The sequence below is a fragment of the Homo sapiens genome, chromosome 5, assembly GCF_000001405.40.
Source record: "Homo sapiens chromosome 5, GRCh38.p14 Primary Assembly".
NCBI lineage: Eukaryota > Metazoa > Chordata > Mammalia > Primates > Hominidae > Homo > Homo sapiens.
This window is the reverse complement of record NC_000005.10, coordinates 121890567-122103107: the sequence shown is the minus strand read 5'-3', so window position 1 is coordinate 122103107 and position 212541 is coordinate 121890567. Positions and strand designations below refer to the sequence as shown.

General features: G+C 36.2%; 2 protein-coding genes across 5 annotated transcripts, besides 6 other annotated features; one reads left to right on the top strand and one right to left on the bottom strand.

Moving 5' to 3' along the window:
- Positions 3069 to 4268: an enhancer, noted in NCBI's record as "CDK7 strongly-dependent group 2 enhancer chr5:121434535-121435734 (GRCh37/hg19 assembly coordinates)". NCBI's record gives its function as "activates an origin of replication core promoter dependent on BRD2, BRD4, P300/CBP, MED14 and CDK7 cofactors, with strong dependence on CDK7, by STARR-seq in HCT116 cells {active_cell/tissue: HCT116}" and the evidence as "EXISTENCE:reporter gene assay evidence [ECO:0000049][PMID:35650434]".
- SRFBP1 (serum response factor binding protein 1) lies at positions 24173 to 141133 on the bottom strand. Of its 2 annotated transcripts, none has more exons than XM_017009111.3 (8): positions 141040 to 141133; positions 128824 to 128912; positions 127721 to 127793; positions 108438 to 108509; positions 83767 to 83848; positions 82306 to 83020; positions 80701 to 80738; positions 24173 to 27793 (listed from the first exon to the last, which is right to left on the bottom strand). In XM_017009111.3, exons 1-8 carry the CDS (start codon positions 141073 to 141075, stop codon positions 27783 to 27785), a joined length of 1116 nt encoding a protein of 371 aa, XP_016864600.2. In that variant the 5' UTR covers positions 141076 to 141133; the 3' UTR covers positions 24173 to 27782. The 2 variants fall into 2 exon arrangements, with proteins under 2 accessions (XP_016864600.2, NP_689759.2); NM_152546.3 differs by lacking the exon at positions 24173 to 27793 and adding an exon at positions 74475 to 76166.
- Positions 24849 to 39913, top strand: LOX (lysyl oxidase). 3 transcript variants are annotated; one of them, NM_002317.7, is made up of 7 exons: positions 24849 to 25753; positions 26107 to 26215; positions 27567 to 27704; positions 28939 to 29095; positions 32519 to 32614; positions 32940 to 33055; positions 36359 to 39913. In NM_002317.7, exons 1-7 carry the CDS (start codon positions 25123 to 25125, stop codon positions 36363 to 36365), a joined length of 1254 nt encoding a protein of 417 aa, NP_002308.2. In that variant the 5' UTR covers positions 24849 to 25122; the 3' UTR covers positions 36366 to 39913. The 3 variants fall into 3 exon arrangements, with proteins under 3 accessions (NP_002308.2, NP_001171573.1, NP_001304002.1); NM_001178102.2 differs by lacking the exon at positions 24849 to 25753 and having other exon boundaries at positions 25885 to 26215; NM_001317073.1 differs by lacking the exons at positions 24849 to 25753; positions 26107 to 26215 and adding an exon at positions 25934 to 26016.
- Positions 25463 to 25980: an enhancer, noted in NCBI's record as "H3K4me1 hESC enhancer chr5:121412823-121413340 (GRCh37/hg19 assembly coordinates)". NCBI's record gives its function as "activates a minimal SCP1, AML or CMV promoter by ChIP-STARR-seq in primed H9 embryonic stem cells {active_cell/tissue: H9 hESC(primed)}" and the evidence as "EXISTENCE:reporter gene assay evidence [ECO:0000049][PMID:30033119]".
- Positions 25669 to 25838: an enhancer, noted in NCBI's record as "active region_22994". NCBI's record gives its function as "activates an Ori minimal core promoter by ATAC-STARR-seq in GM12878 lymphoblastoid cells {active_cell/tissue: GM12878}" and the evidence as "EXISTENCE:reporter gene assay evidence [ECO:0000049][PMID:35858748]".
- Positions 25981 to 26498: an enhancer, noted in NCBI's record as "H3K4me1 hESC enhancer chr5:121412305-121412822 (GRCh37/hg19 assembly coordinates)". NCBI's record gives its function as "activates a minimal SCP1, AML or CMV promoter by ChIP-STARR-seq in primed H9 embryonic stem cells {active_cell/tissue: H9 hESC(primed)}" and the evidence as "EXISTENCE:reporter gene assay evidence [ECO:0000049][PMID:30033119]".
- Positions 140942 to 141480: an enhancer, noted in NCBI's record as "H3K27ac hESC enhancer chr5:121297323-121297861 (GRCh37/hg19 assembly coordinates)". NCBI's record gives its function as "activates a minimal SCP1, AML or CMV promoter by ChIP-STARR-seq in naive H9 embryonic stem cells {active_cell/tissue: H9 hESC(naive)}" and the evidence as "EXISTENCE:reporter gene assay evidence [ECO:0000049][PMID:30033119]".
- Positions 141148 to 141197: an enhancer, noted in NCBI's record as "active region_22993". NCBI's record gives its function as "activates an Ori minimal core promoter by ATAC-STARR-seq in GM12878 lymphoblastoid cells {active_cell/tissue: GM12878}" and the evidence as "EXISTENCE:reporter gene assay evidence [ECO:0000049][PMID:35858748]".

The following is a 212541-nucleotide window of genomic DNA, read 5'->3' as shown; positions in this document are numbered from 1 at the left end:
TATGATTTCATATGAAGACATAGACTCTTGGATCAGAAACACAGGAGTTTATTAAGCATAACACAGCAAGCTTCCTGCTGTGAGGTTCTTCCTGCTCAAGTCCCATGAGCATGACTCAATGTGTTCAGATATTTGGGACACACAGTGGGTTTGCATCACAGCTAAGGAACACTGAACTTGGGGAATCCACTGCTTTTATAGAAAACAATAAGCAAGCCCATTCTCTTTTCAATCTGGGGGAATATGCTTACCTCATCTCTCAGAAGAGATTAAAAATATTCAGTGTATCCCAGACAAGGAACTGGGCTAGAGGACGTCTATAGTCATTCCCAACTCTGATGTGCTGAGCAGTAAGCTGTGTTCTGCAACTGTGTTTTTCTGTTGCGCATTAGACATGAATTAGACATGAGAATCTCTAAGTCAATCATTCAATAACAGTTGTTGCTTTTTTTTTTTTGAGACAGGATCCTGCTCTGTAGTCTAGGCTGAAGTGCAGTGGCATGATCATAGCTCACTACAGCTTTGCACTCCTAGCCTCAAGCAATCCTCCCGCCTCAGCCTCCCAAAATACTGGGGTTACATGTGTGAGCCACTGTGCCTGGCCTCAATCACAGTTTTTAAACAGATATACCAAGATACAATTTTTCAGTAATAAGTTTCTCCTTCTGGGACCCCATTCTATTTTATGCTAAATACTTAAGATAAAATCAGCAAAATTCAGTGATTTCACAGCTATTTTGGTTTCAACCTTCAATGATGTTGGGGCCACCCCTTCTCTGGGGTTTGATGCTCCTGGGACTTATATAAACTAATGCTGCTATGCTGGGAGTGAGGATGAGGAGAAAAGGAAGATGTTCACCCTGGTCTGTTCAGGTTCTAGGCTGCATTCTTGTTTTACACGTCATTTCTGTCATGTACATACAGTCCATTTGCAGGACTTTCTTGGATTGATGGTGAAGTCATAAAGAAAAAAAAGGAGTATATCAGTTAACAAAGTATTATCCCCACCACACCAAGCTAATCAAATATTGCTTGATAACTGAAAGCATCTATGTGTAGGAGGAAAGTAAGAGTCTAACTCTCGTAAAGTTAAAAGCTACTTGTCTTCAGATTTTTCTCCCTCCTATATGAAGCCTAGCATGGAGTATATGCACAATTGCACACATGTTTCTTGGCAGAGTAGAATCTAGAAAGAGTAAGCTACTAAACGTTACTCACTATGACCAGGAGAGGGCACCTAGCACAAATGAATAAAATAATTCAGTCAACACCAGGTTTTATTTTAAGATTCCTTTTGGACTCTACCATTTGCATTTTACAAATCAATTTATTTTATGTGTCCACTGTAAACTGTTTTTGATCTAAGGATAAGTTCGATTACACATTCTTCCTGATGACTGTCTCCTACAATATGTTATCCTAGGTGGCTGAGATACTGATTTTTCTACACAGGGTGCAAGAACAAGTCCATACGAATAGGAAACAATTACAGAGGAAAAAAATTATTTTTGTAGATAATTTTCAAAAATAATGCTCTAGAGGAACTAAAATGTGTTTAAGCAACCTTTCAGAAGAGGAGAAACTCATATTTATTGAAATCTTGTAAGGAAAGACTTTCTTTCCTCCATTTCTTATGCATGTATGTGGTTTGGTCTAGATTGCAAGCCATGCTCAAAAAATTACCTTTGAACACTCTCAAACATAGGAAAGAATATTATTCTGTCATAAAACAAAATGGAACACTATATTTCCCAGAAGAAAAGAGGAAACTTGAATTCTATGTATTTCCTTTCTGGCCTAGCAGACGTAAACAACAATAAATTGGCCAACCATGTTCTTCAGGCATATAATTTTCTTTCTTCCTAAAGTGGACACTCCCTGGGAAAATACAAATAACTTCTAATTTCAAATCCTTTCAACACAAAAGGAAAGTAGGCCACCTTGACCAGAGCACAAAATAATCTTTTCCAAGAGGACTTGAATGAGTACCTCATTCTCCAAGGGAAAAATACATACCAGGATTTTTTACTACTTTATTTTGTTTGATTTTTAAATACTTTTTATAGCCATGAAAAAAAAAAACATATTGATGAATTGATTTTTCCAAAACAAAATCAGCATGTCTTTTAAATTTAGCATGAACGTGGCTTCCCAGCTGCAATATTTTTGAGAGTGGTTAAGGGACTTGCTTGGAGGGCGTTGCCCAGTGTTTTCAGCTCAGGGGTAATAGTTCCACTCACGAGGCATTGATCTTACACTCTAAAGTCACCAAAAACACCAAACTGTTTCTGTCCTACTAGAACATATTATAGGGATAAAGAATTCCTGCAATTCAACAGACTACGGTTTAATTTGCATGATAGTAACTATAATCAACTTTAGTCCAGGAACCTAACTACTTCCCATTCAAAGGAAGAACATTTTGCTTTTGGCTGACAATTCACTTTCAATTCATTAATAATAATAACCAATATCATTATTGAACGACTGCTATGTGCCATTATCCTCTTAACTACCTTCCAAGATAGTTTTTGTTATCCCTGTTTTACAGAAAACTGAGGAGGCTCAGAGAAGTTAATGAACTAACCCTCGGTACAGAGTAATCAGTGACAAAAGCAGAACTGGCATGTCTGGCTGCTAAAACTATGTGGTCTCCACTAAACCTCATTACTTAATTGCATAAATTATTTCACCAAATTGAAATGCAAATCCCACCTTCTTTTCATAGCCATGGTAACTGCTTTCCCACTTTTCTATTTTTCAATTTGGAGGAGAAACGAGTTACGAAGCAAATTAATTTTTAGTTCCCCTAATAAGAAAGTACTATGAATTCTTATTATATAAAACACATTTAAATTACTAGGCTGAGTACACAGTATAATATATATTTTCAGAGATCTTGTTATTAATAAAATATTGTCATTTTTTTCTATTTACTCATAAACCCAGGTAAAAATCTTGTTGTTAGATACAACACTTAATGATCTAATAATAAAGTTCTTGAGACAGCAATATATAGTAATCTGTGATAAAATATAGATTTCAGCAAGTTTAAGTAGATTCTGATAATCTGTCCATGTGCTACTCAGAGTCTCACACAAGTTTTAAAACTGCTTTCTTGCAATTTATCAAGTTCAAACCAGGTGATATAAAAGACTTTAGTAATTCTAGGACTTTTTTTTTTTTTAAAGATTAGACACCTAAAATCTCAGAAGCACATACACTTTTTCCAAACAGTTGCCAGCTTTCTGAGAGCCATCAGTATCAAAACGACAGGCAGAATTTTTCATGTGGTTACTGACCGCCTGACCCATTCCTTGGCAGGAGTGTTCAAGAGCAGCTGAATCTTGGGGAAAATATACAGAAGATGAATAGAAGATGGTAAAATTCTGGGGGCTCCAAGCCATCTCAGATTAGCCACTCCCTCTGGCTCCTTCCTTCTCCCCTGGTTTGTAGCAGTGAGTCCCCAGCGTGATCTCTATGTCTGTAAGAGTCTGTGTAGGGACTGCTGTGTGGCCGGAGTGCTAGTGTGTCTAAGCAGATGCAGGGGCAGGCATTCCCTGTATGTCTCCTTGCCTTCTTGTGGACCTGGTCTTCCAGCCAGCGCCTGGTCCAAAGGCTGCTTACCTGGTGATAATAGTGGGATCTTGCATTCCTTTTCACCTATTTCCCTATTCAGCCTATTTGCCCTTTTCCAATGAGCTATCCCAATGCCATAAGAGATAGAATCTACCACATCTTATCCTGCCACACCCCACCCTAGCACTGCCCTCTACACTGGGGTTGCCTTACAAGTGGGAGCAAGAGAGATAGTTGGCTGTGGGGAGATGGGGTCCAGGTCACCTGAGCGGCAGAGTTCTCCTTGTCCTCTCATTCTACTTCCATCCCAGCTTGCTCAGCCCTGAGTCATCTGACCTCTGACGCCTCCAGTCTTCGTGCTTTCTAACAGTCAGCATGACAGAGTTGCTACAGCCCCTGCTTCTGCTCTTTCTGGCTGTATGACACTGGAAATCAGTTCACCTGAGGCTCTTTTCTCATTTATAAACAGAGGAATAGTAGTTCCTACCTTCTTGGGTTGGTGATTATATGAGGTACTGCATGTATAGCACTTACCATAGTGCTTGGCAAAAATAAGTTCTCAATCAAAGTTTAGTTTTACCTCGTATTATTTCCCATTTAATTTTTTATTAATGCCTACTTTTGTTTTCCCAGTGATCAGCCACGTATGGTCTTCACATGGTCATGGATTCTTGTATAGCATTGGCTGCAGCAGTCACATGAAAACCACTCACACTTTAACCTGCAGGAAGCATTCATGAGTGGTTTATAGACAGACTTGATAATTCTGATTTTTTAGGAAAATTGGTCTCAGAAAGCAGCCCATTTTTTATTGACTCAACAACACACTGAAATTTCTAAAATAAAAAAAGCAATATATTTACTAATAAAAAATATTTTTAGGCTAGGCCTGGTGGCTCATGCCTGTAATTCCAGCACTTTACGAAGCCAAGGCAGGAGGACTGCTTGAGCCCAGGAGTTCAAGACCAGCCTGGGCAACATAGTGAAACCTCATCTCTACAGAAAAAAAAAAAATTAAAAATTAGCCAAGCATGGTGGTGTGCACCTGTGGTCCTAGGTACTTTGGAGGCTGAGGTGGGAGGATCACTTGATCCCAGGAGGTTGAGGCTGCAGTGAGCCGTGATCATGCCCCTGCACTCCAGGCTGGGTGACAGAGCAAGATCCTGTCTTTAAAAATAAAAATAGGCCGGGTGCGGTGGCTCACACCTGTAATCCCGGCACTTTGGAAGGCCAAGGCGGGTGGATCACCTGAGGTCAGGAGTTTGAGACCAGCCTGGCCAACATGGTGAAACCCTGTCTTTACTAAAAATATAAAAAGTTAGCCAGGCATGGTGGTGGGTGCCTGTAATCTCAGCTACTCGGGAGGTTGAGGCAGGAGAATTGCTTGAATCCGGGAGAGAGAAGTTGCAGTGAGCTGAGATCACACCATTGCATTCCAGCCTGGGCAACAAGAGCGAAACTCTCTCTAAAATAAATAAATAGATAAATAAGTAAATAATTTTAAACAACTATTTTAAAGCTTATTATTTTTGAACCAAAAACAATAAAGGCAGTTAAAAGAATAACTATTATTTTAACTTTCCTTCACATATACAAAAGGGTTTTTTGTTGTTGTTGATCACTAACTGAATTACATTAAAAAAATACTGTTGCTAATATAATTAAGTATGGTAATCCATGCCTGTATTACCCACATGGGATACCAACCCATTAAGAAGCAATGTTGCAGGTGTGAGTAGCCCTACACCCCATCAGATTGACAGCAGCATGAGACTTGGTAAAAACATAAGTTTCTCCTGGTGGTCTTCCTGCCTTTACATGATGTGCAAGCCTCAGTGTCTCTCAATTACAAGCTGTAATAAAAAATAAAACAAATCCAACTGTGAGGGAGCAGCTTGAAAGGCACTTAGGAATGACTGGACCCTCAGGGGCACATGGCTAATAGAACGGGTAAGATGTCCTCTGTGAGAACCTTCTCAAGAAGGCAATCTTGAATACTTGTTAAAATTGTGGGTTTTGTCATCTGGATGGGAAAACAAAAAGAGATTCTAATCTCATGCTTTACACAAAAAAGAATGCCATACTTTCAAATACAACAATAGAAACCAGAAACATACAAACATTTCTGGAAACCAGAAAAAAATTATGGGAGAATATTTTTGCACTCTTAAAATAGGAAAGGCTTTCTTAAGCCTGTCAGAAAAGTGAAAGATCATTAAAAAATTAAAAATAAAAAAATAAAGTCACTCACATAAAAGTTAAGTAAACTTTACTTTCTGCCTGGAATAAAAGTACTATAGCCAAGGGAGAGCAATATTTCAACATACAAGACAATAAAAAAAAAGCTTATTCCATTATACAGTTAACTACCGTAAATAAAATGGAAAGGACTCACAATCCAGGAGACGAAGGATATCACACTTAACAGGAACAAAAATACAAATTACTTTTACAGTTAAAAAAGGCTCAAAATAACCCATAATAAAAATGCAAATTAAAGCTATAATGAAACATCTATTTCTATTTATCTAGTTGATGAAGATCAAAACATCTGACAAAACCCTGAGTTGGGGAGGATACAGAAAATCGGCGCTTTCGTATGCTGTTGATGAGTGTGCAAATAATTCTCTTGGAGGGCAATTTGGCAGTGACTAGCAAATGAAAAGTGCACATATCTTTTTATAAAAAATTCTCTTTCTAGGAATTTATCATGCTTAGATGAGTAGGAACTCAAAGCTACATATACAAGTGATACAGCTCGGATGAGGGGAGGAACACCAGGGTTCTAGGTCCTCATGCCGGTTTAGATAAAAGGACATGGACACACGTGGAGTGGGTTAAGGAGCAGAGAGCTTAATAGGCAAGATAGAAGAGAGAAAGCAGAAGATAGAAGCTCCTCCCTGCAGAGACAGAGGGATGGGGGCTCCAAAGCGAAAGAGGAGACCCCAAGTGGGACAGAAACCAGCCAGGTGATTCAACAAGCCATAGGGACAGATTTTGTGATTGATTTTTGGCTACATCAGCTCAGCAGCCACAAGAAAGAAGATTCTTTTAAGGCTAAAAATTCCCTGGCTCTCTCACCACATTGAATGGATAATTTAAAGCCCTGAATTTCCCATTTCTTTTTAAAATCTCTCCAGCGCAGTTTGCAGCAGCCAGTTTATCCTTATTCATCATATCCTCCTGCTATGCCACAACCTTTATCACTCAGTCCGTCAAAGCCAGGTTTTCTATAGGCACTCATTACAGGTGATACACCACCAGCTGCCAAAAATTACTATTTTACTGTTTCACCACCTGCTGCCAAAAATTACAATTATCCCCTCATTTAAAGGTAAGTAGGGTGCAGTGGCTCACGCCTATAATCCCAGCACTTTGGGAGGCCAAGGTGGGCGGATCAACTGAGGTCAGGAGTTCGAGACTAGCGTGACCAACATGGAGACACCTCGTCTCTACTAAAAATACAAAATTAGCTAGGCGTGGTGGCGCATGCCTGTACTCCCAGCTACTCAGGAGGCTGAGGCAGGAGAATTGTTTGAACCCAGGAGGTGGAGGTTGCGGTGACCTGAGACCATGCCATTGCACTCCAGCCTGGGCAACAAGAGCAAAACTCCGTTTCAAAATAAATAAATAAATAAAAAGGTAAGTACTTCCTTGCTTGCATCAATCACAAGTAGGTTAAATACGTAACCTATTGTCTCAAACATTGTTATCAATCAAGATTCAGTTACAGATAACAAAAAACACTCTATTTTAAGCAGAAAATAATTTAAATTGAGAAATTACATTCTTATAAAATTATTGAAAGAGATGGAGTATTGGAGTCTAGCCTGGTCTCCAGAAATAATTGCAGGAAGATTCTGTAACACTGGCTTACCAAGGGAGCTGCTACCTCGGCCACATTTTCAGTGGAAGCTGGGAATCTGGAAGCTGTCCCTGGAACTATGGCTCCAGTAACACATACTTTAGCTGGAATCCAGGGATCTGCAAGGTGCAACTGTCAGCTCCAGAGATGTCCTGCACCTCCTAAACCCTGCAGTACACACTAGACCCACAAAGCTATTGAATGGACCCTGGAATGTCCTCTGCAGCTGAAAATCTCAATTCCCGCATAATCATGCTTGTCAGCAAAATCAGCAAAAACTGAAAAAGAAGAAACTCTGTCTTACTTCAGTTTCAAATTTTGTACATCTCGTTTGGTTTCAGAACCTAATTCTTGAACTCTGGCTTCAGGGCACTCTGAGAGGTGTGGATTTTAGCTGTCCTACCTCTGGAGTTTAGGAAGGCATGCAAGGGGGGGACACATGCCCCATAAAGTTTCAAATCAAAACGCTAACATTTTGTTTAAGCTAATTTTAAACTCAAAATTTAGCTTATTAACATTTTGGAAATATGAAGCATCCAAGAAGTATGTTTATTACAAATCCAAGCTTGTCAGAATTTTTCTATGCACTTGGGCACATCTGAAGTAACACTTTGGAGATGAACCAACTTATTCACAAATGATTTTTAAAAGTTAACTTTTGTACTTAGGCTGTCCCATTTGCAATTTATTTGCTTGCATTTATATTCTGCATTTCTACACATTGGTTCTACACATTTCCATCTTGGAAAGAATAACAAGGAAATTCAGTTTCAACTCAAAGAAAGGATCTGGGCATTGTGGCTGAGAACTGTGCCTGCTGTGTTGCTTGGTTGAGCAGTGATCCTGTCGCCCTCTGCTCCCTAAATTTGCCTCAGTTCCTCATAGCTTTGTGGTTGTTTTCAGTACATGTGTGTTCTCAAATAACTGACAACTCCCACCCACTTCCTAACCTGACTTAAATGTGGACTTTGCATTTATATATTCTAAAGACTATAATTTAATAGATGGTTTATCACCATGGTATTTAAAAAAGCATGAAGATAAAAGGGAAAAAGAAACAAACGGGCCTGGAGTGGTGGCTCACATCTGTAGTCCCAGCACTTAGGGATGCTGAGGCAGGTGGATCATCTGAGGTCAGAAGTTCAAGACCAGCCTGGGCAACATGGTGAAACCTCGTCTCTACTAAAAAAAAAAAAAAAATGCAAAAATTAGCCGGATGTGGTGGCAGGAGCCTGTAATCTCAACTAGCTGGGAGGCTGAGGCAGGAGAATCGCTTGAACTCTGGAGGCGGAGGTTGCAGTGAGCCAACATTGCACCACTGCACCCCAACCTGGGTGACAGTGAGACCTTGTCTCAAAAAAAAAAAAGAAAAAGAAAAAAGAAACAAACCATTGGTTAGGAGAAAGGGGGAACAAATCGCATAGGTAATGAAATTTAATGTTCAATTTGAATAAAACATACACCCTATGTTTCTCAGATCTGCCGAGTGAATCCACCTATAAATCTCTTCTTCTAGCATATAGGCTTGAACTAACCCACCAACTTTCCAAAAGACTAGTGACTCCACCCAGCTACTCATTCCAGAGTTATAGTTATTGAGTCAAATGCCTTGGCCATTCTAAGAAAATTCCACAAGTAACAATTACTGTACTTGGCGGAAAGCCTGGTAATACCCAGCTAGAACTTTATATTTTTGTTGAATTAAAAATACATTTCTAAAATATTTTTCAGATTTATTGCTACTTAGGAAAGTGTATTATCCAAATATAAAGTGAACAAAGAGCTAAAAGAAGTAATTTAGGTTAGCAGATAATAACATTCGAAATCGTTATACTAGATAATTGTATTCTAAAGATAATTGAGTTCTGCCCCCAAATGGCCTATTCCTCTACAGTCAATAAAAGTATTTGGAATCTTTACTAAGTCTCTTGGTGGGGAAAATGCCTGAAAACAGACAGCATACTGTTAATATAAGCCACATGACTTAACATTCTTTGCTGGATAGTTTTCTTATTCCTCATCTCTTTACAAACTCAACTCAGTCCTCTAAAATGATCCAATCACTGGCACCCTTTCTCTCTCATCTTCCTTCCAGAACTGTCCTTTTACTAAGACCACTTCTTTCCCAATAGCTCCGGCTGCCCACAGTGACTTTCCCTGCTGTACGCAGCCCTCTGTCAAGTTTATTCTCCTCCTGTGTTTTGATTGTTTTTCTCATACGAACTATCTCATCACCCCACATTCTTCATGGAAAATGAAATCCAGCCAGTAAGAATTTTTTTCTCCTTGGAAGAAAACAAAGGGGCAAGAGAGACTATAAATGTTTGCAAAAATACTCTGTCCTCTGTCACCCCTTTCCCCCATTAGTTCTTCATGCAGCTCTACCAAGAAGAAAATGCCGTATGTGTTCGGACACCACATTCCCTCCTCTCATCACTCTAACATGCTTTTTCTCTTCTTCACCTAGGTCAGGCAGGCTTACCAACAGGTACCCTGGAAAGCCACCACACCTATGTCAGTCCAAGTTTCCACTAGAACTTTGGAAAGGCAATATAGTCATCTCTTGGTACTTATGGGGGACTCATTCCAGGACCTCTCACAGATAACAAAATCAGTGGATACCCAACTCTCTGATATAAAATGGCATAGTATTGACATATAACCTATGCATATCCCCCCATATACTTTAGATCATTTTAAGATTCTTTATAATATCTAATACAATGTAAATGCTACCTAAATAAGAAAAAAAGTCTACATATTCAGTACAGACACATTTTTTTTCCTAAACATTTTCCTCCATCAGTGGTTGTTTAATCCATGGATGCGGAACCCATAAACAGGGAGGGCTGACTGTATATCAGCATTGGGATTTTACTCCCCACCCACCCAGGGTCATTGTTTTCGTAATATGAGGACGAAGATAACTTCACGGAGTTCTTTCTATTACCTGAGCAGTTGATCGCTAGATGAGCTGCACCAACAAAACTAAAGCAGCATGATGCAGGCCAAACCACCAAAGTTTTGGTAAATCCAAAGTGGCCTAGGAAAAGTTTTCTGCCGTCCTGGGTACTATAAAATGTAGAGAACTGAAGAGCTGAAAATTCATACTGAAAATAAATAAAAGCACACCGTCCCCAGTAAAGCCCCTGACAAGACGGGCTCCTCAGGGTCAGAAACCTCACTGGAGAGCATCCCACTTCAAGAGCCTGAGTCAGCCTTGCTGCAACCCTTCCTCTTCTCATCTTCCCCAGTTCTGGGGTTCAGGTTCCATCCATTTGTAATGCACCGGCAGGGCAGCTACACTCATCCCTTGTTCCACCTCGGTGCTGTTCAGCCTTACCACAAAAAATCAGGGAGATTCTTGAGGGGCTGTGATAAAGTTGAACCAGCCGACTGTTTTTTTCAAGTGTAAGACAGTTTAAGAATTCTTCATGACCAATCTTTCCCTCAGGATCTTGATCCCGGCAATTCTGAGCCTAAGTCATACTCTATTGCCCCCTAGAGGATTACTCATTTTTGTCGTTTACTGTAGGAATTAAAAGGAGAGCTTCTACCCACTCAGTTATGAACTTGACATATGAATTCCAGTAAGTCTCCATCCTACCATACATTCATTCTAGAGAACTGAGGAAGTCCACCGTGAAAGGAAAGTATTTCGTGGTTTTGAGTTCACTAGACCTAAAGAGAATATTTTTCTGTTTCCAAGGATTTATCCCAATGCAGTTTTAAGTCATTCACTCCCCACATAAAACATTCCATTTTTTGGGTTCCTGGTGAGGTACCTCCCATGAATTTCTCAAATTCATACTAGCAAGTAACTTCTGTCACTAAATCCTAAAACCATTTGTCTTGAAGTTTCCCAGTAAAGAGACATGGGGTTCTCGGAAGAGGAGTAGAGACATTCAACTTATAATAGCATGTTTACCAAGATCCTCTTTTCTCCCAGGAATTATTATAAGAAGTTGACAAAAATTTTAAAAATTGAGAGTCTGTTGAGAATGGATTAAAAACCAACTTTATGACTCAATATCACAAGTGAATTTTTTAGACTTCTTTAATAGATAGCCTTACACGATGCTGCATACATCTAGGCCTACATCGAGAACATCCTATCCCCAAAATTAATGCTTAGCTTCAGTAAATCTCCATCACATTTCGTTGGCTTTTGGTATTATTCCAAAAACCATTGCCACTTGTGTTGGGGGCCATTTACCCCTTCATTACTATTCTGATAGGCATAGGGTGTGTATATCTAGAGTTTATTATAATTTAGGCTCAAAATCACAAGAAGTAGTCCCTAATGTGTAACCCAAATATAACTTGGGCTCCATACCAACCCAGCAGAATGTCTTTTCAATAAACCAGTGGTTCCCAAACCCCAGGACACGGACCAGTACCATCCCTGTTAGGAACTGGGCTGCACAGCAGGAGGTGAGCAGTGGGCCAGCAAGTGAAGCTTCATCTGTATTTACAGACACTCCCCACGTCAAAAATTCCATTTTTTGGGTTCCTGGTGAGGTACCTCCCATGAATTTCTCAAATTCATACTAGCAAGTAACCTCTGTCAGTAAATCCTAAAACCATTTGACTTGAAGTTTCCCAGTAAGGAGACATGGGGTTCTCGGAAGGGGAGTAGAGACATTAAACTTACAATAGCATGTTTACCAAGATCCTCTTTCCTCACATTACCACCTGAGCTTTGCTTCCTGTCAGATCAATCATGGCATTAGATTCTCATATGAGCGTGAACCCCATTGTGAACTGTGCATATGAGGGATTTAGGTTGCATGCTCCTTATAATAATCTAATGCCTGATGGTCTGTCACTGTCTCCCATCACCCCCAGATGGGACTGTACAGTGGCAGGAAAACAACTGATTTTACATTTTGGTGAGTTGTATAATTATTTCATTATATATTACAATGTAATAATAATAGAAATAAAGTACACAATAAATTTAATGTACTTGACTCATCCTGAAACCATTCTCCACACCCTAACCTTGGTCCATGGAAAAACTGCCTTCCATGAAACTGGTCCCTAGTGCCAAAAACGTTGGGAACCGCTGCAATAAACAATAGACAATCATCCTAATAGTAATTAAGCAATTAGAAACTTCACTCAGTCTCCAAGAAAAATGCCAAAATAGAGAGCACATACTTAAGCCTGTCTTCATTAAACATGTCTTTAGGCTTAATCCTCAGTGTCAGTCTCTAGCTAATGTGAAATAAACATCGAATATTTAAAACAGATCACCATTCTCTTACAAAGTGTTATGGTCTAGTCTCTCAGAAATTAACATGGGGGCCATTATGAAAAACATATCTTTAAAAAAGATGATTGTGATTATGTAATATATTATAGCAGTATTTTATTTTGTAGTTACTTAGTATTAATGGGAAAATATATTATTTACTTCCAGAAATATCAACTTGATAACATCCATTAATAATAAGGAAATGATTGAATTGTGTCATTGTGTCAGTTTTGTTCTCACTAATCACTTGTTTATATAACTGATTATTAGTACAGGGTTATAGCATAACACAAGTGTGTTAATAAAACAGTAACTTCTGTTTCTGTTTTTTGTTGCTGTTCCTATAGCTAGTCTTAGGTTTTGTTTTGTTGTTGTTTTTTTTCTTTTTCTGAAAACCTTTAATGGAGACACTTAGGATAAAAAGCCTATTTGATTGTGTGCAAGAGTGTTAACATAAATAAAGTGTTCTGTAGTAATTTGTGGACTTCCTTTGTGGTTTGCTTGAAAGATTACTAACTGCTTATTAGCACTTCACATATGAAAATATCACCATTTGGACTGCAGCTGGAGCTGCTTTTAGCTGGCGCCCTGTTATCTCCCAAACTGAGTCACAGCATTTTGAAGAACCCTATCTCAACACTCATGCATGCATTCTGCCACATAAACCTTAGAATTTAGTGTTAGATCATCTTAAAGTATTTCCTCTCATCTCATTCACAATTTGCCACGCAGTCATTGTGGAAATACCTAAACACCATTCTCAACACAGGGTACTTTATAAAATAACCAGGCTCCTAACAAGATGTAAAAAAGACTGCTTAGTTACATGAATTATTCAATTTACAAATGAAAATTTTCAATGGGATAGCCTTAAATCTATTTACTCTACCACAAAACTGTTTTGTTTACAATGAAGTTACCTTAACCCCTCTAAAATTAAGAAATGTAGATTTTTGGTGCATGTAAATGTGAGGGCCTGAATAAAGCCAGATTGGTGTGGTCAAGCATTGGGCAAGATTCCCCATTAACTTATGCCAAGACTGTCATTTTAATGAGATTAAGGTTTCAATTTCTTCAGCCCAAGACCTCTCTGGAGCACACACTCTGCTATTCTGGTTAAATTATGCCTATTTCTCTCCAAAATGAGTAAATACTTAAGTTCCCATGCTGAGAGAGCTGAAGTGAATTTTCATTTGGCACACATATTCTGAGAGTGTAATGCATGTTTGTTGAAACCATGCTGAGCTGGAACAAAGTGTCTTTATGATTACTACTTATTAACATGTATTAAGAACAGTTATTGTACTTGGTCTACACACAATACATAAAGGAAGTCATCGTTCCTACAGATGGAAATATACAGCTTGGATGAATACGTTACAGATAAAATTTATATCATGGAAATTACAATTTAGTTGAGAAGACAGACATTGAATACATAATTACAGGTGAGGGTGGCTTTACAAAGAAGTGCAGTATGCTATGTAAGGGCAAAGAGAAGGGGCTGACTTTGTCTCCAGAAAGCAATGACATTTAAACTGAGGCTTGAAGAGTGAGATGAGGTTGGCTAGCAAAAGAGTGGAGGAAAAAGCAGTTCATGAAAAGGGAATAGCAAAGGAAAGGCCCTGAGGCTCTCAAAGAACATGAGAGTTTGGTCTGGAACCTGCAATTAGTAGTAGTGTAAAGGAGGTAAGGCTGTGTAGGGAGATGAGGGTGCTGGTGGTATTGAACCTGCAGAAGTAGTCAAGAGTGGGGAGCATTAGACCATAGTATAGATTGTTTACTTTACTCAAAGGTAGTGAGATTCCCTAAATTGTTTTGATGACAGAAATGGCATGGTCAGATTTGTGTTTATGAAAACATCATCCTAGGTGCAATATGGAGTATCTGAAGGGTGGGTGGACATGAGCGGATGTGGGGAAATTGGTTAGGAGGTTATTGCCTAACAGAGAGATGGCTGGTGACTTGCACAGAGGTGTTTGAAATGTCCAAGGAGGACCAGAAATGTCCAAGAAATATAAAGGAGGCGCAATTAACCATATTTGAAAATGGATTGGATGTTGGGGTAAAAGACAGAGTGACCTGAGCGATGAGTCTCAGGTTTCTGGAATAGTCAGCTGGGGTTATGGTTACTAAAATAAAGAACAACAAAGAAAAAACCTTGGTGCAGACAATCAGTTTCGACATGTAATGTTGCATATTAAGGGTTTTAAAATACACACACACAGAGCTGTATGTTTGTATGAATGCACTATAATATTTTATTTAAAATTATATCCCTTTCATCTATTATTAAATGAATAATGCTTTCATATATACAAATATTTCTATCTTCTGTGAAGCAGCTCTGCTACTGATTCTATGACAGGTTAACTTTATTTAAAAAGCGAATAAAGTATGCTATCCTTTTTGCTTTTAAATTTTTATGAGTCACCATAATTGTTACAAAAGTATTAATCTTTTAAATAGCAACTGAATATTTTGGAAGTATCTAGTTATTTCTAATATTGTGAGATGTAAAACAAATTATTCATGTTCTATTCAATAGGAATTTCTGTGGTCAAAATTATATTCCCCAATAAATTGATCTACTCACAAATAGAATAAAATATATATCACATATAATTCTGAAACAAAGATATAGCTGAATGCAGTTATATGAGGGAGCCCAGGTGATAATAGCAGAAGAACAACTCAGCTATCCTACAGGATTGTGAAATAATATTATGTGTTTTATTTTAAGGCACTAAATTTTGAGATGATTTGTTACATAGCAGCGGTTAACTGTTATGGCCCTGTTTTTTTCATTGTCTTTTTTCCAAAAGTCTTTATATAGAATCATTCCTTGTGTCTCTTGATCTTGTTTTCTTATTTATATCCTTCAGCTCTCTTTTGAGGTCTTTTACTATTCTCCTCCTTAAATTTTGATGAGAGAAAGTTTTTAAGAGGATATAAAGTCAATATATAAAATAAATTGTCTTTCTATAAACTAGTAACAACAACAATAAGCTTAAACTTAAACATTTTCCTCTATGATAATTTTAAAACAAATAAAATACTTAGAAAATAATTAACAAAAGACATGCAAGCTTTCTAGATTAAATACTATAAGATATTGCTGAGAGAAGTTAAAGAAAACCTGAATAAAAGGAGCAATATACCACGTTCATGGATTGGAATATTAATATTGTTAAAATGTAAATTGTCTCCAAATTTACCTATAGATTTAATACAGCCTGAGTCAGAATTCCAGCAGTCTTTTAAATGGAAATTGACAGGCTATTATTAAAATGTATATAGAAAAGCAAAGGATCTAAAACAGAATAGTTTTGGAAAAAAACATGAAGTTGGAAGACTTTCACTACCTGATTTGAAGACTTACTAGAAAGCTACAATAAACAAGACAATATGGTATTGGTATAGGAATAGGTAAATAGATTAGTGAAACAGAATAGAAAGTTCTGTTTCACTGATTTGTTATATCTATATTTGTTATAGACCCACACATATAAAGTAGATTGATTTTTGACAAAGGTATTAAGGAACACCTTAGAGAAATACTAAACCTTTCAAAAAACAGTTCTGAATCAACTGGATATTCATGTGGAAAAAGATAAACCTCAACTCCTACTTCATACCATATACAAAGTATTTTGAAATGGATCATAGACCTAAAGATAAAGCTAAAATTAGAAAACTTCTAGAGAAAAATATGGAAGAAAATCTCATGGCCTTGGGCTAAAAAATGATTTCTTAGGATACAAAGGACACCAATAGTGAAAGAGAGCAAATTGATACTGGATATATCAAAATTACAAACTCTATTCTGCAAAAGACATCATTAAGAAAATGAAAAGTTAAGTCGACAGACTGAGAGAAAATATTTGTAATGCATTTATCTTAAGTAAGTCTGATATCCTGAATGTATAAAAAACTTTTACATCTCAATAAGAATACAAAAAAAATTAAAAATTGGGAAAAATTTGAACAGATATACCATAAATGTGTGAAAATGAAAAAAATGCTTAAAATCTTTAGTCACTAAAGAAATGCAAATTAAAATGACAATGAAATATCATTTCACACTCAATGGCTAAATTGGAAAACACTGTAATACCAGAGGTTGATAAGGATGTGAAACAACTAGAACTTTATATGTGGCTGGTGTGAATGTAAAAATAATACAACTAACTATAAAACGATTTGACAATTTTGTGTAAAATTAAACATGTACTTACTCTAAAGATGCAGTAATTCTATCTCCATTTACAAAAAGGAAATGAAAATATACATCCATAGGATAATTTGTAGATGAATGTTCATCGCAGCTTTATTCATAATGGCCCCAATCTGGGGGGAAATTCCCCCCCCCCCAACAAAATGAACAAATAAACCGATTATGATATGTTCATAGCATGAAATACTACTCATCAAGATTGAGCAACAACATGGACGAATCTTACAGACATTACGCTGAACCAAAGAATAGACACAAGAGAAGAGCTGCTGTAAAATTCCTACTAACTTGAAGTATTGGAGCAAATAAAACATCGAGGTGAAAAAAATCAAAACTGTGGTTACCTGGGGCAGGGGTAGAGTGGGCTCAAGAAGACTTTGTAAAATTATGGAAAAATTCTGTATCAGGCTTGTGGTACTGGCTACAAGGGCATATACATTTTAAAAAAATTCATCAAACTGCACACTTGAAGGTTGTACGTTTTATTTTGTATAAATCATATCTCAATAATTTCTTACTGATTTCTTTTTTTAAAAAAGCCTGCCTGCCTCAAAGTAGCAAAATAGGCACTTTAAGAAGGAAAGAATGTTCCTTTTTCCTTGTTTATAGAAAATGCCTTTTTGCATGATTGTATACAGTTGTCTTTGTCGACTTTTAAATTCTATGTCCAAGTACCAAGTAGTAATAACTACCATTTATTCATTGCCTAACATAAGCTAGATGCTCTGACATGCACTTACAAACATTTCATTCTCACAACAACCCTGAAGATAGATTTTATTATCTTTATTTTTGGTGCCGAAACCCAAGTCTCATAATAGTTAAGTAATTCATCCAAGTACTTATTGTTAGTAAATAGTAGAGGTGAGAGTTATCCAAGGACTGTCTGTCTCCATAGTCAACGTTCTTTCTACTACTTGTCACCTTCCCAGCTAACTTGTATGTCACACGTATCCCACAGCCATTTAGCCATGGGCACTAGAATGACAGTCACTGCTAGTCTAATTATTTAATTGGCCTGGCCACAATCTCCTTGTGATGTAAACTTTAATGAGTAACTCAGCTTATTTTTTCCAGTAATTAAACAAAGAAAGGAAAATGAAAGAAACAACTACTTACCTTTTTTCTACTTCACATAACAAGAATTTAATATCGTGCTTATAGCAGGCTAGACCTGGGTTCAAGATCCAGCTCTGCCAAGTTTTAACTGAGCATGATGCTTTATCTCTCTAAGCTTTATAGATATGTTCCTTATCTATAAAATGAAAATATTAATAACCACCTCATAGGGTTATTGTGAATATAAAAGTGAGGTAATACATTCAAGCACTTTGTATAGTTCCAGGAGCATAGTAAATGGTAAGAAACAGAAGCAATTATTAGTAATGAGAGGACAGGTATTGTCCTGTTAGAGAGGGAGATTAAATTGAGGGAGTTTTTATAATTACTTGTTTTTGCTTATTCTTTAAATTATTTCTTTCCTTGACTAGGCATCTATTTAGCAAATTTGAAAAGACCCTGTATATTCAACTCAATGATTTAGGTATTGGAGACTCCTTAACCACAGATCATTTAAGGTTGTATAACTTCATTTTGAGATTTTCACCTAATATTTTCATTTAATCAATGCATTTATTATTTTTCAATATGCCACTGTACTATAGGCTCTTATGTTAACCATTTCAAAAACTTATATAGACCATTGAGCATAACGTATAAAAGATATCTCCCTGGCAAACAAGCCTGTCTTCTTCACATAAGCAGCCTAGAATAGGGTCAAAGAGTCCAGTGCCATTATGTGACCTATTGGAGACACAGTTCCCACAGACTTTATGACACAGGGCTTAAGTTTTTTTCTCTGTGCCTCCTGAAAGAGATAACTGTGATCCATAAAACAGCTGAAATATTAGAAAATATATAAAAGTCAGAGAAACCCATGTTTACTGCAATATAGTTATAGGACTAATTATAACTAACTGAGCCTGTTTAAAAGACTCACGGCTTCAAGAGCCATTATATAAAAAAATTTCAGGCTGGGCGCAGTGGCTCACACCTGTAATCCCAGCTAGCACTTTGGGAGGCTGAGACAGGCTGATCATTTGAGGTAAGGAGTTCAAGACCATCCTGGCCAACATAGCGAAACACTGTCTCTACTAAAAATAAAAATAAAAAAATTAGCTGAGTGTGGTGTCATGCACCTGTAATCCTGGCTACTGGGGAGGCTGAGGCAGGAGAACCACTTGAACCTGGGAGGTGGAGGTTGCAGTAAGCTGAGATTTCATCACTGTACTCCAGCCTGGGAGACAAGAGTGAAACTCTGCCTCAAAAAAAAAATTCATTGTTTGATTAAGGTGCTATATAATCAAGAGTAACATTCTAATCATAATAGAAAGAAAAAGAACTGATTCTCAAAGTTGACCTCAAGCATAATTGTGAAGCAGGGTTTCACTTTCACAGCCTCATCAACATTTTCCTTCCACTCTGCCTTCACTCCAAACACACACAACACCCTCAAATATTCTGAGATCTATCATTTTACAGGAGAGAGGGACAAAAAATTAAATCTCAGATAATTCCCATTAAGACGTTAGACATTTGTCATCTTGTTTTCCCTGGGCCTTAAGAGAAGGCAATGCACACTGAGTTAAGTTAAAGCAGAGGGATGACTGCCTAGTAGTAAGATTGCAATCATTGCATGTGATAGGCAGAGGAAGAATATAAGTCAGGACCCTCCTGACTTATACCCCACGATTTTGGAGGATCATGCCTAGGTTATATTAAATAACTTTTAGGGTACTGGGACAGTGAAACTGAATCCAGCAAGAGCTTAGGAGCAGAAAAGAAGTCCAGAGGTAGAAATAGGAGCACACTTCATTGTATCAATTAATAACAAAAATGACCCTATACACTCCACAGCATGAAGAACGTTGCCATTTTGCCATTGGACTGTCTATTGGGACCAATTAAATCATGTGGACTTTACTTGTAAGCAATTTTGCCAATTGGCTGAACCCTTTTTTTTTTTTTTTTTTTTTTTTTTGAGACGGAGTCTGGCTCTGTCACCCAGGCTGGAGTGCAGTGGCGCAATCTCGGCTCACTGCAAGCTTCGCCTCCCGGTGAACCCTTATTTTTATTGTTAATAGAACTAATTACTTTGAACTCTGATCCCCTGTACTTCAAAGACCCATTCTCCTATCATATCACCTCTTCTCATTTTCCCATTTTGTTTCAGTAACTAACATTCTTTACTTCATCACACGTGAACATGCATTAAGGACACCAGAATGAAATACTTTTCTATTCCTTAGAGTTAAACTCCACTTTTCCATTCCTTAGGTGGCCCAAAGGAATGGGTAACCAAGCCAGATACATTTAAAAGTTATTATTTCTGGAATTCTTCTACTCAGTTTGTTTATACTTTTTTTTTTTCAGTTTGGTCTTGACACACAGACAAGTGTGTACCCAACTGTCTACTTTTTATATTTGGGTGAATACCTGGAAGTGGTATGTGGCAGAAGGCTAGGATAAGTAGTAGAAGGGAACACAAGCACACTGTTAACTTTAAGGCTAACTTACTCCTCTCCTCCATTTCACTCCAAGTAAAAAGATTTCTAGTTCTGTATTTCACTCTGTTACATTTCTTAATTACTTTTTAAGTATCCTCAATGTCCTAATTCAACACTCAGAGTGTATTCTCCTTTGTGTTATATGGTATTCTGTTTTCTCAATCATTTTCCCCTTACACATCTCCAACTTTCCACTTTTTAAATTTTATTCTCTGTGCTGTTTTGTTTTCAAACCACATGGAACCAAAGCACATACAACCATTACTCTTTACCAAAAAACAAGCTTTGTATGAGCTTCTTGAGCCTCAAACAAAAGAATTTACACTTGAACCTGATTGCTTTGAATGTGGCATTACTGTTCTGGCTTCTGCAATTCAGAGGCCCTGCTTTATGGTTTCGGCTTTCTGTTTTCCATTTATGTGAAATGTCCTACAAAAATAAATGTATTTAACAAATACCAGGAACATAGCATTACAACAACTTTCATTTCTTGGCCAATGGGCCAGACATTGCCATTTAAAGATTTGATATTGATGGGCTAGAAACTCAAAAAAAGAATTAGCAACATTCCTTCCCTTCTCTTATGGCACATACTGCAGAATTGTTCACGAGAAGAAAATCTCATGGTCAAAAGTGAAATCAGCTGTGGATCTTATCAAAGCAAAAAAAGCTGTTTGTATCTTGATGTAGCCGTGGCTTATTATTATTATTGTCATCATCATTATCATCTCAGATTTGAGTGGAAAGGAACTATGGTTTCTCCAATTTTGTGAATAATAGTTTTGTTATTGAACAGGGAACACAATGTGTGGCTAGATTATCTCCCGCAGGGCTTGCAAACACTGTATTGTCCCCAAATGTGGTAGCCACATGTTTGTTTTTCAGCTGACAGAGTCCTAAGCCAGAGAGATTTTAGAGGAAATGAAGGAGAGTGAAAATCAACTAAGCTTTTCATTAGCATGTGTGACAAAGGGTAGTGTGTTTTTCTCTTTTGGTAGTGTGTACATGTTTTAAGAAAATAAATATTGCACATCATTACTGCTCTAGTCAGTTATTTATACTCTGATAAGAATTTTAAAGTCTGTTGGAGCAAATCTGGAAAAAAGGATCAACTTCATTCAGCTCTAAACTTTTAGTGCTCACGTGTGCAAGTCACCATTATGGTATACTACACTTCGGAACATATATATGTGTTCAAGAAATGTTTGTAAAACAAATAAATATGTATTGACTTTCACTATTGGAAAATATGTAGAATAAGAAAATTGCAGTCTGCAGATTCTAACTCACACAAAATGCATCCAATGTTTTAAACTCCAACTAAAAAAATTTGATTAAATATTAATAATCATAATGAACACATTATTATCAATGAATCGAAAGTAATTGGAATAACTTGAATATTCACAAAAATCAGAGATTTTAAAACTAGGAAAAATACTTTAGAAAGAATTTGGTTAATCCTTGAATCCTAAATATAACAAAAGCCAGAGATAGTAAACAAACTGTCCAAAGAGACACAGCTTTTTTTTTTTTTATTGGAGCACTAGGATTGGAAACAGGGCATTTTATCTGGGATCCAGTGTAAACTTTCTACCCTCCCATTAGGGGTGCTGCTTTGGTCTGCCATTCTGACACTATGTCTGGCATAGCAGAGGTCTTCCCTCAGGAACCTGTGGTCAAGTAATAGCAGTTTCAGACTTCTCTAGTCTAGGGAATAAGCTGTTCATGGGCACATGCAGAGCCTTTTTCAGATGAGGGATAATTACATTCTTTCGTTTCCTGCTTCTCCTGTAATTTGGCCTGTCCATTGAAATTATAATCTATACACCTGTTTCTTCTTTTTCACTCCATCTTTCTTAGTGGGTTTGGAGGAGTTGAGTAGTTTAATTTTAAGCACTGCAGCAAGTCTGTAAAATGACAGCTAGGGATGTCTCTGACCCTTATAGGGAGAGTGAGATGTCACTGTTGACTTGCCATCAGTGGGAATTGCATTTGAATGTTCATCTTCAAGTGCAAATTATCATGTAAGTAATAGATTTGCCAACACATTGGCGAGCTTCCATGTGATATTTCCCTGTGACCAAGGATGCTGTGCAGTCATGGGCAGGGGAAATCTAACTTGACTCAAACTGAACCAAACCCATCACCCTGAACTGAGAATAATGTGAACTGATTAGGTGACAGAAGCAGCCACACCCTGCTCAGTGTCAGTCAGCCTTCTTAGGTGGAAAACAACAGAAATTGACTCTGACCATGTTCAGTCACAAAGGAATGTATGGGGGGGATGGGGGGGTGGGTCGGGGAGTAAGAAAGAAAGAAGGAAATGCTGAAGAACCAGGTCTTAGAATGTACTCACCTAAAGTAGCTTGGGTGACGGGGCAGGGGACGGATCCATGTAGCAAGACATAATGGGCACTTTTTCATTTGTTTGTTTGTTTTTTAGATGGAGTCTCACTCTGTTGCCCAAGTTGGAGTGCAGTGGTGGATCTCCGCTCACTGTAACCTCTGCCTCCTGGGCTTAAGGAATTCTCCGGGCTCAAGCAATTCTCCAGCCTCAGCCTCCAGAGTAGTTTGGGATTACAGACATGTGCCACCATGCCCAGCTAATTTTTTGTTTGTTTGTTTGTTTGTTTGTATTTTTAGTAGAGATGGGGTTTTGCCATGTTGGCCAGGCTGGTCTCGAACTCCTGACCTCGAATGATAATGATCCGCCCGCCTTGGCCTCCCAAAGTGCTAGGATTACAGGTGTGAGCCACTGCGCCAGGCCTGGGCACTTTCTTTAGTAGTTTGAGGAGCAACATTTTTGACAGTGTCCTTCTGCTCAAGATTCAGATCCCAGATAAAATTAAACCATCTAGAGAGATGGCTTGATTGGCCAAACCTGGATCTCATGACCACTTCTTGAAGTGGGTAAGTCTCATAAATGCTCAGTCCTTCCACTATGCAACTGAGTGGGGTGGGTGGGAAGCCCCTCAAAGGAAAATCCGGTTGTTCTTACTAGAAAGAAAAGGAAAATGGATGTGAGGCAGTCAAAATCAGCAGAGGTCCACCACACCACCAAAATGTGGTGATTAAATATGGAGAGACAGAGACTAACAGAGGTATGTGAATATTGAAGTATGTCTGGACAATAGCCCAATGATGAGACCAATAAAATGGTTACCAAAATCTGGTTTTGAGTAGTAGTGTTAAATCAGACCATTTAGTAACCATTTTTTGTTGCAAAGTTTCTAGCACTGCCCAAACCCTGAGTGGTATATGAATAACTCGTCCATTATGTATCTCTTTCCAGTCAGCATAATTTATCCCCCACCTATATTCTTTTCTGACCACTCCTACTTCCTTCTCTTTACCAAAATCTAAACTCTAAGGCTGTTTCTTCAGCAACTTCTTTGTTTAGATTGGAAGATAAATTAAACAGCATGCGATGTTTTACTGACTTTCAGTATTTAACAGAGGTGATTTAATTTTTTTTTAAATCCAAAGTCAAACTTCTTTATAAGATGAAGGAGAAAAATGTCTTATAAAATGCATATGTGAAGATGCCTTCTGAGTGCTTTCTCATGCAGACTTGTTCTAGTCTTTAATGAATCTTCCTTGTAGACACTGTGGAGATGAAAGATGGTTCTCCACTTCTACTCAAAGTACAAATCAGGCCGGCATTTTGAAAAAGAGACAGGTTTATTCATAGCTGCAGCGTTAGCTGGCTTTGTTCCCTGTACAATTTCACTTTTGGTTATTAAAATATTCACTGTAGGAAATAAATTTGTAACCCATTTCTCATATTACCTACACACAGAAAAACAAAATTTGATATCCTGGGGTTTATTTGCTGAGGGCGCTTCCCATAAAAGCGAGAGAGTGTGCGTTGGGAAATGTGTCTGGTTAACTCTTTTATGGATAAACTTTAGTCACAATCCTCCCCCGCCCCCCTCTCACCCCCAGCACCCTCCCAACCTCCCGACTTCCCGCCTCTCAAGGGCTGGTGACCTAATAGCATTTTTCTTCGTGCATATTTTGGCGTCGCCCCATGGCCTGGCTGCCTTCGCCTGTCTGAGTTTTTTGAAATTCCTGCATGTTCGCCCCAGATTAAGCCAGTGTGTCTCAGGATGTGTGTTCCGTTTTGTTCTTTCCCCTTAACGCTCCCTGTGCAACGTGTCTGGGGGGAGGAGGGCAGGGACGGGAGAGAGGGAGGGGCAGAGGCGAGGAGCTGTCCGCCTTGCACGTTTCCAATCGCATTACGTGAACAAATAGCTGAGGGGCGGCCGGGCCAGAACGGCTTGTGTAACTTTGCAAACGTGCCAGAAAGTTTAAAATCTCTCCTCCTTCCTTCACTCCAGACACTGCCCGCTCTCCGGGACTGCCGCGCCGCTCCCCGTTGCCTTCCAGGACTGAGAAAGGGGAAAGGGAAGGGTGCCACGTCCGAGCAGCCGCCTTGACTGGGGAAGGGTCTGAATCCCACCCTTGGCATTGCTTGGTGGAGACTGAGATACCCGTGCTCCGCTCGCCTCCTTGGTTGAAGATTTCTCCTTCCCTCACGTGATTTGAGCCCCGTTTTTATTTTCTGTGAGCCACGTCCTCCTCGAGCGGGGTCAATCTGGCAAAAGGAGTGATGCGCTTCGCCTGGACCGTGCTCCTGCTCGGGCCTTTGCAGCTCTGCGCGCTAGTGCACTGCGCCCCTCCCGCCGCCGGCCAACAGCAGCCCCCGCGCGAGCCGCCGGCGGCTCCGGGCGCCTGGCGCCAGCAGATCCAATGGGAGAACAACGGGCAGGTGTTCAGCTTGCTGAGCCTGGGCTCACAGTACCAGCCTCAGCGCCGCCGGGACCCGGGCGCCGCCGTCCCTGGTGCAGCCAACGCCTCCGCCCAGCAGCCCCGCACTCCGATCCTGCTGATCCGCGACAACCGCACCGCCGCGGCGCGAACGCGGACGGCCGGCTCATCTGGAGTCACCGCTGGCCGCCCCAGGCCCACCGCCCGTCACTGGTTCCAAGCTGGCTACTCGACATCTAGAGCCCGCGAAGCTGGCGCCTCGCGCGCGGAGAACCAGACAGCGCCGGGAGAAGTTCCTGCGCTCAGTAACCTGCGGCCGCCCAGCCGCGTGGACGGCATGGTGGGCGACGACCCTTACAACCCCTACAAGTACTCTGACGACAACCCTTATTACAACTACTACGATACTTATGAAAGGCCCAGACCTGGGGGCAGGTACCGGCCCGGATACGGCACTGGCTACTTCCAGTACGGTAAGTACCCCCAAGTCCGCTGGAAGCACCCGTGCACCTGGTCCCCAGCTATGTGGCTTCTCGACGTGGCTGCCTGGGCGCGGCGGGCCCCGGTCCTCGCAGATCCGATCCCTCCCCCACGCGCCTGCAGTGGCAGCCCTGGAATCCAGTGCAAACCGCGCGTCTGGCCCCTCCTGCTTCCTTTTCACATTGCTTTGCAGTCCCGGGCGTCCCCAGTTCTCTTGCTGTCCTCCGCTCCACTCTGCAGTCCCGGTGGGCGAAGGGTGAGGAGTAAGGGACCTAGAGGGGTAGGGAGTTGGAGCGGGGGGCGCCGGGTTGTTTCACTGCTGCGCCCGTCGCCTGCTGACGTTTAGGTCTCCCAGACCTGGTGGCCGACCCCTACTACATCCAGGCGTCCACGTACGTGCAGAAGATGTCCATGTACAACCTGAGATGCGCGGCGGAGGAAAACTGTCTGGCCAGGTACGGGCTGATATGTCTGAGGCCCCGCTCCCCGGTCTACCTTCAGGGGGCGCTCTGGTGCCTGGTTCTGACTGCTACTGCTTCGCGCAGACAAGTGTTAGGAAGTGGGACAAGAGCTGGGAAGTGGGACGTGACCTCCTGGGCATGCTGACCTGGACGGAGAGTTAATATTTTTGAAGATTTCTGTGGGTTCTGTCTCAAAGTGCAGCAGGAATCACAGAGGTGGAGGAAACCCTTATCCTGGAGACTGAAAGTCTCATGCTCTTTTTCCAAGATACTTAAACTTGGGAGTCAATTGTTCCAATCACTTTTCATAAAACAACTATACAGTAATTCAAAAAATTTATTGTAATGGAAGGGTGTGTTAATACCCCCTTAAAAGATTCGGGGCAAATTTGCCATCGTAGCCTCATTGGTAAAGACTAAGTTTTCCTCTTTTGTTTGAGACCACGATGAACTTGGTTGTTTTGGTATTACTTCAGCCAGAATAAGACCGTGAGCAAGAGCTTTGTTTTTCCACTATTCTAAAATAAAATAGTAACTCTGGGATTGGGGTTCTCTGGGTTTACTGCTGGGAAACAGCAGAGGGAGCAAAAGATGTTTTAATAAAAATTTAAAGTGTAAAATAAGGTCATCAATACCACCTGAACATATAGACACACTAAATATATTAGTAGGAACACAGTGATGTTTATTTGTACATTTCTTCCACTTTGACCCTTTATAATTGTCAGGCTAAAGGAAGTGAAGAAATCCAAGCTCATTTTCATTCCTGAGTCTTGCATCACTCACACCATTGAACTCCCTATGATGTTTTTACAGTACTGCCATTGTTTTGGGATAGTGAAGTTACAAAATTATTAATTTAAATCTGGGTATGCTCTTTTAGAGTTATTTCCTCAGTTTGCAGCTCATTAACTTTTTTAAAAGTTTTGTTAAGTTTGAAGTTTGTAATAAACATCTATGAATTATTTTTTTTATTGGGGGATTATTTCCACTTCAGTTTCACTCATTCATATGATCAAACTTGAATTGATTCTAAAGTTTACTTCTGACATTTAGATTTTTAATGCTTATTATGTTTTTACTGTTAAGATCTGTGGATTTCCATAGGTGTTATTCATTCACTTATTCACCAAATATTCATTGAGCTCTGACTACTCCAAGACGGTTCTAGGAGCTTTGGATTCAGCAATGAACAAAAAGAAACAAAATGCCTTAGACTCTTGGAACTGATAGTCTAGTTGGGAAAGGAGGATTGTCACTACTATATAATGGATGTTTTATTTGTAGTTTTGTCTTTAGTTAATATTCCATGAATATAATAATTTTTCTTTTTTCAAAATCACAGTACAGCATACAGGGCAGATGTCAGAGATTATGATCACAGGGTGCTGCTCAGATTTCCCCAAAGAGTGAAAAACCAAGGGACATCAGATTTCTTACCCAGCCGACCAAGATATTCCTGGGAATGGCACAGTTGTCATCAGTAAGTAAATGGGCCTCCTGGGTACTTTTGGGTTGCTTTTCATTTCTCAGGTGATTTTTGATATCACAAATGCAAGTCTTATTTCTTACCTGAAGGGAGAAAATTGCTATTACTTATATTTAGAATTTTTCTCTATGTAATTTCACATAACCCATCTACTACAAGATCCTGTTATCTTTTGAAATGGAAAATCTGAAGCCCAGCTTATTAAAGCTGTTGATAGGATACAGCAATTGACTTCAATAAAATTTACTCCAATGCATTACAGATAGGATTTCTTTAAAAGTCCATTACAGCCAAGATCATCTAAAGTTAGTTAGCATTAAATAGCATTTCATAAAGACCACACGTTTTTTATCACAAGCATTCAGAAACCATTCTCAAAGAAAGATGTAGATGATACATCCCATCAGCTCAGAAGGACCTTCTTCCATCTTTTAAAAGACCTGTATCAAGCCCAAGGTGGTTGCCTTTTCTATCCTAAATTTAAGGATTTTTGCATAAGGTAATTCTATCATTTGCCTTAGTAACTTGCCTGGGTGTTTATTTTCAGGAAATCCTCATGTGTGGCCTTAAACTTACTTCCTGAAATCCAAGCCAGTCCTCATTGTTTTTTCCTTATGTGGGAAGATGAACAGCTCAGCACCTTCCATTTAATGAAATAACAAAAGTAGATATAAGTCCCTTAATTTCCTGATAAAATAGGAATATTTTATTTCTAAATAAAAGTGTGTACTATTTAAATAATAATGGTGGATAAAACATGCCATGAGTTCTCCCTTGCTTTTCACTAATGATTTTAAATATGTGAGAACTCAATTTTTTAAAATCTCATAGAAACCTTGAAAAAGTCATGTGCTGCTTTTCGGAATGAAACATCAGCAGTGGCAGCCAAGGGGAATACACTAGAGAACACAGGGCAAGTTTCACTTAAGCACAGATAATTTATTGTCCATTTCTATTTAATATTCAAAGACAAAATGGGGTACAATAAGAAAGCAAAATACTGAACTAAGTCTTTTGTCCTAGTAGCAAAGTTAAACCTTACAATTTTGATAGACTTATGTCCTGGGGAAAAAAAAACCCTAGCATGAATCTCTCTTTTAGAAGATAAATTTGGTCTCAATTTTAATGTGAAAACAAATTTGTGAAGCCATGGGGGAAGTCATTTAATATCTTCATTGCTTTCTCTGTATGTAACTGACCACCATCTTTTTGTTTTGTGGGACATCAGACATTACCACAGTATGGATGAGTTTAGCCACTATGACCTGCTTGATGCCAACACCCAGAGGAGAGTGGCTGAAGGCCACAAAGCAAGTTTCTGTCTTGAAGACACATCCTGTGACTATGGCTACCACAGGCGATTTGCATGTACTGCACACACACAGGTATGTTGGCACCCTGAAATCCAGAACCTCAAGCCTCAGAGAGAAACGGGTCATCTACCGTTAGTTAGCATTAAATAGCATTTCATGAAGAGCACACACATTTTTATCAAAAGGATACAGAGACTGTTCTCAAAGAAAACTGTAGATGATATACCCCATGAGTCTAGTATTTTCTTTCCTCTCACCTCTCTTTTATAAAGCATTCAATTTGAGGTCCATGTTGTTAAGATGTAAAATAATTGGGAAAAGGCAAATGATGGCTTGATGATCCAAATTACTTTTGAAGTATTTCCAGTTATGCATGTGGCCCCTATTCATGATCACAGGTCAGTGTGGGTCCTTGTTACAGTCCACAATGAAGAACAAAAATTTACTCTCTGAAAAAGTCTGAATGGTTGACAACATATGCACCCATTCTGTATTCCTTAACCGGCTTAGTAAATAACTGTAAAAAAAGATATCTCTGTTTTTTCACCTGTGAAACCATTCCTTCCTTCTGTTTTATGCTGAAAATAGAATAGTGGTTGCGGTTAGCAAATGGAGGAAAAATAAGTTTCTTTAAAAGCACTTTAAAAAGTTGCCTCTTTTAATAATGCAAATAAGAGCAGAAGGACACCATTTCTTTCTCCACACATATATATTTAAATCTACAGTATAATTGATGTCAGATGTTGTTTGGATGGATTTTTTTAAAGTAGTGCTGAACTAAGCAGTTTGCATGTTTTATCATTGGAAAATGCGTGTCAGTTAAAATCTATGTCAGTATTTCCATATGAAACCCTAATTTGTAAAAGGACATTATAATTTGACTCCCGCCCAGATCTTGGCAAGGGGTAGTGAATGTACATAACTGAGGGTATGAAGGGATCAGCAGTTGGCATCTTGGGAAGCAAATTCCAGGGCTGTGGCAGGAAGCTGTTTGGTGACCTAAATGTTACCATTGCTTTTTTCTCTGAGCTTAGAACATCATAGCAATTGGAGGGGGAAAGGTTAACTTCTACATGCCCCAGGACAGTACTTACTTAAGAAAGAGGAGATGTAACTTACCCACACATTATTCATGTGTGCATATACAGATTCCCTTTTCAGTGATCTGCAAGTCCTGTGCAAGGGACCTAGAGTTTATTTGCCCCATTTACAAAAAGAGGCACTCTGGACAGCTCACTCTGAAATATTTGAAGCTGGGATTGTAGACATTATAGCACTTCTGGTTCCCCCCCTTCTTTGGGGTGACCCCATTTCATTTTATATGGTAGCTTTCTTGTTAATCATCTTCCATATATGTTCTTTTTAACCATTATTCACCAAATCTTGCATTGAGCGATTTATATATTTGTTTTTTTCATTAGATCAATGTCTCTTTCACATGGACTTCATTTAAAGGAAAAAATAGTCTCTCAATCACCTAATGATGACTCAGATTAGTTTATTGTAATGCTGCTTAAATGTATTCAAGCATAAAACTAGGTATAACTTCTTTAGATTTATACTTTTACATATTAATAACTCTTGTGTTCTGAGACAAAAATTTACATATTAAATATATACGAAACTAAAACAGTTGAATTCACCTTATTAATTTAATGTAACAAATAGTATGTATTGCTAAAACTCAAATTGCTGATTTAGAGAGCCTCAGCTAACATTCAACATTGAATCTGTTTTTATATTTTGACTTTGCCTACATGAAATGCCTATTTGCCTTAGTAACTCGTTTTTGCTTGCTTGTGCAAATAATCAAAGCTTATACTTAAGTTCTGCCAGCTTATGAACTCGAGTGCCAATTTCAGCATTTTTAAGGCTCTTTTGTCTATTTGAAGGCAAGATAAGCACTGAAGCATTATGTAAACCCATCTTAAATGAATATCTAATCCAGTGAATCCTTTACAATGTCATGAACATTGTGGTAGTAGTAGAAGTAATAACTAGCACTTATTGAGTATGTATTATATGCCAGAATCAGAATTGTATGCTGGAATCAGACCAAAAATTCTTCATTTTATATTTACTACTCAACATACTGTTAAGTGATGTATGGATCAAGGTAGGAATCTAGATAATAACAACAGAATATGAGTCTCACTGCTGTGACACTGACCCTTCTGAGTTGGGCCTGTCTGTGCTATTGTGTGCTCTATGACAGCACAATTCTCCCCTGCTCTTCCCAAATCAAGCTACAGCTAAACCAGCATTGGTAGAGCATGCTAAGGTGATTTTACTGTCTCTTGGGTGACCAAAGTGATCTTAAACAGCAAAGCAATATTGGTTGCTAGAATTGAATGGCAGTATTGAGTTAAAATGAATCTAGCATGTACTTTGAATTTAAATTACTATTAGAATAAAAATACAAGTTAAAACTTTTTGTGAAGAACTAATGGAATCAAGAATATACCTACAGACTCCAATCTGAGGAAACTTCTCTAGACTATAACATTCTTAAAAGCAAGGATTGTATTTGTTATATTTTTCTCCTCCCAGCCTGTAGAAGGCATTCATTTACTTATTGATGTGAATATTTTAGCAAGTGGAGTGATGTGGCATTCATCAATTTAGTCATGCATTTACCCCTTCAACAAAATATGTCATATTTCAGTGACTGTATGAGAGAGAGTATAGTGGGGTAGTTAAGAACAGGGACTCTGGACCTTGATTACCTAAACTCAAAACCAGCTTAGCCACTTACTAGGCTGGATACCCTTGGGTAAGTTATTTGATCTTAGTGTGCCTTAGTTTTCTCATCTATAAAATGGAGATAATAGCCCCTCATGTAGTTGTGAAAATTGAATTTTTATACACACACACACACACACACACACACATATAAATGTTTACGATTGTTCCTGCCACATACTATTTAATAAATGTTAGTTATTCAAAGATACAACGTAAACTCTACCCTTAGGGAACTTGCAGCCTCTGGTTAGCTATATTCTTACATAGCATGTTATAATGCAGAGCAAAAAGGGATAAACACTGTAAAAGCTATCCACAATAAAAAGTATCATGGACGTTCAAAGCACAAGAAGGTAATTTCCAAAAGGGGAAACTGGGGAGGATTTCACTGAGAAGAGGACATTTGAGCTAAGATAATTATTATGTGGCCTTTATTCCTGAACTGTTAAAATTCTAGAACTTTGGTAGAGGCCTATTTTGTTCCTTCAGATTGCATTTATCTCTGGTGATATATGACACTTTTAAGAAGTGAGGTGTACTACTACTTATATTAGTCCTGTATCTTTTTTAGCTGGAGGTGCTATAAGGCTGAGTAATAAATACTTCTCAAGGGAGATGAAATATAAGTATAGTTTTATGTCAGACTCTTGTAAGTACTAACTTAAAATTTAATTTGCAAATAATAGCATATTATTTATCATAGTCTGACCACATACCATAATTTTAAATTTTTTATTTTGTTTATCTTAGGGATTGAGTCCTGGCTGTTATGATACCTATGGTGCAGACATAGACTGCCAGTGGATTGATATTACAGATGTAAAACCTGGAAACTATATCCTAAAGGTAAAGACCTTTGAAAATATATCATATATTGATATTGCAGATCAATAGGCCCTCTTCTCTGGATTCAAATGTTAAATAATCATGGTATTGGAAGCAATTATACATCCTCAAACTATTTATAAACAATCTAATCTAATCTAATCTGTCTTATTTTAAAGAACTTCAGGGGAAAATATGCAGTCTCTTTCCATAACGTCTCCAGAGTTTAACCACTTACTTAAGTTAAAATCCCTTCCCTGCTTGATTTAGCTAAGTCCTCATTAACAATTTCCTTATTGTAGCCCTATGGAAAAAGAAATACTGAGGAACTCTTTGTGTTGCCCAGGTCAGTGTAAACCCCAGCTACCTGGTTCCTGAATCTGACTATACCAACAATGTTGTGCGCTGTGACATTCGCTACACAGGACATCATGCGTATGCCTCAGGCTGCACAATTTCACCGTAAGTGTTATTTGCTTAGCTAAGTAATTGTTGTCACAAATAATTTTTGTTCATGCCAAACATTATACATAGAATGTATCTGTTTCTGCTACTACAGCAGCTTTCTTGTAAGCAGACCAAAGGCAGAAAATGGTATGCAGTCTGATTTTATTTTTTTAAATAATGGAAGGCAAAGGAGAATGTACTAAGGTTTTTAGTTTTCAGGAGAAGCTTAGTTTTCAGGAGAAGACATAAACAGACCACAGTGTTTACCCAGAAGGCATTTGTGAAGGCCCAATATATCAAATTGCTCAATATGTAGAGTGGGTGAGCTTGTAGAAGCCCCAGTAGTTGCTTCTTGGCCCCTTCCTCGCAGTCCCTGAAAGAATTGCTAGGGTTCTTCAAAGTACATTTTGAAAACCACTGCCATAAAGTAAGCAACTGAAGAGTTCAGCCCCCTCTGGTCTGTACAAATCAAGATGTCATATATTTGAGTTCTAGAACCATTGATACTAGGAAAATACTCTGCAAAAGATTGAGGTGTGTGGAGGTTTCTTCATAATATTCCTACTCCTGAGACTCTTCTTAGAATGAAATACTGGAAGATATCTATTCACAGGGAGGTGCTCTGATGAAAATAATGAAAAAAGGTTGGGTAGGTTTGACTGCATGCCTGTCTGTCCTGCCCCATCTCCTTAAGCACTACCTCCCCAAGTGTTGCTGGGTGCTAGATTATAATTACATATGCCACTTGAGTTATGCCTTCCCAACAATGAGAATACTATTTCCATTGGAATGATACTCAACACTCATCAGCTTTGCTTTGTCACTGGAGAACCACCAGTGCCACTGGATCATACAGACAGGTATAGCAGAGCTATACTAGAATCTCATAATTAATAGAAATTTCTGCCTGATACAAAAACCCAGGACTTTCTACATAAAGAAGCAGAGACTGTGCTTTACAAGTGTTGTCACAACATTAGAGATAGATGAAGCCTGTGATAGCAAAAGGATAGCACTGAAAAAACAGAGTCACATACATTCTTCTGAACATGCCCACAGCACAGAAAACCTGGCAGGTTTTATGGCCCATATTGTGTGGAGTTGGTTATAGTAGAACCAACCCCCGACCCCCACCGCCAGAACACCATTATAATTTAAGCTAAAATAATTTGCACTTAAATAAACAGATTAGTTTTTTCTTAATTTTTATAATTCCTTAATTTATTCATCCATTCTCCATTTATTTATTCATTTGCACTCTCATTTTTGTACTGTTTGTTGATGCCCTGAGCTAGATATTACTGAATAATGCAAACATAAATAGGACTACTAATCTCTATACTGCTGTAGCCTTATTACACTATTTTCAGTTAATTACTTATGAATTTCTTTGTTTAATGTCTGTCTCCTGCTCTACTCAGTGATGGCTGTGATTTAGTCTCTTGTCCACTGTTGTATACCCATTGTCAGGTACAGGTCTGCCACCTTGCAGCCTCTCACTCACTGCTTAATGAATTTCTTTCTCAAATAATTTGAGTAAAGGCATTTTGAGTAGGGGAAGTGAGAGAATTACACATATAACTGTAATAGAGATACAATATGAGAAGTTTCATGAGGGATAAAATAAAATGTGGTGAGATCAGAAGGACCTTTGCTATAAGTTTGGTAACTCCCAACTATGTCTTACTGACTTCCCACTAGAAATAGGTCTGGAGAGGTCTGTTGCATAGAATGTCTCTTGCTTTTAATCAGTAGAATCCATTGAATTGGGTATTGCTAGATATTTAGAAGAAATAAAAATTGTTGTATTGCTCCAGCAATATGACTGTACAAGAGGGATTCCTGATGTGGTCACTCATATAGAGTTGAATTTTTTTTTTTTTTTTTTTTTTTACTAGTTATTACTGACTGTAACAAACTTCAAGAGTGGTTGAAGCTGGAATGTTTATAACTAATATAAACCAGATGAAAATATGAAAAGTGAAATTATAATTAGTGATCATAATAAAATGTCATACTTATTCTGAGTGGAAATATTGGGGAAAGTATAGAATATTTGAGAAAAAAACCCCACACCTTCAGGATAGTAATACTTGCTTCTTACATTTTGACTTTCACATCAGGCCTTCCTTCCTAGGAATCAGAGTTCAGACAGAGGAGAGGTCTCTTTGGGCTGAGTTTCAGGAGTGACTTTAGGATACATTTGAATTGAGCCTTGAAGTCTGGGGAATGCACCGGGGAGCATTAAGGAAAGGAAGCCCAGGGCAAGTCAACGTCACAGGCAACTTGCATGGCAGGAGGAAACTGCAGGGCATGTTTGGAAAAACAAGTCTTCTAGTTTGGCTAAAGCATGAATTTTGTGGAGTTACGAGTTGGACAAAAAGGATGGAAAAGTAAGTTGAGCCAGATGGAAGACAGCCCTGAAGAGCAGGCTAAAATTTATTCTGGAGGCAGTGGGAGGCTGAAGCTTTTTGAGCAGGAAGTGTAACTTGCCTAAGGCCATCAGGTCAGTCTGGTGGCTGTGTAAGCAGCAGTGAGTGTGACTCTGAAGACATATCATGTATCAGTTCACTGATTGCTTTTCCTGCCAGATATTTAAGAGCATTCTGTTGATGTGTAAAAGCCACCCAGTAAATAGTTGAATAGGTATGTGCTGTTAATGTACCCTCTCTCCTTCATTTTCCTCACTGAAACAAAATGTACGGACCAGGTGACTCTGAGGCTTCTTTCAGTTATAAGATACTATGTAAGTTTTTTTTTTTCTCCTCACAGAATTTACTGTTTGGAAATTGGTAGTTTATGATTTGAATAAGTGAATTTTCACTTCCTTACATGAAGATCTATGGTCACATTTAAAGACAGTAATATTTGATTGATTAGCTTTGGTCCAGTTTCTGCCTATTAATGTATTATTCTACATCCAAAGCCATGCTGGAGAAGGACTAATTCAAGATGGAGCAGAGGCCTTGACTCTACTTCTTGGTGGACATGCCACCCTTGTTCCATGGAATGAATTCCCCTGGTCAGGGATGCTGGTCCCAGAAGTCCTGCTGTACTCTTGAGTGTTTCAGAAGTGGTTTCTTTGCCTCTAAATGTGAAGAGTGTAGGCATCAGGCATCTCTGCTGTTGACATAGTCACTTTCTTCAAACCATTATTAAAATGATGTACTACTGCATAATTTCACAACATGATTGCTGCTTAGGTGGAGGGAAACTGTTGCATAAAGTTTTTAAAAGGTTGACTTTAAATTTGTCTGTTGTACTCATTCATTATATTATCAGGTTAATAATTTGTCTTATTTTGTCTTCTTAATCTAGGTATTAGAAGGCAAAGCAAAACTCCCAATGGATAAATCAGTGCCTGGTGTTCTGAAGTGGGAAAAAATAGACTAACTTCAGTAGGATTTATGTATTTTGAAAAAGAGAACAGAAAACAACAAAAGAATTTTTGTTTGGACTGTTTTCAATAACAAAGCACATAACTGGATTTTGAACGCTTAAGTCATCATTACTTGGGAAATTTTTAATGTTTATTATTTACATCACTTTGTGAATTAACACAGTGTTTCAATTCTGTAATTACATATTTGACTCTTTCAAAGAAATCCAAATTTCTCATGTTCCTTTTGAAATTGTAGTGCAAAATGGTCAGTATTATCTAAATGAATGAGCCAAAATGACTTTGAACTGAAACTTTTCTAAAGTGCTGGAACTTTAGTGAAACATAATAATAATGGGTTTATATATGTCATAGCATAGATGAATTTAGAAACAATGCTCCTACTGTTTAAATACATATGGACACATCTGGTGCTGAGAAAGAAACAAACACATTACCATTGGTGTCAAGAAATATTACTATATAGCAGAGAAATGGCAATACATGTACTCAGATAGTTACATCCCTATATAAAAAGTATGTTTACATTTAAAAAATTAGTAGATAACTTCCTTTCTTTCAAGTGCACAATTTCATTTTGACTTGAGTCAACTTTTGTTTTGGAACAAATTAAGTAAGGGAGCTGCCCAATCCTGTCTGATATTTCTTGAGGCTGCCCTCTATCATTTTATCTTTCCCATGGGCAGAGATGTTGTAAGTGGGATTCTTAATATCACCATTCTTGGGACTGGTATACATAAGGCAGCCGTGAAACTGGAAAGTCATTTTGATGACTGATGTGATACATCCAGAGGTAAAATGCATTTAAACATATTAAAGTATTTGCCAAAGATACAATTTTCTTGCTGACATAAAAATCACACAAACAAGTCCCCCCCAAACCACAACTGTCTCTCAAATAGCTTAAAAAAATTGAAAAACATTTTAGGATTTTTCAAGTTTTCTAGATTTTAAAAAGATGTTCAGCTATTAGAGGAATGTTAAAAATTTTATATTATCTAGAACACAGGAACATCATCCTGGGTTATTCAGGAATCAGTCACACATGTGTGTGTGTCTGAGATATAGTCTAAATTAGCAAAGCACATAGTATTACATACTTGAGGGGTTGGTGAACAAAGGAAAAATATACTTTCTGCAAAACCAAGGACTGTGCTGCGTAATGAGACAGCTGTGATTTCATTTGAAACTGTGAAACCATGTGCCATAATAGAATTTTGAGAATTTTGCTTTTACCTAAATTCAAGAAAATGAAATTACACTTTTAAGTTAGTGGTGCTTAAGCATAATTTTTCCTATATTAACCAGTATTAAAATCTCAAGTAAGATTTTCCAGTGCCAGAACATGTTAGGTGGAATTTTAAAAGTGCCTCGGCATCCTGTATTACATGTCATAGAATTGTAAAGTCAACATCAATTACTAGTAATCATTCTGCACTCACTGGGTGCATAGCATGGTTAGAGGGGCTAGAGATGGACAGTCATCAACTGGCGGATATAGCGGTACATATGATCCTTAGCCACCAGGGCACAAGCTTACCAGTAGACAATACAGACAGAGCTTTTGTTGAGCTGTAACTGAGCTATGGAATAGCTTCTTTGATGTACCTCTTTGCCTTAAATTGCTTTTTAGTTCTAAGATTGTAGAATGATCCTTTCAAATTGTAATCTTTTCTAACAGAGATATTTTAATATACTTGCTTTCTTAAAAAACAAAAAAACTACTGTCAGTATTAATACTGAGCCAGACTGGCATCTACAGATTTCAGATCTATCATTTTATTGATTCTTAAGCTTGTATTAAAAACTAGGCAATATCATCATGGATACATAGGAGAAGACACATTTACAATCATTCATTGGGCCTTTTATCTGTCTATCCATCCATCATCATTTGAAGGCCTAATATATGCCAAGTACTCACATGGTATGCATTGAGACATAAAAAAGACTGTCTATAACCTCAATAAGTATTAAAAATCCCATTATTACCCATAAGGTTCATCTTATTTCATTTTTAGGGAATAAAATTACATGTCTATGAAATTTCAATTTTAAGCACTATTGTTTTTCATGACCATAATTTATTTTTAAAAATAAATTAAAGGTTAATTATATGCATGTATGTATTTCTAATAATTAAAAATGTGTTCAATCCCTGAAATGTCTGCCTTTTAAATATAACACCTACTATTTGGTTAATTTTGACGATTTTTTTTTTTCAATTAGGAAGCTAAAAATACTACTTTATTCCTTATATGAACATTCATCCCCCTCCTGGCACCTCTAAACACACCCAAATAACTCACAAGTACTGATTTAACACTCTGTATTACTGAACTTCTTTGAACTATTTTGAACTTTGAATCTCTTCTCTGAATAACTGCCGAAACTCAAAGATAATAATTAGTTGATGAAGGTTATCAATTAATAAAATAACACAGACCAGTCTTACCAAACTCTAAATACATTTTAAAAAATAGGAACTGGCAATGATAAAAAGAATGTTGAGTACTGACAGGAGATTGGCTTTTACACTAAAAAAGACAGAAAATGGACTAAATAGGAACATAATTTCAGAGTTTATGAGTCAGTTTACAATATGCCATATTAGCGATCTCATGATGATTCAGACCACAGTCTGGGTTAAAGATGTCTTGACCTCTGAGGCTAGCATAACATATATGAGAATACAACTTGCCTATTTCCAGAAAATCTGTATATTTTTATAGAATAACTTTATTTACAATTTCTATCATCCAATTACTCACTAGGCATTATTTGTAGTACTTTTTTTCTCTTTGAAATCTCATAGGATAGTCACACTTATAAACATTCCCAATATTCGGATTCTAGAAGAAATGCAATTCATTAAAATTTTCCTGGCACTGAGAGTTAATCTTTAGCAGATTGCATGAAAATACTGAATTCCTGGTAAGGAGATATTTTGTTTTAAAAATAATGTGTTTTGATACGAATCAGTGTATTAACTGATAACTAAAAAGTACTCTTTTTTCTATATATACATATTTTTTTGAACTCATATTCACAATCAACATATTCAATCAGTGAGTTAAGTCTCATTCCTAGCTACCAAAATTCCTGGGCCACTTTTAAACACTAAACATTTCATTTATCCTCTAAGCTAAAATGGTGCTGAGTTATTTAAATCTGAATGTAAAATGCATTAAATCTTAGCTTGTGGTATATAAACATTTAATTAATATAAAACTGCTTGCTATAAACTAAGTAACATGTCATTTGGTGTTAGGTTTTTAGTGAAGTTTTAGCTTCTCCCAAATTTTTCAGGAATGTTATTTGTAAGACGTGTAACTTTTTTGAAGAACTCTTATTTTAAATGCTCAGACATTGGCTTTATGTTCCTCTTTGCATTCTCATATTCTTTTATTATACATCTATACTATGATTGCAAGATTATATAAAAATGCCTTGAATAAATGATTTCAAGTGTCTATAGTAGTCATTTGTTGTTATATAAATAAATCATCTGATTTTCATTTTAGTTGAAATGTTATAAGCCATGGATATGGTGTTAGTTTCTCTTAATTGCCTTTTGTACTAAAAAATTGTTTAATTAGGTCACACTGGAAATTTGTCTATGATGGATAAAAATCTAGCTGATGTTTTAAGTAGACACTGTCATACATAAACTTTTATCACCAGTACCAGCTACTTATAAGGACACAGAGCAGGCATTGCAAGAACAATCACACTGCTTTAATTAAGGTTTACAAGAAATATATCTGACTATAGATATAAACACACACATACACACACACACATCTAATTCTAGCTACAAATTATTTGTATAAAGAGACACATTGCTATCATAGTAATCCTTATTTAAATATGCACCAGATTAGCCTGAAATCTGGTAACATGAGAGGGCAAACAGGCCCAAACTTTGGGCAAGTGTTTTGGGGGAACAACTCACAAAATTAACCCACAAAAACAATTCATCCTTAAGGAGTCTTGCAGGTAAAACAGATGTAGACTTCTGGCTGGCAATTTGCAGATTTGAGTTGTAGAATATCAGTGATACCTGAAACCACAAATGTCCTGCTTCTATCTCCTGCTCAAGGCAAAGCATCTGAATATGCTTTTGTTATTAATTCAAAGATGATTTCCTTTGTCTCATCAGCATACAGTGTTTCAAGCACTGTTCATTAATTAGCTCAGTAACCAAAGATAGGGGTGTGTAGATCTTTCCTTTTTGTCTGAAAACTTGTCTGCCTTTATGTGACTCATTTGTTAATACTTCTACTCCTTACCACAGATATTAGTAGAGGATTAACACACAGGTTGAATAAATCACTTTCATCGTAGTAATTTGTAGCTTAAAATCAGAGACCTTTCCCCATACTCCTTTTTAATTTGGAGAGCAAATAATATTTATATAGAATTAGGACAATATTGATTTCCTAAAGCATGTACTAAAGAGTTCCAGTTTCACAAGATACTCAGAAAGAATCCAATATTAAGTAAGTATGGGAAATGTTCTTTCCCATACTTTGGGAGATTCACAATACTTTTTAGCATATATAAGTGTCTGAGAAATCCTGCAGTAAAGAAACCACTTTGTTATCTAGTGTTTCTTAAATTTGTTTTGTCACGAGTCTTTTTTAAAATAGCACTTATTATCCTAGTATACAATTTTTGCTTGGAAAACTCTGGGATATACCATCTTAAGTAATTTTAAATTTGTAGAAATGAGATCATTTGGAATGTATTTAAAATAAATGTGGCAGCATTTGAGCTATAGGACATAAGGATACTGGATATCCAAAACTCACTAATTTACTGCCTGCTTCACTTTCTAAAAAACTACAGAACATGGTGAAATAGGACCTTTTCAGTGGAAAGGATTATTTAACTCTCTAAACCATGTTCTATTTTAGAAAAAAATATGTCTTTCCTATTTGTTAGATAACTTGAATGCTTTTAGGTACCGCTTATTAAAATCTCTTCCCTCACAAATCTTAGTTGTTTATAACACTAGGGTGAAACAATCATTTTCTTCATGGTTCATTCATTTTGTATACTTAAAATTATGTTATGCATAATTGCATAACTTAAGTAATTTTCAGTTAAAGTTTTGTACTTCCCATTGTGGGCAGAGAAAAATGGGACTGGAAATAAATGACTTGGAAGGATGTATTCATATATTTACAATTTGCTACAAATAATTTGTTTGTTTCTTAATTATGGGAAGTAGGCACAAAATTTGGAGAGAGAAAAAAATAGAGCTATATAACCAAAAAGAGAACCATTAAAACAATTACCAAGAATATGCCTGTGTCACTGTTAGAAACAATATTGCCAGTTCTCAATTTACATACCAAGTCGAACCAGAGCTCCTAACACAATTGTATAAGTAGGGGCTAAAGACAAATTTAACGATAGAGTCTGATAAGAGATCGTTTGTTTGAAAAAAATGAATCAAATAATGTTGGGTCTTCATATATATGTCTTTAGTGAATTAATGCATGAATCTTGAGTCTGACAATTTGGAGCCAATACTACCAGCTAGTGATCTGCAAACTGATGAGCTAAACCATTGCCACACAGCTAATATTGGAGTCAAGAATTTTCAATTATTTTTGACATTATTTTTTAGAATGATGATATTAGAAAAAACCCTTTTAAACTGATTTATTGTTGGGTTGGTGCTGGGGCTAAGATTCGTGAATGAAAAACAACCTGGTAGCTGTGATCACTTCACGTTTGTTTTAGGATTCTGGTTTCTGCCGACAGGCATATATCTTAAGCTTGCCTGGTCAAAAGAGCAATTTTGGGTTCATGTAACCAAAGGACAAGGGTGGAGTTTGCTGCAGGAGCAGATGGAACCAGGAAATCAAACACCAGCAAGATCACATTCTTGCTGTCTATTCTCTGTTTCTTTGTGAATCAACTTTATTTTCTTGGTTTCATTGAGGTTTCATGAAGATGCAAATCTGGTTGCCTGCAGACCGGGTTACATATGTACACAGCTTATTGACCAGAAAAAAGCGGCATTAACCTGTGCTCCAATTTGAAAAGCTCAGGGGAAGGTATTTCATAAGCTCAGTTTGTGTCATTTACCAATCCTTGACCCAGTCGTTGTAGATACTACAGCTGATACAAATCAAGTCAATTGCTCTTATTAATCACTGAAGTAAAAAAGGTGAGGTCAAGTAAGAGGATGCTTCAATCCAAACCACATGACTGCATTTTGGCTTATGTGTGGGTGTGATGGGAAAGTGGAGGAAAGGAAAATGATTGCCCAGATGAGGGTGAGTTATTATGGATATTGCCAATGAGAAAATTACCAGGACCATCAAGCCACCATGTTTACGTCCAGCAAAAAGATTAATAAAATCAACATCTACACAATCCAACTCAAAATATTTCCTTCCAGGCTGCTCACCTACCTGATTTCTGTTAAGAACCCCCTTATTCATAGTATCTAAGGCCTGACTTTCTCTCCAGAAAGAACTAATGCCACCATCTTCTCTACTTCCATATTACTTTCCTCCCCGTTTGCAGATCTAACTAGTCTGCTCATTCCCACCTCGTCTTCTGTGTTTCATGAAGTCTTAGTAGGGCATTTTAGGAGGAAAGCCCATTCTTAACAAGTGAGAGAAGATCCAAGTTCCTTCTTATTCAACATGTCACACTGGAGTTCCAAAAAGGAGGGTCAAGGCAAACAGAAAAAGAATAAGAGCAAGAGAGAACCATTCTTTCAAGCTTTTGCTTCTACAATTGCTACTCTTTCCCACTGACCACCTTCACCATCCCTCTATCCTGTTCTTGGTCTTTGACCATTAGTGCGAGTCTCCCTCTGGAAGGAGCACATTAGGGTACGTTGCACTCTTTACTTCTGTTAGTTATAGTGTACTTTTAACACACTTACAGACACTATAGAATAAGTACAGTCCAAAGGCTGGGTAGAGGGGAAGGGAAAACTTCAGAGAACAGTGCAGCAAAATACCCATGTTCTTCAAGAACTGCAGAGAAGTTGAATGACAGTAACATGGGAAGCTTGAATGAGAGTAACAAGTAGTCAGCTATATCCATCCCTCTCCCAATATTATCTCTTGCTACTCTCACCATTCCTTTTAATTAGGGGTATAGAAAAATTTACACATAGATTTTGCTGGGGTAAGGTGGGAGATGTGTGCAGGAGTGACAGCTCATCCCAGGGGTTCCTAAACCTGAGTCCAAGAATATCTGTGACTACATTAAATTTGCATTGCAGATCAGAGATGTAAGGGGATGAGGTCAGAGGGATGGGATAAAAAACACATACATGGTACAGTTTCCTCACTAATTTAGGCAACCTGCTCTCTGGGAAATAACAGACCTCCAACCTCAAGAAAATAACTTTCTCCAAGGTCTAGACTGACCAGAGATGCCTTTTAGTCCACAGGGAGTTACCCTGTTATTCTTTCAGAGTTTGAGAAGGCTTGTCAGGAGTGAGTCTCACAAAGCCTTGTTGCCCCATCTCCTACCATTTTCTCTGGGGGAATACTTCTGAGTAAAAGAGACTTGGAAAAAAACGACATACTCTTCTTTTCTCTGTCCTCATGTTTAGGTTTTCACAATTTAACTACAGGGGATCCTCTGGCATTCTTTCTCTTTCAAAGACCTGACAACATGAAGCCAGTGGGAACGCTTTAACCTCAATGTTGGTCTATTTGAATTTTCTAGAAAAATCTAAGAATTGGATTTTCCCCATCAGAATATTTCAGATCTTCATCCTGGTTTCACTGAAATAATTTTAGTTGGTTGGCATAAATAAATAATGCTCATTTCACTGAGGTACCATGCTACCAGTGCTTCACAAACACAGTCAGTTCACAGAATCACAAATTTACCACTGCTTTGGGGCTTATCTAAAAAATATTAAATCAAATGCCCCAACAACATGAGAGGCCAAATTTCTACATTGCAGTCCCATTTAAAATAACAATGACAACATTTTTAGAAGCTAGTTAAGGGGAAGTGTGTTAGCTTTTGTGAGAAAGCCCAGATATATAACGATAGGTATTAAATATTTAATGAGTTGTTGCTACGTTCTAGACATAGGGCTTTATACACACACACACACACACACACACACACACACACACACACACTATCTCATTGTCTTCTCACAGCTATGAAGTAGGATCTATTATTTTCTTCATTCTACAGATGACTAGGAGGCTTCAAGAAGCTAAGCCATTGCCCAAGTTATGACAATTCCAAAGAAAACCCAAGGAAATCAATCAAATATCTTAGAATGAATATAAATCCAAAAAACTAATTATGTAAAAGATACAAAAATTTTCTTAAGCCAGTAATAACCAATTAAAAACTGTACTTTTCAAAAGATTTTGTTTATAACTAGAAATAATCTTGACATGGTGCTCATGTGAAGAAAACCCCAAATATTTGTTGAATAGAGAAGTGTACTATGTCATTCTATAGGAAGACTGAACATTGCCAATAAATCATGATTTAAATAATATTACCCTATAATGCTATCAAGAAAGTGAGAGAATAACACTTTAATAAACTGCTTGAGGTTAAATGGACATCATTTTTTATGTAAATAATTTGACAATATATATCAAGAACCTTAAATAATTCCTCTTGGGCAATAATTACACTTTGAGGAACTTCTCTTAAGAATATAATCAAGGCCAGCAGACATGGTGGTTCATACCTGTAATCTTAGCACTTGGGGGAGGCTGAGGAGGGAGAATTGCTTGAGTTGAGGAGTTAGAGACCAGCATGGGCAACTCTGAAAAGACTCCGTCTCTACAAAAATTTAAAAATTAGTCAGGAGTAGTGGTGCATGCCTGTAGTCCCAGCTGCTCAGGAGGCTGAGATGGGAGGATTGCTTGAGTCCTCTGATGTCAATGTTGTCTGTCTGATCCATCTACTATAAAATTCTCCATCAGAGTTTCACTTAATCATTTTAGCAGCCATTAATGAACATTGCTAGATTCATTATCAAAATCAGTATTTTTTTTTTTTTTAAAGAACTGAGAGCAGTCCAGGAGTGGTGGCACACACCAGCAATCTCAACACTTTGGGAGACTGAGGAGGGAGGATCACTTGAGGACAGGAGTTTGAGACCAGCCTGGGCAAAATAGCGAGACCCTCATTTGTACACACACACTCATACACACACACACACACACACACACACACACACACAGAACTGAGAACAATCCAAATGGCATATATGTTTTTTCATTTGAGCTGGACTATTTGTTTCTCTCATTAATGAGCTTCATTAAATAATAACCTGAAAACTTGATAATAAACCTTTCCTTTTCTTCTGATAGTAATTCGAGATAGTTTTGGAATCTCATGAAAGATATTCAAGGTGCTGTGCTCTTTCATGAGAAAAGCCAAAACATTGTTTTTGGAGCTGTTTTTGTCATGTGCATGTGTATTTTTCTCCCATTATGGTCAAGTGTAATTTTAACCTTATACAAATGATCTGTTGACTTGAAATATCATGGGAAAACTTTGACCTAGAACATTTTCAAAGAGGTTACTGGAAAGACAAGAAAGCTAAGGACACTTGGCAAGGTGGTTATATTACATGCTTTACATAACATTCTTCTTCCTCAGATTTTTCAATTTTAAATTTGGTTTCTCAATTTCCTGTAACTAAATTTCAAGCACCCTAACTGACATTTAAGGCCTTCCTTTATCTGGTCCCAATTGTCCTCTTCACTGGTTTCATATCCCATTGATTTTCATGTATTCTTTCCTCTGGCTATTCTAGACAACTGACTATTTCCCTTAGACCTCTTATTTCCCCAGGAGTAAAGGACATGCCCTGTGGACACAGAGGGACTTTACCTTTCTATCTCTGAAGGTGCTTGATTCCTTTTTATAGATTCACATTGATGCATCTTCTCTTATTTGACTTGTAAGGGACAGCTACAAGTCTAACAAGACAAAGTGTTACTTGGCTAACACCTTGTCTTCTTACTTTTTAAACAAAATTAGGACCTTAATTTCCTTCTGGGAAGACATATCCCACACATGGAATTGTTAATCATGATGTTCCACACCAAGCAATAAATAGCTCCAGGTTCAAAACTAGAAAAATTGAATAGTGCTTTCTCCCTAAACTTTTAATTCTATGTAAGTGACTAAAAGATTGATAATGGTTAGGAATGTTTATTGGCAGCCAGATGCGTTTCTCAAGAATTAGTGGCTGATATTTACTGAGTGCTTGTCAAATTGCTCTAACCATAAAATTCTACTTGCAAATGTATCAGGGCTACATTTTAGTATTTATTTGATTGTTTTCTAGCTGTTTCCCATCCTCTCTTCTTCCTTATTTACATTCAGCTGGTCATTGTTCTACCCTAAGTAAGTTCATAACCACTCAAGAACAAAGATTCAAAAAAGATCAGCCCCAAATTGCCAGACAAGTTCTTATGACATACTTGTAGGGCTGTTTTTTCTGTCTCTAAAACTAAAACTGGGAAAAAGAGAGAGAAGATAGAACGGGCAGTCAAATGAGAGAGGGAGAATGGACAAAAAGAAAACGGACAAGAAAGTTCAGAGGTTTGGGGACCGGAGTGAAAGGTTCTCTAATTTTTTCACCTATGAGAAACCTGTTATTCAACACTCTTGGGCAGTTTGAGTCCTGAAGAAAGTGGTTAGGGAATTTGGATACCTTAAATAAAGATGAAGGCATAAACAAAACAAAACTCTTACTCCTTGACCAAACAGGAAACAAATAAAATTAGTGGGAAGTTCCCCTACATATAAAGAGAGGTAACTTCAATGTTAATTTTATTTCTTCCTTTCACTGGTTTCAACTTTCACAACACCATTAAGTGAAAATGGTAATAGCAACCATCCTCATTGTGTTTTTAATTTCCAACATGTCGCCATTAAATACAATATTTGCTATTTGTCTATTTGTCTAAGACATCCATTTTCATGTTGAGAAATCATCCTTCTTTCCCTAGATTTTTAATGCTTTTCTTAGAAATAAAAACAGATTTTACTAAATATGTCTTTTTTTATTGGGATGAAAAAATATCTTTTATTGGTTTTACTGGAATGATATATTTAATCAAATTTACTTTCTAAAATGTAACTAACATGACAATGCTGGACAACTTTTAAAACTGTATAGAATTTGGTTTGCTGTATTATTTACAACTACATTTACAAATGATTGAGCTCCTCCCACCCCCACAATCTTTGTTAGGTTTTAGTATTGGGATTATCCTAGCTTCAGAAAAGTGTAGTTGCTATGGTTTGAATGTGTTTCTCTCCTCAAGCTTATATGCTGAAATCCTCACTCCCAAGGTGATGATATTAAGAGATCGTTGGGAGGTGATTAGATGACAAGGGTGGAGTGCTCATGAGTGGGATAAGTGCCTTTATAAATGAGGTCCAAGGGAGCCTGTTTGCCCCTTCCACCATGTGAGGACTCAGCAAGAAGGCATCATGAGTGAGGACTGGGCCCTTACCAGACACTAAATCTGCCAGAAACTTGGTCTTGTACTTCCCAGCCTCCAGAACCGTGAAAAAGAAATGTATGTCATTTACAAGCCACTCAGTCTATGGTATTTTGATACAGCAGCCTGAACAGGCTAAGACAATAACAATTGTCAACAGCAAAGTTTATTCAAGTTTATATCCTAGCTTCATCACTTATTGGCTGTGTGATCTTCAATAAGTCACCTGACCCACAACGATTTGGGTGGTATTACAGAATGTAAATGTCATAAGCCTTCATAAGGTAGAAATGACATAACTAACAAATTTGAGGGGAAAAAATGAAAAGGTGTGTTCTATTTCTTCATATTTTTATAGCTGGGGTCAAAATATGCAATTTAAAAATAAATATATCCATTTGCCTATTCTTACATTTATGAATATAAAAATAAAATCTAAGAAACATAATGCTGCCAACTAATAGTAGTGGAGGAAAGGAAGCTGAGAGAAAGATAAATATATTAATTTAATCATTACTCAGAAAAGGCAGTAAAAGATACTATCTATAGCAGGCATCAATAAATATGAACCATGAGCCAAATCAGGCTTACCACCTGATTTTGTAGATAAAGTTCATTGAAACACAGTTACAGTGTCTTTCAAGCCAAGATGGCAAACTACAAACAGCTCATGTATGCCACACTCACGGACAGGAAACAAAAGAGCTAGTGAACACGGACCCTGCAGACTGATGATCTGAGAAACCACACTGGGGACCCAGCAAGTCAGCAGGGGAACACAAACAGCAGAGAAGAGCGAAGCTGGGCACCAGCCTGTCTGGGCTTAGCTCGGAGCCAGGAAAACCTCTCCAATACAGGAAAGGTGAGAGAATGAGAGCCTCTAGGGGGATTCATGCTCTCCACAGGAACTGTGCAAGATGGATCAGGAGAATCCCCCTGGACCTCCCAGAAACCCCTACCACACTCCCAGACTGAGGCAGGGAGCCACTCAGATGTTTTGTGGGGGCAACAGTCAAGTCCAAAGGGACCTCTACAAGCTTTGGGCCCTGGAGCAGATCAGTATCAGCTTAATAGCCCCAACAGAGGCTGCAGTTGTGGTGCCTGGAAGCAGTAAGATTGCTCCATCTCACACTGCTGGATGGGGCTTGCTGCCAGCTTCTGGCCCAGCAGTTCTGATTCAGCCTGAACTTGGCTGGCCACTCCAACTACCCCGCCACTTGAAGTCAAGTGGGCGATGCTTGCTAGAGCTTCCAGCCCAGTGGTCCTGTTTTTGTGTGAACTCAGCTGGAGGATACAGCTTCCTGATGTACCAGGAAACACTTGGGTGGCAGGGCATGTGACTCCACCTACCCCCACCACTGATAGCCAGGAGGACAATGCTTGCTAGAGTTTCTGGCCCAGGGGTCCTGCTTCTGTGTGAACTCAACTGGAGGATACAGCTTCCTGTTGTTCTGGAAACACTTGGACAGCAGGGTGCATGACACTCCACCCATCCTCACCACTGGTAGTCAGGTGGGCAACACCTGCTAGAGCTTCCAGCCCAGCGGCCCCACTTCTGTGTGAACTCAGCTGGTGGGTGCAGCCTCCTATTGCCCCAGGAAGCACCCACATGTCAGGGCAGGCCAGCCCACCCACCCCTGCCACTGATAGCCAGGTAGGCAATGCCTGCTAGAGCTTCTGGCCCAGTGGACCCACTTCTGCATGAACTCAGTTGGAGGGTGCAGCTTCCTGTTGTCCTGGGAAACACCCCAATGGCAGAGCACAGGAACCCACTCACTTCCACCCCTGGCAGCCAGGCAGGCAACACCTGCTAAAGCTTCCGGCTCTGAAGTCCTACTTCTGCATGAGTTTGCCAAGGGTTGAAGCTTCTTCTTACCCTGGAAACATCCAGAGGGCAAGGCAGGCAACTCCATCCAGCCCTGCCTCCTAAAGCCAGACAGGACACACCTGCTAAAGCTTCCAACTCAATGGTCCTGCTTCCACCTGAACTCTGTGACCAGGCGCAACCCTGTGTTTTCCCAGGAAGCACAGGAACAACATATGAGGGCTGACTGGGCAAGGACATAGCTTGTCTGCCAACTGTGGGGCCTGCCTAAGCAGCCCCATGGAGCAGGATACCCAACAAAAGAAACATGGGCATGGAGACAGCAATTGGAGGGGGCTCCTCCAAGGCCCAGGAGCTGACTAGAATCAAAGCAAGCCAGCCAAACCCACCTTATACCACAATCAAATCCCCAAGGGAATCAAAGAAAAAAAAAAGCAAAAAAATCCATCGAAAGGACAGCAGCTTCAAAGACTAAAGGAACATCAGCCCATACAAATGAGAAATAACCAGCACGAGACCTCTGAGCACTCAAAAAGCCTCTTTCCTCCAAATGACTGCACTATTTGCCCAGCAAGGTTCTTAACTGAGTCGAAATTACTGAAATGGCAGAAATTGAATTAAGAATATGGATAGTAATGAAGATCATTGAGGTTGAGGAGAATGTCGAAACTCAATCCAAGGAAGCTAAGAATCACTGTAAAACGATACAGGAGCTGACAGATGAAATCGCCATTATAAAAAAGAACTAAACTGACCTGATAGAGCTGAAAAACACACTGCAAGAATTGCATAATGCAAACACAGTATTCACAGCAGAATAGACCAAGCTGAGGGAGGAATCTCAGGACTCGAAGACTGGCACTCTGAAATAATTCAGTCAGACAAAAATAAAGAAAAAAGAATAAAAAAGTAAAAAGCAAAACCTCCAAGAAATATAGGATTTTGTAAAGACACATAATCTACAACTCACTGGCATCCCTGAAAGAGATGGGGAGAATGCAAACAACTTGAAAAACATATTTCAGAATATCATGCATGAAAACTTCCCCCACCTCTCTAGAGAGGTAAACATTCAAATCCAGGAAATGCAGAGAACCTCTGTGAGAGATTATACAAGACCATCTCCAAAACACCATTATAATCAGATTCTACAAGGTCCAAATGAAAGAAAAAATGTTAAAGCCAACTAGAGAGAAGAGGCAGGTCATCTATAAAGGGAATCCCATCAAGCTAACAGCGGACCTTTCAGCAGAAACCCTACAACTCAGAAGAGACTGGTAGTCTAATTCGGCATTCTTAAAGAAAAAAATTTCCAACCAAAAATTTCATATGTGGCCAAACTAGGTTTCATGAGTGGAGGAGAAATAAGATCCTTTTCAGACAACCAAATGCTGAGGGAATTCATTATCATCAGACCTGCCTTACAAGAGCTTATAAAAGGAGTGCTCGATACGGAAAGGACTGTTACCAGCTACTACAAAATCACACTTAAGTATACATACCAGTGACACTACAAAGCAACCACACAAAAAGTCTGCATAATAACCAGCTAAGAACATGATGACAGGATCAAATCCACACATATCAATATTCGCCTTGAATGTAAATGTGCTAAATGCCCCAATTAAAAGGCATGGAGTGGCAAGCTAGATAATGAAGCAAGACCCAAGAAGGGTTTTCAAGAAACCAATCTCACATGCAATGATATCCACAGGCTCAAAACAAAGGGATGGAAAAAAACCTACCAAGTAAATGGAAAACAGAAAAAGCAGGGGTTGCAATCCTAATTTCAGACAAAACAGACTTTAAACCAACAATGATTAAAAAAAAAAAAGATAAAGAAGGGTATTGCATAATGATAAAGCGTTTAATTCAACAAGAAGACCTAACTATCCTAAATATATAGGGAGCCAAACAGGACCACCCAGACTCATGAAGCAAGTTCTTGGAGGCCTACAAAGACTTAGATTCCCAAACAATAGTAGTGGGAGACTTCAACACTCCACTGACAGTATTAGACAGATTATTGAGGCAGAAAAATAACAAAGATATTCAGGGCCTGAACTTAACACTTGACCAAATGGACCTAACAGACAGAACTCTACACCCCAAAACAACAGAATATACATTCTTCTCATTGCCACATGGCACATTCTTCTCATTCTGAAATCAACCATACAATCAAACATAAAACACAATACTCAGCAAATTAAAAAAGACTAGAATCATACTAACCATACTCTCAGAATAACAGTGCAATAAAAATAGGAATCAATACTAAGAAAATCACTCAAAATCATACAATTACCTAGAAATAAATAACCTGCTCCTGAATAATGTTTGGGGAAACAATGAAATTAAGGCAGCAACCAAGAAATTCTTAGAAACTAATTTGAACGAAGATACAACATACTAGAATCTCTAGGACACAGATAAGACAGCGTTAACAGGGAATTTTATAGTACTAAATGCCCACATTAAAAAGTAAGAAAGATCTCAAATTAACAACCTAACATTACAACTGGAAGAACTAGAGAAACAAGAGCATGCCAATCCCAAAGCTTATGGAAGACAAGAAATAACCAAAATCAGAGGTGAGCTGAAGGAAATTGAGACATTAAAAAATCATACAAAAAGATCAATGAATCCAGGTTTTGGTTCTTTGATAAAATTAATAAGAGAAATAGACCACTGGCTGGACTAATAAACAAAAAAGATCCAAATAAACACAATTAGAAACAACAAAGAGGACTTTACCACTGACCCCACAGAAATACAAACAAACAAACAAATAAAACCCAACAGAGACTACTATGAACACTTCTATGCACCCAAACTAGAAAATATAGAAGAAATGGATAAATTCCTGGACACATACAACCTCCTGAAATTGTATCAGGAGAAGCTGAATCCCTGAATAGACCAATAATAAGTTCTGAAATTAAATCAGTAATAAAAACCAACCAACCAAATAAATCCCAAGACCAGATGGATCCACAGCCAGATTCTACCAGATGTATAAAGAAGAGCTGGTGCATTCCTGCTGAAACTATTCCAAAAAACTGAGCATGAGGAACTCCTCCTCAGCTCATTATATGAGGCTAAGATCATCCTGATATCAAAACGTGGCAGAGAAAAAACAAAGAAAGAAAACTTCAGGCCAATATCCTTGATGAACATAGATGGAAAAATCCTCAAGAAAATACTAGCAAACTGAATCCAGCAGCACAGCAAAAAGCTAATCCAGCCCAATGAAGTGGGTTTCATCCCTGGGATGCAAGATTGGTTCAACATATGCAAATCAATAAATATGATTAATCACATAAGCAGAACTACAAATAATAACCACGTGATTATCTAAATAGATGCAGAAAAGGCTTTCAACTAAATTCAACACTCCTTCATGTTAAAAACCCTCAATAGATCTTTCCTGCTTTCTCTTGTGAGCATTTAGTGCTATAAATTTCCCTCTACACACTGCTTTGAATGTGTCCCAGAGATTCTGGTATGTTGTGTCCTTGTTCTCATTGGTTTCAAAGAACATCTTTATTTCTGCCTTCATTTCGTTATGTACCGAGTAGTCATTCAGGAGCAGGTTGTTCAGTTTCCATGTAGTTGGCGGTTTTGAGTGAGTTTCTTAATCCTGAGTTCTAGTTTGATTGCACTGTGGTCTGAGAGACAGTTTGTTATAATTTCTGTTCTTTTACATTTGCTGGGGAGTGCTTTACTTCCAAATGTGTGGTCAATATTGGTATAAGTGCGGGGTGGTGCTGAGAAGAATGTATATTCTGTTGATTTCGGGTGGAGAGTTCTGTAGATGTCTATTAGGTCTGCTTAGTGCAGAGCTGAGTTCAATTCCTGGATATCCTTGTTAACTTTCTGTCTCGTTGATCTGTCTAATGTTGACAGTGGGGTGTTAAAGTCTCCTATTATTATTGTGTGGGAGTCTAAGTCACTTTCTAGGTCTCTAAGGACTTGCTTTATGAATCTGGGTACTCCTGTATTGGGTGCATACATATTTAGGATACTTAGCTCTTCTTGTTGAATTGATCCCTTTACCATTATGTAATGGCCTTCTTTGTCTCTTTTGATCTTTGTTGGTTTAAAGTCTGTTTTATCAGAGACCAGGATTGCAACCCCTGCATTTTTTTGTCTTCCATTTGCTTGGTAGATCTTCCTCCATCACTTTATTTTGAGCCTATGTATTGACACCCTAACATCACAATTAAAAGAACTAGAGAAGCAAGAGCAAACACATTCAAAAGCTAGCAGAAGACAAGAAATAACTAAGATCAGAGCAGAACTGAAGGAAACAGAGACACAAAAAAACCCTTCAAAAAATCAATGAATCCAGGAGCTCATTTTTTGAAAAGATCAACAAAATTGATAGACCGCTAGCAATACTAATAAAGAAGAAAAGAGAGAAGAATCAAATAGATGCAATAAAAAACGATGAAGGGGATATCATCACTGATCCCACAGAAAGACAAACTACCATCAGAGAATACTATAAACACCTCTACGCAAATAAACTAGAAAATCTAGAAGAAATGGATAAATTCCTGGACACATATACCCTCCCAAGACTAAACAAGGAAGAAGTTGAATCTCTGAAAAGACCAATAACAGGCTCTGAAATTGAGGCAATAATTAATAGCTTACCAATCAAAAAAAGTCCAGGACCAGATGGATTCACAGCTGAATTCTACCAGAGGTACAAAGAGGAGCTGGTACCATTCCTTCTGAAACTATCCCAATCAATAGAAAAAGAGGGAATCCTCCCTAACTCATTTTATGAGGCCAGCATCATCCTGATACCAAAGCCTGACACAGACACAACAAAAAAAGAGAATTTTAGACCAATATCCTTGATGAACATTGATGCAAAAATCCTCAATAAAATATTGGCAAACCGAATCCAATAGCACATCAAAAAGCTTATCCACCATGATCAAGTGGGCTTCACCCCTGGGATGCAAGGCTGGTTCAACATACACAAATCAATAAACGGAATCCAGCATATAAACAGAACCAACGACAAAAACCATAGGATTATCTCAATAGATGCAGAAAACGCCTCTGAGAAAATTCAACAACCTTCATGTGAAAAACTCTCAATAAATTAGGTATTGATAGGATGTATCTCAAAATAATAAGAGCTATCTACGACAAACCCACAGCCAATATCATACTGAATGGGCAAAAACTGGAAGCATTCCCTTTCAAAACTGGCACAAGACAGGGATGCCCTCTCTCACCACTCCTATTCAATATAGTGTTGGAAGTTCCGGGCAGGGCAATCAGGCAGGAGAAGGAAATAAAGGGTACTCAATTAGGAAAAGAGAAAGTCAAATTGTCCCTGTTTGCAGATGACATGATTGTATACCTAGAAAACCCCATCATCTCAGCCCAAAATCTCCTTAAGCTGATAAGCAACTTCAGCAAAGTCTCAGGATACACAATCGATGTGCAAAAATCACAAGCATTCTTATACACCAATAACAGACAAACAGAGCCAAATCATGAGTGAACTCCCATTCACACTTGCTTCAAAGAGAATAAAATACCTAGGAATCCAACTTACAAGGGATGTGAAGGATCTCTTCAAGGAGAACTACAAACCACTGCTCAATGAAATAAAAGAGGATACAAACAAATGGAAGAACATTCCATGCTCATGGATAGGAAGAATCAATATCATGAAAATGGCCATACTGCCCAAGGTAATTTATAGATTCAATGCCATCCCCATCAAGCTACCAATGACTTTCTTCACAGAATTGGAAAAAACTACTTTAAAGTTCATATGGAACCAAAAAAGAGCCCGCATTGCCAAGACAATCCTAAGCCAAAAGAACAAAGCTGGAGGCATCAAGCTACCTGACTTCAAACTATACTACAAGGCTACAGCAACCAAAACAGCATGGTACTGGTACCAAAACAGAGATATAGACCAATGGAACAGAACAGAGACCTCAGAAATAATGCCACATATCTACAACCATCTGATGTTTGACAAACCTGACAAAAACAAGCAATGGGGAAACGATTCCCTATTTAATAAATGGTGCTGGGAAAACTGGCTAGACATATGTAGAAAGCTGAAACTGGATCCCTTCCTTACACCTTATACAAAAATTAATTCAAGATGGATTAAAGACTTAAATGTTAGACCTAAAACCATAAAAACCCTAGAAGAGAACCTAGGCAATACCATTCAGGACATAGGCATGGGCAAGGACTTCATGTCTAAAACATCAAAAGCAATGGCAACAAAAGCCAAAATTGACAAATGGGATCTAATTAAACTAAAGAGCTTCTGCACAGCAAAAGAAACTACCATCAGAGTGAACAGGCAACCTACAGAATGGGAGAAAATGTCTGCAACCTACTCATCTGACAAAGGGCTAATATCCAGAATCTACAATGAACTCAAACAAATTTACAAGAAAAAAACAAACAGCCCCATCAAAAAGTGGGCAAAGGAATGAACAGACAGTTCTCAAAAGAAGACATTTATGCAGCCAAAAGACACATGAAAAACTGCTCATCATCACTGGCCATCAGAGAAGTGCAAATCCAAACCACAATGAGATACCATCTCACGCCAGTTAGAATGGCGAACATTAAAAAGTCAGGAAACAACAGGTGCTGGAGAGGATGTGGAGAAATTGGAACACTTTTACACTGTTGGTGGGATTGTAAACTAGTTCAACCATTGTGGAAGTCAGTGTGGCTATTCCTCAGGGATCTAGAACTAGAAATACCATTTGACCCAGCCATCCCATTACTGGGTATATACCCAAAGGATTATAAATCATGCTGCTATAAAGACACATGCACACGTATGTTTATTGTGGCACTGTTCACAATAGCAAAGACTTGGAACCAACCCAAATGTCCAACAATGATAGACTGGATTAAGAAAATGTGGCACATATACACCATGGAATACTATGCAGCCATAAAAACTGATGAGTTCATGTCCTTTGTAGGGACATGGATGAAGCTAGAAACCATCATTCTCAGCAAACTATCACAAGGACAAAAAACCAAACACCGCCTGTTCTCACTCATAGGTGGGAATTGAACAATGAGAACGCATGGACACAGGAAGGGGAACATCACACATTGGGGCCTGTTGTGGGGTGAGGGGGGGTGGAGGGATAGCATTAGGAGATATACCTAATATTAAATAACGAGTTAATGGGTGCAGCACACCAACATGGCACATGTATACATGTGTAACTAACCTGCATGTTGTGCACATGTACCCTAAAACTTAAAGTATAATTAAAAAAATCCTCAATAAACTAGGCATTGAAGGATCATACTTTTAAATAATAAGAGCCATCTATGACAAACCCACAGCCAACATCATACTGAATAAGCAAAAGCTGGAAGCATTCCCCTTGAAAGCAGGCAAAGACAAGGATGTTCTCTCTCACCACTCCTATTCAACATAGTATTGGAAGTCATCGCCAGTGCAATCAGGCAAGAATAAGAAATAAAAGGCCTCCAAATAGGAAGAGAGAAAGTTAAAATATTTCTGTTTGCAGATGACATGATTCTATATCTAGAAAACCCCACCATCTCTGCCCAAAAGCTCCTCAATATGATAAAGACCTTCAGGAAAGTTTCAAGATACAAAATCAATGTATAAAAATCAGTAGCATTCCTATACACCAGTGACATACAAGCCAAGAGCCAAATCAGGAACAGAATCCCATTCACAATTACCACAAAAAGAATAAAATACCTAGGAATACAGCTAACTATTGAGGTGAAAGATCTCTACAATGAGAATTATAAAACATTTCTCAACGAAATCAGAGATGACACAAACATATGGAAAAACATTCCATGCTCATGGATAGAAAGAATCAATATTGTTAAAATGGCCATACTGCCTGAAGCAATTTACAGATTCAGTACTATTCTTATGAAACTACCAATGACATTTTTGGCAGGATTAGAAAAATCTATTTTAAAATTCATATGAAACCAAAAAAGAGCCCAAACAGCCAAGGCAATCTTAAACAAAAAGAACAAAGACGGAGGCATCACACTACCTGACTTCAAACTATACTACAGATCTACAGTAACCAAAACAGCATGGTCCTGGTACAAAAACAGACACATAGACCAAAACAGAATAAAGAGTCTGGAAATAGTGCCACAAATGTACAACCATCTTGTCTTTGACAAAGTTGACAAAAACAAGCAATGTGGATAGGACTCTCTGTTCATAAATGGTGCTAGGATGATGGGCTAGCCATATGCAGAAGATTGAAATTGGACCCCTACCTTACACCAGATACAAAAATTAACTCAAGATGGATTAAAGACTTAAATGTAAAAACTAAAACTATAAAAACCCTGAAAGACAACCCAGAAAATACCATTCTGAACACAGGACTTGGCAAAGGTTTCATGACAAAGATACTGAAAGTAATTGCAAGAAAAACAAAAATTGACAAGTAGGACCTAGTTAAATTAAAGAGCTTTTGCACAGCAAAAGAAACTATCAACAGAATAAAGAGAAAACCTATGGAATGGGAGAAAATATTTAACAAACAATGCATCCAACAAAGATCTAATATCCAGAATCTATAAGGAATTTAAACAAAGTCACAAGAAAAAAACTAAAAACCTCCATTAGAAAATGGGTAAGAGACATGAACAGACACTTTTCAAAAGAAGACATACATGCAGCCAACAAGCATATGAAAAAATGCTCAACATCACTAATCATTTGAGAAATGTCAATCAAAACCACAATGCAATACCATCTCACACCAGTGAGAATGGCTATTATTAAAAAGTAAAAAAAAAAAATAATAGATGCTGGCAAGGTTGTGGAGAAAAGGGAATACTTACACTACTGGTTGAAGTGTAAATTAGTTCAGCCATTGTGGAAAGTAGTTGTGACAATTCCTCAAAGAACTCGAAAGAGAATTATTATTTGACTCAACAATCTCATTATTGGGTATATATCCAAAGGAATATTAATTGTTCTACCATAAACACTCATGCACATGTATGTTCACTGCAGCCCTATTCACAATAGCAAAGACATAGAATCAATCTAAATGATCACCAATGTTAGACTCGATAAAGAAAATGTGGTACATATGCCCCATATGATGCCATTAAAAAGAAAATGAGATCAAGTCCTTTGAAGCAATGTGGATGGAGCTGGAGGCCATTATCCTAAGCAAACTAACACAGGAACAGAAAATCCAATACTGCACATTCTCACCTGCAAGTGGGGACTAAACAATGAGAACACGTGGCTACTAGGAGAGGAACAGCAGACACTGGGTCCTACTTAAGGGTGGAGGGTGGGTGGAGGGAGAGGATCAGAAAAACTACCTATGAGGTATCATGCGCATTACCAGGGAGACAAGACTATCAGTACACCAACCTCCTGTGACAAGGAGATTAACTATATAACAAACCTGCACATCCACCCCTAAAACTTAAAAGTTAAATAAAAAAAATTTAATGAATAATTTGTTTCCATATTATCCATAGCTGCTTTTGTGCTACAATACCAGAGTTGAGTAGCTGCCACAGAGACCTTATGGCCTGCAAAGTCTAGAATATTTACAACCTCATCTGTTACAAAAAAAGTTTGCTGACCCTTATTCTAAAGCCGTGGAGTATTATTAAGTAGAGTATACAAAATTACAACTGTAAAGAGAGCCTCTGTTAAGAAATGCAATTATTTCATATTGTAAAAGAATCAGTGACACACACAAAAGTTGCCTATAAAATGACAATGTGACTGAGAGCTGACTTGACAGAAACAAAAGAAAGTCAGAAAACAGCGACAGGCTGGGCATGGTGGCTCACGCCTGTAATCCTAGCACTTTGGGATGCTGAAGTGGGCGGATCACTTGAGGTGAGGAGTTTGAGACCAGCCTGGCCAACAGAGTGAAACCTCGTCTCTGCTAAAAATACAAAACCTAGCCGGGTGTAGCAAGGCATGCTTGTGATCCCAGCTACTCAGGAGGCTGAGGCAGGAGAATTGCTTGAACCCAGGAAGCAGAGGTTGCAGTGAGCCAAAATCGCACCACTGCACTCCAGCTTGGGCGACAGAGGGAGACTCTGTCTCGAAAAAGAAAAAAAAGAAAAAAAAAGAAAATAGTGAGACAGATATTTTCATAGTAACAGAAGGAAATAAGTCTCATGACCCTATTAGACTATTATTTAAGAATGAGACTATCACTATACAATGCTGAAAACATATGTACTTAAGAAAGTAGAAAAATAATATTAGAAAGAAGGATGGAGACAAGGAAAAATTGATGAACACAGAAACTGGTAAACGTGGGTAAATCTACATGAATATTGACTGTTTTAAGCAATAATCTATAGTAATTAAAATATTTGACAAAAATGCATGCAAGATAAGAGTGGTGAAAGACTTCTGAGGCCTATATATTATTTGGTAGGCCTATAGAATGAGATTCATTTAGATTTTAAGAAAATACATACCTTTAACTTTAAAGGTTAATACCAAAAGAAATTCTAAAATAGCAGAGAAGGAAAATCGAGAAAACAGGTGAAATGAAATTTTGAAAAGGTCGAAAAGAGAAAAACAGTATCTTAAAAATCACAATGCATTGGAACCTATGGGATATGGCTAAAAGAGCACACAAAGAAAAAATACATACCTTCCTTAGGAAAATTGTTAACTAACTAATCTAGAAAAGAAGTATAAAACACAAATATGCAAAATAAGAAAAAGGGCAAAATAGTTCAAACTAGCAGAAGTTATTTTAAAAATCAAGAGGTGCCAAGTGTGGTGGTTCATGCCTGTAATTCCAGCACTTTGGGAAGCCAAGGAAAGAGGATCAGTTGAGCTCAGGGTTCAAGAATAGCCTGGGCAACATAGCAAGATGTTGTCTCTACAAAGCCAGGTGTGGTGGCATGTATCTGTAGTCACAGCTACTTAGGAGGCTGAGGTAGGAGGATCGCTTGAACCCTGGAGCTCAAGGCTGCAGTGAGCCATGATCGTGTTATAGCACTCACCTGGGTGACACAGTGAGACCCTGTCTCAAAAAATAAAAAATAAAATTTTAAAAAATCAAGAGGTTACATTGTTTAGTTCTGCAAATAACATATATAACAGGGACAAAATGGTTACTTTTAAAGAAAAATTTAAATTGAGTTCAGATTAAAATAGAAACAGATAACTTAATACAGAAAAAATAGAGTTGTCAAAATGCACTAGGCACAAATGTTCTTTCAGAGTTATTCCAAGAAATGTTTAAAGAACAACAAAAAATCATATCTTCATTTTCATAAATGTTTAAAAGGTATCTGATAAAGCTCAATGTCTATTCTTGAACTGAAAAAAAATACACTTCAGTAAGAGGAATAGATCTTAACACCATATCTGTCTAAATTTAAAAGTGAATTTCATGCTAAAAGCAAACACTAGAATTATTCCCATTAAAGTCAGAAATAAACAAGGTGGTCTAATATCATTGCTATTATTGTATGTTTTACTGGAGGTACTAGCAATTCTAATTAGGCAAGATAAAGAATTATGAAAATTAGAAAGGAATAAGTAAAACTATTAATATCTTTAGATGATATAATTCTGAACCTGGAAAAATACAAGAGAAACAACAGAGAAACTATTAAAAATAATGAGAGTTTTGTAAGGTGGCTGAGAAAATTATCAGTATATAGGAGTTCATAACCTTCACATATACCACCAACAGCCAATTAGAATGTAAAAGATCAGATCACATTTATAACATGAATAAAATGAAATATTCTGTTTGAAAAAAAATTAAAGCTAAAAGGCAAATGAGAAAATGAAAATTCTTTGCAAGGCATGGTAGGCAAAGGGCTAATTCCTTTAACATATGAGGAGCTCCCACAAACAAATAACGAAAAAGACCAAGAGCCCAAAATAGATATGGTTAAAAAAAAAGCATATCACAGAAATAAAAATACAAATACCTATACTGATTGCTTTCACTTTAAATCAATTATGGTAAAGTTCAAATGGGCCCCAAATGCTGCCCAGTAATCATACTGTTTCTTATTTCAATTACTCTACCATACTTTCCTTAGGGGATTGATTCATTCCTTTCTATATAATCAAATATCCATCACTCTCTCTCCCATTCTCATTCTCCACTGCTACTACTCAAGCCCAAGCCACTTATCTCTCATTTAGATTATTCTAATAGCCTCCTAACTGGTGACTACAGCTATTCAACCATATGAGTCATTGATAAACTGAAAAACTTATGCATATTTTCGAAAAGCAAATATTTAACTGAGCACTTACTATGTATCAACCACTGTTCAAAATTGTCCCTAATCCACAAATCTATATTCTAGATGGAGGAGGCTGAAAACTATATAAACTTATATATGTTAGGTGATGAATGTCATAGAAGAAAAAGCAAAAAGGAGGAAATAACCAGTTGATACTTTCTAAGTGAAGTCAGAGAAGTTCTCTCTAACAAGATGACCTTTGAACAGAGATCTGAAAAATTGAGGGAGGGAGGCTTGCAGGTATTAAAGTGCAGAACATAAATTCAAGCACTCAAGAACATATACTTTAGGTACATTAATTGTGCAATTTTAGTGCTTGTAAATCTTTAAAAATTTGATAGGGCCTGACAACCTCTCCTTTATCATAGCTGGTGCCTACGATATCAACTAATTCACACCTATTTCAAATACGAGCTAAATTGCTTGTTTGTTGGTGTATGTGAAGGCTGTGAACTTCTGTCCAGATAGAGAGAGCAAAGCTAAGCATTGAGTATTCATACCGTAGTCGTTGAAAAATAAACACAAATACCCTCCTCCCTTTATTGACCCTCTAAGCTTTGGCTGTCTTTACTGAAAAACATCCTTTTAATTTTATCCTGAAAACAACATGGAGAATGACTTTCTTTCAAAACAAGTTTTCCCCTGAAGAGAAACACATGTTCAAAGTACAAACAACATTCCAGTATTCAGCTTAAGGCTACTTAATTTTTGCAGGATGATATCGTACTTAGGCTACTGAACATGTTCCTGTACATATAATTTGTTCTACAATTCTATAGTATAGGCCCAATTCACACTGGCAAATCCATGATTTTATGCAACTAATTAGAGAATAACAAAAAGAGATGTTTGAAATACAAATACTTCCCAGGTTACAAATAATTCCTAAAATTAATCAAAAGTAATGACCCAACATAATTAAAAAAATAAAATTTCACAAATTGATTAAAAAATTATTTGTAAAGAAAAGGTATAAGAATAGCTAAGGAAATTTGGGGGAAAAGATTTATGGATAAACCAAGCTACTGGTTATCTGAATAAAATATAAAGGTATAATAGTTTAAAATGTAATACTGGATCAGATAAAGAGATAAGCAAAAAGAGTCTCCAGGAACATTTACATGATTATATGGTGACATTTCAAATAAGGATAACCCAATTACTCAAATATAGCATTAGAACATTATTCATTTTGGACAAAATAGAATAGTTAGATCCCAACCATATATCATATATGTGTAAGGATAATCCTAACTACAGTAACAGATAAACTCCCTAAATCTCAGTCACTTCAATACTCATTCATTTTTTGCTTGTGTAAAGACTGGATGGACTTGGGAGGATCTGCTCAATGCAATTATTCAGAGAACCCAGCAAATAGAAACTTCACCATCTTCAAACTCTATCTTGAAAATTGCCCAGTATATCAACGTCTGTCTGGGATATAATGGAAGAAGTGTGGAAGATTATCTGGAAAGTTTTGTGGGGAAGGTGAAAATCATGTAATCATTTTACCTGTATTCCACTGGCCAGAATTTGCCTAACTTTATGGAGGCTGGGAAATATTATTTGCCCAGGTGCCTAAGGAAAGAAGTAATAGATTCAGTGAGCACTTAGCCAGTTTTTAACATACTATGTCCTTCTGGTTACCAAATATCCTACCACACCCAGAACATACACCCTCCTTCCTCAACAGAGGCAATTCAAAGTTCCATCCAGTTACTATAACCAGCTCAAAGTCCAAGATCTCTGAATGAAGCATGGTTCTTTCCATCAATTCTGGATATACCTTCTTAAACACCAGGTACAGAAATTTCTCCCCTGCCACCAGGCCCAGCATATTAGGATGAGTAAGGACAAATTTATAATAGAAGCTGCCATTCCCATTACGGAATATGAGAGATACAGAGGACACACCGTTCTGTTATAGTTACGATATCTCACTAGCAAGCATTTTGAAGTCCTCTGATCCAGGAGTGAGGGCATTTCTTTGATTTTAATTTTGCTATCTGGAAGGAAGTACTTGTTCATTGTTTTTCAAAGCACTAGAGCCATCCTCTTGGAGATTTTTTTTTTCATAATTACCATATGCCACATTTGAAATAAATGATGGAGAGTGTACCCTCCTTGGGGTTTTTTATAGTTTTTGCATCCCACCTCTTCCCTGAGAAAGTTTGGGAGCCCCAAAGTACGTTTAATGATAGAACATTCAAAGGCTGATGGAGTCCAGTCTTGCAATTACTTTGGCACCAAAAACAGGCAAATGACTATAGTTTTTGAGAGGAGGGTGTCTATTCTATTACATACATTGGTAGCATCTCTTAAAGTTCTTTCCTAAATAAAGTTTTCAAGCCTGCCTTGCATTTTCCTTCCTTTGTCCTTATGCCTTAAAGGCTATCATGTTTGGAAGGAAATTGCACACCCTTACTCAGGTCTATGCTGGAGCCAGGAGTCTCAGTGGATCTTTGTACACAATCTCTTATCACTTGGGACTGGAAGCAGTGATATTTGATCCTTTGCTTTTCATTTTTGTTTTGCTTGCAAACTAGTAAATGATTCCCACAGCCCAACACTCACTAATAACATTTCATTTTCCAGTCTTTTTTCCTAGAGCTATAGGGTTAGGAACCATGTGGCCCACCTTCTAAAAAATTGCAGATGATCATTTTAATAACTGCTTTGTCACTGTATGACATGAATCTCGTTTTTTAGCCCTGGCTAGTCATTTTCCTCCCGACTCTGTGCCAGACCCTATATTTTGGGCTTTTGGGCTCCTTCCCCGTCCCCCACCCCTATAGGAGTATCATTTTTCTAGCACCAATTTCTGTATCAGAATAGTGCTACCTGTACTATAACAAAAAATTCCAAACTCTCATTGGTTTAACAAAACGGATGTTTATTTGATGATCACTTAAGTCCAAATGGCGTTATTTAGGCTGATAATTGTGATAATTACTCCTTCATCTTAAAAAGGTAGGCATCCATCTAAGACATAAAAAATGAGTGGGAGATATGAGATTTTATGGGCCACACCTGGAAATGGCTCAGATAGTTTTCATCCACATTCCACTTAAGGATTAAGCAATTCCTAAGTCACATGACCCAAACCTAACTTCAAGAGGGGTTGGAAAATGTAGATTAGTTGTATACTAATTGGTTTGATAAAGCAGTTTGCCAATCTCTGCCAGAACACACAGGGGTAAATCCAGATGGATTAAGAGCTACATTCAGGCCAAGCACTGTGGCTCATGGGTATAATCCCAGTACCTTGGGAAATCAAGGTGGAAGGAACACTTGAAGCCAGGCGTTTGAGATCAGCCTGGGCGACGTGGCAACGTGGTGAGGCTCCATCTCTACCAAAAAAAAAAAAGAATACAAAATAAAAACTGAATAGCCAGGTGTGTTAGCATGTGGCTGTAATCTTGGCTACTTAGGAGGATTCCTTGAGTCCAGGAGTCCAAGGCTGCAGTTAGCTATGATTACGCCACTGCTCTTCAACATAGCGACAGAGTAAGACTCTAAAAAATGAAAAAAATAAAATAAAAAGAGAAGAGCTACATTTAAACATATAGCTATAAAAATACAAGAGGAAAACATGGAATAATTTGAAGATGGTAAGAATTCTATGAGGAATGGGAGTTTACCCTACCTGCAAGCTACAAAGTTAGCCTGCGACAATTTTAGGGATGCCGGCAGAAGACATGTGGTCCTGGATTAGAGACAAATAATTTTATTAGTCATGGCAAAAACAAGAGGCAGAGTGTGAGCATGATGTTTGTGTCAGTTTCCCCATTGGGTTGGGGGTCCCTAAGACCACCCTGAGGCTCAATGATTCACTAGACTCACAGGAGGCTGGGCACAGTGGCTCACGCCTATAATCCCAGCACTTTGGGAGGCCAAGGCGGGCGGATCACCTGAGGTCGGGAGTTGGAGACCAGCCTGATCAATATAGAGAAACCCTGTTTCTACCAAAAATACAAAATTAGCCAGGCATGGTGGTGCATGCCTGTAATCCCAGCTACTCGGGAGCTTGAGGCAGGAGAATTGCTTGAACCCGGGAGGGAGGCAGAGGTTGCAGTGAGCCGAGATCACGCCATTGCACTCCAGCCTGGGCAACAAGAGTGAAACTCCATCTCTTAAAAAAAAAAAAAAAACTCACAGGAGTCAGAAAATGCTGCTATATTCATACTCATCGTTTATCACAGATTAAAGGATATAGATTACAATCAGCAAAGGGAAAAGGTACATGGGGCAAAACCTAGGACAAAACAGGGGCAGGGGCAAGCTTCCAGGTGTCCTCTCCCAGTTGGGTCATATGGACACACTCCAAAAATGATGTGTGAAAACATGTACTAATGTTGTCAACCAGGGAAGCTCACATTGAGCCTTGGTGCTCAAGGTTTTTACACAGGGTCAATCACATAGGCGTAAATCACTTACAGGACTGAACTCAGCTACTCCATCTCTAGCCTCCCAGAGAAAGAAATGTTCACCATAAATCACATTGTTAACATAAACTGTCTGATCAAATCGGTACTACGTTCGCAAAAGGCTCAGAGGTCATCTTCCAGGAGCTGTCCAAGAGCCAGTCCCAAAGACAGGCCTTTCTCAGGATGTACTTATTTCTCCCAGCACAATGTGTGACAACTTGTGCAAAATGTTGCCAACTAGGATGCTCACCTGATCCTTGGGGTCTATGGTTTTTAATGGGGGGGTCAGTCACATAGATATAAATCACCTGTATGATTGACCTCAGCTATTCAGACTCCAGTCTCCCAGAGCACAGATGAGTACTCACCATAAATCACTTAGATAAAACTAGCTGATCAAAGTGGTATCAGAAGGTCCAAGGCCTTATGCATACAAAAATGCTCTTATCAGAAAGAATTGTTAGTTCAGAGCTCATCTCCCAGGAGCTGACCAAGAACCAGTCTGCAAGACAAGCATATCTTGGGAACGTGCAGAGTTTGAGCAACCCTGGCCAGCTGAGTTAACCCCTTCCTGTATACTTGTATTCTCCCAAGTCCTATGGGGAAAACACAAAGGACCATCGTTTGTTTGATACCTGTAGATTCACTGTAGGAGAGGAGTATTGAACTTGACTGATTTTTGTCCTGGAGGAGATGTTACTCATTCCTCAAGCTTGCTCAGTGCAAATAAAATCCTGAAAAATGACCCAGGTAAAAGGTGAACAGGGCTTTGAGGTCTTGGTATACTTAGCGAGAACCTGTGGAAGCTCAAGGCTTATGGTAGATTGCATTGTCCAACAAGGGTAGGCTCTCTTACATAAGATAAAACACAGATGGCAAATTGAAGTGATTGATAAATTTGGTTACATAAAAACACTTATACAGCACAAAAGACACCATAAAAATGAAACTGGGGCATAGAATATAGTAAGCTGGAATGATCATTATTTCCACTCTAAAAATTCTAATAGAAAAAATTACAAAATCATAAATTTTCTTGAATCCAACAAAGAGATGTGGTAGTCGGAAAACCAAGCAGCCAGAGATCTAGGGAAGTACAAGCACCTCCTAGGAAAAAGATTTAAGAGCACTGGCTCACTTGTGACAGAGCACAGAAGGAAGATGGGGTTGCCATAAAGGTAAGAAGTATTTGATTAAAGTTTTTGATGAATTGCTGCAGCTGAATGTGGGCTAACTTGAGACTATGAAGCCCTGAGAGCTGCTGACATAAGGGGAATTTGCATCTAATCTTAGGCTCATAGATATGAGCCTACACTGGACACTCAGGAGAAAGATGGGAGACAGGGCAGATAAAACTGTTGAGGATGTAGGCCTGAAAGAGGAGGGGCTGCTGCTGTAGGAAAGATACAAATCTCCACTAGGACCCTTTTTCCCTACTGGAAAAAACAAACAAACAACAACAAAAACTTAAGCCACTGGAAGGAAGGACATCAAACACTGTCACTCAGGACACAGGTGAAGACTCACTGTGACTTGTGAAAGGGTAATAGAAAAAACAACAACAACAACAAAAAAAAAACCTGTATCCCTGGAAAGGGACAGAAAGCTATCCTCTGCCCAGACAAACAGATACATCTCCTAATTGGGAAAGGGGCAACAGACACTCCTGGAAAAGATTTATCAAAGATACAGTGAAGAGTTTTGGTGTCACAAGGAAGAGTGGCAGGATCACTAAGAGTAACAATCCCAAGATTTAGCCATGGTTCTTTTAAGTATCAAAAATACAGAAAAACTTTTAAACATCAAGAGCTCAAAAAATTCTTTCCATGAGTCTTTTTTTTTTTAAGAAATCTGCTAGAAAATAAACTTTATTCAAACAAAAAAATGACTAGAGAAACTTCAGCAATTTAGCATTAAATATACTTAATTGCAAATCTAAGATCAAAATTAAGGTGAGAACAGGGTATAATAATAATAGGTTATATGATAATGCTATTTGTTTTGTGCTGTATGTTCTGATGAATAAAAAATGATGCAACTAAAAATAGGAAGAGAAGGTAGATGAAAAAAGGAAAGTAGGAAAACTCAATAACTGGTATTTAAGCAACATGTGAAAGTTAAAGAATGTCATTAAAGATGGACAATACAGATTCTAAATAAAAAATGGGGGGGGCGCTAAGGGCATTAAAAAAAGTATAAGCAAAAGGACAACAGAAACATAAACCTTCCTAAATACCAAATTTAAGATTTTGTTTTTAAAGAAGAGCACAGTAAACACATTATAACGAAAAACAGACTAAATGTAATAAATATAATAATTACAGCATAAAATAATCTGGCAGGGTTGACAGCAAACATATTCATCTTAACACATGTGAAAGGGCTTACTTCACTTATTAAATGGAAAAGATCTTCATTTGGGTTCATAAAGAACCAACTATATGCTCTATTCAAGAGAAACACCTAAAACAATTATTTAGAAAGGCTAAAAATAGGCCGGGCGCAGTGGTTCACGCCTTTAATCCCAGCACCATGGGAGGCTGAGGCGGGTGGATCACCTGAGGTCAGGAGTTCGAGACCAGCCTGGCCCACATGGCAAAACACCATCTCTACTAAAAACCCGAAAATTAGCTGGGCGTGGTGGCGTGTGCCTGTAATCCCAGCTACCCAGGAGGCTGAGGCAGGAGAACTGCTGGAACCCAGGAGGCAGAGGCTGCAGTGAGCCGAGATCGTGCCACTGCACTCCAGCCTGGGCAATGAAGCAAGACTCTGTCTCAAAAAAAAAAAAAAAAAAAAAACTGAAAATAAAAGAATATCTAAGGTCTTCCAGGCAAATGGAAACAAGAAAGCAGAAGCACCGGCTGGGCGTGGGGGCTCACACATGTAATCCCAGCGCTCTGGGAGTCTGAGGCAGGTAGATCACCTGAGGTCAGGATTTCGAGACCAGCCTGGCCAACACGGTGAAACGCCATCTCTACTAAAACTATAAAAAACCAGGCGTGGTGACAGGTGCCTGTAATCCCAGCTAACGGGGAGGCTGAGGCAGAGAGAACTGCTTGAACCTGAGAGGCAGAGGTTGCAGTGAGTCAAGATGGCACCAGTGCACTCCAGTGAGACTTTACCTCAAAAAAAAAAAGCAGAAGCACAATACTGATATTGGATGAAGTAGCAAGCAAAGCAAGCAAACCGTTGTAAGGAAAGATTTTTGAACTATTTTTCTCAATACATTTGTAAAAATGGAACAAAAGGAAATAAAAAGAGAAACTCATGCATCTGATTATATGGCAGAAATAAATGGCAGAAAAAGAAATAACATGATAGAAAAACAACATAAAATCAAGACAATTGACAAACGGAAAAATATTTGCAGTACATAAAACAGGTAAAGGGCTACTATCCCTAATATATAATAAATAAACCTTAAAAATTAGGGGGAAAAAGGAAAAAAAAACCCTCACCAGTGGAAAAATGGGCAAAAAAAAAAATTCAAAAAATTGATACAAAAGTGGTCCTTAAACATTAAAAAGTATTCAACTATCCTCCCAAAGAGTAAGCAATACACAGCCAAATTACATAGAGGTAATATTTCTTACCCATCTTACTGTCACAAAGAGGTCATGGGAGGCAACAGAGCCAGACTCCATCTCAAAACAAACAAACAAAAGAAAAACAAAAAAACAAATAAAAAAAACAAAGAGGTCATGGGAAAATAGGCCTCTGTCATACACTGCAGTGGGCATACAAACCTTCATGGAGGGGAACTTAGCAATTTTCAACAAAACTACATATGCATTTACATTCTGACACAACATTCCCACTTCCAGAAATTTACCCTGAAGACAGACCTGCAACAACATGAAATACATACTGTTTTTTCATATATTTCCTTTGCAACATTGTTTGTAATTGCACAATGTGAAAATAATCCACATACCCATAGATAGAAGAGTGGTTTAGTAAATTCTTATACATTTACCCAGTGGAGTACTATAAGACAATTTTTTAAATGAGGAAGATCTCTATGAACAAATCTGCAGTGATTGCCAGGATATATTTTAAATGAAAAAGGCAAAGTTCACGTAATCATCTAGAAACTGCTAATTTTTGCATAAGAAAGAATATGAGGTAAGAAAAATAGACATATATTTGTTCATCTGTGCAAACAGGAACACAGGAAGAATTTACCAGGGATTAATGAGATTTATTGTTTACAGGGGGCGGGCGGGAATGGGGTGGAAAGAACAAACAATGGGAAAGGGGAGAGTTGCCACTCCTCCGATTATAGTATTTTGTGTAGCTCTGACTTCACGAACAGTGTTGCCGTTTCATATACATAAAGGAAAAAAAAAAAACTACCAAGGATGGAGGAAAAATCATTAAAATAAAATACTGTCAGAACCATATAAATTTCACTACATTTCACATATACTGAAGGGAGGAGGGAAACCAGTATTCACCCAGGGAACTTTATATATATCTTTTTAAATTGAGATATGATTCACACAATATTCACCCTTTTAAAGTGCAGTTCAGTGGATCCTGTATATTCACAAGGTCGTATAATCAGCGCTATCCAATTCCAGAATACATTCATCTTTCTAAAAGTAAATGTCAGACTCATTAGCATGCACTCACTATTCTTCCCTCTCCCAGCTCCTAGCAATCACTGATGTATTTTCAGTCTCTATGGATTTACTTATTTTGGACATTGCATGTAAGTGGAACCATATTGTGTGTTTAGCTTCTTTGTTAGCATGATATTCTTAAGGCTCATCCATTCACGTTGTAGTCTGTATCAATACTTCATTCCTTTTTATGCCTGAATCCAGTCCACTGTATGCATAAACCACACTGTTCACTCATCATCAGATGATGGATATCTGGGTTCTTTTTTTTTAGCTATTATGCCACTATGAACATTCACATTCAAGTATTACATGTTTTCAATTCTCTTGGGCATGTATGGCTATGGGTGAAAATTATGGTTGACATGAGACTTTCATCATGCCTATGTTGGTACATCTGACAGTGTCCCACAGGTCTCTGAGAATCTGTTCATTCCTTTTTGGCTTTTCTTCGTAATTTCTATCTCATTATTGATTTTCTCTATTTGGTGAGACGTTGTTTACTTTGGTTCTTTGAACATATTTAAAATAGCGTTTTCAATGTCTTTTTTGAGTAAGTGTGAAGTCTGGGCTTCCTCAGGGAATTTCTATTGCTTTTTTCCCCATCAGTGCATGGACCATTCTTGCTTGTTTTTGTGCATGTCTCATAATTTTTTGGTGAAAATTGGACATTTTAAATAACATGTTACAACTCTGTATATCAGACTCCCTTTCCTCACCAGGTTTTGCTGTTGTTGCTATATTTTGCTGTTTACTGACCTTTCTGAACTATATATTTGTAAAGTCTATATTCTTTGTTGTGTATGAAATATCTGATTCATATGCTTAGTAGTGTGCTAATAATTGGACAGATTTCCTTAAATGCCTGGAATCAATACTTCTCTTTGTATTGGGGACTCTGTGTGTTGGGGCACACCTTTAATACTTAGCCACAAGTTAACAGCTTCTCCTTAGCCTTCACCTACTTATGCAGTGCCTCAAGGTCAGCCATTGGTGAGAGTTTAGGGCCTTCTCAGCTTTTTCCTGAGTATGCACACAGCTTTATGCATGTACATAATCTCCTTGATTCCAAAAAAATATGTCATAACTTATCAAAGTCCCTATCTTTTAGTTGTTCAACCTTTCTGAACTATTTATGTGTAAGGTCTATATTCTTGGTTGTGTATGGTCGTTGAAATCTCTGATTCATTAAACTTAGTAGTGTGGTTACTTTTGGTTAAAAAGAGTAATAGAAAAAAAGCAATAGAAATTCCCTGAGGAAGCCCAGACTTCAGACTTACTCAAAAAAGACATTAAAGACGCTATTTTAACTTACTTAGTTTTTGGTTAATTTACTGTTTACCCCAACTGTTACTCACTGCCTAAGGCAGTCTTGATGTTAAAAAAAAAAAAAAGCCTCTAATTGTTTTTGAAAAACAATCTCTGGGAAAAAGCTTATCTCATTGGGCAAGCTCTAACTCAGATGAAACAAATATAGCATTGCAAGTTAAGCCTTCCAGTTAACCATTGGTCAGGTCAAATAATGACAGTACTCAGGGAATGTGTCTGAAGAAACTCCAACCCTGTTCTGAACTCCCTCCAGTGGCTGCCAGGCTGCTGGTTTGCACTATGATCATGGGCTGTTGGTTTTCACAGCTACCATGAATCTGGGAAGCAGATTAGAATAAGGCAAGGTTTCACAAAGATCCCTGTTCTTATCAAGATTTAGATTCAAGATTCAGATATTTTTTCTTTAGTAAATACTTCTTGGATTGCTGCAAGCCTTTGGTTAATTCTAGAGTTCTGAAAGGTTGATTCTGATAGTTTGGACAGTTTTCTTATTGCTTTCACAGAGAGAAACATTTTTTGGATGTTCTTACTCTGCCATTTTAGCTGTTATTACCCCAGGTAACTTTTAAAGAGCTCTAAACAAATATTGAACTCTTTGGCTAGTAGGCTTCTGTTTTGCAGAGCTATCACTTAGCAATTCTGAAACTAGCTTGTGTATGTATTCTAAGGTTGAACTTTCAAATATGTAAATATATCCTCGATAATGGTAATCAATTTTCTCACTATTAAAGAACTTACATGTTAAAAGGACATAGGAGACAGCTTGGGGAGGCTCCCACTAGCCAAATTAAGTAGAATTTGAGCACTAAAATAATGAAGGACTTAATTTAAAAATCCATGGACTGGATTTGCCCTTCTATATTAAACAACTAGGAAATTGCACAAAATACACCAAACAACAGTTTTCAGACAATGGAGAACAGGTGGCAAAGGATAACCGTAACTGACAGAAGAAAAACAAACGAGTTTGAGTGCTACAAGTATACCAGCTCACTGCCTGAAGTTTCCAAACCATAGTGCAGACAGAAGAACCCCAAAAGAGCTCAGTGGCCTTACTGAAATTAGAGACAGACTTCAGAGTTCAGAAAAGTCAACGTGATTAGAATTTGTGAGGCAAAATACTAGAGGAAGGAAATACACAGAAAAAGTGCTCCAAAGCTCTGTAGAAGGGTTCTTTCAAGTCTTTAGTGGAAGATCAACCTGCATGAGGTGTATAAAGAATATAACTAAGACCAGGAAAAAAACTAAACACTAGAAAGGAGTAAGTGGAACTATGCCTTCCACAAGCCCAGGTATAGTTTGTGTTCTGACCAGCCATTGCAGAAAGATTTCCTGATAGACACAGTATCAGGTAGAGTTCCTAAAATGGTAATGCCTCGTAGTGGAGTCAGATGAACCCTAGACCAGGGTTTCTCAACCTTAGCACTGTTAACATTTTGGGCTATAAAATTCTTTTTTGTGTGTGTATATATTACACACAGCTTAGCAGCATCCCAGGCCTATATCTGCTAGATGTAGCCCCCTCCCACCCCCAACCCTTGACTATGCAAAATATCTCCAGATGATGTTGCCAAATGTTCCCTGGGGGGAAAATCACTCCAAGTCGAGAACCAATGCCCTAGACTAATGGCTCTTGTAGACCCATTCTAACAAAGCACAAACCTCAAAATGACCATCTGATTCTAAGTAACTTCACTGCATCCCAGAAAAAGTCCAACAGTACTTGTAACAAAATCTAATAGCTAACAGCTAACAAATTTAAAACTCTTCCCTCTTAACTTTTTACTTGGACCGTAACTCCTTCCAGTTGAGGTAAAAAGTCTTGGACAGACTCAGCAGTGTGGAGGATAGTGACCCCAACTTCACAGTCTGGCAAACTCTGGGTAGGTACAGAGACATTTTCCTTTTACTTTTTTGTCAGTCTGAAATTATATCAAAATAAAATTTAAAAGAAAGAAGTACAAAAACAATGTATGCATCTGACACAGCAAAAATAATTTTCTCTCTGCATAATCCCTTGAATTCCATTATTCTATTTATCAAATTTTTTTTTTTTTTTGAGACAGTCATACTCTGTCACCCAGGCTGGAGTGCAGTGGTGCAATCTTGGCTCACTGCAACCTCCACCTCCCAGGTTCAAGCAATTCTTATGCCTCAGCCTTCTGAGTAGCTGGAATTACAGATGCCGGCCACCACGCCTGGATAATTTTCTGTATTTTTAGTAGAGACAGGGTTTCACCATGTTGCCCAGGCTGGTTTTGAACTCCTTGCCTCTAGCGATCTACCCGCCTCAGCCTCCCAAAGTGCTGGGATTATAGGCATGAGTCACCACGCCCGGCTGAGTTATCTAAATTCTTAAGCTCCTGAAATAAGTAGAAACTCTTGAGAGTTTGTGAATACAGGTTAACCAGATGGCCTTCCCTGCCATTAAAGGAACTAATGTGCAGGAAACATGGATTAGCATTATTCAGTTTACCAAGAACTTCAAAATTTTTCCCAGCATAGCAAAAGTGAAACATTTGAAGGGATTTAAAAATTTCTGTTTTCCTTTTAAATAGCAGTACTGTGATGTATAAAGCAGTCCCTTCCTCAGTGAGTCATCTTACAACTTCTTTGCTTAGCCATCAGTGGAAATATTCTTTTAATCCTACCACCTTCAGAATTTGTTCTTAAAAATTAGAATCTATGATTCCTCAAAAATTTTAAAATAAGTATAGTAAAAACTAGATAATATACATTCTTGATTTAATGGAAATATTTATATGCAGTGAAACATAAAACAAATTATTGGTTGTATTGCTATATTTAAACAATTTTCTTAACTAAAATATAATTAAGAATCCCAAAATTGTCCTAGACAACTATTTTAGAATCAAAAAGTACATGATCACAAGTACTTAAAACTATAATAAAATTAATATTTATCTGTACATCCATAATAAAAGTTACTATTTTAGTTTGCTAACAAGAATGATTTTTAACAAGGGTGATCTGGTTTAAATAGCTGATTTCCTATGTTTCCATTATTATTTTAAATATATATTGACATTTATGTTTAAGGAAACAACAGAGCTGAACCAGTGAAGCACATTTCATGATAAGCACTAAAGAGAAAATATGAGATCACTAAAATCCCCAAATTACTTCATAAGGGAAACAGTCTGAGGGATATTATTAAAAATCAATTTAAGTACATATTGGATTTGTGAAAGGCTTATATAAGCGTAAGTTGAATTTACTTTAAAAAAAAATACAAAAACAAACATTCTATAATTCTCCCCAAGAGACTTATTCAAATACGAGTTTAAGTAATAGCTGCAGAGCCTGGGGTGAGAAAGCTGGGCATGGTAGTGCATGCACCTGCAGTCCCAGCCCTTTGGGAGGCAGAGGTGGGAGGATCACTTGAGCCCAGGAGTTTGAGGCTGCAGTGAGCTGTGATTGCAATATTGTACTCTAGTCTGGGCAACAGAATGAGATCCTGTCTTAAAAAAAACATTTTTTTTTTTAGATGGAAAAGTTTGCAGAAAGAGGCACTAATCAATCATCAAACGTAATTTTTTTCCCCTGAAACACAGCAATATTAGATTGCTGTTCTTTTCGCCTTCTGCTTGCTTCCCATGAAGGATGAAGAGGCAGCTGCAATTGCTGTTTTGTATTTTCAAGTCTTCCTGATAGCTTCTTATTAAACTGATTCTTGATCTGAGGCTCATTCTGTGGAAAATCTAGGAAGAGAAAGCAAAAATAATAATAACTATATACTTAAAGAGCATATAGGAGAAGTAAATTTCATCTTTTTCAAACCAATGTTAAAAAAAGAAATTTTGTTTTCTTAAATGGAATATTTCACAATTTAAAACTGAAGTCTAACAGGGAATAGTTTGAAGTTGAAAATTTATATACAAGTAGTCAATTTTGACACACATGCTTTCTAACACTTATAAGTAGATGTTTATTGAGTGCCTCTTAATTTATGCTGTGCTGTCTTATTTATAACAACATAAAGAAAGGAATCACTCTGTTGTACTAGCATGGAAGGCAAAAAAGAAGGGCATCATGTATTTTCAAAGGAACATCATTAGCTTATGATATCTGTGTACATGAAGCAGATGTAGCCAGAAAATTCACATCTTAGCTAAGACACTCCACTGAGTCTGACAATACTGATAGTGCTTACTCATTTTTAAAGGCTATAAGTTGATTCCACTCCCGTCTGTTATTGAACCAAAAGTGGTTATTACAAGGCAAATAGTACTAAGTCTACTCAAGAATATAAGACAAAGTTCTTTTTTAGTTGTAACATTAATCTCCAGATATGAAGGTGGCAACTTGTATTCTAGTCCATATAGTATCTTAACATTTTACATGATTTTGAACCAAGTCTTATTTGGCGAAGATACACTAGTATGAAAAGATATGCATCAATGCACATTTTAGTTGCTTACAGAACTTAGGAGATGGAATCAGAAAGAAAAAGAGAGACAAAAAAACTTAATATAGACTTCTTAATCAGTCCTATGACTATGTAATTTCTCCATTGCAAGTTAGGAATCATTGTCAAAAGACTTCTTTTTTTTAAGACGGAGTCTTGCTCTGTTGCCCAGGATGGAGAGCAGTGGCGTGATCTTGGCTCACTGCAACCTCCACCTCCCAGGTTCAAGCAATTCTCCTGCCTCAGCCTCCTAAGTAGCTGGGATTACAGGCATGTGCCACTATGCCTGGCTAATTTATGTATTTTTAGTAGAGACATATTGGTCAGGCTGATCTCGAACTCCTGACCTCAGACGATCCACCCACCTCAGCCTCCCAAAGTGCTGGGATTACAGGCATGAGCCACCGTGCTCGGCCTGTCAGAAGCCTTTTAAAGACCTCTTTAAGAAAACAAATGTAAAAATGTTATATAAACCAGTGCACTGTTTGGGATAATATTTACAAAACATTATCTAGACAGAAATCAAAACAACCCTTATCTTACACAAATCACATGTGCTCTAGAAATCTGTTACAATATTCAAAGAGTGGCTGTAGAGATGAAAAGTTTAAAAAAAACTGTAGAGGATGTGGAGAAATAGGAACACTTTTACACTGTTGGTGGGACTGTAAACTAGTTCAACCATTGTGGAAGTCAGTGTGGCGATTCCTCAGGGATCTAGAACTAGAAATACCATTTGACCCAGCCATCCTATTATTGGGTATATACCCAAAGGATTATAAATCATGCTACTATAAAGACACATGCACACGTATGTTTATTGCGGCACTATTCACAATAGCAAAGACTTGGAACCAACCCAAATGTCCAACAATGATAGACTGGATTAAGAAAATGTGGCACATATACACCATGGAATACTATGCAGCCATAAAAACTGATGAGTTCATGTCCTTTGTAGGGACATGGATGAAACTGGAAACCATCATTCTCAGCAAACCATCGCAAGGACAAAAAACCAAACACCGCATGTCCTCACTCATAGGTGGGAATTGAACAATGAGAACACATGGACACAGGAAGGGGAACATCACACACCGGGGACTGTTGTGGGGTGGGGGGAGTGGGGAGGGATAGCATTAGGAGATATACCTAATGGTAAATGACGAGTTAATGGGTGCAGCACACCAACATGGCACATGTATACATATGTAACAAATCTGCACGTTGTGCACATGTACTCTAAAACTTAAAGTGTAATAATAATAAAAATAAAAAAAACAAAACAAAACAAAACAAAAACCTGTTTCATAAAAACTGAGATTTGAATAAGGTAGTATTTCTAAATGAATGTATTATTTTATATATTACATAGAGTTGTATATGTAAATAAACTAGTAAATATTTTAAGCATACAAGCTAAGCACAAAAAACCCTTTATTTGGATAGTCTCATTGTGAAAATGTAGGTATGTCTTATATTTACAGTTATCCTGTGTTTGTGAATATATGGTATAAATGGGGCATACTGACATGTTTCTGCCAAATCCTGTATTATCTTCCTTTTAGGCATACAATCAGAATATAGTTTCCATTCCTGCTGCAGTTAGGTGAGGTCACATGGCTAATTGAGTTATGGCCAATAAAATGTGAGTAAAAGGCCTGGACCATAAAAACCTCACATTCAATCTTCCATTACTTTTCTATCGCTGATGAATGAAGAGAACTCCTAGGATCCAGAGGAGGCAAGAGGCACAAGACAGAATAAAATTCCTAGAAGCAGACAGACTGATAGATGACAAACCACTGAGATTTAGCAGGTAGTCTACTATGAATAATACTAAAATTGGTACTCTGAAGTACCATTACAATAACATAAAAATTTGGCATTGGCTTAGCAGTTCAGTGGTGGGTAGCAAGGAAACAGATAACTGAGAATGAGAAGTAAGCAACCCATGTGCCAAAGAAATAGGTAAAACTGTTGTCAGTGATAACTTGGCAAGCAGGCCACAAGCCTATGGAGTTTGCTGTACAAAGGTAACTGGCTGGAAAGAATAAAAAGATCAGCGTATTACTGGCTGTCCTTGACAATGCACTACACAAAAGAGAACAGAGAGAACAAAAGAATCTAGATATTTGGGAACTTAAGGTTTAGAAAAGCCTTTGACTCCCAAACAGTAACCTGTAAGTCTAAGAAAAGTTGCCCACAGCAACTCAGCCCTAGAGCAGAGATAAGACTAAATGTATGGCACTCCCATCCAAATCTGATTAATTTTCAATGCAGTAGATGCTGAATGAGAGCGGGAAGTGGGAAAAATAAAACAAAACACAAACAAATAAGACAAGTTTGAGAACTAGCTCAAAGAAAGAATTTTCAGTACGGTAACTAGCCCACAGACGGACTGAAGGAAACAGAGGTCAGAAATCCACTGAGTTTTTGAGGAGGTGTATAGTGAAAGAAATCACAAGCCTGGGATGGAAAAAACCTCTGCTGAACTTTGTACAATCTTCATCATTTTATATTTGTACCAGTGACTTGGGGCAAACTCCAAAGAGATCATGTTAAATACCCACCTCAGATGTGGCCACGAAACAAAGACCCTCCCTAGACACGGACCATGAAGAACAATGGATAAAGAAGTTCCTCTCAGAGCCTTCATAATCTTTGCTCAGCAGAATTTCAGATAGTAGACCTGTTGTGTGCCTTCCATTTTTTCCTTAAGCTATCAAGAGTTTTTATTGTCATTACTTTGTCCCTGTTCTGCTACTCGATACATGGTATATCATGGTATGAATTTCTTTTTGGTACAAAGGTCACCAGACTTTGAAGAATCTCATCCATGAGATTTGATGGAAAATACTCCATGACCAGTGATCCTGGACTTTGAGCTAGATGCAGTGACTGGATGTGACTTTGGGTTGGCTGCCTTGGGAAGGAGGTAAGTGTGCTCTGTGTAGGAGGAAAAGTGAAATGGCCATCCAGTGATAGAAAGTCTGGTCACTGGAAGAAAAAGTTATGTGTTCACGAAATTCCACTTCCTCTTTTCTCCTAGATATATAGTAAGACTGCATTTCTTAGCTCCCCTGTGGCTAGATGGGGTCATGTGACTGAATTCTGGCTAATGATATGTGAGTAGAACTGGTTTCTGCTACTTTCAGGCCTTGCTCACAAACACCTGCAAAATTCTCCATGTACTCCATTCCCTTCTATTGGCAAATGGAGAATATTTGGAACCTGGAGGAGGAAAACGCCAAAAGATGGAAGAAGCCTGATCCTTGAATGACTATGTGGAACACAGCCTCTCTGCTAATTCATCACAGTGGACTGTGATGTGAATGAGAAATGAATTTTTGCTATGTTAAGTTAGTGAAAGTCTAGGATTGTGTGAGAAGTCACTCTACCCAAATACATGAAACTTAGATTTGTTACGAATTAATCTGAAAATATTCTGATTATACTCTTGCCCAAGAAAGTAATATACTTGTTATTCAATGTTTAACGGCATGGCATTAGCGTTTAGGATCACTAATAATTAAGATATAACTTGCATAATTTACTTAAAAAAAGTGTTGGTTTAATTTGAGATAAGTTAAATAGACATAATATTTCCTGATAAATTTTGTCTATATCTTTCCCTCTGGCAGGACACAGAAGAAAAGAAAACCAACAACAAAAAATTATATTGATAATTGTAAGATGCTCTGTTAACATTTCTGTGGGTACATAATTCATTCAGGCTATATTAAGCAACAACAATTTCTCATTCTTTTACTCTGGTAAAACATAGCTTAATTGCATATGAAGGTCAGGCAACTATGAATACATACCTAGGGATCTTGTTTTTGGAGCCTGTTCTTTGAAATTTCTAAAAGAAGAAAAACACCATTATGACTTTTTAAAGATAAATCCTCTGATCTTAAGAAAAAAACATAACAAAATTGATGATAAAACTAATTCAAAGGGCCACTATACTCCTTAGTCACACCAGCAAACAATAAAATAATTATGAAAGTCCCAGGTTGTAGCTGTATCAAACAAAGGTTTGTTAGAATCCAGTGTTACTACAGACACATGAGGACCTATTTCCCTCACCACCTTTAAAGAGAATTCTGTTTGTAATGGGAAATATCTTGTCTTGGTTACCTTGCCTTTACACTTCGGGATTATCTATATAAAGAATTTCTAAAGTCTTTTCACAGGAAGAATGACTCTCATATAACAAAAATTAAGATTTACATTTTGGCGGGGCACGGTGGGTCACGCCTGTAATCCCAGCACTTTGGGAGGCTGAGCAGGGTGGATCACAAGGTCAGGAGTTCGACACTAACCGGGCCAATATGGTGAAACCCGTCTCTACTAGAAAACAAAACAAAACAAAAAAAAAACAAAAATTAGCCGGGCGTGGTGGCATGCGCCTATAATCCCAGCTACTCAGGAGGCTGAGGCAGGAGAATTGCTTGAACCTGGGAGGCAGAGGTTACAGTGAGCCAAGATCACACCACTGCACTCCAGCCTGGGTGATAGAGTGAGACTCCGTCTCAAAAAAAAAAAAAAAAAAAAAAAAAAGATTTATATTTTGTGGTAAAGGGATAGTGGTGTGCCATTTTCAAATGTGGAAAAAAGTGCAGCTTTTTGAGGCAAGTTTGGAAAATATAAGTAAATATTTTAATTATTTCAACACTCCACACGTTTTTATGTCTTTGCCATACTGTGACATTTTTGAAAAATTTTTACATCACATTTTTCTATTTCATTAAAGACTATCCCTGACTTGTAAATATATGCAAAAACAGTTTATAGCTGTTACTGAAGAAATTAGCTAACCATAACCTTCACTCTAAAATGTGAAGATACCCTTTATCAAATTGGAATTACAAATAAAGTTAAACTTACTGTTTTATAACAGAACAGCTATGAAAAGTGGTGAGCAACAGAGATGGAGACAGCAACATCATCAAATAAAAAGCAGTATGGAGAAACTCAGTTTAAGGGCAAGCAGCCTTATATACTGAAATGGTACTAGACAGTAAAATGACTGATGTTTACAATAATGGTCCTGGATCATCAAGAAAAAACACCATATTCTTTTCAGAAAGTTCTGTTTAGAAAGATACATGAAACATTTTCAAAAGTTTTTCATCAAAAAAGATTTCAAAGTTTCAAAACTTTGATAAGTGAAGGAATAAAATTTAAATTAGCTGGCATATTATTTGGCTATAACATCTCATTTTCTGATGAAACTAGGCAAATGTGGCATTGCCATATGTGTATCTGTACCTAATACCCCACTACAACCTTGGAGAGGGCCATGTCTAAAAACAGGATGGGTTGTACAAACTAGAATTATAGTCTCTTCATGTATGGACAAGTAGACATTTATAGCTTTTTAAAAAAGAACTAATGATTATTTCAGAATAGAAAAAGAATCTTACCTTCTAGAGCTTTTAGATCCAGATAAAGAGTGGAAAAACACTGATTCTAACTTTCTGGTTTCTGTACTTGGCTTGATTTTGTCATTTCTTGTATCCCCATGAGTTTCACCTGTATCTTCTTTAAGAAACACTTTTTCTAGTGGTTTTTGTTCCTTAACTGAAGAATGACAACTACTTTCCTTCTTTCGTGTCCGTCTGACTTTCCCAATGAAGAAGTCGTCACCGCTATCACTATCTTCAGACATGGAAGACTGCTTGTAAAACCTTTCTTCTGTGCTATCATCAAAATATTCCTTCTCCTCTTCACAAAATTCTTCTCCGCCATCACTGTTACCAGAGAGTGAGCTATCAGATCCTTTGTTTTTTTTGGTTTGACTTAGAGTTTTCAGTTTTGGGTCAGCAGGTGTCTTCTGGGACTCAAGGGAAACTACAGAATCCTTTTCTGAAGGCTTTGATGGAGAATTTGCAATAGTCACTGCTTTAGGTCCATGTTCCATCTTTGCTATTTTTTCCTTTGAATTATGTATTGGTTTCTTCGCCAATATTTTGGTTTCTTTGACTTTTTGCTCACTGATGACAGTTGCTTCACGCTGTAAATTACTTCCATTATCATTTGAATACAAAGTATTCTCAGAATGATTGTCCTCTGAAGCATTCTTTGATGACTCAACTTCAGCAACATTTTGTCTTGCTTCTTTAAAGGCTTGTACAGCAGCTGCAAGAGAAACAGTGCATCACTCATTTTAGCACTGAAACATATAAAACATGACTGTTTTAGGACAGTATTTTAAAAAATTATTTGAAAAGATTTAAGAGGGCAGTTGGAATTGATATTAAATACATATACTCGGTCTGAATTCACAAAGAAATCTTTCGACTTCTTAAAAACCAAACATAAGATATGCTCAGACGTATTCATTTTAAATTGTGAAAATGAAAAGAAAATGTTTTCTTCATGTCTTGGAGTTATGAAGAACAGTAAAAACATCACAGAATACAAATAAAAGGGAATGGCAACTTTAATTTATATAATAATAATGCATTATTATAAACTGTGCTTTCAGACATAAAATTCAGTATCATGTGACAAAAAAATTTCATTTTATAGATATATTTTATAATAAACATATATAAAATTATGTTCCTAAGTGGCGAAACCAAAACTAATGAGTTATGTCAATATTTTAAAAAAACTATTCAACTTTATCTTGTATATATTATATATAAAAAGATATATATTACGTATTATACGTTCACATATTAGAATTTACTAAACAATACAGATTTGGTTTTTCTTCAGAGATCACACTTTCTGTATTTTCAGACACCTTCCACACTGGTAAATATTTGAAAGAAACTTATATTTATAATAGAACCTCAAGAGTTAAAATAAGTGAATAGCCATTATCCAAAGTCTACAAATACATTAAGTACATGGCTTAAAAGTCATTTAATTCATACCTTTTAGCACATCTATCTTTTTCTTCAGAAGAGGATGTACTGCTAGTCTGGCAATTGCTCTTTCAGTTGCAGTAGAATCTGGCTGCAAATTTAAAAATATAATAAACGTATGGGAATGAAATAAAAATGACACTATTGAAAGTGAATAAAATAAAATCTATCATAGTCTTTAAAATTAGAGTTGGAGAATAGAACTAGTTAATATTCTCCTTAGATAAGATATCTGTATAATCAATCCATGCTAAAGACAAAGATCATCCTGACAAAAATATTACTGCCTTTGAACAACTAAAATTATCACTTAATCATTAATAAATATTCTTTGGATACGATACTTAATATTCTCAGAATTGTGATAAGCACCATGTGTAACATCAAAAAAAGAACATAGTTTTTACTATCAAAGAGCTTGAACAATCTAATTAAGAAGACTAAATTAATATCAAAGAATCAAATAACATATTAGTGCTAAACTGGGTGAGACTACTGTAATACTTGAAGTTCCATTTAACAGAGACCTAGAAATTATCTAACGCTCTATATTTCTATTTTAAATGTCTACTATCACTGACACGTTCTCAGGGCCTAGACTGAATGGGAACATTATATACAGTATTCAATATATTTATAAATTTGGAAAAATCATAATGCCGGCTAATGACTTGAAATGCCGTATGAAGGCTGACAACATCTAAATTTCGACCTCCAGCTCCAACCTGAGCTCTAAGCTGATACATCAAACCACCTAACCTGACATCTATTTGACATTGTCAAAACAGAATTCTTTGATTTTTCCTCACAAATCTGCTTCTCCTGTAGCTTTTCCATCTTATTGTATGTAATTTCCATTGTTCTGGTTGCTCAGGCCTAAAACTCTAAGGATTCTTTCCCACTATTTGTCTTTCCCTCAAAACTCACAATACACCCTGTGGTTCCAAATGTAAAATATATCCAGAACCAGTCGCTTCTCACCATTTCTATTCTTACTACCTTTGACTAAATCACCAACACCTCTCACCTGGACCAACATAATTAAACTTATGCCTGGTCACTCTCCTTTGCAACTTGCTCTCTCAACAGTCAATTTTCCACACAACAGCCACGGTGATTTTTAAAAATGTAATCAAATCATGCTATTTCCATATCTGTTCTTCTTTAAGCTTTATTGCTTTCTGATGCTTAGCCCATACCATTGCAATCTCTTCTTTACCTGGAATACTCTACTCCCAAATATATACACGGCTGATCATCTCACTGTATTCAGGTCTCTGCTTAAATGTCATCTCAACTAGCACAACACTTCCCATCACTATTTACTTCACATCACTTACCACTGCATGGCAGTGTAGATGTTTTCATATCTGCAAAGCAGAGACTTTGTTTGCCTCATTGCTGTAGATTCAGTGCCTAGAATAGTGACTGGTAATAATAGTAGGCACCCAATACACATTTAATAAAGCAAGTGAATAAATTTCACTAGTGTGTGAAAGTAAAACAACCAGTTTCAAATGTCTTTATCCTAAATTTACCCTTCATTGTGAACAGTCAAATATAAGACATTTCCAACCCAGTATTATAAATGTACGAATACCAAAATAAAAACAAGATGATGGCAGTATGCAAGCTATTCTGTTTGTAGGATTTATGTGAGTAATGTCACTCAAAGAATAATCTATTTAAATTACACCTGGTGCAAATCCTGTGCCAGGACCATCTGCTATTTAATTACCTTGTGTACTAGGTTGAATCGCGTCCCCTCAAAATTCACATCCACCTGGAAACTCAGAATGTGAACTTATTTGGAAACAAAGTCTTTGCAGATTAAATTATGTGGAATCACAGTGGATCAGGGTGGTCTTAAGCCCAGTAAGACTGGTTTCCTTATAAGGAGAAGAATATTTTGATATAGGGGCACAGAGAGACACAGTAAAGACTACGTGAACACTAAGGGCAAAGATTGGAGTTATCCTGGCATCAGCCACCAGTAGCTCAAAGACACAGGAAAGTTTCCCCTCTGGAGCTTCCAGAGAAAGTGTGGCCTCACTGACACCTTAATTTCAAGCTTTCACCCTCCTCAACTGTGAGAAAATAAATTTACTTTTTTGTTGTTGTTGTTGGGAGTCTCACTCTGTCACCCAGGCTGGAGTTGCAGTAGCGTGATCTTGGCTTACTGCAACCTCCGCCTCCCGGGTTCAAGCGATTCTCCTGTCTCAGCCTCCCGAGTAGCTGGGACTACAGGCACCCGCCACCACGCTCAGCTGATTTTTGTATTTTTAGTAGAGATGGGGTTTCACCACGTTGGCCAGGCTGGTGTCGAACTCCTGACCTTGTGATCCACCTGCCTCGGCCTCCCAAAGTGCTGGGATTACAGGTGTGAGCCACCGCGCCTGGCCAATTTACATAGTTTTAAACCACTCAATTTGTGATACTTTGTTATGGCAGCCTTAGGAAACTGATACGCATCTATTCTGACTATTAGACACAGCTTCTGTTCAACCTTTTCCAAGAAATGTCGTCTACTCATGGACCATTCATTTAAGTACAGCGCAAAGTGAACCTGTTTCTTCAACCTGCTGCTGAGTTTCCTGATACAATAGAGGAAAGATAGAAAAAAGATAATTTAGGAAGGAAGGTTATTGCTAGTATCCTGAGTCACTTAGTGACAAGCTGAGCTGCTGAAGGCATAGGTCAAACATGCTTGCTTGAGTATTAAAAGCTAGAATATAGAAACTCCAATGAAAAACATGATTTTTCAGGCTAAGAAGACTGAAAACAATATATGAAAATAGTCACATTAGTATATTGGGACCTACAAGATTTCAGATAATAAAACAAGTCACCAAATAATAAACTAAAAAGAAAAGACGCACAGATCACAATGGTTTCAGACTTTAATTCTGGAAGTCAAACTATAGAGCAGCTAATGCTTCTAAAATTATGAAGGAAAAGAATTTCCAACCTAGGGAAGAAGAAAAATACTTCCACACATGCAGTTTATTCAAAAAAATTTACATCCTTGTACATTTCTGTCCAAGAAGCTACTGGCTCCCCTAAAATGAGGAAGGATACAAATAATAAGAATGGCATAGGAGACAAGAAACAGAAGACTTAGGCAGAAGGAACTTCCCAGGATGATGGTGACAGGAGACTTAGGTTTGGGATACTTGGTGTGCTGAATATCTGGAGAGGACATATCAATAGCAGATGGAGAGTTTGGTGTTACACTACAGATAAGACAGAAAACTAACAAAATAAACCTATCACAAACTGTAGAAAACAGAAATATTATGCAGAAAAGTAGTAATAACTCAGTACATGACTCACAGTCACAATAACATAATCAATAAATGTTCACCTAATCTGATTCAAGTATATAAGGAGGATGAAGGGGGGATATCAGGAGATAAGTATATGAGGAGGATGGAGGGGATATATGACTTAGAGCCTGAAGGAGAAAAGAGATCTAAATCTTTACCTACCACAACATAAAGTTAATAGCTAGTGCTTAAAATAAAAAAGCTAATACAGTACATAAACATCTTACTGTAGGGGTAAACTCTATGCGAACTAACTGCAATTGAAGCAGGAAAGGAATAATAGAGTACTGCCACTTTTATAAAAAAATTCTTGTAGAAGTATTTGATTTTCAAAACCAGGAATTGGCAAACTGGCCCATGGGGGCTGTTCCAGCCTGCCGCTGGAACTTTCTTTTATTTAATAAAGTTTTATGGAACAAAGCCAAAGTCATTCATTTATATATTGCCTATGTCTGCACTCACGACACAATGGTAAAGCGAAGTAGTTGTGACAGAAGCTGTGTGTCTTACAAAGGCATTCATTTCAGGTCCTTTACAGAAAAAGCGTGATGCCTGCTCTAAATTACATGCAAGTAGAATCCTTGGTGGGGCAGAACTAAAAAATCAGGAAGAAAGAAAAAACTGTGTAGTAGGCCCGTGATGTTTAAAAATTTAAAATAAAAATACTACCATGACAGACTTCTGTTGCCAAATTAAAGCAACAGATTATAGCAGTAAGTGTGCTTCCAGATTGGTAACACAATTTGAGATTCTGTCTTGGTAGAAACAATTTGGTATCCAATGAAGAAGCAGTATATTTTAATCCTCAGGATTAATTACAGAAGGTTGGTATGTAAAAACAATGACAACAAAAATGACTAATCCTGAGAAGTGTATTCCCCAAGAAACTGCCCTTCAGGTTATAGGAAAAAAGAAGATATTCCAGGAGCAGCTTTTTACCTTTTACTGCTTCTTTCAGCATGTTTACCTCTTATAGTTTCTAAAAATCCACTTCAAAGGTAATTCTCAATATATGAACAGATATAAAACAGACATAAGAAATTCTGGGAATCCTAACCAGATTTTGATTAAAATGTATTCAAACAATTGTTGAAAAACACATCTACTGCTGTTTCCAAATCCCTGTTTTGACAACTTGCTAAAATCTTTGCTGAACTGGGTATTTCTTTCCAGAGTTAGCTATATCTTCCCATCTTAGTTATAACAAGTTTTAGAAGAGCAGTGGTAATACTTGCATGTCTAGTGTGGACTCCGGGGTAAATGCTATTTTGTTAAGAGTCATTTTATCATTAATTTTATTTAGCAAAGCTGTTTCTCTGCCCTGGAAGATATCCCAGACTAACGCTGATTTAGTAATCTCATTTCAGTGAATTTCATTTTTTTCTGAAAGGCTCTAGAAAAAGATTTACAATTCTATAATTATGTACGAATCTCATGAATGAAGATTTTTTTAATTTTTTTTTTCTAATGTCTTCTTCTATAACTGTGTTTTTATGTTGCAATCTTTGTGGAGCACTTATTTGTGGAAGAATATCAAGTTTATATAAAATGAGACTGATTCGAAAAGGGCCACCGTGTTGCATAATCCCCGGAGAGTCACTCACATTGTAGTTGTCAAATTGGAGCTCTGCAGCCATATGTAGCAGCAGTGAGTCAAAGGAGAACATAAAAGTTTGGGTCTACAGGGTATGTAGGTATATAAAATGAGTAGTTATGTAGAATTATGTATACTACAGCTTTAGGTTCTATAATTATATGCAATTTGTGTTTCTGAATAACAGTTAATGCTATCAGCTGATAAAATGTTATAAATATATAAATATTGTTATAAAACTCTAAGATGTGTTTTCTGTTTTATTTTGACAATAATTTTAGACACTTATAGAGTACAAAGTGATATTGACACATGCATACATTGTAGAATCATCAAATCAGAGTAATTACCATATCTACCACTTTAAACATTTATCATTTCTTTGTGATGGGAACATTTTAAATCCTCTCTTTTGGCTATTTTGAAATATATTAACTGTAGTCACCTTGCTGTGCTACAGAGCACCAGAACTTGGTCCTTCTTTCTAACTGTAACTTTCTATCTGTTGACCGATTCTCCCTTTTCCAGTTTGTACTACTCCTGTCCCCAGCCTCTGGTAACGACCATTCTACTATTTCTATGAGTTTGACATTTTTAGATTCCACATACAAGTGAGATTTACCAAATTTGACTTCCATTAGCAATATATTAAAGTATGTTTTTCTAGGCAGTTTTCCCATGCAGAATGTTAGCAGACTTTTTGTTCTTTGTAATCCTGAACTAAAAACAGTTAAGTCATTAAAATGTTATTTTTTATTCATTATGTTACTAAACCACTTGTACGTCCCTTTCTATAAACATCTGTCCATAAATCTTGCTTTGTTCTTTTTCTGCTGTTTTGTTCATCATAAGTAATCTTCATAGATTTAGAAAATTAGCTGTGTCCTTTCACACGTATTTGCAATGTTAGTATTTTTTAAAATCTTTTTTTGGAAAATTTTCTGGGTGAGAAATTTAAAATTTTCATGAGTCAAACTTTCATACTTCTGAGTTGAATTTTTTAACAAAAATGTCTTTGAAGTATGTGCTGTATCTACTTTGTACCGTAATTTTATGGTGTATATACATTTGAAAATGTACTCAGTGCTTCTAATTTTTATAAATGAAATTTTGATAAAGTTGCCTACCCAATACCATAGCCAAACATCTTAGAGAATGAACTACTTGTTATATTGAAATATGAAAAATGTTAGAGTTAAGAATACTTAACAAAATATATTCAAAAATTACAATACAGACATAGTGAGTGCTTGACACAGTGAAGTTTTCAGGCAAAATAAATGTAAACACTGGGAGGATGAGCTTTGTCATTTTTATGTGATGCCATAACAACTTTGAAGAGGGACTAAAATGCAACATCAGGACTTTTGATCTGGAAGATCTCTTTATTACAGAAATGAGAAACAACAAGAGTCAGAGGTGGTAAGTAACCTGACTAAAGTCACAAAGCTAGGGAGAAGGCAACACTAGTTGAAATGCAAAAACTCCTAGAAATTTAAACCTCTAACTTTTGCTAAACAAGAATCTTTGCAGAGGGTGAGTTCACAACTGATAATGAGGATATTACCAATTACTTCCTATCTGAATTGTCAGCCTCAAAGAAAAAGGCACAAGTTATGTTCAAGTACTAATTAGAATACTGGTATTATAACACTATAAGAAATCATAATAATTAGAATTGAGGCTTTCATTGAATTAAAAATTATTTAATCAAGGCATTCCTAAACATCAGAATGTATTGTAGGAGAGACATATATCTCCTTAGTATATATCTGGTCCTTCACTATTCCTTATATTTAGCTGCCAGCTATTTTTAACTAATTTGTATTTCGTCTTGATGACATGTTAGTAATTTGCAAATCTCAGTTGCTTGCAATTACGGGAGTAGAAAAAATATTCTAATGGAAAAAAACTGTGCAAATGAAAAACTTATTAACATACACATTAGTTATATGTTTCATAAATACTAAATTTAGTTTTCCATTCTTAAAAGACCAATAAAAATATTACACTTGTATTTGAAATGTTTGTTTTAAAGAAAGTCTTTGACATACCAATTTACTAAACCATAGCAATTATTTAAGGATTTTTATTCTTTCTAAGAGAAAGTCAAATTTAATATTTTTAGCTTCTAATTTTATTCCTAATTTTCATTTTAAATCTTTAATTTTATTCTTAAGAATTTTATTCTTAGAAAATCCTACATTTAACTTTTAAAATTCAAATTTCAACAAGATCTAAAGGGGAAATGGACCAAAGATTTTATCAATCAATTAGACTAACCTTCTAGGCTTGATTTCAAGATTACCTAGCCAATTAGGAACAAGCTAGAACTCAAAATCTGTTTTCTGAATTCGGTCTAGTATTCTCAACAAGTTTTCAACTCTGAGATAACTTTCACATTTCATGACCCAACTCCAGATGTTTTTTACACTATAAATTGCGTAAAGCTCCCTTCATGTGTTTTTGAAAATAAATGAAATATAAGCATTAAAAAAGAAAGCTGGTGAAGCAGATGGGCTCAGGTTTATTCCCTTGGCAGTGTTTTGGGTCTCTGTTGCACTGAGATAATATTTGCACCTTGCTTACTGCACTGGGTTACTGCAGAAACTCACAAGAATGAGTAGAACAGACTCTTTCCCTCCTCATTTCTCTCTTGCCCATCTTCCTTCCTCACTTAACTTCTTCCCTCTTTATATTTACTGAACTCTTATTATTATGTGAAGACACTGTCTTACACATGAGGACACACAGATCAACTTTTGAAGCTCACAATGTTGCTCTAATTTAAAAGGCTAAGACAAATGCACAAATAACTAATACAAGGCAGAATGTGATAGGCTTCATAGGTGAGATAGAAAATGGAGATTTATAGAGGGAATAAAAATACACTGATGCATCTTAAATAAATTTATTTTGAAGCTTAAAAGGCTACTAAGTAATCTCAATGAACAAATAGTTTTTACACCTGCATGAAAAAGTCTTCCCAATATCGGGAGGTATGAAGGAAACCACAGCTTTCCTTATTTAAAGTTGACATAATGTTTGCCATGGAAAATTCTCTGGAAACTGTGGTTTTCATGTACCTCCAGTTTCTTCCATTTCAAATAAATTAAATAAAAAAGGGAAAACACCTTACCTTTTAATGGAAAATTTTTATTTGGGTATATGGGTATTTATTGTAAACAGAAAAGCATTTGGATGTATCTCAGAATGTAAATAACCCAAAAATGAAAAAGATCTCTTCTTTGAAATGCTACCTAAAATAAAGTGACTATAAATAAACTGGTGGAGGTAGAATGCTAGTAGCAGTACTTTGAATATCAGATGGACTTAATTTCAATTATAGATTTTATCTGATGACATAAATCCACATATTCATATTTGTACTTATCAAAAACATTTAGCAAAATAACAGCAAACAGTCCATTTGGCTGTATCACGAGAATTGGGGCTAACTAAACATGGATATTTAGGTAGTGATGAAAAAAGTCTCAATTATATTATCAAATATAAACTCAACTAAGATTTTTTAAATAAATGCTGAAAATAGACAAATGAAATCTTTTCCATAGGAAGGAAAAAGAATTCTTTGGAAAAATACTCTCCAATATTCTGTCTACTGTATGTTCCTGTCTTTGAAGACATTTAATAAAAACACTGAAAACTGGTCATATATAAATACAGTTTTTTTGTGAAAATTAAAATTTTATGGGAAATTTAATTTGATACACACACACATACATACATACAGAATGTTATATGTGAACATTACTGTGAGGGAAGGAACATTAAGTGTAAGTGATAAAGCCAGTCATTTAATCATTCAAGCTAATCACTTATCAATCAACTGGAGGAAGTAATAGCTTTGTAGTAGGGGTATCTGCAGCTATTATTTCTTTTCTGCATGAAAAGTGAGAGGACATAATCACTGCTCTATTTCCCCTAAGCCACTGGGTCTGCTTTTAAGTGACAGTGATGTTAATCTTCAATTAAAACTTACATTAAATACCAATTACAGCCTTCCTTGGTTCCTATTTCCAGCAGTGGATCGATTTCTAAATGTATTTGGTCCCAGAGCACCATATGTATATGTCCTATAGTCAACTAAGGAAGAACGAACACATAAAAATAGGACAAAACAACAAGAACAAAAAGGAAAACTATGTAGAACTCCATGTACTTATAATGAATTCTAGGCAAGCAGAGGCCAAAAAATGAACCTTCCTCTAATTTGCCCTTTTAACACTGGAAAGCCATAGGGAGTTAATAATATGACAGAAGGAAATGAATGCTGGAGAAAATCAAAAGTGTAGAAATTAATTTAAAAAAATTTTCAGTAGTGATGTGACACAACTGAATCAAACAGTGCTTATACTTATTACTATTTTATGGGTCTTTGGATCTTACAGTTTGGTACTGGTGGCAGAGTTAGTGGGAAGGGAAGGTTAAAGGGGAGGATGGAGTTGAGTGCCAGAAAAGAAGCATAGAACAAGCTGAACAGATCAGGATGGGATGTTCCACTATGGCACTAGCTTCTAAAAGAAAAATGGAAAAGATTGACGACATATAGAAAGCAAAAATTCCAAAGACAAACTTGGCCCAGAATATTTTCCCTTGAGAGATTATGGGAATTATCCTTGCCATTACTGCAGAACATGAACCACTTTCATCAACTTGACTTGCTTGCAAGAATAGTAGATAGACAAGAAATAGGTAAGGTAATCCTTTCAGGACCATGCTCATCTACATACTACAAAGAGCTACACATACACAGGACAGTCATTTTAACTATTTGTGGTCACCCTACTCGGAAAACTTACCAAGAACTATGCATGAATCTATCCTTCTACTCATCTGAAGAATGGAATACTTCCTGTGAGCTTTAAAATATCACATCTTTATGTTTATTTTCCACCTCCCAGTTTCAAAAAGAACTTAAAAGATCACAGATATAACACATAGTAAGAAAATACCAAATAAAAGTAGGCAGAAAACATGAAAAGGGGGGAAAAGAAAGAGAAAATATTATCATAATGGAAGAGACTAATTAAAATGAGGAAATTGTATCCATCAAAGACACTATTAACAAAGTAAAAGGAAGCCAAATAACAAAGGCAGCTATTTCCAACCTGACAAAGAGCTCACTCCAAAATATCTAAAGAACTCGTATAAATCATTAAGAAAACAAACCAATTAAATATTTAAAAAAAGATAAAACCAGGCGCTACATAAAAGTGGATATGCAAATGACCAAACAAAATGATGACATGTCAATGGAAAAATGCAAATTAAATTTAGGTATTATACACGCACTAGGATGTCTAAAATGAAAAAGACTAGCAATACAACTTTAACTAGAACTCTCATATACTGAAGGTGGGAGTATACATTAGTGCATCTACTTTGGAAAACCAGCATATCTCCTAAATTGAACGTATGTGTGATACTATTATAGAATAAGAAATATATATTTGGTCTTTATCTTGGTTCCTAGCCAGAGCTCCCAAAACTCACGTTATTTCATAAGCAATAAGAAAATAAAGGTGAAAGGAACATATTTTATTATAATATTTTATTTTTGGTCCTAGTTTCTGAAATATGCCATATTCCATAACCAAGTAACTCCACTTTCAGGTATGTGCCCTAAAAGAAATGTGTAACAATGTTCATAGGGATAGATGTCAGCAAGATGGCAGAACAGGACTCTCTAGGGCTCATACCTGCACAGAAACATCAATTTGAATGACTATCTACACACAAAAAAATACCTTTACAAGAGCTAACGAAACCAGATGAGAGATTACAGCACCTAGGTATAGCACAGAAATTAGAAAAAAAGAAAAACAACAACAACAACAAAAACACATTGAAGAGAGTAGGAAGGACAGTTTTATACTACTCAAGTTACCCCTTCCCCAACCCCAGGCAGTAAACCATGGAGAGAAATACTTTCCATGTGGTGATGGGAGGGAGAGGTGAGCACTATACTTTGCCTGGGAACCCAAAACACAACCTACTCCAGTAAAACCAGCACCAAGAAGGTCGTCACAGGCCCCGACTCCAGGCTGGTAACCAAGGACTGAGACTCCAGGCCCACCCTAGTGCTAGGTTGAATGCCGCAGTCCCAGGCTCCAGGCCTACACAGCAAATTGTGTCTCTCGGTTGTCCCAAGACAGGCCAACATCAGTGGCCCCAGGTTCTGAACCGCCCTCAGCTGAGGATGATCCCCATGGCCCCAGGCTTCGGGCCAGCCCTAGGCTTCAGGGCAGCCCAGTATCAGGTCAGCACTTGTGGTCTCAGCATTTAGGTCAGCCCCTGTCAGACCTGTCAGGTCCCAGGCTCCAGGATAGTACATTCAGACTAAGCCTCCAAGCCTGTCTTGGCACCAGGCAGGATCCTACAAACCCCAGGGTCCAGGTCTGCCTCAGTGGCTTCAGGATATATACCGACCCCAGTACCGAAGTGGTTCTTACAACTCTAGGCTTCAAGCCCACCCAAGCACCAGGCCAGGCCCTGTGACTGAGGATACAGGCCTATGCAGCACTAAGTCTGCCCCTGTGGCCCCGGGTTTCAGACCTGCTCCATGACCAGGTTGGCACCCTTGGACACAAACACCAGGCAGGCACGTGCAGAGACAGGCTCCAAACCTGCCCAGTGCCAGGCTGAGTCCCCAAGGCCCCACGCTCCAGGTTGGCCTCTGATGCTCCATTCTCCAGCAGACCCAGGGTCCAGGTCTGTCCCAGAAAACTCCCACTGGACCAGCCAACACAGACCCAGGGTGCAGGACCGCTCCTGTCTACACAGGTCCCGGGCCTGCCCCTGAGGCTGTAGGATACAGGCCAGCTTTTGTGGACCTAGCCTCTAAAACAGCACTTGCACACCAGCTTCTAGGCTGGCACCAACAGACCGAGGCTCCAGGCTGTTCCCCATGGCCCCAGGATCCAGACCAGTCCCAGTGGCTCCAGACACCATGTCAGCACCAGCAATATTAAGTTTCGACCAGCACCGTGGACCTAGGCTCCATGCTGGCCTTGATACCCAGCCAGCCCCCATGGTACCAGGCTCTAGAGGATCCAGAGTCCAGGCCTACTCCAGCAGACCCAGGGTCCAGGTCCATCTCAGCATTCACCAGTGCCAGGCTGAATGCCATGGACTGAGGCCCCAAGACCACCCGTGTAGACTGTGTCTCCAGCCCAGCCTTTATTGATCCAGTCTTCAGGCCCTATCACATGAACCCAGATGCCAGGCCAGCCCATATGGTGACCTGGTCACCAGGCCGGCATGCCCAAAGATTCCAGCAGCAAGCCTGCCCTCAAATCATGCCAGACACTCTGCCCAAAATCTCTGGATGCACTGACTGGAGAACGGTTCTCCCAGACAAAGCAAGTATGCAAACACTAGAATAAGTCCCTACTTCTGTAAATATGCAAAAATCAACATAAGGCAACAAGAGACAGAAAAAACCTAAGAGATACAACACGACAAAAATAATGGGATAATATCCTAGTAGCTGACCCCTAATAAATGAAGATATAGAACAGAATGACAAAGAATTCAAATATTCAAATAATTATTTTCAGAAAGCTTAAGGAATTTCAAAATACATTCAGAAACAAATTAATAATATAAAGAAAACAATAAAATACCAAAATGAGAAAATTAACAGAATGACTAAAATTACATATATGAAAAATTTAAATTCTAGAGGTGAAAAATACACTGAAATAAAAATTTAATGGAGAACACCAACAGCAGAACTGATCAAACAGAAGAATCTGTGAACATGAAAATAGGTTATGTGAAAATATATAGTCAGAAGAGAGAAATTAGAAAAAAGAATGAAAAGGAATGAATTAAATTTATGAGATTTATGGAACAGCATCAAAAGAACAAATGTTTGAATTACAGGAGTTTGTGAAGGGGAAGAGAAAAACAAAGGGGCAGAATGCTTACATAAAGAAATAATATCAGAAAAAATTTCAAATTTGAGGAAAGACATAAATACCCAGGTACAGGGAGGTCAAAGGTCTCCAGTGAGATTCAATCCAAAGAAGACTACACTTAGACACATAATCAAACTGTCAAAAATCAAGGACAAAGACAGCATCTTGAAAGTAGCAAGAGAAAAGAAGCAAATAACATGTAAGAGAGTTCCAATAAGACTAGCAGCAAATTTCTCAGTAAAGGCCTACCTTATAAGCCAGGAAAGAGTGGGATGATATATTCAAAGTGTTGATGAAAAAAAATGCCAATGAAGAATACTGTACTTGGCAAAGTTGTCTTTCAGAAAAGAAGAGAAATAAAAACATTCCCAGACAAAAGCTGAGAGAGCTCATTACCACCAGACCTGTCTTACAAGAAGAAATGATAAAGGGAGTTCTTTGAGTTGAAAGAAAAGAACACTAATTTTAACACTAAAATAAATGACAAAACTCACTGCTAAAAGTACATAGTCAAATTTAGAATCTCCTAATACTCTAAATGGGGGTGTGCAAATCACTTGTATCTTTAATATGAAGATCAGAAGACAAAACTATTAAAATATTGTTAGCTACAACAGTTTGTTAAAGAATATACACGTAAATTATAACACCTAAATGCAGGAGGAGGAGGAATAAAAGTATACAGTTTTTAAATATGATCAAAGTAGCCACTAGGGAAAATCATTTAATGAGAAACACAGCAAGAGAGAAAGAAAGGAACAAAGGAGCTACAAAACAGCCAGAAAACAATTAGCAAAATGGCAGTAGTAAGTCCATATGCAGAAATAATTACCTTGAATGTCAATAGATTAAATTCTCCAATCATAACACATAGTGGCTGAATGAATTTAAAAAACAAAAAACAAAAACAAAAATAAGACCCAACCATATGCTGCCTATAAGAGACTTATTTTATCTGTAAGGACTCATAGACTAAAAGCGAAGAAATGAAGTAAGATATTCCATGCAAATGGAAATAAAAAGACAGTAGGAGTAACTATACTCAGTTAAAAAAGACAAAATCAAAAATTGTACAATGAGACCAGAGTCACTATATAGATAAAGGGGTCAATTCATCAGACGGATATAACACTTGTAAATATATAAGCATCCAGTATCAGAGGACCCAAATACATAAAGCAAATGTTAACGGAGCTGAAGGAAGAGACAGATTGTAATACAATAATAATAGAGGACTTCAATACTCCACTTTCAGCAATGCACAGGTCATCGAGGCAGAAAATCAATAAGGAAACATCAGGTTAATAGTATACCTTAGACTGTATAGACCTAATAGACATCTACAGAACATTTCATCCAACAGCAACAGAATACTTCTTCTCAAGAACACAAGGAACATTCTCCCAAACAGATGATATGCTGGGCCACAAAATTAGGCCTAACACATTTAAGAAAACAGAAGACATATTAAGTATCTTTTCTGACCACAATGATATTAAACTAAAAATCAATAACAGAAGGAATTTTTGAAAAATTCACACATCCATGAAAATTAAACATCATGCTCCTGTACAACTAATAAGTCAAAGAAGAAATTGAAGAGAAAATTAAAAAGTATCTTGAGACAAATGATAATGCAAACACAACATACCAAAACTTATGGGACACAGCAAAAACAGTTCTAAGAGAGAAGTTCATAGCAATAAATGCATACATCAAAAGAGATCTCAAATAAATAACTTCAAGTTACACCTCAAAGAATTAGAAAAATAAGAACAAACTAAACCCAAAGTGAGCAGAAGAAAATAAAGATTAGAGCAGAAACAGATGAGAGAGACGTGAGAAAAACAAGAGGAGATCAACAAAACCAAGAGTTGGTTTTTGAAGATATAAAACTATAAACCTATATAGCTAGACTACAAAAATGAGAAGACTCAAATAAATAAAATGAGAAATGAAAGAGGAAATATTACAACTGATGACCATAGAAACACTAATCATACTGACCAAAAGAACAGAATAGAGACACCTGAAATAAATCCACGCATTTATGGCCAACTGATTTTCATCAAAGCTGCCAAGAACATACAATAAGGAAAGGACAGTCTGTTCAATAAACAGTACTGGGACAACTGGATATCCACATGAAAAAAAAATTAGACCACTATGTCACACCATACACAAACCTCAACTCAAAATGGATTAAAGGCCAAAACGTAAGGCTGGAAACTGTAAAACTGCTAGAGGAAAACATAAGATATATGCAAACCATACATCTGGTAAGAGTCTAATATCAATCTTATTAAAGGAACCCAAGAAACTCACTAGCAAATTAGCCGGGCATGGTGGCGCATGACTGTAGTCCCAGCTACACTTGCTACACCAGAACTTGCACACCAGCCTCTAGGCTGGCACCTCCCACCTTGGGAGGCTGAGGTGGGAGGATCGCTTGAACTCGGGAGGTAGAGGTGGCAGTGAGCTGAGATCCTGCCACTGCACTCCAGTGTGGGTGACAGAGCGAGATCCTGTCTCAAATAAAACATAGAAACAAACAAAAGGAAACTCACTAGCAAGTAAACAACCCAATTAAAAATAGGCAAAGGACCTAAACAGACATTTCCCAAAAGGACACATTCAAACGGCCAACAGATATATAAAAAATGTTCAATATCACTAATCATTAGGGAAATGCAAATTAAAACCGTAACGAGATATCACCTCTAACCCATAAGAATGGCTACTACAAAAAAGCCTAAAGATAACAAGTGATGGAGAGGATGTGGAGAAAAGGGAACTCTTATACATTGTTGGATGGCAATGTAAATTAATACCACCATTATGAGGAATAGTATGGAGGTTCTAAAACAAAATGAAAAATAGAACTACCATAAGATTCAGCAATTCCATTACTGGGTATGGGTATATATCCAAAGGAAAGGAAATCAGTATGCTAAGGACATATATGGCAAAAAACCAATTATTGTATTTTGACATCTCAAAAAATAAAAACAAATATATTGTGCCATATTTTGATTTAATTAGCACTATTCTGTTCAACGTGTCATTATTTTGTCTAAGACCTGAGCACACATTTAAAACCATTTTAGGGATAACATTTTTCATTTTTTTTTTTTTTTTCTCTGAGACAGGGTCTCACTCTTGCCCATGCTGGAGTGCAGTGGCATGATCACAGCTCACTACAACCTCCACCTTCCAGGCTCATGTGGTTCTCCCAGTGTAGCCTCCTGAGTAGTTGAGACTACAGCTGTGTGTCACCATGCCCAGCTTATTTTTTGGATGTTTTTGTAGAGATAGGGTTTCACCAAGTTGCCCAGGCTAGTCTTGAACTCCGGGGCTCAAGTGATCCATCTGTCTTGGCCTCCCAAAGCACTGGGACTACAGGGTGAGCCGCCATGCCCAGCCTTTCTTCTCTTTATGAATGAATTATATAGAATAAAAATACTCACTGCAAAACTGCACTCATAACTTTGGTGTTGCTTTTCTGACAAAGACAGCTTTTCTAGCCATAAAATGCCTTAAAATTTAATATGACTAACATCAATTAATTGTAGAGAAATGAGTGAGAGTCTACATAAATGTAGCATCAGAGTGCTTTTTTTCTTAAGGCTGGGAAAAAACCTTAACATCATCCAGTTCAAAGAACTTTTTAATCTTCAGATTTTCCCTGAAAAATATTCTCAACACTTTGAGACTCTAATATTCAACAATTTCTCACATCTCACATAATTACAACAATTTCTCACATAATTCTCAATATTCTCAATATTCGCAATATTCTCAACACTTTGAAACTCTAATATTCAACAATTTCTCACATCTCACATAATTACTGCCATGAACTACTAATGATGCCAGTGGACTGATGATTCCTCCTTAGGAACGATGGAGAGGAAGAAAAGTAAAAACTATGCAGTATCTGTTCCAAACATCCTTTCACAATACGTAATTCTAAATCTAAATCTAATCAGGACCTCAAATAAAAGTCATTGGTAAGAATTCAGTTTTTGAAGTTATACTATATTTAAAAATTCAAAAAGAGTAAGCCCATTACATGGATTCCACAGCAATCCTGAAGAAAAGTAAACATAGGAAAATCCAGTATTTGTCATAATTAATGAGGAAAATCAGATTATGCAGAAGAATGAATAAGAATGAAATCCAGATCAAAACCCTGCTATGTTAATGAAACCTTAAGAAGACATGGATTTACATTCTTGTTTAGTTAACTTGCTGATTGTGTTAATCTGGACAAACTAACCTCCATGAGCTCTAGTTTCCTACTTTATACAATGGGGATGTAATTCTCTCCCAATCAAAACTCCTCCACTAGAGTTGCGAATATTAAAAATTAAATGTGATTGTATCTAACATACTTTAGTGAAAACTATAAGCACTGAATATAGGTTGTATTTAATAAATAATTCAATTTTAAAGACAAATCAATATGTAATATAAGAATGAGTATTTTTAAATCTTTTTCTTACACACACCTTATAGTTAGTTACAAGTATAAATTCTCTTTTAGAAATAAACTCTGTGGTTAAGATTATCTCTTATATTTTCTTGTACTGTCCTTAGCAATGCTTTTAAGATACCAAAGGATGGCCGGGCGCGGTGGCTCACGCCTGTAATCCCAGCACTTTGGGAGGCCGAGGCGGGTGGATCATGAGGTCAGGAGATCGAGACCATCCTGGCTAACAAGGTGAAACCCCGTCTATACTAAAAATACAAAAAATTAGCCGGGCACGGTGGCGGGCGCCTGTAGTCCCAGCTACTCGGGAGGCTGAGGCAGGAGAATGGCGTGAACCCGGGAAGCGGAGCTTGCAGTGAGCCGAGATTGCGCCACTGCAATCCGCAGTCCGGCCTGGGCGACAGAGCGAGACTCCGTCTCAAAAAAAAAAAAAAAAAAAAAAAAAAGATACCAAAGGATGACTTGGCTTCTTAACTGCCAGCCCCAATCCCCACAGTAGCTGTTTTCATTTATTTAATATACAACACTTAGTGTGGAGTAAAATTTGTAACAAAAGGTTCTGAGAAAAATAAAAATAAAAAATAAAAATAAAAAAAATAAAAAATAAAAATAAAAGGGCCATGATTTTGGAAATCATGGCCCTAAATCATCTAGCATGCTGATTTGCACATAAACATCGACTGAATGAGTATTTAGCTACCAATCTGTTATAGCAAAATTTCCAACAATTTGAGAGATCTTAACATTACACAAACTTTTATTCATTTTACTCAAGTAGTTATGATTAGAAACTTTTATATAATTATCATAGTATATTTTAAAGTATGCTCTGATTTATTACATTTGAATTATCCCATCACTTTTTGAGAATAGTGATTCTCAAAAGCAAAACTTTATGGAGGTTTAGAAAAAAGAGAAAAACTTAAGAGCTTGGAGAAGGGACCTTTAATGGTGATCTCATTGAAGTATTTTATTGATTAAAAACATGACATCCAGAGTCAGTGTATGTCAAATTTTTCTATTCAAGTCCCCTGAAGGCAGAGAGAATGATAATGTATCCTCTGGGAACACACAGTTCAAGGTTACACTCTAGATAACCCAAAATTTGGTAGTCTTATAGTTTATCATAAAAATTAATGCAAAATTTAGATTTCTGGTTTCTTTTCTTCTAAAATTCAGATGTTGAGACTTGTGAATTTCTGGTTCCTATCTGGAGAGTTAGAGAACCAGAAAGAGCAAAAAACAAAAAAGATGGACAAATAGCAAATTCACACTGAACCAGTCAGAGTGAACATCTTATAGTCAATTTGGAGTGGGATGAGATGGGGCATTATATACAGAGGACCAAAGATAAGAATTATGGCAGACTTTTACAAAATTAAAGAAGCTAGATGACAAAGTGCAGAAAGACAAGAGCTATCAACACAGAATTCTATACTTAGTAAAAATATTTTTTAAAATAAAGGACAAACAAAAAACTTCCTTGCCAAAAAAATTGTAGAAACTTACTGCCAGCAGATCTACTCTTCAAGATATTTTAAGAGTCTTCAGGAAAAACAAATACACCAGCAGAAAACTTGGATTTAAACAAGGAAATAAAGAGCAATCAAAACTGAATAAGTGAAAGTATAAAAATGATTTATTTTTATGTTTAATTATGTCAAAACTGAACTGAATGTTCAAATGTTCAAAGCAAAAATAGAAAAATCTATTATATACTTATAGCATATGTAAAATGTTTAACAACAATGGCACAATAGAAGGCATAAAGTAATTGGCATTTACTGTTCTTAGATCATTACACTGCATATAAAACAGCATAAAATTATGTGAAAGCAGATTTTGGTTAATTAAAGGTGTATATTATGAACTGTAGAGTGAACACTAAAAAACAATAATAAAATATGTACATGTAATGAATAGGTCAATAGAAGAGATAAGATGCTCATTTAACTCACAGACCAAAAAAGAAGAAAAACAAAGCAAAAAAGATATGAAGCAAATAGAAAACAACTGCTAACTGGTAGATTTTAATTCAACCACATCAATAATCACATTGAATAGAAATGGCTTAAACATACCACTTAAAAGAGAGATTATCAGATTGGATAAAAAGCATGATCCAAGTATATGCTATTGATTTTTTAAAAATCACCTTAAGTACACAGACATATGGAGGTTAAAAGTAAAATGATGGAGAAAGATATTGAATGTAAACACTAACCAAAAGAAAGCTAAAGCAGTGATATAAATTTCAGACAAGATAGACTTCAGCACAATAAATATTATCGGGGTTAAGGAGGGCCATTACATAATTATAAAGGATCAGCGCCCCAAGAACATAAATCCTAAAAGTTTACATATCTAACATACATGTTTCAAAATGCATATGGCAAAAAGTGACAAAGCTGAAAGATCAAATAGGCAAACTGACATTCATAGATGGAGGTTCCAACGTACCTCTTAATAAAGTAGGCAGAAAAAAAAACAGTAAAAATATGGATAATCTGAATACCATCAACCAATTTGACTTAACATTTACAGATATCCCAAAAGAATATATGTTGTCTTCAAGTGCACATGAAATATTTACCAAGATATGCTATACTCTGGACTATAACAAATAGTACAACATTGAAAAGAATAGAAATCACAAAGTTTATGTTCATGGATCATAAAGGAATTAAATAAAAAAAATTGCAAAAAGATACTGGAAAACCCCTAACGGTCTGGAAATTAAGCAACACATTTCGAATTAAACCATGAATCAAAGAGGGTTCAAAGGAAATTTAAAACATTTTAAACTAAGAAAAGAAAATACAGCATAACAAAATTTATGAGATGCAGCTAAAGTACTGCTTACAGATAAATGCATAGCATTAAATGCTTTTATTAGAAAAGGTCTAAAACCAGTAATTTAAGCTTCCACATTAAGAAACCAGAAAAAAACACAAATCAAGAAGATCTAAAGAATGTAGAATGGAGCAAAAATCAATGAAAGTAAAAACAAACGCAATACAGAAAAATCAATTAATACAAAATCTGTTCTCAAGTGGAGCAACATGGGTACAAATTATAAAAGGGAATTAGTAAGGAAGAAGCAGGAGTAGAAAATCCAAAGAGTGGAAGATGTAGAAAAATGTAATGATGATGCCACCTAACACTGGTGTGTTCTTAATCACCTAATTTAATTCTTTTTGGGTTCCAGTTTCCTCATTTGTAAAAAGAGGGTGAAAAAACATCTTTCAAAGAGTAAATGTACAGATTAAATGAGATATTCATAAAAAATATTTGGAAAAGTAATAAAGCATCTTAGTTTTTTTTTTTTTTATACTTTAAGTTTTAGGGTACATGTGCACATTGTGCAGGTTACTTACATATGTATACACGTGCCATGCTGGTGCGCTGCACCCACTAACTCGTCATCTAGCATTAGGTATATCTCCCAATGCTATCCCTCCCCCCTCCCCCCACCCCACCACAGTCCCCAGAGTGTGATATTCCCCTTCCTGTGTCCATGTGATCTCATTGTTCAATTCCCACCTATGAGTGAGAATATGCGGTGTTTGGTTTTTTGTTCTTGCGATAGTTTACTGAGAATGATGATTTCCAATTTCATCCATGTCCCTACAAAGGACATGAACTCATCATTTTTTATGGCTGCATAGTATTCCATGGTGTATATGTGCCACATTTTCTTAATCCAGTCTATCATTGTTGGACATTTGGGTTGGTTCCAAGTCTTTGCTATTGCGAATAACGCCACAATAAACATACGTGTGCATGTGTCTTTATAGCAGCATGATTTATAGTCATTTGGGTATATACCCAGTAATGGGATGGCTGGGTCAAATGGTATTTCTAGTTCTAGATCCCTGAGGAATCGCCACACTGACTTCCACAATGGTTGAACTAAGTTTACAGTCCCACCAACAGTGTAAGTGTTCCTATTTCTCCACATCCTCTCCAGCACCTGTTGTTTCCTGACTTTTTAATGATTGCCATTCTAACTGGTGTGAGATGGTATCTCATAGTGGTTTTGATTTGCATTTCTCTGATGGCCAGTGATGATGAGCATTTTTTCATGTGTTTTTTGGCTGCATAAATGTCTTCTTTTGAGAAGTGTCTGTTCATGTCCTTCGCCCACTTTTTGATGGGGTTGTTTGTTTTTTTCTTGTCAATTTGTTTGAGTTCATTGTAGATTCTGGATATTAGCCCTTTGTCAGATGAGTAGGTTGCGAAAATTTTCTCCCATTTTGCAGGTTGCCTGTTCACTCTGATGGTAGTTTCTTTTGCTGTGCAGAAGCTCTTTAGTTTAATTAGATCCCATTTGTCAATTTTGTCTTTTGTTGCCATTGCTTTTGGTGTTTTGGATATGAAGTCCTTGCCCATGCCTATGTCCTGAATGGTAATGCCTAGGTTTTCTTCTAGGGTTTTTATGGTTTTAGGTCTAACGTTTAAATCTTTAATCCATCTTGAATTGATTTTTGTATAAGGTGTAAAGAAGGGATCCAGTTTCAGCTTTCTACATATGGCTAGCCAGTTTTCCCAGCACCATTTATTAAATAGGGAATCCTTTCCCCATTGCTTGTTTTTCTCAGGTTTGTCAAAGATCAGACAGTTATAGGTATGCGGCGTTATTTCTGAGGGCTCTGTTCTGTTCCATTGATCTACATCTCTGTTTTGGTACCAGTACCATGCTGTTTTGGTTACTGTAGCCTTGTAGTATAGTTTGAAGTCAGGTAGTGTGATGCCTCCAGCTTTGTTCTTTTGGCTTAGGATTGACTTGGCGATGGGGGCTCTTTTTTGGTTCCATATGAACTTTAAAGTAGTTTTTTCCAATTCTGTGAAGAAAGTCATTGGTAGCTTGATGGGGATGGCATTGAATCTGTAAATTACCTTGGGCAGTATGGCCATTTTCACGATATTGATTCTTCCTACCCATGAGCATGGAATGTTCTTCCATTTGTTTGTATCCTCTTTTATTTCCTTGAGCAGTGGTTTGTAGTTCTCCTTGAAGAGGTCCTTCACATCCCTTGTAAGTTGGATGCCTAGGTATTTTATTCTCTTTGAAGCAAGTGTGAATGGGAGTGCACTCATGATTTGGCTCTCTGGTTGTCTGTTGTTGGTGTATAAGAATGCTTGTGATTTTTGTACATTGATTTTGTATCCTGAGACTTTGCTGAAGTTGCTTATCAGCTTAAGGAGATTTTGGGCTGAGACAATGGGGTTTTCTAGATATACAATCATGTCGTCTGCAAACAGGGACAATTTGACTTCCTCTTTTCCTAATTGAATACCCTTTATTTCCTTCTCCTGCCTCATTGCCCTGGCCAGAACTTCCAACACTATGTTGAATAGGAGTGGTGAGAGAGGGCATCCCTGTCTTGTGCCAGTTTTCAAAGGGAATGCTTCCAGTTTTTGCCCATTCAGTATGATATTGGCTGTGGGTTTGTCATAGATAGCTCTTATTATTTTGAAATACATCCCATCAATACCTAATTTATTGAGAGTTTTTAGCATGAAGGGTTGTTGAATTTTGTCAAAGGCTTTTTCTGCATCTATTGAGATAATCATGTGGTTTTTGTCTTTGGCTCTGTTTATATGCTGGATTACATTTATTGATTTGCGTATATTGAACCAGCCTTGCATCCCAGGGATGAAGCCCACTTGATCATGGTGGATAAGCTTTTTGATGTGCTGCTGGATTCGTTTTGCCAGTATTTTATTGAGGATTTTTGCATCAATGTTCATCAAGGATATTGGTCTAAAATTCTCTTTTTTTGTTGTGTCTCTGCCAGGCTTTGGTATCAGAATGATGCTGGCCTCATAAAATGAGTTAGGGAGGATTCCCTCTTTTTCTATTGATTGGAATAGTTTCAGAAGGAATGGTACCAGTTCCTCCTTGTACCTCTGGTAGAATTCGGCTGTGAGTCCATCTGGTCCTGGACTCTTTTTGGTTGGTAAGCTATTGATTATTGCCACAATTTCAGCTCCTGTTATTGGTCTACTAAGAGATTCAACTTCTTCCTGGTTTAGTCTTGGGAGAGTGTATGTGTCGAGGAATTTATCCATTTCTTCTAGATTTTCTAATTTATTTGCGTAGAGGTGTTTGTAGTATTCTCTGATGGTAGTTTGTATTTCTGTGGGATCGGTGGTGATATCCCCTTTATCATTTTTTATTGTGTCTATTTGATTCTTCTCTCTTTTTTTCTTTATTAGTCTTGCTAGCGGTCTATCAATTTTGTTGATCCTTTCAAAAAACCAGCTCCTGGATTCACTGATTTTTTGAAGGGTTTTTTGTGTCTCTATTTCCTTGAGTTCTGCTCTGATTTTAGTTATTTCTTGCCTTCTGCTAGCTTTTGAATGTTTGCTCTTGCTTTTCTAGTTCTTTTAATTGTGATGTTAGGGTGTCAATTTTGGATCTTTCCTGCTTTCTCTTGTCAGCATTTAGTGCTATAAATTTCCCTCTACACACTGCTTTGAATGTGTCCCAGAGATTCTGGTATGTTGTGTCTTTGTTCTCGTTGGTTTCAAAGAACATCTTTATTTCTGCCTTCATTTCGTTGTGTACCCAGCAGTCATTCAGGAGCAGGTTGTTCAGCTTCCATGTAGTTGAGCGGCTTTGAGTGAGATTCTTAATCCCGAGTTCTAGTTTGATTGCACTGCAGTCTGAGAGACAGTTTGTTATAATTTCTGTTCTTTTACATTTGCTGAGGAGAGCTTTACTTCCAAGTATGTGGTCAATTTTGGAATAGGTGTGGTGTGGTGCTGAAAAAAATGTATATTCTGTTGATTTGGGGTGGAGAGTTCTGTAGATGTCTATTAGGTCCGCTTGGTGCAGAGCTGAGTTCAATTCCTGGGTATCCTTGTTGACTTTCTGTCTCGTTGATCTGTCTAATGTTGACAGTGGGGTGTTAAAGTCTCCCATTATTATTGTATGGGAGTCTAAGTCTCTTTGTAGGTCACTCAGGACTTGCTTTATGAATCTGGGTGCATATATATTTAGGATAGTTAGCTCTTCTTGTTGAATGCATCTTAGTTTTAAGTAGTATGATCAGCAGACTAATTTTTATATAATACATGAAATGTCATATTAAGTTCAACATACCTTTAAGGACCTCGAAGGTATGATATTACAGCAAAACAAAATGTATATGTTAGTATAAATTTTTTTTGTGGTGGCAGTAATGGAGTTCAGTTAGGAAAACTAATTACAAACTAATAGCATGACTTCTTGGTAAGTTTTCTCTTCAAGAAAAAAGTAAGCAATATAGATGAGAAACTTTTCATAAGACAAATATAATCTATTGCAGATATACCTTTTTGAAGATTTTTTCAAAGTTGATATCATCACCAAGAGCAGATTTAGTTACTATGTCAGGTTTCAATTCCTGTGAAAGAATAAAACAAATTAATTTTAGTTATGTGTCTATTTTTATCACTATTATTAAGTTCCTTTCCGTATCTTAAGAAACTTAATATTAAATAACATCTTAATTTTGAGAAAAGAATTAACTCCCATAAAATATGACAGAGTTGAAAGGAAACATCAGGAATATAACGGAATGTGAATTAGTGTAATGTGCCTATTAAAAGAAAAATATTTTCAAATGGAATCAAAGCAAAACCTAACTCTATACTGTATATAATAAAGACTCACAAAGAACAGTTATTTAAAAAGCTTCAAAGATATGCCAGGCAAACAGGAAAAATTAGAAAGCAGGTGCTGAGACTGTGTTTCAGACAAAGCTGAGGCAAAGAAAACAAAATGAAGACAAAGAAGATAACATTTATGACTATGCATCAAATAAAACACAACTATTACATAAAGCAGAAACTTCATGAAATAAAGGAAATAGAAATACTATTTATTAGCTCAAGACTCTGACACACAACTTCCAGTCAAGAAAGAACAAAATCGGGAAATAAAATTACAAGATCTTAACAACAATTGTATCTTCTTCTCAAGTACACATGGAATATTGATAAAAATTATCACATATTAAGTCAAAGAAAGTACAGTAACAGTAGGCTCCATCAAGTAAAATATTATTAGCAACAATCTCCGGTCACAATGAAAAAGTAGAAATGAAAGAAAATCAACTAATCAATAAAAGAAAAATTAAAAAAGGCCCTTCCACCTGGAATTAAAACAATAAATAAATAAAACTACCTCAAATAAACAAGTCTTGAGAAAGGGGAAAGATAAACAGATATGTCAGTCTAACAATAAGAAAATGCTACATATCAAAACTTATGAAAAGCATTTAAAGTGGTTATTAGCCTTAAAACAACTATTGGTAAATAAAATTAATGAAAGTAAGTGAATTAAATTACTCAACTAAAAGTAACCGAAATTACCTCTGTCAGTTCTTCATTTAACAAGTGAAAAGTAAGACTCAAATCGTGATTTGTCCAAGGTCCTATAACTGGGTGGTAGAAAGGCTGACCTTAACTAGTACCTTTATTAGATCATCATCTTTCTGGCCTACTGCCTCTATGATAAATTCAAAAAATCTCTACCACGGTTAAAAGCATTCATGAAAAACTAACACAAAATCAATTTATATTTCATGGTTTGTGATGATGTCATAGGACAATTTAAACAAGACCATCAGAATCTTCTAGGTATGAGAAACACAGGTTTTAAAATGAAGCATGATTTATATGAGCTGAGTGTTATTATAACCCTTTCAGCAGAAGGAATATATACATATGTTTTTTCATAAATGTGAGGGACTGAGCAACCCAGGCAGGTAATTTTGCCAACTTTTGTGGTCTTTCAGAAATATTACAGGGAGAATGATGTGAAGGTTCAAAATCAACAAAATATATTTAAAAGATATATAGAAAGTGAAGTTGATATGAATTTAATCAGGTTGGGTATATTTAAAGAAATATGTTTGCCACTAAGGCTGTGAATTTGTTGGACTAATTATTAGCAATACCCAATGTCAAGATTTGCAAGCTAACAAGTTAGCCAAATACAGTATCACAGATGTCGGTAGAAGACACGAGGCTCCTGGGTCGGAGACAAGGGGCAATTTATTACTCATAGCAATAGCAGGAGCCAGAGTATCAAAATTTTTAAAAAGCTCATTCACTGTTTTACTTTTTTTGCCCCAGAAACCCAAAGCCCCAGATACATGGTAGATATTAAACTTAAGACATTAAAAAATCCATGTAATAAAAACTAAAGGGAATAATTTAGGAATATAATACCTCTAAAATGGGCTAATAAGTGGAAAACATGTTATTTGATTGAGAAAGGGAAAACCATTTGTAGTTCTAGTAGTATGATACGCAAACACAAAGCATGATTACAATAACCTCTACTTCTAGAACCTAAGTAGCGATTAATTACACATTGTGTGCTAGGCTAAATAGCTCCTGGAAGACGTCCATGAGCCTATGAACATGTTATTTTACATGGCAGAAGGGACTTTGCTGATGTAATTAAGTTAAGAATTTTTTAAGATGGAGTTATTATCCTGGATTATCCAGGTAAGCCAAATGTAATCACCATCTTCCTTACAAGAGGGTAGCAGAAAGGTCAGAGAAGGAGATGCAGAGAAAAAAAACAAAACAAAACAACAACAACAACAAAAAAACGAAAGTGTGGGAAATGGTGGAGGTGGAGGGGGGAGAAGAGAAAGAAAGAGGGAAGAGAAGATGCTATGCTGCTTGCCTTGAAGATGGAGAAAGACACCATGAATCAAGGAATGCAGTTGGCCTACAGAAGCTGAAAAGGCAGGAAAAATTCTCCCCTAGAGCCTACAGAGAGAATATGGCCCCACTGAAAGTCTACAGAAATAATACAGTCCTGTTACTGTTAGGACTTCTAACCTTCAGCACTGTAAGACAATACATTTGTGTTGTTTTATGCCACTAAATTTGTCGTAATTTGATACAGAAGCACTAGGAAACTAATGTATTTTCCATCTCCTACCAGTCTTCGTATTATAAAATAATTCATTATACCATATTATTCGGACAAACACTACGTGCCATAAATAATGCCAATAATTAGACATTTACCTTAAAACTAAGTAAAATATAGATGCATTTGGATGGCTTAAACTTTTTGTATTATACCATTTATACTTCGGTATTTTGGACCAACTCGTTTATTACCTCAGTTTTAAATACAGCTATATGTGTCATTAAAAGGGAATACTGTCTCCTAAAACATGGTTCATATAAAATGTAAAAATTGTGTTTAGCAAATATGGATGGATAGGAAAGCTGTGCCATAACTGGAATTGTCAGGTACTATTTTAAGTAAACAATGAGAAACTAAGACTTTTTTTAGACAACACAAAAACTGCAATAAATGATATATTATGAAGTTATTCTTATCTTCCTATACTTCTTATTCAGAAGAAATCAGGTACTGACTTTCAGAATAAGGCTCCTTTTGATGTACTATTACAATTGCACAGATAGCACCTTAAATATTAGTGTTCCTATTCAAAGATTACAGAAAATTTCACACATAGCTTTTCTGAATCCTCCTAAGAGTCTGCTGCAAAGTCTGCTTGGGAAGTTCATGCTAAATTGTCAGGACTCGCAAATTATTTCTCTAACTGCTCTGAAACCTAGATTTACATACATTTTAACTCACAATATCTATTTTTTAAGGGAGAATTTTAAACAACTTTTTTTTTATCACTGTAGGACTGAATTTAATAGTGTCAATAATACATTATAATTTGGCCACAAAATTTACTTATGTTTTAAGAACATATAAATTACATATCAAATTGATTATGGAAGCCAGTCATAGAAAAACTCAGTAGAATCCAGAAGATCAGTAATTAAAACTGGAGGAGACATGCAGAATTGAGTTTTCAAGATCTGAAATAATTCATTATTTACAAAGAATGCCTGGGATGACGGACAACTTCCCTGGATTTGAGGCTGGGGTCCCTTACCTGACAATACATCAACTCTCTTCATTATAAATTGCTTCTACAAGTGCACTGGAAAGCAGGTAAGCCCTAATTTGGCTAAAAAGTAGCAAACTCTGAAAGACAAATGGTATGCAGAGGCTTGGGCACTAAAGAATCATTATAGCTTTCTGGCTAACTATTCAGAAGTGTACATATATTCTAACCAGCTTGTTGGGAACAATTCTGCTTCAAGTGAGAACGTGGTCAGGCAATAAGACATGTAGTCAAAAGAAAATGTGTTGAGGACATACATAAAACAAACAACTTTTGCTTACAATAACCTTTGTTCTCCATATTCTTGACAGAAAAATGGAACAAAGAGCCTAGAGTGTAAGCTCTTCAAGGGTAAGAATGGTGTCTTATTCACCTTTGACTATGAGACTCAAGCACAATGACACATGTTGAACAGAACTGGACCAGAGTAGAAACATTTTAAATGTCTATTTCCTTTTTTTCCCAACTTTTATTTTAGATACAAGGGTACATGTACAGATTTGTTACATGGGAATATTGTGTGATGCTGAGGTTTGGAGTAAAGATCCCGTCATGCTGATAGTGAGGATAGTACCCCATTGGAATTTTTTAACCCAGACTTCTCCCCACTCCACCCGCTAGTAGTCCACGGTGTCTCCTGCTCCCATTTTAAGTCCATAGGTACTCAATGATTAGCTCCTACTTGTAAGTGAAAATGAGAACATGAAGTACTTGCTTTTCTCTTCCTCTGTTAATTTGCTTTAGAATATAGCCTGCAGCTCCAACCATGTTGCTGCAAATGACACGATTTCATTCTTTTTTTATGGCTGCACAGTATTCCATAGTATATATGGACCACATTTTCTTTATTCAATCTACCATTGATGGGCACCTGCACTGATTCCATGTCTTTGCTATTGTAAATAGTGCAGCCGTGAACACAGACGTCCATGTGTCTTTGCTAGAATGACTTAATTTTTTGGGTATATACCCAGTAGTGGTATTCCTGGGTTGAATGGTAGCTCTGTTTTAAGTCTATTTCTTAGTGAGAGAGGAAAAATAAAATCAGTAAAGTCTCTTATTAGGAAAAAATTCAAATCCAAGATTTGCCAAAAAATTTTCAGTTGCCAATCTAGGCTTTTTCTTTAGAGAAACAAAGTTGAAAGAGAACAAATACTGGGAAAAAAAATCAGCCAAGAGGACTACTAGAGTGTTCCAAAGAAGAGTACTTACTGCTCATAAGTATTCTAAATTACTCTGTTTTACTTATAATGGGAGAAGGTAAAACACTACTTAAAAGACTCACTGAAATATACAGATTTATAATTGTGAATGGCTGAGAAACTACATTAGGTATTTAGCCACGCAGGTGCCAGATACAACCTTGCTCTTTCTGAGGAAAGGTTTCATGCCAAATGGAAAACTAAGATCCATTTCTAGACCCAGTAATAGACATTTTAGACAGGAGTTATATATCTATTCCAAGGGCATTTTATATGTATTCAGTGTTTAAAGATCACCTAGTCCCGCATGCACCACACTTAATCGTGGTTAATGTCACTTAAAATTGTGAAAGAAACTAGTTTGTGCTTATATGATACTGTTACACCATGCTCTTCCTAGTGTATATTGTTAATGCTAAGTAAAATGATTAATCAGACAGCGACACTTAGCTTTCCTCCATCTAAAACTAATTCCAGGCAGGGCTCGGTGGCTCACACCTGTAATCCCAGCACTTTGGGAGGCTGAGGTGGGCGGATCACGATGTCAGGAGATCGAGACCATCCTGGACAACATGGTGAAACCCCGTCTCTACTAAAAAGAAATACAAAAATTAGCTGGATGTAGTGGCACGTGCCTGTAATCCCAGCTACTCAGGAGGCTGAGGTAGGAGAATCGCTTGAACCTGGGAGGTGGAGGTTGCAGTGAGCCGAGATCATGCCACTGCACTCCAGCCTGGCAATAGAGCTAGACTCCGGCTCAAACAAACAAACAAACAAACAAACAAATTCCAATATCTTTTTTTTTCAGATAAATGTAGTTCTCTTGAATTTAGATTTTTCTCTAAATTGAATATAACTGCAAATACTCTAAATATTCTGCAATTTCGAATGCAGAATATAATGCATTTTTCTACATAGTAATATGCAAATTTTATGTAAAAGTTATACATTATGAACTTAGGAGAAAAAAATACCTAGATACATTTCAATTTGGAAAAAGAAAATTTAGGTTGCTCAACTCTGTACATACTTGAGAAAGGCCTGTCATCAGGACTGGACCTTGGCCAGCTCCTAGGAGATGACCTCTGAGTCTGTGGGCCACAAGGTACCAATCTGATCAGAGAGTTTATGTTAACAATGTGATTTACGGTTAATGTGTTTTCACTTTGGGTGGCTTCAGTCTGAATAGCTGAGGTCAGCCATGCAGGCAATTCATGCTTACGTGACTAACAGCCAATAAAAACCCTCAACACCTAGGCTCAGGTGAGCTTTCCTGGTTGACAACACTTTGAACATGTTGTTACCTTATGATGGGAATGTGGCCATATGACTCCACTGAGAGATGCCACCTAGAATTATGCCTATTTTTTCCTGGACTTCACCCCATGTGCTCTTCCTTTTGCTGATTTTAATCTGTATCCTTGAAGAGTAATAAACTTTTTGTGAGTATAACAGCCTTTCATGAGTCCTGTGAATCTTTCTAGAGAATCATCAAGGCTCAAGAGTGGTCTTGGGGACTCCTGACCCACTCATTTTATAGAAGAGGAAATCATGACCCAAGAAACTTTAAGAAACTCATTCAAAGAATCAAAGCAGGGCTAGGACTAGAATCCTTGTATTCTGCTTTGTGGCTATATTCTGTTGTCAGTGATGGTCAATTAAAATTTGTTTGAATTCCTTCCTAATTATGTTAAACTAATATTATTCATGTTTTCTACATTAAAGACGTCATCCCCTAATAGCCAGATCCATCAGAATTATTCTAGTTCTCTTATTCCACACAGTGCTAGATGCCACTTTTTGCTTTTACACAAAATATCAAATTAAGTCAAAATTAGGTAATCCCAATTTTGGTTATTTGGCTACAACCTTGTCTTTCTTCTTTCCAGGGACTTTGTTTGAACAACCTAATATAGTGACTCGTAAGTGTATAAGCAGTGCAGTGCTGCCTCTGGTTAAGCAGGGAAAGTAAACATTTGTAACCAAACTATTCTGTATTGTGCTGTGGGAAGGGAGATTGGGTAAACACAAAAAGCAACTTGGAGGCAATAACCATGTTGACATTTTTAATTTCAAGAGAATCTTATCAGAGTCAGGCTTTTAACTTAATAAAATATAAAACATGTTTGTATTTTCCAAAGTGTGATCAAAATTGGAATAGTATATTTGGGTTATAAGGGATTATGCCCCAATACAAAAAATTAGAAGGTGCCAAGAAATGTCTGGGTTCTAAATTTTTGGTCTATTTGAAAATGAGTCATTTCTCTGAAATAAAGAATCTGAAATAACTTGTAAGAGTGAGAGACATCAAAATCTTCACACTTTTCTACAGTTGAGAATTTCATTATGATTACCTTTCAGTGACAACAAAAACTTTATTTCCTAAATACTGTTCTGCTTTTTAAATACAGTTCTAGATGAAACTTCAATAAAGTTATACTCTATCATCATATTGCCAATAGATTTTTTTTCCAAATAAAATATCAGATCTTCTTCCTACACCTATTCCTGTGTTCTCTATAGAAACCAATTGCATCTCAATCCTCTGCTGCTAGGATTAGACAGCTCAGAGACATGTGATACTGGGAGTCCCTTCACTATGCTTCTGTTATGCTCCTATCACCCTTTCTGCTTTCTCTTTGGTACTGTCAGTTTTATCTGTTCCCTCCATTGTATTACCATTATCCTACTCCTACGTTCAAGACTTCTTTATGGATTGTGTGGATTATAATAGCCTAATTGGTTTTCCAGACTCGAGGATGAGTAACTCCAAGGCCCATTATATCACCATTCGGAATACAGAATGAAGTCAAACTTTCAGTTTGGTATTTAAATTCTTTCAGTACTCGGCCTTAATGTATCTTTCTGCTCTAACTGCTCTAATTTAATAATGCACTTCCATGTTTAACATTCAGTTCTACATAGAATCACCTGAATAAATTTTCTACCTCAATATCTTTGTAATATGTTTGCTTTTTAAAATTCTGTCATTCTAAAAAGTTTCTCACTCCCTTTCTTTCCAATCAAAAACTATCCAAGTTTTGGATTTTGGTTTTTAAATACCACTAATAATGAAGCAGGACTTCTTAGAGAAATGGCTGATTACGGATATGAGGCAGAAAAAGTATAAACCCTGTGATAATTTCTTATGCCAGAAAAGGACAAATGGGATTCAAATTAGGGTCTCAAACAAGCTATGTAGGCTGGCTTAAAGGGGCTACCACTGGCTAAATTTGGGTGTCAAAAAGAATACTGACAGCAATGAATCGCAACCACATTGATCATGTATTTGTTGTTCAGACTAGGGCCCATATGAGAATAAAATAAGGCCCTATTAATAAACATGCTGGGCCACATGGTGAATGAATACCAGGACAATCCCAGGGAAATTTGGTTATATGATCAACCTAATTATAACACTTGTCAACACTTGCCATCTCCAAATGCTCTTTATTTTTCTCTCCAACTCACTTCATTGGCTTTTGTCCCAATTACATCAATCCCATTATTTTAAGCCCGTGATGATCTCCACGCTGCTAAATCTAATGAATAAGTCTCAGTACTCCTCTTACTCAACGTATCAGCAGCATTGTCCCCTTCTTGGCCTATCAATTTTTGTTAAGTTAATTCTTCCTTTCTTCTTGATACTCTATCTTCATTTGACTTAGGTTGGACCCATATTCTTGGTTATTTTTCTTTGTCTCCTTTGCTAGTTCTTTCTCTTCTAACTTAAGAATGGACCAGGACTCTGTCCTTGGTACTCTTCCTTTTACTATTATCTAATAATACCTCACTGATTTCATCCAGTTTCATTATTTTAAATATCATATATATGTGAACATCTCCCCAAAATCTCCATCTGTAGCCAAGATAATTTCTCTGAACTGCAGACTTACATATCCAAGTATCTACTTTACATCATCATTCCTAATCCTTCCCACTCTGCTCTATTTCTTCCACAGTACATAATCTACTAACATGATAAACAATAACTTAAATTTATTATGTTGTCTACCCGAATCCCCCAACCCCCCACAAAAATAAATTACAAAAGATCAGGAACCTTTGTCTACTCTTCTCAGGTATACCATAAGTGTCTAGAAAAGTACATGGCATTTGGTAAATGCTCAATAAGTGCTTGTTGAAAGAATGGATACTGAAGTTATTTTTACTTGTTAGGTATTATAAATTGTTACACTAAATATCTCAGTTATCGCAGTATTAGATATAACATAAACCAGACATGTCAGTAAACACTGCCCCTGTGCAGGAACAATGGCAGAGAGTGTATTTAATAACTATGTCTTTCATTCAAGTTTATTATTTTCTATTACCTAGATTAAAAAAACACACCAGTTAATCTCTCTTGACCATGTTGATATCTGAGTTTAAATCACTATCTTCCTTTACACAGACTTCATGAATAGAAACTAACAAAATAATCTAAAAGCTTTGTATTTCTTGATTCTACACATACTTCCTTTACAATGTAAAAAAGAAAAAAAAAACAAAACCCAACACCAAAACAAAACAATGAAGCAATACAAATTAAAGTTTTTCACCCTATAATTTGTAAAGTTTCATTCAACTTTTAAGACTCACTGTTACAGAAAGACTTCCTTGAATCCTCAAGCAGTGCTAAGTGTCCCTCCTCCAATGTGCCTATCAGCATCTTTCAATACATCCCAGTGAAGCTCTCTCCATTTTTCTCATTAGACTTTAAGCTTCTCAAAGGCAGACACCATATTAATTTCTATATTTTTATAAACTAGCCAAACATGGCACACACAAAGTATAGACATATATTTTTGTTGAGCCAAAATAAAGTGTTTTGGTCATGAGGATGGCTCTGAGATGACATTATAAATAAGTATTTGAACTTTTCTGGCAAAGTACCAGACTAAAAAATATCAGGTAAAACTTCTGTCTTTTGAATCCTACAGTGCTAACTGAAATAAAGACAGCTACTTTAGCTTCTGGTCTAAAGTCACAATGCAATCTGGACAATGATAATGGATTGTGTGGTATAGCTGATCTGGAAAATATCTCTGTTCTGGATCCCTCTGTCATTACTAGTTTTAGCGTAACTTTTCAAAATCGTGTTGAAGGCAATGGTCATCTTAAATAACATTCATTCATGCCATTTATATGCATTAAAAGACTATAGAAATTCAAATTCTTAAAAATTAAAGTGTACTATGGCTAGGAATGTTGATGTTGTATATGTTATTTACTCACCACAGCAAATAAGTCAAACAAAAATTATATACTGCTATAACCTCTTAAAAATCTATTCATAGATGTGCCCATTTATATTTGAAACATGTCACAGAAATTTCACAGAAAGCCTTCTATGTGCTGAACACTGCGTAAAAAGGCAATCCAAACAGAGTTTCATGTTTGAAATAACATGCCAATAACCTGTCATAGTAACAAAAGGAAAGATGTGTTAATAATAGATTTCTAAAAACTGATTACCTAAGTACTGTATGTATGAAGATGAAGTAAGCAGGGTAATTTTAAGTAAGTGGGGTAATTTCTGTTTAGTGCAGTTGGTGGGAACAATAAAAATATAACCAAATTACTAGAGGAGCTTTCTCCAATCATACAAAACTCCCATCCATTATGACATATGCCCTAAGGCACGAAGCCTTATGCATATATCCTCCATCTTTCCCAATAAAATCACTACTTTAGAGGTTGGTGAAAGCTGTGAAAATGATGCATTCTGATTTTGCAAAAGTATGTGTGATGTGGTGGAAAATCCTGCCTTGTTATCAGACAAAACCATAGGTAAGAATGAGCAATGTATAGGGAATATAATGTTGACTGTAGTATTAGAAACAAATGAGGTTAATACAGTTGTGCACGATGACAGGGGTCAACTGATGAAAATGCTTTTAATACTCATGAGAAATTAGATCCCATCTGGCAGACAATAGGAAGCTAATTTTAGGGTCTTGAACAGGAGAACAATAAAATAAAACAAAGTAAGTTTACTACTAAGAAATTTTACTAGTGTCAGGTTTTTGCTGGCAGCCAGTTAAAGAATTACTAAATGTCTACAAATAGTACTGTCTCACTTTAGTTCCAAGCTGAATTTCATGTCAAAAGTTGAATCTTCATATTCTAAAAATTAAGCTGAATGCATTTTTCGCCTATAAATTATTTTCATCAATATATAAAAATAATTGTTTCAGTGAACAAAAGCTTAAAAAACTTGTATAATTCAATTGTACAATGATCTGCATCTTACCAAAAAATATTAATTAAACATAAACATTACCAGATAAAGCAGTCAAATGAAGTTTTACCATACAGTCCTATCTCTCACAGTGAAATACTTTTTAGAAAATAAGGCAAAATAGCTTGTTTAATGTAAGTGATTAAACATGATCACATTTTTTATGCCAAATAAAAACATCAAAATTGTTCCTGGCATATAAAATTACTCACTTCTGTCAGGTACAAAGAGGTAGACAGAGAAAATGACACCCAGCAATTACATTAGTCTGAAGATTCTAAATAGAACACTTCTGTATTCTAAGAAATAAATCGAACAGACAGCCATTTTCATTCTGGACATTCTCTTCTAACAAAATGGATGGCCTTGTGAAGAAAAGCTTTTTGTTTGAAAATAATTTGTCTCCATTTAACTCCAAATTGAGGTGATATCCAGTTGAAAAAAAAACAAAAAGAACATCACATTTTGTAAGACCAGTTACTTACTGATCTTATTGCTGCTTTTCTCTAGGGCCCTTTGTCTCCTATTATGTGTTTCCAACAAAATATGTTGTAATATTTAACTCTTTTCTCAAGCACCATATTATTTCAGACTGGAATTATGATAGTAGTATTGGTTGTCCAAAATTTTTGAATTAATAATTTAAAAGTGCTTTGGATACTTTCACAGTTATTAGGAAATGTTTGGCTAAGGTTTAGGTTCAAATTTCCAGAATTACAAAACAAAAAAATCTAATCAAAACAAAACAAAAATAAATGGGAAACATTAAAAAAAAAGCCATGTTATACTGCTTTCTCCCTTCATACTGCTGAATCTTGTTTATACACTCAGTAGCCTCTGAAGTAGGCTTATCTAGGTGAAGAATTCCAGAATCAGCTCCTTAGAATCAGTTCCTTATTTAAAACTTAGGTGTATACTATGACTCAGTAAATAGTAATAGCATTTTCATCTCTTTTGCCAACAAAGGCCTGCAACTTGCTCTTTGTTTTCAAACAGAAGCAAGCGGTTCAAAAACAGACAATACATACTATCGTTATTTTTCACATATGTTCTTATTTAGAAGACAAAAATATTTTAAGGCAATCATAGACTTTATATAAATATGGCCTCCAATGAAAATCATGACTCCTATATATTAAAAATGCAAAAGTGTTAAGAATTTCAGGAATATGACCTATACAAAATAGTAACTTAAAGCTGTAGAAACTACATGCCAGAAAGCAAACTGGGATTTCAGTATGATGATCTGTTACTAAATGCTGTTTCATGAGTGTGAGGAGAGCATTATATACTGATCTTTTAAAATAGCGCTATGATTTCCTGTTTATAATTTTAAAGGTCACAGTTAAGTACAGAAGGCTAACAAACCAGGGCATCTTGTTTGCTCTTTTAGAAACAAAAGTTCTACCTTTTAAAACATTAAATTTGAAGTTATATGGTCTCAGGGCATTGGCTAAGGTGACTGTATAAAATGAAGAACCTTTTTCCTCCTGTTTCTGATACTTAATAAGCAAAAAGAAAAGCTTCTGATTACAGATTCTTCTTAGTAACAGTTCCATAGTATTCCATTTATCTTTAGAGACTCAGAACAACCTCAACACTGTAAACGTGCCAACATGTAAAAAAAAAAAATTGCAGTAGAAGTCACTCAGTCAGCTAGCCAAGCAGCGTTCACTATGTATCAGACACATTACTAGGTGTTAGGAACAATTAATTGAGTAAAATAACCCATTTTCTTAAGAAGTTCTGACTAAGCAGCAGGAATGGCATGAAAGCAGACTGCTATACCATATGATAGCGGAAATACATACAAAGTAAAAGGGCCTGCATAAAGTAGGTAAGTACTTCTTCTGGGATTAGAGCAGAAGTGCCAGGGAAAGTTTCCTAGAGCAAGTAACATAAGAATTAGGTGTTGAAGGAAGAGTAAATGTTTATTCAGGTGGGAGAGATGTGCTATGTTTAAAAACTCTGATGTAGGCAAGGGGGCCTGAAACTGCTAAGTTTGGGATTCAGTTTAGCTGGTTAAAAAAAAAAAAAAAAAAAAGGTACAGGGTAAGTGGAAGATACAGAAGCAACAGAGAGGTAGCCAGAGTACAGATCACAAAGGGTCTTGTATATCATTCAGGGAAGAAGTCCCATTAGATATGCATTTCAGAAAGGTCACTGGTTAGAGTGCAGAACATGATTTGAAGGCGAGACCAGAGGCAGGAAGTCTATTATGATTTGAATGTGTTTTTAAACGTGCTCATTTTAAAAACACCTAATTCATCATTCCCTTCTTGAAAGAGTTTCTTCACAGTTTCCTAGATACTCTTGGTTCTTTTTCTCCTTCACTGGCTACATTTTTCAGTCTCTTTTACTTATTCTTCTTCATCTTCCTAAAATCGAAATTTTAGTGTGTCTTGAGGCCCTCAGAATAAGATAACATGATTAATCATCCCCATCTCCCCAACCCTGAAAACAAGCATAACACCTGGACATACTACCAAAAAGCCCTATCTGAAGATATTAGAGAGTAAATGGAAACAGACTCTGATGGAGGGTCCACCAAGCTTACTTGGAGGAAAGAAGATGGAAAGCTATACAGCACAAGTAGTTATCATTTCTTCAAAGTTTAGCCTAAGGCCAACTGCAATCAGCATGGTTTAGAAACAGTGGCAGAGCTACCCCTGAAAGAATGAATTCAGGATACTTTATCCGCTGAGAGAGCAGGGTAAGCCCAGAAGGGAGAGAGAAGAAATCTCTAAACATCTTAAGTGTTCAGACAAGTAGCAGATTCAAAGCATCTTGCTGAAAGACAAAAGATGTAAACTGAGACTGGAACTGCTAAGAAACATAGTTTAAAGTTAAAACCTAGCCAAGAAAATTCATTCAAACAACCACTTATTCGAAAAAAATAACCAAATCCAGGATCTCTGCGACTTCATAATGTCCAGGGTACAGTCCAAAATTACCCAGCATATGAACAGGAAAGGAAACAACATTTTTCTTCTCCATAAGCAAAAATGGCTATTATCACTATCCTTGATGGTGTTCAAAAAAATTGCTCTCAAAAAATGAAAATACTATCAGAGAAATAAATTATTGCAGCAGAGAAATAGAAACAATAAAAACGTTTTAACGGATGTAGCCACAGAACATTAATCGCTGGGTGAAAGACTACAGGATATTCACATAGTCTCACAGTATCATTTCACAGATTACTTAGTAACAGCAAACAGAAAAGATACCTTTACAATGGAGAAATCTGGCATATGGCACTTAAATCAAGTGCCAGAACTCAACACTGATAGTAAAGGTACAAACATGGATGTGATACAAAACACTATTATTATATTATAGTATTACAATTTTCTATAGGTTTGAAGGGTTTTCCAAAAAGTTGGAAGGAAAAGTATAAATACAGTATTATTAGAGATTATGAAACACAAAAGAAAGGCTAAAAGGAAGATTATTACACATCAGGGAGGGAAGAATTAAAGTAGCTGTCTTGGGATCTATTCACTTCCTTTACCAGGAGGAAACTCTAGCAAAGGGAGGTGATGCTGTTTAGTCTTCGTGTTAACATGCTGGTAAGCAGTCCCTCTGGTAGATAGGATAATGAGTTTTTGTTAGGAGGAGGGTCCTTATCTGAAGAATGCTCTTAGTAGGCTGTCCCTTGTTAAGGATGCTTACAATAAACAAACCCAGAATTTATGGGTTTATGAAGCCTGGCACACTGGAGAACATCATGTAAGCTATATAACCTTAGGATATTACACGGAGAAGTTTCAAAATGTAAACGCTCTCTGATATGAGGTAATAACCAGACTTCCTCATTTGGAGACTCTGGGCTGGAAAGTACACGTCTGATGTGGAAAGGAAGGACCCTGTGGAATTACATAGTGTCCCAGATCTCTCTCCTTGCTTCTCCTGTCCCCTTTGACTACTTGCACCCTTACAATTATTACTAAAGCTGATTCTAGGTGAGATCTCTAACACGTTGAGTCTGATTTGATAACACGATTATTTGTATTGGCTCACAAATAAAACTCTCAGAAATAATTATAGTGTAAGATTAACGATACTTTTAATACAATTACTTTCATAGAATAAATGAACAAAATGTTAAGTTGACATAGCTAATTAACACAGTACAGTGTACTTACAGACTTCAATAAGGTATCTTTTACCCTACGGAGAAACTTGTTTAAGCATTCATAGGAAAAAAAACTTACCAAAGTCACAGTATGTGAAACTATAGAAAAAACTTGGTAACTTTTAAAAAAGCATATATAACCAGAAATATCACAAAATTCTAAACAGTATATGAATACATACAATGATAAACCTCCAATCTAAGGGGTATACACAGCCTAGAATACTTCTGAGTATGTCCTCTAAAATGGGATTCTCCCTAGAGTTGTGGTGAGGTTCAAGTGGTATGATATAGTTATTATATTATTTTGATGATGTATCATTTTACTTAACTTTTATGCCTTTACAGATTATAATCTATACTATTTTTTTCTATTTGTGATCTCCTAATGACAACCACTTAGGAGCAAGCTGTGCAGAAGCCTGAGATGAAGTGATCCTAACTGCTGATTGTAAGCTCAAAGGATGATTTTAATAATAGATTTCAGAATGTAAAACTAGGGGAAGAATAGAACAAAAGGAGAAAGTTTTAAACTAGAGGAGAAGTAAGAGGTAGCAGGCAGAACAAGGTCTCAAAGAAGAATACATAAATTCTCATCTTAAAGAATATTCAGGATAGGAAGAAGTAACAGCCTTAAGAGAGGAAGAGGTTAAAAAAGAATACAGATAGGCCAGGAGTGGTTGCTCACGCCTGTAATCCCAGTACTATGGGAGGCCGAGGTGGGCGGATCACCTGAGGTCAGGCGTTCGAGACCAGCCTGGCCAACATGGCAACACCTTGTCTCTACTAAAAATACAAAAGTTAGCCAGGCATGATGGCAGGCAACTGTAGTCCCAGTTACTCAGGAGACTGTGGCAGGAGAATCATTTGAACCCAGGAGGCGGAGGTTACAGTGAGCAGAGATCGGGTCACTGCACTCCAGCATGGGCGACAGAGAGAGACTCCATCTCAAGTAAAAAAAAAAGAAATACAGATATAGGCTACTGTGTATATTTACCTGTCAGGAATTAAAGGATCTGAAAACACGTTGCACATCTTTCAGTCTTTTTTTTCCTAGATGGCAAGTTTCATGTTTACTAAATTATCTCCTCCAATATCTAGGAAAGTGAGTCTGGATATATCATAGGATGTTCTCAACTTACTGAAGCAGTATACTACAGTGGATAACATAATTAGCTTTATAATCAGTTATAAGTTGCTCAGTTTCTCTAAGCTTGAGTTTCTTATTCTGTAAGACAGGGATAAAAATGATATCTACCTAGTGAGACAGTAAATATAAAACACATAATATAATGCCTGGCACATAGTAAATGCTCAGTAAAAGCTAGTTGTTACTTTTATTATTGAGTAAGAGACTTGTTGCACATTTTGAGTAATTTCAGTATATGCTTGAATTTTACCATCTCCTTCTCCAGTTAAGTAACTTACTGATCTATAAGTGTTGATAGGCTAATTTAACTAACTTTCAAAGAAAAAGAAACTGTTTTAGAAGGCAATATTTCTACTAATATCAAAGTTAAAAGTATGGACACTATTATAGAAAAGGCAGCAAAGACTTGGGTTTCATACACCATAGTCTATAAAATTAGAACCTATGATTTTATAGTGTAAAGATCAAGCCAATTTTTTTTCTTAGTTGGCCAGAAAAAGCAAACTCTCATTTCTAAAAATACTCATGATTTCTTCACAAAGAAGTCATCCTGCAACAAAATACCCTATTATTATAGAAAGCAAGAATAGGATAGTATGTCATCAATAAGACTATAAAAATGAAGCAGTGTCTGAGCCAAGGAAAAAATTTCTCTGGAAAAATAAATGAGCAGAGGTCTTTTCTCCAAATTTAATTGAGATTGAGAGTTTGTTTTGTCATCATTTATTTGATACTCCCAAGTAGGTAATAACCATTTCCTAAGAAAATTACAAATGACCTTTTAATTAAGAAAAATGCTTTATTTATTTGCTTTGTTTAGAAAAGACAACAAAATTTGTAAAAGAACCATAAATAAGGAATAAAATTTGACACGTAAGAACAGCAAATATATAGTCTTTCTAGTATTCATTTTATATTTAAATTCATTCCAGTTTTTAAAAAGCATTACAAAAGAAGTTGAAGTCAGAGTAGCCAACCCAGCCTGCCCTAACTCCTGCCACAAACTCAAGACATATATATACTATGAATTTTATGAATTTAAGGAATACATAGGCTATGAATTTGGCTTTCTATGATGCAACCATTCCATTGCGCAATCACAGGGAAAAATAGAACACAAATCAAACCAAACCAAACCAAACCAAACCACGATAGTGATGTGGTAATCTTGTAAACCTACAAACTTTATCACTGAATCAGATTTCCCTTTGCTGATGAGATTCAAAACAAGAAACAGAAAACAGGCTTTACATTTAGATCAAAAAGGACAACTTTTCTTTCTAATTAATCAAATGTATCACTGAAATTTACAAAAGGGAAGTATTCTAAAGATTGAGTATCTTTTGTTCTCAAACTCTTCATACACCACATACAAGTTATTATATATAACAAACCATGGAAAGAATGTAGTGTGTGTGTATGTATATATTTTTTATATATATAAAAAATTTAACAAATTCCAGTTTACTCCAGTTTTTAAACAGTATTACAAAAGAAGTTAAAGTCAGAGTAGCCAACTATACATTGTATGTGTATGTGTATGCACATATATATATTATATATATATATACATGCATACACACACACACTGCATTCTTTCCATGGTAAAATAAAATCAGCAATTATATAGTAGCTCAAAGCCTCTGAATAATTTAAGACTACAAAAATGACTATTCAGAAGAAATTACAGGGAAAAATTTAGGTAGGCAATGTAATTTAGTAAGAACCTTGGTTAAGAGAAAGTGAAAGAGATAAATTGTAACTTCCTATTTTATTGCTATTCTCAAGACAAAATCTCTAAAGATTTTATTTCTCATAGGAATATCATTTTAAAAAGGTATATGAAAAAACTAAATAATCTGCAAACCACAGAGACACAAATGATCACTGACAGTCAAATACAGAAGACTTTTTTTTCCTGAAGGACTGAATAAAAAGGGAATTATAACCTTGAGAAATAAAAGTTATATCAGATGGATTCCATGAATTTTATAATAGTGTGCAGCAGAGGGAAGGAAGAACACAAGAAACAAATATACTTCATATCAAAGAGTCGTTTCCTAGATGTTTTTATTCAGATTAACTGGGATAACTTTGTCCTATTAAACACTTTACTATCCGTTTAAAAGGAAGAAAGGCTGAGAATCTTTGATAACTTAACTCAATTAAAATAGTTAGAGAGTTTTATTTCTCTTTTACTTAATTCAAAACTTGAAAGTTATACCAAAATATAATAGGCAAACATGCATGCAAAATGACCCTGCAATTAAGAAAATTGCTGGGACCAAATGTTGTTTTTAAGTTCTACAGTAAAACAGTCTCCCAGACATTTAATGTCATGTCATTTGGTAAATGAAAGTTTCCTCAAAGTAAGAGCAGCAAGAAGACCTAAAAATTATGCTAGTGAAGAGTCTGACTGAAAAAAAAAACAAAAATATGGGATCACATTGGTCTAACACTAATTTTATTTGAAGTTACTACAGAACTGAATAAAATGCCGATACCAATACATAAAAATTTATTGAGCTGGCAACAAGGAAAGCATGATGTCAGCCACCAATATCACCATCCACATTCCCAAATAGCATGAAGACTTTAATTCTTGAACTGACTTCGTGCTAAAGTTACAGTAAAAATAAAAACCTGAGGCAGGAGGCATTATTAAACATAGATGAATTTAGTTTGGCACAATTTTGACTCAAATTAGCCTAGCACTTTAACAAATTCAGTCAAAAACAGAAAAATGCAAGCTTAAATGTTACAATTTTCTAAATGTGCTACATTCTTCACCAAACAGACTGATACAAGATGTCTTACGCAACTCTCGGGAATATTCAAATAAGCAATACCACACACAAACAAAATGCAGGATAACAGGATACTCAGAAACATACACACATACACACCCACACAAGTCCTTACCTTCATGGCATGGATTTCTTCAAGCAATCTTTGCGCCCGTCTTTGGTTTTTTAACAGTGCATCTTCAGTACCCCTGCAAAAAATACATTACGATATGTAGCCAGGCAAAGCATTAATTTTAGACTTATAGTGTAATGGATAATCACTTCATTTCTTTTTAGAAAAGCGTAATAAATCTCTAAATAACAAACACGCCACTATCCTACACTGTCCATTTCCCCCACTCCCAAAACACACCTCAATTTACTAACCAAACCCATATGTTGGAAAATGGCAAAAATAAGTACTGTCTTGCCATTGTATTAATGACTATTACTTTTGATAGTTTGCCTTCTCTAGTTCCTTAATAACACTTTTTTAAATCAATCAATCGTACATTGTATTTAATGTAATATAAATGTCATAATTTACAATTAGAGTTTGACTATAATTTTATCAAATGAAAATTTGCTCTCTGGCATTTAAGGAAAAAATAAAGAAGGGCTATATTCTGACATATTTATGAAAGAATAGGAAATTAATCAGGAACAAAACATACTTGAAGACTAAGTATTCATGCTTACATCATAAAAAGAACTATAAATAAAATACTTTTTCACTAACACTAGTGATACTGAAAATACAAAATATTGTATTTTTCCAAAAAATTACATGGAACACAATGTTCTAATAAACACTTTCATAAGGTACTGAAGATTTCAAATTACTTAGCAATTCAAGAAAAAATGTGATATAAAATCTTCAAAACTGATTCTTAAGGTATTACTAGATTTGTTAAGCTGTATCAGTATCTTAAAATAACTTCTGATAACACAAAACACACAAGCCCAAGGGAATTTCATTCTAAAAAGACCAAAAGAGAGTTTTGCAAAAGCAGCAAAAAAATTCATCCTGTATCTTGAGCAATGATGGTCCAAACCATAGAAGGGCATGCTGACACAGCACATTCTATCTCACTCACATCATCTCCGCATACAAAACAAAAATGGTGTATAAGACATTTAATTACTTCTCTATATCCCACCCTAAACATTTTAAAGTATCAAATAAAAACAACTTTTGACATTTTATTAGTCACAAGATCATTACTTTAAATGACTAACTTTTTTGACTTCAGTCGGCCAACACTCCTGACAAGTTTTCGGATAACTAAAACTCGAATTCTCTTCACTTCTTTTCTCATCTTCACAACCTTTGAAGAATAAAGCAATAATTAGAAGAAAGGCACTTACTTCAGGAACAAACACACTTTATTTTGAGTCTTAATATTTGAGACTTAGTCTACCACTTTAACTACTTTTATTGTCTAACTATATTCGTAGCTTGATGAAATCAAACCTCTTCCATAAATAGTGAAGGAATAAATCAACAGTCTAAAAATGTGTCTGAGAGCTTAAGAAAAACAAGTTATAATTTTTTAAAAAGTCACAGTATTACCCGAGATAAGTATTTTAATGTTACACTTATATCTTGCTGGGCTTGGAATATAATAAACAGTGAGTTCCCTGAAATCACAGCCTGTCATATTCATCTTTGTATTCCCACCGTTAAAACAAAGCCTCACTCATAATGGTAGGAATTTAATTTGTTGAATGACTATTTTAATTAGCAAATTAGCTTTTAATTAGCAATTTATTTTACATATTTATAAAACAAATCTTTCATTATTTTTAGTAACAAATTATTTCAAGTATAATTTTAAAAGAAGATCCACAAACACAAGGGCATTGTGTGCAAGCATATGTGCATGTAAACATACATGCCCCCCCCCCACACACACATGCACACACATACAAATACATAATTTAAATCACCCTACTGGAGAACAATGTTTAACTCTAAGAACAAAAAGCAGAGCTATAGGCCAAAAAATGGAAATTATAGTTATAAAAAAAATACACATTATAACAGCTTTCAGTGCAATGGCATGTAATTACGGAGTTTATATTTCATCTATCAGTTACGAGGCATACATCTTAAAAATTACTCCTGGAATGTCCTTCTTCCCCTTCTTCACTTTAGGAACTATATAAAATTCAGGTTCAGATATAGTCATTCCAGTGATACCTTCAATGACTTCTTCAGTTAAGGATAACCACTCCATCCCTGGGGTCCCCACTATACAGATTCTGTCATTAAAGCATCTACCTCACTGCACTGTTACTAATGGCTCATGTGGCTGTCTTTTTCTATAGACAGCAAGCTCCTAGAAAACAGGAGTCTTGTAATATTTATATAGTGTTTTCTTTGCCCTGCAAGAGTGCCTGGCACAAAAAATTCCTCAAATTCTTCTTGCCAAAATAACATTATCAACATCATCCTGTTTCTTTAAGGCTCTTCCATTTAATTAATATCTTCTCTTACCCTTCATGTCATTCACTCCCTTATTCACTGAAGATATTAGCAACCAACTTACAATTTCTTTACACCCTAAGTTCTGCCATCATTCTGTGTAACTTGCATGTCCACTTGAATAGCCCATCTGATAATTATATCTTCACTTCTTTACTTATTTTCTAAAGACCTAATCTATTCTATCTCAGCCATCCACTTCCATGGCCACACTGTCAACCTTGTCATCACTCATAATATTCAATTTCTAAAACCATTAATTCAAATATTCCACACTGTGATCACAACCTCTATCAGCTTGCTTGTTCAACTCCACCCACCACAACCATCTTTGACTTCATTAGGACCACCAATCCACTGACTCCTACACTTAATGTTCCTCTTTTTATGCAGTTTAGATACATGATAACATCTGCCAATTTCTTAAACTCCTGCCCCTCTGGTGAGGAAACCGTAGTCCTGAATGAAAAAAACACTCTGAGTTCTTCATTGTCATATGCCAACAGCAAATACTTGTAACATTCTGTCTACTATAAATTCATCATAATTAACCTCAAGTGGACCCCCATTCTTCCTAGCCATCCTGTATTTTTCTGTTCAGTTCACTCTACAATGCCTGTTTTAAGCTTTTGCCTACTCTCCTAAATCCTCTAGTCTCCGTCCTCCTTTCTCTCTTTCAATCGTGTGGAGAAAATAATTATCAGTTGGGAACCATCATTTTTCTACTACCATGAATGCAAATGTACTTCCATGACCCATCTTCCTTTACGAATAAAGTTACAATATAAGAAATACCACTACACATATCTGAGTTTATCTTTTAACTGTCTTTTAGAGCCCATTCTCTTCTGCCTTCCTAGAACCTCTACTATGGATTATCCCTTTACCATAGCATTGTCATTCTCTTCCTTTTAATGCATTTGTTTCCCACTGATTTTTAAACATGATTGAGTCATTTTCATTAGAGACTAAATAAACATCCTCATTACATGGTTCACTAGGACCACTCCCTCTTCAGTTGTGTGGAGAACTAAGCTTTTAGAAAGAGACGTCCAAACTCAGTATCTCTATTTCTGCATGCCACACAAATCCAGTTTGATTTTCATCCTCATCAGTCTACTAAAAGATGTCACTAAGGACACCAATGAATTCCAAAAAAGCCCCTGAAATCCAATGGAAATTTGACATTTTTGACCACTTTCTCTTTCTTCAAACATTCTTCCCTTAGTTTTCCAAGATAGTTTTCTTCTTTCCTTTCTACTCACTCTATTTTGATCTTCTTTGAAAATTCATCCACCTCTACCCAGTCATAAAATGTTAAGAGTTGAGGGGGCAGTCCCAAGCCAGTGTTTCTTTTCACAATACATTGTTTAGCCTTAAGAGATCTTATGTGTGCATATTTAATTTGCCACCTAAACAAAGAGGAGTCAAACATTTTACCTTCAGCTGAGATCACTCCTTTTAGCTTCAAGCCCAAATGTGCAACTTCCTGCTTGACATTTCTTTCTGAGTGCGCTCAAAATCACCTCAAATTCACACCTAAATTCATGTTCTTCACCTCCAATAAAACCCTTCCCTTCTTTTGTGGGGAGGGGGGGTTTCATATTTCAGAGAATGGAACAATCCTTTTAGTTATACACCTAAAGGTCTTTAGAGGTAGCTCTCTTAATCCTTCACAATGAATCTCCAAGTCCTATTAATCTTAAATCCTAATTATCTTTCAAATTGTACCACTTTTTTCCCTATCTTGACCTTTTTGCAATCTTGGCTGAGTTACTGTTAACCGGTTTCTCCACACCTGTTCTTCTTGCCTCTCTCCAATCAGTTATCCACAATGCCATCGCAATAAAATTTTTTAAAGTATATATCCAATGTCGTACCTTTAAGTAACTCTCTTTAACGGTGTCCAATTGCTCTCAGAAGAATCACATTGGCCTTTCAGTCCCCTGTCCTCACCATGCTCACGTCTACTACAAAGCCTTTACACCTACCATTTCCACTGGTCAGAATGTTCTTTTTTCCCATGTCAACTTGTTAACATCTATTCATCCTGATTTTGGACCAATTGTCATTTCTGTGAAGTCTTTTCTGGCTTCCCTGAGAGGGTCACAAGTACCTTTAATTGGTAACTTAATACTTTACTTTTAATCTGATTATTTTTAATGTGTCTTTCCCCAGTAGGTTATAAATTCTGTGAAGTTGATCAAGTATCTGGTTTTATTCAACACTGCATCTTAACACCTAACATAGTGCATGGCACACAGTATGTGTCCAATAAATATTGGTTAAATAAATGACCAGAAATGTAGCAATACACACTGTCTATTCACTGTTTCAAATGCATAATATATTTTAAAAATGCACAGTAATCAGGTTTCTTTCCTGCTAGATAAGTTAACCTCTTAGGAATTTGTTTCAAAGACCCATTTAGAAAAAAAAATCATACTTTGCATAAATGAAAAGGCACACAGACAAGGCTTAAGGAAAAAAAAAAAGAACGGCCACGTTGCATAAACAGAATTATACAGTGTCATGATACATTTTTTAAAGTTAAGTTATTCATAAAATAAACTAATAGCAAGCGATGAACTGCACATTAAAATATATTAACAAATGTTTCTAATTGCTGAACTTTGCAGGTGCATGAGATGATAATATACCATTTGCTAACCACTGTTAACTAAACTAATAAACTGCAGTGGGTAGAGTTGGTCCTTGGTTACATTCCAATCATAACAAAGCTCGTCTCCAATTTTAAAATTCCAATTTAAGAAATACTATGTTTGCCATGAATGGATAAGGGAATTCTAAAAGCAAAAGGAATACCTCATATACTTAAGACTTAGGTTTCCCCAAGCACTTAGATTTTTGCAAAACTGATGACAAATATAGCCTTTAAGTTAGGATTTAAAAGGCTGCCAATTTATTTGTCACCCAGGAATTGTAAAGTTGGCTGACAACCCAGAAGTCAATGAACAGGCCTAACACACCAATACTGCCAGAAGTCCAAGTGCACTGCTTAATGGCAGTACATTTTGGCAAAACTCTAACCAAAAGCAAGAACTATCATTGTTAGAATTGTAAAAACAGTATGATTATTGTTTGGGACGGAAAGAACAGAGGAATAGTGTGAGCACAGAGAAAACAGAGGCATAGAAATGTAAATAAAATATGCTGACACAGAAGAAAGAAAATGAAAGACAAGTAGAAGGAAGGGGTCTGAAGACAGAAATTGAAGGGAAAATCTGAGGCCATCACCAACAAGACTGATTAAGCCAAGCCAAGGGTCTTCCAAACAGCAAGAGAATGCATTTAAGACAATCTATAAGGTCTGAAGAAAAAGAATTAAGACTTACATACCCAGCGAATATATATGTACTGACAGTGAAGTATCGCCTAGAAATTAGACATACAGAAGCCTTTAAAGTTAACCTGGCAAAATCTAAACATAGGGCATCTCTTGCATAGACAGTATAAAAATACTATAAATAAAGTGGAAGTCTAATATAGCTATTTGAGAAAAGACCATGTGAGATGACTCAGAAGAGTCAACATAAACACAGGAAAGGAAACCACAGAGAGGCAAAAGTTGGCAGTGTCCAGCTCAAGGAAATTCCAAAGAAAGGGTTCCCCAGCTCAGAGACTTGAGAAATCTAATCTGTTCTGGAATAACTCAATTATGGGAACAGATGCATCACAGCTCAACATGAATCATGCAACTAAAACCCCTTTCTGTATTTCTACATACCAAGCAGCTGATGGTCAGTATACAGGAAAAGAATGTGTTTTACAATGTGAGCATTTATTACGCATATTAGACACGTTTTTTAATAAACTAGCTTTCTCATTCACACAATCTCTTATACATTTAGGTTTAACATGAATTTGCTTTTTAGAGAATGAGCTCTATTTCTGGGGTGACAATGACGGCAAGTTTCTGATATGCAAAGCAGACAGGAGACTTTGGTCCAAAGACAAAATTAAATGCTACTTGAATTGACTTTTGGCTGGCTATGTGATAGTTGGCCAACCAGTTAGCCTCTGAAAATTCACCAACTTTACCATGTTTTTGAGTTAGCCTGTAACAAAAATCTATAGTTATTAGAAAATAGTTATTCTAGGAGCTAGTATTGTTCCAGGGGAACTTGCAGTGTTAAGAAAGTGTTTCTAAGAATACTAATACTTCTGCTTATTCATTAATTACCTATCAGATTAGTAAATACAAAAAAACTACGACAACAAATTCTTTGTATGAAGTTGGAGGAAACAGACAAATACACTGCTGGTAGAAATGCAAACTGATTTACTCCTTTGGGGGAAACCATGCTGTACTTTAACAAAAGTCCTACTTCTAGGAATCTATTCAGAAGACACATTCTCAACAATAGGAAAAGGCTACACACAAGATTATTCATTGCATCATTTTAACAAAATGTAGCATGAGAGAGAAAATAACGTATATAAATAAAGCATATAGCAATGTAGTATTTTAAATCAATGCAAAAGATCTGTAGGTATTACATGGATAAAACCTGAAAAGTAACATTTGGTGAATAAAATACAGTAGTCCCCCCCACCAACAATTTTGTTGTCAGCAGTTTCAGTTACCTGCGGTTAGCCAAAATTCCAAATATAAATAACTCATAAATTTTAAATTGTGCACCACTCTGAGTAGCATAATGAAATCTCTCACTGTACTACTCCATCCCACATGGGATGTAAATCATACATCCAGTGTATTTCTGCTGTATCCGTTACCTGCCCATTACTGTACAGAAAATAATAATAATAATAATAATAATAATAATAATAATGACAGAGTTTGGTACTATCTGAGGTTTTAAGCATACACTGGGGGTCTTGGAACATAACCCCCATGGATAAAGGGAGACTACTACAATTTATAATTTGTAAAACAATATGCAGTTTAAAAGTATACAACACAATACTATACACTGGGTATAGATACGTATGTTACTAAAATTGTGAAAAATATATAAGAGAAAAACACACACCAAGAGGAATAATTACCTCTGAGGTAGAAAAGAAGATGGGTGGAATTAAATATTAAGATATAGCAAAACACTGACATTTCCTAAACATAGGAAGTAGATTATAAGAAGATCTGTTACATTATTTTCCATACGTTTGAAGTAATTCATAGTTAACAAAATTATTGGGTTTCTTGTCTTTGTTCGAAACAAGGTCTGGCTCTATTGCCCAGGCAGGAGAGTAGTTGTGTGATCTCGACTCATCACAACCTCCGTCCCCCTCCCGGGCTCAAGCCATCTTCCCACCTTAGCCTCCCAAGTAGCTGGGACTACAGGTACGTACTACCATGTTTGGCTAATTTTTCTGTATTTTTTGTAGAGACGGGGTTTCACCATGTCGCCCAGGCTGGTCTCAAACTCGTGAGCTCAAGTGATCTGCCGGCCTCAGCCTCCCAAAGTGCTGGGATTATAGAGTGAGGCACTGCACCTGGCCAAAATTATTTTTGTATGAAGAGGACCCTAATTTTATCATATGGATGATAACTTATTGTTGATTTTACTTTTTATTTCTGATGAGCAACAATTTTTTAAAATACCTAGAGTGCTTAGTGATTATCTACGATTTAACCATTATTGGGCATATGCTGCCACCTAGCAAAACTTCCCAGAATAGTTTAATAACTAAACACAAATTGGTTCTTACGGAAATGCCCTAATTTAATATTTCAGAAAAAAATTATTAAAAAGTACTATGCACCTAATCACGACACAAGCGTTTTGTAACTTCATAAGCGCATACAAACGTGGTTCTTGACATTCTTATGTTTTACAATATGTGGAGGAAACTCATTTTGTTCTTTGGCACTTTAGTTTCTACCTTTACTGTCTTACATGAAATGAAAAGCAATTTTCTAATGGGCTTAATGGTAATTTGCTATCAAACAATAAAATAGGCCAGGCGTGGTGGCTCATGCCTGCAATCCCAGCACTCTGGGAGGCTGAGGCAGGCGGATCACGAGGTCAGGAGATCGAGACCATCCTGGCTAACACGGTGAAACCCTGTCTCTACTAAAAATACAAAAAAAAAAAAAAAAAAAATTAGCTGGGCGTGATGGTGGACGCCTGTAGTCCCAGCTAGTCGGGAGGCTGAGGCAGAAGAATGGCGTGAACCCAGGAGGTGGAGCTTTCAGTGAGCCAAGATCCTGCCACTGCACTCCAGCCTGGGCGACAGAGCGAGACTCCGTCTCAAAAAAAAAAATAAAAAATAAAAAATAAAAAAAAATAAAATGTCAGTTGTACATATAGGCCGTTGGCCTTCCTATGAAATTAAAGCACTCCATCAGATTGCTACACCTCCTAAATCTGATTTTTACATATCACTGCTGCCTAAATTTTAGAAAACAGATGACTTGAGAAAATCTAGCTCTAGTTTTGCAAATTATTTACGCACTAAATGCTATGGCACTGTTGTTTTCAATTGTGCATTTCTCCTCTAGTTCTAATGGAAAGGGAGGAAAAAAAGCATTTAGGAGATTTTCCCTCTCATTTGAACATTAGTTGACAGTTATGCTATCCATGCTTTCATCTGCCCATTATATACCTACTTCTTATTACCTGTAGACAAGGTACTGTGCTGGAGGTTAGGGAAGCTGCTATAAAAGCAATCAAAAATTCTCTCTTCAAAGTACCAAAAATATGCAATAAATAATCATCAGGATAGAGTAAAAAGTGATGGTTTATTTTTTAGAAGAGTAAAGATAAATTTTTACTTTACTTCGCAAGAATAACAACAAACTTTAATCTTAATCTCTTTACAACATACTTAGTATTGGAAGTTCTGGCCGGGGTAATCAGGCAAGAGAAAGAAATAAAGCGTATTCAAATAGGAAGAGAGGAAGTCAAACTGTCTCTATTTGCAGAAGACATGACTGTATATCTAGAAAACCCCATTGTTTCAGCCCCAAATCTCCTTAAGCTGATAAGCAATTTCAGCAAAGTCTCAGGATACAAAATCAATGTGCAAAAATCACAAGCATTCCCATACACCAATAATAGACAAACAGAGAGCCAAATCATGAGTGAACTCCCGATTCACAATTGCACAAAGAGAATAAAATGCCTAGAAATACAACTTACAGGGATGTGAAGGACCTCTTCAAGAACTACAAACCACTGTTCAAGGAAATAAGAGAGGACACATACAAATGGAAAAACATTCCATGCTCATAGATAGGAAGAATCAATATCGTGAAAACAGCCATACTGCCCAAAGTAATTTATAGATTTAAAGCTATCCCCATCAAGCTACCATTGACTTTCTTCACAGAATTGGAAAAAACTACTTTAAAGTTCATATGGAATCAAAAAAGAGCCTGCATAGCCAAGACAATCCTAAGTAAAAGGGACAAAGCTGGAGGCATCATGCTACCTGACTTCAAACTATAATACAAGGCTATAGTAACCAAAACAGCATGGTACTGGTACCAAAACAGATATATAGACCAATGGAACAGAACAGAGGCCTCAGAAACAACACCACACATCTACAAACATCTGATCTTTGACAAACCTGACAAAAACAAGCAATGGGGAAATGATTCCCTATTTAATAGATGGTGTTGGGAAAACTGGGTAGCCATATGCAGAAAACTGAAACTGGACCCCTTCCTTACACCTTATACAAAAATTAACTCAAGATGGATTAAAGACTTAAACGTCAGACCTAAAACCATAAAAACCCTAGAAGAAAACCTAGGCAATACCATTCAGGACTGAGGCATGGACAAAGACTACATGACTAAAACACCAAAAGCAATGGCAACAAAAGCCAAAAATGACAAATGGGATCTAATTAAACTAAAGAGCTTCTTCACAGCAAAAGCAACTATCATCAGAGTGAACATGCAACCTACAGAATGGGAGAAAATTTTTGCAATCTATCCATCGGACAAAGGGTTAATATCCAAAATCTACAAAGAACTTAAACAAATTTACAAGAAAAAAACAACCCCATCAAAAAGTGGGCGAAGGACATGAACAGACACTTCTCAAAAGAAGTCATTTATGCAGCCAACAAATATATGAAAAAATGCTCATCACCAGTGGTCATTAGAGATATGCAAATCCAAACCACAATGAGATACCATCTCATGCCAGTTAGAATGGCGATCATTAAAAAGTCAGGAAACAACAGATGCTGGAGAGGATGTGAAGAAACAGGAATGCTTTTACACTGTTGGTGGGAGTGTAAATTAGTTCAACCATAGTGGAAGACAGTGTGGTGATTCCTCAAGGATCTAGCAATAGAAATACCATTTGACCCAGCAATCCCATTATTGGCTATATACCTAAGGATTATAAATCATTCTACTACAAAGGCACATGCACATGTATGTTTATTGTGGCACTGTTTACAACAGCAAAGACTTTGAACCAACCCAAATGCCCATCAATGATAGACTGGATAATGAAAATGCGGCACATATACACCATGGAATACTATGCAGCCATAAAAAATGATGAGTTCATGTCCTTTGCAGGGACATGGATGATGCTGGAAACCATCATTCTCTGCAAAGCAACACAAGAACAGAAAACCAAACACTGCATGTTCTCACTCATAAGTTTGAGTTGAACAATGAGAACACATGGACACAGGGAAGGGAACATCACACACCAAGGCCTGTCGGGTGGGGGGAAAGGGGGAGGGATAGCATTAGGAGAAATACCTAATGTAGACGACAGGTTAATGGGTGCAGTAAACCACCATGGCACATGTATACCTATGTAACAAACTTGCACGTTCTGCACATGTACCCCAGAACTTAAAGTATACATATAAAAAAAAAAGATTAAAGTTTGAGAAGAGTCAATGTAAGTAGTTGGGAAGCTAGTACAGTAGCTGTACTAGGATTCTAGTGGTGATGGAAAAGAATTGAAAAGATTGAAAGCGAATTCAAATTATTTTTCAGATACATTTCCTCCTTGAAGAAGTTAATTCATTTCTTCTGCCTATTTTCTGAGATGGTTTCTTTTAATTTCTATGAGGTATTTCCTATTAAGGGCATTAGCCCTTTGTCATATCTGCTGTATTTTTTTTTTCTAGTTGGTTGTCATTTCTTTTCTTTGGTAGGTTATTCAATTTTTATGTAGATAAATCTCTCTTTCCTTTTGTGGGTTTTTTTTCCCACTAATTTTAAATTATAATATCCTCCATCATCTCCACTTTTTTCTGTCCTTTTTATCTCCTTCACATTAGAACACACTAGACTTCAGTGGTGGATGTGTGTAGTTCCTGCTTTCACAAATTCATGTAATCACCTAGTAAACATATGTGCTACACATGATAGACACATAAACACAGGAAGACAGAAACAGTTACATAAGTGTTTCCAGAGGAGAAAGCAATCTGGGTGCACAAAGAACAGACACCTAACCCAGACCGAGAGGAGTTAATGAAGGTTTCCTAAAGGTCAAATTTTAACTGTTTTGAAGAAGAACAAAAGTTAGCTAAGTGTGAAAAGAGTCTTTAATGACTCATCCCCTGTCATTTCCATCATCAAAGTCATTACAAAATTTGATATGAAGCTCCCTGGGGTTGAAATCCCAGGGACATTACTCTGATCTTTCATACATCACAGGTAACCTAATGCAAAATAGCCCACCAAACGCTTTCTGGCACAAAGCACAAGCTTAATGTATGTTTATGAGTAAATAGTAACTACTTTCAGCTTCCCTCTTCAGCATATCCTGTACTCCACTGTCAACTGAAATCCTGACTCGTTAATCTGGCAGCAGAGAATATATTTCAGTTTTATTTCCTTCTTCATCTCACAAGTTCCCATCAGTGAAGAGTTACTTATCCCTGTATTACCCACGGGTTCTTCTGCTACTAGCCCTTTCCTGCTTATACCAGTCCCTCTGCCTGGAATGACTTCTTCCCCTTTCCTGAATCACTGACTGCAATTCCTGTGCAAGATCCCTAAAGACCAAGGACAAGTATCACCCATTTCATTTTGCCGCCTTTGGAAACTTTTCTGCATTACTAGGTTTTGGAGGCATTCTTCACACATTGTTCTGTAACACAGGTGAGTGTTGCTTAGCTCTCTTACTTGAGTATAGGTTACTAGAAAATATGAAATATCCCTTACACTACTGTGTGTAATCTAAACAGTGACTTGCTCATAAACGGGATAAAGAATTTCCTTTCTGTATCTAACTGTGAGGTCCTTACTCGATCCTTATGTTTCCAGCTTACTTTAAGACTTTGGATGACATTATTTTGTTGAATAGAAGCAGAAACCAGAGGGGGATAAGTGGTAGAAATGGTATTTTGTCGACACCGCACACTATGGAAGTGACGGTGGTGAGAACAAATGTCTGATGAGAATGGACTGAAAAAGCAGAAAAAAGAATTGAGGATAGCAAGTATAAACAGCTCTTTATTGAAGTTCTGCTGTAAACGGAAGCAAAGAAATAGGACACTAACTGGAAGAGGAAACGAAGTACTGAGCATACAGTCTCATTCAAGACCACCAATTTCTTAGAAGCTACAGCTCTTACTTTCTCTCTTTCATTTTCGACAGGCAATAAAGAGCAGGTAATGTGTACTGAAAGTTTATTAAGGGTCAGGCACTTGCAAATACTTTACGTATCTCAGTTAATCTCACAACCCTGGGACGAACTATCTTGAGTTCCGCTTTACAGACGAGAATATTGAACGTACAGGCTAAAGGTTCTTCCCAAAGTCCCACAGACATAAATTCGTGGGGCCTGACACATGTCTCTCACTTTAGTCACCTGGAGACCGAAAAGGGAAATTACCGGTTGCCAAACTCCAAGTTGCGGGAAACCCGCCTGGGCCCACCACGAAAGTTCCTCCAACCGCACCCTCTATGCCCGCCTCCGACCACGCGTCTCAAAAGAGCTGGTTTTGAGGACCCTTAAAGTCAGCCCCATAGGTTCCTCGGCGCTCACCTCGTTATTGAGGTTCAGAGTTCCCGGCTGAGCCATGGTAGATGAAGGAATATGATCCGCCGCTGCCTGCACGTGAACCGGTCTCTCAGACCGCGGCTGCGTCGCCACGCCCCTCAACGGAAGCCTCTTCTGTCCAAAACTCATCCGCCTTCTGCTCTAGCTGCCGCCTGGGAACAAGAAACATTGACGCTTGGAAGGGAAAACCGGAACTGAGACAGAACAACTACCGGCGCAGAGGGCTACGCAACGGAATTGCGCGTTCCTATGGAAACCAGACGGGGGCTGGTAGCTGGGCAACGTCTAGTTTTTCAAGATTCGGTTTGTGTGTGTGTGTGTGTGTGTGTGTGTGTGTGTGTGTGTGTGTGTGTGTTCCCTTGGTACACTGCGCTCGCATTGTACCGGCCTTGGTTTTTCTCTCTAATGGCTAGGGGGGCGCTGAACGGCGGTGAAAGAGCTCTTCTGAAATGATCACTTGAATGAACGATTTTTTGCTTCCATTTTTTTAAATCTAGTATTTGTGAAGATTTCTGCTTTTCTAACAAGCACACCTTTTTAAATCCTCGCAGTTTTTTGTTACAACCTGACATTATAGCTGAGGTGCGGACATTTTTTTCCTGCACACTATAGAAGGGTTTAAATTTAGGGAATAAACATTTGAAGCAAAACCAGGATACACATTTGGTACTGCCTGTGGGAATGGCTGTTTATTAGCCGGCAAGCATAGGAGACGTAAGGGAGTGTGTTTGAATTAGGTAATATATAATTGTCAACACCTTCTAGTATTGACCATTAAAATGTGTCAAATGGTGGTCCAAGAGCTTTACATAAATTAGCTCCAAATCTCCACAGAAATCCAACAAGATAGAAATTATTTTCCTTTTATTAATATTATTTTGTTAGAGACCCAGTCTCTCTTTGTCATCCAGGCTGGTGTGCAGTGGCACAGTCATAGCTCACTGCAGCCTCAAACTCTTGGGCTCAAGCCATCCTCTCACCTCAGCCTTCCAAATAACTAGGACTACAGGAGTGAGCCACCCTACTCTGCTCTGAACTATTATTTTACAGATGTGGAAAGTGACTTCAGAGGCACCAAGTGCCTCGCCCAGAGTCACTTGCCTGGGACTGTCCACTGCTACAGGACTTCAAGTCCAGCTACATAATACCTGGGGTACAGTGCAAAATGAAAATCCAGGCCCCTTTATTCAAAATGCAGGAAAAACGTTTCTTCCGGCGGAGGGTGGTGGCTCATGCCTGTAATCCCAGTACTTTAGGAAGCCTAGGCGGGCGGATCACCTGAGGTCGGGAGTTCGAGACCAGCCTGACCAACGTGGAGAAACCCCGTCTCTACTAAAAATACAAAATTAGCCGACCGTGGTGACGCATGCTTGTAATCCCAGCTACTCGGGAGGCTGAGGCAGGAGAATCACTTGAACCTGGGAGGCGGAGGTTGCCGTGAGCCAAGATCACTCCAGACTGGGCAACAAGAGTGAAACTTCGTCTCAAAAAAAAAAAAAAGTTTCTTCCATAGCGTCTCTTGACTCATCATGGTGTTTGTTAATTTACTATTTAATACGATGCTCCCTAAAGCACAGAGACATTAGGTTGTCAGGGCAGACCCTCAAAGGTGCCTGAGACCCCTGCCCCAAGACTCAGGTAGGAGTGTATACACTGGAGCAAGGTGGCAGCAGTTGCTGGGTGGAGACAGGAGAGCAGGAAACCAGAGAATCCACCTGAGGAGCTTTTGGGGACAGGACCACACATGACCTGAGACAACAAGGCCTTGGCACATGTTCCATTATCCCACTAGACTTCACTTACAAAACTCAAATTCAAAAAGGAAATCACTAATAATTTCAAGACTGTGCCCAAAGCTTAGTTAACCAAGGCCCACTTCTGAGCCTTTGCCGAAGAAACCAGCCTTGTCCAGAACCCATGCTGTTATCTCATAAAACTGAACTCCGCTTAGAATAGCTCTGACTTGGTAAAAGAAATTGGCATTCTTTTAGTTTGGTGCATTATTTGGACACAAATGGATTTAACAGATGACTTCCTGTTGGACCAGTGTTACATGAAGGTAGATTTGCCACTACTAAATAGTACGCTGAATTGTAATTGTTTCCTTTGTCTACCTTCTGTCATTAAAGCTGAACTCCTGGAGTGTAGGAGCTTTTTCAGCTCCAGGTGGGTAGTGTACACTTTGCATATAAATACATACGAAGGAATGTCAAATAATCAAGATAAATAGAGAGCTTTATTGAAAATCTGTCTTCGAATTTGGGAGAAAGGAGTTATTATGATCCCATAATGCTTCAGAAAATGTATTACTAATACAAAATTTGCCTGTAACTCTGAAAAGCTTTGCAGTGTTTTCTCTTGACTACTTCTTTTGCTCCCTAAAATCTCAGTTCTTAAACCACCAGTCTCCTCAGGATCAGCACTTGCTTAGTTGTTTTCCTCCTTAGCCCATGCTGTCTCCCTTAGCTATGATGCTTCCTCTGCTACATCTGCTTGCTCAAGTGCTATTTCTCAAGACCAGGTCAAATTCCATCCATCCCTTTTAATAATTATTTCCACATCCCCAAAGATAAGTTTAATTTTGCTCACCAGTGGGTCATATTTATAGTATTTATGATAGTCTACCAGTGGGTCATTCTTATAGTATTTATGATAGTCTACTTTAATTTGAAATTATTTGTGTACTGGTTATTCTTTTTATGTTAAAAGCTCTCAACAACCTTAGATACTCTTGTTTTTTTTTTTTTTTTGAGACGGAGTCTCGCTCTGTCGCCCAGGCTGGAGTGCAGTGGCGGGATCTCGGCTCACTGCAAGCTCCGCCTCCCGGGTTCACGCCATTCTCCTGCCTCAGCCTCCCAAGTAGCTGGGACTACAGGCGCCCGCCACTACGCCCGGCTAATTTTTTGTATTTTTAGTAGAGACGGGGTTTCACCATTTTAGCCGGGATGGTCTCGATCTCCTGACCTCGTGATCCGCCCGCCTCGGCCTCCCAAAGTGCTGGGATTACAGGCGTGAGCCACCACACCCGGCCGATACTCTTGTTTTTAAAGAGACTAGTATTGTTCCATTTTCACAATATTAATGTGAAATCATTTGTTCCAGATATATCACCTCCAAGTCAATCTTCCTACCTCTTTTGATGCCACAATCTCAAAAATTATTTTGTTTGATAACAAAGGTAGTTCTACTAACTGGCTTTCATTAAGCAATGCCCAATTGATCCAGTAATAATAATGTATTTGTGATAATTAGGTTGAAAGTTTCTCTAGAAAGCAAACTGTCTCCCTGTTTTATTCATGGAGGGCTGACCTGGATCAATTAAATGCTGTCAGATGTATGAAATGACAAAGCTATAATAATCAAAAGCAACTAGTTTGAGACTTTTTTTCTTTTTATTACAGTGCTCCAATTAGTGGAACTAAGGGTCCACAAACACATTCAATAGAGACTCAAGTTTTTCAGTGTCAAGTTCCTCAAGAGGAACTTGTGTTAGTCCCACGGTGTTAGTTGGTTTGGGGTGCCATAATAAAATACCGCAATCTGGATAACTTACACAACACAAATTTATTTAGGATACGTGAAGTCCAAGATCAAGGTACCATCAGGATTAGTTTCTGGTAAGAGCTCTCTTCTTTGCTTGCAGATAGCCACCTTTTTGTGGCCACAACCCCATGTAACCTTTCTGCTGTGCACATGTGGAGAGAGAGCTCTCTGGTGTTTTCCTCTTCTTATAGGGGCACCAATCCTATTGGATTAGAGTCCTACCATTATGACCTTATTTAAACTTAATTACATCCCTACAGATTTTTATCTCTGAATAGCATCATATTGGGGGTTAGGTCTTCAACATATGAATTTGAAGGGCAGGGAAAACAATTCATTTCACAACATCCACTTTCCTTGAGAAATCTTCTGTGATTATATCAAAGTAATCTCTTATCTAACATGCTGGATTACTGCCATTATTCTCATTTTGCACTTTTCTTAAGTTTTATTCATACAATTCTAGATTACAACTAAACATGGATGTTTAGCAAACAGAATTAAGAAACGCATACTCACACATATATGAACAAATGATTTTTGAGAAAGTTTCAAAGGCAATTCTGTGAGGAAAAGTTAGTTTTCTCAACAAACTGTGCCTGAATAATTGGATATCTATATGGAACACACACACGTTCACACACACCACTTTCACCCACATGTAACACCACCTAGAAAAACAACTCAAAATGGTTGAGTTTATATCTAAATGTAAAACCTATAAAACTTCAAGAAGAAATCACAGGACAAAAACTTTGTACTGTGAGCAACTACATGCTAACAAATTGGAAAACTCTGAAGAAAGGATAAATTCCTAGACACATACAGTGTACCAAGATTGAACCATGAAGAAACCCAAAACCTGAATAAACCAATAAGTGATAAAATAGAAGCCTTAATAAAAAGTTTTCCAGCAAAGAAAAGCCTGGGGCTTGACGGCTTCACTGCTGAATTTTACTGTGCACTTAAAGAACTAAGAACAGCCCTACTGAAACTATTCTGAGAAATAAAGAAGAGAATACTTCCAAAGTCATTCTAGGAAGCCAGTATTACTCCAATACTAAAGGCAAAGACACATCTAGAAAAGAAAACTACAGACCAATATCTCTGATGAACATTGATGCAAAAATTCTCAACAAAACACTAGTAAACTGAATTCAACAACACATTAAAACATCATCCATCGTGACAAAGTGAGATTTATCCCTGGGATGCAAGGATGGTTCACCATATGCAAATCAATTGATATGACACATCATATCAACAGAATAAATGACAAAAATATAATTTTAACTGATGCTGAGGAAACATTTGATAAAATTTAACATTCATTCACAATAAAAACTCAACAGAGTATACAAAGAACATATCTCAACATAATTAAAGCCACATATGACAGAAACAGTATCATGATTGGTGAAAACCTGAAAGCCTTTCTGCTAAGATCTAGAACAAGACAAGGATGCTCACTTTAACCACTGTTATTAAACATAGTGATGAAAGTCTTAGCTAGAGCAATCAGACAAGAGAAAGAAATAAAGGGCATCTAAATTGGAAAGAAAGTAAAATTATCCTAGTTTTGCAGATTATATGATCTTATATTTGAAAAAACAACATCTCCACCAAAAAGCTATTAGAACTGATAAATTGATTAAAGTTACAGGATACAAAATCAGCATACAAAAATCAGCAGCATTTCTGTGTTCAGTGAACCATGTGAAAAATCAAGAAAGTAATCCCACTTATAATAGCTACAAATAAAATTAAATACCTAGGTATAAACTTAACCAAAGAAGTGAAAGATCTCTACAGTGAAAACTATAATGCAAAAAAAACTATGATGCAAGAAATTGAAGAGGACACACACAAAAATGGAAAGATATTCCATGTTTATGAATTGGAAGTATCAATATTTTTTAAATGTCCATACTACCCAAAGCAACCTACAGATCCAATGCAATCCTACCAAAATATCAATGACATTTTTCACAGAAATAGAAAAAACATCCTAAAATTTATATGGAACCACAAAAGACCCAGAATAGCCATAGCTAGCCTAAGCAAAAGACCAAAACTGGAGGAATCACATTATCTGGCTTCAAATTATTCTACAGAGCGATAGAAAGCAAAATAACATGGTACTGGCACAGAAATAGACACACAGACCAATGGAATAGAGTAGAGAACCCAGAAGTAATTCACACATTTACAGTGAACTCAATTTTTACAAAGGTGCCAAGCACATGCATTAGGAAAAGGACATTTTCTTGAATAAATGTGCTGGGAAACTGGATATTTATATGCAGAATAATGAAACTAGACCCCCATCTCTCACCATATATAAAAATCAAATAAAAATGGATTAAAGACTTAAATCTAAGACCTGAATCTATGAAACTATTAAAAGAAAACTTTGGGGAAGCTCTCCAGGACATTGGTCTGAACGAAGATTTATTGAGTAATAGTCAACAAGCACAGTCAACCAAAGCAAAAGTGGACAAATGGGATCACATCAAGTTAAAACGCTTCCACACAACAAAGGAAACAATCAACACAGTGAAAAGAAAACTCACAGAATGGGAGAAAATATTTGGGAACTATTCATCTGACGAAGGATTAATAATCAGACTATATAAGAAGCCCCAACAACTTAGTAGAAAAAAATCTAATAATCTGATTCAAAAATGAGCAAAATATCTGAATAGATATTTCTCAAAAAAGACATAAAAATGGCAAACAAGTAAAAGAAGATGCTCAGTATCTTGATCGTCAGAGAAATGCAAATGAAAACGACAATGAGATGTCTTCTCATTCCAGATACAATGATTTTTATCCAGAAGACAGGCAATAACAAATGCTGGTGAGAATGGGAAGAAAAGGAAACCCCTGCACACTGTTGGTGGGAATGTAAATTAGTACATCCACTATGGAGAACAGTATGGACGTTCCTCAAAAACCTAACAATAGAACTACCATATGTTACAGCAATCCCACTGCTAGGTATATACTCAAGAGAAAGGAAATCAGACTATCAGAGAGATGCCTGCACTTCCATATTTATTGTAGCGCTATTCACAATAGCCAAGATTTGGAATCAACCTAATGTTCATCAACAGATAAATGGATAAAGAAAATGTGATGCATACATGCAATGAAATACATTCAGCCATAAAAATGAGATCCTGTTACCTTCAGTAACATGGAAGGAAATGTAGGACATGATGTTAAGTGAAATAAGCCAGGCATAGAAAAAACAAAGTTCACATGTCCTCAGTTACTTGTGGGAGCTAAAAATTAAAACAATTGAACTCATGAAGATAGAGAATAGAATGATGGTTACCAGAGGCTGAGAAGGGTAGTGGTTGGGGGAAGTGGGGTGGTTAATGGGTACAAAAATATAGGTAGATAGAATGAATGTGATCTAGTATATGATAGCACAACAGGGTGACTACGGTCAAGAATAATTTATTGTGCATTTAAAAATAACCAAAAGAGTATAATTGGAACATTCATAAAACAAAGAAATAATAAATGCTGGAGGTGATGGATACCCCATTTACCCTGATGTGATTATTACACATTGTATACCTGCATCAAGATATCTCATGTACCCCATAAATATATACACCTACTATGTATCCATAAAAATTAACAATACAAAAAATTAAGAAAAAACTCTTTTCAACTGAAAAAAATATTGTGACCCTGGGTTAGGCAAAAGTTTCTAGGATATTAGACAAAAAGCAGAATCCATATAAAAATACATTAAAAATTGGACTGAATCAACAATAGAACTTCTACTCTTCAAAAGACACTGGGAGGATAGCCAAAAGAGAAACCACACATGGAGCGAAAAATTTTGAAAATTACATATTTTATAAAGCACTTTAACCTTGACTATATAAAGAACTCTCCAAACACAAAAGTTAAGAAAACAGGCAAAATATTTGAACAGATATTTCACTCTTAAAAGATATGGGAATAGCAAAGAAGCACATGAAAATATGTTCAGCATCTTTATGAGAGGCGACAACCTGCTGGCAGCCCTCGCTCGGCCTCGGCGCCCACTCTGGCCGCACTTGAGGAGGTCTTCAGCCCGGCCGCTGCACTGTGGGAGCCCCTCTCTGGGCTGCCGGAGGCCGGAGCAGGCTTCCTCTGCTTGCGTGGAGGTGTGGAGGGAGAGGCGCGGGCGGGAACCGAGGCTGCGCACAGCGCTCGCGGGCCAGCGCTAGTTCCGGGTGGGCGCAGGTTTGGCGGGCCTCACACTTGGAGCGGCCGGCCCGCGCCCGCGCCGGCGCCGCTGGTCCCGAGCAGCGAAGGGCTTAGCACCCGGGCCAGCAGCTGCGGAGGGTGCGCCCCGGTGCCCCAGCACTGCCGGCCCACCCGCGCGGCGCTGGAATTCTCTCCAGGCCTCGGCCTCCTCCCTGCGGGTCAGGGCGCGGTGGCTCACTCCTGTAATCCCAGCACTTTGGGAGGCCGAGGCGGACGGATCACGAGGTAAGGAGATCGAGACCATCCTGGATAACACGGTGAAAGCCCATCTCTACTAAAAATACAAAAAATTCCGGACACAGTTAGACATCAGGGAAATGCAAATTAAAACCACAATGTGATTTCTTTCTATACCTATTAGAATGGCTAAAATAAAAAGTCTGATCATACCAAGTAGGATGTGGAGTACCTGGAACTCTCAAACATCACTAGTGGGAATGTAACGCGGTACAGTTTAGAGTTTCTTAAGAAGTTTCTAGTATATGACCTAGGCCTTCTCTTCTAGATTAATAGAGAAATGGAAGTACGTGTACATACAGACTCTTGTGCTTAAATGTTCAGAGAAGTTTTAATTTTAATAGCCAAATGATAAAAACAATACAAAACTTTATTCAACAGGCAAATGAATAAACTATGATACACATACACATACACACACATGCACACACACGAACATCATTCAGTAAAAGAAAGCAATGGCACACACTATAACATGGATGAATTTTAAAATAATTATGCTGGGTGGCAGAATCAAGACAAAAAGAGTACATACTGTATTATTTCATTCATATAAAATTCTAGGAAATGCAAACTAATGTATAGTTACAAAAATAGATCAATGGTTGCCTGCAGAAGTGAGAGAGAGGGGATAGAAGGATGCCAGAAAAAAAATTGCAAATGGTCATGAGGAAGTTTTGGATGGTAATTGATATGTTCATCGTATCAATTTGTGATGGTATCACAGTTGATACGTATGTCAAAACTTATCAAAGCATATATATATCAAACTTTGTATATATATATATGCAGTAAATTGTGTGTCAATTAAAGCTCAATAAAGCTCTTTTTTCTTATTATACTTTAAGTTTTAGGGTACATGTGCACATTGTGCAGGTTAGTTACATATGTATACATGTGCCATGCTGGTGCGCTGCACCCACTAACTCGTCATCTAGCATTAGGTATATCTCCCAATGCTATCCCTCCCCCCTCCCCCCACCCCACCACAGTCCCCAGAGTGTGATATTCCCCTTCCTGTGTCCATGTAATCTCATTGTTCAATTCCCACCTATGAGTGAGAATATGCGGTGTTTGGTTTTTTGTTCTTGCGATAGTTTACTGAGAATGATGGTTTCCAGTTTCATCCATGTCCCTACAAAGGACATGAACTCATCATTTTTTATGGCTGCATAGTATTCCATGGTGTATATGTGCCACATTTTCTTAATCCAGTCTATCATTGTTGGACATTTGGGTTGGTTCCAAGTCTTTGCTATTGCGAATAATGCCGCAATAAACATACGTGTGCATGTGTCTTTATAGCAGCATGATTTATAGTCATTTGGGTATATACCCAGTAATGGGATGGCTGGGTCAAATGGTATTTCTAGTTCTAGATCCCTGAGGAATCGCCACACTGACTTCCACAATGGTTGAACTAGTTTACAGTCCCACCAACAGTGTAAAAGTGTTCCTATTTCTCCACATCCTCTCCAGCACCTGTTGTTTCCTGACTTTTTAATGATTGCCATTCTAACTGGTGTGAGATGATATCTCATAGTGGTTTTGATTTGCATTTCTCTGATGGCCAGTGATGATGAGCATTTTTTCATGTGTTTTTTGGCTGCATAAATGTCTTCTTTTGAGAAGTGTCTGTTCATGTCCTTTGCCCACTTTTTGATGGGGTTGTTTGTTTTTTTCTTGTAAATTTGTTTGAGTTCATTGTAGATTCTGGATATTAGCCCTTTGTCAGATGAGTAGGTTGCGAAAATTTTCTCCCATGTTGTAGGTTGCCTGTTCACTCTGATGGTAGTTTCTTTTGCTGTGCAGAAGCTCTTTAGTTTAATTAGATCCCATTTGTCAATTTTGGCTTTTGTTGCCATTGCTTTTGGTGTTTTGGACATGAAGTCCTTGCCCATGCCTATGTCCTGAATGGTAATGCCTAGGTTTTCTTCTAGGGTTTTTATGGTTTTAGGTCTAACTTTTAAATCTTTAATCCATCTTGAATTGATTTTTGTATAAGGTGTAAGGAAGGGATCCAGTTTCAGCTTTCTACATATGGCTAGCCAGTTTTCCCAGCACCATTTATTAAATAGGGAATCCTTTCCCCATTGCTTGTTTTTCTCAGGTTTGTCGAAGATCAGATAGTTGTAGGTATGCGGCGTTATTTCTGAGGGCTCTGTTCTGTTCCATTGATCTATATCTCTGTTTTGGTACCAGTACCATGCTGTTTTGGTTACTGTAGCCTTGTAGTATAGTTTGAAGTCAGGTAGTGTGATGCCTCCAGCTTTGTTCTATCTAGAAAACCCCATCGTCTCAGCCCAAAATCTCCTTAAGCTGATAAGCAACTTCAGCAAAGTCTCAGGATACAAAATCAGTGTACAAAAATCACAAGCATTCTTATACACCAACAACAGACAAACAGAGAGCCAAATCATGAGTGAACTCCCATTCACAATTGCTTCAAAGAGAATAAAATACCTAGGAATCCAACTTACAAGGGATGTGAAGGACCTCTTCGAGGAGAACTACAAACCATTGCTCAATGAAATAAAAGAGGATACAAACAAATGGAAGAACATTCCATGCTCATGGGTAGGAAGAATCAATATCGTGAAAATGGCCATACTGCCCAAGGTAATTTACAGATTCAATGCCATCCCCATCAAGCTACCAATGACTTTCTTCACAGAATTGGAAAAAACTACTTTAAAGTTCATATGGAACCAAAAAAGAGCCCGCATTGCCAAGTCAATCCTAAGCCAATAAAGCTCTTAAATGAATACATTTACCCTTGGACTAGCAATTCTACTTCTAGAAAAATATAGTAACATTACATTGGTAGAAATTATTGATGCATGTAAAAAGCTATTCAGTATATAAGTGTTTATAATAATAGAAGATTGGAGGGAACTTGTCCATCAACCTGTAACTGACTAATAATCCATTAAAAAGAATAATCAGCTCTTTATTGGAATGAAAGGCTTTTCATGATATATTGCATAATGAATAAATCAAGTATCACTACACAATAGTATGCTATTGTTTGTGTGTGTTAGGAGGGAGATATGTGTACACACACACACACAAACCACAATTACTTGTTTGTATAGTATCTTTGTTCTTTATAGGGGAAGTCAGGAGCTGGGTAAATGTAGGTAAATTCTACCATGTTTCCTTTTGTGTCTTATAAATTTTGCACCATGTGTTATTAACTTTTAAACCGAATAAAATTTAAAACATAGTCTCATAGTTGTTGTTGCAATTGTGAAAGGAATATGTTCTCTCATTTCCATATACTTTAGCTGGTTATTGCCAATATAGATACAAACTATAAATCATGAATTTTTTTGTGTATGTTATCCAATCACTTTTCAAGTATTTTTTGGAAGTGAGAAGGATTTTTAAGTTTGCAATCATATTATTAGAAAGATAGTTACCTCTTTCAGTATTTATAACAATTATTTTGTTTTGGATGATTATATTTATTAGAATTTCCAAACAAATATATTAACAGTGTAAGTAATAACAATGATAGTGAATATCCCTTACTTTTTCCTGACTTTAATGGGAAGAGCTTTAACATTTCACAACTTAAAATGATATTTGGTGTTTTTCATGGTGAATAATTTAATCAAATTCAGGTTTTTTTTCTACTTTACTAGAGGCCTTAATTGCTTTGATATGTTGTTTTTCTTTTTAAGGCATTTTCCCCATATGTGTTCTTATTGTATCGCAGCTGTCAGAAACTTATGGGCCATTACTAAGAAAGTAGATGTAGCTCTATATTTTTTTCTTTTACTTAAATGAATAGATAAAAGAGAAGTTATTATTGAGAATCCTATCTTTTTTTATAGCATATTGTTTACAACCTTTAGCATGTGAACTAGTGTTAGTAATTCAGCTCACAACAGATTGCAACACAACTGAGTGTTTGATCCACAATCCGGTACCATTGCTCTAAAATTTTATTTTGACTCTGCACTTTCAGTCCTCTATCCCCTGGGTGGCAGTGTTGTTCTCCAAATTGCACATTGTAATCCAAATTGCAGATGTTGAGGAAAGCAATCTAAATATGATATGTGATAGCATTTTCTGAATTAGAAAGAAAATAGATGGATATACCAGGTCTTGTATTTATTTAATGCTTAGTATTAACACCTTAAGGTTTCAAACTTTGATTTTAAGTAAGTCACTAAACAATAATAAAGTGTCTAAGTGAAACATTAATGGATTCATTTAAGATTCTGTTTTTAAAAAATATATAACAAACTGAAGAGTGTAAACAGCTACTGTATAAGAGGCAGGTAGTTCAGAAGTCACTAAGCTAATAGCTTTACTAAATCAATCTTCTAACATATTTCTGGCATAAATTGCATTTTAATTTTTATGGAGCATTTTGATTAGATTTGTTACTTTATGTCTCTAGGAAATCTAAGAAAGTTTTATTCTAGAAATTTTATATCTTAAAAATTTCAGTAGCTAGTTAATGTCATGAAGCCAAGTTTTATAAAATTCAAAGTGGTAGAGCTAACATGTACTTAGCAATTTAACATTTTGGCTAAGAGCTTTGGCTCTGGAATCAGACTATCTGATACTAAATTCTAATTCTACGTCTTAATAGCTATATGATCTTGGGGAAATTATGTAAGATCTCTGTGCCAAGGCGTCTTTATTTGTGAAAATAGGAGTGATAATCTATCTCACAGGATTGTTGTGATGTTTAAATGAAAACACAGTATAGAGTTCTTGATGAATATTTACCTCTAAATAATTTACTGTTATTTTTATTATTTCATTTGATCTTAACAGTAACTTTGTGAGATAGGCATGGTACATAAGAGGGATTCATGTCTTATGAATAACAAATATACCTAAGGTCATAGAGGTAATAAGGGGGCAGTCCAAGTCTTTTGACATAAAATCACTGGTAGCAATTTTGTAACAGCTCTATGATATGAATGTAAAATTACATTAATAGTTTGTAGCCACCATGTCATTAATTCCCATTCATCTAATTATTTATTAATTATCAATAATTAATGAGGTAATATAATTTATAAACTATACATTCCTTCACATATACAATTTACTTCTTTTAATTATTTGCCAATTAGCCCAAAATAGGCTCAAGATTATTGCAACAAAGCCTGTAATAATTTAAAGTTAAGTTCAGAAAACATTATTAAAACCCAGTTCAGATTCTTTTCAACATAGTGATTGGCTTTGATTCATTTTAATAAACGTTTTTGAGTGTCTATTTTGCAAAGTATTGTACTAGGTTCAGTAGGAGATACAAAAATGATGAAGACATTGTCCATGTCCACCGTGGACTTACAGAGTAGTAACTTAAATGATTCTAATACCAAGATAGACTGCATTAAGTACTGTAGTAAGAGTGTGAGGCACTATTGGAGTCTAACAGGGCAGTGAACAAGCAGTTTGACGAGAATGCTTCCTACAAGAGGTGGAATTTGAGTTTCATTTTCAAGGAAGGAAGCACTTTAATAGGAAGCTGAAGAATAGGAAGAGAAAGTTTCCACTGGAGGAAATTAGTTAGATAAAACTAGGTAATAGAAGACACACTATTTCACAAATAGAATAAAGCTTCCAAAGGATTTTTCATAAACCCCTAAAATCTCCAAAAACATTGTTAGGCCTAGCAATGAAAACCTTTTTAATTTCTTAAATATATTTTCTACACACGTCCCTCCTAAAAAATGATAGTTTTCTTAAGTTATTAAACATTTGAAAAAACTGAAGTAAGGTGTTTTAAGGCAAAAAACAAAATACATGAATCTTAATAGACTGATAGAAGTAGGTTTCAGAATACCTGGAAATTTATGGATCTGTAAATGATTGAGTAATCTCTAAAGGAAATTTTGCTGCATTATACTTAAACATAAAGATAGAAGTTTGAAAGAAAGTAAAGTGAATGATATTGTGAAAGTTAATTATTCAAAATGGAGACATTCCTGTCATACCCAACTAAAATGGAATTGGGAAGCCATGGGGAAGGACACCCAAATCCCTTCCAGGAACTATTTTTGCAATTCAAGAGAAAAAAAACATCATTTTAAGATTACATCTTACATAGTAACTGCTGCCACTTACTGCTTAGAGCTCAGAAGCTCCTACACTCAGCTCAACACTGCTAGTGCCAATGAACTTTCTTTCAAAGCAACGTACATAACTTTTCTCTTTTTCTCAATAAAATTCCAACCTTTCTTTTTGTTTTTCAGACACATCTAAGAGCTACTCTGGATTGTGTGCATTGAATTGCAATTTTAATCCTTGTATATTATTCCCCAATAAATTGTTTATTTGGAAATTCAACTATAAATAGTTTTACTTAAGGTTTATAATGTAAGCCTGTTCAGAGAAAACATTTTTAATTTGTCCATCAAGGAATAAAGTATTTGTAACAAATTTATTGGTCCACTTCTCCATCAAGACCAAGAGAGAGGCAAGATATATGGCCTGGAGAGGTAAAATTAGCAGGTCACCTAGCCTCTCCTTGAAGAAATCAAATGCTGTTTCTCTAGTAAGAAGAAGAGTAAGAGAGAGAAGCTCTGTTATTTTGCCCAGTTCATAGTCAAGCATGATATCTCTGCTTCATTGTTTTACAGAGATTCCTCAATGTGCTCACTGAACTTTAGTAACTACTTGTTACCACTCTACTGCAAGTCTACTTCTCAATGTCACCAGTGACCTCCTAGGCACTAAGCTGGATTTCAGAGCGCTTTAGTATAAGATCATCATCCCAGTCCTTTGCCATTGATTGACAGACTTGACTGTGTTGGCTGAGCCAGTGACCGCTTCCTCTCTTGCCTCCCAACATGTACCACTATCTAAGCTATGAGCCTCATCAGGTAGTGGTTGCTTCACACCAGACTTTTTCATACCTGACCTAGCCACATGGACACTATTAATTCAACAAAAAATTATCCAGCCCAAATGTCAATAGTGCTGAGGTTGAAAACCCCTGATCTATGTTTATGTCCATAACAACCAACTGTATAGTGCAATGAAGTACCAAGGGCTGGGCTGTGGGAGAGGATAAAATCTGCAGAAGTTTGGACTTAAAAACAAAGACGATAATGGTATTAGGGAGTTACGTGACACACCAATATGTAGGAATGTCTCTACTTTTTGTGTTTGATTAATAATTTATTAAATATACTTGAAAATCAATATAGTCTGTAGGGAGCCTTTAAAATGATGCTTTCATAGTTTTTTTTTTTTTACAATCATAGAAAGCAGATGGTTCTCTAAAACTTACAGGTAATTAAAGGCTTCTTAAACTCACAGCATACAAATATTTCAACATTTAAATAGAAGCTCATTTTCTTCTAAAGTAATTTCCTTGTACATTCTTATTAAAGTATAAAAAGGACAACATTAATAGTTTTAAAAACCTATATTTAACCTAAATCAAGATTTTTCTACAAATTATCCCTGTTCCCAAAAAGTTTAAAAGATATCAGAGAGTAATGTGATACTAAACCAAATAATCTCATCACAATGGAGCATTTCACTTTTAAGAAATATTGGGCAAAATTTCCTATTTAACCTTTCATGCTAGATTTTAACTGTATGTGTGCTACATGACATACCAGATTAATCCAAGTCATTCTGTTGATGCAGTAGATTGTTATATATGACCAGTTACCATATAATATCATACTGTAATTGCAAAAATGACAATATTTATGATAAAGCTTAGAAAATCTTTTTAATAAAAAGCAGACCTCACTGCTCCAATTTTTTATAAAAATTACCTCTTTTCCTCCTATTTATTTTTTGCCTTGAATGGTACCTTTCATAGTATGTTAATATGCAAAGATATTTACATTACTTTTATCTAAGTTAGCCTTTTACATGGTTGCTTTCTGTTTGGATACACAGAATTTATCAAAACACACTGACAGTAGATTCTTAAGCAATTCTGAAATTTTTGGTCCCTTTTTAGGTTCCTGCAGAATGATTTTTCTCAGAAAAGTGTATCTCTAAGAACTTAATGAACCAAAAGAAAATGAATGACACAACACAGCAACTGTATTTCCATGGTATCTTATACCCCAAGAAACACTTCAAGATTACATTGTCTAATATTAGGCCTATTGCCATGCAATGACCTTGAGCCAAAGACCACCAGAAGCACAGCTGTAGTTAAATGAGTTAGATTTATTACTTGTTTCAATGAGGGAGAATGCACACTATAGGGTCTCGGTAAGAAGGTGTTTGAAAGCATCTGTAGAATTAGGGGTTTGCTTGAGTAATTTTGGAGAGGATCTGATGAAGCAGGGGTTAGATCTAAATTAGGTGCTTTCAGAAAGCAGAAGGAAAATCCATGAATATCTCAATAAATCTTATGTATGGGGAAGGCTGACTACAGTGAAGATAAAGTTGAAATTGATTTATAAAACAGTCACTCATTTTAGCTGGGGAAAGGAATATTTGGTATTTTGTGGTTGAACAATGACCATTTTTTAGTTTCACTTAGTCATGGTCTCAGAGTTATCTCATTTGATGTTGATATTCTGTGAGACTGTTTATGTTCAAGAGCATAACAATATGGCCTAGTTTAGAGCATCAAACCAACTTGTAACAACACTGTTTTAGATCAGTTCTCCAGTATCAGGAGCAGCTGTTTTTCCTCCTCAGCTCTATTTACAAAACTTATTCTTTGTTCTATCTTATTTACGGATGTAATCTTAGTCATCTAAACCAGAAACATTTGATTAATTTTAATATCTCATTTATCTTACCCCTGACACCTTAAAGGATTATTTGTCACCAATTTCTGTCATAAGTATCCATGAAATGTCTTTTAAATTCATTCCTCGTCCTCTATCTCACTACCTTTGTTCAGCCTCTCATTATCTCTTACCTAAACTGTCAAAATTGCCAGCAAACTGGTCTCCATGTTTCTTGTTTTACACCCTACAATCCCATTCTCTAATTAATATCAAAACCTTCTTCCCAAAACATAAAAGGATCATTTTGTTTCCTCATTTTATAACCTTTAATAACTCTCTTTATCCATACATTTTGTTGCACAAGGTCTAAAGTCCTATCCTGCCATTCAAAGCCCTTAACAATTTGGTGCATCTTAACATTACCATCTCACTTCAGATCAGTCTACCATTTCCCATATATGGTCAGTGTCCAATAATTCATTCAACAAATATTTGTTGAAGGTCTTTATTATGTGCTTTTATTGGGCCATGTTATTTTCTGTAATTTTTAAAATTATGTGACCACTACTGTGCTTGTTAAATGTCTGTCTCCCCACTAAACTCTAAGCCCAGTATTAATTGGAACCATGTCTGATTTTGCTCACCATCTTATTCCCCGCATCTAGCCGAATATCTGTGCTATTAACAGGGACTACTACATGTATTTTGCTCATGGTGGGATTGAGTACTTTGTTAAATTGAGAATATTATTAATAAAAATAACAAAGTCAGATTTTCTTAATATTCAAGACTACTGCTAGTAGTCACTAAGATGAATAAAAAGCTACATCAGTATGAACATAAAGGCAGGCTAAGCAATGGATTAAATGAATCCTCATAAAAATGCAGAATTTAGATAATTATAAAGGGACTCTGAGTTAAACTGGTTTTTTGACTCCATGTTACAAAGATCTGAAAATAATTCTACATTGACATGCTGATACCTTTCCAAGATTGAGAATTTGATGAATAGCTAGATGCTGCCAAGAAAATTTTAAAGAGATTTAAGAGCCAGGGACTATGAATCAGAATGCTTCTGTGTCTAGTGCCAATATGAAAACTTATTACTGCTGTGGCCCTGGGAGAGTCACTTCATCTTCCTGAACTTCAGGATCGTCACCTGTAAAACTAGGGTGGTAGATAGATCTCTACATAGACTATCTTAATTCCACAAGACAAAAGGTACAGCAGCACTCCCTGCCCCAAAGGCTTCATAAATTTACTTCTGATTTTTTTTGACAAATTGAAGTTATGCTTTCTCTGTCCAATTCCCAATGTGAGGAAATGGCAAATTACCACTTACCTTCATTATCTTCTAATTAATCAAAAGGAAATATTCGTCAAGGATAATTCAAGGTGGTTCCTACTTTGTATTTCTGCTTATTCTGTTTCAGACCAAAAATCTAGTACAATGAAACACCAATATGTCCTTGAGGATTCAGCATACATTGAATTAGCTCCTGGGCCACTAAACTCTACTGTCTCCCTCTATATTTTACTTCTAGTTGGTTTCATTTTTTAAATTCTTTGAAATATTGATTGCAGGACTCTCAAGTTCTCTATTTTATTATATATTATTCTATTGATAATTCTGTAACTGTGATTGATAGTTTTTTCTACTCTTTGTTCTCCTCATGTGATATTTTAAGAGAATCATTGATTTTTTTAAAAAGCTGGGACAACTAAAAATATATTCACCTGCCCAGATTATAGACTACAGGTTAGCCTCCTATACAGAAAGGTTGGCATGCTTACTCATTTTGAATCCTTTAGAGGAATATAAGTGAATTGGTAGGTACAACTTATGTTGAAGTGAATGTGCCTCCAAGTCTTCCTCCTTCCTGGTGACAGGAATGTTGATACAATGGTATGAACTTCAGCAATATTTGCAAACATACAGATGAGTCCACATATAAAAATTGCAAAGTAAAGTTTCGAAGGAGCTTGGGACCTTGATTACTTTGTCAAACTATCATACCAACTTTTGGCTTTTCCTTGAAGAAAACAATAACCAACCAACCAAATAAACAAAAAACTTTATGTGTTTAAGCCATTGTTGATTTTGATTTTCTGTAACAGTTGGGTCAACCTAAATTTCTCTGATATAATGATAATGGTAACCATCTTTTTAAAAAGTTTCTGCTGATTTGCCTACCAACTGGTCACTTTTCCTCCCAGACAATTACCTATCTACTCAAAAGCACTCAATGCAGTTTGGCGAGTTAATATTATGAAATAGCAAATTTACATAAAAATAAAAAGAATATCTGCCTCCTTTTCACATCCCATGTAATACTTACACCTGGACGCTGAGAGTCTCTTCTCTTCCCCAGCCAAAATGCCAAAAATCAAAGAACACGGATAAAGGCTACAGAAAGCATTAAACACACACACACACACACACACACACACACACACACACATGCACATGCGGCAAGAAAATAAAAAGGCCACTGGTCAAAGCAGAATTCAGAAGTCCTAGAATACACATGGAAATGTTAATCTTCTTGCTTGGACAAACTGTATAAATAGAGTGCAGGTCCAGATAAAAGAAGGAATTCAGAATACCGTGAGGCAAGGGCAAATGTGCTAGAGGAACTAGGAGACTTTGCCAAAGCTTCAGTGATATGGTTTGGCTCTGTGTCCCCACCCAAATCTCATCTTGTAACTCCCATAATTCCCATGTGTTGTGGGAGGGACACAGTGGGAGATGTTTGAATCATGGGGGTGGGTCTTTCCCATGCTATTCTCATGACAGTGAATGGGTCTCATGAGAGCTGATGGTTTTAAAAACGGGAGTTTCTTTGCACAAGCTCTCTCTCTTTGCCTGTTGCCATCCATGTAAGACATAACTTGATCCTCCTTGCCTTCTGCCATGATTGTGAGGCCTCCCTTATGTGGAACTATAAGTCCATTAAACCTCTGTTTCTTCCCAGTCTCAGGTATGTCTTTATCAGCAGCATGAAAACGGACTAATACATTCAGCAAACTGTTTCTTGATTCCATTTACCATATTTTTCACTCTCAAACATCTGATCACTATCAGCCATCCTACTTTCTTTTCCTTTCTAGCATTTTATTATGAAAAAATTTTCAAACATACCGAAAAGTTGAGAGTAAATACATGTAACCCACCACCTGGATTCTATCATTAACATTGTACTATATTTGCTTTATAACATTATCTATCTCTCTGTCTATCTATCATCTATCTATTTATCTCTCCACCATTAATCCATCTTACTTTAGGTACGTTTTAAAGTAAATTTCAGATGTCCATAAACTTCCCCTTTAATACCTCAGAATGAATGTCATTAACCAAACTTTAATATTATTGTAATATTATTACAATAATAGTAATTCTCTCTGATACATGTGATTATTTGTATATTTTAAAATTATTATATTAAAACATAATTATTGTACATAATGATTGTGTAATTATAGAATATATACGTGCAATATGTTATTCTCTCTGAAATACATATTTCTGAATACATACATATACATGTGATTACTTGCATGCCTACTTTACCACTGGACTATGATCCCCTTGAGGGCACGTGCAATGATCTACATATATCTGCATTCCCAATGGCTAGCCTAGGACAATTTAGCAGGTGATAAATAAATGCTAGAATGAATGAAGTTACCTTCTCACAGTAGCACTAATCTAGTCAGTTTAGGTAATAGGATCATTCCCACTGGATCATTCAGATCCAAAATTAGGTTACTTACACAAGTCAGGCAGGGAACAATGACAGGATGTCAGGACACAGACTGAGTTTATAGCCAATGCAAGCTTTTTTCTGAAATGCTTTTCTTACACTTAACTATATCCTAAAAAAGTGAGAAAATCAAAATTTAGTACATGACAAAGGGCATAATACTTAATTGCTTTCTTCGCTAGGGCACGCCTATTACTATAATCATGTTTATTCTCTATCATGGTTAACTAAAGCCTAATATTTTTATTATTAGTTGAGTATGCCAAGAATAATCACAGTTATAGTCTCTTAATACAGAATTACTTTCAGAGTATGTTGTACCTTTGAGCTTAGTTAAATAAAACTCTATTGTACATAGCAAAAAGATATCACCAAGGAGTGAAATGTCACATCAAATCTAACTGGACACAAGTCAAGTTGGCTTTTAGGCATCCATGTTGATTTTCCATGGTTGCCTATCATATAAGTTTTACTGATATTATCATGTTAATAAGAAAATTAGGACTGTATAATATACCATTCTTCCAACAATGTAATGAGATAATTTATACCCCCTGCTAAGAGAATCAGTCTGCATACTTAGTGAACAGATGCAAGGAAGAGAAATGTGTGATAAGCTCTGGTGGGATGACACCATCCATGATATTAAACAAGAAGCATGTGTCGTAAATGTGAACCTTATATAATAGAATAATACCTTTTAAAACACAAATGTGATCATAAAACCATCTGCTTCATAATCATCTTGCAAAGTACATCTGGTATTGCTATATTGGTTCTCTAAATTGTTCCTAGATGAATTTTAAAAACATAAAATCAATACAGATAGTCTATGGGCTGAAAGACTAAATGTCCAGATGGCCTTTTTTAGTACCTTTGCTAATTTCATCATTGTATTTCTTAATTAAGCCCTGTGAGTAAGCATGTAACTGTTAGCATTAAAAACACATATTGATTAAATGAGTGTTTGAAGGACTCAGGTAAGTGGTGGTCTTAAATTTAATTTTGTAAGTTGAATATAATTTTATTTCTAGTTAATCACTCCTTTACATTAAATTTAAAGAAAATACAACATCCCTAGAGTCCTTATTTCAATCATTATATCATATGATACTTTGTTTGAAAAAACTGGAAAAATTAAATTGGCAAATTAATGAACACTAGTCAGTGGATTCTAAATTAAAACATATTAAGAAAGGCACACAAAAACTTAGTCTATACTCAGAAGACATTGTTAATTTTTACTATCACAGACATCAGATAACTTATTATATTTTTAATAAGACTAATATTTGAGTTGGAAATTATTTTCTGATCCGGCACAATTTTTGTCTAAAGTGAGGAAAAGTTCATCTTTGGACTAGTTGGAGAAAACCTACAAAGAATTTATGCATAATAGAATATTATTTTAATTATTATGTGGACTACGTTTTTCGCAATAACCCTTCTCCTGTGAGAGTTTGAACTGTTTTCTTAGTTGGGATTTACATTTGCATGTATGTCTTCTCTCTTGTTGGCCTTGTTATAGAAATAATCCTTTCACTTTTGCTCTACTGGAGAGCGAGGAAATGCTTCCATTGGAATGTTTTAACAACACTTAAAATCAACCTTCAAAAATATTTATTGGGTTACTGAAAATATGAGCAGAGGGCCACTACTCTAGTAGGCGTGTAATACTCTAGTATTCTAATAATTTTTACAGAAATTTTGTGAAATATATTAAAATGTAAAATGTTTTTACCTTTTATTTCAGCAATTGTATTCCTAAAACTATAGGTAAACTTCGCAAATGTACATAGACATATATATAGTCATATATGTTCCAAGTTATTTATTGTACTCTAATCTTGTTTGCAAATTGTGAAAAACTGAAAATAAAATAATTATTGCACCATAAAAAAAGTTGAAAAAAGGTCCCATTTATGCTTATCTTTTTGTTGAAAGGAACCTGAAACTATCAAACGGTTATAAATGCCTAAAAACAAACAAAACAAGGAAAAACAAACACAGAAAATCTCAAAACACTGTTAACAATGGGTCTGTATGCTTTCAAAAATTTGATATTTTTTTATTTTTGGCTTGCTTACGTATTTTACAACCAACACTCGTAAATTGACAAATAATAAAATGAATCCTTTCAGTGGTTGCATGGATACTTGAAGTGATTTTAATTTCTTCATCTCCCTTACTCCTGCATGCAACAATTGTTAACTTTTGAATATCCTACTACTTTTGAAATCTTCCCTACATTTCACTCTTTGCAAATCCAATCCTTCTCATAATATAGCTGTTACTTAATCTTTCAGTGCCAAAACAACATTTTACATAATTGCATTATGATTTTTCTGTTATTTATTATTACCCTGATATTCATTGTACATATTTCTGAAAATTTATTTTTGTTTCAGAATAATTTATTTCCTGTATAGAATCAATGTTCATAGTTTTGGTGGTCTCATTTTTAGTTATTTCTGCAATGTAGTTATTTCAGTCAAATCCCTAGGTATTTTCCCCCCTTATCTTAGAAGCCCCTGCTAAGAAAACTGTAGAATTTATTTGTCATGCAAACTGGAATGTATGAGTACTATAATTATGTGAATATAGAACTACAAATGCTAGCAGGCCATTCTAGCAGGAGTTCAGTAAGTAGAAATAATATTATTTACATAAAGTCTAAATAAGTACCTTCTAGCTGCAGAGCAATAGAAAGATTTAGTAGAAAGAGCAGAGTCATAGTATATGAACCATGTGCTATTCAAGTTTAAGAAAATTTCCCTGCACTGGTTTTGCTCTCTAAGGCTAAAGGTCCATGTTGAGACTCCCAGTTAATAGTTAAAAGTTTGTGCTTTTATTATGTGCTTGCCCCCTGATATTAGAACCTTGGTTTACTTAAAAAAAAACCCAAATCCCCATCAATGATAGACTGGATGAAGAAAATGTGGAACATATACACTATAGAATACTATGCAGCCATAAATAGGAGTGAGAACATATTTTTGCCAGGATATGGATGAAGCTGGAAGCCATCATCCTCAGCAAACTAACACAGGAACAGAAAAGCAAACACCGCATGTTTGCTTAAGTGGAAGTCGAACAATGAGAACACATGGACACAGGTAGGAGAACAACACACACCAGGGCCTGTTGCGGTGTGGGGGACGAGGGGAAGGAACTTAAAGTACAGATCAATAGGTGCAGCAAACCACCATGGCACACATATACCTATGTAACAAACCTGCACATTCTACACATGTATTCCAGAACTTAAAATAAAATAAAATAAATTTCAACTTTTATTTTAGATTAAGGGTATATGTGTGGGTTTGTCACATGGGAATATTTTGTGATGCTGAAGTTTGGAATACAGATGATCCCAGTACCCCAGTAGTGAGCATAGTACTCAATTAGCTAATAAGTAGTTTTCTAGCCCCTTTCCCCTTTTTATCTCTCCCTTGTAGTCCCAGTTTCTATCATCCTCATCTGTATGTCCATGTGTACTCAATGCTTAGCTCCCACTTATCAGTGAGAGCATGTGGTATTTGGTTTTCTATTTCTGCGTTAATTTGCTTAGGGTAATGGCTTCCAGCTGCATCTTGGTTTACTTTTGATACAGCCTATTTGATTTATACGCAGCACAAGTTGGATCCTTATGCATGCCAGTATTCTTGACCTCACAGCCAAACTCACATTCCAGTTTCAAATAGTTCATTCAAAGGAATTTACTTTTTCATTGTGTTCAAGCCACTTACTCTTTTAGAAATTCTGACAGGAGATATTGTTACTACTCTCAAAGAACTAAAAAATTAAAATTCTTTAATAGTGATATTAGGAGGCTTATTAAGAAGGGGAAAGGTGAGTTGGGTAAGAAGGATAGATAAGACTTTTGACAGTTGGAAGACATCTAAAATACAGAGCATAATTAAGGGCAAAAAAGTGAGACTTCGAAAGAAAAGAAGCAGAAAAAGAAATTAAGGTTAATTGAGTAATTGTTTTAAACTGAACATTATACTAGGAACTATTCAAATATGTTTTATTTACCCACCACAGCATTAAGTTAGCTCAGCCTGTATGGTTCCCAAGTGCATACTCTTTTCTCATATTTCTGAATTCAAGTTTCTGGGTGGGACTTGGAGATGGTAGAGTAAGCCTTTGCAAAGGTCCTTAGAACAAAGAAGTGGGAGAAAAAATGAACATCTTTATTACAATGAATTTCTGACAATTTTATCATCAGCTAAAGAACTTAAATTTTAGTCTAGAGACTCTGTAGTCGTATCAGTAACATCATCTATTGTTCCCAAAGTAATAAGCAACTGGAGTCTATAAGGAAACGTAATAGAGCAGAGGAAGGGAGAATAAAAGGATCTCATTAAGGTATTAAAATGCCTAGTGGTAATATTTCCTTGACATTTCATATGTATCCTTAGGAACTAATCAAATATGTCCTGTGAAGCTGTCTGGATCAAGGACATCGCTCCATTTTTTCAGAACATAAAGGACAGTGATGAATTACATGGAAGATAATTTGACAATCTTTTTCTGCTAAAGGTTAGTTGTGAAATATTAACTATATGCTTTATTTATTCATTATGTATATCTTTTTTTTTTACTTTCAAAAACAAGAGACTTTAACTTGTTATAGGCTCCAGGGGTAGAAAGTGAGAAAGAATACATTATTTCAGAATCAGCAAGTTGTGTAGTTATGCCACAGTTATAACAACCTCCAATTGTTAATATTTCTATCTCCCAGGAAGGACAAAAAGGGAGAAAAGTTAAGGATTAAGAACAATGTTAATAGTAATAAAAAATAATAATGAATTCTAGCATTCACAATAATAAAACAGCAAAATTTGTTTTCTAAGTGCCATATGTCTCTAAGCACTTGAGGTGCTTTATTTTACCCTCAAAATGACCCTTTAAGTGTGGTACCATTATTAAGAAAAAAAGTTTCCCAATTGTTTCAACAACTGAAGCACAGTGAGCAAATTAATTCATCAGAGCATGTCACACAGTGAGGAAATGTTGAAGCCAGTATTTGAACAGGGATAATCTGGGTCAAGCCATACCCTTAACCACCAAATTCTATTATATCAAAATAATTCCAACACAAATACATATGGAATGTAAGAGATTGCTTAATTCTGGTTTTCTATGGTACCTAGAGAATAGAAGATGATGACAATGATGGGATATTCATTATACTATACTTAGAACAATCGACATCTGTAATACATTGGTATTACTTTGGATCCATGCTTCTACCTGTAATTTTTAAAAAATTTTAAAATTTACAAGTTAGTTTATCAAAGGGTTGGTGCTTATATTGTGTGGTATGGTCAGTGACAATTTTCAGTGTCTCTTATTTAAGTGCTTGATGCTTCCTTGACTGGGACAAAAAGGAAGAATATGTATTTATATCCTCAAACAGAAGTTGGCTTTCAAAATCTGTTGTATTGAGAGAGATATCAAGCCAGATAAATAACGTCAAGATTCATCCACAGTTTTCCATTGTATAACATGATTAGTATTCAGGGTGAAGTATTTAGGCACATAATTCTTCAGTTTTCTTCTTCTTTTCCCTCTCACTATTCAGCGCTCCTTTCTCATAAATTCCCTGACACTACTTTCTTCAAATGTTTTGATTTGTTTCCACCTGAGTTGTTTCATTTTCCATGTATTGAATAAAAGTTATCTAGGAAAAGAAATCAGAGTTAAAGTTATTAGTTGGTTTCCAGAATTCTCTTGTAAGTGAGTATGAGTTTTCTATTTACTACTTCAGCAGCTATTTGTTGTAGTTTTACTTTGCTTCTCATAAAATTAATCACACAATTTAATGGTCCATCTACCTGTTGTAGAACAATAAGAAAATATATTTTACTGGACGTGGTGGCTCACGCCTGTAATCCCAGCACTTTGGGAAGTGGAGAGAGAGAATTGCCTGGGTCCAGGAAATTGAGACCAGCCTGGGCAATATAGTGAGACCCGGTCTCTACAAAAAAATTTAAAAATTAGCTGGGCATGGTGGTGCACATTTGTAGTCCCAACTACTCAGTAGGCAGAGGCAGAAGAAGGCTTGAGAAGAAGGCTTGAGCCCAGGAATTTGAGGATGGAATAAGCTGTGATTCTGCCATTGCACTGCAGCCCTGGCATCAGAAACAAAACAAAGAAAGAAAGAAAATATTTTAAATCCACTTATTACACAGAGACCTTAAAACTAAACACCTACTGTATTCTCATTTGATTTTTTTTTTGATCATGGTGAAAGCATTTTTAATCACATTCATAATTTTGTGCCTTTAGTTCTACTTATCACTGCTTATAGAATTGTTTCTACTAAGTCACATGCTTGTCAAACTAATCAATTGTGATCAATTAAGGCTAATTAGTGAGTCAGTATATTATGTCATACTACAATTAGCTTTTTTTATTGTCAAGAAGAAAAACTGAGGTTAAGAAGACATTTTCGTGATTTGTGAGTGAAAGAGAGAGAGATTGAACAAGTACCAGTATGTCTGGAATAGTTAAATGATAGGAAATATACAATAGTTTCTTGACTGTTATTCTAAGGCTGGGGAAAAGGTGAGGGATGCTATCACAATAACAGTATATGAATGCATAGTAACTTCCACGTGCCAGATACTGTGCCAACACAGGAAAAGAGAATACTGTGCTAAATCATGCCTTGTGAATATCAGCTGGGAATTTAAAAACTCTTCTAAGAGCTAGTTTGATACTTTTTTTTAAGAAATGGAAAAGCTATACTCTGTAGTATCTCTTTTCCCAAATTTGTATTTCTATTTAGATGAATGTTTGACTACATTCATCTAAATATATAAATTTTATAATTTATGTTTATAAATACTAATAAATTATATTAATATTTAACATATTAAATATATAATTTAAACATATTAAATATATAAATTTATGTTTATGTTTATATGAACATATAAATTTTGATAATCTTTCCTAGTTTATGAAAGAGTAAATGTTTCAGACAAGTGTGTGTCTCCTATTGAATATTTGATATTCCTGAAAAGTTGGTATATAGTAGTCATATTTCATAATGCAGAACAGTAAATTGGGAATGTCAGTAAAATTTCTTTTTGCAAATATTGGCTCATTTTTTTGTCAAGCACTGTTTAAACTCCTAAACTCCCTCAAGTTTCTATCTATCTCTCACTTGGCTTCATATTTTAGGTTTGCATGTTTTCTCACAGTTCAGTTAAATAATAGGCTCAATGAAAGACAAGGAGAAAGTATTTTTTGAGGATAGTAGAATTTGGTAGCAAAACTGGATATGGTAGTAGCCAATTTCACTTACGAACATAGATGCAATAGTCTTCAATAACATATTAGCTAATTGAATCAAATAGTGTATTTAAAAAATAGCATCTGGTTTTCGAGTAACACTTATCTGAATAATGTAAAAAAGTAAAGATTACAAATAATTTCGGATAAAACAAGAGTCTAATTACTCTGGGAGATCCGTTAATTAAAAAATGCTAGATTAAACATAAAAATAAGTTTTAAAAATACATCACTGGCCTGATACAAAAGAAAATAATCTAAAGATGCTAAAAATAGAGGAAAAAATGATAAGCAAAGATGTTGAAAAATATATAGGTACATCTAAATTAGCCATGACCTTATAAAATAATAAAATAATGTCTGACTTACGGGGTTTAAGTAAAAGATGAAGCTAAAATACTGGAAAAAATAACATAAATTGGCAAAGAATGAACAGAGTTAAATCATTAAAGATCTATCTGTTGCTTGAAGGAAAGGTAAAGATCATTAAATTTATGTATTAAGTGTGTCTATTAAAACATCTAAGGCACACTCACAAAAAAATGTTTAGAGAATATATTCTATTAATTTGTAGGAGTGGAATAAAAGAAAGGATAGAACCTCTCAATCAATCTATAAATAGTCAGAAACAGAGAAAAATAAATTGAAATAGGAAGGCAAATAGTACAATATGAATGGCAGCACTACACTAAAATATGTTGTTAGTTACAATAAATGTAAAAGGATGAAAGTAACATACAAGTTTTGTCAAGTAGGATTAAGAATACAATTTTTTTTCCTAAGAGACATCTAAATTTTTCTCTCTGCTTATACACACACACAGACACAGATAATATATACATGTATATGTATATATGACAAAAATCATTAGAAAATAGTAAAAAGTTATATAGTCCAGGAAGATGCAACAGTCCTAACCTGGTGTACACTAAATAACTTAGTTTAATAATACATAAAGCCTATATTTGCAAACTCACAAGGACTATCTACCATCATATTATAATATTTTAAAACACCTCAGTAACTACTCAACTAGGTGTATAATAAAACCAATAAAACTACAGATAATTTGAACAGCATACTTACTAAACTTGTTCAGGCTGAAATGCATAATATTAAATTGAAGAATTAGAGAATGTACTAGTTTCAAGCCTATGCAGAAAATTTATTAAGATAGTTCATGTTTCACATAGGGTATAAAGCGAACCTCATTAAATTTCTGAGCATTAGTAGCCCCCAGTCTATAATCTAAAACAGTGTGTTTTTAGTAGTATTTATCATTAAAATTTTGTAGGTTGCTATTAATGTCATATTTAGAAGGGTGTCTATAGTCTTAAATACCTTTATTGGAGTAAAAGATTTAACATTAATAAGCTAAGTATCTTAAAAAGTGAAAAAAGACTCGTGGAATAAAGCCAAAATAAGTAGAAGGAAGAAAATGAGAAAGAGAAATGCAGAAACTAATGTAACAGGAAGCAAACACGAAATACAGATGATAAATACAGCCAAAAGTTAGGTCTTTGAACAACTGAAAATATAGACAGTACTGGTGAAGACACAAGTGAAAGATAACAGCTATTTAAAAAAGGGCCAAAACTCAGATTATGTAGAGCTAGAGGGAGAGAGCCAGGTTACTGAATATTAAACACAATTGGCTATGTATTAACTAGTTATTGTTGATATATGTTTTTTCTGAGACCACAAATATATTAATAGTTTTCAAAGTACTGCATCATTTAGGCTATTTAGCATTGAATTTCTTTTCTGCATTTATGAATATGTAATTCTGTTTTAAGCATTCTTTCAAAATGTAAAATAGTGTCGTCTTTATGGGTAGGATTTTGGTTAATAACTTCTTTATTGCTCTAACTCAAATTTGACAAGTATGATTACATAAGCACTCTTGTATTTGGCTGGAATCATTGTTAACTGCTATTATAAATATATAATTTATATTATACACATATAACATTAAAAATTTTTTTGAGACAGAATCTCACTCTGTCGCTCAGGCTGGAGTGCAGTGGCATGATCATGGCTCACTGCAGCCTCGACCTCCCAGGCTCAGGTGAGCCTCTTGCCTTAGCCTCCTGAGTAGCTGGGACCACAGGTGCATGCCACCATGCCCAGCTAAATGCTGTATTTGCTATTATCTTTTTGAAAAGGAACTTGGTAGTATTTCTAAAGAAATTTTTGAAAACTCATATGACATGGTCTCAATAAATATGTTCCCTAGCCAGGGTTTTTGAACAACAGATTTGTTTAAATAAGCATTTATGTAAAGAGCATTAACTATCAGCATTGGAAGTAACCTAAATATTTAATATAAGCAATTGTTGAAATATCTTTGATACAGGCTACACAAGTATAATGCCAGTAATGATTCTGCAAAATTTTCACAATACAATGTTAAATGGACAAAAGAGTACAAGCTTCCCAGGCCACATGTATTTCAAATTTTATCTAAAAAATATGTATATGTGTGTAAATAAGAAAAAAAAACTGGAAGGAAATATACAAATTAATTAAGACATTTTCTCTGAGTGTTGAGATTATTAGTGACTATTTTCTTTTTAAAAATTGGCTATATGTTATACATTTTCTACCATGGGCATTTGTGTTATCAGCAAAAATAATAAATATTTATATAAACTATCAATGCAATTAATCATAAAAGACTAAAAAACCTCTTTATAATCAAGTCCATAGATGAATAAAACCACAATAAAATAAAAAAATTATAGATGATAGAAAGCTCTTGGAAAGCTGGGATTAGAAAGGGAAATTCTTTTATTTTTTATTTTTTAACTTTTAAGTTCAGGGGTACACGTGTAGGTTTGTTACATAGGTAAACTTGTGTCACGGGGCTTTGTTGTATAGATTATTTCATCACTCAGGTATTAAGCCTAGTACCCATTAGTTATTTTTCCTGATCGTTCCACCCTCCACCCCCCAAAAGGCAGAAAGGGAAATTCTTTAAGAAAAGCTATACACTAAAACCCTATAGCAAGCATAATAATAAATGGAGAGATTTTAGATGGGTCCTGCAAAACAACAGGAAGAAATTTTAAAAACCCACAATATTTGAGAGGAAGGGACAATTTATTTTCAAATTATATGTCATTTGATTACTTACACTGAAAAATCAAAATAATCCAAGTACTTCTTATAAAAAAAATAAGATTTTTTTTTTTCTTTTTCTGAGAGGAAGTCTCACTCTGTCGCCCAGGCTGGAGTGCAGTGGCGCGATCTTGGCTCACTGCAAGCTCCGCCTCCCGGGTTCACGCCATTCTCCTGCCTCAGCCTCCTGTAGTAGCTGGGACTATAGGAGACCGCCACCAAGCCTGGCTAATTTTTTTTGTATTTTTAGTAGAAACGGGGTTTCACCGTGTTAGCCAGGATGGTCTCGATCTCCTGACCCGGTGATCCGCCCGCGTCGGCCTCCCAAAGTGCTGGGATTACAGGTGTGAGCCACCACGACCGGCCAAAACTAAGATTTTTTAAAAAAAATTTCCAGTTTTAAAAATACTATATGGAGAGCAGCAACATTCTTTATATCAACAAGAACCAATTAGAAAGTGCTACATAGAATAGAAAACAAGATTATATAGTATCCAGGAATTAATGTAGCAAGAAACATAACTTTTATATAGGACGTTTATAAACTGATTAACTTTTATAAACTCTGCTAAAGGATATACAATTTCAATAAAAAGAGTATAGGATTACAAACTTGTGTGAAAGGATAAATTACTATAAAAGGGAAAAAGAGGGAATGTTGGCAAGCTATATGAAGAAAAATTGAGTTGGAGTTGGATCCCAACTTCAAACTGATACAAAAATAAATTTAAAATCAATTAAAGTTCTAAATGTAACTATGATGTTAATGAAAAAAATGTCAGGGAATATTTTGAGATTGGGAAATAATTTCTTAAATAAGACCTAAACCAATAATCAGAATTATTAACAGCATAAATATTTACAATGTAATTAAACATTTTGGTCAATCAAATCAAAGGTTAACAGGCTCACAAAGGTGATGGAAAAGTTGATGTTCAACAAATACAATATTTATTATGTACATAGAACTACTTCACATCAGTAAATGTCAGGAAAGTCAGTTCAAAACTGGGCAAAGAATATAAAGACACAATTTTTAGAAGGGAAAAATTAAATACTTAATGAGCATTTTAACATCAATGGTCATCAGAAAATGCTAATTAAAAAGCAGTAATATATCAGTACACATCTGTCTGTTCAGTAAAAATTAAAAATCAAGTAAAAATCAGGGACAGGTTAGGATGCAGGAAAAATAAGACTTCATGTATAACTAGTAGGAGTTTAAATTTGTACAGTTATTTGTGAGAGTGAGAGTAATATTAAATCAAAAAAATCAGTTGATATATGTGCATATTGCAAAGCATAGTCATTTTGCTATTGGATATCTACTCCTGGGATACATTCCTATGGTGTGCAAGGAGGCTGATATGCAGATGTTTGTTGCTGCTAGGTGTATTGGATAAGCAAATGCGCCATCTGCATGCTTTGGGATACTATGTACAGGACAGAAGGAATGGACTTAGATTGTATAGCAACATGGATATCAAGAAACATAATGTGAATGGAAAGAGTACAAAAGAGAAAATTTGTTGAACACCATTGTTTTAAATTGCAAGTTATGGTCACATATAACGCTACTATATATCATAGATAAATCTATATGCAACTTGGAAGTTTAGTTGAAGGGAATAAATGAATGGTGCTGGAAATAATTGATACAGATATAACAGATACAGAAGCTAAGGAGACTCATAAGGACCAGTGATTATCATGATAGTCATGAACACTATACTATAAATAACTGAATATAGTCAGAACTAAACTGGAAAAAGAAAAGGGAGGAAAAGGCAAACTGAAAAAAACATGTGAGAAGGAGAAATAAATACTTACAAATACAAAATCAGAGTGGTGAGAGCACATGGACACGTAGAGGGGAACAACAGACATCAGGGAAAATATTTAATGTGTACTAGGCTTATATCTGGGTGATGAAATAATCAGTACTACAAACTCCCATGACACAAGTTTACCTATGTAACAAATCTGCACATGTACCCCTGAACTAAAAAGCTAAAAAAAAAAAAAGAAAAAAATCAGTGTGGTAAGAATGAGCACTCAATGTAAATCCTTTCTAAATTTGGAGGCAGACAGATTTTTGTTTTTTCTCTTTTTAGACAGGGTCTTACTCTGTCACCAAGGCTGGAGTGCAGTGCCATGATCATGGTTCTCTGTAGCCTCAACCTCCCCAGGCTCAGGTGATCCTCCCTCCTCAGCCTCACAAGTAACTGGAACTTGGAACTACAGGTGTGTGCCACCGCCCCTGGCTAATTGTGCTTGTGTGTGTGTAGAGATGGGGTTTCACCATGTTGCTCAGGCTGGTCTAGAATTCCTGAGCTCAAGCAATCCACCCGCCTTGGCCTCCCAAAGTGCTGGAATTACAGGTGTGAGCCACAAAACCCCCAAGCGAGAGAGAATTTTTTTCTTAATTCCCGCACCCTAAACAAACACTTTCTCTTCCTCTGGGTAGATAGTGGAGAGGAAGGGCAGTCAACATGATGGATTTCTGATTATGATTATTATTTTGTGTAGATGCTGTGTATCTCTAACAATAATTCTTAGTGACTTTGCCAGTCCCTTTACTGTGTTGAAGCTGTATATATTTTAGTCTCACTGGACATGTATTTGATTTCTTACAAGCTGCCTAGAGTGCTTCAGGCTCAGCTGTCTAATTTACCTCCGAGCTATTGTCTGTCATAATTTTTATGACAAAGCTTTGCATAGTATAATTTTATATCTTTGTGTTATTCCATGAAATAATTGTCAGTCAGCACTCATTATTACCAGGTGCTGGTTAATTCTGTAATTCTTTTATCAGTTTCACTACATAGGTCTTCCTATGTTTTTCCCACTAAGCTTTGTTTATTGAGATATCATTTATATACAGTAAATTATTTAACTGTATATAAACTTTTAATTGTGGAATTATGTATCTGTTATTTGCTTCTGGATTGTGATACTACCGACCTTTGGTATTGAACCACTTGTGTTTAGAATACTCTAGTGTAATGTATTTTATATTTATATATTTTTTAACTTTTAGTTTCATGGTGTGCATGTGCAGGTTTGTTACATGGATAAATTGTGTGTTGCTGAGGTTTAGTGTTCAAATCATCCCGTCACTCAGGTAGTAAGCACAGTACCTCATAAGTAGTTTTTCAACCCCCACCTCTTTTGTTCCCTTCTCTAGCAGTCTCCAGTGTCTGTTTTTCACATCTTTATGTCCATGTGTCTCAATGTTTAGCTCCCATTTAAATGCGAGAACATGCTGTATTTGGTTTCCTTTTCCTGCAGTGTTTATGGTATTTGTGATTTGGCATTATTCCTGAAAATAATAGCTCAAAGCGAAGCCTATGTTCAAAATAAAAGAAATAACTCAACTTTCATTTAAACTTGTTTTTAAAGCCACAAATTCACACAATTTGAGGGAGCTAAGAATGGACAAAGCTCAAACCTTCACCTAATTGAACAGAAATTCTACTGTGTTCTCCTTTACATTCAAATAAATAAAACTTGCTTATTAGGTGTGCCATTAGGAATAGAACTTACCATCAGTTTTGCTTGATTTTACGTGATTCTTAATATTTCTGTCTCAAATAAATGTCTGGAGAGCCTTATAAGAAGTACTTACAAATTTTTTCAAGCCATTGTTATTTATCGTCCTTACAGGGTAAATCACAAATTTGAGTGGGAGAAAAATCTATAAATATTACACATTATTTAAAATGCAGCATATTTTACTTCTTGGCTAGGTTTGTAAAAGTTAATGTTTATAATGTCACATTTAATAAAACATTAGCTTTGAGAATGCCTGAAGATATTATTCATTAATATAGCAAGAAATTATTCCTGTATTTTCTACTTTAAGTACAAACTATGAATTAGTTATCATACCTTAGCTTGGCCTAATTTTGATGTTCTTTTGAGAATAGTCAAGTTTCAATTATATTACAATTATATCACTGTTTTTCAAACCTCAGTAATTCCTGTGGAATTTCATAAGTTTTGCCTCGTTCATATATCACCCTTCCTATTATTTACTTAATATTACAGTTTTAATATATTATTAATATGTTCTGATATATGTTCAATAAGCACACTACCACTAAAATTAAAAATGTTTTATCGGTGTACCAACTAAATTATATCAAGTACTCTGAATGTTGAGTGTTCCACATTTTGGGAATGACTGTATTATATTATACATTATTCTGTTATGAGGGCACAAGGTACTTAATATATCTACACCTCTGTGTATATTGCCGTGAAAGACTACAGTCTTGGAACCTGGCAATGGTGGGATTTCTACAATCAGATAAAAGGACTGTGGGTTGGAATCTTAGTTTTCAAAGTGTGGAAGTCTTAGACAAATATAGACAAGTCACTTAAATTTTTGTTTAAAAATGATGTTTTAAGTTAAAATATAAACTCAGATACTATGGTCTGAATAAATGGGAAATTATCCCACAAAATATATATTATTTCTATGGAAATTCTGAATAAAATATAGTCCACTAACAGTAGTGTCATATTTAGCTCTTTGTGGGCAGAAATAAGAATCAGAAAAAGGGAGACAAAGTTTCTCAAAATGGGAAGAATGGTGACCTTGGATATTAATAACTAAAGAAAAGGCCATCAAAGGGTTCTTACGAACACCAGATTTTCATGGCACTTGTTAATTTTCTACTTCTGTGGATGTGAAAGTGGTGGGTAAATGGGATACCATACAAACAACCAAGGTTATATTCTCCCCTAAGTTGTAAAAAAGTATCTAGATAAAATTTGAAGGTCCTGAGGAGGAAAACTGAAAATGCTTTTGACGTAAAGCCATCTTTAAAAAATCTGTAAGTTACACAATTCAGGGAAGCCCATGGGATGTGCTGTGTATGATTTAAGAGATTTCTAATATATTGAATATCATCAAGCTTAGAGAATACTGTGCTGAACTATGCAGGATTTGATACCTGTTAACGTTTTTGTTGAGATTTGATTATATAGGTTTAATATTCTTTTTTTCTTACTCTAAATTACATACCTATAATTTAGAAACTAATGTTTAGTGATTATTTTGCGCATCTGTTTAAATAAAACATTCTATTTTGGTAAAATAGACTGAGTTGAAGAGAAAAACTTGCTCTAGTTCTTGGTACACAATGTTATCAATCTGGCATTGCTAGTGGTAATACTATGAAGAGTCAGTAGAATTCAAGATCAAGGTTTAACAGGAGATTTGCTCAATAAAGCAAGTGTCTTCTATTTGCATTTCAAGAATTTCATTTTTTCCTGTTTTTAGTTAAGACAAAATTAAAAAATTATGAACCACGTTGGTCATGAAAATGAGATTTTTGAATGGTATGGTTTTGAATATTTCTTTACTCAAGCAGTGTAAGTTTGTGGCTAAGAATGCGGATTCAGGAATCAGACAGATCTGGGAAGCGTTCAGGTTCTGCCAATAATTAGGTCAAAAAGTCCTGTCAAAGTCTCGGTTCTCTTAATTATAAAATGAAAATAATAATAGCATCTATTTAATTTGGTCACTGTAAGCATTAAATGAGATGATTTCCATAAAGTTCTTGGCATAGTGATGGGAATATAGTAAGTAGTCCATAGATAGCAACTATTATTTAAAATAATAATATAGAAATAGTAAAAACAAAACATTATATAATTCAAGAATACATAAAATTTGTATATACATAACTAATGAGGGATTCCTGGTTATTATTATCATTACCATGTTGATAAAACTATGAACAATGGATTTCAAGCATCCACTCATTATGTTAACCAGCTCTCTTATTGGGAAGCCACAAAGATAGCTATCAGAACTGTGAATGCCAAACGGTGATGCTATAATTTCTGTAACTTATCAACATCCTTTGATAATTGCTTAGAAGATGTAAAATGAGCTTTTAATTTAAAAATTGATGCCATGACTTTCTTTAGGTACCAACTCCATGATATTTTGAGCTGCACTGGTCAATTAAATTCTGCTATAAAATGATGACTCACTGTTTGCTTACTAGTTCATTCTGACTTATTTTTGCATAATATGTACGATCAGATTTGCTGCCTTCGTATCTCTCTTCAAACTTATAGTCACCCTGAGCTGTTCTAAATTTTAGAGAAAAAATATATTTAATTCCTAAATCTACTCATTCTTAGGATAAATTTTAAGGGACAGGTATGAAGCAGTGAAAATAAATAACCACAAATATACACATATGCAAGATAGTATACAAGGCAAAGGAATAAATAGTAATTGAAAAATTATTTATATAGAATGCATTTTAGAGGTTTTCCAGATGGTAGCATCTATATTATTCAGCTGCTCCAGAAAAACTGTGGTGATTGGGAGAAATAAACTTTTTGGCTATGTATTTCCTCCCTTTTTTTTCCTGCTTATGCATTGTTTTTTGGAAACTTATAGTCTACCTTACTTTTAGAACATTGTTCATCATAATGTTAACTATTTTGATAAAGAAGAAAATCATTTAGATTCTTAAATCTTCAGCTCTTTTTTTCTTCCATTTATAACCATCGTCAAAAATAAAATTTTATCTTTTTGACACACTCTTAGTTTTCAGATATATATGTCTTTGACATATTGGAAACAGTGCAATTCAGGCTTAGACTATACTTCCTAGTCTAAGCCTGAATTTCAGGCTTAGACTATACTTCCTAGTCTAAGCCTGAATTTCAGGCTTAGACTATACTTCCTAGTCTAAGCCTGAATTTCAGGCTTAGACTATACTTCCTAGTCTAAGCCTGAATTTCAGGCTTATCTTTCTATTGTAAAATGAAATATAGAGGGATGATAAAACCAACCAAACAAACATTAATATGAATGATATGACTTGTTTATTTGTTATGGCGCAAAATCCCAAACACAACAAACATTTAAAGCCTTCTTGGTAAGTGGTTTCTTCTCAGGCTTCAAATAATATATATTTTTATTTTGCTACACTGACAGTAAAGAATATTTTAAATATAATTTTATGAAAATATATTTTAAAACTAAAATTTAGTGATATTGCAAATATTGACATCTTGGTTACATAACATTTGATACCATTTTACCAATAAAACACTGAAAGTTAATATATCAAGAGAAACAATGTGCCTAATAAACTACTCTTAAAGTATACTTTTGTATATTGTTTGTTTATTATTCAAAACTCAGTTATAATAATTGCTGTGCTGGTAATGATGCTCATTTTTTCTTTAACTTCTGCAATCATCAAAAGAAAACATTAATGGTGAATTCAATCAAAAGAAAACATTAATAATGAATTGACTACAAATGGCATAATTGTGCTTACATGGATAACTGCATTGTAATGAAGCTAATCTAAGGGCCACGAAAACAATAAATCTTGTGTGTAATCCTATTCTGTCAGGAAGGTATGCAGCTAAATTCCTATCCTTCTTTTACATTTTAATGAGGCCAAACTATTCCAACGAATAACGAAAAGACACAAATATTATAAGAGAATCTGTTTACTTATTCATTCATCCTTCTATTAGCTAATGTACTGAGCTCCAAATATTCACAGTCACTGTTAAGTGATAAAAATAGCATTAGGAATACACATAGTCTGTACTCTCAAAGAGTTCTTAATCCGAGATTAGAGATGGATAGATCAACAAAAGCACTAACGATGTGGTGTGATCAGAGTTACCATGTGTTCAGGATGGGGAGCACAGAGAGAAGCCACTAGAGCAGTCTTGGAGGCTTCTAGGAGGAAGGGTGGATTGAGCCAGTGTTAGCTAACTAAATAAAAATTTATCCGGACAGTCTACAGGAGGCGAGCATGTTTCCAACATGTACAAATGTACAAAGGCATAAAGAGCCTTATATGTTCAAAGAAAAAAGTTCCATCTGAAAGTGGATAGATGGATAGATATGACAGCGAGGTTCAGACAGATTAAATAACTTAATTAAGGTAATAGAGCTAGTTAATGGTAGAGAAAGAACTAGAACAAACAAAACAGGTTTTTTAAAAAAACAAACAAAAACAAAACAGGTTTTTTGTTTTAGGGGAAATCTAATACCTCAGGACAAGGAGTCTTTAATTCAATTTCCACTCATGAATTTCAAATTCCACAGCTCTCAAAGTTATAACAACATCACTGAGTTCAGAAGGGCAGTGTGCTTGCCACATCTTTTTTTTTAAATTTATTTATACTTTAAGTTCTGGCTTACATGTGCCGAACGTGCAGGTTTGTTACATAGGTATGCATGTGCCATGGTGGTTCACTGCACCCATCAACCCGTCATCTACCTTAGGTATTTCTCCTAATGCTATCCCTCCACTAGGCCCCAATTCCCAACAGGCCCCAGTGTGTGATGTTCCCCTCCGCGTGTCCATGTGTTCTCATTGTTCAACTCCCACTTAAGAGTGAGAACATGTGGTGTTTGGTTTTCTGTTCCTGTGTTAGTTTGCTGAGAATTATGGTTTCCAGCTTCATCCATGTCCCTGCAAAGGATATCAACTCATCTTTTTTTGTTTTTTGAGAGGGGGTCTTGCTCTGTCGCCCAGACTGGAGTGCAGTGGCGCGATGTCGGCTCACTGCAAGCTCCGCCTCCTGGGTTCACGCCATTCTCCTGCCTCAGCCTCCCAAGTAGCTGGGAGTACAGACGCCCGCCACCACGCCTGGCGAATTTTTTTGTATTTTTAGTAGAAACGGGGTTTCACCATGTTAGCCAGGTCTTGACCTCCTGACCTTGTAATCTGCCCGCCTAGGCCTCCCAAAGTGCTGGGATTACAGGCGTGAGCCACCACGCCTAGCCGAACTCATCGTTTTTCATGGCTGCATAGTATTCCATGGTGTATATGTGCCGCATTTTCTTCATCCAGTCTATCATTGATGGGCATTTGGGTTGGTTCCCAGTCTTTGCAATTGGGAATAGCGCTGCAATAAACAACGTGTGCATGTGTCTTTAGAGTAGAATGATTTATATTCCTTTGGGTATATACCCAGCAATGGGATTGCTGGGTCAAACGGTATTTCTTGTTCTAGATCCTTGAGGAATTGCCACACTGTCTTCCACAATGTTTGAACTAATTTACACTCCCACTAAGAGTGTAAAAGCATTCCTGTTGCTCCACATCCTCTCCAGCATCTGTTGTTTCCTGACTTTTTAAGGATCGCCATTCTAATTGGTGTGAGATGGCATCTCATTGGGGTTTTGATTTGCATTTCTGTAATGACCAGTGATAATGAGCTTTTTTTCTTATGCTTGTTGGCTGCATAAATGTCTTCTTTTGAGAAGTGGCTGTTCATATCCTTTGCCCACTTTTTGATGGGGTTGTTTTTTTTTCTTGTAAACTTGTTTAAGTTCCTTGTAGATTCTGGATATTAGACCTTTGGCAGATGCATAGATTGCAAAAATTTTCTCCCATTCTGTTGGTTGCCTGTTTACTCTGATTATAGTTTCTTTTGCTGTGCAGAAGCTCTTTAGTTGAATTATACCCCATGTGTCAATTTTGGCTTTTGTTGCCATTGTTTTTGGTGTTTTAATCATGAAGTCTTTGCCCTTGCCTATGTCCTGAATGGTATTGCCTAGGTTTTCTTCTAGGGTTTTTATGGTTTTAGGTCTTATGTTTAAGTCTTTAATCCATCTTGAGTTAATTTTTGTATAAGGTGTAAGGAAGGGGTCCAGTTTCAGTTTTCTGCATATGGATAGCCAGCTTTCCTAATGCCACTTATTAAGTAGGGAATCCTTTCCCCATTGCTTGTTTTTGTCAGGTTTGTCACAGATCAGATGGTTGTAGATGTGTGGCATTATTTCTGAAGCCTCTGTTCTGTTCCATTGTTCTATATATCTGTTTTGGTACCAGTACCATGCTGTTATGGTTACTGTAGCCTTGTATTATAGTTTGAAGTCAGGTAGCATGATGCCTCCAACTTTGTTGTTTTTGCTTAGGATTGTCTTGGCTATACAGGTTGTTTTCCATAAATAGACCAATAACAAGTTCTGAAATTGAGGCAATAATTAATAGCCTGGCAACCAAGAAAAGTCCAGGACCAGATAGATTCACAGCCAAATTCCACCAGATGAGCTGATACCATTCCTTCGGAAACTATTCCAAACAATAGAAAAAGAGGGACTTCTCCCTAACTCATTTTATGAGGCCAGCATTATTCTGCTTCCAAAACCTGGCAGAGACACAACAAGAAAAGAAAATTTCAGGCCAATATCCCTAATGAATAACAATGCGAAAATCCTCAGTAAAATACTGGCAAACTGAATCCAGCAGCACATGAAAAAGCTTATCCACCATGATCAAGTCGGCTTCATCCCTGGGATGCAAGGCTGGTTCAACATATGCAAATCAATAAACATAATGCATCACATAAAGAAAACCAATGACAAAAACCACATGATTATCTCAATAGATGCAGAAAAGGTCTTTGATAAAATTCAACACCCATTCATGCTAAAACCTCTCAGTAATCTAGGTATTGATGGAATGTCCTCAAAACAATAAGAGCTATTTCTGACAAACTCATAGCCAATATCATACTGAATGTGCAAAGGCTGGAAGCATTCCCTTTGAAAACCATCACAAGACAAGGATGCTCTCTCTCACCACTCCTATTCAACATAGTATTGGAAGTTCTGGCCAGGGCAGTCAGGCAAGGGAAAGAAATATAAGGGTATTCAAATAGAACGAGATGAAGTCAAATTGTCACTGTTTGTAGAAGACATGATTGTATATTTAGAAAACCCCATCGTCTCAGCCCAAAATCTCTTAAGCTGATAAGCAACTTCAGTGAAGTCTCAGGATATAAAATCAATGTGCAAAAATCGTAAGCATTCCTATACATCAATAACAGACAAACAGAGAGCCAAATCATAAGTGAACTCCCATTCACAATTGCTACAAAGAGAATAAAATACCTAGGAATCCAACTTACAAGGGATGCAAAGGACCTCTTCAAGGAGAACTACAAACCACTGCTCATGGAAATAAGAGAGGACACAAACAAATGGAAAAATATTCCATGCTCATGGATAGGAAGAATCAATATTGTGAAAATGGCCATACTGCCCAAAGTAATTTACAGATTCAATGCTATCCCCATCAAGCTACCATTGACTTTCTTCACAGAATTAGAAAAAACTACTTTAAATTTCATATGGAACTTGTCACATCTTTGTTCAGTCTTTAGGATGACTTCCTTTAAACTCTTCTCACCAGCATTCATCCTTAAATGAAGCAGAATCTGCATAAGACCAAGCCTTATATCTGCTTAGTGGCCAATAAAAATGACACTTTTGGGTTGAGGGGAGTGGAATGGGGATGGAGTGGGGAGAGGTAAGGGCATGGCTAGCTCATGCTTAATGCTCTATGAAAAACTAGCTAGGTCACCAGTGCGCAGGTGAAAGTGATCTCTTCTGTATCATGTACTTCAGCAAAAATGACTTAAATCTTTTAGTAAAGATGTTGACAATGATGGTACACCCAAAAGAGTTAATATTACCAATTAACTTACTGTTCAATGCTCAGTGGTTCTCACCTTAGACCTCAACAGACCTAGTATAGACAATTGGAAGAACTGGCGTTGCTGTATGGCATGCTAGTTTAAAGGAGGAAATTTGGTAAGCAACAGAGATAGTTTGATATCAATTTCAGCAGAACAACAACATGTGTAAACTAGAATATGATGTAAACATTGTCTTCAAATTCAAGTCACATTGATTTATATCCTGAAAATAAATTCTGGAATGACAGATCTAATCTCAGTCTACAGTAATTGACTAAACAGTGATTGAGGTGACAGCTATATACCAGGCACTTTTTGGCTTGTCTCCACAAGCCAAAGGTACAAAGGTACAAAGGTAAACACCGTTTTCTAACTTAAAGCAGCCTACTGTAGACTGGAGGATGTTTATGGCAGTAATACTAAAGATCATTCTCCAGTAACTGGAAAACTCACCTGTGCCTCTTTTTACAAGAAACTTGATAAATTTTAAAAACTGTTTCTTTACTGACCTGCTGCTATAACTGTAAACCTTGGAGGTGAAACTTACCAGGTCAAAGTATATTTATTGACTGCCTATTATGCTTGCCAAGCCTTCTGTGAGATGCTAGGATATCACATGAATATGAATTACTTCTTGCTTTCAAGAAACATTTGGTCAGGTGTGAGACATTATGGAGCAGAATATCAGTTTCAAAATGTATTAATAAGTGAATTCAAAACTTATAAACCAGACAGAGAAAGAAAGAAAATGTTATACATGGTCTTGCTTTCATCTTCCTTATCTTTCTTTAAGCTCTTGAATACTTTTTCTCAATTTCTCAAATTCTCCTCTGAATTTTGTGTGACTTTGGGTTAGTTTTGTTTAGATTACTGCATTGGTTAGGATTCTTGGTGGTAACCAAAATAAACCAACTGATCAACTTAAGCACAAATAAAAGAAAAGAGAAGAAAAAGAATTTATAAGAAGGATAGTGCATTACTCATGATATAAAATGATAGGCTCAAGAAGGATTCAGGAAAGAACAGAAACCCACTGTAACTTTAGGGATCTCAGTAGCAAAAACTCACAATTATTTCCACTGGAAATAGCCCAAATCCATCTGTCTTCTACCTTTATGTCTCTCCACTCAATATTCAAATTCCTGGTTGGGAGAATATGATTGCTTTAATGTGAGTCATGTGGTTATACCTTAGATAAGGCTAGCAGCAATAGCATGGTTTATAGTTCTGCTAAAACCACAAGGAGGAGAATGGTTTTCCAAGAGAAGTGTGGGGTGCTGTTACTAAAAGCTGGTGGGGTGCACACTGGGAAGGTAAGAACAATGTTTCTCAAAGTTGAGAAATGTATGACTTCTTTTAATTGAAAAAAATTATTATACCCCTCCTCAATGTAGTTTTAAATTATTTTTATTTGTCATAATCATCAATATTTTAAAGTGTTTGAGCAGTTTGTGTTTATTGATATACTACCCTCTTTTTTAAGATTATTGAATGTGAAAGCATAGAAAATGACTAATTTTTGTTTTTTGGTTTAAAACAATGTGAAAAATTACATCTACTAATACAGTAATACTGTATTTCTATTGTTCTGCCCAGTGGTCCTGGTAGCTAGGGATGGGGAGTAGTTCCCCATAATTTCTACCCCTGACTCGTACTATCCAAAATAAGCTTACCAATTAAATGCAAACAAAACTAAAACAGAACACAAAATTTTATTTAGAAACATTGCTTTACTGTGACAGATGATATTGTTTGCTGAAACTGAATCATTGCTCAAAATGTAAATATGAAACCAACATCTACAGGCAGGTTCTTTTAAGTTTGGCATGCCTATGCCACCTTATGCTAGGGGATAATTCAAAATGTCCTCCACTATTCTTCATCAAAACAGCTTCATAACCATTGTTTCAAGAGTGCTCAGTGATATCCATCTAACCTTCATTCATCATGAAAATATTACTTGTGCATTAAGTCCACATCTGTTCTTTTGTCATTAGCCTCAACAATTAAAGTGAACTATTGAGTCTCAATGTTGTAGTAAAGAAAAATGCAACTGGTGCTGAAATGATGAAGCACCATTAGGTTATAAGGCAGATATCCAGAATGTGCTTATGTAGAAAATTTTAGACAATTATAAAAATAAACACATCAAATTTTAAAAAGTATCTGAAATCAGAGCTAATTATCTCAATCTGCCAAAGGTTAGTTTTTCTATGTGGGTTTTCAGTGTGGAAAAATAGTTTTCACTTAATAATTTTTCCTTCCCATTAGATTAAAAAAAATTTACTGAGCAGTAGCTGCACAGATTTGTCCAAGGTGCTATCAGGGAGACAAAGGTAAATAAAACATAAAGGCTGCAGATAAGACACACACATCATCACAATGAATTACTGTAGTGCACCTTCTGTCTGAGAACTACTCTAGTAAAGGAACTGAAAAATCGCACAGTTCCTTTTATTAAATGAAATATTATTATTAAATGAAGTAATTATTGCATTTTGCATTTCCAGGTGCTGGGAATACAAAGAAAAAAATTAGATACCAGTCTTTATCCTCATGGCTCTTGCTATCTTGTGACAGAAACAGAATTAGACAAATAATTTTGCAAATATTTAATTAATCACACATGCTACAAATACTACAAAGGAGAAACACTGATTCCAGAAGAGCGTGAAACAGAGGTCCTGACCTATTTTGGGCTTTCAACACAGGCTTTCCTGAGACGGAATCTGAGAAGATTCCTCATATGGCATATGAAGAGGCTGACCATAGAAGAAGCAACTCAGGCAGTGGATACAGCAGACAAGGCAAGATACGAAGCGTTTGCAGGACTGGTGTGAGTGGGGGATCTAATTGTCCGGAACATAGCTTGATTTGAAGAGGAGTAATGGGACAGTGTGGGAGAAGCTGAGGTCAAATTAGAGTGTGGTCTTGAAAATCCTCCTGGAATACTTAGCAAACAAATTACTTGGACTTTATTTTGTAGGCTTCTAGGAGCCGTTGAAGCCATTGGGGCATGGGATATAACGAGAAATAAGACCTGTGAAGATTATTCTCTCAGGAATGCACACAGTGCATTGCACAAGGCAGAATCAGAGTCAGACAAGTTGTACTGGAGGCCGTGACTGAACCTCAGGGGAGTTGGAATGGATGACTCTAAGGGCAATGGAAAGAGGGCTAAGATTAGAGGTAAGGGTAAGTGAAATAGCAAATGTGCCTTTGAGGCTTTGAATTTGGATGGTTGTTTGGTGCCAGTGTCAGAGTTATGGAATACAAGAAAAAGACCACGTTTTTGCCTACAGATGAATATAGTTTATAAATTTCAGGTAGTAAATGCTTATTTTTAAAGGAAACTAACATCTAATAGGTAGGTATGATGAGTAAATTTGTGTGACAAATTTTATTTAATACAAATGTAGAAAAAGAATCTTTTTTCTGCAAATGTATTTATTTGAATGGTTTATAAATTATCTTTGTTTAGAAATCACATTCATTTTTTAACCTTTCTATTTTTGATTTTTGTCTTATTTCCCAATACTGTTAACATTGAAGAGGTAGGGAAGAAATACGTAGAAAAAAGGCTGTTTATACTGTAATTCCTGCCACTTAGCCAGCGGCCTAATGGCCACCTTCTGGGGAGAGACTTGGCAGCTGGTTTGATTGGGTGAGTCAAAGGGCCAGGCTGGAGCCAGGTAATTTGGCTGTCCCTTTAACGAGGCAGCTTCACAAACATTTACAGCTGCTCATTTATTCTCTTTCTAGAAGCTTGATTTGTAACCTCAATCAATTTCTGAGTATTTATCTAACTCATTTAAACCGGAGAAAGAGTCCACTAATCCCACTATTGCCAAGAGTAACCAGCCAGGTTGAACCAATTCCAGACCTCTTAAAATTATTTTGCACTTACATAACTTATGAAAAATGTCTTGCTAGTCCACAGTTGTTTTTCATTTGTTCATTATGGAAGTCTTATTCTGGCCATCCATCAGTGTCAATAGAGTCAACATGATCTCTCTGTCAGCATTCACATTTTATCTCTAGTTGTGGAAGTTGCTCAGTAAACTGATTCAGTTGTTGGATGGCACATTTTTGCTGGACAGTGTTCTAGACCCAGTCCTAAAGCTGGCCTAGAAAGTATACTTCATTCTGATATTTTAAGAATGGGAAGAATGAATGGTTTGAAGCAGAGGAGAGGTAGGCATTTTCTCATTTGCAGGATATCTATCTCTCTGTGCTCTAGAAGAAAAAAAATGACCCTAGATATAGCTTGGCGTAGCTTCTGGAACTCACCTGGGGAGTAAGCAGGGAATCAAATAATCAGAGCTGCTCTCTCAGGTACTTAGGAGTGCAGCTTCTAAATCTTTCAAAGAAAATGTACAATTGCTATAATTAACTGAAGTTTTGGGGTCAGTTTTATACTCATCATAAATGTAGTTTTAAATTGAAATTTTCACAGTCATGTGTTGACCGCAGTTGAAAGACTTAACCAGCTAAATAAGACAAAGCATGTGTTTTTGCCTTTGGTCTTTTTCCATTTTGAAGATGACACCCATGAAATCATGTGTAATTTGAAGAGAATAGGGTAAAGTTAAAGAAACGAAATGTCTAATCCTTACTGTCCATAAACTTAATCCCATGTCTCTGCATCCCTGTCTGAGGCATACACTTACATTCCCCGTGAACTGAATACAGTGATCACATGCCATTTAATCAAAAACATCCTTTATAAAAATTGACTTTAAAGGAATCATTTGGCAGATATAGGGTTTTCTTTCCATAAAATGCCTCAAACACTCCTGATGATAAAATTAAAATGGAAAGGCTCAAAATATGAAATCTCAAGGAGAGTTTACAGAGACCTGAAATCTGCTGAAGGATCATTTGATAAAAGGCATAGAAGCATTAAGCAATCTTCAGAGAATGCAAGTTGAATTGGTACTTGGATAAAAATAAAATGATATATTCATTCAAATTGGGATAAAGAAGGTAAGTATAAATCTATGTATTTCCAAGCATTGGAATTTGGATTATTTTGCTATCTGCATTGTGGTGCAGAAAGGGATTTTGTTTTACTATTGGATATTTCATAAGAAAATGGATGTTTCTAAAAACACAGGCAGATCTCGACACAAGAGTATGCTCAATTTGGTTTATTACAGCAATATGTCAGGCTCTGCAGCTTTGGTAATACCGTGTTTTTATATCTTATCAACATATACTTTCTCTCTGATGTTCTGTAATCTTCAGTATCTTAAAAATATACAATCAAGGGTGAAAGACTGAAAAAATTGTTAGATTTTAACTTTTGTTTGCATCATAAATATCCTGGGGAAAACTGCACGGAGAAATGTGTGTGTATAGTGTATCCTATAATGACATGTATTGTGCTATTATGCCTAAAGCATTTCATAAGCACTTCCTTGTATAATCAGAAAAATCAAAATAGAAAATCAACAGAAAAACTGGTTGAAAATTTCCTTATCTCCTTTTTAAAATGACACACACTAGTTTAATAGAATTCAAATAAAGAGATAGGAAAGTTTTTATTTTTATGTATTTCATTCTTTTCACCGGTGCCTCTTAATCTTGAGACAAATTTTCTAGTCTGCAATTCAGGAAATAGCATGGCAAGGGTTCTTTATGAAGACAAATTGCTGCTAGGTCTTGCCAGGCAACAGATTAGGAACGACTTTATTTTTCGAAAGCTCATATAGGGCCTGTGGCCACAACTGAATTATGGTTCAGGTTATAAAATAAAATATCCACAGGTATATAAAATGCTAATAATGGTAAGAAATCATTTGGTACTTTGAAAATTTACTGACTTTTATCCTCTCTCTTGAAAAGTAAGCCTTATTTTGAAGAGATGTGGTCTTCCTGCTGCGTGCACGTAATTAGCAGTAATGAGAATTAGACAAGCGCATTTAGTGCAAGCTCATCCTTGTTTTAAGTTGTGCTTGTCAAATGGGGATATAAAATGAGATGTACTGTTAATGCTTCAGTGCATTGTGGACATATGGCAGGCTTTTAGCAAAGAGGCACCCTGGGAGGATATTTGCTTATTTTTCGTACATGTCACTGAGACTCACAACACCCTTTTTCTCCTAATGCCTAATAGAGGGTACTAAGAAAACAAGTGGCTGAATTTATGACCTAACAGAGATTCCTCATTAAGGCTAATATGAACTGTCTTAATTGAAGGTTAAATAATGCATTATCTGCCCATGATATTCTTGTTCTCTGTCCTAAATTTTTATAGAAATGACTATAATATTAAAAAAGCAAACTCCCACTACAGACAGATTGGAAACTGTAGGAAGAAGAGAGTGTGGCTAATCTTTTTTGAGATTCTACTATGAGTTCAGCAATGTTTTAGTGTTTTTTTTTTATCTTTACCATACGCTTTTGAGGCAGATATTATTCCCAATTCTTAAATGAGGAAACAAGATAGTTTTGTACCTTGCTAATAATTATGAAATTAGTGAATGAAAAAGGTGTCATTAAACATCAAATCTGTGGGACCATGCTCTTTTCACTACCAATATTGCTGAGAGCTCTTCACTTACCTTCCTTACCTTCTGGATCTCCTAATCTGAAGGGCTGAAGTTAAAAGTCTATCAACTCTGTACCAGGATTCTCCTCTTCTGTTACAAAATACTCTTCTTATGAAAAATCACACCTTCTGATTATACAGTTATTAACTGACTTTTAGTTTTCTCTCAAAATTCAGTGAGGATTTTGAATATGCTTTAGTACCTATTCTTTGCAAATTCTGTTACTGTTCTCATTGATATCAGTGTTCTTGTGCATAATCCATCCAACTTCCTCACCTCCTTCTAAGCTCCTCAATACAACCAAATATATGTCTTTTGTGTTCTCTATACTTTAGAAAACAGATGCTGCTGGACATTATCATCATCTATAACTGTTTTATTTTTGAGATGTTATTATTCAATTATATTAAATTAAAATGCTCCCAATATCCTTTCTCTTTCCACCTTGTGGATAGAACCCATGATTTGTAGTAAGCATGACTATCCAAAGAAAGACTATTATTTTCCAGCACCTACTACAGCTAGTCTTAGCCAAATGACTAAGTTCTGGTCAAAATATATGAGCAACAGTTTGTGTATAAAGGTAGTTGAGAAGAGGGACTTATTTTTATTTCCTTCTTATTGGATTGACAGCTCATGTTCCACCTGGAGTTCCAGCCTTCCTTTGGCCCATGGGAAGGAAACCATGAGCTGAAGGACAGAGGACAAGATAGAAGGAGGAGAATGGTTCTTTGATTTTATGGAGCGCTATAGTACCCAAGACTGCCTGTTTTCTAGACTTGTTTTACATGAGAGAAAAAAACAACAACTTGTTTTCTTTCAGCCCGTATTATTTTATTTTCTCAAATTCAACAAAATCTAAACCTAATATGTTTACTCTCAGTTTTTTTTCAAGTCATCAATGATCCTATGCCCATTTCTTCCAAGCCAGCCTGGCACCACAGTTAATCACATGCACAACTCCTTCACCAGCATTGTACTACTTTCTATAGAAATCAATGAATACAATCTTAGCCTTCATCCATCGATCTGGGACTGTGTAGGTTTTCTAGAGCCTACCATATATTTGTACATATTTTTCCTTGGTGTAGAATGCCAGTCTCTCCTGGATGATTTGAAAAATTCTGGTCTCTTAAATATCCCATCTCTGGTTATCTCTTTCTTGCATAATGACAGGCCAACGGAGACTCAAATTCAGGAAGATTCCTCGATTGAACACCACTTCGTTCCAGCCCAGGACAGCTGGTTGTTTTCATCGTCAGGTTTCCTGGTCTTCACAATTTATTTTTCCTTTTTTTTTTTTTTTTTCTACATTTTCAACCAGGTCTTTGACATTTTTAAGGTGTCAGCTAAATTGCCTAGGAGTCTAATTAATACTAGTGGAAAAGAAGTATAAAAATCTAGAATTTTTGGAGGAAGAGTTGCAGAGGTAGGAGAATGTTGAGAGATCTTTCAAATGTAATGTTCAACATTTGCATTTAAATCTGACAGAATTTTTTCTCATTTATCTCTAAGGAATTGAAATATTTCAAATGGCCTAGTGAAATATGACTGCTAACTTAAAAAATGCACATGCCTACCTTTCATTTTAATTTTCTTGGTTATAATATCAAGTTGTTCCTATCTAGTTGGAAAGAAATTTTTTTATTTTAATTTTGTGTAGCACTAAAATATACAGTATAGTATTGCTAAAAGCAAGGTTCCCATCAAAAGTATCTATTACTCAGTATTTATGAAACCTCTGGTTTATAACACTTTGAAATAAAATTGAGAGAGATTCCTTGAAAACTGTTAAAATGTCTACAGCTTTGCTATATACGATACTATAAATAAGTAGCATATCAACAAATGGTATAAATAAGGAAATTCTGCCAGGATTTTTAAGTTGTTTATAGAATCTTTAGAATATTCGGCAACAATTAAATTTCTGAGAGGTTTAACCAAATTCATTAAGCAGTAGACTTGTTTTTATAATTTTTTAATTTAATTTATTTCTTTTCTAATTTCTCTGCTATCAGAGATTAGTAATAGCTGATTTGGTTATGCCAACTCTAGTCTATAGAAGACTTCCTAGATGTTGATTTTATCAATTATTAATGATTAAGATAATGTATTTTAATACTTATAAATGTTTGTATTTAATAAAATATAGTTTAGAACACATTTTTACAGATGAGGACGATGGAGACATCAGGGGTCTAGTGTGTTGTTGGTCACATTTGTTGCTAGTCCAAAAGGTGGCACTGAAATCCAGATTTTTTAAAATTCTTTATTGTCATAGTTTTTTCTTCTATTACTATTACTGATCAAAGTCCTTTAAATTCTAGTGATAATGAAGTAGCTTTATATTGAGAAAATGACCATGAAGAAGTAGAAAATATTTTAAGGCACTGAGAATTGGTCAAAATCAATAAAGATATGTAAAAATGCTTTACATGTATGTTGCATTTTTTTGCTTTAAAAATAATTTTATATAGTCACACTAGTTTTCTAATGACATTTGCCTTTTAAAATAAACTTTTATTTTAGAATAGTTTTTGGTTTACAAAAACATTTTCAAAATAGTGCAGAGAGTTCCCTTAGGCTCCTCGCCATGTTTCTCTTATTATTAGTGTCTTAAATTGGTTTGATACAGTCCTCACAATTAATGATTCAGTATCAATATATTATTATTAACTGGAGTTCATACTTTATTCAGAGTTTTTTAAATTTTTATCTAATGTCGTTTTGCTGGTTCAGGATACCATCCAGGATACCCCATTACGTGAAGTCGTTGTTAAGTTAATTCGTTAGGCTCCTCTTGACTGTGACAGTTTCTCAAACATTTCTCGTTTTTGATGACCTTGGCAGTTTTGAAGAGTATTGGTCAGGTATTTTATATAATGTCCCCAGATTGGGATTTGCTTAATATTTTTCTTATGATTAGATTGGGGTTATGGGTTTTTGGTAGGAAAACCACAAAAGTTAACTGGCACTCTGATCAAATCCTATCAAGGATACATACCAGCAACATAATGTATCACTGTTGATGCTAAAGTTGATCACCTGGCTGAGGTATTGTTTCTCAGGTGTCTCTACTGAAGAGTTTCTCTTTCTTGTTTTTCTCTTTTCCATACTGTACTCTTCGGAGGCAAGCCACTTTGCTGAGCCCACGTGTAAGAAGTGAGGAGTTATGCTCCATCTCTTTGAGGCAGAGTATTTGCACAAATTATTTGGAATTTTTTAAGCACAGGACATTTGTCTATCCTCTCCCATTTGGTTTTTTTTAAGACCATGTATTTATGTCAGTATGGACTCAAGGATATTTATTTCATAAGTTTTGTTATAACATAATACTACTTTATTTCGTTGTTCAAATTTCTTTAGTTTTGGCCATTGGCAGCTTTCAGCTGGTTCCTGTGTCCCTTTGCATTTCCCCCATCATTGTGGGGTTTCATTGAGCACTTCTTCACTTTCTGGCACTACGGGATGCTCCAGGCTCATCTTGTGTATTTCTTGCTCCAGTCCTAGATTCAGCCATTTCCCCTAAGAATCTGTGATTCCTTTTATTGGAGAAAGATATTAGGCACCAAGATCTGGGTACTGGGTGTGCTTGTTTTTGGATGTTATTAAGTCTATGCCCTCTCAACTACAGAGGAAGTAAGTGTATGATTACATACTAATCCATGCATGTATACAGAGTTGCTGATTTTTAATTATAGGAAAGACTACATTTTTTGTATCTCTCATCTTGCACTATCACTTATCATATACTTGCTATGCATAACTATTGCTTTCAGGGCTTTAAATGTATTCTGTCACTTCATCTTCACAACGATATTTGGTGTAAGTAATATTATCATTCTTATTTTAAAGATGAAGAAAAGAAAAATTTGTCTCTTTTTTTTTTTTAAGGGGAACAGTGGGGAGAGGGTCTCGCTTTGTTGTCCAGGCTGAAGTGCAGTGGCATGATCATTGCTCACTGCAGCCTTGACCCCTTGGATTCAAGTGATCCCCCAGCTTCAGCCTCCCAAGTGGCTGGAACTACAAGCATGCACCACCATGCCTGACTAATTTATTTTATATTATTATTATTATTTCAATAGTTTTTGGGGGAACAGTTGGTGTTTGGTTACATGTGTAACTTATTTAGGTGCGATTTCTGAGATTTTGGTGCACCTATCACCTAAGCAGTGTACACTGCACCCAGTGTGTAGTCTTTTATTTCTCACCTCCCTCCCACTCTTCCTGAAAGTCCTCAGAGTCCATTATATCAATCTATGCCTTTGCAACATCATATCTTAGTTCCCACTTATAAGTGAGAACATACAATGTTTGGTTTCCCATTCCTGAGTTACTTCACTTACAATAATGGTCTCCAACTGCATCCAGGTTACTGTGAATGCCATTGTTTCATTCCCTTATATGTATATGGCTGGGTAGTTTTGCATTATATGTATATATATACACACACACACACACACACACGTGTATATATACATATATATGTATATATGTATACATTTTCTTTATTTACTTGTTGATTGATGGGCATTTGAGCTGGTTCCATATTTTTGCAATCGCAAATTGTGCTGCTATAAACACGCATGTGCAAGTATATTTTTCATATAATGACTTATTTTCATCTGAGTAGATACCCTGTAGTGGGATTGCTGGATCAAATGGTGGTTCTACTTTTAGTTCTTTAAGGAAACTCCATACTGTTTTCCATAGTGATTGTACTAGTTTACATTCCCAACTGCAGGGTAAAAGTGTTCCACTTTCACTACAGCCACACTAACATCTATTATTTTTGATTTTTTAATCATGGACATTCTTGGCAGGAGTAAGGTTGTATTGCGTTGTGGTTTTGACTTGCATTTCCCTGATAATTAGTGATGCTGAGTATTTTTTCATGTTTGTTGGCCATTTGTATATCTTATTTTGAGAATTGTCTATTCATGTCCTCAGCCCACTTTTGATGCAGTTATTTGCTTTTCCTTGTTGATTTGTTTGAGTTCCTTGTAGATTCTGAACATTGGTTATTTGTTGGATGCATAGTTTGCAAATATTTTCACCCACTCTGTGGGTTGTCTGTTTACTCTGGTGATTATTTCTTTTGCTGTGCAGAAGCTTTTTAGCTTAATTAAGTCCCATCTATTTATCTTTGCTTTTGTTGCATTTGCTTTCGGATTCTTGGTCATGAAGTCTTTGCCTAAGCCAATGTCTAAAAGAGTTTTTCCAATGCTATCTTCTAGAATTTTTATGGTTTCTGGTCTTAGATTTAAGTCTTTGATCCATTTTGAGTTGATTTTTGTATGATGTGAGAGATGAGGATCCAACTTCATTCTTCTACATGTGGCTTGCCAATTATCCCAGCACCATTTGTTGAATAGGGTGTCCTTTCCCTGCTTTATGTTTTTGTTTGCTTTGTTAAAGATCAGTTGTGTATAAGTACTTGGCTTTTTTTCAAGTTTCTCTATTCTGGTCCATTGGTCTGTGTGTCCGGTTTTATACCAGTACCATGCTGTTTTGGTAACTATAGCCTTGTAGTATAGTTTGAAGTTGGGTAATGTGATGCCTCCAGATTTGTTCTTTCTGCTTAATGTTACTTTGGCCATGTGGGCTCCTTTTTTATTCCATTTGAATTTTAGAATTGTTTTTTGTAGTTCTGTGAAGAATGATGATGATATTTTGACAGGAATTGCATTGAATTTATAGATTGCTTTTGGCAGTATGGTCATTTTCACAATATTGATTCTACCAATGCATGAGCATGGGTTGTGTTTCCATTGTTTGTGTTGTTGATGATTTCTTTCAGCAGTGTTTTGTAGTTGTCCTTGTAGAAATCTTTCACCTCTTTGGTTAGGTATATTCCTAAGTATTTTATCTTTTATGCAGCTGTTGTAAAAAGGGTTGAATTCTTGATTTGATTCTCAGCTTGGTTGCTGTTGGTGTATAGCAGTGCTACTGATTTGTGTACATTGATTTTTGTACCTTGATACTTTACTGAATTCATTTATCAGATCTAGGAGCTTTTGGGATGAGTCGTTAAGGTTTTCTAGGTATATGATCATATCATTAATGAACAGTGACAGTTGGGCTTCCTCTTTACCAATTTGGATGCCCTTTATTTCTTTATCTTTATCTTGTTGGATAGGACTAGATAAAGGACACAGGACATGGGACTAGTCCTACGACATAGGACTGCCAGTACTATTTGAGAAGAAGTGATGAAAGTCATGCCTGGCTGATTTTTAATTTTTTTCTTGTAGAGGCAGAGTCTCGCTGTGTTGCTCAGGCTGGTTTTAAACTCCTGAACTCATCACAGCCTCCCAAAGTGTCGGTATTACTGGTGTGAGCCAGTGAACCGGGCCAGAATCTCTCTTTTGCACAAAGAGTTTAAATAGCTTTCCCAAAATCACATTTTAGTAAATCATGAACTCAGGTTTAAATTTATGTAAACTTATTACAGAACCAGCCTTTTTAACAGCTATTATTATATAGCATTCCCAATGTGTAATGTAACTTTGAAGAAATTAAAATGATTTCCATGGTCAATACTTATGAGTGTAATTATTTCATAGTCACAATATATGGAATAATTATACTCATTTATATTGGATGCAGATTTATAAAAGGTAGGGCTGAATAATTACAACCAAGTCTAAATGAGATTCAAAAATTAAAAAATAATTTATAATATTATTTTAATAGTAAATATTTAATATTTACTACTAAATATCTAATATTATTTATTAAATTATTTAATATTTACTATTAAAATACTATTTAAAATTATTAATAGTAGTGTAATATTTTTAAATAATTGCTTTTACTGAAATACATAATATATTCAGAAAAGTACACAAATCAAGCGTACAGCTTGAGAGATATTTGCAATGTGAACCTACCCATTTAATTACCATCCATTTAATTACCATCCGGATTAGGCAAAAGAAAACTAACACCCTAGAGGGTCTTGCCTTTATTCCTGTACCACCTTAAAGATAACCACTATTTTGACTTATAGCATACTGATTAGTTTTTCTTCATTTAAAACTTTACATAAATAACATAGTATGTGCTATTTTGTGTCTGGCTTCCTTGCTCAACATGGCGAGATTCATCCATATTACTGTGTGTAGAAGTTTGTTCATTTTTATTGCTGTAAAGAATTTCATTATAAAAAGTAATACAAATTATTAATCCATTCAAATTTTGATCATCACTTGGGTTTTTTCCAGGTTTTTATTCTTACTAAGTAACATTCTTCTATGTGCAGTCTTGTATATCTTTGGGTATATACCTAAGAATAGAATTACTGAGTCATAGGATGTGTTTATTTCCCATTTTAGTCTGTTTTGCCAAATAATTTTCTGAAGTGGTTGTCACTGACACATGGTATTTTCAGTCTTTGAAGTTTTACCCTTGTGTTTTTACCCAGAATTTAAAATCAGCCTGTCAATTTTCATAAAAATTCCATTGGTGGTCTTATGGGAACAGAATTTAATCTATGCCTCAATTCGGAGAAAACTGACATCTTTATAATATTGTCTGAATCCACTAATATATTCTTCTATTTATTCAGGTTTTATTTAATTTCTCTAAATCTTTTGTAGTGAGCAGACATATCTTTTGTTAGATTTGTTCCTAAATATAAGATATATTTGATGCTATTGTAAGATAATCTACTGAGTCTATTCAATATCTATTGAATATATCTGTGATTAACTATGGATACCTTTCTTTTCCAACCATTTGTTTTTATTATCGTATTGTGTCTTCAATATAATATGGAAAGAGCTATAATAACACTCAATCCCAATCATGGAGAAAAGTTTTTAATATTTCTCTTTAAGTACAACGCAGTTTTTAAAAGATTCTCCTTATCAGATTAATGATAATCTTCTTCCTCTTAATTTAGTTTTTGTCATGCACAGTATTGAATTTGGATGGTCAAGTATTTTTTCTTTTTAGAATATTAGTGCTATGACATACATTGATTTTCAGATGCTAAAATTGCCTTGCGTTTTTAAAATAAAACAAATATTGTCATGATATTTTTCTATTTTATATCTTGCTAAATTGTTTACCAATACAGTGTTGAAGATATTTGTACCTGTGTTCTTGGAGAGATTTGTCTGTAAATTTCTTGATATGGCTTTCTGTGATTGTTATCAAAATCATGCTGATATTATAAACCTAAGTGGTTTCATTTTTTTTTGTTCTGAAAGTGATTTTTTAAGTTATGCCTAATTTCTGCTTGCATATTTGGTTAGAATAAATTGTTTATGCCTTTGTACCTGAAGTTTTTTTTGTGGAAAAATGTTTAATTATACATTGAATTATTTTATAAATATAGAGGAATTCAGATTTTAATTTTTTCTTATGTCAATCTTTGTAAGTTCTAAGTGATTTTAATTATTTCATCTAAATTGTAATATTTGTTGGCATAACACCCTTTGTCTGTTCCCATCTTCCCACTCTCAAATAATGGCTATTGAAAGCTTTCAAAATTTGATGAGTGCTCTTTTTTGCCTTCCAATGTATATTTTTACATGTTTTACTTTCTAGGTCATTGCAGATGGGATTAATAGAAAAACAGCCAATTGCTGAAATAGTACTTTTTAACCTGTAAATACCCATATTAAGAATTGTGAAAGTTGAGGTTTATGATTTACTTTAATTTTAAATAGAAAAATCAATAAATTATATGTATGTGTGTATGTATGTATGTGCATGTGTGTATGGACATAGGAGAGAGAGAAAAAAGAAACAGGAAGGCTTTGAGAACCTTACCCATGTCAGAGTAAACATTGGATAGGTTATCATGCTTTTCACAAAAATTTCTCATCATTTTAATATCCTTCAACAACTTTAAATGTAAGCACTTGTGGTAACAACGTAAGTAGACTGATATGGTAGGAATTACCCAGATCTTGGTTCCTGCCTTTTACATAAGTGCTTCTCAAAGTGTGCCCTCTGCATCACTAGCAATTTGGGTACTGATTAAAAGCAAATTCCTGAACTCAAACCCACACCGACCTAATCAGAATCTCTCAGGATAAGACCCACAAAACTATCCTGGTAATCAGCTCTTGGGAGGAGTCCTATCCACTGAAGCTTGAGAACTACTTTGATTAACTCTTTGCTGCTAATTAAGCAGATTAGCTTTATCAAATGTTTAAAGCTGCATAAACATACTTTTGAGGTGCTTTTTCTGCAGAAAAAGGAAGTTCTCTACCTGAACTGAAGTTGAGTATTTGAGATAGTTGAGTATTTCAGCATTAGAACAGATATCTATACAGCTGAGATTCTAAGAGTGAAATCTTTTTGTGCATTTCACTGACTTAATTTAAAATTTAAATTGTTTGTCTAACCCCAAAGTCTGTTTATTTGGTTGACTAAAGTTCTTACATTGTACCTTTTTTTGTTTTTTTAGATAAAGGAGACTAGGAATAAATTAATTGTACAAACTCAGCCATAATGATTCAGAACTGGACATGATATATGTGCACATATTCAAAATGAAAAACAATTACTACTTGTCATTTGTTAGTCTCTACTAAAACAATGCCAGTTTAGAATGCCACAGAAATATGCTTACATATAGACATTTGGAAAATCTCTTCCTAACAATTAACCAAGACTCCCGTTCATCTATTGGTACTTGATGAGTTGTGTACCAATGTTTCAATATTTTTATACTCAAGCAATAATATATCTGATAATAGGAGGATGTAACCATTATTTCTGTTTTGCTTCTAAAATTATGAAGTAATTCTAAGTAGATATTAGAATTTCCGATGGTAGGTTCTCACATAAAGGAATTAACAGCTACTAACGTGGGTGTTTTGTGAAATAATAAACTGCTCTTTTCTCCTGTATGACCACGTATCTGGGTTCCCTCTGTGCTGTCTTATATCCTGTGCTCCTACAGCAGGATGCCACTCTCCAGGACAAAACGATGTAATGAATTTATTCTATCTATATTTACTATTAACTTGTATAGTCTATAAACCACCTGGCTTGAATTGTCTTTGAAACATTGGATGGTATAAGGCTGAGAGAGATAGGCTTCATTCCTAAATTGAGTTTAGCTCATGCATAAGGATAAGAGATTAGTTGAGTGGTATGGTTTGGTGAATATAAATACTTTGATCTGCAGTTTACACAGTGTTTTAAAGTGATTTTTCTGCATTTGGTCTAGTAAGCCTTTCATTTGGTCACTGTATTGGAAAAGAAAACATTAAAGTAATTTAATTTGACCACCCAAGGGCAAAAAACTAAACAAGAGATTGAAAACATGTAACATGCGCGTGCATACACACACACACGCACGCACACACACACCCCTATCTACCTATCTATGTATTTATTTATATTAACATTCTTCCTTCCTCTTAGAAAATGAAAACCAAAATATTATGACTTAAAATGTGACCATTGATATTACCAACAAGTATTAAATACCTTTATTAGAGTAACAGCTATGAAGAACAACTGTAGGAAGTCTTTGTCTTCAGGAGATTGTATGAGAAGTTTGTGCCTTATCACTTTTGATTTCTTAAAAAAGCAATGAAGTTATATTTTGAGGTGTTAGATCTCACTGAGATCCTTAATAAAAATTTATTACTGTTGTGACAAATTTTAGAAGATTCACTTAAAAAATAAAGAGCAAATTACAAAGAATATTTAAGGAACATATTTTTATTAAAAATCTAATCTTTTAGACCATTTTTATTATTTTCTCATGTGCATTAATATTTATATAAAAACATTATTGCACAAAAGCAGAAATATTTTTCTTGCAAAAAGTACATATTAATTTATAAGAAATGGATGTGTCCATATGTGATCTATTTTAACTGCTGAATAACTGTTCAAAACTTCCGGGCGCGGTGGCTCATGCCTGTACTGCCAGTACTTTGGGAGGCCGAGGCGGGCAGATCACGAGGTCAGGAGATCAAGACCATCCTGGCTAACACAGTGAAACCCCGTCTCTACTAAAAATATAAAAAATTAGCCGGGCGAGGTGGTGGGTGCCTGTAGTCCCAGCTACGTGGGAGGCTGAGGCAGGAGAACGGCTTGAACCCTGCGGGGCGGAGCCTGCAGTGAGCCAAGATCATGCCACTGCACTCCAGCCTGGGTGAAAGAGCGAGACTCCTTCTCAAAAAAAAAAAAAAAAAAAAAAAAAAAAAAAAACAACTTCAGTGAAAATATTGTAAGCAGTTTAGATTTGATAAAACAGCAAAGTTAGCATTATAGAACACTCTTATTATTGAAGTCTTTGAACACTAAGATATGCTTAGATTTGTCAATATAGTGTTCAAAGAAAGTAGTCAGATGGGTTAGCCATGATAGAAAATAGTATTCGGTTTGATTTTCTTTAATAGTTGCCCATTAAAGGATGTATTTAGATGTCACTTAAGTAAATATGTTAGATGTTTTATGACAAAATAAATATATTAGATATTTAATAACCAAATGAAAGAATTTACCTTAGAAAAGGACAAAAAATATTTCAACCTTTATCTTCATCTTCCCATAAGCTTGTTATATACCCAGTACCTTTTCAAAATATGTAAAAGGAGAGAATATCTCAGCATATGATGAAATTTAATCAGATCACTTGAAGGGACATTTGGAGAAAATTGTTATATGCTGTAATCACTTCCTTTAGGCCTGATCCTTGACATGTGTGTGAGGTAACTTTATTAATGTTCTTTGTCTTTTGGGAGGTACACATAATTATTCTGTGTATGTATTTGAGCATGTCTATGACTACATGCTCAAAACTTTAATGAGAATTACCTTTGCCTTGTCTGAACAATCTACTAAAACAGACTCAAATCCCCTTTCTGAACTGCAGTGACCAATTTCTTGCCATGTATTATTCATTTCAAGTAAGTTAATGTCATTGGGAAACAGAGTCTCTGGCTTGTATAATAAAAGATTTTAAGTAAAGCACAGTTAATTACTTATTGCCCATGCCCTGGTGTGCTTTTCCAAATGGGCTTTTTTGGCATATGAGTGACAAGAAGTCATCAGGGCAAAGTCATAAGCAGAGCTTTTTATATTAAAACTTTAATATCTCAGTGCCTGGGGCACTAGATAATTCAAGTTTCCTAGTTACAGAACCTGAGCAAATAATTTAGCATCTAGTGCATCTCAATATGCTTATTTTAATTTAACTTCTGTCTCTGAAATCAAATGCAGAATTATCTCCCAAATGTTTCAATTGCATGTGTCAGTGACCTTGAAAAGAAAGACTTGTTAGTGCAACTCCTGTGTCCTCATGGGAAACACACTAAAACTTTAAACCACAAATTTAAAGTTTTGCGGAATGATGAAAATTCAAAATGTACACAGTGGAAGGAATATTATAACATTTCTTTCAGTTGTCTTGTATTATAGAAAAGAAAGAAAATGACGCTTTATCTTTTCTAATTATGAAGGTGTGCTTTAAAATGCTCCTCAATTGACAAATATTTGTTTTGGTACAAGCTTTATCATTACATGTAAAAAATATTGCAACGAAAGATTAAAGAGTATGAGCAGTTCCAGTCTAGAATATCTACATCAGAGAAGGTTGGGACAGCAATTTGCTAGATGGTTGCATGGTGAACTTGACATTGAACTTGGCACTTGCTTAGTTGACCATTGTTCTTATTGGTACGTTCATTGGGAGTGGTCTTGAGTGATCCCGGAAATTGAATCTAAAGTTTCTTCAGTACTATGCCTTGGTATTGCCACTTCACATTAAAATATTAGAACTAGAAAGAACTTTGAAATTATTTTAAGAAATCATTCATTATATGGTTAAAAAAAACTGAAGCCTAGAAGTTAAAGTGACTCAGCCAATGTTATAGTTTAGTTTTTTATGCTTTAATGCAGTTAAAATGTATCCTACTTTAAAATAATTTGTTTGTTAATAATTTGCTATTTACTATTCCTAAGTAGGTATCAAAAGTGCACAATCAAACCATAGTTTTTATTGTTCTTTATTAGAATGTAGAAATGCTTTTTTCTCACTGGCTGTAAGAATATAATTACCAAGGAAGCTGGTAGCAATGTGTTTGTAGAGCAGAAATCAACCTATATAATTTAAACACAAATGTGAGATGTATTTTAGTTTCATAATTTACATATTATATATTAGTAAAGTTGATCTGCCATTCAAAAGGGAATTTTACTTGGAAAACAATTTTCATCAGGATTACACTTGTTATTTAGTTTTACATTATCATGATGCTTAATGATATCATTATTCATCTTAAATAAAAAGAACCTACTTAACTATAACCTTATTTGCCATACACTGTAGTCAACGTTTTACAAAAATAATATTTTGTGTATTGTCATTACAGAATGTTTGGCTGAAGAGACAGAAGAAAGAGAAGTTCAGTGTATTACTAATGTAATAAAAACACTTGCCAAGAATTCAAGGCCAAGTCCAATTTAGTAGTGATTAAATAGCAATTATAATTTTAGAGCTATCAAGACAACAGTGTGAACTGATTTGGTTTCATTTCAGTCCCAAGGAGGGACAGATGCACATTGTGTCAACAGATGCAGTCACTCCATTGAATAATGTTCTTGAGTACAAATTAGGAGAGCTGAATCTATGTTCCAGCCTGACAAATAATGTTGCAGAGCTCCTATTTTGTACACAAATTCTTTGTCTATATTTAATATTGTAATTCTAGTTTTTTTTTCTTGTAGAGAGATTTTGATGGTCAATGAACTCCATAAAAGAGGTGTTTGATAAGTTTGGAAGGCAAGGACTTGCATGTTTTTAATACATTTGACTCCTCGGAATACAGTCAAGAACTGAAAAATGTCTGTCATTAATGGATATTATGACAGCTCAGTAGTTTGGCACACTCAAGTAACTGTTACAAGGATTCAACTTACTGGCTTTTCAGGGATTAAAAACTTAATCCAGTGTCTTTCACAAAAGCTCTTTTTTCTCTTTCTCCTACTCTTTCATGTGTTTTCCCTGTGCAAACTTCTCTTTCTGTATTCCCAACTATCACCTAATGCTTGATATCTCAGAAGTCTTTCTGCAGGCTAACCTCTGCAGAGCTTCAAGCTCTATTTCTACCTGAAAACTAGATCATTCCAAATGGATGTCCCATGGGCACTTTAAGCCTACCAAATCTTCAAACTAACTCTAGTATCTTTCTCACCAAACACCTCTCTTCTATACTGTAAAGTATATTATTCGTGCTAGGAAATTTAGAATTGTTTTTAACATCTTGCATTTTCACAAAGCCCCTGTTCAAAACATCTCTAAATTGCAGACCTCAAGTGTCTTTGTAAGCAATCATCCCTCTTCATCTACACTGTAGACACCTTTATTCAGGTTCTCATTGTTGACTGACTGTCTTAGGTTGATGCCACAGAACAGACTCAGGAGGGAGGCAGGTGTTTGTGGAAAGAAGGAGAGCTTTGGCACCCAGGAGACCTGAATGTTTGAAGACTTATCTATGCCTGTTACCAGCTATGCTTGGTTGGGTAGATTACTCAAACTTCTTGATCTTTTGTTTATGTGTAATGTATAATTTTGTATAATGGCAAATAGTTATTTTACATAGTTGCATTAAAGATTAGACATTGGTGGGAGCCAATTACAGATGTGTGTCAGGTGCAGTGGCTCATACCTGTAATCCCAGCACTTTGAGAGGCAGAGGTGGGAGGATCACTTGAGCCTAGGAGTTTGAGACCAGCCTGGGCAATGTAGGGAGACCCTGCCTCTACAAAAAAATTAAGAAAATTATCCAGGCATGGCAGTTCCAGCTATTTGTGAGGCTGAAGTGGGAGGATTGCTAGTGCTTGGGAGGTCAAGACTGCAGTGAGCCATGATTGTGCCACTGCATTCCAGCCTGGGCCTGTTTTTAAAAAATGAGACCTGTTTTTTAAAAAAAGATTATAAATCGTGTGTATATATACATATATATATATATATACATACAATAGCACAGTGCCTGGTTGCCTAGTGCATCATAAGATTTAAATAACTAGCAGTGATGGCCTCATAGTGTACTTGCAGACTTCAATGAGTCTGGCTGTTACAGTTATCTCACATTTAGCTTGAGTGGCTGCCCAGGTTCCTTCTAAATATGAGGCCTAGTCAAGTCTCTTTCAAGTTTAAAAACCTTCAAAATCTTTAATTACCTGAAGTTTAAAAAATTCTGAAGTTTTTACAAATCTTCATCCCAACCTCCAAGGTTCTGGGTTCATTTTCCACCGCTTCTGGAATACACACTATTGGAATATACCAGGCACCTCCATTTCCCTGCTGGAAGTACTCTTCCACCATTCCTTCATAACAAACCTTCAGACTTAACCATTACCTTTTCTTTGAAGTCTTCCCTGACTTTTACACTTTGTCCTATATAGAGGCAATTGCTTCTTGCTCTATTAATTCTTGTCATTCATTTACACAGTGAATGATAATAGCTAACTTTCATTGACTTTTATCATGTTCTTGACATTCTTCCCAAGTGTTTTACGTATGTGAACTTATGTATACTTATAGGAAGATACTACTATTATCCACATTTTCCAGATAGAAACTCAGGCGCAGAGTGGATAAGGAACTTTGCATTAGGTCAAAACTAGTTGCTAGTGGAGTCGAGCCTTGAGCCAGAAGTTTGGCTTCTGTGCCTACGCAATTATCCTCTTACTGCTTATTGTCTCCCAGTAGTACTTAACACGGGATAAACTGTCATATCCCAGTTGTATACTTGACATTAAAGGAGGACCTCAGCCCTGTGTCATACATAAATTAGTTTTGGCTGTACAATGAGTGCAATTAGGGGAGATTAGGAAATGAACCCTTGACAACTATGCAAGTCATAGCTGTTTGCAAATGATACTCATTGTTAAAGTGCTTCTGAAATGGTAATTATCCATAATACTGTACAACTTGTATTACTTAGAGAGTGATTATTCATTTTTGTAACTTGCTTTTTTGTCATTTACTGACTTCACCTCTCCCCATCATTCTTGCTTTTTTTGCTGTTCCACTGCTCCTAAGCATGTCCAATAGAAGGGAGAAGCGGTGAATTCTAATTACTCAGTTTTTCCTCCTTATTGGCTGCTGGAGTAGAGAAAGTTGAAATTATTGGAAAACATAATGCCTGGGGTTATTAAGTTTTATATACACATCTTTATTTTTCATTATTATCAATGGCCAAATTCATTTAAAATTTATGAACCACGTGTTGAATACCTACTATGTGCTAGGTTTTGTGGACTGCATAAATTGCGATTTTTAGAGCCAGCAAGAGTAAGCTTTTTTGTTGTTGCTGTTCTGTTTTTTGTTGTTGTTTGTTTTTGTTTTTGTTTTTGAGACAGAGTTTAGCTCTTTTGCCCAGGCTGGAGCGCAGTGGGCGATCTCGGCTCACTGCAACCTCTGCCTTTTGGTTTCAAGCTATTCTCCTGCCTCAGCCTCCCGAGTAGCTAGGATTACAGATGCCCGCCACCACGCCTGGCTAATTTTTGTATTTTTAGTAGAGGCAGGGTTTCACCACGTTGGCCAGGCTGGTCTCTAACTCCTTGTGATCCACCCACCTCATCCTTCCAAAGTGCTGGGGTTACAGGTGTGAGCCACCATGCACGGCCAAGAGTAAGCTCTATTTAATAGCTTTTTAAAAATAGAGATCCAATTTGAGAAATCTAACGAAGTAATTTTTGAAAATGTGCATCAATTAGCTTAGCAGTGTACATAAATACACTTGTATAAAATTCTGGGTTTAGGTAACATCGCTTCATTTTTCATTGGCTAAATATATCCAACTCTTTGCTTTGACATTTACAACCTCCCTCTATCTTATTTCTACCTACTGTTTCAATTGCAGGTCCCAAGATATTCCTCAAGAGTCTCCTGGCCACACTGCCAAACACATCATATGTCTGTGCCTCAGAACCTCAGCTTTCACCCTACCTGGTATATTCTCCTTCCCTTATCTGTGTTTTGAGTTTTCTCCTGTCTTTGAGGCCCAACCAACTAGCAATATCTCAAGAAAAGCATCTCTGGAGAATGGCTCTGCTTTGCAATGAACTCCTGCAACGCTTTTTACTCCTGTTGTTAACATTTCACTTGGTTAAGTTGTACTTACTGTCCTTTTCTTCATGTACTGTCTCTCTTACTGGTTTTTTATAATAATGATAATATAAACTACCATTTGTTAAGCATTTTTCCAAAGGCAGACACTTTACTAAAATTTTAACAACTTTTATCTAATTGATTGCACACAAAAACCCTAGGAGGTAGGCATTATGAAGGAAGTAACAGAGGTTCAGAGAGGTTATAACCACTGCCCTTAATTTCACAGCTTGTGAGAGGTGGAGCCATTACTTTTCATCATGATGCACTTTGAGATCATATTATATAACCATCTCCTATTTGTCTCTAAGGGTTATTGTGAAGCATCAACCTCATAATTCCTGAATGTAAAAGGGGACCCTAATCATCTATGGGTAGCTATGCTATTCCTTATGGTACAAATATAAAGTGGATGAATGAAGAAAAATAAAAACACCAAGTTGGCACATTTTTTCATAATTTAAAATACTTTTCTAATTTCATAACACCCTACAGAGCCAGTTTATTGATGAACAATGTCTTGATCAATATCATAATTTTGTAACTTATTGACACCTATATAGTGGTAAACAGGAACAGTGTATTTTCTTTTCTTTTTTTTTTTCCAGGGTACATGTGCAGAACATGCAGGTTTGTTACATAGGTATAGACGTGCCATGGTGATTTGCTGCACCCATCAACCTGCCATCTACGTTAGGTATTTCTCCTAATGCTGTCCCTCCCCTAGGCCCCCATCCCCTGACAGGACCCAGTGTGTGATGTTCCCCTCCCTGTGTGCATGTGTTCTCATTGTTCAACTCCCACTTATGAGTGAAAACATGCGGTGTTTGGTTTACCATTCTTGTGTTAGTTTGCTGAGAATGATGGTTTCCAGCTTCATCCATGTTCCTGCAAAGGACGTGAACTCATCCTTTTTTATGGTTGCATAGTATTCCATGGTGTATATGTGCCACATTTTCTTTATCCAGCCTATCATTGGTGGTCATTTGGGTTGGTTCTGAGTCTTTGCTATTGTGAAAAGTGCTGCAATAAACATACACGTGCATGTGTCTTTATAGTAGAATGATTTATAATTCTTTGGGTATATACCCAGTAATGGGATTGCTGGGTCAAATGTTATTTCTGGTTCTAGATCCTTGAGGAATTGCCACAATGTCTTCCACAGTGGTTGAATTAGTGTACAATCCCACCAACAGTGTAAAAGTGTTCCTATGTCTCCACATCCTCTCCAGTATCTGTAGTTTCCTAACCTTTTTTTTGGGGTGAGGAGGTAGATCAACCATTGTCAAATTTTTTTATAGCCCATGAAATGCTCTTGAAAGGATCTAAGGGCCGCAAACTTTCTTTCTTTCTTTTTTTTTAAATTATACTTTAAGTTCTGGGGTACATGTGCAGAATGTGCAGTTTTGTTACATAGGTATACATACATGTGCCGTGGTGGTTTGCTGCACCCTCAACCTATCATCTACGTTAGGTATTTCTCCCAATGTTATCCCTCCCCTAGCCCCCCACCCCACAAAGGCCCCAGTGTATGATGTTCCCCTCCCTGTGTCCATGTGTTCTCATTGTTCAGCTCCCACTTATGAGTGAGAACATGCGGTGTTTGGTTTTCTGATCTTGTGATAGTTTGCTGAGACTGATGGTTTCCATCTTCACCCATGTCCCTGCAAAGGACATGAACTCATCCTTCTTTATGGCTGCATAGTATTCTATGGTGTACATGTGCCACATTTTTTTAATCCAGTCTATCATTGATGGACATTTGGGTTGGTTCCAAGTCTTTGCTATTGTGAATAGTGCCACAATAAACACATGTGTGCATGTATCTTTATCATAGAATGATTTATAATCCCTTGGGTATATGCCCAGTAGTGGGATTGCTGTCAAATGGTATTTCTGGTTCTAGATCCTTGAGGAATTGCCACACTGTCTTACACAATGGTTGAACTAATTTACACTCCCACCAACAGTGTAGAAGCATTCCTATTTTTCCATAACCTCTCCAGCATCTGTTTTTTCCTAATTCTACTAATTTTTGAACATCTATTTTGTATCCTGAATCTTTACTAAAATTGTTTATCAGTTCTAGAAGCCTTTTAGTGGAGTCTTTAGGATTCTCTCAGCATAGAATTATATTATCAGCAAAGAGAGTTTGAATTCTTCTTTTCCAATTTGGATGCCTTTTATTTCTTTTTCTTGCCTGACTGCTCTGGCTAGGACTTCCAGTACTATACTGAGTATTAGTGATGAGAGAGGCATCCTTCTCTTGTTCTATTTCTCAAGGGGAGTGGTTCCAGCTTTTGCCAGTTCAGTATGATACTGGCTGTGGGTTTATCATAGATGGCCCTTATTATTTTGCAGTATGTTCTTTGATGCCTAGTTTGTTGAAGATTGTTGTCATGAAGAGATGTCGGATTTTATTGAAAGCTTTTTCTGAATCTGTTGAAATGGCCTTATGGTTTTGTTTTTAATTGTGTTTATGTTGTAAATCACATTTGTTGATTTGTGTCTAATGAACCAGTCTTGCATCCCATGAATAAAGCCTACTTTATTGTGGTGTATTAACCTATTCATGTACTTCTGGATTCCATTTTTTGGTATTTTGTTCAGGATTTTTGCATCTATGTTCATCATGTATATCACCCTGAAGTTTCTTTTTTCGTTGTGTCTCTGCCCAATGTTGGTATTAGGCTGATGCTGCGATCATAAAATGAGTTAGGGAGGAGGAACTTCTCAATTTTTTCAAATAGTTTTGTAGGATTTGTATGAGTTCTTCTTTGTACATCTGGTGGAATTTGTCTGTGATTCCATCTGGTCTAGGGCTTTTTTGGTCAGTAGAATTTTTATTACTGATTCAATTTCAGAGCCTGATATTGGTCTATTTTAGGGTTTCAATCTCTTCCTGACTCAACCCTGGGAGATTGCATTTCTAGAAATGCATCCATTTCTTTTAGATTTTGTAATTCGTGTTCATAGCATTTTTTGAGAATCTTTTGTTTTTCAGTAGAATCAGTTGTAATGTCATATTTGTCTTTCTGAGTGTACTTATTTGTATGTTCTCTCTTTTTTTGTTAATCTAGCTAGCAATATATCACTCTTGTTTATTTTTTCAGAGAACCAACTCTTGGTTTCACTGATTTTTCGTATAGATTTTTGCATCTCAATTTCATTCAGTTCTTCTCTGGTTTTAGTTATTTTTTTTCTCTTCTGCTAGCTTTGGGGTTGAGTTTTTTCCCCCTAATTCCTTTAGGTGCGAAGTTAGCATGTTAAATTGAGATCTAACTTTTTGATGAAGGCATTTAGTGCTATACATATCCTCTTAACATTGCTTTAGCTGCCTCCCAGAGGTTCTGGTACATTGTGTCCGTAATTTTATTGATTTCAAAGAACGTTTTCTTGATTTCTGCCTTAAATTTGATGTTCTCCTATAAGTTATTCAGGAGTAAGTTGATTAATTTCCATGAATTTCTGTAGTTTTGAGAAATATACTTGGTATTGATTTCTGTGGTTGCTGAGTGGAGTGTTCTGTAGATGTTTATTAGTTCAATTTAGCCACATGTCAAGTTTAAGTGCAGAATTTCTTTGTTACTTTTCTGCCTCAATGATCTGTCTAATGCTGTCAGTGGTGTTTTAAAGTCTTCCACTATGATTGGGTCATTGTCTAAGTCTTTTTGGAGGCCAAGAAAAACTTGTTTTATAAATTGGCTGCTCCAATGTTGAGGGTATATATATATATATATATATATATATATATATATATATATATATATGTATATATATATGATAGTTAAGTCTTCTTGTTGGATTGTACCCTCTAGTATTATGTGATGTCTTTCTTTGTTCTTAATTTTTATTTATTTAAAATCATTTTATCTGATATAAGAATAGTGAATCCCATTTTTTTTTCCTGTTTGCATGCTAAATCTTACTCCATCAATTTACTTTGAGCTTTTGGGTGTCGTTACAACATGTGAGACATATTACCCAATTTCTTACATCATTGGTTCAGTAATTTATTCTTTTTTTCCATTGTCTTTCAGGTTTTGAGCATATTCAACTTGAAAAGTAGGTTACTGTTGATGATTTCCCAGGTTTCATTAACATCTTCAACAATCTACCAAGTCTTAATTAATGGGGAGTAGCATGTTAAACATTGGCCATTTATCTAAACACTGTCTCTGAATTTGAACTAACATAACTATTTTTAGATTCTTTTACCTATTTGTTACCCTTCCCGATTGTTCAATTGATATTATTCACTTATTAAGGCAAATATTGGCAACTGTAAGAGTAAAATCTTGTTATCATGTGTAGGCTTTAATGCTGATTTGAAAGTTACAGTCATTTTTATGGCATCTACTCAAATAACACTTCTTCTTGTAATGTAATGATTTTTGACACTTTTCTTTGACAGACAGCCCAAAATATTTTCAGTTTATCTAATTTATGTCTAATAAAAATCTACTCATGCCTCTGTGGGTGGACACAGCCAAAGCATGAAATAGTGCTGAGCATCAGCACCGCTTCTTCTGTTAATGAAGTTTCTGGAGAAAAACTTGACTCAAACAGCAGGGGCTGAGTTCCTTTTCTTGTCTGTTTTGCAGCCTACTAAGCCATTTTTATTGCTACACTTTAAATTTAGTCAAAAGGTTAAACATTTATTTATCTCGACATGTATTATAAGCAGTTTTTTCACTGTGGGGCATTTTACATGATTATTATTAAATTTAAACTTTCTCAATCTTGTGTATTTGGTCCAGGAGATGTTTTATTCCAGTGATTGTAACAGAGGCAGGAGGCAGAAAAATCCCAGGCAGACCAGCGTGGGTCCCCATTGAAACCCCACCTTCAATCCACAAACAGTCCCACAGACCAGAGTGAGAACTTCTATTTATGTTTGCCCACTCTCACTCAATTGATTTTCTGAATAATGCCTTTTAACCAATCGAATGCTGCCTTTTCAATACTACTTACAGCCCACCCTGTACCCATCCTGTGCCTGTAAAGACCCCAGACTCAGTTGGTAGAAGGGAAGTGGCCTGACTTTGGGGAGGAGATGTGCTGACTTTGGGGACGAGATCTCCTGACTTCGGGGAAAGACGACCTGCCCTTCCCATCCCCTCCCCAGGTCCCCTCTCTACTGAGAGCTGTTTTCGTTGCTCAATAAAATTCTCCACCCTCACCATCCTCAGGCGTCAAGTGTGACCTCATTCTTCTTGGATGCTGGACAAAAGCTTGAGACTCACTGAGTGTGGGTACCCAGAAAGGCTGTCACACTGGTTCTTTGCTCTCACCAGAGGAGGGCAGCTGCTCCACATGATGGGACCAGTGGGAGACTGAGCTGCTAACATGCTACCATCCATCGGGCTGTGGACAGTGGAGCTAAAAGAGCTAATTAGCGCACTAACATC

Coding starts and splice junctions, on each gene's coding strand:
- LOX (NM_002317.7), top strand. CDS start 25,123: ATGCGCTTCGCCTGGACCGTGCTCCTGCTCGGGCCTTTGCAGCTCTGC. Junction 25,754..26,106: donor CACTGGCTACTTCCAGTACG/GTAAGTACCCCC, acceptor GCTGACGTTTAG/GTCTCCCAGACCTGGTGGCC. Junction 27,705..28,938: donor GAATGGCACAGTTGTCATCA/GTAAGTAAATGG, acceptor GTGGGACATCAG/ACATTACCACAGTATGGATG.
- SRFBP1 (NM_152546.3), bottom strand. CDS start 141,075: ATGGCTCAGCCGGGAACTCTGAACCTCAATAACGAG. Junction 128,913..141,039: donor CTCTGAACCTCAATAACGAG/GTGAGCGCCGAG, acceptor TATTCTTCAAAG/GTTGTGAAGATGAGAAAAGA. Junction 127,794..128,823: donor GGCCGACTGAAGTCAAAAAA/GTTAGTCATTTA, acceptor TATTTTTTGCAG/GGGTACTGAAGATGCACTGT.